Source organism: Atractosteus spatula, chromosome 15, assembly GCF_055471065.1.
Source record: "Atractosteus spatula isolate fAtrSpa1 chromosome 15, fAtrSpa1.hap1, whole genome shotgun sequence".
NCBI classification, from domain to species: Eukaryota; Metazoa; Chordata; class Actinopteri; order Semionotiformes; family Lepisosteidae; genus Atractosteus; species Atractosteus spatula.
The window spans coordinates 23,395,184-23,600,701 of NC_142720.1; the positions used below are offsets into that span (position 1 = coordinate 23,395,184).

General features: G+C 40.4%; 3 protein-coding genes, 1 long non-coding RNA gene and 1 pseudogene across 5 annotated transcripts; 2 read left to right on the plus strand and 3 right to left on the minus strand.

Annotated features, from left to right (window-relative positions):
* Positions 1-365: 365 nt before the first annotated feature.
* bag2 (BAG cochaperone 2) lies at positions 366-3,434 on the plus strand. Its single transcript, XM_088933779.1, has 3 exons — positions 366-620; positions 1,633-1,742; positions 2,549-3,434. The coding sequence occupies exons 1-3, from the start codon at positions 496-498 to the stop codon at positions 2,941-2,943; spliced, it is 630 nt and encodes a 209-aa protein (XP_088789905.1). The 5' UTR covers positions 366-495; the 3' UTR covers positions 2,944-3,434.
* Positions 3,435-5,000: 1,566 nt separating this feature from the next.
* Positions 5,001-17,015, minus strand: rab23 (RAB23, member RAS oncogene family). Of its 2 annotated transcripts, none has more exons than XM_088933777.1 (7): positions 16,544-17,015; positions 12,831-13,082; positions 9,820-9,905; positions 8,555-8,711; positions 7,591-7,673; positions 6,969-7,061; positions 5,001-6,516 (listed from the first exon to the last, which is right to left on the minus strand). In XM_088933777.1, exons 2-7 carry the CDS (start codon positions 12,983-12,985, stop codon positions 6,377-6,379), a joined length of 714 nt encoding a protein of 237 aa, XP_088789903.1. In that variant the 5' UTR covers positions 12,986-13,082; positions 16,544-17,015; the 3' UTR covers positions 5,001-6,376. The 2 variants fall into 2 exon arrangements, with proteins under 2 accessions (XP_088789903.1, XP_088789904.1); XM_088933778.1 differs by having other exon boundaries at positions 16,878-16,985.
* Positions 17,016-19,678: 2,663 nt separating this feature from the next.
* LOC148820289 (uncharacterized) lies at positions 19,679-21,338 on the minus strand (annotated as a pseudogene).
* A 2,166-nt stretch (positions 21,339-23,504) lies between these two features.
* LOC148820290 (uncharacterized) lies at positions 23,505-27,208 on the minus strand. The gene is made up of 2 exons (XR_016094215.1): positions 26,848-27,208; positions 23,505-25,202 (listed from the first exon to the last, which is right to left on the minus strand). It is a non-coding gene; the product is annotated as an uncharacterized LOC148820290 (long non-coding RNA).
* A 111-nt stretch (positions 27,209-27,319) lies between these two features.
* prim2 (DNA primase subunit 2) lies at positions 27,320-136,264 on the plus strand. The gene is made up of 14 exons (XM_088934342.1): positions 27,320-27,397; positions 28,459-28,614; positions 29,166-29,278; positions 30,875-30,969; positions 31,881-32,001; positions 40,138-40,233; positions 41,080-41,217; positions 86,897-86,964; positions 93,498-93,570; positions 101,448-101,633; positions 117,898-118,024; positions 118,587-118,669; positions 127,942-128,010; positions 135,692-136,264. Exons 2-14 carry the CDS (start codon positions 28,467-28,469, stop codon positions 135,911-135,913), a joined length of 1,539 nt encoding a protein of 512 aa, XP_088790468.1. The 5' UTR covers positions 27,320-27,397; positions 28,459-28,466; the 3' UTR covers positions 135,914-136,264.
* The last annotated feature ends 69,254 nt before the right edge of the window (positions 136,265-205,518 follow it).

The window sequence follows — 205,518 nt, forward strand, 5'->3', positions numbered from 1 at the left end:
GTCAGTGTCGTTCCGCTTTAATATATATGCCTGTTTTTCAAAGGCGGCCGTTCTATAAAATGGTCAAAATAGGATAATTCTATTCATAGAGAGTCATGGTCGTTCGTCTGCGCTTGATTGACATGATCCGCGACAAGTCACACGGGCAACTTGGCTACAATGTACCGAGGCTAACGAGGGCGCAGTCTGTGGTACCCCGTGGAAACCGTGCAGGACTGTGCAGGGTTGAGACCGGCTGAGATTTCGGGGTCAGTGCGGACCTGTGGATTGTGCTGGAACCCCCCGCCCCCGCCCCTGCGCCGAGCGCCCGGCCTGCTCCCCGGGAGAGGGCGGCAGGGAAGGTCCGGCCCATGTTTGGAAATGTTGACATACGGGCGCTGCCTGCGAGCGGCGAGCTGCGAGCGAAACCGCTAGAAGTTGCCCCTAGAGGCAAGATCGGAGAGCTGTGGGTTAAGGAGCTGCGACTCTCCTGGGGAATCGGCATTTCCAGGCACCATGGCTCAAGCTAAGATCCTCGCCAAAATGAATGAAAGTGAGAGGAACAGCAAGTTCAGCAGATCCTTGTCCATGGCGGATCGATCGGGACAACTGCTTGAGAGCCTGGATCAGCTAGAGCTCAGGTAATGTTTGGGGGTGGGGGAGGTTTTAGAAAACTTTAAAACTTTAAACATTTTTAAAAGTTTAAAATGAAAAGAACGGCGGCCGAGGTTCGCTCGTCTTGACTGGATTGTATTTTAGTTTTTTTTAGAGTCGCTTTCTTGTGTTCGTGGGCTCTGGCACCTTGTTTCCAAGACCGCATTCTTGTCCTGTCGCTTAGTCTCGCCTCCAGAGATACATTTTATCTGAAAACAACGGCATACTTTGTTGTTTTTGAAGCTCGTTTGCAAATATTTCAATTTTTGTATTGTATGAACAACAGGTGGACAAGGGGGGGTCGACTTTGCTTAATGACTCCCACGTGCGGTCTTGGGAAATTAAAAATAGCCCCTTTGGGGGTTTCTCAGGGCTGCTGGGCTTCAGCGCAATCCACATCACACTTTCATACGAAAACCTGCTGTTCGTCAACACTGCCTTGTGATTCTACTGCTAGGAACATTTAACTTCATTGGCTGTTTAAATCATAGACCTGTCCGTTTCTCCCAGACAGCTGCAGTTCAACACGTACCGTACAGTAGGTTCACATTCCTCACATGGGTGTCATTTTACGAGGAGATTACAGAAACGCAGGATGTATTTCTTTGGAAATGAAGTTCACGTGTTTTCTGATTTTTGTCCAGAACATTTTGAGGCAGAGATAATTGTCCTGGATCTAGCTGCACACTACATATAAATATTTTTACACCACTTGGCAGGTGATATATTTGTACATAATGATCCTACTTTACTTAAATTTGAAAAAAATTCTTAAGTGCAACAAGAATATAACCATCTGGTTTCCCCAGGCATATCCAATATTCACAACCTAAGTTTGTTCTTGAATATAATAGCATTGTTTAAAGAGGCTGATCTCAAATGGAAAAAATGCAAACCCATTGGTGTAGTTTTTCAGCATTAAATGTAAAATGTATTACTAAGGCCAGTCGATTCTTTCATGAAGTAAAACAGACTTCAAACATTGTTGTCTTCTGTCAGAGTGGAAGCTTTACGAGAGGCAGCCACTGCGATGGAGCAGGAGAAGGAAAGTTTGCTGGAAATGATTCAGTCTGTGAAGAACAGCCAGGAGATGCGAACCATCAGTGATGGTGAGTGAGAGGAGTGTCACACTGTAGGTCATGGACAGCTGTCACACAGGTGAAGACTGACAAGGTCTGTGAAAACCGTGGATCTTACTTCCGGCATCCTTTCCATGTGCAGCATACATAGTCTGGAGCAGGGTTTCTTTAACCTCGTTTGGCTACAAGACATCCTGCTCAAGCAGTCTCTCAGATGGCCCAATTTAGATTAACATCAAACTGAAGTCTGTGATTAGTTTTCAAAGAAAGCTACTATTTGTTAAAATATTGCAGGCAGATCTACATGTCAACAGATCCCCTGTGTTATCAGAGCAGATCCACTTTTTTAAGAGCATCAATTTTTCATGTACTGTACATATATATATTCTCTTTGACTGTGGGGCCCTCTTAGACCCTAGTTAAACCCATCCATTGCAGTCTGGTAAAATCCGATGATCAAAAATGTTCATTTGAGCTGACAGCAGTGCAACAGGGTGCGAGATAAAGGAACTGTCTTTGTAGCCTCCAGATTTAATCATTCCCCTGTTTAAATAGGAACAAAGAACATCACACTCTGAATAGACAGTTTCCTGCTGAAAAAAGTAAAGAAAAGTCATTTTTAGTGATATTTGAAACAAGACACAATCAACAATTATTTCTTATGATGTTTTTTGTTCAGTTTTCAACAGAGGAATGAATAAATCAGGAGGGCACAGTTTTAGTGAATTCAGCCTAGAATCAGTCAATCAGTGAAACTGTCCATTGTGCACCTCGGATCTTGTGTGTGCTGCACACACCGTGTCTTCATTCTAGAGACCCGTTTGTCCCATTTTCAGGGGAACGGGAGGAGCTGACGTTGACCGCGGACCGCCTGCTTGGTCGAACCCTGACTGTCGAGGTTTCCGTGGAAACCATCCGTAACCCCCAGCAGCAGGAAGCTCTGAGGAAGGCGACGTCTGAGATCGATGAGATCGCCTCCAAAGTTCTGGATGACCTGGACGGTGCCAGAAAGCGCCTGATGTCTCTGCATGCAGCCTGTATCACTGAGGCACCCCCGGGTCCTGTGGATCAAAAGTTCCAGACCATAGTCATCAGCTGTGCCTTGGAGGACCAGAAGAAAATCAAGAGAAGACTGGAGACTCTGATCAGGAACGTGGACAACACAGGAAAAACCATAAGGATTATGGATCAACAGAAAGTGGACCTTCCAAAAACCTCAAATGGCAACTAAACCTGCCTGTGGAATTGTTACTGTAGAGCTAACATCACAACTATTATACACTCACTAATCTATAAGAGCTTAACATAACACTCTCCTGAAGAATTAAGATTTCTTACTATGACAGCATCATATACATTCCACTGAGCATAAAAAAGATGGAAAACGAGAAGGCCATTAGGTTCGTCTGAAAGGAGTCACAAGAAATCCCGTTTTTTTTAAATTCAGGATTAAGTCAGGTTTGAAAAGAGGTTCAGAAAGCAGTAAAAATATTGTAAACAGGAAAGCTAAATTTCAAATGTCTTCAGACAACACTGTGGAAATGTGGATTTTTTTTTACAGTGCTGCAGTTACTGAATGAGATGCCCTGAAGTCCTTCGTAGTTATACCATTCTTACTTCATTAGGTATCATTCAGATTGTGAACAGTGCAGCTTTATACATGTTAATCTTTTTCTGTAACACCCTTCTGTTGTGGAAAATACAGTGTGTGGAATACAGTGAGATCTGGTTGCTACAGTTTGCTTCTTTGCAATCCAAAAGCAAGTGTGAAGTGAGGTGTCGCTCCTCATTGCAAACTGCTGGACATGGCGCACGTTGTTCTCCAGTCTAGCAAAGTATATATTTGTCTTTTAGCCTAAGAAAACATCTGGAATTTGAGTGCAATTAAACAATGAGAATGTTTTACTGTTCCTGACAGTTTCCCTATTTACCAAGTCCAAATGGTTTGGAATCAAAAGTTTAACATTTGTCTTTGTAGGGATTATTTTCTCAGAAGCTTTTTAAAATTGGGCATTTTTCCACAGTGGAAGAATTTGGCACACTTAATCTTTCCACTAAGGTGCAGGAATGGACTTAAATTAAAAATCTTTAAGGTTAGATTCAAAAGGTCAACTGAGTTCAGTGCAACAGAGAGTGTTGTGGTGTGCTTCTTTACTCTGATAAAATAATACCAACTTTGTTGTGAAAAGTTGGCACAACAAATTCTTGCTTTGTGGAAAAGTCAAAATAGCTGGAATAATAACTTAATTTTCTGAAAGTAAAACAGTGAAATTGAAGCCATCACCGAGCAGCAGGCAGTACAGCAGCACCTCGCACACATTTTAGAAGATGTGGTTCAAATAGAAACCCAAAGCAGAGGAAAGAATTGCACTGGTGCAGCACACCCACTGAAGAAGGAAAGCATATCCGGATGAGATCAAGATCGTGCTTTCATGCGGCATGAATAGTCATACGAAGCCGTTTTATTTTCTTTAAATCTTCTTCCAAGTACAAATTTTGCCTGAAGACAGATGCCTTCGACAAAACAGTCCTCATAAAGCAGTGGGCTAGGGAGTCTTCAGCAGACCGTTTTAGTGATTCTCCAGGCTCTTTTCAGCTGTCTAAATAAAGACTTGCCTTATTCTCAGTGTGACACAGATAAGTCAGGGATGGCTGCCCAGAAAATCCTTCTGCTGTCCTCGGATCTTTGTGTGAACCCTGTCTTGATAAACTGGTTCCTAATGACCGAGACATTCCTGGAGTGACCGCCAGATTTGTGCCTCTCCTTTTAGTAAAGCCCAGAGACACTTCACAGCTTCAGCACAGGAAAGCTGCAATTAGCTGCAACAGGTCTCAGGACTCCATTCCTGGCCCACTGCAACCAGCATCGCAAAACAAGCTTTCCTGGCTGCTGCAACAATAGCCTTAATCTGCTGCAAACCAGTCAGCCTTTCTGGCCTTTTCACCAGCAACTACACACTCAGATGCAGGTGGCATTCTCATCCAAGTAGATGTTATGTTTTGTGCATGCATATGATCTCATTTGTATGTCAACCTCTATGGTATATAGACTTTCAATGAGCTCTGATTCCACAGCAAATTTCAAGTGGCCTAAAGCAGCAAGTACTACATTACCTGTCACGTTAAAAAAAAACTGTGGTAGAGGCAGAAGGCAGTTTTAGGCTTTTAACGGTATATACCTTCAAGAAAACCATACACCTCCCTCTCTTTTGCATTACTGGCCTGGTAAGAAAGAGCATGTGAAGTAAAAAAAAGGGGATCGAAGGAAAAAAAGAGACAATATAGTACTTAGCCTTAATTTGAAACTCAGAATTTTTTAATGATGTAGAGTCACAATATGCAGAGCATGGATTACATCGAGACATTGCTCCGTTAGTTCAGCTTTCAGTACCCTTTTTTGGTAACTGCACCTCAAAAAATCCAAATGTACCTTTACCAATACAAACAAAAACTGCTAGCACTGCTGAGACCAATGACTGAACATTACAAAATCCAATATGTAAACATTGAATTTTAATTCCAATACCTTGAAGAAATCAAGGGTATGTGTGAAGCCTTTGAAAAGTCTCACTGCTGGCAGGAGTACAACAGGTCTAACTTTGGGATTTACAATATCCTGCTAACTTAATATTGAACAGAAATTAAACTTAAATGGACAGTCTAAAAATCTTACAGAATTAAAAAGATAACAGTATAGTCCAAGTGAAGTCTGAAGGATATGCTACATTTGTTATTTTCCTGTAGCCATTTATTAATGAATTCAAAGAAAAGGCTGCTTCTTTTTATTAGCTCAAGATGTGTTCTGACAACTTGTAAAAAACAAACTAAAATTCATAAGGCAAACATTAAATGTTCTCAAAAACAAACTTGTTTAGAAATGCAGAATAGGATAAATGATAATATTTGAGTACAATGGAAACAAGCACAGAAACCTTCTCTTCGCAGCACTGCCCAAATAGCTACAGCGGAGAGCGTGTCATCAGTCAAAACTAAAGGAAGGCAAATACATATCAAAATGATTTGGCACTATTTTGTTTCTAAAGTTAGCTTTCTGGCTTCAGCCTACATTCAAGAAGCACTGTCAATTTCTATAAAAATATCCTCAAGAAGAGTTTTGGAACATCATGGTTCCACATTGGTACATCCATGATATAACAAAGAATGTTCAATAAGGTTCAAGGAAAAAAAAAACATTAGTATCAAACAGTCTGTATATCTCAATCAGTACAAACATATTGCACAGATGGACAGTAATATGCACAAGTAGACATTTGCTGAAACCACATATGTGTACAAAGATGTAGGCCTGTGAGTATTTAACCATCAGAAAGAGTCATGTCAGTCAAGCCTTCACTGTGTGTTGTGTTGTCTAGATATCCTATACTGTTTGAAATCAATAATTTCATCATAATCAATTATGGAATGCTTAACATCGCAAATCTATAAAAATACACATTCCAACGTGGTGCAGTAAATTACAGACGATTTTGGCTGACCTACAAGGCACAGCCTCAGGGGGCAGAGAAAGGCATTTGAAATTGAGATGAGGGCAGTCTTGCAGCAGAACGATCCACAACAAAGTCACTCAGTCCACAGTCGGCGAAGACTGCCCCCGAGCGCAGGAGGGAGACCCTGTCCGGGCCTGGCACGGGCCTGGCACGGGCCTAGAGCAGGCGGCAGCCGCTGAAGGGGCTCTTGATCTTCTTGGTCCTCTGCTTGTTGGGTCGGAGGCTTATGACTTCCCGGCCGTTGAGAGTGCTGGAGTTGTGGCCAGAGTGGCTCCCGCCGGCCGTGTTGAAAACCCCTGGTACGAGAGGAAGGGTCAGCTGGCTCTCAGGACCCAAGGAAATACTAAAAACAAGCACATCCCGTTCCCCTCAGAGGACTCCCAGGCCAGGAGTCACAGCGTGCGTCTCCCACCCTGCTCTGCCTCTCCTTCTAGACGCACCGGAACCGGTCCGCCAGCAGCCCAAGGTACATCTTGAAGCTGCTCCATTGTAAATGACTTCAGGCTCCTTACATTTCAGACGGTTTCATGACTTAAACCAGGAATAAACAATAATGCATTCACACTAACACAGACCCCCTCAACATGCCACCAAGTTTATCAGTAAAATGTAAGTTTATTTACTGAGCAAAATGTCCCTAATATCCTAGTATTTGTGTGATCCTAACTGTGGGATCTGTAAGACTAAATTTATCTTCTTGCTGCTGTATGACATAAAAAACACAATACTAGTAACCCTGCATACTGACCGATTTTATTGCTGGCTGTGTGCACCACTTCTGGCTCCTCTGCCGTCTGTTGCTTAATCCTCTGAAGGTATTTGTCCGCAAGATACTTGAATACTGAGGAAAGACATCATACTGATCAATGAAAGAGAAAACTCAAGCTGGACAGCACACAAAAAAAAAACCTCTTTTCCTCATTAGAGAATAACTAACCACACTACAGAAAGGAGAAGAGGAAAAAACTATAAATGCAGTTGTGTGCTCTTTAAAAGGCTAGTAAAAATCAAATCAGGATTTTAAATGATCTTTTTTCAAGTGTTTTTTTAATCCTGAGAACTAATTGAGCAGACAGCCAGTCAAAGGCAAGTTGTCTTTCACCTGTTGGCAAGCTGATACTACTTTCAGACACAGAATTAAATTCCTGTTATAATTTCTCTCTCCTCAATTCTGATGTTGATGCGCAGTAATGTATTTGTTCCGCTGTACTTTTGTTGCCTTCTTTTCACTTCTGTCGTGTATTGTGTTAAGTATTGCACTTTGAGTTTCTCAAAATGCATTAAACTGAGGTGCAAAAACGCTGGAAAAGCACGGACCTTGTGCTTGAAGCACAACAGTTCTCAGAGACTGCATCCTGGACTCCACTTACCTTCATTGACATTGAGATCTTCTTTCACTGAAGTACGATAGAATCTCAGCTTCAGCTTCTTTGCTAGTCCCTCAGCCTCCTCACTGCCCATCAGAGAACACATTTTTTAACGAGAAACAAAAAGGAAAAAAAACATCAAAACTCATGGATAAAAATATTTTTAAAACCCCAAAACAGGAAAATGGCTTTTACTGCAATGTCAAGTTTTTGTTTATAAACAAAAATGTGAATTCACTTTCTTCATTTGTTCAAAACTGTCCTGTACAAACCGCAGAGTGCACAGTCGCAGTGGTGAAGAGTGCTCAGAGAAGCGATGGGGCAGCAAGCCTCTCCTCTGACCGGTGCTCAACACCTGCTATGGGGCTTGTGTGTCCAGGCCATGTCTCGAGGGAGGCTGGCACTTCACAAAGTCCAGAGAAAAGCAATCAGTACACTGCAATTAAGGGACAGGCAAAAGGAACTAAACCTTTTAGTCTTAAGAGCAAACAGAGGGGAGCTGATGCAAGTATTCCGATTGAGGATGTCCCCTTCCTCGCGCCCGTTGCTGCCTGCAGCCCTGTACCCGATAAAACCGATAGAAAATGGATGGATGGGCAAAGTCGGCTCCAGGGGATTTCTGCAAAATGACAAACCAGAGGGCCCAGGGGCTTGCGGGAATACAAAGCAAGCTGCAAGAAATGGCCGGGTGAAATTCTGAGATCAGTAAACTACTAATTAACAAAAGGTTAATTCAATCAAAGGCAAGATGGTGGGAGAGAGGCCCCCCTCTCATTTATAATCTTGGTTCTGTTCTCCTTTCACAATAGGCTATTCTGAAGTGGATATAACAAAAATATGTCATGATTGTACAGGAATATAAAAAAAAAAACTCAACTGCAGAATAATGAACAACATGCTGGAGAAAACAACAGAAAACAACTTCCAGTTGACATAATGCCACACCCTAGAAACTGAGAAGCCTCACTTTTTGATTACAGAGTCATCCAGGAGATCGATCTTATTCTGGACGAGGACGGTGGGGATGTCTCCCACTTCGGCCTCCACCTTCTCTCTCCAACTGGAAATGGCTTCAAAGGACTCTCTGTCGGTGGTAGAAAAGACCAGCACACAGGCCTGCGCCCCTGAAAATGAGAGACACTTTCACCTCACTGTGGAAGACGTGTCATTGCGTCAATGCAAAACAATCTACTTGCATGAGGACTGTACTGCTGGTGAAGAAACACTGCAATCGTACGCCTGTATGAGAATGAATGTGCTATAGTACAAAACATGCAAAGTCTTGTACTTGTTCGCTAATAGTTCTGGGAGACCAGGTGCAATTCATGAAGTAAAATAATTTCAGTATGAATGCATAATGCATGTTGCCACAACCCATCTTTATTCTACAATTTAGTTACAAGGGTTTCCCTAGAATAATTTTTGTTTATAACTTTGTATTGCAAGAAAACATTAAACTTCTGTTCCTCAAATATGCTTACTGTGGTTTTTCTGGTCTTGCACTGCAGCTTTTCTGGTAATTCTGCTCAGACCACCTGCCACTAATTGATGTCTAAATCTCATGTGTCCCCCAGGGAGATTTGTAATGTGGATATTGTCTACAATATCTAGAGAAATACTGACAACTGTCTGGTGAAGAGTTCCAGAGGAATCAAGCATTGCTGTACTGGAGGCCTGAGACAGCAGGGACCTCCATACTGTACTACTGAATATACGAGTATTCACAGACGACAAGACTAGAGTGAGCAGGACTCAGCTCGGGGCCTCTTGACGGGGTGCGGATGAAGATGATCTGCTGTACAGAAGGAAAATACGATCACCAGACACCACAACAGGAAGAAAGAGGAGTGCCGGGGGACTGGCGAGTGTGTATGAACTCAAGTGTGTGCTGGTCTGGAAGGCAGCCTGTGGTCTTCTAGACCATATTCTAGAAGCAGCTAGCTTGAAGGTGTACTGGCTACACGTACTGTATCACAGCATCCAGATTACAAACAACAGTCCCTGCTGAAACTATGCAAGGGAAATGGTCACGCAGTCACAGCGAACCTGGGAAGCAGGAACTAAAGCCAAACCCTAGCTGCCTTAGCAGAGGTGTGCGATACATACCCCCCAGGAGATGAATGTGATTCCAGAACTAAGCAAAGCCTCAATTATGTGGATGTTATATGCATCACTTTCAGCTCGGCGTAAATATACAAGTGCCAAGGTTGTGTAATGTTTTGCAGTCCCCACCTCTGTAATAAGCCTTTGTGATTGCATCAAACTCCTCCTGGCCTGCAGTGTCCCACAGCATCAGCCTGACGTCCTCATCGTTAACTCTGTGCAGAGAAAGAGATCAGACACCCAGGGTAATTGCTACAACATTCTAACCAGCCTGAGCCAATTGTTCCAAATTTATTGACAAAATGCAATCCGCTACACATGATAAAGCTTATCCTAATTAAAAAGCTTCAGGCTTCATGCTGGCCTAATGAGGTCCTGTTCCAAATATACATATCGATGGCTTGCTAAATATCCTAAGTGGATACATAAATACCACAAAACATGGTACATAAATGCACACAACAAAGCAAAACTCCTCTTTAGGCTTCAGCAGAAAAAAAATCAAACTGCTCTGTGATGGACAGGTATCCCTAAAGTCACAGACTGGAAACTCTTGATTGATACGAAATTCAGACCAAAAAGTAACTTCATATTAAGTTTATATTAATTAACACTTTAGCACAGTCTTTGGAAATGCTGATATTTTATATATAAAATGTTTTGAGAAATAGTTATGCAGGATATAAAAGTCTAGTAGAACAGATCTGATGTCTCCCAGACTGTATCTGGTAAGGTATGTAGCTCAGGGGGCCACCTGAGTGCATGAACCAGGAGAAGCCCTCGCTCAAGCACAAGCTGCGAACTATGATCATGGGTTCGAGCCCAACTGTGACAGGACTGGACCAGACAGACTGAGACACTGCGATGAGGGGATGAGGGGTGCCTCTCCTCCAGCTGCTGCTGAACCTTGGGAATGGGCTGTGGTGCCCGTACTTCCTCAGCTCCAATGATAAGCGGCTCAGAGGAGGACAGGTCAGAGATTCTGCCTACACTTCCTCATTCTCCCCTTGTAGCTGCGGGCCGAGACGTGGACAACACACAGCTGGCTACTCCAAACTGGGCAGGTGTAGGTATAGCAGAAGTAACGTGATTGTAAATTCATATAAAACGATAAAGTAGCTCCATTTGATCCATTCCATAGGACAGCGGTGTTAAAAGACATGAAGTGTAACATATGCCCTCACATTGCAGGCTGTGTGTGATGCGTTCAAGTAGGTAGCTGCATCAGCATGTGTAGGCTGCAAGGAATAAACCTTTACTTGTTCCTGTGTGCGATATGTGCAAGACACTCCTATAGTATCTATGCTGTAGGTTGCGGTGACCATTAGGAGTGACCACAAAGAGGCTTCGATTTTGAAAAACCAAGAGGAGGAAATACAGTGTGAGAACGGAAAGACCAAATCATTTAGAATTTAGCTGGAATGTGACTTTTATTTTATACAATACATGTAAGGGATTTCAAATTCCCAAAACTGTCCGATTGACTTTTCAGTCTTCCTCCATATGAGAGTTGGGTTTTCTAGAAAGAGAGCCATACTGTCTCTACAACTTCCTGATGGGAGCTATGTTTCCTCCTGTTATTCACTTTCCTAATCCAATTGGACACAGCACAGTATTTCTTGGCTAAACTCTGGTTTGCAGACTTTGTTGTAAAGAAACACCCAAACCTTTTAATCGACATTACTCATTTATTTCTTAATTATTTGGTCTCTATCCTGAAATCTGTAACGGTTTTTGGCTGCTGAACCATCACATTTCCACTAACACCTGTTTGGCAAGAGAATATTTTAAATAAAGGCAATAAGATGGAGTTACATCAACTTTGCTTCCATTACTAAAGATTTTAGTAGCTAGAATTAATGACTATCTAATATTTGCCCTGTTTCTATTTGTAGATACCCTTAAGGTAAATATCTGGAGATCAACTTGAATAGCTAAATTCCCATAATAATACACCAAGAAAGGTAAGTTCATCAAGAGAAACAGAAGTGGGAAACACTCAAAATGGAAGCAGCAAAGCACTTCAGTCATTGAGTTATGTGAGCTCAAAGACTCACAGACCTCAGGCACTTATTGTTTTGAAAGGAAAAGCAACCAAGTTTACACTCAAATATACACACAAATGAAGTGACTGTCCTACAACTTATGATCACTTGAAATATGTGGGTTGAATATAAAGTGTTTTCATATAATCACGTATTATTCACAAAAAATAAAGTGTTGATTATTTTGCACTTGTCTTATGATCACAAAAATATGTTTTGACTTTTCTGTTCTAATACTTATGGGGGCACTGTGAAAGTGGCACACGTGTGCACTAGTGAGCGGATGTTCGATGTGACATTTACTGCCATTCAGCCTGAACTCACAAAGGTCAGAAGACATGAAAGAACTCTGGCCAGTTCCAGGATGAGTTATGCACCTACTGTATGTCAAACTTCTACAGGCTGGAGCATAAATATTTTAGCAAACCCAGAACAGAGAAGCACATTTCATTTTTAATAAGTTACTTTCATGCAACAGCATAACAATTTGGTAAAGAAAGATGTTTTTTATCAACTACCTCCGAAATGCTCAAACAATTAAAATAATTAATTGCTACGAAGGATTTTTTATAAAGCACAATGTAAGACTGCAGAGATATTTGAAACCAAAATTATGACACCTTCCCCCTTCTCTTAAAGGCAGCCTCATCTCCTACTAAATCCTGGATTTCCAGACCTCTCCTCCTGCTCTCCCTGAGGTTGGACTCTCACTCTCACCTGCTTTTTCTCCATTTCCTCGCGGCTCCCTGCCCCTTCTTACTGCTCTGTCCTTTGCTCTCCTGTGCCTTATTTACCTGCTGCTTCCCCTCTCTCATGCCTGACGAAGGCTCCAGAGCTGAGAAGTTCTGTTTCTTTCCTCACTTCTCAGCATGGAATGAATCCTCTCCTGTTCCTCTGCAGCCTACGCATACAGACTCCTATGTGAATGTAAGACTTTGGCTGGAGAGTTCTTCAGGTTTCTCCTTTCTGTGTTTCAGGGTGAAAGTAACCTTTTCTGATCCTGTGCAGCCAATGCACACTGAGGCAGCTCCCACTCAAACACAACTCTTGACCCTTTCTGTATGTTGGTTTCTAGAGGCGATCGATCGGACATACCGAATCTGCCGCTCGAGAAAGTCCACTCCGATGGTCTTTTTATAATCCTTGGTGAAGATTCCCTTGCAGTAGCGCTGGATCATGCTGGACTTGCCCACAGCTCCATTCCCCACCACCACCACCTTGATGGCCACCTCCATGTCCTCCTCCAGCATGGCTGCAGCTGAAAGTGCTCCGGTCAGGGGTCAGGGGTCAGGGGTCGAGGCAGCTTCCACTACTCAGGGCTGGGTCTTGGAATCACTCGAGCACTACCTTGAACACATTGGAAATATAATCACAGGCTCTTAAAAAAAAAAGACAAGAATTCCTGTATATACGATATAAATATGATGGAGAATTCATCATGCAGGAATGATGGGCTAAAAGGGAAGCTGTTTTCCACACTCTGAAAAAGAATTCTTCTTTATAAAAAGCTTTTATTTGCAGACCAAAACATATAGCAAAAAAGAGAAAACATTTCATTCACAGTGACTCCCTTTGGAATTTAAACACTTGTTTAAAAGGCAATAATACACAAAAAAAGTCTTCAGAAAGGTAACTGCTAAAAAGTTTTATTGACAGGCACCTGGATTCACACCTATACATAAGTTGATATGAGTCAAAATTATAACAAAAGGTCAATAATCAGTATTTCTAAAATGTATCATCTCCTTCTTTCACCTCAGAAGATATTCAGACTTAGGTATAGTAGTTACCCCTCAATCTACTTAACCTTAAAAAACTACAGTAAAGAGTTGTGAGGGAGAGAGGGAAACTGGCAGTTAATAAAGCCGAGAACAAAAGAGAGGGTAGCTGAGAGATGGCGGGGAGCAGACGAGGAGTATCAACACTCTGGGAGAACTGGAGGAAAGGTGTGAATGTATTACAATATATTAGTCCCAGGTACGGTTACTGCAATATTGCATAAACACTTGTTTCAGTCCTCCTGGGATTTAACAATCATTTTATGCGAGTTAATCACAAATTAATTATTCTCCATCTTGTTTCAGGGGCATAAATACAACATGAGCTCTGAAGTACAAAGAGAGCTGATCTATTAATCCCCAGTGCTTTAAAATTAAAGAAACACTCATGACACTATGCAGTATTGCAATAATTTAAACGCACATCTGAACGTCTCAGGCTTTTCATTTTGAAATTTGATCATTAATTTGCTAAAATAATCAATTTAAGGTGCAAGGAAAACTCACAGGGGAAAATCTGGGATTTACTGATAATCAGTAAAGAAAGCCCATCATTACATATGACCAAGAGACCAATATAGGAATCTTTTAAACTGTGTTTTAATTTCACTCCTTTAATAGAGAAGGGACAGACGAATTTTCAAGAATTCAATTCAATTTAAAAAATGCAGACATGTGGGGACAGTTTCCCAGCAACTGCTGCTCATACACAGTGCTCTAATAACACAGATGATATAGGGGATATTACTCATGTTTATGTGGAAGGGGCCACCAGGATATTGTCTTGACATAGTTCCATCCATTAACTGTTCATTAATCTGAAACTCATTAGCGCCCAAAAAGCAATTACAGCACAATGTAAATTCATTTCTATACTAACTGAACTTTAATACAGCAATCAAAGCATCTTCATCTTCAATAGCTTCTAGCCTGCATACTCTTTCCATTACTTGGTTGCACAAGAAAACCACAATGAAATGCCAAAGCTTAAATGCATGACGTGTGTCTGTTTTCTATCCTGCTGTCCAGACAGCTAAGGCTCTTGACAGTGAGCTCATGGCAGTTGGGACAGCTGTGGTCTCACTCCTGGAGGTCTCAGTGGAACAGCTGCTTCCCCTGAACTGCACAAGTTGAGGCCTGAGCATGACAAGCGTACCCCTCTCTTTCTGGTACTGAGAACTGCAGTGGAGATGCATTCAAGTACGGAAAGAGATGAGCTCAAGATTACCGAACAGTGGACGTGACTGGAAATATTGACAACACTTTTCCTGTGCGTTAAAGAAGGGGAAAAAATGGACTGTGCTTGATTTGTTTGACAGCTGCACAATGATGCCTGTAAAGGAGGTACAAAGCGAGTCCAGGAAGAGATCGCCCGAGACTCTACCTGCTGTACTGATTTTATTATATTTTATTACGTAAGCTGACAAGAAGGGGGGGATACTGCTCTGGACAAGAAAAGAGAGACACTTGATTTTCAATCCTTCGAAATTCAGGAGGATTCAGGATGAATAAATTACATACATTTCTAAGGAGAAGTAGTCAAAATTCGAAACTAGAGGATTATTTATTGTTTGAAAATGGTGAGAAACGTTCCGTTTAATAATTCCATATTTATGACTTAAAAAGAAACTAACCCTTAGGGCTACTACAGCTGAAGACAGCAGGCAACGCTACCTCCCTCCTGTACAAACAAGTCTCCTCTAAGAATAGTAACAGCATGCATCACCTGATTTACAGCTATAGTATAAAGTCAATCGCACCATATGGTCTGATGCAGCAGTACAGCAACACAGTGATGACATTCTTATTTCTCATTTATTAAAAAGATAAAATTATTCCATTTCAGCTTTCAAAATGTGCATGACTCTGAGGCCTACGTATTCTAACATCATGCCGAAACCTGTTTTTTTTTAATTCATACTGTGATTTTAGGATGGATTTCTGCAAGTTTTCATGAGACCAAGGGGAAATTCATCAAGCACTACTGAAAATGTTCCAACTCGTTATGCCTGCATGTTTTATAGGGGCTACAAAACGCACATTCCAGGCTTTAACAGGTAAAACAACGTGGCATGCAAAAAGCTGGAAAATGTCCAAGCCACTTGTCCAAACACATTGATGATTTTTATGGCACAGACACACTTTCGAGACACCGAAATGCAGCATGCTCATGACCAACATCATAGGTCCTGTAAATGTACCTCGTGAATTCCAACAACAAACCAGAAAATCAGAAAGGGCGTTATGAGTGACATCCATCTGTACTCTACCGTCTCACTGAGGGCTGTGGGGGAGCCGGAGCCTATCCCAGCAGGCAACAGGCGCAAAAGGGGTACAGCCTGGACAGGACACCAGCGCACCACAGGACACACACTCAAACCAGGACCAATTTCCCCCGAGGCTCAATAACCTCCCAGTACGTCTTTGGGCTGTGGGAGGACACCAGAGCAGCCGGAGGAAAACCAGGTGAACACAGGGTGAATTCAGATAGATCAAACCTTTTAATTATTTCGTACTTTTAGAGAACGATTTTGGGGAAGAGTGACTTAACAGTAATTGCTTTCTTGAAATGGGGCTACATTTGAAGTCTCCTTTTAAAATCCTGTCTGCGGCAATTACGCGTGGAAAGGGGCGATGTACTGAATCACAGTTAATGGGCGTAGACACGCAAGTAACTATTTCACGACGACGATCGGGTAGCAAATACACCTTCTGTAGTATTTGTAGCTGAAACGCAAGCACACCTCTGGACTCAGACTGTAACAAAATATCAGGTAACGACATTCACGATTACATTCGACTCAGGACCCCAGAACGAATTACAGGAGTAAAAACAGTCACTAGTCACCGAAATTGCTGCATTTGGTGTCGCAACTCCCCATTTACAGCAGCAGAATCACACATGAGCACCTGAAACATTGAGAAGAAAATACGAAAACGCATCTGCAGCTTCGATGCATGAGCGTCATGCATGATCCGATTATCAATTTTAGTGACAGTACATGTGAAGAGCCCAACAGCCTTGCCTACCTGCATTCAGTCGGTAACATTTTCCGCTGAAGCTGTAACTCCGCGCAGAAAATTTAATAAGCGCCTCGCGTTCCTCGGCCTCCTATCGGAATAACCGCATTAAAAATATTCTTAAAGAGAATCAAAGTGTTTCCTCATCGATTCATAGGATTTTGTTCGGGGATGATGCCTCCGGCGGCCTTAAACTCTTTCCTATCCCCCGAAAACGGCGGCAGCCGCGTCAAAACTTCATCAATCATCAATTACACTACGCGACCAACGAGCATCACGACACCACGGCAATGAGGTGCAAACAGAGCTGCTCTCCTGGAAATGTCCCCAGGGTCGGCTGCACCTTGTTATTCTGGTTCACTATCGCCTGGCGTGGGCTGAATACCGGTCCATAGCGCTACACCATCTCTCATTTCTCTCCTGGGCAGTCCTCTCTCCCTGCTCGGTTGCTATAAACGCTCCAGGTTTCCGGCGGTAAACAGGGCATAGAGGAAATGACTTCATTTTTTTCCGTTTGCCCCCACCTTCTCACGACATTTCCAAAGTTTTTTTTTCTTAAAGGATCGGGAGCTGAAGTGGGCGCCTGTCCCGCACTCACAAAGCTTTTTCCATAGGTTTGATCTTAGCATCGTTTCTCCTAAAGACTGTAATTGTAAAGGTCCTCGTATAAGCTGTAAAATAGTAGTTGTGTAATTTAGCATAAACCTTTATCTGGACAAGCATGTACAGTATAAGCACACGTTCTACAATGAAGTATCGCACATTTACGAAGTTACTAAATTAACTAATTTGCACCGTGCAATAAGAACAGAGAATACAGCACGTAAATTCGTTTGGTGTTACGTTTTATTTTCATTAACGCACTGACCTTCCGAAGAGATGCAACTGATTCTGTGTGACAGGAGAGTAAGAGCATAACAAATACTCTAGAGAGATGACAGGACAGCAAAATCAAAATAATTTGAAACGTAACTTAAAATATAACAGGGAATGAGCATGTTTGACATATAATTTTAAATGACTTCAATTATTAAAATGTGATTGAATACCATTCAAATTAAATAAATGTTATAATACTGTAACGCTTACGGCCGTCAGGTACTGTGTAAGAGCCGGCGTACCAGAGCAGGTGACGTCACCGCCCTTCCCTATGATAGCAGGACTACAGCTACTGGGCTGGAAAGAGATCTCTCTTTAGCTCACGGGGCTAGGTCGCTGCAGAGAGACGCGGAAGTCCCGGGTTCGAGCCCCGGACGGTGTGGGGCCGACCTGATGCGGCAAGGGCGCCCGCCGGAGCCCCCGTTGCGTTACATTGGTGTCAGAAGTGGGCAGAATGAGCAACTCGTGGCAGACATTATCCGACTCTGTTAAGCGCCGGCTGACGCTGACAGACGCAGAACCCATCGGCAGCACTCATAGGGAGCCTGAGCAACTCCTGGGTGCGACAGGTGGCCACAGCCCTTACCAGGGCTACCCAGTAGTGGCCCCGCCAGTAGAATTGGGGCGGCTGCCCCGGAGAGAAGATGCCCTCCCTGCCGGAGCCGATCAGCGATTCCCACACCCATCGGCGCGGGTGCGACCAGGTCGCTACGATGGTGAAGCGCCTTGGGAAACCTATGAGGCGCAGTTCCAGCTCGCGGCCCGGACGAATGGCTGGAGCCGGGCGGAGATGGCCGGCCACCTGGCGGTGGCGCTGGAAGGAGCGGCCTGCCAGGTGCTCCTGGACGTCCCGGAGGAAGACAGAGGCGACTACGCGGCGCTGGCGGCAGCCCTCCAGCTGCGCTTCGGTGTAGAGGAGGCGCCGGACTTGATGCGGGAGAGGCTGGCCCTGCGGCGGCGCCGACCAGGGGAGCGACTGGGCCCGGTCGCCGCGGATGTCATGTTCCTTGCCCGCCGAGGATACCCAACTTTCCCCCGGGAGGCGCAGCGGGAGATGGCTCTCCAGGCCTTTCTCAAGGCCCTCTCGCCAGAGGAGCTGCGGCGCCACGTGCAGCTGGCCGCGCCAACATCGCTGGAGCAGGCCTTGGCCCTTGCTACACGGGCTGAGACCGTGTTCGGGGTGACTGGAAGCGCCAGCAGACGCAGTGCGCCCTGCCGGCTGAGCGAGACGGCGACGGAGGGATCCAGCGAGGGGGAAGAGGAGCCAGCCCGGGCAGCGACCCCCGCGGAACAGCCCCGCACGCTGATTTGCGACCGCTGCGGGAAGAAGAGGACACCGAGCCCGGTTCTGCCGGGCACCCGAGCCTCGTCCTCCCCGATCGGCGTCGGGAAACGGGAACGGGGCGGCTCAGCGCGGGGAAGGCCGCCCTTGAACACCTCAACCCCCGCTCCGGAGAGCGCTGTAAAAACCGGTGCCCCTCATGCCACCGTGGGGCGAGTCGGCTGTAGCCGAGGCCTGTACCTCCAATGCCGAATCGAGGACCAACCCTGCCTGGCCCTACTCGACACCGGTTCTTCGGTGACCCTACTCCGACCGGGCGTCCTCCCCGACACCGAGGGCACCAACCCCCCAGGATGGGAGGCCTCCAGCCTGCGGCTAAGGACTGTGACGGGACAGCTCGCTGCAGTCCGGGGGAAACAGGTGCTTGCCTTCCGTCTGGGTGCAGCGACGGTGCGCCACCCCTGCTACCTCGCACCCATCCAGGAGGACTGCATTCTGGGGCTGGACCTGCTGCAGCGAGTGGGGGCCAGTTTGGACTTGGACCGGCAGGAGTTGGTGTGGCAGGGGGAGCGACTGCACCTGGTGGAGGGCAGGCCCGGCGAAGGCCGAGAGACGCGGGCTTGCCGGAGCCGGGGGAACAAGAGGCGGCGGCGGCGGCGGCGTCAGTCGCCGGGGCAGACCAGGCCTGTGAGCCGGGGAGCGAGCGTGCCGGATCCTGCTCCCGAGTCAGCCGAGGGGCCAGACAAGGCGGCGGCGGCGGGGGCCGAGCGTTGCGTGGAAGCGAGGCGCGCCGTGGAGGACCTCTTCCAGCGGAGCTGCGAAGGCCTCGATCAGGACCAGCGGCAGCGGCTCCAGGAGCTACTCGCCCAGAACGAAGACCTCTTTGCGGCGAGAGATGAGGACTGCACCCGCACTGCCCTGGTCCAACACGAGATCAACACCGGCGACGCTCGGCCCATCCGCATCCCACCGGGACGCATGATTCATGCCAAGCGGACCGCCGCCGAGGAAAAGATCCGGGAGATGGCCGCAGCGGGGGTGATTGAGCCCTCCGCGAGCCCGTGGTCGGCGCCAGCCGTACTGGTCAAAAAAAAAGACGGCTCGTGGAGGTTCTGCGTCAACTATCGCAAGCTGAACGAGGTCACCCGGAAAGATTCCTACCCCCTGCCGAGGATAGATGACGCCCTGGACTACATCACCGGGTCGACCTGGTTCAGCTCCCTGGACCTCCGCTGCGGCTACTGGCAGGTACCGCTTGCTCCCGATGCTCGCCCGAAGACGGCCTTTTCCATCGGCCAGGGCCTCTGGCAGTTTACTGTCATGCCTTTTGGCCTGTGCAATGCCCCGGCGACGTTCGAGAGGCTGATGGAGAGGGTGCTGGCATCGGTCCCGCGGAACCAGTGTGTGTTGTATCTGGACGATCTGCTGGTCCATGCCCGGAGTTTCGATCAGGCCTTGACGAACCTCCAGGCGGTGCTGGCCTGCATCCGCCGTGCTGGCCTGAGGCTCAACCCCCGCAAGTGCGAGCTCCTGCGGCGGGAGGTGACCTTCCTGGGACATGTTGTTGGACCGCGAGGGGTGGCTACGGACCCAGGTAAGGTCGCCGCAGTGAGGGGCTGGCCGACTCCACGCACCGTCGCGGAGCTGCGCAGCTTTCTGGGGTTGGCCTCATACTACCGGAGGTTCGTCCGGGATTTTGCCAGCATCGCTGCCCCGCTGCACCGCCTCACCGACAAGGGCCGCCGTTTTGACTGGGACTCGGGCTGTGAGACTGCCTTCGGCCGGTTGCGTGAAGCTCTGGTGGGGGCCCCCGTGCTGGCCTACCCCGACCCGCGGTTGCCGTATGTTCTCGATACCGACGCGAGTGACTCGGGGGTGGGCGCGGTGTTGGCGCAGGAGGGGCCGGATGGGGAGCGCGTAGTGGCCTACTATAGTCGGGCTTTGACTAGGCCTGAGCGGAACTACTGCGTGACCCGTCGCGAGCTGCTAGCGGTGATGGCGGCGGTCCACCACTTCAGGCCGTACCTGTTCGGGACCCGGTTCCGGCTGAGGACCGACCATGCGTCCCTCACCTGGCTGCTCCACTTTAAGGAGCCGGAGGGGCAGATGGCGCGATGGATAGAGATCCTGCAGGAGTACGACTTCACTGTCGTGCACCGTGCGGGGTCTCGCCATCTCAATGCCGACGCTCTCTCGCGGCGCCCCTGCGAGGCCGCGGACTGCCACCACTGCGCCCGGCGGGAGCAGCGTGAGGGGGCTGTCCGCCCCGTGGCGGGGGTGAGCACCGCGGCCACGGCCCGGGAGGGGCCGCTGGGGGTGGGCCTGCCAGACCTGGCGCAGCGTCAGGCAGCTGATCCTGACGTGGGGCCGGTGCTCCGCTGGAGGGCAGCAGGAGTGCGGCCTACGCGAGAGGAGCTCGCCCCGCACCCAAAGTCCGTCAAGGCCCTCTGCGCCCTGTGGGAGGCCTTGGAGGTAAAGGACGGGGTGCTGCGCCGGGGGTGGCGGGTACCCTCCAGTGGCGAGGTACGGTGGCAGCTGGTGGTGCCTCGGTCGCTCCGCGGGGCGGTGCTCCGAGCGGTGCACGGCCAGCCGGGCGTGGGGCACTTCGGCGGTAAAAAAACCCTGCAGCGTCTCCGAGGCCATTTTTATTGGGGTCTTTGCCACCGGGACGTGGAGCGGTACTGCCGAACGTGTGCGGTGTGCGTGGCACAGAAGGGCCCCCCCGAGCGCTCCCGGGCCCCCCTCCAACAACACCAAATGTAACGCAACGGGGGCTCAGGCGGGCGCCCTTGCCGCATCAGGTCGGCCCCACACCGTCCGGGGCTCGAACCCGGGACTTCCGCGTCTCTCTGCAGCGACCCAGCCCCGTGAGCTAAAGAGAGATCTCTTTAGCTCACGGGGCTAGGTCGCTGCAGAGAGACGCGGAAGTCCCGGGTTCGAGCCCCGGACGGTGTGGGGCCGACCTGATGCGGCAAGGGCGCCCGCCGGAGCCCCCGTTGCGTTACATTGGTGTCAGAAGCGGGGTGGGATAGCCCTTCGCCGGGGACGGCGATTTAAGCGGGGGAGAGTGTAACGCTTACGGCCGTCAGGTACTGTGTAAGAGCCGGCGTACCAGAGCAGGTGACGTCACCGCCCTTCCCTATGATAGCAGGACTACAGCTACTGGGCTGGAAAGAGATCTCTCTTTAGCTCACGGGGCTAGGTCGCTGCAGAGAGACGCGGAAGTCCCGGGTTCGAGCCCCGGACGGTGTGGGGCCGACCTGATGCGGCAAGGGCGCCCGCCGGAGCCCCCGTTGCGTTACAATACTTTTACAGTCCGTAATTATAAGAAGTGCCATTTATTTTTCTGCCATGATTCTTAGCTCATTCTAAACAAACTTAAACACTTGTACAGTGTGCTTAGGTGTGAGGACACACGTGTATTTAAAATATATCAACAGAAAAGCAGTGTTCCATTTCTTTTTCTATTTGCACTTTGTAAAAGACACTTTATTGAGTCACATCAGTGCAAAAGATTAGAAAATAAACAGGATTTTCAACGAGGAATTGAGATCATCTCCAATTCACAAAGCCAATCTTCAAAAGCGATCTCACAGACACTTAATGATCGTGTGTGATGAAAGCAACAGTTTTTAATCTAGTATTGATTTGCTGGGCTTCATGCCACTAATGGTCTCTGGGTGGGTATACATGTGTTGGGTGGAGATGCAGGGTGGGACTCGAGTTTTGCTCTGAATGCCAAATCACGTGGATTTTTGGCTGCAGTGCATCGCAGGCACAGAGGATGCAGTCCCCTGTGCGTTTACACTCTCCGTGCACACAATGTTACCTCCAGCTCAGTGCAGGTTATACTTGCCGTTTCTCCAATGAACCAAACATCCAAATATTCTCTGCCTCTTTTAACCATCTCTGTTTTAAAATCTTCAGCAATTCACATGCTAAAAAAAGCACTGGGACTGACTTCACACCTCTTGCCAAATTTTCACTGGTATTTCACTCCAGTTTTATATCGCTGTTTTTTATTCATATTTCCAGTGAATTTGATATCCGTATTTAAAAATCTTAATTAACTCCATTAGACCTCAATCTTGTATTTGTTTAAGCCATCAGTATAAATACCTGAAAGTACAACTTCTGTCGCATATACAGCCCTAAAGTGATATTTTATACTGTTCCTTGTAGTACCATCTACAAGGGGACGATTCAAAATTATTGACAAAAATACTTCTAACAGCTGTGGTTGATGCAGCCAAAGCTGTTTCTGTGTTATTCGCTGTGTTATTGCTTAAATATGAGGCGTGTTCATTACACAGGGAATATGTATGCCAAAATGGCAGGGTTCTTTGTCTCCAAAGAGAGACTGAGCAGGAATACTGGTGTTAGAGGCAGTTGCTATGGTAACTCTCGCTAGTGGGGAAAGCCCGTGTTACAGTGAATATCACTTTTTCCCAGCCAGGGAGTCTGGAAGTTTGTGTCCGCGTCCTTTTCCACTGGAAAAAAAGTATAATCGCTTAACAGCACCGAAGTATCAGAAGTTAAAAAAAAAGTAACCATCCTTAAAATTCTACCCCTGAAAATCTGCCATTAACCTGAATTACAAACCAGTTACTTTTATCCGATGCACTATTTTTCACACACCTACAGTTACAGTCACAATGTTCTTAGAGTCCTAGAACAACTCCAGGATCAAGTGTTAAAAATGAGAAATTCTGATTTAAAACTGGTTTTAGATTCACTTAACTGTGCTAAACTACTAGATGCATCCTACTTATCTGATCTAGAGCAAATCGCAATAAACACAGATGACTCAGATTACTTGCGTCTTTATTATTTTCACACTCAACTGCAAGCATCATTATCAGCACTGTTAATTTCAAAACCTCGGGTTCAGCTTCAGAAACAGCTGTTTCTCAAAATGGTCACTGTCCAGTCTTGCTGGTGAGCCTCTCACAGGCAGCCCGGGGAGGTAGAGAGGTGGGGACCTGATGGACACCTCTTTGACTATGGAAAAGGACCTCTGGAGATCCATGTGGAAGATCCAGCCTTCAATCTCTCTGGCACTTGCTTGGGTGCAAGAAGACTTCATAGAAGTGAAAAAGTACTGATCTGCAGCACAAGGGGGCTCAGCAAGATCTCCATCTGCTTCCTGAGGCAGCCCGACCTGTATCATGCAATGAACAGTTTATCCATCCTTTCATTTTCTAACTGCTTCATCCAATTCAGAGTCACAGGGGAGCTGGAGCCTATCCCAGCAAGCAGCAAGTCCAAGGTGGGATTCACTCTGGATGGGACACCAATCCATCGCCTGGCAGACAGACACACACAGAATCGCACACACTCGTACCAGGGTCCAAGCCAATTAACCTCTCGGTATGTTTCTGGACTGTGGGAGGAAATTCACACAAACATGGGGAGAACATACAAACTCCACACAGACAGCACCCCAAGTCTTGTACTGAACCAGGGCCCAGCGCTGCGAGGCACCAATGCTGACTCCTGCGCGACTGTGCCAACATCAGTTTATTTTCTTACAGAAAACGAACACACTGCTGATGCCACACAAATGTGACATTAAGAATTATATGAAATTTAAATAACTTAATTAGAAAATTATTGAATGCCATTAGCTAATCAGCATTCAAATCTAGCAGATACATTTCCATAAATGCCCAAAGGAATGTTAACTGTGATCAAATTTTAAACCATCTGCACATAAAGTTGCTTTGCTCATTAAAATTAGCGCCATAATAAACATGTAATAAATTAGGCAATCTATGTTTAAATGCATTAATATTTGGATAGCAGTTAAATGCTCCAAAAACAAGTACCAGCTTAACCTGATACAGCCAGGCTTTGTTAAATTTTCTCTAGAAATGAGAAACAAGAGTTTATAAATTCTTGCAGCAACCTCAATTATAAGGTGTTGTTTGTAAATTTCTTACCATTTCCTGGAATTCAACCCATAATCATCAACTGAAATTACTCAGTTAATTCACACACTATATGAAGGTAAATGAATATTTAAGCGTGTGTGAAAAGGGAAAGTATTTAAATGACAATAAAGCCCTCTCTGAAGCTTTACTGTGTGATGCCCTTGACTTTCATCAGAGCCTTGCCTTTGGTTTGGGATGCATCAATCCAGTCATGGCTGTACACCACATTGTAGAGCCCGCATCAATGACTGTGCTAATTAAAGAGAGACTCCCTCTCCTTTTCTGATGAAGGAATTGTTCTTGGTCAAAGCAAGGTTTTGGTTTTAAACTTTGGCAGAAAGATATCAGCGGAGATTAACTCCGAATTTGTAATGCCCCATTGAAGAGCCTTTACCAGTGGGCTCCAGAGTTTAGAGGGAAGTGTGATCATCTGAGGTTTGATTCCAACACATACAGTATGGACAGTGTTGGCCTCAGATTGAAGAATTTTCAGGGCTTTTCCAGCTGGGTCCTTGAGAGTAGCATACTCAGTCAGGATGGCCATCTCTGCTGGATGTAATCTCTGAAGGAAAGTCTATGAACATATGGACAAAAGAAAGAAATTATATTCACGGAAACCTTGATCTTCTAACCTGATCACATTGTTGTAAATATTTTCACTGGATGAACAGAATGATTAACTTTGGATGAACACAGTATAATTTTAGTTATAAACAGTATAAGATTAGCTAGGATTCGATATGGACAACCTCAGCTCCTAGAAACGGATAATTGGAAATGGACAAGTAAAAAGAAAAAATCAGCATTGTTTCACACTCATAGAGGCTTACTGTATTGTAAGACCACATGTGGTGATTAAACAGCAACATCAATTTAATAAAGGTTTTGGTACTCAGACTCAGTTTATATTATTGCTAGTACAGCAGCTTTTAATCTACAATCCATGTGCATTGTAATGCAAAAAAGCCCACATTTGAATTATGGGAATATCTTAACACTTACCTACTTACATGTGTACAGCATACTATAAAAATGGTATTTCTCATTACATAGAAAATACAGATAGTCTTACGCCGCGAGGAGGTATGAAGAAAATAAAAACAAAAGTACAAGACAACCACATTTAGGCCTGTTAAATCTGTTCCTTGCACTTGGGGAATTTATTTCAGTTTTTATTGAGGAAGACTATGGAATTCACATTCTCTGATGCCGGAGAAATACTGTTTGTTAACTGCGTTTGTCGCTGAAGTCATCACACATTCTGGGAGACCTTATAATCCTGTTTCTTTTATGAATAACGAAGGATTATAGGGGCAGGTGTCAATCCTTGTAGAGTTAGCTTCGGGAACTCGGACAAATGAATTGCACCTAACCAAATGTAGCTCGCTACAGAAATCAACAGATCTTTCAGGTAAAGTCACGAATGAACTACACACGCTACTCTCCATCTTCAACCCGAGTCACAAGTAACTCTTCCGTGTTCTTTTTAGCGTTAAGGACCTGCTTGTTGATTGGTTGTTGTAGAAATCAATACGGTGTCCGATTGGGCAGCCGAACAGGACGTCACCAAAGCAAGGGGACGCACTGCGCATGCGACTGTGCTTCACCCAATCAGAGCCCCGCACTGGGGTCGTTTTAATCCTCCTCCTTTCCCCTGGTACCAGCACATAATAAAGAAACTAATTTATAATACAGTGCAATACATTTGTAAGTACTGTAATAGGCTAGAGCCACCTGAGAAACAGAATTAATTGATGGTAGGCTAAAAAATAATGTGTTCTAGCCTTCATCATTATCAGCTGTTTTTACAATTTACAAATCAGGACATCGTTTATTAATCGATATGTGCTCTCTGCACTGTCTTGGTTCGTGCCGAGGCTACGGTACACCACTCTCCGGGGAATGGAGAATGAAAAAAGACGAATTTCTACTCTATGTCCAGTCACGGTACCCCGTAGAAATCTGTACCCCCCTCATAAAAATGCACACGCTATAGCTGGAAATTCGGTGTTTATGTTTACATTGAAAAGTGAGATTTTTTCTCCCGTAAGGCTAAAGGCGCAACAATGTAATACACTGTTAAGACATCTGAGACACGACAAAAGTGATTAAAGAATGGGTTGTTACAGTAAGAAAAACAACACGCTAACTTCAGGCTGTTAAAACAAGCTTCACATTTATCACTCACTATCTTGAGTATCTGTGCAAAAACAACACACCTCGTGAATTAAATTAAATAAATGCCTTCTTTTGTGATGCTACTTCAAATACCCTCATTGCCAGCGTCGCCAGTCACGGGGCAGTGGGAATCTAAAACAACATATCAACAGATAACACCATTTTATCACAGTCTTCACAGTAACAAATCCAACTTGAAGTTTAAGGCAGACGTAAAGACGGTTTACGACGTCTAGACACTGAAATGCGCGCCTTCTTAAAGCCAGAACGGTAACAACCTCACATCTGTTTCTATTTCAGAGTTTCTTAATACCAGTTTGATCACTTCAATTGAAAAAGCAGTCCCAAAAAGCAACGTCTTTAACCCCATCAAAAAAAAGTAACCCCAACTCCAAAACACACTTGTCAAAGTTCAGTCACGTGTTTCTTTAGCGCGACACAGTCACACTTCCGGAGGCGGGTTCTCGGGTACGACCGCTGTGATTGGCTTGTTCAGATGATGGCGTCATTTACGCGCGCTTTGGGGGAGCTGCTAGTTTGCGGTACTTGGAAGAGCAAGAGAGAAGAGAAAGGATTTGGATAATTGCGGTTGTGAGTAGCAATATTTTATCACAATAGCGTAGTGACAAAACCACCTTGATATTATCCATTCTGCTTGTGTGTGGAGTCGGTTTGCATGGGGGTTCTCTTTATTGTCTTGCATGCTTCTGTTGCTGTTTCTTTTTGGAACCGTGCCTTGTCGCGATTTATGAAGTCTTTCGACTGTAGCCACGCAACTAATTTTCAAGAGTGAAGAGTCCCGTGATTGCAGGGCAGGGATAATCCTTAGCTCTTTCACTACACTGCAGTGACAAACACCGATTTTCAGGAGGATCGACTTACGTGTACAGGGCTGCCCTGAAACTACTGCTTCATGTTAGTTTTATTTCAGAAGCCTGAGGGTGAAAACGAAGCTAGTATGTTGTTTACTTATCCCCTGCAGTGGGTATAAAAGGCAGCATTGTTAGTAATGTGTTAAAACGCGATCCTCTCTCTGGGTATACAGTATATGTATATCTTATACTTATTACATGGCTTCCGGTCAAATTCCGCGTAGACTTTAAAATCCTCATGCTCACCTATAAGGCTTTACATGGCTTGGCACCTCAATACCTGTCTGAACTTTTATCGCCCTACTCCCCACCTCGCAACCTCCGCTCTTCAAATTCTGCCCTCCTTACTGTCCCCCAAGCCCGTCTACATTGTATGGGTGACAGGGCCTTCTCCTGCTATGCCCCCAAGCTCTGGAACTCTTTGCCCAAGGATATTAGAGAGTCTCCTTCTCTAAACTCCTTCAAATCCAGACTCAAAACCTTCTTCTTCAGAAAAGCCTTTACTTAACTGGTTCCATTCTTCACCCCTCTGCTCTTCTTAATACCACCTTCCACGGTCTCCTCTATTGTTATTGTTGTATTGTTGTAATTATAATTGTCTCCTATCTTGTGAAATCTTCTTATTTATTGTTGTAGTCTTCTTATTTATTGTTATTGTCATCCTGTAAAGCGCTTTGAGAAGCCACCTTTAAAGGCGCTATATAAAATAAAGTTTATTATTATTATTATTATTATTATTATTATTATCTTAAATGTGAATGCGCATTTTTTCTTCTTCAGAAATCAGCATGGAGTTCAGCCGTAAAAAACACAAGAAGGTGACAGGAGACTACCAGGGAGAGCTCTACGGACACTGTCTTCAGTTCTACAGCCAACCGCCGCTTGAAAACATCCCCCTCTCCGAGTTTGAGACCTTTGCCATTGAGAGGCTGAAACGTAAATACAAAACATTGTCCATTTGTTTTAAGTCATAAAGGCAAAAGATGACGGCGCTGTAGCACGAGCAATGCGCGTCTTTCTGTGCTGAATGCGGAGGACACATGCCCCAACAAGCCCAGATACAGTGTGGTGAAGGAGGCTGCTGCCTCCGAGCTGATATAGTAACTGAAATAAGTGCTGAGGAAAAAATACATTTTTGGTTACATTAAATGAAAATTATTTCATATTTACAACTGTGCTTGCTTTATAGAAAACGCTGGATTGGTGTTAACTGTACCGACTCCTTTTGAAGTAGGTTTTGAGCGTGTCTGGAAAAGATGGGCAAAGATCTGGCGAAGGGCTTTCCTGTCCCAGGCTGAAACCTGCGAGCTCTAGGGAGTGTTTCCCTGTCACACTGTGAGCCGTTGCTGTGGTTCACTGTTACATTACAAAGTGGTCCTTTTATAGACTGTAGTTGTGAAGGGGGGACTCTGGGCTTTACTTCTTGTTACTTAAACTGCAAAAATTAGCTTTTTTAATTTCTCACCTCCCCCAAATTCTTTTTCCAGTTCTTAAGACTGTGGAAAACCTTGGAGTGAGCTATGTGAAAACATCTGAGCTGTATAGTAAGAAGCTGGACAGTGAGATTAAAACTCTGAACTTTCCATACAGGTCTGAAATGGTAGGTGCATTCTGATCGTTGTCGATGTTGTTTTGACTTGGTTAAATACTGTATACACATTTTATACTGGCAGTGGAGGTTACTCGGGGGAAAATCAGTTGAAAGAGATGTAAAATATGTAGTGCACAATGAGGCATTGTAAATATACACTAACATGAACGGGAAGCTCCTATATTAAATGTAAAACCAGCATAACATTTGTGTTTCTCAACCTTTTTCATCCCACAATACACCTCAGTTTGGCACAGTGCCCCTTTCCCAGCACACACGCACATGCACACGGGTCAATTTTCCCAAAAGCCAGTTAACCTGCCAGTATGTCTTTGGACTGTGCGAGAAACTTGAGAACCCTGAGGAAACAGGAAACCCCAGGTGTACACAAGGAGAACATACAAACTCCACACAGACAGCGCCTCACATCCGGAATTGAACCCAGGGCTCCGGCACTACTGAACAGCAATGCTGATCACTGTGTTCCCTTAATATTTAAATAATTTTGAATACTTTGGTTTTTCTCCTATGGGACTTTACAGCAGTCCTGTGGACCACTTGTTGATGTTTCTGTGCAGGGGAGTGAGACTGTGCTCAGAGGAGCTTTTTGTAATGCAGTGGTGCGCTGTGTCCCAGTCAAATTATTCAGCAGCATGGGAGAAGCACTCCTCAAGGTTTCATCTTCTTCAAGCCAAGTTAAAAGATGAGCATGCAGTTTTAGTGTTTGACTGGAAGTGCTGTATTTTCTGGTTACCCCCTGGGACAGTAAGACACTGCGGTCTTCCTGGTTTCTGATAGCGTGGTTTCAGTCAGCTGCACCTGGGTGCCACAGGGAAGAAGACAGAGGGGTTCATTAGGAAGTGCATAATTAGCTGTCTGAAGATTTTAATTTGCATGTTAAATTCGCAGATGTTTTATGTCGGCCAGAATAGTCTTTTCCTGCAACTTAAATTAATGATCAGGCTAATTTATTTTAAGGAGTTTTACAAAGCATTTAATTATTCATGGCTTTTGAATTGGGGAAAAAATGAGCCAAGTTTATTTAAAACTGTCTCATTGTAAGCTGTGCTGTGTGCCTGGAATTGTTAAGCATTGAATAACTTATCTGGACTTGCATAGGGGTTGCATGGTTATGGAATTCAGTGCACGTATATTAAAATATTGAGATAGTTAATCTTGAAATTTATTTCAGAAATACAGTAGTTAAAACATCTTTGGGAAACTGGGATTTGGAGACCTCTTGTGCTTCAAAATGGAACTGCATGGGTGCTGTCTCTTCACGCTGCTTGGGTGCTCTGTTTCTTGGTTGATGTCCATGTGCCAAATGATTTTCCATATTATGCACTTTGGGAGTTTAAAATAAAAAATTAAGAAAGCATTTGTGCAGCATAAAACAGGCACAAAAGAAACATTTTTTGTATGTTTTAATGCCACAGTTCATGGGGGGAGTCAAAGAGCAATTTGAAGCAAACACTGTACTTATTTCTGGTTTAACTAGGCGCAGTGGTGACCTATATATCCTTTTGAAATGTTTGTCGAATCATTGAGAAACATTTGCTATTTTTAAGCCCACATTAATATTCCAATGCTTTCTGACTTATCCAGGAAGAAAAGAAGCCACAAACGGGGCCTTCAGAGTACGAAAAGAGAAGAAAAGACCACATTTCTCACTTCATCCTTCGCCTTGCATACTGCCAGACGTAAGTGTCTCTGCTCAGTGTGCATGAAAACACCTGCCCTTCTGTCGAAAGGAAAACTGCTCATACAACCTGCATAGAGTTTTTTTTTAAAGTAAAAATGGAATGTCACTGTAATCACAAACCTTTAAAACTTTTGTTTATAGCTTTTATGAACCTTAATGGAGGTGCTTTCTTACACAAAGGTTTGTGGGAGTATGGCGCAAGCTGCCCAGACCTATGTTGAAGGTGATTGCTTAGCTTCTTTAAAAAACAGGTATCGAAGATCCAGAGATCCATTAGCTGGTATCAACCAAATGAGCTAGATAGGCCTAATGGCCTCATTTCTGTTTGTAACTGCTCTTCCAATAAGATAAGACTACTTTATTGGCCATATACCATTTCTTGCATTAGGAATTTGTCTTTTCACAAACCCCAACGTGCTCTCCATGAGAAACACAGACAGGGAGAGAAGCTGGGGGTCAGAGCGCAGGGTTGGCCGTCTGAATGGCGCCCCTGGAGCAGCTGGGGTTAAGGGCCTTGCTCAGGGCATATGTGTGCATTGTGGTATATAGGCAATAAGAAAAAGTTGTTTTAAACACTTTTGGTTCAAAACAATTTGAAACCAGCAACACCACAATGTAGTTACAACTCATGTAATCAATCCTATATGGATGAATTAACATTCTGAAGGATGAGGATGTCCAATAATGAGCGCAAGTGCCCATGTACTGACCTGCTCCTTGGCATCTCTTGGGCCCAAGTCTGCAGTTCAGTCCTGCCAGTTTCCTCCTGGTTCACATGGTGTCTCAGTGCCCTTGCTGAGCCTGCACAGCAGCGAATTGTCTGTGTACCCATGCGCGAGCAGAGGTGTTCAGGGACCGGTCATGTCCTACTAGGACATGTGCTGATAAAAATGATTCCTCTGTTTCCAGGGAAGACCTGAGGCGCTGGTTTATACAGCAGGAGATGGACTTGTTTCGGCATCGGTTTAACACCCTTCACCCAAAATACAAAAATGATTTTCTGCAGCACAACAATTTAAAGTATGAAACGGTAAGTTATTGGTTTCTTCCTTCTTCTGATGGGAGCCTTGTCCGCTTAGACTTCAGGGGCTGCTTTGTCTTGGAGAGTCTCTTGAGCTGCCCTCTCTGGTGGGTGGGTGGGTCACCTGGTCTAGCATCTCTCCTAACAGGATGTGGTTGGAGGGATTGGCCTTTTAAAGCCCTTTAAAACCATAAGAGCTTATCTGGGCAAAGAGAAGAGTTACTAGTGATCATGCAGGCCCTATAGAGGCATTGCAGCTTCAGATTCTTCTGAGTGAGCGGGCTGTAGACCTGTGGTCTCATAACTGAGAACCGGAAGCATGTCTTTAATGTTCTTGTTCATGTTCTTAATGCATTTTAAATCATTCTGGTGACGAAATGTCAGCATATTGTTTGCTTATTGAGTTTTGTGAAGCAATTGATTATTTCTGCCCTGTGCTTTGTGGTGATTATTAATCCTGGAAGTATCGAGCAAAAAGGAAGCAAGATCTGGTCTTAAAGCCAAATACAGACATGAGATATCCTCCATCTTCATCTCTTAAGGTTTTCAAGGCTTTCTATGCTGAAAATAGACTGTTCTCAAAGGGTTATCTGAACATCAGAAGGGGGAGCTCTAAGCCTGCTGAAAATGCATTGTCAGTGTGTTACTTTAGATGTAGGGAGGCTTCAAAATAATTTGTCTCTTCTGGCATTTTATAATTCTAGACACAAGGAATCTGGATATCTCTACTGTTCTCTGTATTTACATTAGGTAAAAGCCTTGTCTCTAGATATTTATGTAATTGGGACTTTCTTGTGGAGTGTATTTGAATTTTAAGGAGTTTGGGGTATAGATTTGTGCTAGACATTCGATACCTCAGATAACTGATATAAATCCAGACTGTTTAATGCAAGCAAACAGTCAAACCTATCTATTGTCCAAATACCCTTTCCTGTTTTGTGGGGTTTTTAAGATAGATTCGTATTAATTCGCAGTCCTTCAGTTCACAGGTGGAAACAGTACGCGAAGGTATTTCTGAAGGTGTTCCATCAAGCAGAAGCCTTCGCACCGCTCTGTGTGCTTTCACTGAGACCGGGCTCGGGGCGGGTGTAGGAGTAGCGTGCATAGCCGCCGAGTAATCAATAGATTTGATAACTTTCTCCTGAAGGTGCTGTACGTCCAGCAAACCTATCCAGCTGTAGTACAAGCTGAAGGTAGAGCAGAGGATTGTTTTACCCACCATAGAGAGCGAAGCAGGTGAACTTCTCTGAGGACAAGTGCTTACTGACCTTGAGTTAGAGCTGCGCAGTTTGCTTGATACTTTTCTGTTTGCCAGCGAAGAGGCACAAATGCTCGCTGCTGTGTGATTGAGATTTTGAAAAGTATTGTTCAATTCTGGTGCGGCAACAGACAACCTGGCACTTCTTGTAAGTCTTCCATTACATCGCTGACCTTTAGCTTTCGCTGAAAGTATTGATTAGTACATTCCAGCTCACACATTTCGCAGACGTGTTTCCCAGAAACATCTCGGAATAGTGTTTTCTACTTGGTATCCCGGTTGAGGAAGGCACAGATTGCATATAGATTGTATCTGCTGTGGACAGATATTAGATAAAATTTGCGTAAAGAAAATAAATAGAATTGCCTGTGTATCTCTCTGTATCCTCCTCAGTTCACTGAACTTGCTGCTTGAGTGCTTACAAGCATTGTCAAATGTTTGTGCGTATTTAGAAATGTTTCTTATGTGTCAGTCCTGCAGTTGGGACTGTCTTGTGGGGTGTATTTGAATTTTAAGGAGTTTGGGGTATAGATTTGTGCTAGACATTCTAAACCTCCAATAACTGATATAAATCCAGACTGTTTAATGTAAGCAAAGTCATACCTATCTGTTGTCCAAATCCCTTTCCCTGTTTTGTGGGGTTAGCAGTGGTGGTAAACGTGGAGCGTCAGTGATGTTACATGTACCTGCTCCAGCTTACACAGCTGCAGCCGCAGTATCGTTCCTGACTGGAGCTCCGGATGCGATGCACATACTGACGCACACTTGTTTGCCTGCAGGAAGGAGAGCTTTGCTGATGGTGTATAGCCTCTGTCGCTGATTAAGACTGAGCTGTGCTGCCCTACTTGCTGATCTGTGTTCTTTTTGTTGTTCAGATTTTCGATAGCCCCCCTCCCCCACATACTTACTTTGTAAATGTCTTAGGACTTAGGACTGGCCAAAATGAATGTCACGTCGCAGTGAAGACTGGGGCCTTCGATTCTTCCGAGCTTCCTGCCTCCTGTTCTCCACAGTCTGTCAGTTTCAGCTTCCTCTCTCTGTGTCGTGTGCAGTACACCAAAACTATCCATTCATGTGGCAAAATGCAATGCGTTTATTGCAGAAACTGTACTGTACAAAGCTGTTTCTCTCTGCTGTTGAGATTGGGACGACCCATCTTCAATAGTGATACAGAACTGCCGTCACTGAGAGTCACTGTGGCACGTCAGTTGGCACGGCAACAATGCCGTTGCTTAGGGAAGTGATGCGTTTATTAGTTGGCCAATAAAACACGCAAAAGGGTGTGGCTTCTGTGAGCATGAACCAATGAAATGTTGCAGGTTTCATATCTCGGAAATTTGTTATAATTTAAGAACTATAATGAAATGAAAGGGGTTTTAAATGCATTTTTTTGTGATCTGGAGATTCCTTGCAGTCATCATTGGGTCAGGTCCTGTAGTTCAAGAGACTTTACTTTCCTGCTAGCCTCACCGTGACTGAATGACTTTCCGATAGCATGCTGGGGGCTTGATTCAAGTATCAGGGACTGATTTTATTATTATGAAAACTGCATCTGAAGGGTTTTTCTTGGTTAGCTCAGTAATAGATGTCTTGAATGTATCAGGCTCATGCTTAGATCATTAATGGAACCGTTCTTTTACTGTTCCATAAAATAATTTTAGCTATTCCTAGTAATAGTTACATTTCAGAAAATTAATGACAGGATCACATTGACCATAGGGTGCCATTATCAGTTCCCAGTTATTGGGAACGAGCCCGACCTTAATATTGTCCAGCCTTTGTGTTGCAATTTGTCTTCTGACATTTTAAAAAGGACTGATTAAATTTCAGGAAGGTGGTTTTCTGTGAAGTAATGATCAATTGCTCTGTGTTCTGTGATTAGAAAACCGCAAGAAATGATTCATTTTTTATATTCGGGTGAATTAATTTCTCTGAAAAGAAGAAAACTGTTTTAAAGTTTTTTTAAAAAGTCTGTCCTCCAGTATTAAAGTTTAATGGTCTATTTCTGATAATTGCACTCCTCTTGCTCAGTACTTATACGGCAACGCACAGCACGTCTCTGCCAAGGTTGTAAGTCTGAGCCTCTCCTGGTATTTTTGGGATTTAACAAATGTAACCACACATACATATAGATTCTCACTTGCTAGTTGTAGGCATCGATGAAGATACTGGCCCCAGTTGCTTTGCTAAAAAGCTTTTCTGTATCAGTTGAGTTGCAGTCATCTGTGTAACTGAAGGTTTTTCAATTGATTTACCTGCTAAAGGAGTTTCTGTGTATCTTATCATTCCACACTCAATGTATAGCTGCAGGCCTTAAGGCCTTGTGCTGTTGAGATTCCTCAGTTGATGAATCCTCTGTGTCTGTGATGCTTTTGTCTGAAAGTCTTATTCATCATTCCACTGCAAAGTCCTCCCAAGCCTCTCTAATGGGGAGAGCACAGGGGATAAATCCTTTTCATTGCTTTATGCATTCATTGTAAATATGAGCAATTATGAGTTTAATTTTGTGTTGGTTCATCACCAGAGGTCTTGAATTAATCTAAACAGTAATTTTGGTGATTTGAGTGCCTACTAAGGATACATATATTTGTGTCCTAGGTAGCTTAATTAGCCAAAGTGTTGGATTGCAAAAAAAATATTTTCTATTCCTAACTACTCTTTTATCTAAAGCAATCTCTTATAGTTAGTAGTATGCTGTTTGAGTATTCATAAAATGTATGTGTGGTAAAGTTCAATTGCTTTTAATTCTTGATGCGATTGAAATTGCACCTAAAATGCTGTACCTATGCTAAATACATATATATATTGAATCTGGGTGCTTCAAACATTTTGTTAAGTTTTCTTACACGCTAAAGATGCGTGTAGTTTGTTTGGACTGTGGAGTAAATGGGTGTTTTGCTTGCCGGGTGTGGACACAAGCAGCTGCCCCACAGTCTTGAGTGACGAGCACCTTGTTTTGTCCGGAGGGTCGAAGTCAGGCACCGGCAGGCTATCTAGAAGTAATGGGGACCAATCTAAGCACAAAGGCTTTTGAAAAAAGATGTTGTTTTCCAATGCAGAAATGCACGTCCGTCAGCCTCCTTGCTGCTGAAGTGTGTGCTAATTGAAATGTGAGAAATGGAGTGCTGCTCTGGCGGAGTGAGGGCCTCCTTCTCGGACACTGATTTGCTCTGAAATCCAAATGGTTGAAAACTCTTAGCAGTCATCACCGCTTCACAGGAGGCTCATTTATGTGGAAATATTCTTATTCCAAAATCATTTAAAATTGAAAAATAATATGACGAAAGAGGGCTGACCATCTGAAAGATGCACTTCTGAATTTAAGTTTTTCATGTCATTGAGGCATTGAAACAGGGCTTTTAGAAAATTGTTCTTTTGGTGATATAAAATCAGCATAAGGCTGAAGGATTAAACCTCAACAGGTTTTATATACTGTTGCAAAATGAAAAGGGCAACAAAGCTTAACATCTGTCGCTTGTTGGGCGGGTAGTTACTGTATTTAAATTTTGAGCACATTTAAGTCTTGTTCTCAATGAAATGTTGAGCTCAAGGCATGTGATTTCATCAAATGCCGGGTGCTTGGTGTTTGAGTTGAGCTGAAATTGCCGAAATGAGTTGATTGGGTCTGTAGATACGGCCATTGAGAAAGACATGACTTTGATGAATGCAAGGAGAGCGAGAGGTAAGAGTGTGCTCTCCTGGAGTAATGCAGGCCGCCTGCTGGCTTCCGCGTGATTGAAGGTGGCCTGTGTGTGAGAGAAGCTGCCTGTAGAATGAGATGTTCTGCCCAGCAGTCAGCAGACTAGTCCAGAACAGAACGGAGAACCGGCTCTGTGAGGAACCGTCGACAGGAGACGATGTGTCTGGGAGGGGATGACCTTGACCCAGAAGGTCAGTTCAGGTGACGGGCAGCCATAGCGGTCTTTGTTACACCCTGTTGGTTGAGGGTCCTGAGCTTTACCAGCTTTTCCATTTTACAGCCCAGTCCGGAAGTTAAAGGATTCTGGTGGTATAAGCGCAAGGAAACAGTGCTGAGGAAAGTGGCCTGGCCTTTCTTCTTTATACTCGATCTCCCCAACGTCCGCGGACACCCTCCCGATGAGGCGGGCGGGGGCGGAGGGGCGCCACGCGTGCAGGCTGACCGGGCCTGTGCGTCAGTGCTGCCGAGATACCCCACACTAACTTCTTATCCTTTCTATATTGAAAGGCTGTCACAGTTTGAACTTAAAACTCAAAGTGATTCCTGGTCTGTATTTTTGCTCCCGTTGTGATTTTTGTCAAAAGCATATGTGGTTCTTTAGTCTTGCATTTGTTTTTCCTGCCTCACGTTATTTATCATTATTTATTTTATTTGGATTGATTCCATTTCTTTTGCTGCCAAATTCACAGGAGAATCAAGGCCCTGAGCCTGAAATTCACGCAACGTGAAATCGCTCCAGATTCCATAAGACTTAGTGGCTCTGTATTGAAGACACTATACAGCAGTGACCTTAACGTCTATGATGAGAAACAGTTGCGTTTTGTATTTTATAGTGTTGACTGGTATTTCTTTACTGGAGCATGACAATGGTCAGTCATTTCTAAACCGTGTTTGAAGTGTGGTAGTGAATTTTCTTGTAGCTTGAGGGATTATCGATTTTCTAAGTGTTTATTATAGTTGACATGTTTAAGGAATGTTTAATATAAATTTAAAAACAATCTGCTCTCTTGTGGTGTCGGTTATTGTTTAGCTCCTCTGCACTTTCTAATTGTATGATGAAAATTTACTTAGTTTCAGTACCTGTGTCTACTGCTGAACCTTTGAGGGTCAAAATGTGCATTTTAATAAATGAACTTTCTTCCTTCAGAAGGAAACCTTCTTGAGCGCTCTGGGATTAAATAATAGACATTTAGTCCGATTTTTAACTTTAATCCAAAACCAATCGAAGGTTACATTTTGGATTAAAATGAATTCCAGGCTCAAGCATCCAGCATGAAGGCTGTTCATCTTGTGCATTTTCCATGGCTCTCTTTTAAAAGCCACATGTCACTGGAGTCTTTCGCCCTCTGCTCTGCATTAATGCTGTAGGTTCAAGCCATTGTCTTTGAGCAGGTGAGTTCAAGTGGCTCACCACAACATGTTTTAGACAAAGAACTTGAAAATGGGACGATTCCGGTTTGAAATGAAACAGAAATGTAAAAATATAGAGGTTCTTTCTGCTTAAACTAATTGTGACACAATAAACATGAAAATTAACAGGATTGGGTTTTTAGCTGCTAGCTGTTATTGTAGCATTTTGGTACACTTAGAAACAACCGTTTTACACAATTTAAGTTAGATTTTCATATCCTTAATTTTTATTACATAGGACTGTAGTTTGTCGTTTTCCCATTAGGTGGAGTTTGTGGGTTGTTTAGTGCAGAATGTAGCCGGCTCTGTGAATTTTCAGAAGTGATGGAAGAGATAAGTGGTAACTGTTACATGTAATTTAAACCATTTCAAATGAGACCATCTTACATTTCCACTTGGGCTCTGTCCTTGTTCACTTCAGAATTAAATGTGAGCCTCTGAGGTTTATTTAATTTCACCTGTCCAGACACCCTGTCACTCTTATTCTTTGCTTGCCCTTATTCATTTTTTAAAGTATTTTCTAATTACCTTCCCCCAGGACTTCTGTGAGTTGTCATATATCCCTGGGTTCCAAAGGCAAGTTTAAAAACTTTTCTGCTGAAGGGAGGTAGGATCTGTGGAGATAAGATTGCCTGTGAACGGGCAGAATAAAACTGCAGCCTTGTGGTGGCAAAGAGGAATCAGGCAGCATGTGAACTGGTGTGTCAGTCTAAGCAGATGAAGGTGCCTATATATACAATAAGATGGATAGTTGTATAGCTGGACACCTACAAAGAAAGATGAGCTGTGAATATACGCCATTTGCTTAAGAAACCTAGATCTAGAATCTTTATATTTATCCTGCTTTCATCTGGGAATTGAAATTAAGTGTCTGCATTTCCAACCTATTTTTAAACAGTGTGGAATTTACCGATATAGTGCCTGTGCATCTGCTTGCTTGTTAAATTGGAGAGAGGTAATTGTTTTTCCCCCCTGGAAACAATTTGTCACACTTGTTTTTTTTCTCTTCTGATTACAAAGTAAATTGAGCGAAGGGATTCAGTGTTTCGCGGACCGAGCACTTGAAGACATTTCCACCCAGCAGTGCTCTGTCATACTGACAATGGAAAAAGCAACACAAAACATAATTTGAAGAATATGAAGAGGTCTCCAGATATAGATTTCGGTCTTCTCTCTGCTGAGGTGAAACTCAGATTGCCACTGGAATGTTGTCCACTGTTAGGGAACCTTCAATTAAGAACAGAAGATGACATTTCAGACATTTTAACTAACTGTTTAATTACTCAAATGCTTAGTTGCTTCTTCTGGCGGTGAAAGTTAATAGTAGTGATTCTAACTCAGTGAATAAACATCACAATGCAATAAGTAACACAAAGCACTTGTCACAGGATATTAAATGTCATTGCACGATTACCTAATGTAGAGGAACAAGTAATAGGTTTATTCCCTGCTGAAAAGAGAAGAGAGAACAAACACAAGGTTTCGGCTGTGGAGCCTTCTTCAAGAGTGGACCTTCTGACACCTGAAGAAGGCTTCAGAGCCGAAACCTTGTGTTTTTTCTTTTCTCTTTTCAGCATGGAATAAACCTATTACTTGTCCCTTTGCAGACTACGCATGCTGACGCAGCTACCCACCTCAACTACTATTACCTAATGTTACATAAACATGTTTTTCTGCATTAGCAGAAAGTTGTCTTTCTCAAGCTTTAAGTTGTTCAATACGGGTTTGTGGTTGGTATTTTTTAGTGAGTGCTTTGCATTTGTTCTTCTTTCCGCAGATAAGTGATGAAGATAAAAGAAGGTTGGGGTCCCAACTAATCAACTCAAACTCTGCTATTAGTAGCACCAAAATTGAAGAGCTGGAGATCTACAAGGTAAGCCCAGTGTGGTGAGACGTCAGGCGTTGGACTGTGATGTAGATTGCATGTAATTGGTTGTGTTTGCTGAATGTTAGTGATGAAGCCCGAGTGTTGCAAATTAAGATTTTATATGCTCATATATGTCCCATCAAAACATTTAATTTATGTCCCTGTTGAAGATTTAAAGAGAGTGCAATTTTGGAGAACTGTAATTGATTTGCAAAGGAATTACCACTCGATAGGAGGAATGGAGTTCTTAAAAACTGATACAACAAAGCCACAGGGTAGCCCACATCCCCTGCCTTTTAATCCCATCCAGTAAATTCGTTTGCAGGGACTAAGTCCGTTTTACCTGATGCAAAGAGTGAAATGCTTTCCCTGTTTCTATGAATGATGCTGTATGAGAGTAGAATTGGCATTGAGCCTCTAAATCTGAGCTTTCAGCCTTTCCAACCACTGTATGTTGGGAGTTGCCCTGTATAAGGGTGTCTGCTAAACAAATAAACAGTCCACCTGTTTTCTAACCACTCTGTCCAGTACAGGGTTGCAGGGTAGTCGAGCCTCTCCCAGTACGCAATGAAGTAAGATGCCCTACTGTACAAAAAGAGTTGTGCAGACCTTGCAGCATCCTAATAGAAATAGATAAGTGTATTGTGGGATGTTTTTATTTGACACCACAATAAATCTAATGGCAAGAATGCTGGCCCCAGCCTCCCTGGTCAGATAAGGACGGAATACACAGATTTTGAGATGGCATGCTTTTAAAAATGCAGTGCTGTAAAGGCTAGCTCACCCTCTGTAATCTCTTTCACAATAGCCTGCAGTGTGAGAGGAATATTTGTTGATTTTCTTTTGGAACAGGTTCCGTTCCAGGATGCGCTTGATTTAGTTCGAGCACGAAAGGTCTTCCTTCAGGAAGGCTTTGCCTTTATCCCCCATCAGGAGATCGTTACGATAGTCCTGAACGACTTCCGGACAAGACTGTCCAAGGCACTTGCTGTAAGTCACTCAACTACTGCATTCACTTCAGACTGTTTTTAAAGTCTTGCGTTTTTTTAATATTCCCAAAAAATTGGAGCCATGGAAAACATTTTATATGAATTATTCAGAGTAACAGAGGTACGTTCTAGTTCAGCCACCTCTGTATTTCAATTGTTCAGTTACATGAATTGCCTGTATTACCTGTTTATTTTAAAAGAGACCTTGATTTTAAAAAAGGCAACATGAATGTAGCTTTGCAAAAGATGAATATTCTCAGGTGACTGTAAAGTACAAACACTTTAGTGTGGTGGTTTTGCACGATTTTGGTGATTTTGCTCCAAAAGCTGATGTTTCTTGGCTGAGACAGCGAGGCAGCTTGCGGTGAGCTCAGGTTGAGCTCTCGGATGTGAGATTCGAGCCCGGGTCAAGTTGCGATCAGACTGTGACCGAGATTCCTCGGCTGTCGGAACAGCCATGGGGTTCTGGCCAGCGCCGGCTGATCCGACGCTCCGGCGATGTGCTGCTCCTCCAGTCAGGCACAGTGGAGCTGACGCCTTGTCTGACGACGAGCTCTGCAGGTGGGCCTGTCAGGAACATGCCCACGTGTCTCACTGGCTCTGCAGCTTGTTGCTGTCAGTGCTGGAAAGCCTCGTCTTCAAATGGTTACTGATTCCAAGCTGGGTGGACAGATGAAAAATAATAATTGGTTCCAAGTTTTATGCTAAAAGCCTTCATTCCTGTTCCTTTCCATTCCCTTGAGTTTTAGGTCTATTTTCTTTCCTGGAAATTATTTACATATTTGCTTCCATGTCACACAATTTCACAGGCCCAAGCAAGTGTGATATTTACATTTTCTGAATTTGATGGCAGTACCTAACAATTTTAGAACTTTTTTCACACTAAAGATTATTTTTTTGAATGGAGAAACATTTAGATGATTTGTTGATGTTTAAGTATGTATTAAGAATAGTAAATGTTTAGGAAAGTACAAAAAAAAGTTTTTGGCATTTATGAGCAACTAATGTAATGTCCTGGCTCTATTAATATAAATCGAAATACCACCACTGCTGTGAAGGAGAAGACGATTCCTGGCAAATATTTCCATTGTGACCTTGCAGCTGTGAGCTGCTTGAAAGGTATCGAGGATGAAAATGATTTTTGTGGATTACTAACAAGCCTGAAAGATGTCTTTCTTGTACACGTGTCTTCGTTGCTAAAGGGGTTTATACTAAAGCTGTTTCACAGGTTTTATAGGCTTAGGGATCGGACTGTTATTGTGAATCTGTTTATTTAAGCTCTATAAGTGCCAAGATAATCTCATTAAGGTGCAATAGCTCTTTTTCAGAAGTTCTACAGATAACACGAGGATCTCATTGCTATGCAAATCCAGCATTGGTCTTCTTTTATGTAAAATATAATCACTGTCACAGGGATCAATGTTTAGATCGCATTGTGGGATATTTTAGACAATGACATGTTTTTTTTAACAATGCTTCGGAATTAAAGTTATTTTTGGAATTGAGTGAAAAGGGCCTCTCATCTAAAATGGGGCACTGCGGAGAGAGGTGCAGGAGAGAGGTGCCTGGTTTAGATCCCAGCGTCTTTCATGATGGAGGTGAAAAGTCCTTGGGATTGTTGTTTCACTTGTCTGGGGTCAGAATGTCAGGTCTGAAATAGATGTTGTACAGTTTTGTCTTTTCTTTTTATTGCTGAAGGTTGTGAAGCAATATTGCCAAATGAATTTCCCCCAAGTTTGCGATAATACAGATTTTCTAAGCTTACGTAATCCTGTGGGGAAAAAGCATATTATATACTTACAGACTGAAAGGAATTCAACCTCATCGTTCTGGCAGAAGAATGTGGGGGCTCTTCATACTAGTCTTAGAAGGAGCTGAGCAGGTTACTCCAACTGGATCTGCCCTGCAGTGTTTTTAGGATTGACAGTAGTATACACTTCTTTACAGAAACAGTAGCGAGTGTCTGGAACAAGTTTACCCCATTTCTTTAGCTGAAGCAGATTCCCTGGAACCTTTATCAAAATACTAGCTGAGCTTCTCAAAGAAATGAGCCAACAGAGACAAAACAGGCAACATGGGTGAAATACCTTTGTGAATTTCCTTTTGTTCTTGTGCCTCTCTGGAATAAGCAAGCATTTTCACTGCATAGAGGACCGTGTAACCGTAGAGATCACATCAAAGTCTTTGGTCCATGACTCTTTATAGTCTTTAGTCTACGTTTTGTGCCGTTAGGGCGGTGGTGATGTACTGTTTTTTTTTTGTTGTGGGCAAGGGTTTGGAGACATTAATGGGGAACAGTTCAATCTGGAAGCTGAAAGAAATAAATTTGTTTTTGGTTGCAGAATCTTAAAGAATATACTTTCGGAGTCATCTCACTTAACATTTAGTTTTCCTTTTAATATACTTGGAAATTTTAAGAGTATAGATTTTAGTGCAGAGTGCAGTCTGTAGTGTTTGACTGAACATTTTTTTTGTGATTTAGTCATCACAGTTTGAAATGCATATAGCTGTTACTGTAACCACACCTGGAATACAGCTTGCTAAAATTTTCATAATGTCTGAGTTCAGCTCCCAGCTAGTGCATGTTGTACTGCCATTTGGACTAGGCCATGACAGATTAGACTTTGATTTATTTCTACTTATACACTGTTTTTTCATTAAGGTTACATCAGAGATCCCCTGTGCTATAAATCTACAGAATTTGTGTTCAAGACGATAGTTAATGAAAGCAGTGACTCTCCTGCTCACACTACACTGAGAATTTGTATTAAATTAAGAACCAGTAGATGGTGAAATTCTCAGGAAATTTGACCCCTTCGGCGACTGCCTTGAAAATGTAGCTTATTTCCAGTTTGTTATGAATCTTAACGGGGAGAATAATCTGAAATTTGGAGAGGTATTCGCAGTGAGCCCTGTAGTTGGGGAGCTGCGTCACTCCTGCCTGTGCTCGCTCGGCTGTGTGCCTGTGAAAGAGCTGCTAAGGTTAAGGGAACGCCCAATCCAGAGCCACAGAGGCTCATGGGGCCAGACTAGGGGGGTGCGACTCCCCGCCTAACCCTCGGGGCCGAACCCAAGCAGCGCCGCTCCAATATATACAGTACTCGCGCAGCCGAGCGGGCTGGAACAGCGACAGCACTGTCTGCAGCGGAGACTCAACCCCACAGCCTCTCAGCCACCATGGGTTCAGATGTAACACTGAGGTCATTCAAAATCCCAGGGCCTTTCCCTAAAAGAGTAGAGGTGTCACCCCGGTGCCCTGGCCAAAGTTCCCCCTGGTCTTTATCAATCATGGCCTCCTAATAATCCCCCTCTCTGAACTGGCTTCATCTCTCTGCTCTCCTCCCCACTGAGAGCTGGTGTGTGGCGAGCGTTCTGGCGCGCTATGGCTGCCGTTGCATCATCCGGGTGGGGCTGCACACTGGTGGGGGTGGAGGGGATCCCTATCTCCTGTACAGCGCTTTGAGTGGGGTGTCTAGAAAAGCGCTATAGAAGCATAAGGAAGTATTTTCTATGACCCGGAGCTCATCTTCTATGCTGTCCCCCTCCTCTCTGGGAAGTGACTGGGCTTGCTGGGGCTCCTGTGCTGGTGTGAGGGCATCATTGCAGCAATGAAGCGAAGCAGGAATGGCAGCCATGCTTGGGGATAGTAGTAGTAGTAGAATAATTTGACGTTAACGCTGTTCTAATAAGTGTTTTAGTAAGGAATCAGGTGTACTGTACTTTGCTAATGGTGAATCTTTGTGTTCTATTTCATATTGCTCCTGTGTGCCTTGCAGCTCCAGATTATTGTGGGTTGTGAGCACCCGTTATCTTTATTATACTGTAGAATGATAATAAAAAAATGGGCCTGCTAAGAGTCATAAGTTCTTTTCTAGATATACAGCATCAAAGTATTAAATGTCCTACGGCATGTACAATACAGATACAGAATTGCTTGTTCTCAGTGTTCTGCGTAAATACTTAAATATTGAACTTAAAAAGCTCTATTTTAAAACTTTGAGTTGGGGTTAGAAGCTTCTGCCTTTTTGTCCTTTCAGTGTTACTTTCCTCTGACATGTCTGAAACAACACATTTATATCCATTCTGCCACGTAATGCTGAAAAACCATCAGCAGATTCCTGTTGCTAGGATACGGCAGAATACTGAAATAGCTTCTTTTTGTACTTGTAAATTCAGTTCTTTGACAGTTCCACTTTCATAGAGCAAAAATTTATTCAGCGACTACAAAGAAAGATGCATCACCTGTACAGATTCCAATTTAAAAATTTTGCACACTGGGACCTGGGGAAATACAGGAGCCGTTATAGAATGATTAAGTATGGAGCAAGTCATTTTTAACTGAGACTGGTTAGATATTGAACAGCATTTTATTTTAGGTTACACTGGCTTTTTGAAGTCTCCTGTGGTGCATTGAATTAAGACTAGCCAGTATTAAAGGATTGTGCTGGAATATTAAGCAGCAGACAAAAGTTACAATTGAGACCCGTGGTTTAAAAAAAAAAAATCAATATTCTGAGTAGTTCTAACTCCATAAGTTATTTTTAAAACGTTGTAATTTTAAAAAAATATGATGTTATGAAGTTTTCTTGTATTCCTGTGCAATGCCCACTCACTTTGTTTTTTTATTGTTTAGGAAGACTGTCAAACTTTCTCTGAGGATCAGTGTTGTGTCCATAGCAACGCAGCTGCCATTTGTTTGGGCGACATTTATAGTTGCACTGGGTGCTGAGCAAATGGATGGTACCGTACGGCAGGCGCCAGGGATTCAGAATACTGTAGTTCCCATCCTGTCGATTAGCTCCTTTTAGTGTTGGGACCAGTGAGATAGCTCCGCAGGAAGCCATCCAGAACTTGTCGGTAAAATCCGGCCTGAGGTGTCTCGAAAGCTGTAGGAGACAACACGGTGAGGAGTGGAAGTTTTATCAAGCTTGGAAAACACGAGACCAAAATGCTGTTGTAGCCAAGGTTGGAAAATGCTGACAATATTTTTTCCTTTCTGCTTCGAGATAATGAATTAGTTTTGAAGTCATTAATGTGCATCTTTGTGGAGAAGGCTGCAGTTTGCACCGGATTTGTATGAGAAGTGCATCTTTCTTTCCATTAACACCACACTTGCTGCTGACCTAGTTACTGATGAGAGTCTTAACTGTCCCGGAAAAAAAGCAGTTTAGGTATTCCTGTCTTCAACTCTCTGCTCTCTTCTTCTTGCCTCCCTCTTTCTCTTGTTATTCTCCTTTTTTGTATTTTTTCTTGCTAAGATGAGCACTGCCAGTTCACCTTGTGTAGGGTTCGTGGTGGTGTAATTGTGGGAAATATTGATGACCTGTGTCGGGAGGTGTATTCTACAGATTATTAAATTACTCCCATGGGTCATATTGCATAAGATGGCTTTCTCTCCTGATGAAAGATCATTCCAAATGTAATTACTCATTCTGACTCAATCTTTAAAAGTTTTTTAAAAATATTATTTTAAAACATAAATTCAAATGATTTCAAAACAAAGAAATCAAAATGTGCTGGCAAAATGTGTTCTTCAATGAATGAAAAAGGAATTGCAGGCAGGAGGATGTGAACTAGTTAAGTGAGCTGGTTCAACCACACTGGCTCAGCAGTTTCATTGTTGCAGTGAAAGGCGAGATTAAACCCAAATCATGTTTGCTTTGTGAATTGTTGCACTGTGGACTGGCCCCAAAGTCCTGAAGAAAGGAGTCCTTGTTCTCCAAATTAAAATGGTGATTTATTTCAGGAATCTGTCTCTTTTTAAGAACTGGTAAGGAAATGATCAAAGTGGAAGCCGAAAAATACTCCAGAAGCATGTCATTTTCAATATCTGTGGCTAAGTGATCTAACAGTTATTAAAACCCAACGGCCCATTTACTGCAAAAGTGACCATGAAAAGCATATTGTGAGGAGTGCCTCTGGTCTGTTTGATATTGGACATTATGCATGCAGAGGAAAGCTTTATTTTCATTACTAGCCCCTATCTGCTGTCAGGAAGAATGAGGCTCACAACAAAATTGTTCATAAAAAAGCAAAAGGGAACTGCCATATCAGTTAAGGGAGAGGAAGAGCGTTCCTGTTCTCACAGGCTTTTTTGCTTGCTGTTGACATGAGCTGAGATGTGTTCCTTAGGTTTCATTAGAAAAAGAGCATCAGTAAAATAAACTTGTGCACTTTCTCAAGTTAGGCAGACCCAGTCTGTGTAGCGCATTCTAAAACCCAGAGAGCAGTTTTTAACCATCTGGAGTTTCTATTTGTCCTTTTTGTTCGTCAAAGACTGAACATTTTTTTCACGTAAAAAGGTAGTGGAAAGTGTGTGTAAATTGTATATTGGAAGGAATAGAGACCTTCTGCTGTTGGACATGAGAATTGACAAATGTGCTTCTTTATGTAATTTTATGGGATAGATATCTAATTGTTTTTTTCAAGAGAGGAAATAATTTTTCTGGAAGACTTAAAATGCATTTTTGAGGCTGGTGTTCATTACTGAGGACACAATAATAAAGCATATGGTAGTTACATTGTTTAGTGGTCAGAGAGAATGTATATTAATTTACCATTATAACTGTTTTAATTCACCCTCATAGATCATATTAAGAGCATCACCCTGTTTTTTGTCTGTGGATTATTGTAATACTCTTTTAAGAGAGAAAAAGATTAAGATCAGGATTACTCTGGATTTTTGTGAATGTAATGTAATTTAAAATGGTTGACAACTCACAGTGGAGCTCCCTTTCTACTTCAGACCTGATATTTCAGTTGGGGAAAATACATGCTTTTGTCATACTGTTAATATCCGTGTCACTGAAGCAGTCTCATTTGAGAGGCTCATTCCATGTGATCAAGGTCCCGAGACCATCCCTGGGCCTGTGGTGTCTTCCAAAAAATCCCATTAGAAATCGTGAATGATGGTTTAATAGGAATTACCTGCTACTGCTACTACAGTTAGAGATTATGTAAATATTTTGTGCAAATCACCTTGACAATAGCAGGAATAGCGATTTATGTGACTGAAAATTACAAAGCTATATCAATTGAAGCACTTCTGGGTTCTGGGATTTCACTTTTTTTTCCTGTTAACTAAAGTCCAGTTGTCATTCAGGACAGGTATGATGTTTGTCAGGTTTATAAAACGTGGTAAAGCTCTTTGCCATGGATGTATACAATGTAGAACATTTTTTATAAAATGTTTTTGGTCATAGTGTTGCTGTAACTTTGAAGTTATACCTGAGAAAAACTTTAAAGCTTCAATGTTTAAAAACAGAAAAAGCTCAATTTCAGCAGACACTGATAATGGAACAAGTAAAGATGAGCATTAAGTAGATTAAAAAGTTCCTTGAACTTTGTGTTGACAGTTTTGAGCACTTTAAAGGGGCTTTTTGTTGCCGTAACTGCCGAGTAATGATGATAGTTGGCGGTTCCTGCCTCCTTTGCATTTCTGCCAGACTGATTCCATGACAGCTGCTGGAAAAATGTCATTTCCGTTTTCTATTCAAGCCGTCCAGGTTTTAGAAATGGTGATTTAAATTATTAGTTTACAAATGCTTGGCTCCTGAAGAAGGATGCAGACATGGCCAGTCAAGACTCTCATTTACGGTACATTAAGGAAGTCTGTCTGCCCGTGTATGATGCATCGCTGCAATCCATCTTCACAAATGAAAACATACGCTGCCTGCACATTCAGCCTCTGAGAGCATTCTGGATATGGGACGCTGGAAGAAAATGAAATGTGTCAATCTTCATCTGTTCAGCCCTGCCATAAATCAAACCGTGAACAAGAATGTTACGAGACTCAAAATAGTTTTCCAGAGAGTAATGTTGAAATCAATTGCCAGTTTAGAAATCACACCAGACACTGAGAAAGTGGATTTCAGTGGATGAAAGTCAGATTAGAGACGTATTGTCTGATGAAAAATCAGTGCATTCCTTGTTTCCTAAAAGAGTTTATGATAAAGAATTAACGTGGAGCAGACAGTACCAGTGAAAGAAACTTTATGAATCCCTCCAGTTTGCATTATATTTAGAGCATGTTTACATTCAGTAGAGATTTATTTTGTCGGGGATGGAGTGACAGAGAATGATGTAACAGCAAGCAGGTGTCTTGAAGAAATGTTCCAAGAGAATCATTGTTTTCTGCACACAATTCCAGAACAGAACTGGAAGAAATGTTGCGCAGTACAATAGAAAGGGGGGTGTCCTAACGTCGGCTAACGGAATCTCAGTTAGACAGTGTGACCCAGACACCAGTTTTGGGGTATTTTACCCATGGTGTGTTTTTCAGTAGGAGCTGATCCAGCTTCCACAGGTGTCTCTCTTGTTTTCCCTTAACAGTCTGGAGACTCGCTGAGTGCCCAGTGCGCTAGAGGAAATACTCCAGAGGCCTTGGAAGGATTTCCATTTCTTCCGTGTTAACACACACAGTTTTACGATGTCTTTGTTGGATTTAAAAGCATAGAAAAAATCAATACATGTTGGACAAGGATGAACTGAAAAGTGTTCTGTTGCAAAGGATGGAAAAGACTTGAATGCCACAGACAGTGGTATTTGGGAAAGTTCCATCAGCTGTTATTCTGTACAGTGCATGCCTGAACTTCATGCTTTTCTTGTGATCGGTGACCTGCTTTGTGAGGGTGTTGCTCTTTCAGCTGTCCTTCAGTGCACTGGCCTTAGAGATGAAGAAATTACAGTTTGACACACTTTTGAAGATAAAAGTTCAGTGTGTGAGGCATCCATAGCCATCCTTGTACACTTTTGGGTTAATCTATTTATCGTAGATTAACATGAGTGCCCATTGTCTATCAGGATCCCTCTTCTGGGATTAAGAGGTTATGTGGACAGACCTTGAGAGTGACTGTGTGAACAGGGCCTAAGTTTCCTTGCAAGATTTCCTGATGCCACAGCTTGAAGGACTCCATATTCTGAATTTCTTAAGCTGCATGTCATGTCTCACAGACCTACAACGTCACTGTAATGGAATTTTTAGTTTCCATAATGCCATGGACCCCCCACATGAGTGTTATATAGTCCCTGTCTTTTCCTCAAGACTTCTCCCATTATAAACAATCAAGGCTCCTGATGAGGTCTGCTCTGTAGTGCAGTGGGTGCTTTGTTCTTTGGATTAGGACGCATTGATATTTGGTCATGTTTTATTCAGTGTTTATTCATGATGTGGTCAGGGCATCAGGTGATTCCACAACAGATTGTTGACCAGTCCACTTTGCTGTAGTGCCAACACCCCTTGACACCACAAAGCGCTGAGGGGATGTTCATACATGCAGCTCTTGGATGTTATCGACACAGGGAGAGCTGTGTTTGAAAGATAGAATTGAAAATAATCTCCAAACACTCCTGTAGCCCAAAAGCACCTATAATGCCTTGTTATTTCTGCTCTTAATTGCATTTTCAATATATATTTTTTTTCCGGTAGTAGAGCTGTTTGGTCATTGGGATTTGTGGTTTCTGTGTGGGTATGTACAGCATGTCAAGATTCTCCCCCTCTGTTTGATAAAATCACAGGCTGGCAGGTTGTTGGAGTGATACCATGCAGTATATTGAGAGAGAGGATTCAGGGCGTTTTAATTTTGTCTAGCTTTTTTTTCTGTATCACCTGTCACACAAAAGTAAGATTTAGAGGAACTGAAAATGTATAAAGCATACTTTGGAATAACTTTTTAAATTTGCTTTTAAGTTTAATTTAAGTGTTGGGAAAAGTTTTGGAGGCCTTTATATGTCACAAATCTATGCAGCTGCTGGGGGAAGATACTGCTGCTCAAAGCCAGAGGTTTTAAAGTCAAGCAGTGCCTGTGAACTTCCTGCTGAGCCCTGATATTTCACACTCATTTTCTTTTTCCTGGCCCTGTTGCATGGGGCTGTGAAGCATGTTTTTCATGAATATTGTTGTTTTCTGGTAACACAATTTCATTGTTTTTCTTAATCTTCTTTGAGGTTTCTCATTGAAGTCTGGACACTTTCTCATTTAATCTTTAACATAGTTAACCGTTTCATATATACGTTTATGTTATATACTGTTTCACATATAACACTGTTGAGGCGTCTTGATATTTAGTTTTTACACTTGCAACGTTTATGCGGGTAACACAGTAGTGGTTAGGCTGGGTTTCAGTCCAACCTTGTGTGTGGAGTATGCACATTCTTAGTTAAACTCACAAAGACATGCTGGCTGGGGTTTGTATGCGTGCGCACGCTGTGATAGCCTGCCGTCCTGTCCAGAGTGGAGTCTGCGCTTGAGACTTTTTCTTCTGGACAAGCCAAGGGTTTCCACTACTTTTCCCAGGAATTGTTCTGTTCTGTAGATGAACAACCTGCAAGCCAAAAATTCCCCTTTCCTCATATAGTGGAATTTGCGGCTAGAGAGAATGAATTTGACGTGCTAGCCTATCATGTGCCACATTGAGCAGGCTGGAACTAAGCACTGACCTCAGCTCTGTGCCTGGCTTGTGACCGTTTCAGCGCTGCAGCTGCTGGCGTCTGTGACGATCTGACGAGTCCACAGTGCCTAGGCGTGCTATAATGGAGAAGGCACTGCTAACAGAGTGCAGCATGGAATTCTTACTATACTCGAGACTGGGTTTGCCCACTCATTTATGAAGCACCACCGTGCATTTAATTGCTTACTAGAATTTATTTGCAAATTGCTGTTTGTATTGTCAATCTTCCTGCTACATTTCCTCCCTCATTATAGGTCAGGTTTGTGTTTGATCCTGATAAGCTCCTGGGTATTTATACTGTACATTGTCTCTTAGTCTACCTTTGATATGGCTCTGTCCCAGGCCCTCCCACACCAGACTGTGTATTGTAAATTTAAACAGGACTTGATTCCTGTGATACAATTTAGGGCTGCTGTATACAGCAAGTTATCACACACGTGCATATATGTTCTAGTCGTATGTCATTTGCGATTGTTATATTAATGAAGTAAATATTTGTCATATCATCATGCAAATGTCCCTTATGTTGAAGCACTGTTCTGCTTTGACATCTTTAGGATATCACCATTTTGTCTGTTCTCCCTGACTTTGATTGGGTGGTAATGCACTAGCAAAAAAGCACTTGTTGATGCCATAGAATCTTGCAAGCTCTCCTCGTTCAGAAGTTTCTATTCGAAAACAAGAGCTAAGGTGTACTAGTTTGTGTAAAGTCAGTTATTTTGGCGTGTGGGGCAGGTCTTTGTGTGATGTGGGAGGTGAGCAATCAAACAGAAAATGCCCTCTTGCCTGCCATCCAGAGACAAGTCCAGATTTGTAGCAGCCTCATTATCTTTGTTTTTGAAGCTCCCCTATTGACTGTTGTACCATCAACAGATCCTGAATGTTTTCCTGTAGATGAGAAAATCCAGCCTCCCTCTATGTGCTCGAAAGGCTGGAGGAGACAGGCTGTGTGCAGTCAGGTGTCTCTCACACCTCTCTGCCTGTGGGACCGCTGATGGGTCTAACCCAGGCTGTCAGCCTTTTGATGTCGAGATGGCAGCCCAGTTTCCTGACAGGCTTCAGTGCAATAGGAAGAGAAATCAATAATTTCTGTTTTCCAGAGTAAAAAATGGGGTATTTCTCTGTTCGTGCAGATAAGGCAGTAAACATGAAACAGACGTGCAGTATCTAGCCACCCACTCGATTTGCAGTATCTTTTTTTATAAAAAACGTGAAGTTACTGAAAAAACAGAAAGCAACCAGCAAAAGGTTTTTTAATGAGTCTTTTCTGATGGATTGCAAATTTGATGAGTACTTACCAGTCGGTTAAAATAAAGGACATTGTATTTTGCCTGTATCCACACAAGGATATTGTAACAAGATTTTCATGTGCTGTAATTCCATCTGAAAGCTTTAATATAATTTCTCATCGCACACTACATTTATTGGCAGCGACAGTGTTCATTGATTAAGATTGAATGTGTCTTAGTAAGTTGTCTGTGTAATTTTTCTTTGTGTTCATTTTGCTCAGTTTGTATAAATTGGAAAAATCCGTTAGATGTTCTTACAAAACTGGTTATCAAATGGCTTTACAAGCAAAGTAGCATTTGCCTTAGATTCCTGTATAATGCCAAATATCCATCCCAAAGCTCTTCACATAGACAGTCTCTCTTAACCTCCGCTGAAATGCAGCAGCCACCTGGTAGACACATGGTGGCCATTCTACACCAGCACCGCACTGGACATGAGATGAGCATGAGATGAGCTCAAGTGTGGAGGGAGTAGGTAATGGCAGTTTCATATTTGTACTAGTCCATGAACGCCAGTTAAAAACTTTTCCTGGAGGTCTCCAATCCCAGTCCACACCAGAACCAATCTTGTTGAGATCTTGTAGTTCAAGTAGGGAGCTGTTTCAGCATGCGCAGGCTGCAAAGGAACAAGTACAGGTTTATTCCTGCTGAAAAGAGAAGAAAGGAAACAACGTTTTGGCTGTGGAGCCTTCTTCGGGTGCTGAAACATTGTTCCCTTTCTTCTCTTTTCAGCATGGAATAAACCTTTTACTTGTTCCTTTGTTGAGATCTTGTGTGTATATCTGGTGAGGATTCACGAATCAATACATGGCCGGGGTTGTGATCTTGACACATTATCTACTGTGATTGTCTCAGATCCAGTCATTGTGAAATGCTATGAGCTCATATTTATTCCTAAAATTCTGTATGAAGGTTTATATAGATCTGTTTTCCAACATTAGTCATCATGGTAGAACTGTATCAGAGAGCCTCCATTCAATGGATTTTATGTAGTTAGAATGTGGTTTGTAATGCAATGTTTAAATTTTAACATTTGAAGTACTTAAATGACCTTTAAATTTGGAAGCAAACAATGAGACATCTTCTATCTGAAATTGATGTCAGTCGTCGTGCTGGAAGAACGTCGGGCAGTAGACTTGGACATGACTACTTCACGGTGTGTGCTATTGCTTGCATTAACAGAACATGTTTTACGGGGCGTTTATCAAAAAGAAAATGTTCTGCAGTTCATGTTGGTATGCTAATCAGTTTTGCATCCAGATAATACTTTCTGTTAATCTCCCTGGAGCACACGTCCTACACTTAATTTAGATAGATATTTTCAAAGTGCTGAAGCTGCACTGTCATTTCTTTGCTTTTAATTCAATATCGCGGTGAAATGAGAATAAATGACCCACAGCTTAGAAGTGAAGCAGTGTCTTGTAACAAGACCTGGAGAACACGCGTTTGTCTGACACAGAACTGAACCTCTTAATAGGCTCTAGGATGGCGGGGAGGCGAAGAGAAACAGATCAATAGGAAAGGAGCTCCGAGGCTTCGCGCTCGTCACACTGCTGTGTGCCTTCTCTCACTCCCCGTGATTCTGAACCTCTGTCCAGCCCCGGGCAAGACAGTTCTTACGAAACCGTGAAACTGCGACCCTTTCTGCACAAAAAATATAACAAATATCCTGAAAGGGTATAAAAATGAGATCCCCAGTTAATGCTGTTGACAGACTCTGTTGGAGGAATTAATGTTGAGGTAAATCAAAAAGCTTTTGTTGTTTTTGTTGGGTAGGGAGAGTTAACCTTTTTGATAGAAATATAAGCAGGTATGTGTGGCAATGTCTTTTTTTTATATAGCTGCACATACTGTACTTATGTTTTCCTCTTTAATTTAAATCCCATGCTGATAGTAGTGCTAATTGGGTTAGGAATGATTGCCACCATGAGCCCCTAGAAAGGAGCTTCATTGATTATCTCAATACTTATGTGCTGCAAGTGGCGCCTGTTGCTGTTTTCTCAAATCTGTTCCTTTTTAAAGGTGTGGGATGCTGTTTTTTTAGGTCGTCTTTGTTGGGAGAGCGGTGTTTGGAAGTCACAACGGTTTCATAAGCAGTGCGATACTAGCAGTAGTCAGGTCTGAGTGCGATACTAGCAGTAGTCAGGTCTGTGTGCGATACTAGCAGTAGTCAGGTCTGTGTGCGATACTAGCAGTAGTCAGGTCTGTATGCCGGCTGGGTTGTGTCCCAGTGTGGGAAGGAGATGTATGGCGATGGCTCCAGTCACGTGCGCGTGGGTATGAGCTCTTTGCTCAGACTCGTCCTGTCCAGGGGCAGTCTCCTTCTGTGTCCTTAGCCCTACACGCATGGCGTGCTGTCTGGCACGATGTCTGTTTAGGCCTGTGAGAAAGGTTTGAATTTTGGCAAAGGTTAATGTTCAGAAGGCTACACTGAGGATTGCTGTCTCAGCTGTTAGAACTGGAGTATGCTTTGGGTACTGTTTAGTTACACTTTTTTTTTTGAGTCGTAGGGAAGATGTTAGGTTGGTTGGTTCCACTTTAAAGGGATTTTCTTACTAGTTTTCAGGCAGCTTGACTTCCTTTGTTATATACTGAGTCTCTACTTTGTATTCTCGAACTGTGGTATGCTACGATGCATTAGAACAGACATCAAGGCTTTAGCAAATCAATACAGAAGTGCAACTTCCATTTAGAAATAGGGGAGGTTTGAGACTCATTTTCTAAATGGGAAAAAGAAGCATTCAGGTGGTTGCCTGCTGCGCAGATGCACTTGCTCTCTCAGCAGTGTAATGACGCATGTGTGCTTTTATCAAACCATCAGGAAATCAAGAGTGACACAAAATCTTAAGCTGTCTAGCTATTTTGACATAAATTGAGTTTATGCAGAGTGTTTTCTGGATCAAACTGATGTCCAACCTGACTGTATTGAAATCAAGTTAAGACTGCTGGAACAGATTACCACAGATAATCCACCGAAGTAAATATTTTTTTATTCAAGTCAGGGTCTTGGTTAAGGGTATTCCAGCCTGAGGTAGCTCCCATTTGACTATGGAAAATCACTTAGCACTTTTGGGCAGCATTTGTGCCTGTCAGGAGAAGTTTGAAATGGTGTAAAGAATGAACTAGTTTCCGGACTTCAGGAAGATGTTCCTGAACAGTAGGAGAGTTCAGGGAGATTTAGCATCGCCTCTTTCGGAGCACAATGCAGCATGTTTTAAATGTCACGGCTGAGCGCATCTTTCTAGGATGTCTCTGGTATAATTTGTGTTCCAAAAAGCATATTATGAGCTCCGCAGGAATCGAGGTGAAATCTCTTGATGTTCAGTCTGTAGTGTGTAGTGTCTGAGGACTGACTGTATCTGAGCAGAGTGCTCAAAGAGTGGCACGCAGCCAGCAGAGAGTGGAAGCCATGTGCATTTCCTGGGTTACAGCTGGAGTCCTGAATTGTCACAGCAAATTATAAGTACAGGTACCGCGTTAGAAATACTCTCTCTCATGGGTGCTTTACTCTCGAGTGTCAGAAACGTAGCTTTTTCTTTTAAAGTAGAAGGACGTCTTTTTCCCCCCCAAGCATCTTCACCGAGTTGACCTACTTAAAATGATTTAATTTGCCCATTTATCTTGTGGAACTCCTGCGCTGCGTGACCTTCAGTTAAACCTTAATGTGCTACACTGCGAGATGATCAGGGAGACCCTGCAGAGACATGAAAGACAGATGTGAGGTATCGGTGAGGGCTGCCCAGGCCCATTACCACATCAGCAGTCTGAGCTGATCCTTTCCACAAGGAAGGGTGTCCATGGGGCGCATTGAATATCAGCATTACACTCTCTTTTCCTTCTCATGGAAAAGACAATTGCAATGCTTCTAGCAACACAGATCAAGAAATAACTAAATTCTTTGTAAATATAAAACTGCCCTGCCAAAAGGCTGTGTCCTTCAACCTGATGTTATTGATGGGATATAACATAGGTGTAAGGCCTGTTGTGATGGCCTTTTCACGGTCAAGATAAGGGTTTTCAAAGACTGGCTGACATTATTCCAAGGAAAAAAAACAGTACATGTGGAGCAGTGGGTTACAGTGAGCCCCCGATGACAGAGGATTGTTATCATTACTGTAAATTGTCTTAATTTGACCAGTTTAGGTAGAATGCAGTACAAATAAAATATTTGACAGGCACTTGCAGAGCCATTGAGTGACAGCAAGCTGTCCTGTTTTAAAACAGGGAGGATGAAAGACACGGCTTATCATTGTTGCTTAAGTGGTGGACACTGCCATCAAATGTCTTTTGTGTGTAAGAACTCTTAGAGTTGTAGACCTCCGTATAAAAAAAAAAGGAGGAGACTGTCTTTGTGGCAGAACTTGTTCGTGAGGAGCATGAGGGAGACTTCCATCTTCTGCCCGGATGGACTGACCCCTGAGCCCATTGAGTGCTTGAGGGTGCGGTTCAGTCCAGTCCGCTGAAGAATGGGTGGGACTGGGCTCCTCTTATCAAGCGGTCTGATTTCTTCTGGGACTTCTTGTTGTTTAAAATTTAAAAAATGCCATCTGCAAAATAGTTTTTAATGAGCTATTTTATTTACTGGTAGGGAATATGTAACAGATTCAGAATAAAAAAATTGGCATCTAGAACTCAGTCATAGATGCAGGAAGAATGAACTGTTTTTAATAACTGAAAGTTGTTTTTTAATTAGACCTAATGCCAGACTATTTGGAATTATTTTGCTGGGGTGGATAAAACCAAGAAATTATCTTCCTTCATAACATTAGAGTTAATGGTACTGCAGTAGCTTGCCTTGACAAATGTTTTTTTACTGAGGTCAGACCAATTTTTGGTCGAGACAAACTGACTTGTCTCCTTAATTACTTTTTTAACAATCCTAATCCTTCAAAACGTACCTGCCTTTATCCGAGAAGGCAGTAATGCTGGAAAGGGAGGCAGGCCTCCATCTCTGTTGTATAAGTGAGCTGTCAAGTTGAAAAGTTGAAGGTTTATTTGGCGCCTTGTCTGAGTCTGATGAGTGATTAATGAGGCTATCTGTCACATGGACCTGTGACCAGGTGCAGGAGGCGCTGTGTTAACCCTCACTAAAGCACTGAAGTCAGATGGATGGTTTCTAAATTAATCTTCAGGCATAAGTCAGATAATGGATAAGGCTGCAGTTTGCAATGTAACTAAAGTCACTTTACTTGTCAATAAAATCCATCAGTATTGTCATTGATGGGAATGTATGTTTGTCTTCCACAGCACACATCCTGACATTTATGACTCTGGCTCTCCTGCATGTTTGCTCTTGTTTTGCAGCATTTTTTATAGCTGCTGCTATTTTATCAACATTTTTCATCCAGTTTGTGTTCTGGCAGTTGGGCTACAATGCTTATTATAAAGATCTTCCCAGACATATTTGTTATGACTGTATTTTGGTTAGTTACTTTTAGTGTTTGCCTTTTATGTGTACGCTATGCTTGAATGCCATTTATAGAGAGAAGAAATGATGACAGAGGTAGGTTAAAGAGGTTTCTCAATGTGACCTGTAGGAGAGAAGCTAGAGAAAGGGCTAGGTAGGAGGATGTCTTTAATGGTCCAGCATCAACCTAACGCCTTTTGAACTACAGGGCTCATTCTGCCCTCCAGGTGAGCAACTCTACTGGTTGTCAGCTCACTTTTGGTTTTAAACAATGTTCAAAAAGTGATATTAAAGTTCTACTAAAACATCTTTCCACTTTAGATGTTCCTGGTGGATCTGGAAACTCTTAAGTATTGATTCTTAAGAAAATCTTTGTTTTTATGCTGTGCCAGTTTAAGATGCAATAATAAGCACCCAGTTGCCATGCAGAGTTTCAAGCTTTTGCCTGAAGTGTTTTCTCCAATACACGTTTCATGCAGCAGGAAACCTTCCTGTAGGTTTTCAGCAGCAGCACATCCTGATGTGTTTGACTTCCTTGTTTGTCAGGGAGAAAATCTTGCTCAGGATCTGAAACTTTGGCTTGCTGAAACATTTCTCAGTCTAGACACAGCATTCACCACTTCCCACTCGGCCTGCCTCTTTACAAATCCACTGAATGAGCCACAACACTTATTTTGTTTAAAATAATTAGATTCCGCTGAAGGAAGTTTGTTTTCATTGTGCCTCAAGGGGACAGTTGTGGAAATTGTCATTCTTGTCTGAGTGTAGTTCTTTCATGTTTAAACTTGAAGGGTAGTTATTGTTTTGTTGATTTTCCTCTACATTCTTAGTAGTGTGCAGACAATCATAATGATTATATGTAGTAGAAGTAATTATTTCCTGGGCTTATTGTGCCTGACAGCAACAGCTGAATTACACACTTGTGTTCTGGGTCTCAAATCAGCTTTGGTTGCTGCTGACTTATCCTTGCATGTAACCGCTCAGTCAGAATCTCTGTTAAATAACATTTCAGCTGTAACACATGTTGTGGGTAATTCTCTTGAAACTGGGTGCTCTAAAAATGATTAGGTAGAACAAAATAGGAAGTCAAAATTTTTGGACTAAATATATTTGAACTGCAATCTTTTAAGTCTTGTATGGTAAAGAGGCAGAACCTCGTATGCTGAGCGGAAGATATTTTCTCTGCAGAAGCATTGCAAGACATCTTATTGCTGTCATTTGTTTTGAATTGAATCGAAGCTGGCATGGCATACTGTACGTTTGTGAACTTGACCTTATATTTAGTCTGTTTAGGAGCACTAGCTTTACACAGGTGTCATGAAGCCCAGTTCAACTATCGGGATATTTAAGATTCTTATTAAGGGAGTAGAATATACAGCTTTTTCAAAGTTTTCACAACATTTTGCTCCGTTGTGATGCAGAGTTCATGCCTAGGTTTTAGCACTTGTCATAAACGGATCAGGCCACATGTATTTCAAGGGCGGATGCTGCAGTAAGCTGTGAATCGACAAGCCCTGAAAGGTAGACTCTGAACATAAATGTTACAAACGAATGGAAGCCATTTGACTCTTTTTGTAGGAGCTAACCGAGGCATGTTTTTCACCAGCTACCTCTTAAATGAAGTCAGGGGATCAGCTTCAACAGCACGGCTTGCGCTCCAGCAGCCCCTTGAATTGAGGCTCTCAGTGGAGCCGGGGTTTGTAGCCCTTTTTCTTTTTGTTTGGCTGGCACCATGTCCATGTTTATTAAAATTCAAATATTGAATTGGAACAACCTGGCGATGCTTTCAATTTTAATTTATCCTATTCCTTTTACATATTCCATGTGTTATGAACACCTTGCTGGGCTCTCGAGATCACTGGCGCAGCAAATCAGCGTAATGAAATCACGGTCTGCTTGTCTGGAGGTGAGGCGTTATTATTCATTGCACTGTCTCACTACAGGCCCTCCAAAGAGCTTCACAAAGCGTCTGCTTGCCTGGTCTCCGAGCAAGTCGCGGAGCTAGTTCAAACTCCCCAGTATGAGAGGCCAAGGTGTCAGCTGTTCACATTAATGTGCAGCTCATTGAGGTTGTATTACAAGAGGGGAACTTTTCATGAAAGAAAGCAGGCCATTATTTTGTTTTAGAAATGAGTAATTTGCATTTCCGAATATGATTCTTTGAGTCTCATTTGGCTGTGTTTGCAGGATTGTGTAATGGATCACTAGCTGTGGTAATCAGGAAAAACTTTGGGGTTCTTGCCTTTAATGTTGTTTCAAAAATTGAAACTAATAGAGGTGGGTTAACTGGCCCTGGTGTGAGTGTGTGTCTGTGTGTGCTCTGCGGTGGACTGGCATCCCATCCAGGATGTACCCTGCCTTGTGCCCGTTGCTTGCCAGGATAGGTTCCTGTCTCTCCCACCACCCTGAATTGGATGAAGTGGTTAGTAACCTCAAAATGGTCAGTAATGTGTGTAATGTAAATCACCATTTTGAAACCTGTTAAAGTTTGGGGTTATTCAGATAGGAATTTGAAACAGTTGTAATGGAATGTTTGAGTTCTGGTAAAGTGAGTATTGTATTGCAAGCCTGTATTGTTTTTAGCTGTGATATGTGCTCTCATTAAATGTTCAGTGCTTCTAATCTGAGCATTTGCAATAGCTGGTTTGCACTTTGTGCTAAACTATGTTTAAATTCCTCGGGGTGTTAATGTGGGCGTGAGGGTGTGAGACATCAGCAATGGTGGGGCTTGTGTTTTGGGTCCTACATAATCTGTGGATCTGGTGGCTGTTTGGTGCTGTATGTTTCATAGAAAACGAGACCCTTGTAGTTTTCTTGTGTAGTGCATATGAATACACTGAATGCGGGAAATATTACAACAGAATGCAAATGCAGACTTCCATAATGATCTGCCAACTTGCTATAAGTTAATCTCCTTTGTTAAAGGGAGAAACAGACTGTAATGCTGGAGGAATAGTGTGTGCAAAAATCTGTGAAATATATGCAGGTTCCTTCTGCACATAAAAAATGAGCAGGCGAGAGCTTGTATCTTTTCTTGGTTTAACATAAAATATGTTTTTGAAGTCCCTGTAACAAAGCAAATGTATTTAGTACGAAAAATACACAGGTCCTGTTTGAAGTCCACAGCCTCAGATTATTTTTACTGGTAAAGACCTGCTGCCCACCCAGTGATATGCTGCAGAAAAAGGTAATGCTATGCAGATTAGCCATGTATCGACTCCTAGTGCTCAATCCGTGGCAGAACGTATCCATGCACAGAGAACATCTGTACAAGATCATCCCATGAAAATCCTTGTTTGTCGTGTGGCACCTTGGTTGAGTGCATCTGTTAAAAGCACAGTGTTAAGCTGGTGTATTAAAACTGTTTTTTAAATGCCAGCTGCCTGGTTGCTCAATAGTCTAAATTAAATACCAAATCTATATTAAATGACCAAATTGTTTTTGGTGTACCGTTGATGGGATTAGTGTATATTACTGTACCTCAACTGATTTATCCTGTGGCTCGTTAATTGAGGAAAATAACTCAGAGACATATAATGAAATTATCCACCCAAGGTATTGCATATCACTAAAACAGAGAGGTAGCACTGCACTGGTCTGTGTGAAATGCTTTTATGAATGTTCCTAAGGCTGTCAATGAACAAGCACATGAAGATGTTTTGCGAAATGAGTATCCATGTGAAGTTGTCCAATGTTTTTCCATATTTTTGATTAACACGGTGTGCAACTGCCGTTCCCATACACGTTCAGTATGTACTTTGTCACGGTTACAGATGGAAGCTCCCCACAGTCGTTTGATTGTCGAGAGCTCCATGGACTGGGGCAGCTCGATTGCAGTTCTGAGGGCATCCAGTTTCACCTTGTTCGCTGTGTAGCATTTGCACACCGCAGAAACTGCTCTGGGTGTTATTCTCTTGCATATATACAGCATGTACTGTATATATTGTGCTATACTATTGCTGAATTCGTTACTCTGTTATCAAGCATATGAAGTATGTTTCCTACTTAGCATCTTTAAAAAGTGCCAGAGTGAGGCTGCAGCCTGTTTTCTGCGGAGTGTGAAGAGACGGTCTTGCAGGGGAGTGAAGTTCACACACTCTCACCTGCTACCTGCTACTCCTCAGTGCTGCACTGACAGTAGATGATGGGACTTTTTTTTTTGACTGACGCATTTGTCAAGGTTATGAAGAAGTGAAAGCCCAAATTGATATTTTAGAATTCTAATTATTTGCGACAGTGCTTTATTCCGTAGTTTTCTGGGAGACGAGGTGTTTAAATATTTAAACCTCCATCTCCTCGGGAGCTGGACTGAAACAGAGATTCTTCAGAGCCAGAGTGCGTCGAGGAGAAGCCTTTGGTGCAGAATAGCTGATATGGCACGTCATTATTCCTCCGCCCATAAAGACTGATTGCTTATTGAACTTTCCATTGCTGCTCATTTTTTTATTCTGCATTAGTGGAGTAATATCTGTTTTAATCTCCAGCTTGTGATTGCGTCTTGTGTATGTGTATAGGTACATGTGTTGTTTTGAATCCAATTTTCCAACAGCATGGTTTGCTTTTTAATTTCAGCACTTAAATAGACAGTCTAGGCGGGTGGAAGGAGACTGCAATGAATATTTAAAGAGCAGTTGTGTGAAAAGCTGAATTGCTGATGCGTGTTGCATTTTACAGATGCCAATTGACAAAAGAAAACAATATATTGATATTTAGTTCTAAATTATATTGAACCAGAAGACAAATATTTCAGGTTTTTCTGAAATTTCTATTCATTCCCTTCTCACGCCTTCCAAAAGGTGGTATTTTATTAATGAACTATATTTTCAGAGTAATTTGAGTACATTTCGAAGGCTTCACACTCCCAGACCAAAATATTTTCTGAAATACATGGTATCTTCATCTTATTTTCAACGTGTTGGAAAACGGAATCAAGTTTTTGAAGAAGCATAACGTCATATCTGTACATCAAAGACCAGCTTTTCTGATGAAAAATACCTGTTGTGAAAATATTCCACAGTGATTAAATTGTATACATATCAGCGTACTATTTTTATAGCTCTTAATAGCCAGTTTTGCAATGGTCAAAATAGAAAAAGGAGTCAAAGGTATTGGAGCCTGGAGTGGACAGTACCAAATACCATCATCAGCTACACTTTTAAAGTTTTTACCTTTCGGGTTGTATGCGTTAGGAAATAACCTCTTTGAAGCCTCTGGGGAAAATAAGACTTCAAATGCAGCACAGCTCAGGGCTAGGAGCTGGTCTGAGGGACACAGACACGCAGCTGTAAGGTGCGAAACAGAGCTCTTCATCAGAACAGTAAAGCCTCACCTCTTCTTCGAGCTATAACTTTACTTCTTAAATATCCCCTATCAGTAGCCTAGCAGGAAAACTGCTCAACATCTCCAAAAAAAAATGTAATAACTTGCGATATGTGTGCATGGGCGGGCTTGTTTGGCTCTTCCTCGCAGGTGTTGGGTGTAATCGAGGTTCTGCTCTCTTCCTCGAGAGCAGAGGTTGGCAGCCACTTGAAACCTCTGCTCCCTGGTTGTTTTTACCCAGCCAGTTGCCTTCCGCCCTGTGGTCAGGTGCCTGGGAACTGAAGGTCTTTCCTCGTTGCTTTCTGGGAAAGAACCGCCATCTTGCAGCTGCCTTCCATCTTCGATCTGTTCTGTATACCTTTCCAAATGTCCACCCTCCCTTCAGCAGATCCCCCTGGGTCAGGGAGGTGGGAGGTGCCGTCAGGTGCAGTCGCTTTGCCTTTTTTGACAGTCCAGCAGTGTCCAGATCCCAGCAGTGTGTACGACTCTCACTGACAGCTGGCATCACAGTAAGGTGAGAGGTGCTCAGCAGCTCACAGGGGCAGCTGATGTGTGGCAAGCCGGGGATCTCATGGTCATTTGTTCCACAGCTTGAGGATTCCCACTCGCAGGTGGCTATAACTGTTGCTACTGCCTTTATTCGGGGGACTAAGCCTATTTTCTCACCTGCATTCCCACCAGTCCGAACGGGCCCTTGTCTTCAGCCTGGCTTTATTACTTCCATAGTCTCTGGAGCTCATGGTCTCTGTCAGTGCCCTGCAGAACATGGGCGAACACATTCTTTGGTGAAATCTGATGGTTCAGTACGTGCCTTGGTGATCTAAGCATTATGGAAGTGGCATATTTTTTAAGAAGACAAATGTGTATGTTTTTCTCTTCTCACTGAATTTCACAGAGCATATTGAATGCCAGACTCATCCATTAATTTAATAAAAAAATCTTCTGTAGCTTTGCTGAGAGCAGATCACAAGAATTAAAAGGAGCAGATATGCTGAGAACTGTACACATTTTTTCTGCATCTTCTATCATCTCCAACTTTAGGGAAGAAAATTTTCATTTGAGTTAATGAAATTACCCTCCTTTTATGATCCTTCAAAGCCCAATTTAATTAAGTTAATTAAATGGGTCTATGTATCATCGCTAGACTGTGGAGGTTGGGATTTGTTTACTTCCTGAAATTTGGAAGATTCAGTAAAAACAGGTTTACTTTGGAAAAGAGGAGAGAAATGTTTTTAGTTTCCCTGTTCATGTTCTTTATTCTTCTCTGTACAGTATGTCAGCATATTGTCCTTGTCAGGTAATAGGTGAAGAGAAACCAGATAAAAATCTAATTGGATAATTAGCCTTTTAGTATTTTCATGCAATTGTTTTGGTTAAATTTTTTATGCAATTTGGTGTCAAAAATATATTCGCAAAATCACCAATTATCTGAATTTAATCTGTGAGTTTTGGGAAAACCTATTGTACATTTTTTTTTTAGTTTTTACTGTTTTTTAAAGCTTTAAGTGATTTTAATATTATCCTTTACAATACCTCATAGGCTTTGTGTTAGCTTGGTTTTGAGGTTAGTTTGAAGACAGGTGTGAAAGCCCCCTGAAAGGTGGAAATGTTTTTTTTTCTTGTTTAATCGCTTTAGTTTATCGTTGGCAAATATTTAGAAGCCTGTTTTTCCCCAGTGGTCGTTTGTTTTTTTTCTGAATTATCTGCAGTTCGTGCCCTTCAGAGGTCAGTGTAGTCAGCTGGGTATTCGGCCTCCAGTCCTCTGCAGCTTCAGTTCACAAACTCCAAATCTACAGTAGGGGGAGCCTTTATCTTCTGTTTCTTCCTTAACCCTTTACCTCTTAGCTCCTTTTTCCTTTTATTTTTCTTCTTCTGGACATATTTTGCTTTCTCTTTTTTTCTCATGTTTCTGTACACTGGCTAACACTTTTAAACTGATGTTTTTACACTGTAGCTTGTAACCAGATGCTGTTTGGGATTTCTTGCTTTCTTGCTTAAACCTCTTTGTCAATAGATAAAAAAAACAAGAGGAGGCCATGTGGTCCATCAGCCGTGTGTGGTAGGTAGTAGTTGATTGATTGAGCTGTTTCTTGAAAGAAGCCAGGATGTCATGGGTATCTTCAGGCAGGATAGCTCGTTTCACACTCCCACCACCCTTTGGGTAAAGAAGTGTTCACTGCTTCTTCTGAAGAAGTCCACTGGGTCGACTTTGGAAGACCACAGCAACAGCAGTACTTATGGCTGCGGCCTTTCCTGATGTTCCAGCTTCCAGTAGCTGTAAACGGGGAGAAAAAAGAATTTAGCATGAGGTCCTGTAGAGGCCCATCGGGGCTCAGGCCAAGTCCCTTTTGCCAGCGAGATAGCGCCATAAGTGGCGTTGTTAGACCAGTAGGTGGTGCTCTTGCCAGACCAGTGCTGCAGCATGGTGACCAGGCAGGCAGTGCTCCAGGAGTGGCCGTCCTTCAGAAGAAAACTGTAGTCCTAACTACAGCACTTGGTCATTACTTGAGTACCTGAGCGTCCTGCCTCAATCTGGCCTCCCTGAAGCTGTTTCTCATTTCTCCCCTAATCTGCTGTGCAGAGTGGTGCCAGGTGCTGAACGTCAGTGGTGGATGAAGTGGCTCCTCTGTTATATGTAAAGAGCTTTGGAGTCCTTTGGGATTAAAAGGGCTGTGATTATTAGAACTGTAGCAATGCTAAAGGATTGAGGTCAGCGTCTTCTTTACCACTTTATCTTCCTGTGCAAAATTCTTTATTTTAATCAATTTCCAAAATCATTCTGAATTGTTTTATACGTATGCTTTTACAGAAACAACATTAATACAGAAAAAAAGTGTTTTGCTTTGGAACTGCACTGTGCTTTGGTTTGCCTATTGGAAGGAAAAAAAAACAGAAATCTAGGAGTTTACGCCTTGGGAAAAAAACATTTTGATCTTTCTGAGAAATGAGCAGGAGAATCAGATTTTCCTCACTTTTAAAAGTTGAAAAGCTTAAAATCGGTTCTTTCTATGCCATCTAAATAATTCAGGAGATTGCCCAGAAAAAAAAACAGGAGCTCTGAAATTTTCTCTGATGAGTATAATAAGAGGTGCACTTTATCGCTGATGACATAATATATCGTTAGTGTAACTCCTAAGAAAAGCTCATGAGCTAATCCTTGTACACCTGCAGGAGTGTGCTTTGCATTTGTCTGGAGAGCTGTTCTTTCCTCGTGGTTCACTGTACATTTTTACTTTCATCTCTGTAGAAGTATAAACCACATTTGAGTGCCAGGAATAGCTGATACAGTAGAATTTGTTTACCACTCATCTCTGTTTATGATTGATATTTTTTCAGCTATGCAAGATCTTTTTCACAGGTCCTATTTTTCAGCTATTTAATGACCTACTTATAAGCCAGTAGTAACGGTCTTAAATGCTGCAGTATACCATGTACTGTGGAATGGGATTTTATTATATTCAAAGGAATGCTTTTGAAAACATAATCGAAGAATCCAGTTTTCACCACATGACCAGTGTTGCAGGTGGTACATTAACCCTGTTTTACTTCAGTGATCTAACTGGTTTCAAGCTCATGTGGGAAGAGTTAGGTCTGGAACCCGTGGATGTTGACATTAATTCCGTAAAGTGCCTTTTCATGGTGAGCACCATTGCGAAAAGCTTTACAGTGAGTTATATCGCAGCAGGGAATTGCAAATTCGGTAACAGAAAGGCAATATAGACAGTACTGTCAGGTGTCAGAAAATAAATTGTTCCACTTACGAACCATAGATATGTCTTAAGACAGATCAAGTACTGTATCTGTTAAAAGGCAAAAGTTTCTAAATGAGGTGACGACACCGAAAAGGGATGTTGAAGTGGAAAAAATTCAGTTTGAGACGTAAGGTTGGTGTTTTGGTCATCTTCAACTATAAACTATAAATAAAATTATTTTATGCAACCAAAAGGATTTAGTAAGTGTATCTTTTATTGCTGCCAAAGTGGTGATGTTTTTTTTTTTTTCTGGATGATTTCATAACTATCATTATTTTAGATGAACCTTGTTTTTTTTTCCAAAACAAATTACTCATTATCATTAACCAGGTTTAGTTTATAGTTCTTTCCTCCATATGGAAGGAACCCATATTCTGGGTTATATCACAAACGGGTGTCCCGTGGGCCTCCTGTGGCCCAGGAGCATAGTGGGCTTCTCATGGTGTAAAGGTGTGGCATTCTTAAAATGTCACTTTCACTGATTTTAAATTGATTTCTAGAGTAGTCTGCTTCGTTTATTTAAGCTAAAAAGCAGCCTTTTAGCTCAACTCCTTTGTTACATAAACATTTAAACAGTTGTATAACATACAGCCATTGCTTAATCTTTTTTAAAACAAACTATTTTAAATATTTATGCCCACAGCCAGAGTGACATCATGTTCTGTAAATAAGCATGCAGTTTCTGCAATATAGATTGTTACTTTCTCTGAGGCTTCAAAGGAAAAACAAAATTTGAACCTTTACGGTGTGCTGAAATTTTCAAAAATGGTGAAGTGTAGAAGTGCTTATTACTTATTATTTGGTGGTTAATGTTTTTTCCCATTAGCATGGTGTATAGTCACTTACACGTTTTGAATTTTTAATGTGAGTTTAGAGAGCCCTTTATCTGTGCAGAAAGCAGTGGATGTGTATTTTGTGGTCTGGGTTGTTGTGCATGAGGGAAATGTCAGTGTGACAGGCCACATTATTGAACAGGACAGGTTGTTTTCTGATATTCAGATGTACAAGACCAGAGGGTCAGTGTCTCTGTTGGAGAGGAGAGGATGATTTTTTTGGGCCTGAGGATAGAAAATCCTCTTAGTGGTGTGAAAAGTTTGCTCTGGCTTTGTGTTTGTTTGTTTGTTTTTTTAGAAAAACTTCATAATTACATTTGTATCATTGACCCTTCTTTATTTTAATGCAGTTGTGAAGTTCACCAGACTGACTTTATTAATCACAATCTCTTGGAAAATAGTAGAGCCCTGTCAGTCTAGCTTGAGAGGTTTCTTAGTGTAACCAGAGTGTTATGGTGATGTCACTCACCAGGGCTTCTGCAACAATACCTGGCCTTTCAGGTGTCTTCTGGTGTTCACCGTGCAAGAGACACCCACCAGATCAAGTCTGACCAACATGAGGCACTGCGATATTGTGCAAACAGTGATCTGTGCACTGGTCAGAGATTTTCGTTGTGCATCTTTTATTTTCTCTTGGGCCATTGTCTGGGAACAAATTCATGATTTTTTTGTGTACTTTTACAGTAGGACACATGCTATATAATAAGTCAAAGGATCGCATATGTGGTTTGTAAACTACACTTTCTTTGGTGAATTGGTGTCTTTTCTTTTCCGGCTGTGGGGATTCTGTTTTTCAAAAGACAAATTCTATAAAAGCCTGAAGACAACATAATCATATACAAACCTTTATGTTCTGGAATGATTGGGCAACCCTTTTCCATTTGACAATAGTCTTCATTAACCCATAGGACTCTCACAGCGCGGAGCAGTGTTAAAACATGGAGGACGTAGACTAGATGGCACTTTGACGTTGATTTCAAGTGCTTGCAATTTTTGCTTTGCTTTCTTTTTTCTTTCTGAATTAAAAAAATGCATGAAAGAACTAAATCATGTTGTGGGAAGGAACAATTTTTTTTCTAAATTGTTTAAATCTTAGGAATGTATTCTTTTTTTGGGCTCTTGCTGGAGAGTAGTTGAGTACTTCAGCGCTGTGGACTGACATGCAATTTAGAGGCTGTGTTAACACAGTGCATTTGTCCCTTATGGGTAAATCATGTGTTTGTGGGCAAGCTGTCCTTTTCCTTTTAGACAGCTGACCTTTACTTTCCGGTCTGAGAGCAGAAGAAATTGCTTCTGTGATCTTTGTAAGTAGCAAGGGGCATCATTTCAGTAATTCAACATTTCTTAAGCTGATGAATTAAGGCCTGTAACCCACATGCATTTTTATTTGGATTAAGTGCATTTTTGTCTGACACATACAGTAGTTCTCTTTTCATGTTACATCATACAGGTGGAACTGTAGAAGAGCTGAGCAGAATTTTTTTTATTAATTATTATGCAGAAAAAATGTCAGTAGAATTTGTGGGCCTGATTTGTCCAGTACTGCTCATAGCTACTAACAGTTTATTATGCGTTTTTGAAAATGTTCAGAGTTCACCTGCTAATGAAATGTAGTGGAATCGCAGGACAACATTATTAGGTTTTTTTTTTAAACAGAATCAGCCATGTTGTCCAGAAAGGCTGAAATGAAGGGGAAAATGGAAGATGAGCATTATAAAGAGAGGGCTACCTTTGCATGTATTTATGGTGCTGTAGTGTAGCTGACCTTTGTCTGCTCTTATTTTTTAGGTCCCTGGCCTTCTGATTTTGAGCACTTCTGACACTTTGATACAGTAGTACTTGTACTGGTGATAAACTCACCAGTCTTCACCCCCAAAATAAAACCTTCTCCATCTGAAAAACATGTGCATGTGAAACTAAACAGTTCTCAAGGCTTTTTATCTTTTTGTTTTTGTTTGATGTTTCCTGTCTGGTCTGATTGCTAATCACCTGTAATCTCCTCCTAGAGGTGAATGTGGCGAGCACACACTTTGCACCAGAAGTGTGCGGCCACTGTCACACCCGGGCCCCAGTTTCCCTGCTGCTAGTTCCTCAGTGCCTGGAGTAGAGGAGAGTATTGCTTGGAGGATTGACGCAGCTGTCGTGCAAGCGCCTGCGCCAGTTCCGCCGGCTGATGATGAAAAACCAGCTCACATTTGTCATTTCCATGTTTCACAACAGTACAAGTATACGGTACTAGTATATTTTTACAGGCTGCAGGCTGCATTTTACCAGAAACCAAGGGAATTTTCCTTGAAGAAAATTAATTTCCGTTTGTTGGAAATACAGTTTAGTTTTGCCATCGGAACAACTCTCAAGAAACCAGTTTGCTACTGCAAAGACAAGGAAACTTGCAAGTTTCTTAAGGATACAAATTGAGGTTGTGCCCAAGAAAAAAATAGATTATTTCACAGATATTAAACAAGTATAAAATTGTGAACATGACTCACAATGATTTTGACAATAGCTCATGGAAAAGGCTCCAAGAGCATGAAAAGTCATCTTATTATCTTCCTTCGATCTCCTCGTGAAATCCGGACCCTATTGCACATGTTAATATTTGCAAAAGGGAGCATTCCTGTTCACAAAGTGGAGAAGTTCACAAGAGCAGTGTAGTGGGGCAGTGATTTCTGGAGCCACCATTTGTCTTCTGCTTCAAGACGGGCACTGCGCCTGGCCCAGTGATGCCACTCGACAGCACTGAGGGTGGAAGTGTTGACAGCCGAAGCCGATGTCCTTGTATCCGACTAAGCGAGAGGATATGTGGCAATCCAGTATGGCTGTCATTGGTGGCTCAGACTCACGGTATCTGCTGATGAGCCGAAACAGCTGGCTGATATTAATCTCCTGTGCCTCCTGTACACCATGCCATCCGCATCAGCTCAATAGTGTATCAGCACCAATGGGGCCAATAAACGCAACCAAGAAGGCTTAAAAGGTGGCTACAATGGAAAAGGACAGTAGCGTAAGAATAGGAGAGCAATAAATTGTCGTGAAAGACACTGTATCACAGGAAATGTAGAGTCTATATTTTAACAGCTTTGAAAACTTTACCCCAGACATCAAATTAAAATCTGCTGCAGCTCCAGCAGTTCTCTGTAGTCAGTAATTACCAGGAGAGCGTATTACTAATAATAGTTTTAATTGTATTGTATTCTGTATTGTTGTCCTGTCACTTCATTTCCATACAGATATTCTGTAGTCAGTTCTGTTGTGTGTCCACCAATAGAGGACACAAAAGAAAACTTTCATGAACTGCAAGCAGTGGTCTAGGCTGTGATATATTATAAACCGAACAGAATCTGAGGGTTAAGCATTGTGACCTCAGTATATTTAAGGGATATTTCATAGATTTGGATTGTATCCTGATTTGAGTGCTTCTAAATTGGAACTTAAACAACCAAGGTTCTCTCAATTTGGAGAAGCGTAGGACTGAGCGAGTATTGGGAGGGGTTTACACTGTCCGTTTGATGGCCATGTTCACATAAACGGGAAGTATTTTATGCCCGATATCCAACATATTTATAAAATCTGAAATTGGTGCGATTTTCATATGGAACGAGCCAGCTGCTGGAGAGTTGACATTATTTTCTCTGCTGCTTAGTGTTGCTTTCAAGTCTCCACTTAAATTTATCAAGCTTGCCTGTCTTCGCCAAATGAATAAAGATAAGTAATGACCTTTCATTTATTCATTCCTTTCAGAAGCCTCTTGCCATGCAGAGTGAAAGCTGTTAGTAATAATCTAAGAATTGGTGTCTGAGTATCACTTGTTTCATAAAGCTTTCATTTTGACATCACATAAAGTGAATTCTGTTTTTAGCTTGTATTAGACGTTGCATTGTGCACCTGTTTCTTTCCTGTGCTGTGTTCATGTTGTCAGCGTTACTCAGCCATGCCTCGGCCATACCCTGCACACGTTTCGAACCCTTATCTTTGGGTGTCGTTTGGCTTTAAGTCAGGTACAAAGTCTTCTGGGAGTTAGTATGCGCCTTTAAGTCGGTTTATGATCCCACAGTGTAGTCCTGAAATGTGCTTACCTTCTTTCTTGTCTACATTGTTAGAGGTGTTTGTTAGTAAATGGAGCCGAAGAGTCCCGATCGTGAAACTTTAAAAGGTAACGTTGAAAGTTTGATGATGCTGAGGAGTGCAGCAGTAGAATGACTCCAGAAGTGTGCAGACATGCCTGCAGACCCACTGGCCAGTGCTTCGTCATGCAGTATTTTGAATGGAAAACAGTGGAAAGTCTTAGACAGGCTAAGTCAACCTCCTGATTGAAATCCAATTTAAATCCAAACTGAAAATGGCTGCAGCACAGGCTTGGCAAAGCATCTCAACACAGTGACCAAGAGCTCAGTGATGGCAGTGGTTTGCAAGCTTGATGCAGTTATTGCGTGCACAGGATGTGCAACAGAATACAGAGTTTCTTACTGCTTTAATTTACTTCAAGGTAATTTATCCCAATACTCATGCTCACCTAAAATGGGAGGATGGAGGGAGGATTGAATATTATTCAAAAATTTTAAAAGCACATATGCGCATAAATACCCAGAAATAAAATGTGACATTTTGTTCTTTTGCTTCAGATTGATCTTTTTCATCTCACATCTGAATACAGCAAGACTAGCAATTTGGACTTCACTGTCCCAATACTTATGGACGGCCCTGTATATTAACTGAATTTTTTCATTTAGGTTTTCATAAAATAATTTGCTAACATATTAACAAATAGTGCTGTAGAAGAGCCATGTGTGTTATGAGCCATGTGTTAAAATGAATCTCCAGCACTGATGATGTTCTACCCGTTGTACTAAAGCTGTATTAAAGGAAACATGTTACCAAAATGATCAACAGTTGTTTGAAGGGGGTTGTAACCCACTGATTGAAAACTGCTAATGTGGTGCTTACATATAAAAAGAGTGACAAAATCAAACCAAGTAATTACAGACCAATAAACCTCACTTACTGTATATTACATTAATTCTATCTGAGCTAGTATCTGTGTGGTAACAGGGTTTTAGGGACAGGCAGCAGGGAGTATGAGGGGACCTAATTCAGGTATTTAAAATCCTCGAAGACATTAGCAAAGTCAAGAGAATGAAGAAGCTCATAAGTGAAGGGAAAGGACATGCTCAGGGTCATGATTAAGTTATGTGGCCAATTCCACAATGAGCCGAAACCCTGGCTTCTTGCAAGAAGCAGCAGGACAAGGTCCTCGGTTCAGTTAGCTGCGTAAACCCAAGTGAGTTACAGTACATAGATGAAATAGCCTCTCATTTGTAGACAATGCTCTAATATTCTTACAGTTGTGGAAATGGTGAGCTTTTTGACCAGTTTGAAATGCAAAATGTAATAATCTTTAGCATTCATTTGTATATTCAGTGGTAAATCCTGGAATTTTGATCTAATCATATTTAATCATTTTTAAATGCTTATTGTTAGATTAGTAAAGAATCCAGAAATTGCATAAAAGGAATCTGTGCATTTCTGTTCGTTTTTGCAATGAATTTTAATTTGAGGTTTTACGTGCGTTAAAGGGGAGCTCATAAACTAGGACCTGTCAGCTGTCTTTCTAAGCACACAGCCAGGCCTTTATGCAAACACTGCACTTTTACCAGGGTCCCAGCGTACCAGGAATTTGCATTGCATGACATTTCGCCATAATGTTAACAAGACAGTTGGTGTTTTCAATCAATGAGGGCCTGAAAGGGTTTCAGTTCTGTGTTACGAAATGAAAGTCTGTTATTTAAAAAAATAATTTACAATGTGTCTATTTTGCTTCTAAATGATGCCTTGGTACTAAATGTACAACCTTTTTTTAGTTTTGATTTCTATCTGGTTTTATGAGTGGCAAACAGGTTTTGTAAGACATGACATATTGTGGCTCTCTAGTCTTCGTTGCTTACGTACTTTGATGTGTTTCCTCATGGACACAAAGGCAATGTCCCTCAGCGTTTTCGTCACAGCTTGGTAATATTTTTCAGTGCTGTGAGTTCATGTTCAGTCGTAACGCCTAGTACTGTAACTGTGCTTCTGTTTCTGAATCACTCTGTAAATTTACAGATACCCTAAAAAGTTCCATGTGTTATCGGTAAGCTATTTGTCCAGCTGAGGGTCATGAGGAGACGGGGTCTGTCCTGGAATTCCAGGGTGGAGTTGGAGTGAGAGCACACAGCTGTTCCCCCCTCGTGCAGTGTCACTGGGTTGGCCGAGAGGGAACATTGACCCGACCAGGCCTTTCGGACATGGGAGGGAACCAGAATCCATGAAAAACTCCCAACTGGACATTAGCAGAACATGTAATAGGTTTATTCCATTCTTCAGGTGAAGGCTCCACAGCCGAAAACGTTGTGTTTTCTTTCTTCTCTTTTCAGCATGGATTAAACCCATTACTTGTTCCTTTGCAGCCTACGCATCCTGATGCAGCTGCCCACCTGAACTATTAGCAGAACACGCCAGCTTCACATAGATTCATGTCTGAGGTCAGAATCGACAGCCCTGTTTTCTGAAATACCAAAGTGTCTGTGGACAGATCACGCTAAGCCAACATGTGCAGTAATCCGTGTGACCAGGAGTGTGCAGCCTGCCATCACTGTAAATGTGGCTGCACTATATTTTAGATATTTAATGTTCCCTTTAGTTTAGTTTGATCTGGACTGTAAGATATTAATTCTGACAAGACATATGATGCTATAAAGCATGATAACTTCCAGGCTGCTCTGTTATTTCATGCCTGCTGCCACAGAGAACAGAGCAGAGCACAGAGCAGTGTGACTTTTAACACTGTTACAAAGACTGAAACTATTACTAATGCAGAAAAGATTTGTGCAGGTATCTCAGGACTTTGTACCTTACTGGGATTCTTCTTCACACAATATCCTGTGGGGCCTTCAGCTTTATTAGTGTATGATGTGTGGGAAGAGGTATTTCACTGGTTTATTATTATTTTAAACATGCTTTCCTGTTGCTCATGATTTTTTTTAAATCAAAGTTTGATATTAGCTGCAAAAAGAACTTCCAGAATTCAAAATTGCCTATTCTCTGATAGATATAGTTCAGTAGGTTATTTTGTTATTCATATTGGTTTGAAACTGAAACCTTGCCCTCGAACAATTAAAGCAATATCTTCACCTTGATTTAGTTAGGAAAAGATATGCAAAATAGCCGTTTAGTTTTTGTTTTCCTTTAAAGCAGGCATTTGGAGATAAGAAACCTGTTCTCACGACTTTGACAGCCTTTAGTGCTCAATAGTTTTTCTAAAAAAATCTTTAGGTTTCAAAGAGCTTACTGACTGAGTCTATTAAATATATGCAAATGACTTGTAAAAGCCAATAGTGTCATGACCTTCACTCAGGAAGTTGGCTGTTTTGTTATGACATTTGAGATTGATTCAGAATATTGATGAATTTCTTTTTGGGAGATCATTACTGCTTAACTCCATGAAAATGCTTCATTCCTTATTGTTGGCAGCTGTTGAGATGTTTCTTGTAATGGAATTAGAGACATGCTGATGTTAGTCCTATCAAGCAGGTGTACATCTTCCTAACAAGGCGCATCTGGAGCGATGAGACTTGTTGGTTAACTTGTGTTTTTTATGGTCCCCTTGTAAAACCAATTAAAAACTGTTTCTGTGTTTTTTTTTATTTTGGGGGGGGGGGGGAAGAAGTTCTGAAGTTTTCGGAGAGTATAACACCAGTAGGATTTTTCAGTTGTAAGCATCTTACTATGTCAGAATGCTTTAAACCTCTTGGGAATATTTTGAAGGGCATATGTTAGAGGTGTTTTGAGTGCAACACCATACACTGTATCTCACTGGTAGCTTCAGATGTGCTCATTGTATAGACGGTATTAATTCATTATTCAACCATGAGCATGTGGCTTTACATTGTTCAAATTAAATTCAACCCAGAGCCTACCAGAGTGTGATACATCAGTAAGTTTGATTAGCATATTTAAACCAGTTGAGTGAGGATTTCAGTAAAATTACAGTAAAATATGGCCAAACCTGGATGATGAGGTTATATAGACTGCAGGTGAAATTTGAGACTTGTGAATGAGAACTGTGTGAAGAGTGGACACTGACTCCTTGGCCACATCTCATCCGAGATGCAAAATGTTTGTTGTTTCTGTCGGTTCTCGCGATTCGTGTCTGGTCATTCCCGTAGGGTTGTAGTTCTAGTTGTGCTTAATCTGCTAAAATCAGCAGCTGCTAACAAGGTTTCCTTTAAATTAATTCCAAATGAATTTGTGTAATTGCATATATAATTGAGTGAGCACGTAGCATGACTTGATTGTGGGTAAAATACTTAATTCCCTTGACCCCTTGCCAGTTCGCACTAATAAGGCTGCGGCTATCTGCTGGAGGGAATCATTCAGGGCTGAATAACGCAATTTGTAATATTTTACTTCAGAGTTGTTTTCTTAAAATATGATTTCTGGAGTACCTTGGTTAATCTGAATGAATTGGGTAATGGACCTGCCTGTCTCCAGTCTGCAGTGGTATGAAGGTGTTTCCGGATCCGGCCTGCTGGTGGAGCTGTCCTTACATGGAGGGGCTCGCTGGCAGAGGAGGAGATCTGTTTAAACTTGCAGTCTATGCAGCTGTACAAGTGTGTTGTAATAAAATAGGTCAAAGTATCAACAAAAATAATTTTACTACAAAACTCACAAATATTGGTACTGTTTTTTTTCTTACAAATGCATTGTTTGCTCTCTGCTGTGTGATGAGACATTATAATTTGGTCAAATATCTGCAGAGGACAGTTGATCAGTTCATGCTTACACTATGATTGATTTACTTGTACTAGTAAATGGACAGGAGGATCTCATCCAGCCAGTTTTTTTAAAGAAGCAAGAGCAACAGCTTGGACCACATGGCTGAGCAGCTTGTTGCCGACAAAGTGACCCTTTCCAGCTATCCAGAGACAAGGTGCACTTCTAGTATTTGTAGGTAATGTTGCATTGTCAGCTTCTCAAGGCTCAGGAGAAAGCAATTAAACTGCTCAGTAAATTAACCAGAAGTATGTACAACAGCTGTTGAGCGAGATGTGTCAAGTGGCTTCCATGAGTACTCAGTGTCTGTTTGCAGTCCTCCGGGCCCGGACATGAGCCAGACACTGTTTATGTGATTGCTTTTTAATTTTTTTACAATAAGTCATTGCTAACTGGAATGTAATTACCTACCATTTTGTTGAATTTTCCAACCTTGATTGTGACAATACATTGGCTCTACTTTATTGTTGATATGAATCTGTAGGTTTTTATCACCACTGTCTGAACTTTTCACTTGGTTTAAACCAGTAAAGGCCCTACCTAGAGGAGGAGAGGTGTTTTCAGAAATAAGGTGATATGTAACAACAACATAAACTGGAAGGAGACTTTCCTTTCAGGACATTTGTTTAAGAAAAAAAGCCCAATTACCTTATCTTTCTTTTAGGATCTTTTATTTATGTATAGGTTGTAATTAGCACCCTTAACAATTGTCTATTACTCATCTAGTAATAAGTAAACATCACACACTCATGATGCATTAAGGCACTAAGACATTTACAGAAAAAATATACTTATTAATGTGTGTTTTCCATTTTACAATCATTGTTTGGTACTAAGTAAACTGAGCATATCAAACAACGACAAAAATTGTCTCTGTATTTGATTAAAAACAGTGATTTGAAGGAATTGTAGTTTTAAGAAACTCATTTTGAATAAGTACTTTAAATGAAAGTAATCTTTCCACTGCCAGACCTAGATTATATTAACAGGTGTCAATCTGAAACTGAAAAATGTTTTGTTATGGTGGTTTGTGTCTTTAAAAAGTTGAAAAATATCAAGCGGAACAATAACATCAGTGTTTTGTTTACATTTCAAGAGCCCTGTCTGAGCCTTTCTGCTGTGAAATAGCAGTGGGCCACACTGCTCAGACTTGGACTCACCTTTCACGGTTCTGCTTCATTAATCAGCATCTTTTAAACTTGTCCAGATACTCCAGCTGTGTATAATGCAAAAAAGCTGATTTTTTTTCCCACCTCCATTTCCTTGTGTGCTAGTCTAATGTGTATTGAAGTTACATCTCCACAACGTTAGGGTAAGGAAATTGCTATGTATGCACTGCAAAACACTTCAGATCCTTTCAAAGTAGAAGACCTGCCAGTTTGATGTACAGCTTTGGTAGCAGGCTGTTTGTTAAGAAGAATTATAGTCTGAACTCAAGCCTGGTGAAGCTCATCAGGCTGTGATCTTATCTGTTTCTGTAAAGTTAAGTGGTCAGAGAGCAGGACCCTTCCCTGGCTGGGCTGTACGTCCTCTGCAGTGCTTCCCTCAGCAATGCTGGTGTCACACTCATGATGCTGCGATGGGCTGATCAGAGCTCAACAGTGTACTTTGCTCAACATCTCCAGTGGTTTAAACTCACAGCCCCCCTGTTGGGACTGCAGGGACCCCAGCCGCTACTCTGCTCTTCTCTTGTTGAAGAAGACAATGCCGTAAAGTCTGGCAACTCAAACCTTTTCCAGCAAGATTACTTTATTAATGATAATTCCTTAGACCTATGTAGCGCTTTTCTGGACACTCCACTCAAAGCGCTGTACAGGTGATGGGGATCTCCTCCACCACCACCAGTGTGCAGCCCCACCTGGATGATGCAACGCCAGCCAGAGTGCACCAGTATGCTCCCCACACACCAGCTCTCAGTGGGGAGGAGAGCAGCTTGTTCTGGGAATGTTCCCTTTATAGTCATTGCTATGGGTCAGGTCGAGTAAAACTAGTAAAATGGTAAAGAATTATGGGTGACTTCCTCTGCAGTCACCCTGGAACAAAGCACAGACATGTTCTAAATATGGGGTCATTTTTCATTTCTAATCTTCCATCTACTGAAAAGAATCACATTGAGTGTTTTCACACTGCTGTCCATACGTTGGTTTACCAAGATAGTGAAATGCATTTACCATCTGGGTAAATTAATCCTACTGTTTATTTGAAAAAAGTGGGATGCTGTGGCAGCTGTTAATTTCTGCCAGGAAGACAAGCAAACAGTCCCCTCTTTTTTGTTTATTAGCACTTGCTGATAATGTTTAGTTGGTCATTTGATTATTACCTTGAGGAGTTCCCTACAGACACCCTTGTGACAGTCCCGTCAAGGAAACTGATGCAGCCTCTTTAATATAAAAAATAAAATCAATGTAAGTCTTGACATGGGTGTTTGCTGTTTGTTTATTGTGAATCCCCAACTTATTTGTAACTTGGAAAAGGTATTTGAAATATGGCTTTGTTCTAAAAGTGCAGAAAATCTTTCTTTGACAGAACTGTACCTAATGCAAGTGGTAAAACATTGTCATGGTGCATTAGAAATAGTAGTTTTTGAAATATAAGGAGGATATTTCAAGAGGAAATAACTTCTGTTCCTGTTGGCCTGTGGGGCTTAGCAGAGCTTTTTGTGACTTTGATTTCCAGACTCCAGTCCTCTTTAGGGACGAGTTGAGAGTTCTGGCCCTGGGAATGTAGAGTTTTCGTAAGTTTAATAAGTTTGCCTTTCTCAAGCTCTGGTTCTGGAGAGCTCCGCTACAGATAAGCCATTGACTTCTGAAGGCTTGGAACCATTTGTAATCAATTCATTGTGTTTTATTATTAAATTAAATATTTTGAAGACATATCTGTATACTTGTCAGTTTTCTAGGATCAATGTTGCCTTAAATGAACAGATATTTACCTTAACTGATTACAGGTTTGCAGGTGTTCTGAAATTATAAATACAGCAGACCTATTAAACGTGTGTTAGACAGGGATCTTTTGGACCAGCATAGCAGGCGGAGTTGTGAATAAACTGTCGCTTTTGATCTCTGTAGTTTGAGTCTTGAGAGAGTGCTGTGTTTCAATCACCCAATTCAGTTAATAATTGTCCTTACATGTGCTTTATAGAAAGCCACCTCCAGTTTCTGGTTTGAATTTAAGCATCTGTGAAATTGAAATATGTGATTTTTTGAGACTAGGAAACAAATGGAGGGACAGTTGATGTAGCTTATTTTGGAAAGTTAAATAATATAGTCTTTAGCATGTCTCCTCTGTGTATTGTAATTGTATTTATCTTGTGTATTATTATTATTGTTGTTGTTATTCTGTAAAGCGCTTTGAGAAGCCTCCTTTAAAGGCACTATATAAATATAGTTTATTATTATTTACATATCCAGAGATTTCTAGAACATCCAGGTCTTATTTACCTGCTGTACGACTGGAAGCGAACCCTGTTCGCAGCCTTCACTGCTTTTCCATCTTTTTTCAGTTACAGTTCATCTATCATACTCTTTTTCAAAGTCAGAATCTGCAGAACAAGAATGTTTGTGTTTCTGGAGCATGAACTGATCTCTGCTCTTGTGCTTTTAACATCCATGCATCAGTAATACATATATAATCAAGACTCAGTGCTTTTTAAAGATGGTGCGTGTTTAGAAATCAATTCTGCTCTACACAGCAATCTCCCAAGAGTCAGTATGAATGTAACTACTGATGTTTTCTAAACATTGCATATGTTTACCAGTGGAGTTAAGGTTACTGAACCTTGCAGTTCTTCTGAAATATTCTGATATTTTGTTTGCAGGAGGCTGACCTTTGGGGCCAAGGTTTGTTCCTTGGTATAGGTAACGATTCGATGTCTTGGAGAACAATAAAAGCATTTATCCTGTATTAATGGCTGAAAACCACAGCTGTGTCTTCTATTATCTTCTCTCACGAATGGTAGCTTTAAAGAACCCAGTTAGCCTATTTAGCATATCACAAGAATGTCATTTTAATTGAATTACTGTTGAAAGCAAAATGACCCCAAGTAAGTTGTTGCTAACAGAACTTATTTTCACAGAATATATTATCATACAATACATACTCTGTAAATTAAATGACACTGCTTTCCTTATAGTCTACCTCAAATTTAACATCTATATTTGTCAAAACATGTATTCCTGAAGGATAACAATCTCTGCCTAAATCAGAAATTGCCAAATAAGGTACCTTTTTCTTTCCTTACAAAGAGCCTTCTAGCTTGAGAACCTTGGTCATTCCTTCCCTTAGTGCAAAATAAGTTGCAATAGTTTGCAACTAGCACAAATAATTCATAATTCCTTTCAGTTTTAAATTGTTTCAATACAAAATTTTAGTTTTCCTTTTAAAAAGATATGAATTTTAATATTAACATTTTGAAATCTATTACATTGACTTCTTGTTGCCTTTGCACTGATTAGCCACATATTTTAAGCATAATGTATTGGATGAAAACATATTTGGTTTTGGGGTATGTGGGTGAAAATGGCTTGCAAAGTCAGAATAGAAGGCAGTTTCAAATTCAGGATTTTAAAATCGGTTCTTGTCAGAATTTAAAGAAAATTTAGAAAATACTCCAAGGTGACAACTGTTGTATGACTTTTAATATCAAGTCATGATTTTTTGGATCTCAGACAAGATGTCATTTTTTTGATGAACCAATTGTTTTAGATGTTTTAAACCATCAGGAGAAATCATTTCTCCCACCCCTCTCAGTGGTATCTCCCTCATTCTACCTAAGTACCCCTAACCAGCCCCACAGCTGCAGCAGGGGCCCTGTGTGATGAGGCTTTGATTGTGCCAGCCCAGTTCTGCCTCAAAGCAGGCTATGGGTTAAGAAAGAGGAATCCACCCATCCATTTTCTAACTGCTTCTTCCAATTTAGCGTCACAGGGGAGCTGGAGCCACAGAGCAAAAAAATAAAAATTCAAACGAGATGTTCACTTTTAATAAGGAGACTGGTGTCGGAAATGAGTCGGGGGGATGAGTTCATCTCTTCAGGTCGTCAGCCACCTGTTTAAAAGTATGAAAGGCTGTGCGCTGTGAGGGTATGTAAAGAAGAGAACATCTCAAAACCGAGATTGGAAGTAAGCCAGCTTTTTCACTGCAGAATATGAGAGAGTACTGAAATGTTTGGAAATAGAGTTGAGCCAGGGATTGGAAGATATTGTCACAAACCGTATAACGCTACATCGCCTGTGTAGCAAATACATAGAGTATGATTAACATGGATTGGGATGAAAGTGGGTAATTGAGCAGGAGCCTGCGCTGTAGATTCCAAAGACAGTCTACAGAGATCTACAATCTACAGAGACAAAGTGGGCTTCCTGGATGAACACCTGCCCAGTGTGACAGTGGGGTGACCGTATACAATTTTAATGAAGGGATCCAAAACCATACAGTATATTGCAGAGCCAGTAAGATATTCCCACGCAAGCAGTGTTGTCTGTAGTGTCTTTAATAAGCCTGCCTGATTGCAGTAAACTCATTTTGTCATATAAGGCTCTTGCCAGCATTAAAGCATCTTTGCATACAGATTGGTGCAGAGAAGTAAATCACAGAGAGAGAGAAATAGTGTTCTGGAGGTGTCCTTAATTCAATCCACATGTCACTTGCACAAAGGGAGGGATATTTAATTTTTTCCTAATAGGGATATAACAGCAGTCTTGACATTACTCCCAAATATGCCCTTTTCCTTTTCCTTCCTATGTCATGTCAAGCAAAAGTGGACATAATTATTGCCATATATTATCCCTGGTGTGAGTGTGAGTGGGTGTGTGAGATCAAGCTGAGTATCTGAACTGTGCAGTTTACAGTATAGTATGCATAGCATGAAGTTTAACTTCATGGGATCTGACAGTAGGAATAATAGTAAAATGTACATTGTCGCCGAGTCCCAGAACTTGTAAGTAGCTTGGTCCACTGCCACTTAAATACTAATTCTGCCTGAGTCTATGTACAAGGAATGAAGCATGTTGTCTGTGGAATGAGTTTAATTATTGTCATACAAGGTTGTTTTTCAAATCTGTGACCTCAGAAAAGATGATATTGTTGAGCATGCTCTAAAGAATTCCAACTTGGTTTCCAGTTCAATAATTTTCCTAAGATGAGGTTTATGCAATTTTGAGGCAAATACTATAGTTATCTGTAATAACAGCTTTGATTGCATCCCACAGAAATTAGGGTTATTGACTGAGCCACATTTAATATAATGAAATTCCTGCAATTTAGATTGCAAATGCCAATCTGAAAAGTCTCATTTTGTAGTGGTGGTGTATTGAAATACCAGAACACAATAATTTATTAGTTAAAACATCTGCAAAACTCTGTGATCTGATAGTGACTTGGTTAGCATCTCCACGGCATCTCCACGTTGTACATCACACATCGCAGTGTGATTTATGTCTGCCTAAAACCAAAGTGAATTTTCTGACTGAAGGATTAAACTGAGGCCATATCTTTACCACACCGAGATCAGGCATAATGGCATTATTTTGCAGTGATGTAGATGCCTGAACCTGGGCATTGGTCTTTGTTGCCCTCAGCTCTGCCAAAAGTAATATCAAAGTCAGTTCATTCCAGGAATGTGGACAGGAAACATTCATGCCTGACATGTCCTGACACCAAAACGCAAGCCCCATTTTCACATCCAGCCAGCTTCCAAAAAGAACCGTCTGTCCTGGAGGAGAGTCCTGAAAATAAACACTCAGGATTGGTCACGGCTTCCTGGAGATTCATATACTATACATGTCCATATATCCTAAGTGTCTTCAGTAAATAAGTCATGTTGTGCCAGATTACTGCTCTCCAACAAGATCATCCTGTTCCAACCCCTCCAGTGAGGCCCACAGTTTGAATATTGTCCTTTTGCTGAAGAGCTATCCTTTGCATGTTTATGTTCTCAGGTATGGTGACAAATTGGGAGGTCACAACACTATTTCATTATCACACAGCTGCACTTTCTGATACACAGACAGGATTGGCAGTGTTGTCCTTTCGTTCAGATCAAGAGAACCAAATTCTTTCGAATTTTTCTTCTGCTGAAGAGGAAAGGGGAGATTGGATAAGATCTCATCCAGACCAGGCTTAAAATATAATAAGTTCATCGATGGCGAGAGGGATCTGTAGTAGGTGCTCCCGCCTTGTGCTTAGTTGCTGGTGCACCAGTCATCTGGTCTCTAAATGTGTTCATGCTTGAGTAATAGTGTCTTCACACAGGTGGCTTCTTGAGAGGTCAGCATCCATCATTCATAAACCAGTGGAGATGGCAAACATATTGTGTGTGCAACAGTGTGAAACACACATCAATCTCCAGAGGGCAAGGGTCACAAATGTGGACCTTTTGAGACTGAAGCCCTGATTGTCAAAATAATGTGAGCATAGAGGGAGCGTATATACTGTTAGCTGTGCGCATGCATTTCTACATATGTGTGTGTAAAGTCTGTACACATCGTCGTCATGGTCTTCATTGTTTCATGGATGGCATGATAAGAGCTGTTACATCACCTTCTATGCAGAGAGTGAGATCTTGATTCAATATAGGCCTTATCCCTGTCTGTATCTGTTCCTGGCCTACTTAATATGTAGTTTTACCTTTTCTGAATTACCTTATTCAGGTAAGAGAACATAGGAATTACTACTAATTTTGATTTTCAGACACTAAACTGCACAGCAGCCTTAGTGAGCTCAGAGCCTGGTCTCTGTTGAATGTATAAAAAGTGGAATTCTGCATACGCATTTAGTACACATTGAGTCCTGGGTTTTTCCTGGTTTGTCTGCTTTCTAAAACTGTCAGTCATTGGGGGCCTTTGACAAGCAGGATATGGATGTTATTTTAATTCTTCTCCCTGTTGTAATTTCATACTCAGATAGGGAAGTTGGAGCCAATTGCCTTGGTAATGAAGCTGCTAACGGTTCTGTTTCAGGTCAGCTAGAGATGTCTTCAGTTTTAGTTGGCACACTGGGCCCATGTGGCCTGACCTCCAATGGCGGTTCAGGTATCTGGTCCATGTACTTCTTGTTTCTCAGTAATTAGGTAGGTCAGCAACATCACCCCAGTAAAGTAATGACTTCCTCCTACATTTGTGCCTTTGTGATTTGCATGCATTTTAATGATTTTCCTATGCAATTTGAGGACAGGACGTGCAGGAGTGAGTGTTTCATTACAGAGTGTGAAATTGGCAAGAGCTGCCCATCCAACTGTGGATTTTTCTTCTTTAAATGTTCTAAATGATGGTAGCAAGGGCTGATGAACTACAGATCCATTGACTTTGTTCTAAAATTACTCTAGGAGGTTGTACATACAGCTCTAATCAGATGGGTTTCATTTCTAATGAGGGTTTTGTTTTTTAAGGTGTCTGTGGTAATAGTTTAGCCTGTAAAGCTCAGAGGAAAGACTTTTTGCAGCTACATAATGGCACTGTGTTGCATAACAGAATTTGAAGGTATTAAGAGTACAGTTACTGTAAGTGAATAAAATATGTACTCGAAAACTCAGTTCAAATTTTCTCCTCACTTGTTGCTCAAAGCTGCTTTACCAAAGGAGTACAAGTACAAGGAATTTTATATTTTGTATTTCCTTTTTAATTTAAGGATGTCTGAACTGTCTGTAGTAACAGCTATTGTTTTAAACTGTTCCATAGCTCAAAGATCTGAATTTCCTCAAGCTGCATGCCACTGAGAGAGCTCTTCTGCCAAGTCAGCATTTTCCTCTAAGATTTTTATTTTAGAGCAAAACCTTCTTTGCTTTAACTACAGTAAGCTCTAACTTGGCAATCATTAATCCTCTGCGATGAGACCAGCCTCCTGTGCACTACTTACCACTCTGCTGTTTCAATAATTTGATCCTGTTTTAAACGTAGAACCTCTTCATTATGGTCCCCGTTTTCTTTCAGTTATTGATGCCTTATCATAGGTGAGGAGTTATTGATGGTCTAATTGCTTAAACGAGTCTCGTTTCTCTGCAGAAGGGCCAAACCCTGCTTTAATTGGTTTTAAGGTTTTACAGTCACAAATTAAAATGGTAGTTTGCCCATTTAATTTTTCTTTACAGGGTTTTTTCAATTATAAAGTGTAATAATTTCAGACGACAGATTGTATAACTTTCAAATGAGAAATTGAGAACTAAATCAGAACTAAAAGCATTTCATGATTAAGAAAATATTTTGGAAGTGTGCGATCATATACGCTACCCCTGTTACACTCGCACGCAGGGCTAGCATGACTTGAACCGCTCAGGGTGTAGCCCATTGATTTTCTGCAAGGGGCCCTAGTGAAAAGACTTATTTTTTCTTTAAAGGCTTCTGAAGTCTACGTCTTCTGTGAAGCCTCTAACACGTACATTTACAAGATCTGTGGGACATAATCCCATTCTTTAACAAGGAAGAAAAGTATCTCATTACTTGTGTTTCTGTCTGCTATGATCCTGCAGGCATTTGTTGTGGATTGTACTCTGTGGAAGAACATGCTACACTGTTTTGTCGTGTTGAAACCACTTGGGAAAAAAATCTGCTGGAAAAATCGTAAAAAATGTTCTTTCTCTACAGTGTATAGATACAGCACAACAGCTTAGGGCTCTGTGTTAAGTGATAAGTGATTAGATACACATTTGATCTTTAAAATTGTTTTTCAGTGTTTATTGAATATTGAATATCGATTTCTGGTGGTTCAGCTGAATTTTTTTTCACCCAAATTTCAGAGCGTAACCTCGGTTCAACAAGAGATGCCTGTTTTATTTTTGTGGTAACGAGACGGCTGTCTGATTCAGCTCATTGGTGTGTCTTTGTCTCTAGCTGACGGCGCGCTCCCTGCCTGTGCTGCAGTCTGATGAGAGGCTCCAGCCCCTGCTTAGCCATCTCAGGTAATTCTGCTCCTCTTCCTCCGCCAGCTGCACGCCTTTATAAAGCCACGAGAACATCGGCTGCAGATGCTGCCAGTTTTCTATTGAACGGTTTCGCCGACACATTTCTAACGTCAGCCCTGCCTAATGGAAAAGCCGATGCCTGTCCAGGGATTGGTGACATGGAGAGAGAGAGAGACATATTTTTTATTAAAGTCCTGCTCTCATGTCTAGACAGTATTTTTCAGAACAAAAGGGAAAAAAACACAGAATAGTGTTGAAAGTCATTGAGGTACACACAGCATGCAGACGGCATGTGATTTTATCCTCAGAAGTTTAAAACAATATTTTAGTGGAGGAGATAGTTATTTTTATAATCATAAATCTGAGGTTTTTATATTTTACCCTCAGAAAGCAGTTATTCTTTTCCAGTGTGTAGCCAGGAGCTCAAGGTTGCTCTTATGAGTGGTTTCTAAACCCCTGTTGTTGACAGCTGTACTAGACCACTGAATAGAGCTGTGCCAGCTTGAGACATCTTTAGCTGCACTGCTGTGATTGGGTGGATCTCTGAAGAGAGTCTTACTTGCAAGGCCAGGTACCTCTAGGTCATTCTCGACAATGACGTTACTGAGAATGGCTCAATAGATATATATACTGCACACCAGGGGAAACCTATCGCATAGAAAGGCTTCACATTTACACAGTTATTATATGGAAAATGACACTCTTTTGTGTAATACCGTACATGCACTGACGGTTTGTTAAACAACAGGAACATTTCAAGGGGGGTCTATTGTGCATGTTACAAGCTCCCTGTGCGTGCTTTCACCGTTGGAGGCACTGCGAGCTGTACATCTGCAACACTTACAGGCGCTGACTTGTAGTATTTAATCCCTTATTCTAATGGAACCAGGAGAAGCATGTGCCTGTTCAACAGTCTCTGAACCCTGGATGCCACACATCATACCTGTTCACCCCACACATGTGCATTGGGGCTCATATCTAGCAAGTAGGGTGCAAATGTCACATTATCTCACAAGAAAGCACAGGCGGCGTGTGGAAGCACATCAGGACTTTTTTCTAAAACCATACATATGAACAGTCTCTTTTGCTGTTCAGTATATACTGTATACAATGCCCTGCAAAAAGTATTATAGTGAAGTTGTCTGTTATTCTTGTAATTCAAGGGATATATATTTGTGATCATGAGATTAATATGAATAAGTGCAGTTGTTCCATAATTCTGTGCATACATTTTATCATATTATAACAGTATTCTTTGTCGTCAACGCAGTGATTTTAAGTAGGAATTGGGACAATTCAGAGAGTATAACTCAGTGTTTTGTTGTATAGCCCTTTGAGAATGACTTGACCAGTCTAGAATTTCCACATTTTCTTACTGATGAAATCTTTAGTTCCATTGGACATACTTTTGATACTTATGATGTATGGTGAAGTAATGCCCAATAAGTATGCAAACATTTCCTTCTGCACACGCACACAAAATGTTTCTGTAAACGTGTGAAATCTGTTTCCATCAGTGATAAAGATGAGTGAGGTAGTTACTGTATGCTTGTCCAGGCCATGCTTCACAGATGAGGGGCTGCTCCTTGAAGCATCTGTAGTTCTTTCCAGCACTTTAGTCAATCGTGGTCTCATAAGTCCAGTTAGTTTCAAAGTTCTCTTGGCCCATCTTTGTACTTCTGATCAGATCCTGAATTATGTATCATATTGTATTAATCATATTAATCTCATGGTCACAAGTACACATTTCGCCAAAATATGAATTTTGAATTTGCTTTTCCAATACTGTTGGACAACACTGTATATTAAGTTTGCTCAACATTTCAGACTTCAGTATTGTAACCAATTGATAATTATCTTTTAACATTTCCAAACTGTTTAAAGTTAATGTGTCTTTACTCATTGCTGATTACATGTGCCACTTGAAGTTTCTGCTAGTAAAAGAAGCATCATTTAGGAGCTGCATTGAGAGCTGTGGTTACCTGCCTACGTTACACAGCCTGCTCGTGATTTTAAGCCAAATGCACAAGGCCGCTCCTTATTTGCAGTGGACTTATTTAGGGAAAACTAACAGGGAATGGCCCTATTACAGGTAGCTACAGTTTTTGGAATTCATCATTCCCCATTCTGCAATGCATATGTCATCAACAGACAAGCAACATTTCATCATTTTCATCATCCCACAATGTGAGGTATCAGAATCTTTAATTCTCATTTTCATGGTTGTTACTGTCACCCTTTGCCCCAACTTGACAGACCGCTGTAACCCATCAGAGGCCAGTGTTTACTGCTGTGTGGTGTCACGTTGTAAAGCCACTGTCACTTTGTTGGTCTGTGTGCTTAACAGACCTGAGTGGATTCCTTTCCACCGTGGCTGGTACATCTGGCAGCAGTGGAATGTGTTTTTTTCGCTAGGCAGTTGGTTTGGAGTGGGGTGCCATCATCTGGGAACATTGATAGTAGACATTTTGCCTTTTAACCAGATGAACAAGCTCAGGAGGGAGATATCTTAGCCAGCATTGTGGTGGTAATGCCCTGTGACCAGTATGTGCTGGCACCAGTAATTGCTGGTCATCATCACCTTGTTTTGGAGTAGTGGAGTACTGACTCTTTTCCAGGATGATGATGACAGCTAACACACTGTAAGGTGTGACTATTCCTGGCACAGAGCAACATTCCCACAGTGTGCTAGCATGCACTTTGCCTAGCTCTGAATCCTGTTTAGCATTTCTGGGACAGAATAGTGTGACTGGTTGAAAGGGTTCAGTGTGTCTAATAACAGATGGCCATCTTACAGCAGCCAGTAGTGAACAGCTAGAGTAGTTTGGGATATGTCTATATTACAACCTGTTTCTGTCAAGGCCTGAAGTGGTGTACACTTGTCACTAATCCATAGTTTGATTTTGTAAAATGTGGTCATATTGGGCAACCCCCACTAGAGCAATTAAAACTAAATCCATAGTGTGCTGCTTACGGAACACTAATAATTTGGATATGGTATCAAAATGTGCTTTGTGGATTGGAAAAAATGGCATTTCTCAAGAGCTATATTGCTTCCAAAAAATAATATATAGTATGTACATACTTTGTATGCATACAAAAGTTCTTAAAATACCCCAACAGTATGTATACTGTAAAATTAATGTTACTTTAAACAAATTTAATATTGAGAATGGGCCTTCAAGTGCAGTTGTTTCATTGGTCCTTGATATGTTGTGACTGTACACATTCATGCTTTCTGTTTGGTAAGACGTGATGGGCATATGTGATTGCTATCCTCCCATGTGTCTGTACTTTATTTCTCTTTTATCATCATTCAGGTTCCTCAATTATTTTCATAACTAAAATCCCATAGATTGCAGAGAGAAACTTATTAAGCCATAACTTTTTCCCATCCTTACCTTAGCCCCCCTGTACTGGCACGTGACACCACAGTTCTAGCGTCTGCCTTGGAGCTGGACAGAGCTCTCTCTCTGATCGTGCTCAATCCTGTTGCTGCCTGCCCACCAGCAGGGGGTGCTGGAGCGCAATGAGCTGGTGATCCCAGCTGTTTACTCATTCGTGTCACTCAGAGCTTCCATCTGCTGCTGCTGCAAATTCCTGACCAAATTCCCTGTGCTGAGTCTATATAAGACTCATGCTGCACCGTGATCACAGGATGGGACCGAAAGGGACATGTTGGAATCCCTTTTCAATTGGAAAGGTGTTTCGCTTATCATAACCATCCAGTCTTGCTCATGTGAGGATATTTGCACTGCATTCGCACAAAAAAGAGTAATAATAAAGACATTCTCAAAGGACTTCAGTACAAGTGGATGGGGACTTTATTCCAAATGCCCATTCTTAATTGGATGCATTTACAGAGACTGCAGGAGCAATAGGGTACGATTCACTGCTGTGTTCCTGAGTCATGTTTGCTGGGGCAGCACGATAAAGCGATGTTAAATGCCGTCCTGTGCTTCTGAAAGAAACAAGCATCCCCTAATGCCAGACTCTTTTGCATCAAAAAGACAGTGAGAGGGATTAAGCTCCAAGCGGTTTCTGGCCACAGCTTGCCTCAGAAGAAGGAGCGCACAGCTAAGCGGGCCCTGTGATGTACACAGTGTGGCTCAGTCTGGCATTCATCTTCGAAGTCAGGGAGGATAAAGTCGTACAATGTGTCGATGTGTCAGTCACAGTTATAAAAAGGATCTTGTTGTTCTGTAAGAATTTCAGATTAGAGTGGTTATCTTATTTCTTGGTCTAAAAACCGTGTCAAAAAATAGAAAAACTGAAAAAATAATAACTTCTTCATTCGTTATACCTGTTTCAGGTATGTAAAATGTTGAGAGGGCTGAAAAGGGTAATCCAGTGGTTAGTGAACAGTGAACCGAGAGCCAGAGGATGTGCATTTAGGCTTTAGAACGGGGTAAAAGGTCTCAAGACAATGGTGGTTTTCTAGAACAACCTGTCCCACAGTGTAGACACTGATCCATGAGATGACAGGATACTCCATTTACAAGCTTCCAGCTGCCAAAGTCATTATTTTTTAGATTTAACATTAAAAATGTGAAATAACTGATAGTTTTGTATTTGTAACATTTTATTTTCCATGGGTAATCACTGTTTGTGAATACTGTGACCCTCTTTACTGACCTGCTTACTTTCTGAACTGCCGTCTTCTGACCTAGAAAAACCCATTAACTGAGTCACCCATGTTAATGGGTAATTAGCAGGTTGAAGTGGCAAGTCCATGTCGCACACAATGTGCTGAGAAGGTGAGGAGCAAACCTGGCTGTAACACATCAGTGAATATTAATGAAGTCTGATCCCTGGTGCAGAACAGTACATCAACAAACAAAACAAATGATCATGTCCCATTTAAGATTCTGGCTTTGAGTGAAATAACATATCTTCTATAGTGGAGTGTGGAATTGTCATTATAGAACAATTATAGACCATTGGCTATTTGGAATGTCAGCTTATTCCACACAGAGCTTTAATCATTTCACTGAGCCAACCACCAGCATGTTCAAACAGGGCACTAATTACTCTGCTGATGAGCCTGTGAACTTATTCTGACCAAGTCTTTAATTATTTAATGAAAACTGTTTAGTTCAGGTTAATTAAGAGCCAATTTCATTACTAGAACCAAGGTGTCAACAGTACAGCTGCTGAAAAGACTTGCAGCTCTTTGTTTCGGTAACATGAGACTCTGTGAGTTTTAAAAATTTAGGCTATAACAGGCCAGTAATGTGTGAGTTTGTCGTGAAACGTAAAATTCAGATCAGGTCACCTTGTTACAAAATGATATGCTCTGAAGTCATTTCTATGCGATTTTACAAAACACTTTTAAGGCACTGAATCTCTAGTCTTGAGCAGAGGAGGTTGAGCACTCACTACTAGTATTTAGTATCTTGAAAGGTACAGACAAAAGAAACCTGGTGGGCCAATAATAAAAGTCTTCAGAACACAGCTGAAAACTCATTTTCTGTTTCGTTTCTTGTCGAGCTGGTTTTCTTCTGAACTTTTTGTGTTCAGTGCCATTACCTAGAGCTTTAAGAATTCCAGCAGACAGAGGCTTCTGAAGTAGCTCGGCACATAAAAAGGTTACAGACCAAGGAGGCCACCATGATCATCGTGGCTGTTTGCCTGCTATGAGCTAATGGATCTGAGGGACTCATCCAGCTGGTTTTTGAAATAAGACGGCATATCAGCTTCAACAGCATGGCTAGGCAGCTTGTCACTAGTGTATGAGAGAAAGCAAAGTACATCGATGTTTCTTATGCTTGAGTGCATAACTCTTCAGAACCGTGGTTGTGTGATGCTAATTCACTTCTTATGTACCCTTGCTGGCAGCTGGTTTAGAGACGTCTGTTCAAGAGCTTATTTAATCTGGGAACATGGGAAGTAACAGCCTAGACTGGAAATACAGTATATCATACAGCATGCATGTGACAAGAAACAAAAAAGCACGGAAAGTTTAAAGGGACTTTAATGGAAGTCTACCTTGAACATTTAAATAGTTTTGAACTTTTCCCCCCTTTCATTGGACAATCAAAAAAGCAACACAAGTTCTTAAGACGTTGTGCTTGTCATGCGATAATGCATTATCTCTACATTCATTACCAAATTGCACGTGACATGCTGCTTTCACTCCAGGACACAGCTGTCTATGATGTGTCAGATCCTCTGGGATCACTCAGTGCCATAAGAACAGCAAATGTTCCCAACTCTATTAAATCCATTAACACAACTGTATTTAAGCAAATGTCTGACAAGGGTGTTGATTGCTTCAGGAAAATTCATGCACATTGTCAGAAATCCTCTGGTATCCCAGCTTTTGAATGAATGGTGTCAAGGCTGGTTGAACCATCAGTGGGGAAAAGCAAGTGTATCCTGACAAGCAGAACAATGTGGTCTGCATATGCTTTGCAGATAATATACTGGGTGATAATGACAAAATAGGTGATTGGAATAGCATACTGCAAAGTACCTACTGCAGGTAGGTTAATTTTCCAAGCTTAAATTTGTTTGTTTTTTCTTTTCAGCCATGCTTATGTTGGACAAGATTACAGCATTCAGAAGAATATTGGAAAAGTGTCCCTGGAGCAGATAGATTCAGTATGTATAACGTCTAAGCTTATCATTGTGTCTGGTCCATCAGGTGCTACAGTCTCATGAAAACCTGTCTCCTTGATAAGTTCATGTCATTTTGCCCAAGTTCTCAAAATAAGCCTCAGAAATCAGTAACCACAGTTAAATATGGATATATACTGTAACAGTGTAGAGTATGGACTTGGGGTGTCTGAATGGTAGTGAGACAGGCCATTTATTTCATGAAGATCTAAGCTTCAATAAGCTGCTGATTGTTCAGAAAGTGAGGGGATAAATTATGGATCATAGCACTTCTTTGTACCAATTATTCCTGATATGGAATGTAGTGATTGTAATGTAATATAATGACACGCAAGAGGGCTGTGGAAGCCTTCGCTTTTGTAGTCGTTAGACACCGCATTCTCCCAAAGCCGTTGTTAGGGCTCTGTTCTGAGGAAGGGAGCACAGAGCTGACACAGAGCTGACGCAGAGCAGCGCCCAGCCGGTGCTCTTCCACCGGTACCTGTCTTGTGTCAAGCAAGGCTAGCATTGTGAGGAAGTCCACGTGGCAGGCTGGGTTCAAACGCAGGACCCCAGCTATTCCAGGGAACACAGCAGCGGGCTCTGTTTCAGGGGTCTCTTGAGCTGGCCTTGAGCTTAGAGGTTGGCACGGATTAGCTTTTACTCCATTTTAGGGCAGGGTTAACACAATCAAGAATCAGCATCATTTTGATCGTTCTGTGCAGACTTTTGCTTACACTGCAGCTCCAGCTCCAGCAACGCTTGTACTGTATATCCAAAGCCATTTAAGGCATTCTACATTTTAAATTATTTCAGCACTGGCTGCTGTTTTCATTAATTGGTCCATTGCCTAATGCAAATTTTGTCCTTCAAATTTGCATTAATTCCCTATAGGATTGAATGTATTTCACTGCAAAGTCTTTTCAATGCAAAAGCAGCTTATCCAGTTTTTATGCTTTTTGTCCAGTTTAAAAAAAACAAAACTACTCATAATCAGGAGCACACAACTTTGTATAATGTTTTGTTTCAGTGCCCTTTGTAAAGGAAAGCTTCACATTAAAACAGATGTGATTTAAGGGGATTTAATGAGATATAGTCAGGCTGTAACCACTTTTTCAATGTACTTTTATAGAGTTAATTGTGTGGGTAGAAGCAGCTTTTTGAAGACATTATTGAAGACAGGTTTACAATTTCCACACATGTAGCCAGCACTTCTAAAGAAAAGGTGACAGGACACGTGAGAGGTTGGCTTCATTTAAGATAACACCTTGGTTATACATTACGGAGGTTTTAAATTAAAGAAGTGGGTTTCCAGGTCTTTTCTGCTGATTGCTGTTGTTAACTGCTTGCTAGTTTTTTACTTATTTTTTGCCATGAAATTATTTGTAACCTGGTGTGGTTTTGTAACAGATGGGGGGACTTTTTGACAATTATTTGTGCCATATTTCCCATCTCAATGGCGAGCCTCGACTTATTAACAGGGTTTGTTGATTGCCAAGATGTTTGCCTTCTTTGTTGACTTCCTAAAATCAACCAAACAGTCTTGCTCTGCTACTTCTGGAGCTGTGAGTCATCATAATTCTCTGTTGAGTCCTTAGCAGTGTGGTGGTAGATCTGTTTTTCAGGTCTTAATTGTCAGAACAAGTCACCCTAGGCTAGGTAAGTGTCCTAGGCTCTTTGAAAGCAGGGTAGCACTCAGATTTTCTTGTAATGATCCTCACAGCTTTGAAAGAATTCTTTCAAAGAGGCTTTCTGTTCCTTAATATGTAAACCTTTATTTTTTTAAAGATAAATTAATTTATATTCTACCTACTAGATGGAATCTAAGGGATTTGATGTAAAAAAGGACATCTTAATGTAACATTTGGTGTGGTTACACTTATTATGGACACTGTTACCTTGACAAAAATTGCAAAGTCTTATTTTCTGTGCTTTTAAGCTTGATAGTCCACATTTGTATTCCACATTCTTGAATTGAAAGCATTACCATTAAAGAAAGAAAAATGGGCTAGCCATCTCAAAATTAATCTGTTTCTCATGTATTGTATCAAAACTGGTCTACTTCCACAGTGGGATTGCTTTACATTAACAAAGAGAACATGTGTTAGCTGTATACCACACAACATAAGGGACCCCACGATAAGCACACGGGCGAACATTTCCCCTTGAAAAAATAAGATAGAGAAGGTAATCTTTTAGGTAATTCAGTTATTGTTTGAAAGTTATTTTTGCATTCAAGTTAAATTATACTGAAGAGACTGAAGGCTACTCAACTGGCCTCAGTTTTTATTTTAATTGTATTGAGAGAAGACATGAGTACATTGAGCATGTGCTATAAAAGTTCTAATTTTAAAGAAAGAAGCATTAACATGATCCTACATCTTTGAAATAAACTAACTCATTTAGAGACATTAATGAGAAAGCTTTGAAAAGAATGGCACTTCAATTACTGCAGTTTTATTTTTACTAACATTTAGTGGGAGGCTATATTCATTTGCTAATGTGCTCAAGTTTCCAGTATTACTACCTGTTCCCAGAGAATAAACAAAATGAAATGCATGTACTGTATGCCATGTCAGGTGGGCTTCTTCGAATCGCATAGCTCTAAAACCTGATTGTGCAGCACAACTGACAGCAATTGGCCTGACACAGATTAATTTAGTTTTCAAGGAGTCTATAAATTGTTCCCATGAATTACTGTTGACTTCTGCAGTTGCTGTTTTATTAAGGCATGTACTGTATATATCCAGTCGGTGCCATTTTCCGGTAGTGATGAAAGAGAATGTAAGTTTTTTTCTTTTTCTTCAGGACCATTCTTGTGGTCCTGGGATTGTGCTTCTAGAGCTCGTAGACACATGCTCAAGATCTAGGGTTTGTTTGAGCCAGGTTCTGTAAACCAGGCTCTGTAATCTTAAATACTAATGTTTTACAGGCTGGAGGATTTTCTACAGATATCAGAGCATTTAATGAGCCATGGGATCGTTCTTTTGAATCAGTAAATCTCCATTGGTTTGAATTAAAAGTGATGTATAAACATCTGTAAGGTCTCTTAGTCAGGCACCGAGTTTCAGGAAAAGATTCAACCATGAAGTTCAAGAAGCTTTCAAAACAATACAGGGATAAAGTTATGGGAAAAACGCAGATCAAGAGAAGGGTATAAAAGACATTTCAAAATGAATCAATGCCCTTTTAAAAACGTGAAGTTAACCATTAAAAGTGGGTAGTGTATTGTACCACCTAGAAACTGCCTAGTTTGCCTTCGGGAAATCACCACAGGGCTAACAGCAGCTTTGGAGGAGCTCCAGGGCTGATATAGGAGAGAGTGCCCATGAGTCGTCAATGTCCTGGTCACTCCATAAAGCTGGCCTGTGTGGCAGAGTAGCAAACCCCTCTGCTAAATAAATGGTTTAGAAATGTATCACTGTTTGTGCATTATTTGTTTTAAACAGAATATATGCAGAATTTAAACTTTGGATGTTGATTTATGTTTTTGGCATCATTACAATAAATTGATCATCCGTGACTGACGGTGTGGCTCATGCGATGTTCAGTGTTGTGTAAATATGAAGTTGACTCATTAGTGAGGAGCTCATTGGACACAGAATAACACGATTTGAGCTGTTTGTCAAGCCCGGGGAGTGTGACAGCTCTGGAGCTTCCAGTGGTGACCATGCACCCTGCTAGTCTGTGACTTTTACACTAGACTCCGGATATGTTTGTTCAATAAAACGTTAGTGCACCTTCTTACTAAAAAAATGGTAATTTTCCTCATAATAACTTTGTGAATTATACATTATATTTAAATTTCAAATGTTAATGAACATGTTTAGACTTGGAGATCTACATTAATTCATTTTTCCTGAGCTTAGGCACTGACAGCTGGTATTTTACATTTGTACATGAGGTTTTAAAAAATGAAGTTTCTTTTTGTACACTTGGCTCCAAAATTATTATTTTTTTATGTTCGATGGTATCGGCATATTGAGTCCACATTACAGACTGGTATGAGACTTGCTCAGCTGCCTATGGGGAACAAAGGCATCAGGGTGTGTTGTGGTTGTTTCTCCTTCCTTTGACATTGACATGTCCCAGATAAAGTACAGTGTCATTAAAGTGCGTTCTCATGATTTCTCTTTGGTGTTTGAACGGATGCTCTTCTAATGACGACAGAGAAACAAATCACTGCACAGTGATTAGCTTTGTGAGCTGCGTGCTCTGTGGTGCTAAGTAGTTTAAAAATTTTGTTGGAACTGACAGACTTGTCTTCATGGAAACTCAAGAATAGCAGAAGTTTTGAGTAACACTTTAAAGGTTCAGAAACTGTACTGTGAGCCTGTGCAGTAAGTATGTAAAGGGCTCCAAGGGCAAATTCCTGGTTACTATACAATAAAAGCAGGTCTTGTTTAAGTGTGTTTAGAGTAAATTCATTTTGTGTTGCTATTGTAGCCATTCTCACAATTCAGCGATGTCTGTCAATGCCATGTGTCAGTCAGTCCTTGCTCGTTTCAGCACAAGGAAACCTACTGCTTGGAGTGTGTGTAGAAGTATGGCCTGGAACAGCAATAAGGGGCTGTGATTCAACAGGGGCATTAGATCTCTTGGAGGCTGGAAACAGTGAAAATATTCTCTAATTGTAAGAGTAAACTTCTAAATGTTTCAAAAGGTATCAGCTTGAAGCAAATCTAACACAAAGAGAAATTCCGTATTGTATGTATACCGTTAAAGTACTGAGGACAGTTGTCGCGGTCAGATTCTAATTCTTTATGTGCTGCTGGTGAATGACCTTCAGATGGATTGTTGGTATTGTATTTAGATCACAAAGCAATATTGATTCAGTAAATTAGTAATTAAATCCCCAATACATTTCGCATATATGTGTGTGAAACCAGGAATTTCACATTTAATATTCATGTCATGTAGGATTATAATTCAGTGCTCTCCAGAACTTCTAAGGCAGTGAAATCTAAACTGGAATTTTCACTATGAGTTCTAAAAATTAAAACTATTCAGTTTAATTCTACACTCTTGACTCAGATGCATAGTGTTGGGCCTCTTTATTTTGAAGAAGCAGATATATTGGAATATCGGCTGTTGTTGGTGGGGTGTCAGCTGTTGGTTAATAAGGCACACATAAGAGCCATGAACCAAGCCGTTTTGCTTTGACTTTAGTGTTTTGAATCTGTTAAAAGCCAAAGTGAAAACCAAAAGTTAAAGAAAAAGCCAGCACTTCTGAAGCTGGAAGAAACTCATTCAGAACTGCAGCACAGAAATTGAGCTTATCAGATCAACAATTGAAACACACTGAATGGAGATACCTCAGGTATAATTATGAATCAGTAAAAGCCCACAGGCGACAAAAAAACAACAGTATTACAGTACATACCACATGATGCAACCTTCTCAGCACTAGGAGCAGAAAAGCCAGGATAGAATTTGCTTGGAATTACTCAAATAGGCCAGAGTTTTGCAACACAGTTCTGTGGACAGGTGAGACCAGGATACATGTTTACCATTTAAGTGATGGAAAGGTTAATGTGTGGAGAAGGGAACCGCAGATGCTCCAGAGAACAGCATCTCATCTGTGAAGCATGGTGGAGGTCATGTCATGGCCTGGGCACGCCTGGCTGCCTCACTCATCTTTATTGCTCTGGAACGGGCTCGTTTGTTTTTATTGGTGATGACACTAATGTTAGCAACGGCAGAATACATTCAGAAGTTTATAGAAACACTTTGTCAGCTTATGTGGCGGATAAAGTCTTTCATTCATATTGGCAGCACTTTACTGGCATGACAATAATCCAGAACACTCAGTCATTGTAACCGAGTCATTCAGATGGCGGAAGGCAGAACATCGTTTACTGACCAAGTTAACCTCCAGATTTAAATCCAACTGAGCATACATTTTACAAGTTGAGGTGGGGAGCTGCGTCAGCATGCGTAGGCTGCAAAGGAACAAGTAACAGGTTTATTCCATGCTGAAAAAAAGAAGAAAGAAAACAACGTTTTGGCCGTGGGGCCTTCTTCAGGTGTGAGCACCTTCATACATTTTGCAAGCTGAGGATACTGAAGTCTGAACTCCCTAGGAATAGGCAAAAGCCCAAAGCTGCTACAGCAAAGGATGTGCAAGAGATCTCAAATGATTATACAAAGGCTTTTGAGAGCTAGATGGTTCTCAAACTTCATGCAGTTGTGGCTTAAATGAATATACAACCAATAACAGACTCTTAAAGTCCTTAAAGTGAAGTTTTAGTGCTTAGTCACTTGAAATCACTGGGTTGGACTCAGAGTAAGTTGTTGTTCTCTTATTATCAAATGGATGCAAGGAACTACCCTAAAAATAAAATACTGTACTTATACTTCATATTGATCTCATGATCGCACACAAAGTGCCTTAAACATTAACAGGTTTTGACTTTGTTGTACTAATACTATTGCAGAGGACACTATATAACCTTTAGTGGTGGTCTTTACTTTCAAGTACCCACTACATGTCACTTAATTGGCTTTTATACAGCTCTCATTGGATCTTCAAATCCATTTTTCAGAATTTAAACTTTTATCCCTTCTTCATTTTTTTTTCCAGCAACCTGTACCTGAGCACTGCTTGACCATGTTGTCCAAGTAAGACACAGGGTTTTTATAGTGTGTCTGCCCAGCTATGCAACAGTCCATATCAGTCCACTGAGGTCCAGCAAAAGACTTGACTGAAGGATTATTATGCAATGAATGAATCAGTCTTCACAGGAAGGTGAAATACATGTTTAAATTCCCAGAGTTCTTTGTGGCCAGGGAACCAGGGAATTGGTTTTTTTTAATGAGATAAATAGCTTTGTCAAACTTTGAAGTTTTCATTAGCTTTTTACATTTTGGACATTTATGCTTGACCTGTTTCTTCTCTGTACTACATAATAAGTTTTGTAATTAAAGTGAACACTATAGCCTTGTAATGATCTCTAATGTAGTCCAGCTCATGCCTTGTGTGTGTAACCTGCAGGTGTGGGTGAGCTGGGAGTCCATGTGGGCTGTTGGACATCCTGAGCTGCTCTTCTCTTTGTTGCCCATATGCATTCTCTTATCCTGGGGAAAAACATTCATGTACTGTACATCATGATTGGTCTCCTCTTAAAACAAGACTTTTACTAAATAATGGAGAACAGGTGTTTCCTACCATTGTATTATTTAGGAATATTTCATTGATGATTAAGGATACATGGACTGAATACTTCATATTCCTGTATCACTCTTATTGAATGTCTTCAGGTGGCAACATGACAGGTTTAGCAGGGGCCTAGTTCAGACAGAACCCTTTATTTAGGATTTTGACAGCCCTCCTAAAATAACTCTGAAGGACAAGATGACTGCAGGCTGTTGAATATTTTCCATCTGTGCCCCTGTAAGGCAGATGTTTCTTTTTTGGTGGGTACTTTTAATTGGATTTATGTACAAAAAGATGTTGGCATATTTAAAAAAAAGTCAGTATGTTAAGAGAAGAAAAATAGAGAAGAGCGAAGGAAGCCGGCGAGAGGCTGTAAGGAGAGAGTGCGAGAGTCATCACAGACTTGACATGGATCTGTGCATTGCGGTTTATGACGTGAAAAGATATAAAGGAAACCCATTATGGGAGTGCTGGGGATTAGACGTGGCCACCAGAACTTTAAAAAGTTGCTTAGTTTTACAGAGCATGTCTGCATTACCGCACCAAAGCTTCCTCTGTCATTACGATTGCGTGTCTGCGTGTCTGCGTGTCTGCGTGTCTGCGTGTCTGCGTGTCTGCGTGTCTGCGTGTCTGCGTGTCTGCGGAGAGCTTGTGGGGGTGTGTGTGTGTGTGAGCCCGGGGTCTGGAGAGCTTGTGCCTGACCGCGACTCTCCCTCCTGCTCCCCAGCTGTCCACCAGCTCGTTCCCGCTGTGCATGCGCCATCTGCACAGGGCCCTGCGAGAGCAGCACCACCTGCGGCACGGCGGCCGCATGCAGTACGGCCTCTTCCTCAAGGGCATCGGGCTGACGCTGGAGCAGGCCCTGCAGTTCTGGAGGGCGGAGTTCATCAAGGGCAAAGTGGACGCCGACAAGGTAACGCTGGCTTCGTGTGCACCGGTGTTTTCCAGTGGTGAGGAAGACGTACAGTAACTGTGCCGTTTCCACTATGCAGTGGAACTGAATGCCGTGAAAAAGTATTGTCTGATTTCCTGCGTTGCTGCGTGTTTTTCACAGTGAATGTTATCAGGTCTTCAACCAAAACCTAATACTAGTTAACGGGTACCCTGGGTGAACAAATACTACCACTTTTTGATGCTTATTTTTAAAGAAAGTTACCCAACACCCAGTGCCCCGTGTGAAAAAGTGATTGCCCCCTTAGTCTCACTAACTGGTTAGGTCACCTTTAGAAGGAATGACTGCAACCAGACGTTTCCTGTAGTTATTGATCAGTCTCTCACCGCGCTGTGGGGGATTTTGGCTGCTCCTCCATGCAGAACTGCTTCAGCTCAGTGACATTTGTGGGTTTTCGAGCATGCACATGAGATGACCAGTGACCAGAGATAGTTTCAACATCTCTGGTCTGTGACTAGGCCATTCCAAAACTCTACATTTCTCGTCCTTCAGCCATTCCGATGTAGACTTGCTTGTATGTTTCGTATCGTTGTCTTGCTGCCTGACCCAGCTGCACTTCAGCTTCAGCTCCTGGATGGATGGCCCGGCATTCTCCTGTAGAATTCTCTAGTCAGGAGCAGAATTCATGGCTCCCTCGATGATGGCAAGTTGTCCAGGTGGTGATGCAGCAGAGCATCCCCAAGCCATGAGTCTACCAGCACCATGCTGGAGCGCTGGTATGAGGGTCTCACTGTGGAACACATGCCCGTGTCAGCCAGAGGGGGCGTGGGCAACAATGTTTTCCACACCTGAAGATTGCATGTTTGATTATCTAGCACACCAAAACACATGAAAGAAGCACCCAACTTTGGTGTCATTTTTTCCTCTCAAACCCTCCTCTATATATCATTACAACACACAAAGAGATCTGACCAAATTCACTGTGAAAAATGTGCAAATATGCAGAAAACAGAGGGGAAATATTTTTTTACAGCACTGTAAAAATGATATTTTTAGGGATATGATTTACTGTTCTACGTATTTTTTGCCATTTACAAAATTGCAGGCCAAGGATGTGTTTCTTTTCCATTTCGAGGTAAAGCCTGCATTTTGTGGGATTGTACATTAAACCCGTATCACAGGGAGAAGAGCCTTGTGACCAGGTCCTTAATACTTTGAGATCTGTTCTTACAGAAAAGAGCAATAGCTTTTTTATATTTACTATCACAAGTGCAAGAAAGTGCCTTTTCCCTGAAGATCTTGCTTGTTGCTTCCCAAAAATGGATTTCAAACTTAGTGCTTTCATACAGTGGATACACCTTCAGCTTCGGCAATTAAATGGGCTCCTGAGAGATTTTCTAATACAAAAATTGACATGCAATTAAACATTTAGGGGAAGTTTAGATTGATATCTAGGTTTTCTGATTCTGAAGATGGTAAAAGGCTGTTGTGTTTTTAATATTGGTAAAATATTGTAGTTTTTTATAGTTTGTTTTGCTTCAATATTTGTCGTTTGTGGCATTTTTTAGTCTGTGGAAAAAATAACCTGTACACTGAAGTCATCATAAAAAATAAGTTCAATTTATACAATAATCAAGTTATCAAAATTCCATATAGCCACAACTGCACTCATTACAAGTAAGGCTGAATTTGTATTCTGTAGTATTTTATAAACTACATTCTTTGAAATAAATTACTTTCAGTAATAATGGGAATATGTATTTATTCCTCCAGGGACCACATTGTTTTTTGGTGGAATTTTGAATGTCATATGTATATTGATTTTTAGAATTCTCAGTATCTCCTTGTTCTTAATTTTACAGTTTGAAAGAATGCAGTGCTTTTCTGATTTTCATGTCTATGGTACATTTAACAAGAAAATTAGATTTCTATCACCAGCTGTGCTCCTTTTTGTGTTTTGCAAATGTTTATTCCCAAATGGTTGTCATTAAAAACCCTTGATGAAGTTTCCTGTCTTCACACAAAGTGAGATGTCTGACTTTCAAAGAATTGAAATAGGCCCATGATATTTTTTTCACCTGGCAGTTGAGTTTGAGTGTAACTTTTTTTGGAGAAGCTTTTTGAATGTTGAAGCAGTGCTGACAATCGTTTTGGAATTAAAAAACACGAGCCTCGTGTTCCTAGAGCCGGGTCCTCCTGTCTTCTCAACCGCTGTCCAGCGAGACAGCTGGGACATGGAGCGTAGCCGAGTCGCGTTCACTCCAGAAAAGGATTACTAATATACAGATGGGGGTGCGTCAGTCCTGGAGGATTTGCAGGCGTGATGCAAAGGATATATTAACAATTGAAGGATCCATTTATTACACTGTAGGAGAAACATAATTCATTTACAGTCTTGTTTTGTTCATTTGTGTTTGTAGTGTAATGCGTTTCTGCAGCTGAATAATGCATGAATGTTTCGGATCACAATTTGGTTATGAGGCCCCAGTCGAATGTGTTGTTGTGTGTTGTTTTTCAGTAATCTAGAAGTCTTATTTATTCATATTTCCTTAAAGTTTATTTACACCAGCTACAGAAGGAATTTGTAGAATAAGTGTACGGTGGTAGAGTTTATTGTAGACGGTATGAGAAAGGAGCGAGGTTTGAAACCATTAATGTTTAGCTAATCGAAAGCCACAATGAACAGTTTTATTGTTTAGTCTGAGTTGTACAGTTTGTGCTTTATACACAACTTAAAATTTGTGCACCTGATGCACAATTAAGATGGATTTTGGGATCAAGCTTTAGTGGACAGTTCTGTAAATCAGGTGATATCGTCAACAGGGAATCAGTGGAGGAACAACGGACATAGATTTCAAGTGAGATAGTTCATCAACTGGAATGATTAGGTGGTCAACCAAACAGCGCTTAGTTAGCTATCTAGCTTTTAAAGGCGCTATATAAAATAAAGCTCCTTATCTTACTTTACAAATGCCAGTATTTTAGACTCTCTGTGTTCTGTGAAGGCGGTGTCCTTTTTAAAGGAGGATTTGATGTCCGTTCTAAAATACTTCATGCATGAATAGATCTGTCAAAAATGCTACATGCTCCGATTAAGACTAAACTGTGTTTCGTCTGAAGAAGGCTCCACGGCCGAAACGTTGTGTTCTCTTTCTTCTTTTTTTCAGCATGGAATAAACCTATTACTTGTTCCTTTGCAGCCTACGCATGCTGACGCAGCTCCCCATCTGAACTCCTATAAACTGTGTTTAGTTGCTTACTGGTATAACCATGTTGGTGAGTGCGCATCTGAGGTGTTGAAGATCCTATTCATAAAGGATGAGTCTGTAAAACGTCTTGGGAACCTGTGGAATTTAAAATGGGATATTCAGTGAAAAGAGTAAAATAATGCAGATTTACTTATTGCTGAAGGGTGTACCTTGGGTAATATAAACATGAAAAGCTAAATTACTTAAGCCTCATTTCACTGTTCCTTTTTAGTAATTCAGATAATGTACCCTCAAGCCTACAGACACAAAAGGGACAAATTACTATAATAATAAAACAAGACAGAGCTTCTGTCTCTTAAATGCTGTCTTCCCCTTCCACTTCTCTCCGTGCTAGACACCGTGATCGCTAAGCAGACATAAGAGTAGTAACCATGCAGATGGGGAGGAAAGAAGGGAATAAAATGGGTTAGCTTCCCATCTGACGCCTTTCCTCCAGCATTAGAGCCTGTCAGATGTAATAGTATTTTTCTTTCTAACGAGTGCCTGTAAGCTGTTCTGGTGCTGAAGCGGCGCCTCCCCCTTCTCTCCCAGCCCCATAGTGATGCTGCTGTCCTGACACAGACACCCGGGAAGACCAGAGCACAGCCGGCACTCTTTGCGTGTCTGTCCAGCAGTGCAGCGTCCAGGCCTGGAGGGGGGGGAAACGTGGCAGCCCACTGATTAACCCTTTCGCCTTGGGACACTGAAGCAGGGGTCCTTTCTTCAAAACAAAATCCCATTACAGCTGCGTGACAGTAAACAGTTGGGTGATAATGTTTGCGGACTGCTGCGTGGAACTGCAAGATGTGATTGCAGTGTGATAAATGGCTTGTCAGAGGCTGTCATTTAGGCTTCTTACTGACTACGCTGACAAAGTGAAGAGGGTGTGTTTTATGGCTTTTATTTGAAGCCTGATGAAGGCTGCATAGAGAATTTTCTTCTGTCTTTTCCTAGGATCTGAGTGGTGCCATTGTAAGTTCTCTCACAGGTATTTAAGAACAGTAATAATGGATTTCTGTAAAAAATGAGATCACTGTTAAATACCCCGCTTGTAGTCCATAATTGTATCTTTTAAAATATGCAGCAATTAAAGTTTAAATGTGTGACTCAGGCTTTTCTCTTTAATCACAGAAATTGGGTCCATCCGGTGTTTTTAAAAATGAAATTGGAAATTCCATTTTTTTCGAGCTGTAGCTCCTTTGTGAATATTTTTTTTTGGGAAAATCAGTGCACATTAGCTGCAGTGAAGGAGGAAAGGAAACCCTGATTTGATCGTTTGCAGAAACGGATTTATCACGAAGGTTGATTGTGACTGGAAATGAAAAACTTAAAAGGGGGATGGGTGGGCTGGCTTTTAATGAAGCTCGGCTTCAGGCTTCATTTTATTAAACTGTTCCCTGAAACAGCCAGTCCCCTTGTTAAGCTAAAAAAAAAGACTGATAAAATAATCATTTTATGGATACCACTGATTGAACTTGATAGATCTTTAAACATTGTGCCTGCATATCATCTGTTTTCTGTTGCTACTAGAAAATTTGAAGAGCAGTGCAGATTTCTTAAATATATTACACACACTCGTAGAAAGTGAAAAGTAATTCTAACTGAAGCAATCTGTATGCATAAGATTATGGAAAGCAGGTTTCTCTGCATTTCATACTGGTATTAAGCCTGCTTTGCAGACTGTAAGATAACGAGGGTGTAAGGTGGTGTCAGGTTTGAGAGAGTGGCTGCACTTGAGTTGCATAATCATGCTTTTCAAGGGTAACCTTGCCGGCTGCGAGTGCAGGGCAGAGCCCTGTTCATTTACAGACACTAGTCTGGGATGCAAGCAAGGGGCCAAGGATCTTAGTATGATGTATTTATCATGACGGAGACCCAGAGCTTTGTGCATCAGCGTAGCGCTCCCATCAGTATTCCAGGAGCATATGATGAGATATGGAGAGAGAGAGATAGAGCCGTATAAAACAATGTATAAACACTTGTTAGACAGATTGTGTAGACGGCTCGGTGATTTGCAAATCTTGGTCAATAAGCTTCAAGTCTTTATGAACACTGAGTGTGAACATGGATTTATTGATATGCTGCATTTATTAGACCTTTTTATTTTTTATGATTTGCGACTTGATCCCGTTAATTCAGTTTCTGGGAAATATCGTGAAGTCAGACATGGGTCACTTTGTGTTTACCATCAGCGTTTGTTTTCCTTTCTAGGAAGTCGTGTGGGCAATGTAAATGTTTATAAAATGGGGTGATTAACTTCGGAGCTTGTTGATAGTCCCATCCTTTTGTGAATCTGACAAAAGTATTTTAGTTTCTCTTTTAGAAAAGAGATCCTCACATTGTTACTGTGCCAGAAAAAGAAAATGTCACCTCTCCTAAATCCATTCCCTTATGTAGTCAATTCAGGCTTTCTCATTTGCAGTACAGATGTTACGTATTAAAATCTTATCAGCTCCCATTTCCCATGAAATCAAGGGGAACTTGAACAGCAGTTCACTGCTCAGGTGTCTGGCTTCAGATGAAAATTACACTACAACAAATTAGCCTCGTTGTGTCCAATCGAGAAGGGATCAACTGGGTCAATTAATACTCCTGTTCCTGTTGGTTTTAGACTCCATCCATTTTCTAACAGCTTTCTCCAACACGGGATCACGGGGGAGTTAGAGCCCATCCCAGCAAGCAGCGGGCACAAGGTGGGATACATCCTGGGTAGGACACCAGTCCATCACAGGGCAGACACACAGACGCACAACCCGGAGTCAGTTTTCCCAGAAAAATCCACCAGTACTCCCTTTGAAGCTAAATGGGAGAGTGAACATTTACTTCACAGTGATGCTCTTTTGCTTGAGTTATTCCCAAGTTGAAATATTTGCACTTGGAAGCATTTAACATGACATCATTTGTTAAGCTGTTACTTGGAAATGTGACTAAAATGCAGTTTTAAGGAAATCAGAACACAGCAAGTACTTTTAAAGGGTTTCAAAGAAGTCACTACCTACTTATTTTAGCAGTGTGAACAAACTTGAACATAATCTTGAGTTGAAAGTGCAGCAGCAGAACATAAGGTAACAAATGACAGGAAGCCATTTGATCCACCAAATCCATTTGCTAGTAAATAGCTGATTGATCCAAGCATGTCATGTAGCTGTTTCTTGATAGACATCACATTACTGGCTTCAACAGCACACTTTGACGTGCTTACTTTTTACGTGCATTATTTTTATTGCAGTGAATTTTCGTCAGTGCTGGAAAGCACTGAAGGGAATTTTACTGGACACAGCTAGTCCGACTTTCAGTTTTTTGATCGGGGTTTTGACTTTGTCATGATTATTGAACACCGTGATGGTGACACCCTGAAGGCTTAAATTCAGTTCGTTCAAAAAAAATGTCTGCCACGTATGCTATCTTCTTCAACTCAAATGGGTTGTCCACAAAACCTTGCAGATTTAACATTTCAACAACCAGCACACCTTCATGTGCAGGGGAGGGTCTCATGGTCTCTTCCCACTTTGTTGCACAGTGTTGTAAAAATCCTTGAATTGAGCAGGGGAGCTTTAATGAAATTGAATATTTTCATAGAATCAATAGAGTTTTTCTCAAATATTTTTAGAGGCAAGAGTCTCTCGATGAACACAACAGTGTACCCTGGAAGCCAGTGGAGCAACATTCTTGTTTAGAGCTACTTGTTTATAAGTATAAGCATCATTATTATAAATTTATAACTGCTTTCCCTGTCTTCGAAACAGCCCTGCAGGTACAAATTGCCACAGCATGCCCAGTCGATTCCGTTGGCTTTTGTGAAAATTATATATATTGTATATTATATATTATTATAGATATTATATCTTCCCCTGTTGTGCGGGTGGGAAGGGGCAAAAAAACTCACATACTGTCCCCTCAAATAAGTTATGAATGTAGAACAAAAGATACGCCAGATTTGCAACATCTGTCAACTTGTCCATTTGCAGCGAGTTCTTCTCACAGGGCACTTCTACAACACAAGTACTCTGTGACTCTGGGCATTTAACAGTGTTGAATAGAGCTGAAACCTAGAGTACTAAAGGAAGCTAACAAAGGCTATTGTCTCGAGCAAACCCAACCTTCTTTTCAATCTCTTGATTTAGTCTCTCTCCCCTTAACCACACACGCTATATGCTGTAGTACATCATGTGATGGTACAGGGGTACATAGGTTGTATGCGAATTTGGTGATTCACGATGGTTATCTGCGCTGAACCCCTGTGAATGTCCAGACCCGACTGTGCTTAAAATCTTTCTTTAACACGTTTGCTTTTCTTGTTGCACAGCCCAGTCTTCAGTGCCTTTCTGACCTGGTGCTCGTGGAAATGAATCCCATTTTAAAGAACAAAAAGGACAACCTCCCTATAGCAAGCAAAGGCCTGACGTACAGTATACTTCCAAGAGACAAAGGAGATGCTGTGGGATGCCCTTGCAACGACTCGGAGGGGAAAAAAAAAAAGATTTCTTTAACCCTCTGGAGAACGAGCAGGGAAAGCACGCGTTTCTGTTAAAAATGTGCTGCCGATCCAATGTCAAATAAGGCAGGAGGCGCCTGGTGGCTGTGGCCCTGTGAGAGTGTTGGCGCGGTGGTTTTAATTTGCCTAGTTATTCCGCACCAGCTGCCTTCTTAATTAGAACACTGCCTCTGGAGAGCCACAGCCGCGGCCCACAATTCCCCTCTCCCGGGTGGAAGAGCAACTGTGGTTCATCCGCTTTCACTGCTCTTCAGCTGCGGCATGTGTACAATACCACACACACACACACACACACACACACACACACACACAGAGTGTACTGAGCACCCAAAGGAACTCTTTCATACAATGACAACAAATCTACAAAGTGTTGGGGAAAAAACGACAAACTTTTCCTTGCTGGTGCACTGACATTGTTGTGTAAATTCATTATGCATATTGACATTCATCACCACCAGGGCTGATCGGGGGTGGGGGGATCTAGTGTGAAGGTCTCAGGCATGTATCGTGTCTGACTGCTGCTGGAAACAGTGGCCGCGCAGGCTGTACCAGTTCGCCGGCTTGTGGGTGTTTGTCCAGGTGTGGGGTTGTGTTGCAGTCTTCCTGCGGAGCAAGTTCAGGTCTCTGAGCCCTGGCTCACATGTACCCCCAGAGGATCGGTGGTGCTCAAACGTGGCGAAGAAGCTATCAGTGACCTAACTGTCACATGGAAGCTACCGGTATCCGAGTAGCATGAGGGCATGTGTTGTCCTACATGAATCTGTCGGGGCGAGCTCATGAGAAGGGCAGGACGTGCTGTCCGAGGACGTGACCAGTGTATCTCCGTGCAGTCAGCTTGCCGTTGAGCACCACAGGTTGAGTTCTGGATGCACCTGCCCCGACCTCTTGGTCCTGCCTGTTTGTTAGACTGTTGTATACAGCAGTGAGCGTAGTTTTCTGCATGGTTGTCACACTCGCTGGCATCCTTCAGGGTGGCTTAAACAGTATCTTAATTTATTGTTAAAGATGACTAGGCTACACTGCTTGAGGCTCCAGTATACCGGTGGAACGAAATTTTTTGTTCTCTTGATATGTGGGGCATATAGGTTCCTTTCCATGTTGTGTCTTGTTTTTCTCCAAGCTTGATTTTCGCAGGAAAAATCACTTCATCACTGGTGCCTATTCTACAGTGTTGATCACCTGTGCCCAATCAGAAATGAGGTGATTAGTGTTTATAGTCTCTCGAGTGCATCATGGTCAGCCACTCACAATGTATTGGATAGAAAGAAAGTGCAGAAACATTAAATCCACCTCCAGAATCCTAATACATCATTTTCCTAAAAACGTGCATAAGTAGTGTGATCTTTCTTTTGTTGTTGCTTATATGGAGAAAGATTTTATCTGTGACTTACTGTTGTTGATGAATGAACCATACAAGGAGTCTGTAAGTAGACATCGTACAAGACTCTTTCTCTTGTCCTTCCTTTTACAATGTGTTTAGTAGTTTCCATTTCATGTGCAATTTTTGCTCCACTTGAGAAAAGTTGGAAAGCTAAAAAAAGTGTGCATTCTTAACCCTTTATATCTTGAATTATTGTTATTGTAATTATTGTATTGTTTAAAAAAAGTAAGAAGTGCTTATGTATTGCTTCCTTTGATAGAAAATAATTCCATTTTCATTGATGTGCAACAATATTTATAGATAGAAGGACTTAGAATTACCAAAACATCTCTTTGTAGCTGTTGAATGCTCTTTTCATAGATTGTCAAATTATTTATGCAGGGTGTGGATATATTCTTTTATAATTTCAATTTTATGCATTTTTTCAAGGATGATGAGTGAGATGCATTAATAGAATAATGATTCTCCTACAATGACTCAAGTTAAATGAAAAAAAGCAGTTTACTTACATACTGCATATTGAAATGAAAAAAACATTTTTTCATTGATGGAAAGACAAATTTGCAGTGTGCCCACATTGAAAGTGCTCGATTATTTTATTTTAGTGGCACAGTTCACGTCTGGCTCTTTGGAAGACAAATAGTATATGTTTAAATATCTATTATTTTGTCTCCCTGGGACCAAAAGTGCCAGTAGGAGATAAAACTTAGTGCCAAATTGCCAACAACAAGAACCACCCATTTCTGTGAGAACCAGAATGAATAATCAAAGTAATTCATCCAGGAGCTGTATTTCAAACAGAGAAATTTGGTCAGGGTGAAACCTGATTAGAAAAACAATGAACGTTTTCTGACAGTAGTCAAATGGCAAATGGCTTTCACCATAGCTTAACATTTCAAGTTGAAATGAATGACATTAGCAATATATTACCATTTTATTAATAATTTCATCCTGCACATCTTTACATCTTTACCGTATTGATGAGCTTGGTGAAATTGTCTTCATCTCCTCAGCAGTGCTCATCTGTTCTTAGTTGTTCCACCCTTGCAGGAATCTCATTACTGAGATAATTTGGACCAACATAGTATATTAACCAATTAACAATACTGTCTACTAACCGTTAATTAAGTCTTGTGTGACTGAAGTCACTACATGGAACCCGCAGTACTTTTAAGGCTTTAATAAATCCAGTGTTTTCTGTTTCACTGTTTATTACGGAATTAAGTGAAAGCAGCATTCCCAAAGACAAAGTAAATATTGGTCATGTATTTAAAATTTTGACTAATGGTTGCATTTCATTTTTTTTTAAGTTTTTTATTTGGTTTGTTCATTATCTGAAAACTACCAGAATGAGATATACAGTAACTGAGTTTAGATTTAATCATGTTGTCTTGGTGTGTTTTACGGTGGTGTTCCACGATCACCGAGCAGCCTACTGCCCATTCCGAAATGCCGGAGGCCTTATGGGATGAAATATTGTTGCTTCAATATATTAGAAGATCATATGAAAGGTTACCAGTGAGAAGAAACCATGTGGCCCTTCTAGCTCATTTTGATGTTTCAAGCTAAGCAGACTGAGGATCTTGTTCAGCTGTTTCTCGAATGCAAAGATGCTAATGAAAAAATGTTGATGCATTACTGTCAGTGTTTAGTGGACAGTCCTCTAGCTCACAGCACACCGCTGTGTTACAGAAGCAGCCAGGACTGTTTGCAGGGGGACAACGAATGTGTTAGCAGACTAGTAAAGACACATCCTAGTACTAACTGCCCAGTCCAGAACTACAGAGGAAAAAATCAGTTTCACTTCAGTGAGGAGGCTGATTCATTTAGACTTGTTCAGCTTTTCTTAATTTTAGCAACTCTGTCAGTACACTAGGGAGGAAGTGATCCCATATCCTTTTGTCACAATAATTATAAACTTTAGCAGTTTGGGGGCTATAGAAGTCTGTATTGGGAATTTCAGCAGCTCTAGAGAAATAAGAAGATTTATTCATCTGGAAACTCAAAACATATCAGTAATATCCTTTAAAAAGCAGACGTTTTTGGGGGGAAGTGGAAAAAAGTTGTAGACAAGCCTCTATAATCTTAAAGCAGCACTAACGGTTTAAGGATTTCAAGGGTATTTAACAGGAATTATTTTTTCTAAAAACACCTAAACATTTATACAGTTAATTATTTCAGGAAATATTTTGACTGATGCAGTTCTTATTTATGCAAACTATATTTTTATTTATTCTACTTTTGAATGCTTGTTTTGGCGATTCCTCAACATATGGATTCATACAGAACAAAAAAGTCATTTGCTATTATTGTCATTCCAAGCTGACAGAGTGGTCGTCTAAATACTGACAAGAGGCCTTTTATTTATATTATGAAGATTTAACAATAGATTATGCCTGGCACCGTCTCTCTTAGGTCAGATGTGCATCCTCGATGTCCTTCTATAGATGGATTCCAGTCTTTCCTTCATTCATTGAAACTGTTTTTGTTAAAACCAATCTCAGTTTTAATGCATCTCCAACGAGAAATAACACTGCTGTGCTGTAAAGTACACAATTCAGCTGATTAATGTGCTTTGGATCAGACTAGTCATACACGCTTGGTGCATCGTCTCGGTACTACACCACATGTACTATACAAGTGCCAACTTGTAAACAAAAACTGCAGAAAAGGGAAGGTGGACATTATGAAAGTGAAAGGATCCATAAGAATGCTCAATTTAAAGAGATCAGCACATTGTCAGAGACAAGCACCTGAGAATGTGTGCATTTGTCTTCTTGTGTGATCATGATTAATACCTCAGCAGTGACAGGAAGCACACTGCTTTCGGAAATCCATAGCAACTGTTCATTAGCATAGTGAAAGCAGCAAGGGTGAGGTTTGTACAGTAGCATAGCTGTGGATATTAGCTGTATGGTTCCTTTCTGAGGAAGATGCAGGAACATTTCATTGTAAAATCTGTAAGGACGTCTGCTGAACATGGAATAAGCTTTTTCAGGTTGTCTTATAAGCAATAGAAAAAAATATGATTTATTACTAATGGACTAATAAATTGACTTATTTAGGAAAGTTTGGATCTGGTAGTTATTCTAAGGTTTTATCTTTCAATATACAGAACTTCTCTTTTTCAGAGAATGAATCTCAGAATCCAAGCATGAGAAAACTTGTCCTGTTATCTAGAATTACTGTTGAGTTCGAAAGTGAAATGGCCTGGTCTGGTCAAGAGGCAGGAGATTTAGTGTGAGATTAGGTGTCATGATTTGGAAAGGCCATCTATAGGACTGTATATATGTAAAACTACTGTAGAGACTCAAAGTCCTTGCCTTTTGTTCTTCTCCCCATGTGGACCCAAGCTTTTTTCTAAACTTTACATTTTTTAGGTGAAAAGATACGTAGACATAATGATTAGTATATTTACGATGCGTCTTGTCATTTAAATTCAACAAGTTCATTAAACTCGGTGACCAAGGTACAAAAGTGTTACATGACATGGTAAAAGGTATGATACATTTCAGGAGAAAGTGTTGGAAAACGTCAGATGTGGAGCCAAGCTGAGATGTCAATATAGTACTTAAGATAAGATAAGAGTACACATTATATGTGAAATTGATTATGATGCAGTTAGCAGTTAAGATTTCATTTTCAATGTAATACAGTTTGAATGAAATATTCCAGATCAACAGCATAAGGTGAGAATCTCTCTCTGTAAGAACAGAACTACAGTAGGTGTGGTGGAATAAAGAGTGTAGAAAGATGGGCATGGTACAGCTGACTTCAAAGAACGAATTAGTACAGTATTGTGAGAAAAGGCCAAGCAATGTCAACAGTGCTTCGGAGATCAATTGATTGTAAAGCAGGCATTTGGTGCCCAATGCTGAGAAATGTGATCTGTGTGTCATGAAACCTCAGGATTAGTAGTAGAAATTATTTGTAAAAACAGTTTCTTATAGTTCTGGATCGCATTTGCTGCACTTGAAACCGAGCAGGTATTTTAAGTTGTCATTTTGGATTTTCGAACTATAAGTGGGCTGTTCCCTTGCAAACAAAATGTCATAGTGAAACACCAGCCTTTTCATTATGCTTTTTTTAACCTGTTTAACTGTTTGAAACGTGCACTTAGCAATTAAAAAAAATTAAATTAATAACACAGCAGCTGATGCGTTAAGATAAAAAAAATCAATAATGCGAGTACTCAATTCACTCACCTCCTTTTTTCCAGCGATGCAACAGTCCCACTGTGACTAAATTACATTGCTTTAATTTTCTACAAGAAAAAAGAAAAAAGCTATCGTCAATTCTCATTTTTAAATAGACTCCCCTACCTCCAGTCTGAGAAAGCAGTCAGGATAACTTGAAGCACTGAAACTCAAAAACAAAGAAAACCCACTGATTTTGCATTGACATTACTGTTTTTAATTTAAGACTAGAACCTAGTGCATGTGCAAAGCTCCTGTGCTTGTAATTCTTGTCTAAGAACGGGCCTTTACGATTGTGTATAAACAACATTGATTTTTGTGTAACATACAGCTTATTAAATGTCTCATAAAAACATGATTTAAATGAATAAATAACATAGAAATGTTGGTTTCTGTTCTGTGTAATGTATTCATTTAGCTTGTGGGCAATCATTTCAGGAACAGCAATGTCAATACTCTTTACAATGCGAGACACCGTGCGATCTCCCCCTTCATATGGTGCAAGACGTGCAGGTGTGATCGTGGTCCCTCCCCTGAGAACCCCTCCACCGGACATGCATACAGTATGTAAATCTCTTGTTGGAGATAGATGTTCTGGGCATCTCTTTATATGGAGGCTTAACAAGACTGGGGCAGGGATTCAAGCAGAGCTTCACCTGCCCGCCAGCTACAACACTGGAACCCAGGACTTCCATGGGTTCAGTGGATCCAGAGGAGCCCAGCAGCCTCGGGTCTGCCCTCAGGGGTTAAACCTGTGAGACTGAAATACGAAATGCCTTTTAAAGCGGTGAAGGGACTTCTTATTGAAGAGGTACCGGTGGCAAATGTCCACCTCTGTTCTTTGGTGTTGATTGTAAAGCTGGTAGACCAGTTGGGGGGGTACAGTGACTTCAAAGTCCTGGCCCAATCCAGGTGAAATATTGGAACATTGAAAGGCTGATATGGTATTTCACTTGGCATCCTGGCGAACACAGACCAGAACATTCACTGCTGTCCATTGCATCATACAGAGAATAGTTCTTCCTGACCTTGAGCTTTCACTGAAAATTGTAAGCAAAATCTGACTAAAAACTGTGTTGAATTGTTTCCAACCTGGTCCCAGCGTATGATCGTGTAATTGCTTGGAAAAATGTAAATGAGACGTTATACCTACATAAGGAGCATAAAGCATATTTTTATGCTAGTTATCCAAACTATTACAGTCCATGTTATTCCCCTGTCACTGCAAGGGCTGTCAACCAGAAAAAAAAGCCTGGAAAACATCAAACAAGCTTGAACAGAATTTAAATAATAGGGCCCATGCGTTTCTCTGTGGAGGAAATGGTTTCACACGCACATTTCTTTCTTAGGAGTCTGTATCTGGTTTAAAAGTACACATTTATTTTCAAAGAGATTGAAATGTGTGTTTGCAATTCCATGCCTATCATGGGTTCTTAGCTTTCTTTTAACTGTATGGTGAATTTTTTTGTTAAATCCTATTTTAATTTTATTTTTGAAGCTGTGAGACCTTAAGTATGGAATTCCGCAGAAGCAATTTACATACATTAAGCAAACAGCAGTTGACATTAATACAGTAATTAGTAGTGTGGTAATAATAGGAGTGTGTAGGAATGTACGAGACAATCTTGCACATGGCAGGTGTCTGGAGAGCCCAGAATGAGTCTGTCTGTCTTCACTGGTAAGGACTGCAAATGTGTCTCTGTGTGCATTCGCCGTAACCGTGCCTGGTCAGTATGCTGTCCTTGTGTTTTACCATTTAACCCTGTGGTGGATCACAGTTTTTAATGCTGTGTAAGTCTCTTTGTCGAACATGAACTACTTATTGTGTCTTAGCAATTCGCATTAGTTACTATGAAATATATAATGAATGACATTTGCACAAAATAAATTGCTGCCCGCACTGCGGAAAGTATCATTAAACAATTTTAATACAGTAGGTTGTGATCTTTAAACTAGAAATTGCTCCTTAAATCCCAAGAACCTCAATATAATTAATTCCTGAGTGGTTAAATATTTTTATGAGCCTTCTTATTGCAGGTTTGCAGCCAGTCACCTTGTCGAGTTCCCAGGTTTTATAGCACTTTTAATGGATTATGAAGAGTACAATCGTGGTGAATTATTTCCCCCTCTCCTGCAGTAGACAGTTCTGATTTTACTGTCACCTGGAGTCTCTCTCTCCCCTTCTGAACTGTAACCAGGGAGTATTTGTTTAGTAAATTGAGTTCACTATGAAGATTGAATGCAGTGACCCCGAGCTAATCTAAACCGTTTAATGGCTTCTTAAGTAGGGCTGTATTTTTGGGGGGTGGTTGACAGTTTGGGAAGCCATGATCAGGGGTTCAAATGGTCGTCTGCACTTTCCAGGTCCCCAGAGCATGTTCAGCATCAAAGTGCTGCAGGGTGCTTTTTAAGCGTTTTATTGTTATGATGATTAATGTTTCCCAGACGGGCATCTACTGTAGCTTCACCTTTCAGTAGTGTCATCTGTGTTATTTTAAGACTTCTGAATTCTTTCAGTCCAATAGGAAAGCCAAAATAATGCTCCACTATTTAAAAAAAAAACCCACAAAATGACACAAGTTCCTGTTTGGGCTCTTTTTCTCTATGGGTGTTTTTTTATGAGGTGGTTATGGCTTGTCAGACTCTAGAAAACGCATGGTGTGCAGGTGAGTACAGCTGCTTTATAACACATCTTCAATAATTTGTACATTTTCCTGTCAGACACTTTGAGATGCTGCAGCAGGGAGGATGAAGACTGTTAGCAATAAGATTATAGCGTGTTCAATCACAGCGGTACAATATCCATAATCCGGTCACAGCGGTCTCGATTTAGTGACACTCCTACAGCAGGTACTCTCTAATAGCTCTATATTTCATTGAAGAAAACACCCTGACGTGGAGGACATGATATACGACAAGAACTCGGTTTATTTTGCTCTCTCCCTCTCTCTTTCATGCCTTTCAGTTTGACAAAGCGTACGCCTACAGCATCCGGCACATGTTTGGGAAGGAGGGCAAGCGCACGGATTACACCCCCTACAGCTGCATGAAGGTGATTTTGTCGAACCCTCCGAGCCAGGGGGACTATCATGGTGAGTGGTCACACAGGAAAACTGGCCTTTGGAAAGGGTGGGAGGGGGTATGGCACTAGCGCAAGTTTTTTTTTATTTTAAACACGATTGAAACAAGATTCAATATACGTCCCAAAGAAGAGTCTGTGTCACAGAATCCACTGGCCAGTGGGATATGACCCCTCGGTTAACCAGGCTTCACACCACAAAGCAGCTTTACACCCATATCAGCAAACAGCATGGGAAGTGTTGACAGCCTGACTTATAAAACCCCAAATGAAAGTGTACGTCACCCTTCAGTTGGAGAGGGTGGAAAACCAAGTACCAGATAAACATAATGATAGCGAAAGGTCATACACGCAGCCTAATTTTTTTTATCATGCATTTAGGAGTAAATGAATAATTCCTTCAGCACCTTTGTTTTGGACTTATTTGGATGTGATACAATTTTGACTGAGGACATACAACTATAAACCCCTCAGGGCACTCAGAGGACCAGGGACAGGGCATTAGCAGCTGTAAAGACAAGGTGTGTTCCTGCAGATCTTCATGTCTTCTCTCCTCTTGCTCTGTGAATCATCAGGGTGCCCATTCCGGCACAGTGACCCGGAGCTCCTGAAGCAGAAGCTGCAGTCGTACAAGATTCCCTCCTCCGGAATAAACCAGGCAAGTCTGGGGTCACCCGAGATTTCAGCAGCACTGACGGCTCTTTTCCCACCTGCAGGGGTTACAGTATATGCAAGGGTAGAAAAATGCCCCACTGATTTCCAGGGCTTGCAAAAGCTTGAAACGTCATGCTCCTGTTATTAAAGTGTGGGAAAAATCTGTGAAAAGATCATTTTATTAACACTGTATTTTATTAGACTACTATGATATTTCTTCAGAATGATAATCAAAGTTCATCTCTCGATAGATTGAGAGTCATTCAGTGCAAATGACACCCTGAAACAAGATCTTTCAACAAAATATTCAGTCAGTCTGACTGTATATATGGCTCTAGGGTAGCAAGTCATGCTACCCTAGAAGTAATGCTTGTACTTCATGAGCTGTGGTAGATTTCAACAACTGGAAACTGTTACTTCTCAGAGGCATGGAAGCATAATCCGCCTCAGACTCAATTCAAAACCAAGGCCAAGATCGTGTAGGAGCACGCATGGAGGAGTACTTTCATATTGAGCAGATGGAAGCAGTGGTGTACTGCAGGGATCGGTTTTAAACCCTGAGCTCTTCGTGATCTTAGTCGGTTTTCGGTTTCTGGTTTAGTACGCAAACTGAATGATCGAAAATGCAAATGATAGAAAGATAAGTGTAGCATCGGGCAGAAGGAGTGGCACCACCGAACTGAAATATAACTTTGACGAGAGCCAACTCATCCCGCAGGAAGTAGGGAGATGCACTGTGCTTATTACTGGGCGATGATGGCTCTGAGTCACAGGGAGCTGCTCATGAAGTGGACTTGCACGTTTGTCAGTTCTCTTTCCTTGTCAGTAAAACATGGCGAAGCAGCAGGAAAAGTGATGTATACATGAAATGCTTGGGTGCACCACAAAAAACTAGTAAAACCCTATATGTGATATTGTTTTGTTTTGATCACAGAATAACAAAAAGGGTAATACTGCCTCAGAATGAGGTCACTCCAGAGCTGTAAGAACGATTCCTGGTCTCAGGGGATTGTTTGTGTACTCACAGGTTAAGTGCAAAGCTAAATCTCTTCAGTCTGGAAGAAAGGCGCTTGAAAAGAGATTTGATCCTGTTGTATGAAGGGTATAGATAGGGTCAGTCCAGGGCCAGAACACTGGGCTCCTTCTGGAAACAGCTGGGTGATGATTTAGATTCACTTAGTTGCTGTACTGTAAAACCAGCACGATGTTCTGAGTGCCCTCCTATCTTTTGCAATATTTTTTATGCTATTATGTATTTACTTCATGTTAATTGTTAAACAATAAGCCCAATAATGCATTTTTAAATAATGTTATTTCATACAAAAATGTTTTGGATGCCACTGGGGTTAATACATTATGTACTCAAAATACATCAAAGTTTCTGAAGTCCGAAATGTGTTTGTGCTCTGCAGATGTGATTGGATTTCTGTGGTATCGTCCGGCGTTTCATACCACCAAGAGACTTCCCACTAATGGTTCTAACGGGGATTTTACCATTCTCGATGACTTTGAGTTATTTTGTCTTTGGGTTTATAAGTAAGAGACATTAAGGGGAAGGGTGTCGGTGTAGCTGGTGTCACGAGAGGGGAGGGTGTTTTTGGTGTGGCAAGCTACAGCGCCTTGTCTGTGAGGGAGGAACTCCTTCTCGCATCAGGGCTGCGGCACCTGTCCAGTAAGGCGCTGGGAGGCCTGCAGTGTGTAAGACTGGGAATTGTTTCCCCTTTTACACAGGGGCTGTGAGACCGATTCATTTACAACTGCATGTTCTTGTTTGGGGAATATTAAAAACTCAATGGAAATTGCATGTAAAATATGGATGTAGGATTGAATTACAGTATTGTATTGTTGTACATTATTGAATTATGGTTCTGTTAGACCGAGAGTACATCTGGCATCTGAAAGGCTTGTCTTAAAAACTGAGGCCTTGTAAAATAATGGTAGAATCAACAACTTAGTTTTGCATTGTGTAGAGCGTTTTCTTGTTTTTGGTATTGTTGTTCTTCTCTTGTGTTGCATATTGCCGTGTTCTCGTTCAGATATCTAAACTTAATTATGCTGCTAATTAAATTGCTATGTTGTAAGAACTGTAAGTGTTCGTAAGGAATTATGAATTTCAGGATGTTAATATAATTGTGTTTCCTTTTAATTGGGCTGTTAAATTCACTGTTCAAAATCTCTCATGCAGTACATACTTCAAATGCAGTTGAATAATCTATATGTAATGGGAAAAATTAATATTATAAATGGTGTGATCATAAATTCAGGTTAGGAACCGAAAAAATGTTTAATGACAGTAGTAAGAAAATGGCTCGCATCTCCAGCCCATGGGTGGTGATGTCCCATTGCAAAAATATCAGAACAGTCCATTTATGAGCACTGAAGAACAATAAAAATAAGATTTTATTTATAAGCACTTTTTATTACCAAACCCAAGAAAGCTGCACCAAGGGATAACCAAAGAAGTACAATAACAAGTAAAGGAAAAAAACCAAGAGAAATAAAGGGCTATCGGACATTCTGTAGGCCATGGTGAAAAAGGTGAGTTTTAGGTTTGGATTTCAAGAGAAGTCGTCGTCTCTTGAAGAGCTGGAGGAAGGGCAGTCCATAGCAAAGCAGCGGCCGTGGAACGAGCACCGTCACCTGCAGTCTGAGATTTACTCCTGGGTGCAGTGGGGGTACAGTGGGGTACCGGGAGCAAAGGCCCAGAGTCCTTCCAGTCAGCCTCAGGTGACCAGAGCCCACGGGAGGGAGTGTAAACGTGGAGGATTCAGAGATGTACGACGGAGCCTTGAAAGTCAGAAACAAGATTTTATATTGAATACGTGACTTTATAGGCAGCCCATGTAGAGGTCTTAGTGAAGGAGTGATATTTTGCCAAGACCTGGAGTGGGTTAGTAGTCTAAGCTGCAGAGTTTTAGACATGCTGCAGCTTGTTGAGAAGACAGGGAGCCAATTATGGAGTGAAATTGTCTTTTTTGGGGATAAACTAAGATGCAAAGCTCCTTTTTACAGTACTCCCAGAACTATAGTTTCATTATTTTGTAATTCATGATGTATAAACATTAGGAATCAAAAGTTGAAAATGTTTTATGTTCTGAAGCATCTAGAAATAATGCAACATAAAATGTTTCAATGCAGAGCTATAACTATACATTTTTTTCAGTAGGCATTTAAATAGTAGCAATTAAAATCTATCATTTGTAATTTGTAATTGTCACAAGCTTGAAAGTGAGTTTGGGTTTTTACAACGACAAAAAGCAAAAACAGTTCATATGACCTGACTGTTGGAACCCTTTTTTCATGGCTGCTTTCTGGCCGCGTTACCGATTCTGTCGGATCATTAATTCACAGATTCAGTAATGATCAACCAGCATTGGCGTGTTGGGTCCATGTCTGGACAGCTGATTGTTTCTCCTGTACGAGTAACTGGAACGCGGCTGACAGAAGACACGGGTTGCTCATTCCCGAATCCGTTTGTCTCGTGTTTCATTCTTCCAGTAACCTCATTTAGCCTCCAGAGTGCCTCTGTCCTTTGGCTTATTTTTGCAATGTGTTGTATAAGGGATCTACCGACAAATATTATCTCAGCATTAAATATCCATGGTCTTGTATGCTATCCGATACACAATAGCACAGCATTGAGGATTTTAATGATTTGTAAAACGTTTCTAAAAAGCACACTTTCCTCCTAATTGGGGCACAGAGTGATTAAAAAGCAGTAATTACAATAGAAAGGTGGCTGTGTTAATTAAAAATAAACACAGAAAACCAGATGAATCAATTAATAGTCGGTTAATAATCATAAAAACCAGATGACTCTGCTGCATGTTAGAGACTCAGCGTTTAATTGAAGTTTCAGGGCAAGTAAAGTTCTAAGATTTTAATTCCCTCTTCTTCATGTATGCATTTTTAAAACATGTTTTTTTACTGAACAATATCTAAAAAGCTGGCACTTAAAGACCAGCCCCATGTAAGCAGTGATTCATACTATTAGAAAACTTACATTTGTGTTGTGATAAAGAGCAGAAGAAAGGCCAGATATACAGTATAAATACAATCACAATGTAAATGAAGGAATTTGAAGGAAGTGTTAATACTAACTGAATAATACAAGAAAACCCAAAGCCTTTGGTCCATAAAACTCATTCATCTGTTGATCTAGGCTTCCAGGAATCCCATGAAAAAGCGCCTGAAGGATTAATTGATTTTTTTCAGTATGCAGAGCTGTTGCCGTGAGATTCTTGATGATGTAAAATGTTGTGGTAATAAAGCTCCACAGGTGCCATTAGGGTTTAATCACAAAACCAAACGCATGTGATTCCTGATCAATAGTCAGAACTTAACGTTGCCTTCGGGTCCAGAGCACAGCCTACAGAAGAATATTATTTTATGAGCTGTAATGAAAACATGTATACAAGACCATAACAGTGGCGTATAGATAGTAAATGATTTCGATGGTATGTAGCCTTTTTATAGCAAAATATGTTTATCGCTGTAAAACCTTGATTGAAATTTAGATGGAGAGCTTGAACGTAAATGTCTTGTCTTGTGCCACAGGCCCTTCAGTGACTGATAGCAATGCACCCAGTTCTGATTCAGGTATCTTGCACAGCATTGTCAGTATTGCTGTGCATTGAAGCATTATATTAAGGTCACTTCTACTACCTGACAAAGTCCATCTGTTAATATTATATACATGCTGTGTGTATCCATATAGTATTAATACATACCGTACATAAAATTGGGTTACTTGTGCAAGTTAAACTACAGTATAAAGAAAGAGTGCTGGGCAAAGTATTTTGGTATTTTTACACAGCTACTGGACTGGTGGTTTTAGAAAGCAACTCCAAAAAAACCTGCCATTTCTCAAATTAAATCCATCATGTCCCGTTCTCCTTTAGTAGTGCTTTCAAAGCCCCAAGTGTGAAACATAATGTCTTTTCATTCCAGTGGTGGTTTTTCTATTTTCCCCTTCGTCCAGCAACAAAAACATGAACATTATAGCCTGAGCTGAAAAATGACGGGAGGCAGCAAATATTAACGTCAACCGCTCAGCTGTATCTGAAGAGATGATATTGACAGGGGGAATAACTACATTTGTTACCATTTTTAGGTTCCTGTTGAATGTGACTCCAACTTGCTGCCTCTTTATTTAAATATGGATTTATTGCTATATGTGTTTATCAGTATTTATCGAAACAATCTGATTCTCTCATTTGAACATGCCTGTTTTGTAAGCACTCTTTCAGGCTATGATGACTATTTTTGCTGAATTAAGTTCTCATTCCAGTTTCACAGTGCAGCAGCTTCACTCGGTTGAGTCTCAGATGTCAAGCCCAGTTTCAGTCCACCCTGCCTGGACAGGGCTGGTTTCTGTACTGCTCTGCTGGGGCTGTGCTTGGTATCCTGTGGAGGAAGGTGGCTGAAATTGGTGCTTCAGCGTTTATTTCCCTCCCAGTAAACTCCACCATCCCCATTCCTGTGGGCAACTCTCATTAAACAAAACATGGTTCGGGTGTCTTTATTTTCACCTTGAGAAGATGAATAAAAAACTAAATATCCGATTCAAATACAGTGGAAAGTGTATCGCAATAGGTAAGCTGCCCTTTAGTGTGTCCTGACAGTTTCTCAATCTCATTTCTTTCACCTGCACGTGGCGCAGACATAGCTGCACACTGGTAAGAGTTGCACACAGCTGCTGCAGACCTTGATCTTTAATGCAGTCATTTAATACCAACTGCCAGGGAGGTGGGGAATTCAATCAACAGAATGAAAGTGAAACAGTGTTAAAAGCAGTCGTAAAGACTGGAGTACAATGCATTTGTACACCTGTCAATACCAGTCCTGTACCGTGCTGTAAACACAGAAGAGGTTTTGGTTGGTATTCAGCACTCCAGCACACAGAAACACAATCAATAGCTAAAAATGCATTTTAATTTAATTTTGTTTATTTCGTAAACTACGCTTCCACTCATTCTTACAAAATCTGTACCAATTAACCTAACCCCTCAGTTATCGTTTTAGCTCAAAAGAACATCCTGAAATTGTAGTCTTTAGATTTATTTCCCAAAGGAGAACTTGTCACTCTTGGTTTACTGTGCTTATTTTTTTAAGTATTCTTGAAAATCTGGGACAAAGTTTACCAATGTATAGCACAAAACAGTGGCTTTCTGTGTAAACAGTTTTAATTTACATGTCAGAGGTCAACTAATCATAGAGAACCTTTTGTGAAATGTACTATTTATCTTCTGTGTTAAATATCATCTCATCCACTGAGCTCTGTGGGGCCGATTTTGATCACAGGGAGAGAACTAGTGCTATTTCAAGTCATTAGCGTCAAACTTGACAATTAAAAGTTGGGGCAAAGCACTCATGTGCTGCAGTGCGACGTGAGTCACCAGGCTGTGTGCGGGGTTTCTGCATGGGCGATATTGGTAGTGTTGGCACAATTTTGGAAGCTATTTCCTTGTGAAGCAATTGTAATAGGAAGCAAGTGACAAAACTTACATGAAGCTGAAACATGAAGAAAATGTGAAGACTGTTTACCTAGGGTATCATTTGTTTACCTGGGGTAATGTGCATACATCGAAAGAACAAAAGAGGTAAATAACTTTTGATTACTGTTTTTTTTTTAAGGTGTATTGTTCACAAAAAATATTAATAAAAATATAAATAGCAGGAAATAACATTCGTAGTCTCTACACATCTTTTATAAAAAAATGAGAAAAATGTTGTGTTTATGACTTGGAGAAAATGTGGACAGTTGCCAGTGTTTCTTTCCATGGGATTGTTACTGCTCCTGTGGGCGTTAGCTACAGCATTAAGGTGTGCTGTAGAAGTTTCGGGTTACTGAAACTTCAGTGAAACATGCAGGGGGATTTTATGTTGTCTAATGAGCTGTAACTTGGCATTAAAAGCCCGCCTTCCCCAGAGTCCATGTTTCAATTGATCGCATATCTACGAGCCCCAGCTCAGATGAGCTATCCTTACATTAATCTTAAAGACATACCTTCTGTTAATGCACCTGCTCCTAACAAAATATGGTAGTGTGACATTATGTAAATAACAGGCAGCTCTTAACATCAAACATTTGTTTAAATACTGCAACCAAGACAGTTATCTAATTATGTTTTTGCAAACTTTTATCATCACAAAAACTGTTCATATAGTCTAATACTAATAGTCAAGTGCCTTAATTGCATATAGTATTAGTTGTGCAAGAAAAAGGGAAACAGTTCTATTTTTCCATAGACAGTACATTTATAATCTAATTATTAACTGTGTGTGTAGCAAGTACTCCTGTCCAAAACAGAAAAGTATACCCTTACAGCTACAAAGACACAACTGGACAACAATAAGAATTTCACATCTGAAGAAGGCTCCACAGCCGAAATGTTGTTTCTTTTCTTTTCAGCAGGAAATACCTTTACTTGTTACTTTGCAGCCTACGCATGCTGACGCAGCACCTTACTTGAACTAATAAAAATTTAGTGTTGACAAATATTGTGACAGAAATCTGAAGATGTGCTTTGGGATCCTTTAGGGTGAAAAGCACTATACAGATGCAAGGGTGCTGCTTATTCCTCTGGACAAGTTCATGTTAGAAATGGAGAGGGGTGTGGGAAGGCACTTGAGCAGCATGGATTGAGCTCGTTCCAGACACCCGCAAGCAATGTCGTTTGTCAATGTAAAACTATTCTTGAAACTAATACCTGTGGACATATTTAGAGCAGTTACTGGTCTGAGTTTTTTAATGCTCATATATTCTTTATTAAAAAGTACCTGAACTTTTTACACTACTTTAGCTTTAGAGGAATCCTACTCTGTTGGGCCCCTGAGCAAGGCCCCTAACCCCAGCTGCTCCAGGGGCGCCGTACAATGGCTGACCCTGCGCTCTGACCAGTGAAAAGTGATCTTATCTTTAATTGTACATCCTTTAATAATAATAATAATATAATAATAATAATAATAACAACAACATCACTTTATTAGCCCTATACAATTTCTTGCATTAGGAATTTGTCTTTTTGCATACCCCAGCTTGCTCTCCATGAGACACACAGACAGGGGGAGAAGCTTGGGGTCAGAGCGCAGGGTCAGCCATTGTACTGCACCCCTGGAGCAGCTGGGGTCAAGGGCCTTGCTCAGGCCTTCTGTGATGCCCTACAGGTGAATTCTGTTACGGTCTGTGCAGGCTGTCTTTGTGTTGCGTTGCTTGAGTGGATTCAGGTGTGGAAGACGTGGGAGTCCCGTTTCTGACCGGCAGAGCCAGTTTCCGTGTTTAAGGTTATTCCACTGCTGGTGCTGATTGGCTGGCGAGTCTGTGTGGACGTTGTGTAAGTGGATGCTCTTGCTGCTCGCTGGATGTTTGTGACCTGGGATGACCTGTTGGTGGTAATTGGCAGTGTCTCCTGGCTGCTTGTGTGAAGTGTGACAGGGTCGCAGGTGGTCGTCTCTGGACACAGACAGCACTGTGCGGGTCTCCTGTGGGGAAGTGTTGTGCTGATACGTACAGCAGTCTAGCTGCTGGAGTAAAGTGTTGTTTGACTGAGGTGGACGAACAGTAATGGAATTTCTTATCAGACACAGTTTTAAAGGACATGGAATGAAGTTGAGATTAATTTTACTGGCGGAATTAAGAGGAAAATAATTCCTTACACCTGTTTGACTCAGTAATTGCAAAGTAGTTTTTTTTTTAGTATTTGCATTTTTGCTCAGGTAAGCAAAATGTTTAATATTTCTTCTGAGGTTTCATGTACCATAATATACAGTATATAGGTACTGCAACTATTTTTTAATGCTTTACTTTGTCGTATTTATAAGTAGCGATACATGCTGGTGATTGTACATATTCTGAAATGTAACACAGAAGAGGCTTATGAAGCAGGTATTACCAATACACCACATACTCCAGTGTATATATTATTTTACTTCCAAAGTGAATAGAGCTACACTACTGATACAGAGTTTAAGACAAGTTAAAGAGGCTGAGTGCTTTGAGACACTGTAGTCCTTTAACAGTGAACTGTGAAAGCCATTCAGAAATTAGCGCAGGGATCAACAACTAAAACTAGGGCTAGCTCTGCAGCTTTAAAGGCTTTTGAGCACTACATCGATCATAGAAATATAACAGAGAAAAGTGCTTAAATGCTTGCCAAGATGTGTAGTCAATGTCACTTTATTTCTGCGGTAATGACAGCGAGGGGAAGTAACGTTCAAGTAAATTGCTCTTTTTTTCCTCCTAAGTGCATTTTTCTTTCCGTCTTTATCTTCCAGGTCCTGGATTTAGTCAAGGGGATGCACTATCAGCTGGCCTGTCAGAAGTACTTCGAGCTGACACACGGAGTAAGGGCATGTTTAATTTGTACCAGGCAATAATCGGGGTGCCTCTGTCAGCTTTCGGAAGGGCCCAGAACTCGTGCGTGAAAACTCCAGAGGCTCGGCGCTGTAATCACATCCATCATTATATGTCACACCTCGTTAGCTTTTATGGGTTTATCACAGCACTTTAGATGAATTTACCCTATGAATTTTTAATTCATTTGATCTGATGCCTTTTAGCACAGACCTTTGGTATCAGCAATTTTAGGCACTCAAGGTTATTAATATTTGCCCGATTTATTAAAAAAGAGGTCTCTTCCCAGTGTTTCAGCTATTATTTCTCAGTGTATGTACAAAACAGTGAGCTCAACTGTGTACTGTAACCGATGAAGAATTGTCAGCCCAGCCATTGATATTCGATGGGATTGAAAAACGGCCAGAAAAGGAAGCAGATTTTGTGCATTCATTACACAGTACAGTAAGTGGTGTTCCCTTTTATCTGTATGATTTAAATTGGAGGTCTATCCAGATGACTATGGGACAGTGTAGTACTTCTGTGAAGAAGAAATGGCACAAACCAAAGGCGTCAGTCCCAGTTAGTACTGACATGCATTTTCTGTCCCCCAGCTGTGAAAGAGCTGAGGTGACGGAATGGGGATGAAAGGCTTTTGCACTTTTACCAGCAATATCTAGTACTAAGATACGTGGTGTCTGGTGGGTGACGGATACCTTTTACTCACTGCTCTGAAGTACTGAAACAGGAAAGCTGTTTAAGGGACTGGGCTGAAAGATAAACCTTTCAGGTATTTATTGTAATGAGAGATGAGACAGTCTATGCAATGAATTGACACTGCTCCAGGGTTTCCCGCCTGGCCAAACAAAATGATGTACACAGGACTCCATACTAAAATACTGTTTCATAGTAGTTAGTAAACTGAAAGATCTCGCCAGCCTGCAGCCACGATGGTATGTAATCACATACAGTAGCTCTCAAGTCTCACACACCTGACCAAATCTCATGGTCTCACGCCTCGGTCTGAAAATCTCAGGTATTTGCATCAAGTCTTGATTCTTGATTTAAAAATAAAGTAATGAACTTAGTCTTTCGTAACTGTGGAGGTTGCAGAGAACTAACCAATGTGTTTTTTGTACATGAATAAAAGAAACCTACAGTACAAATAGTATTCAATCGCAATTTTCAGTGGAAAATGTCACACATTAGGGTTTGGGACACCTGAGAGCTCTGCTAGTTAGACAGAAAAAATGCAGGGTTTTCTTTGCAGCTGAACCATCGGGAAACAGATACTGTGTCCCTTTGTTGCTTGCCAATTCATTTTCATAGTGAAAACACTGCCTCAGCGAGCACAAAATAATAAGCAGCACCTCGGTAGCATGATGCAGACAGAAAACAGCCAGTGGCAGTGCGGTGCTCTTCCTGGGGCAGCATCATGGGTAACTGTACAGTACATGTCTGAATCCTGCATAAACAAGCCAGTTGTGGTCTGATAAAGCCTTGTTGTCCAGGATACTATTGTGTAGTTACAATGAAAAGACAGCTCATGAGTTCACAAGCTAGTACAGTAATCTACTGTAGCTGTTAGAGAGCTAGGGCGGCAGTAGGTGACCATTTAGCCAAAGCTTCTCCCTGCAGGCAACCCTGCTGTTCTGTGACTCATGGAGACAAATTTCAAAATGTTCTCAGTACATGTACACACCTTTACTTACTTTAGAGTGCTGTAAATATATATTACCTTTGCTTTTCGAGTGGTAATGTAGCAATATATATATATGTAGAGTGTGCCCTGCAAACGACCCACTTGTTCCATCATGTTGATTTCCAAATGATGTATGCACTTCGTTAGAAGTAATACTTTTTTATCAAAACTTGAATCCTCAGACCGATCACTTCTATGTGTGAACCAATTAAATGTCAGCCAAAAATGCAAAGAAAAGTGGAATATTAAAATGTTGTATTAAGTATATATGTAAGTATATATATATATGTATGTATATGTAAGCATATAAAAATATTAATTATCCATTAATAATTAATATACTTACCCTATGAAGACAACTTCCTTTTTTAAAACTAAATTCAGCTTCCAAATAGGGATCTAATATGATCTGGATTAAATTAGCAGGTTTGTATGTCCTCTGATTAACGGCAGATTTCAATTATGTGCTGAACTGAAAACACTGATTGTAAAACAATTGGGATTTCATTGTAATCAGGATTTCATTTTAATTAGAACTACCATCACAAAAAAAGATAATGATTTTGAATCGTTATCATCTTGTTGGGTAATTGTGTGTATTTGGAATTGCAGTGTATCATGGATTGATATGCAATTTTAACCTGAAGCTGATTTTTGTCACAGCCAAGTCTGCGGTGACTGTTTAAGCAGGTGAAAGGTCACAGATTCATTAAAATTATGTAGAAACCCTCATGGCAGTAAGGAGAAAGTATAACTGATATAGGATTACAACTGTTTTGAGCTGTTGGATATTGATAAAGGGCATCTGAACACTACCAAGATATCAGCTTCCTTTAAGCCCTATTCTAATTACTGGAGTGTAGCACATACACTTAAATACGCTCTCATCTCTAATTAAACCAGGGTAATTGGGAGAGCACAGGCCTAGATAACTCCACAGTGCAAAACCTGCACTTTGTTAGCTACACTAAAAACACTTCATCTGGTTGGCCTCTATATTATTTTGAGCATTAAAAGAAACCTATCGCTCTATGCATGTGTCTCTTTAGAAAAATAAGTTCTAAAGACATTGATTATATTTTTGGCATGATGTTGACTAATCAATCATTTGTGACTTTTATACATTTGAATGAACACTTCGTAATCAATGTATTAGAGAGTTGATTAAGCAGAGGTAATGAGGTGATTTAAACTGTTGAATGGACAACTTGACAAAAAACAGAAAATCGCTGCTTATCAAGAAAACTACCAATTTCCACCATCAGTATGTTGGTCACTCTAGTTCTCTCTAGTGTTAAATGAAGCTAAGGTATAGATCAGTGAGTGCACATGCAGAGCAATATGTGAATTGTAATGTATAACAGAGCAGTCAATGCTGAGGTCTGAGTGTATTGATCTGGGCAGAAGTATCTAAATGATGCAGAACTCCCCTTGTAGGGACTGATGGCAGCCTGAATGTCCGCCTGTACTTTGCTCAAGTGCTGGGACCTCACTGTGTCAATGGGCAGAATCTCATAATATGACATAACCTGCTGCAAAGCGTACATATTGTATTGCTTCCAACAGTGCTCACGCATGGAACTAGCTTTTGACAGTCAAAGTAGACCTCCCCCCCCCCCCCCCATTGTAAAAGGTTTATTGAATTAATCTACGTCCTGTCTGTTCATTAAAGTTCATTGTGCCTGATACAAAAACGGTTTGTTAAATTTGTTGCATGTACTGTAATTTTTTCTTTAGATGGTCAGTATTGCATTTCTCAGTCTTTTTGTAGACCATGCAGTTGCATTCCTCTGTGTTTTGGCATAATTTGTATTTACTGCATCACCCCATTTTTAATAGTCCAGTGCAATTTGGAATTGTCAATGGTTTTTACATCTTGGCTCAGAGACAGCCCTTGTTCCCACATGAGGAGAAGAAAGGCACCTGGCAGCACTGAACAATTGTGTTGGTCTTGGCAGAATCCTGATCACAGTCTGCTAGCCCAGCTCCATGAAAAACATGAAGGAACTGAAAGTTTACAAACTGCTAATCTCCTTTTTCTTCAGTCCTTGCACAGAGCAAAAACAGAAGATCTTCTCTTAAATTTTCACAAGATAAACTTTCAATGTCAGTTAATGCAAATATACTGCACAACTTAAAGAAGCATCAGTAAAGGGAGTTATGCAAGGAGAAACTACTTTCGTACAAGGAGAAACTCAATGAGCAGGGCTGAAGAACAATGAGTTAAGAGGTAAAAAAACTAAATGTAGCCCAACCTGTTCTCTGACAAGTGCTTTAGCAAAACATTTTCACACAGATGATATTCAGTGTGTTCTAAACAATTATATGAAAGAAATCAATGAATGCAGTGTACCATACATTCAAGATATTAGTAATGCAAGCAACAGTGTATTAATTGTTTTCATGTTAAGCCTTCACTGCTTTTCCCTTAACTGTCATAGTTAAGCCATGACCCAGATAGACCTCCCCCAGTTAGTGTCTCTTTCAGCTGCAGAACTTCACTGCTGCTTGTACAGTAGCTCTCCTCTACCCACATGCTGAAGACCTATCAACAGCACTTGAAGAAACCTCCCTGGGCGAGGCAGGAGTCCTGGGGCCCCAAGACTCCCTGCCGTTTGCCCCTTCACCCACAGACGCTGAGTTTCTGTTTACCTTACGTTGACGTCACTTGCTTTCTTGCTTCTTTGTTGCTCAGTACTGTTCCTGTTGCCATTCATCTTGTGGCGTTGGCTGAGCTGTTATGTGTTCGCTTCAGGTTTAGACCTTCCCAAGGCAGTATCTTAATCTCCTTCCCCACTGCTTGTAGCCCCACTGGGGCCCGGCCTGTGAGTCCGTCTATATTATTGCTGTCACTTAGAGTGTTCTTCCACAAAGTTTTCTTTCTGTAGCAGTAGGAGTTTGGGGCTAATGAGGCTACAGTATATCACATCTCTTGCTCAGTTCCAGACTACTTAGGCAAGTGATGCAGCTAAAGTTTTCTGGATGGTTTTGGTATTTTTGGGGGTACGTTGATCCCCCAGCTCAGTATCTGAAAGGTACTCAGATGCTGCGATCTCCTAGGAGATATTTCTTCTGTGCGTAGTAATGTGTCTATTTCTTGGAACTGGGATCACAGGAGTAACCTAATTTTGGTTTAATGGAATGTGAGAAAATCTGGAATATTACAGGGAGTGTCCGAACATTTTTTTGTCTTACCAATCATATGTAAATCAAAGCACCTGAACACAGCAGGTCTGTTTGTTTGCTGTTACTCTGCAGGGCTTGTGTTTGTAATCCGAGCGCCTGCACCATCAGCTCTACCTGCTGCTGAGGGGGATGTTCAGCAGGAGCAGTGGAATTGTCCCGGGAAAAGGAAATTAGAGACTCTAGTTTGACTGTGAAGGTCAGCGAGGAAAGTCTTTGTGGTGAAGTTTTCACATCTTTGGAAGGGCAGCTAACGGACTGTACACTGCACCTGTTAGGAACGAGCAGTTGCCTCAGTTTGTCTAAATTCTGAAACTGTGTATCAGCAGAGAAAGGCAGACAGAACATGTCAGAGTCCTCAAGCAGCATCTGGGTTTATGCTGTGTTCAGCTTAAGTGAAATCTATTGTGTGGGCAAGTGTCCAATGAGTGGTGACAATTGTGCCCATCTCTGCTGGATGAGATAAGAGTCCTGTGTTATCCACTTTAAATCATGAGTAGACGTCTTTTTGAAGCTTGTTTTTATTTCTAGAAGAGCTGTGCTGCCAATTTGTATGTCCTTAAGATTCGCTAAATGACCTCAAATGTTACCATATCGCCACTTCTGCATTCGTTATTTTATTCTTAGTATCTTTTTGTGGTTGTCACATTTTTCAGAAAATATTTTTATTGTTACCAGGACTGTCAAAATGTCATTTGCAATTCAAATGACTGCTTTCAAGGAAAAGCTTTCAGCGTAGTTTCCTGGCTGCAAAGAAAGGCTTTTCATGAACATCATTACCAGGGAAGCAGGGATTAACATTGTAGAGGTCATGAATGGTGACAAAATGGCCAAGAACAATGTAGTCTGAGGATTTAAATGCAATAAATAAGACATCATGACTGTCACACCCACTCCTACCTGTGGAGTTTTTCTCTTTCATATTAACAATGATATACTTTATTAAATGAATTTATCTGTTCTTTTTATGGCATTTAGTCAAGCACATCAATTTAAAAATAAAAAAAACACCTATCTGTTTAGTGTCCCTTGTGAATATTGTGGCTTTTGGCAGTCATCACGTTAAAGCTTCTTCACTGCTGGGCCTCGTGAATCCTGGTTCCAGACCTGTGAATTACAGCAGACAGACAGGCACCGTTTCCCCTTCCTCTGCAGCATTTATTAAAGGTCACAATGTAATACTTCACTGATGAAATATTTACACAAGGGTAATAAATCAAACAATCTGAATAGGGTGAAGCAGTGCGTAAGTATTGAAAATGCACTCGCTTGGATTTGTGGAAAGCAAAAAGGTTTGCGGAGGTTGGAGGGCAAACTGAGCACATTTTGTAAAACTGAATTTTCTTCATTCTCTTGGTTTTGGAATATTATTGCCATCCATTTTATTCATAATCTTGACAAAGAAGAGCTTTTCTATGCTTCATTCATACTGATAGTTACATCAACAGAGTTTTTTTTCCGTGATGTAAAATAGAAATGTTTTTCTTAGGAGATGGCATTTTAGTCATTGTCAGTGTTTTGTATTTCTATACCTTTAGGAACTGTGCACTTCAGCGATTTGTTACAGAAGTATCGCTTCTGGGAAATGAAAGTGTTAAAATGGAAATGTAATTCCTTTTTAATTGACTTTGGGTTTATTTTTAAATCATTTATCTTTAGAAGCAAATTGTTTTGGATCAAATAGCTTCTGTAGACTTTTTCTATGCAAGGCTAAAATGCATTTAGCAATACTCACACTTCAGAAATGTTTAATTGTCAGTAAATTGTTCTTATGAGCTATAAATGATTTGAAATACATTTAGTTCTAGTATATTTTGCTGTATTAGTTCTTTCTGGTCAGCAAGAAGGACAATAACGTTTGTGTGTAATAGCATGTGCATCAATGGTTGCAGTTAATGCCCTAACCTTTATGCTTAGTCCAGATCTACGGCTTGAATGAAACGTACTAAATTGAACTGTCTTCTTCAGTTATAGTAATACTCATTAAGGCTGTGCAGCTCCTGTTATTAATGTATTATTCCATTTACCTTAATGTTTTGGATGGAAACTGCTACCTGGGGTGGCATAGCAAGTATGTTAGTTAGCTTGTGGGGCCTTTCATCAAGCTGAAATTCCATGTTCGGTGTTGGAGTGCTAAACGACAGTACATCCATTCTGAAATGGTGCTCTCTGTACTGGAGGGGCCCAGCGTGGATCACCTGAGCAAAGCTGCCAGTGTCTGTGATCTGTAGATGAGTGAAGGCACAGCCAACCAATAAAGGATAAAGACAATGAACAGCTGGGGGCCATTCAAGAAGAGTCAAAAACAATAAAAGGCTGTGCCATTTTTTCTGTGAATTGTTTTCTTGTGTTTATGAATTGGCATTCAGTAAGACTTCAAAAGGTTTCCAGTCCCCACAAGGTCAGAAAGATGACAGATCCCCGATACTCGGCATGGCACAGTCAGAATCACTAAATAAGCTCCCCGCTCCTGTTTTAAATCATTTCCAAAGGCAAAGCCAGCTGAAGCATTCATTGAAACTGACTCACTGCTTCTGTTTTAGTAGTTTCCAAATGTTGGTTGTGCTCTTGGTAGAGTATCAAGTAAAACAATTATTTCTTCAACGAAGCAAGGTCTTCTACAAGCTATCAGGGATTACATATTCGTGTGCTTTCCAAATGTTTCAGATTGTCCAAACACACGAAAGAAAAGCTTCTTGTTTCTGGCTGTAGCCAACCAAAGCTCTCAAACCTTACTGTCCTTTGTCAAAGTTCCTGTAACATTTTCAGCTGAGTCATTCGTTACATGAAGCCTTCTCTCTTGGCAGCTTGACGATTGTGGGTTTTCACTCAGTCACCCCAATCAGTACTTTGTGGAGAGCCAGAAGCTGCTGGGCGCTGGGAGAGAAGTGAAGAAGGAGGCGGAGGCACCCCAGAAAGGCCAGAGCACCCCAGCACTGAAAGCTGCGGGGCCACCGGACTCGACTGCTTCCAGCCAGACGGACGAGGCCTCAGCAGCGGAGGATCCTGGGAGCTCCGGCAAAGAATGAGCGAGTCCCTAGGGAGACTGACAATGCTCCTTCCTCCCCGTTATGCTTTTTTGTCTTCTGTAAGTGTACAGTAGTTCACATGTGCTGTAGACCAACCCATTGTTTCCCAAAGCACAGATTTAATTCATCTTTCAGAATATTTCTGCTAAACTGAAGGTATCTTTAGAAAAGTGGGGTTTGAGGTTTTCATTTTTTTAACTGTGAATTAAGTGCAAACTTGATTTTTCACATCATAGCCTTTTCATTGTATCTCATGCCATTGAGCTCATTGTGTGGAAAGTGTGTTGTCAGCAAATATGCTTCAGTGTTACCTTTCATATTCTGAATAATAAAGTAATGTTTGTACTTTTGTTTTCTCTAATATCATTTGTTGTAATCAAATGCGTTTAGGTCTAATGGAAAGTTGGATTATCGCTCTGTAACTGAACGTTATCATAATGGAGTCCATTAGGGACTGAAACTATGGCATATAAATATAGAAGTGCCTAAAAGTACAATTTTTTATCTATTGTGGTTATTTAAAAACCACAATTTGCAAGATCATGAAATAGTACATACCCGATCTAAGTATACTAAAATATAAAATTACACTTATCACATAGTACACACTATAAGGGAGACTCTCATGATCCACTAACAAAAAAGCAGGACAGGAGTGAATTAGGCCAATGAAATGTTAAGTAGCTATACAGTAAAAGCATTTTGGATCTTAATTGGATGAAGCATTGTATTGTACTGTAGATGTTAATATTCCCTATTCTGTTTACCTGAAAGCTAAATTGGTATGATGTTATTACTTGTTACTTATTTTAGTGTAATATACTGTAGCTCGAGTAGCACTTGTGGATCCAAGTCCAACCTAGGTGGCATGTGGCCACTAAAGCCTCAGACCTGTTCACTTGGCCGTGACAAGGCACTTTCTGAACTGGAACAGTGAAAATGCCATCTCTCAGTTCTCAAGGGGAAGGGCTACCCGTGGTCACCATTTCCTTTGCTAAAGTGTGTTGCATTTGAAAAATCCCAAAACGCAGCTGGCAACATTGAGACCATGCTGTTCCATTCTCCAGCTTAGGTGCTACAGCCTACTTTTATATTATTTTCTTCCCTGGAAATGCGTCTGCTTCATGTGCTTTGTTGGGCAGTGCACCAGGGTGAGAAGGGATGTATTCCTTCCCACTGTTTTGTTCTTCATAGGCAACACTGATGTTTTGAAAGCTTTTTTAATTAAATGTCAGTTTGGCGTTTATCACTGCAGTCTTCTTAGAGTTCAGATTTTGTTAGAGAAGAAATACGAATCTGTGAAGACAGGCCATTGTCACTAAGCTTTTTAAGAATGGGCATACAGCAAGTGAAGACTGGAATCTGTCTCCTTCTGAAGACATCATCCGCAGAATCAATGTTCCTTGAGCGCAGGTGGGTGGTCAGTAGGTGTTTCAAACAGACAAATGGGAATAGGGTGGTCACACACCAAGATACATTGCAAAGGATGATGGAAGGACCAACAGGGGGAAATGGATTCTCAAACACTCAGAAATGCATTTTTAATTGGAGAATTCTCTCATTGTGATTTATCATTGAATTGGTTAGATGATGTATGAGACGGAGGGAGAACTGAAGCTGGGAGGGTAATATGGAAACTAATACAGTACCAACGCCGATGTAAAAGTTATTCTTTTCACTCAGGCAGGACACTGCAGCTAGTGTAGGCTGTACTGTACGTCCCTCAGACTGCTCAAGTAAAATGTCACACTATACACGCAAGTCACTTTGTCTAAAAGTGTCAGTCAGATTAAAATAATGGCAGGAGCTTCTGATATTTTTTTTCCTTGTTGAAGCATGAACAAATGAATGAATCTTTGCATCCGTTTTCACTGAGGAATAACCATTAATAACAGATTTTGGCGAATCTTAGAAATGTGTTTTGTCCACACCACAGTGTGTTATTCTGATATGCTGTGAATTCCTCTCTGGTAAACCCTCGGTTTTACAGACAAAATCTACTAAAGGGGATTTGTCTGTGAAATCAGAAATACCAGATTTTCCCCCACCCTAATGATGAAATACACAGAAAACTAAACAAAGCCAAATATTACACAGGTTTGAAATTCAGGAGCAGCACTGGTTTCCTATATTGCTTCCAATAGGTTTGTGTGTCATGTGCTTTAGCTAATTTTATACACCGTGACACATGAAAGAAAGCATTTGTATATTTATGATAAAAGGCACAGGAATGATTTCCATCGACTGGGTTGAGTGCAGTTATTAAAAAATGTCAACATTTCAGGTAAGCATATATAATAAGTAATAGGTTTATTCCTGCTGAAAAGAGAAGAAAGAAAACATTTCAGCCGTGGAGTTTTCTTCAGGTGTGAAGAAGGCTCCACAGCCGAAATGTTGTGTTTCCTTTCTTTTCAGCAGGAATAAACCTATTACTTGTTCCTTTGCAGTCTGCGCATGCTGATGCAGCTCCCCACCTGAACTACTTCAGCATATATATAATATATGTATTTTTCTCAAATTATAAGTGTTTTCAGGCTAAAAAAAACATTATTCATGATTTAATGGACATCTGGCAATAACAGACACCCCTTCCCCCTGTTTGTCTGTTAAATTGAGGGTTTACTGTAGCTGCATTAGTTAATTGTTTTTAACGCTGCTGTATCTCTTTGCTAAATGAGGCCTCGCCTTTAGCCAATGTTCTGGAGAGCACGGTCATATATTTGCCGAATGGTTTGTGCAGACTGTTGTTTCGGGCTGCTGTTTCGTGTTGCTCCCCAAATCTGCCTGCAATGTGAGGGGTGGAATAGGGAATGTCCAAGGACAGCTCTCGTGCCGATCGCACTGGACTGCCTGTGCTTGTGCTGTTCTGGCGATGGGCCTCTGGATCTCAGTGGTCTGAAGGTGGTGCTCTATCCCCCCCTCTCCTGCCCGTGGTCTTGCAAGGCCTCGTCTGCGAAATCTTCTGCCTGTAATAGTGAAGGTGCACCAGGAGTTGTGGCGAGTTTATCAATGAAAGCCCTGGTGCAAACCACCGGTGTTCAGGGCAGAATACAGCCCTAAACCTGCTTTACTGCTGCACATTTTCTGTGTTCAACACATTTGTCAAAACGATTGCTCCTTGTCATCGTCTTTTTTTCCACTTGATTTAAAAAAAGTCTTAAGAAACGTTTTGATGATTATATTTCCATATATAATCTATATCTGTGTATTTGCGCAGAACTGTAATTCTTTCTTGGGCAATTTCCTCTTTTTCTCCGCACGATTCATCCGATGTAATGAATAAACATGAGCTGGTGAGCTGCTGGAGACTAGTAGTAGCCTACATTACCCTTCTGCATAATCTGTGCCAAAATTAAATACATTCAGAATTCTCATAGCTAAGTTATGAGTGACTTTAATTTGTATTTGTTTCTGCTTGTATTTCTTCAAACATGAAAACATTCATTTTGAAGCCTAGAAAGAAAGGACTTTAGTACTTAAGATATGAAATAATGACATTGTGTACATTTTATAGTATATCAGCATGACTCCTCCTTTATTCTATATCAGATGAATTGCAATGTGTTTGATTTCCTGTGTCCTAATATAAAATGACACTGCAATCCTGGCAGCCAGAGTGGTAAAACTTCCTCCAGCTCTCAGGTGATGCAGTAAAGCACTCCTTAAACTCACTCTTTTGATTAATTTGGAACGCAAAGCCTGAATCTGTTACACCAGCTTTTTGATAAAGTGAGTATCCATAAAACCTTAATGATTGCATCCTCATGCCCTTGGGCAGACACACTGTGCTTCGCATTGTGCTTCTAGTGTTAAAGGAAGTCTGCTTTGTTCAAGCAGTGCTCAGTGTTGTCATATTACCAGAATGAAATTAGTTTTAGTTAGCGAAGCGTGGAACTCTACAATAGGGATTTGTGCTGTATTATAAGGCAGGCAATATGAACAGAGCACAGCCGCAGCACTTCAGCATGAGCCTTGTTGAATATTTTGCACCGCTGACAGGGTTTGACAAAGCTGTCCCTTTCTTCGCCACTGGTCTAGATCATTTCACTGAGCTGGTGTTCTCCCGACAAATGGATTTACAGTCATTAGTTGTGTTACAGGCTCCACTGCTTTGAAATGTGATTTGTTCTCTCCCATTACCTGTCAGGTGGACCAGCATCCGAGCACAAGAGGTGCATTTGTAAAATCCCAGTGCCATTCTGAAGAGTACACAGGCAAATTGCCCTCTTTGGAGAAAGCCACCCCAGTTTTAAATGCTGCACAGCGCTGCCTTTTGCTATGCCAGTTTCCCCACAGAAATATAAAATCTTTCAAAGCTTTATGTTGCTGAAAGGAGATGAATGTAAGCCATTGTCCATACTTCCCCCCTATGCGCTCTCACAATACAAGTCCATTCCTCCTACAGAATTATAATAACCTTTTTCCTCTTACCCACCAATGCATAATGATAGTTTCTCAGCCAAGGAGCGACAGTGCAGGGCTTATAAACATCTCCCTTCAAGTCAAACCAGTTCAGATTTCCTTCTCCCCCACAGTGTTTTTTTTTAAGTACAAGTTACTAAGTTAGCAGGCATGAAGTCACCTTGTCACAGACCTCTAAAAATTAAAGTATTTAAAGGACACCATGTCTTTGCTTGTTCCATTGAATGCTAAGAGGCCTCAAACCTCCACTTGATAATTACTTCCATTTGTCAGTCTTTATAATGTTAAAATCTCACTGTGTATTAGAGCACATGCAAGGGCATTGTACACCTGTCTTCGCTATGCAAGCAGCCTGGCGCCTGGTAGGTCATCAGTTCTATGGCTTGGCAGTATGGTCTCCATTTATCAAGGTCTCTGTACAAGTGCTCAGTTTGCACCACTTTTTGTCTAATAAAATGCAGACGTCTTAGAGTCCTTATAATAACCTACTTCAGTGATTCATCTCAAGATTCAGATTGCTGTGAAAATGCTAGGGTCATGCAAGAGGTCTTGATTTCACATTCATAATATGTGAGAATCATAAAAGGCGAGAATAACACATTGGTATTTTTCCCTTTTTATTATATAACCATAATATACTGTTACTTGAAAAAATGTTCAGACCCTCGCATAGTGTTCACATTTTGATGTTTTAAAGCTTGCAGTCATTACATATAGAAGAAGCAATTAAATGTTCAATACACAACTTGCTCCACAAAATCAAATAAAAAACAAAAGAAGTGAATAGATAATATGTATGACAAATGGAAGTCATGATTGAATAGGTATTCTAAACCTTTGTTCTTGAAAACCTTAATTAAAATAACAAGCAACACAATTAGTTGAGTGGCCTCGGTCTATGTACAATAACTACAACAACAGTAGTTCACATGAGTTCAGCATTATAACACATTCATGAAGACCAAGGAGCTTTCAAAATAACTCACAAATAAAGTTATATAAAGACACACAGAGGTCAGGAGATCTTTATCTCAGGGACCTGTAATATCTCTTTGAGCACAGTGAAGCTGATCATTAAGAACTGGAAGGGACTTCAAACGAGTTACAGAGTTCATCGGTTGAGAAGGAGAGGAAATGTCCATGGGCCAACAATATCCCAATCACTCCACAAAGGGGACTTGAATGGAACCAAAAAAAAACATTTTTTCCACATGGGGTTCACAACAAAGAGCCTTTGTGATACTGAAAATGTGGCAAAAGGTTTGCAGTCAGGAAGAAACACAACATAGTGCGAAACCCAGTCAAGACCATCCCTACAGTCATACATGTTGGTCACAGCATTATGGAGATAGAGCAAATCTTTGAGGAAACCAGCTTCAGAACTAGACCTAAAATTCACCTTTCAGCAGGATAATGATCTAAAGAACAAGGCCAAAAATACACCGGAACTGCATAAGAATAAGAAGGTGAATATCACTGAGTGGCCCAGTCAAAGTCTTGACTTGAATCCTATTGAAGATCTGTGGATCAACTTGAAAACCACTGTCCATAAAGTGATCATCAAGCCAAGCATCTTCAGAGAACAGAAAATCTCCCAAGAAGAATGGGTAAGAACTGCACCAAGCTAGGCTGGTTGGTAGAGACTGTCCCTAAAAAACTTGTGGCTGCGATAAAATATTTAGTTAACAAGTCTGTATACTTAGACAATTAACTTATTTTATTTTTCTCTTTAGTTTTTGCCAACATTTATAATTACTTTGCTGTAATTTACCATTTATCTTACCTTTATAAGTCTTCGGGTCTTCAATAAAATATTAAGAGCATATAAATATAAAAGTTTAGAATATGACGTGTATGCAGCATTTTGTCATTTCACAAAATGGGACAGCATAGTAAAGGCTTTAATGCCTTTGTATGGTGTTATATCTTTGTACCTTACAAAAACTATCAATATACATTTCTCTTATACATTTTCTTCAATTTTGTTGCCGATTTCATGATCTTAAAATATTTATGTACACTAAGGTACAGCTGAAGAATTTGTATTGTTACTGAGATAGTGACTAGCGATATGTGGTTTACATGCTGTATGTCATTCCAAAAAAACTTGGATTCTCACTTTTGTATTTCTATGAATCTCTCTTAGAAACCTTTACCTACACATTTAATGAGGGTTTAGAATAACCTTTCTAAAAGTCTACAAGAAATCTGGGAAATAATCATCTTTTGCTGTAGCTTCTCTACAAAGGGGAATAGAGCTTCTCTTTGAAGATGTTACTGCTCTCTACACAAAGACAAAGTAAAGAACTGATCACACTGGCTGGCATCTCTAGAAATAACACCCTGATTAGAAATTGAAGATATGTATGGAGAGATTATGATTTATAATGTTTTAAGAGTCATTCCAATTAATGTACAGCAAGAGGCATAATTACTGATGGGTTATGCGAACTACGTTTTTTGGAGTCATTGTTCTATATTATTCTGACTTCTTATCTTACCTTGATTTTTTAGTTTTCCTTTGCAATGGTGTCAGCAAGTATTTGCGCACCTGGACACTGAATTTCCAAGCTGGGTAAAAAAAATACAAATAATTTGCAGTGGATATTCACTGATTAACACTAATTAATGCATTCTATGCATGGGTCTGATTTTTCAAGCTGTCATCGGAGGCTCCTGGAACACCGAGGTGAAGAACCAGAGCAACATCAGTGCGTAACCTACTGCGATGTGGACAGAACCGGAATCCTGGAATCCTGGGAAGTACACTGCTCGGCAGAAACAAAGGAGTGCATCCCTGAAGGAAGGAAAACCTGAACGCATGGTAGCAGGAGACACGGGGCACTGTAGCCATTGGCAGCCCGAGACCTGGGAATTACGCGTTAGTTGCCAAAGGGCAAGATCATTATGGAAACAGCTCCTCACTAGAGGTCTGTTCCAAATAAAGCAGGAAACCTGCAAAAGTGAAAATATGTTAGGTTCAACAGGCCCTATGAGACTGGTTAGATCTGCCTTATATTATTCTTGCCATCTGTGGAAATAAGGAAAATTTTACCTTATCCAGGAATCTAATTCCTTGTCCCTTATACAGAAGGTTCGCTTTCTTGCTTCCTTTACAAATCGCCTGGAAAATTAGTACCAGTGGTATAAAGGAGACTAGACTTTATAACTTATTCTCATTTTTCCACATTTATGCTTTTGATAAAAGATGTTGTGACAGAGACCCAGGTACTAGGTGCTGAGCTGGTGTTTACCGAAGAAATGTTCCATCAACAGCTAGACTTCATATGGAAAGATCAGCGGTCGAGTTCTGGAGCCTTACTCAGACTTGCGTCCTCCTGTGGCAGAGAATGTAAGCTGGGGAGCCTGAACCACGTCTTCTTAATTTTTTTGCTGTAATCTGGTATAGTGTCTGGTAATCTAATCTAATGTAGCAGTTTCTTTGTGATTATTTACTCAAGTCCTCTCTTTTTGGCCATTTTTAACACTTATTCCTTTGTAAATGTGGTCTAGGTGGGATATTTGCAGAGGGATCGCCGATAGACCATTTTTAGCTTGTGTGATACTTTAGCTGTCTTTTTGCAGTTGTTTTTAATAATAATTTCCATTATGAAAAAGCATTCAGATGATCAGTGTCATTTGTTTTTCTTGGATTTTGTTGGTTGCAAGTTCACATTAAAGATGGAAAAATGTCTGACAAGATTTATCTTGATTTCTGGCTTTACATCACAAAAACCTGCAATTTCAATAAGGGTGTGTAGTCTTTATATATCTACTGTAAGTCCAGTGGTGGTCACAGAAAACACAGGCCTGATAAACTGTTTATTGAAGTGCTCCAGTGCAGGAAAATATTTGCAAAAGAACAAACTAGTAAACTGCAGTTTTCCAAGGAAATTCCTACTAGCATTTCCAAACAATCTTAAAAACACCAAGCTGTGTTCCTGATGATTGGCAGAAAGCTTCTATTTAAGCCAGTGGTGAGAGAGGCTCTGTAACCCTGACAACATGATGCAACACAGCACAGGGCTGTGGATCTCGAACAGGGAAGATAGATACTAACGACCACCACATAGATTCGATAATTTACAATAATATACACCATACACAAGTACAAAAAACATTTCTTTTTGTTCTAGGATGACAAGGACAATAGGAGAAAAGGTAAGAAGTTTATGACAAGCCGCAACCTCAGAGGTCATACAACAAGGATATGTTCCTACCCATCATCACAGATCAGCGTTGCACAGTTTCATTATCAATAGTAGGGCAAAATATGCAGTAGGCAGCACAGGTAAGTACAGAAAGAAGCAGGAATTGTTTTGGTGATGCTGCATTTTTAGGACCCGAATAAAGTCTGATGAACTACCCATCTCAGTCTCTCTGGAGAGTCGTTTTAAAACTCTCCCTCCATCCGCTGCCGACACCTGTGACAGTGGAAACTGAATAAAAAATTTAGCCTGAAACGGGGTGCTTTTAAGAAAACCATATCTATTACCCAAGCTAGACATGATGGCTTAAACAGGATTTCAGGGTGCAAGTCTGCAACGTTAATGCAAAAGGGAGTTTCAGAAATTGAGAGGATTGGAATGTCATTTCAAGCCATTACCTTGAACCAAATAACATTCACATCCTTACTTACTGATCTCATCTAAATCAGACACCTCTATTTTCTGCAGTTAAGGAAAGAGGAGACAAATTTGCTCCATTTTTTTCTATGAAAATTTACGATTATGAGTGTAGAGCACATTCTCACAAGGCAGCAGACAGAGACTTTTGGGTTCCATTAATTCATGGAACAGATTTCTTTCTTTACTGTAGAATGTAAAGGAGTGTGTGTAGGCAACAGCCTGTATTCTTTCTGGTAGATAGAGGTTAGAGATTAAATCTCACTTTGTTCACATGAGAAATTAATTTGCTCCTGACAGCACAGCCTGTGATCTTCAGTATGTAACCTCAGACATCCACCCTGAGTCACTGATACAAGAATCTATTCATCCGATCAGACTACAGGCAAAAAAGGAGTTTTTAATTGATTGTTTATGCTTTAGTAACAAACTTTTAATCATATACGAAAATCCTAAGCAGCCAACGAGGTGTCGACATCACTAATTTGTACCTGCACTGCTTATCCAAGGTCGACATCATTTCAGTTCTCAATATCTAATTACCTACTTCTCACGTTTTTGTCTTGCTTTTAAGCAAAATGTGCTTTGCCTTTCCTTTCCCAACATTTTGGGGGCATAATTATAATTATATTAAATTTTATTTTGCTTGATTCTAATCATAATCATTGTTTCCCTTGAATCGACATGTATAAAACATAAAACCCGAACAATGAAAGTGTTGCTCAGGACAGGGACAATTGCAAATTCTAATATTAACAACAATAAATGTGCATACATACGTAAACAGGCTTTTTTATCTTAGACCATAACATAAACCTACATAACAAAGGGCTTTACCTTGTTCTCTTCTGAGGGGATATTACATTTTGCAGGAAATCTTTAATCCTTCAATTTTTTGCAGTCATGTTCAGAATTTGGTTAAAGCTCAGCATGATTTTTCCAGACTTGGACAGACATCAAGCCTGTGCAGTACTCTCAGAAGGACCAATTTTTTTTAGGGGAAAATGTTTGCATGGTGGTTAAGATGAGGAAGCCAGTAAATTGCAAGCTGCTGATGGGATTGTATAATTTTATCTTTCAAAATCACATACACAGAGGGCTTGGTTCATCGCAGTGAATATCCTTTTCAAGAATCTATTTGTACACTGTTGTGCTGCTTTTTCACTAAAATTACTTTCACATATCATATGGCAAAAGAAATTAAGAAGCATCAGATGGGAAGTTCTTATGTCTCTTTCCAGAACCATTCACCCTACAAACATTACATTAGTTTGAACATAATAGGATATAAATTTGTTTTAAAAGACAGATTATCCTTGTGGTTTTCATAGTTTTCAGGGAAAGAAAGATTGGCAAAATCTACCAATTATTGTGTTAATTTAATTACACAACAAAAGAGATACAGCTATTTCTTTAAAGTAACTGATAATTAATGGGACTCATTATTAACACAAAAGTGTATGCAGCGTCCTTGAGTTTCTGTGATCTTGCATTTCATTTTATTAAGCAAGGTAACAACAGTCTCTTATTTACAAAGTATGGGGCTTACAATTTCTGAGAACTTTTTTTTTTAATCAAAAGCAGTGATTCCCACTCATAAATCATTCATCAGGGAGTGTGATTAACATAACTGATTAAATCTTATGAAGCAAACTTCCACCAGATCCATTCTAGATCCTCTAGATCCATTTAAGACACATTTAATATATATATATACACTTTCCGAAGGCTTAGTAGTGTAACAGCTGGAATGTGTGAAGGGGGTCCATTTGTATACCATGCACTCTCAAGGGAACATGAACTGCCAATTTGCCATTTGTCATCATGAGCTAATGGTTGCTGCAGGAGTTAATAAATTGAATAGGAGAGGTACTGTTGCAGACAGCAGTTAAAGAAACATCAGGTTTATCCTCCTCTACGTGACTGGAGTAGAATATGTCTTGTCTTTTTTTTTCTAGCAAGCTAGGGTTAAGCAGCCCAAGCGTAACTCCTATTGTATTAGTTTCCCAAAGTAATTAGATATAAATCTTACTCTGAATGAAGATGAATAAGTCTTAATATAATTAATATTCAGTATGACATCCCAATTAGCGCTATCCGTGATTAAGTGAATTTTAAATTATTTGACACTTCTGGCCTCTAAAATATCAATTCCTGATACCCTGTTTTCAAAGCTCCCCAGAACCCAGTGACAGACGTTTGTGACTGGTGGAACGATCTCAAGAAATCATCTGTCAGAGTTTAATATAAAGATTAATACCAACATAGACCTGCCCTAATACATGTGCTTGTAGGATATAGATCTGAGGTATTTAGGCCTTTTGTAAAGCATGTGTGTACAGACAACAGCCAAAAAGCAGTAAAATAACGAGATTATCCATCTCTATTCTGAGTGTAGTACTGCTAGAAAATTAGTCTTTGACCTTGTAGCCTGAAAGTCCTTTTCTAATTTTAGACGAGGCTGATCGATCATGTTTGGACTGCCAAGAGGGCGAACTTCGCAACGGAGAAGAACAGGGTTGCCTGTTAACCAGTTCCGTACTCAACCTGTCATCTAGATTTGCGTCTTTGTAGAATGTCAAAATTTGTCAAGGTTTATAACTTCAGAGAAGTGAAAATCGGCATCAAGCTGTGTCAATTTTTGAAGAACGCCATAGCTTTTCATCCGTTTTTGACATACCTGTATATGCTAAAGATACTGTATGTCAAATGTAATCCAACATGCCAGGGGACAGAATAATGTGTAGAAGAATGATGATATAAAAATATTCCTGTAATTTGTATAAGCTTTTAATTTCTTCATGGTTTAATGGTTCATATTGTAAATTTTATAGGAGGGATTTCTTTCAGACCGTGAAAATTGTGTAACCACATATATATAAAATATTTACTTATGGGATTACACCTAAGATTTTAATCAATGAAAGATTGTTTTTATTTCTAACTTTTGAAAGAAGAGAAATATTCATAACCAACAGTGAGGCTTTTGGGTACATGCAGTGGTATAAACTGTGCAGTGGTGTTTTCTTTGGTGTAAACTACAAATCAGCTTGTAAGTCTCGGGCCTCAATGTGGAATAATGTTATATGACTACATTTTCAGGATCTCATCATTTTTGTTTTATTGCCACAATCTTTACAGGATGCTTCAGGAATATTGTTTTCAAAAGATCGTATAGTATGAGGAACTTTTAGGCTTTCTTCATTTGCAGTTTCTATGGCAATCTTTGCTTAAAAGGCTTAAAATGTTTTTCTATATGGATTTAAAATAATTTACAGATGTTTTTAGGCATCCAATTACCATCTGACTTTGTTCTTTAGGCATGATTTTGTATTCAAGTGTGTTTTCAGGAAGTAGCAGTGCTATAATCATAATTCAAGATACAGTAATAAAAAAATCAATTGTGCAAAAATAAAATGTGCCATTAGCATTTACATGCCTTATATTGATTGTATTTCTTCATTCCAAAGCCTTCAAATGACAAATTTTAAAAAATACCTAAACAATTATGAATACTTTATAACTTCCTTGAGTTTCTTTACTGCTTACAAACATGATTTTAGAATTAAATGTGCCAACAAAATAGGTCAACATAGAATATGGTGTATGGTTATGATATACAGCATATAGGGTATGGTGTTCTCTTTAAAGGATTTTCTGCTCCTTTAATGCAAAAACAGAAGCAGTGAATCCCTTTGGTCCTCCTCAACGCACAGCATGCGAGACTTGGGCTTTTTATGACGGCAGATCCCTACGACAAGCTGAAAAATGGAGCATTGCAAGGGTAACTCCTCTGCTTCTCCCTCAGTCGAACATGCAAATCAGCTCAGAACAGGGTCATGCAGACCTCATTACAGCAGAGCGGTTTTTCCATGGGTGCAGCTGGGCCTGATCCTGACAGGGAGGAGGGCATCCTGGCGGGATTAACCTCTGAGAAAATGAAGGTTTTGCCAGGACGTCTATTAAAGAAACGGCCAGTAACCCTCACTGTTATGAGCGATTCGATCACAGAATGGCGAGGGGGTCTCGATGCCAGTGGCTTGTACCTCTGTCTATGGAGGAGCTGCCTGGAAAACAATATGAGATTCTGACTTTTTCTAGGATAGCTGAGAAAATGATTCACTTATGATGAGAGCAATTACACAAAATGACCTATTTAGTCATTTCTTATATTATTTTTCCCCACACAGAGGTTCATATGGTTCTGCTAATGAATGAAGCATGAATTTCTAGTCACAGAGGTGTCCCTCTAATTTGATATGATGGATTTCATTATATTTTAAATCATATTCCTGTCCAAGGTGTTCTGCTTTTAGCAGATGGCTAAAAGAAATGATAGCGCTCATTTTCTTGTCACAAAGTGAAACATTAAGGTCACCAGTCTTTGAAAAGTGGTATTTAATTAGCCAAGGTAATGAAAGGCAACTTGATTTGACTAATAATAGTTTTACTATTTTAATGTATTTATAAGTTCTTTACTGTTGTGGATTTAACCCTGGAATTATAACACATTAGCTTGTTATCCCTGCGTTCAATTTGCAAAACTGACTGATGAACCATGTGGAGATCATGTGTTGAACTATGAAGTGCAGGATAAAGAGTGATGAATGTTGGATACATCACAAATCGGATCTAAACCACAGACGATTCTACGCTTTGCAAAAGTACCTTGCAGAAGAAAATGGAATTGCAACAAAACAGCTGATGTACTGAAGCACACAGGTTAATGATAATAATAATGTGTAATTATATTGACAAGAAAACATTTACACACAAACATATCACCAACCTGCCATAACAAAATGGGTCAGAGACAGCACTGTAACAACAGCGGGTCTGACTTACTTGTCAATGCCAAGGAATTTGTATTCATCCAGAAAAGAGAATAAAAGGGAAAACAATATACAGTATGTTCCTTACGGCTATCTCCACTCACACCCTGTGCCAGAGAAAAAAAACATACTAAAGCGCACTTTCTTTTACGTGAGGAGAAACAGAAGTAAAACTCCAGAGGGTCATTTGAACTACAGCCAGTCTTTTCCCATAGTCAGATACCTTCTCTGAAGTACTTTGAAGCATTACTCACTAACTGAGATAATCACAGCAATTGTTCCAAACAAATTGTGAAAAAGAACTGAAAGATGTTTAGAAAGGCAAACATAAATGGCAGTTCATTCTTTCCTTCTAAAGAGACTGATCTGATACCAGTGATCACGTACAGTAGCTTGTTACAGGTACGCGTGGATGCAGGTCCTCAGCTGTGCACTTACCACTGGCCTCTGAATTTTTTCCCCACTGCAATTTTCATGTTCTGGTGCTGTCACTGGAGGTTCAAGGTGCTGGGAGCTTTTTGCTTATCCTGTGTGATTTTCCCCTCAGCACACAGTGCAGAGCTTCAGCATGAAGCATTTTTATCTACTGCCTAATGTATTCATGTTTGTGTCCTAAATGATGTCCACAAAATAAAAACAAATCTTTTACTAGTGTGGTGGGCTAGTAATCTGCAGCTCCCATGTACTCAGCATCACTGCACTGCTCTGCGGATGGGCTTCAGTAACACTATTACAAGCTTGAGAAAACTAGGAGGAAAAAAAAATCAGTGCTTAATTGTTTATTAAAGTTGTGCAGCTGGAGTTATTTTTCCTCAGTTTAATGCATTCGGTACATAGTAGCTGGAGTACTGTTGATATGAAAGTTTCTGTGACCCAAATATAGCTTTATAAAACAAACATGTGACTTCATCTCCCATAAATTACAGTATACGGTACCTGTAATTTTCAAGAACTGAAGACTGCTCATCTCATTCTTTTTAAAATGTGACATTCTGAGCAACAGTATCAAGACTCAACAATTATCTTGTATTGCATTTTTTCGGATATATTATGATGTATAGTGCATACACTCATTTTATATACTGAATTCCTAGGGTTTACAAAGCTCTATAGTAAATTATGTATTTTTTCTCTTCATTGTTTTGACTGCATGTTTACTTGGATAAAGACACCAGCAAAATGCATTAATGGATTTCTGCAGCTCCACAGTCTTAACGACATAATTTGAAATTCTACTTGTATTGCTGTATGTTTTTTTTAGCATGTATTCTTCAGAGAATAGTATTAAGCAACATGCCTACAGACGCTGGACTTAAATAGTTGACAGTTTAATTGCATTGCCTATAAATAGATTGATCAAATCAAAGGCTGTCTTAACTCAATCCAGAAACAGATGGCGAGAGCTTTATTAAAAACTTTAAAGTTTTAACTAGGGTATACCGGTATCTGAGGAATTGATAAAGAAACAGATCCTACCCCGTATAAGCACAAAAGCTGTAGAATGAATTTCTATGTCCCACTGACAAGCTTTTTCTTTAGCACAGGGGTCCTTTAGTAACCAGTGTTAAATCCTAAATCCACTTCTATCTATGGGGTTTTGTATTCTGTTTGGCAGCTTCACTGGCCTTACAGCCTTTCCCCTTCCTCTGAGATTCTCTCTTTCAGTCAAAGGACAAGCATTGTCCTGTCCTTGCATTCATAAATACTGCTGGGCGAGATCCATCACTGTTGACTGGGAACAGGACCGAGCCCAGGCAGTGACTTCTCCAAGCCCACTGCCCTTCAGCGCTCTCGAGACTTAACGTTACAAAGTCTACAGCACTGCGTCTGGAAGGGATGCTTCTGAGCTGGTGAAATACATATACAAATACAGACAGCAAATCCCCTGTGGTATTATAACACAGCAACAATCCAGAGCTTAAAGGGATATCCTACACAAAAAAGTTTAACTTTATTTTTTATTTTTTTACAAAGGCTATAAAGGGGCCTGAATCAGGATTTCAAAATCCTTCAACACACAGACAGAGTCAATTGAAACAAGACTTGACATGAACAAGAGGACAAGAGGGAACTATGGCGAGTGCATTTAAAACTCAGAACAGGAGGCACTTTGTTTACACTAAGGGTTGTTGGTGTCTGGTCCCCAGGATTCTTTCTAAAAAAATGGCTCGAGGAGATCCTCGGAGAAATTATCTTCTAGTAACGTGGACTAAACAACACTGCTAGTTTTTAAGGTTCTTTTGATTATGTTTATGATTAAAAGTGTGGTTATTCACATTTATAAATGCTGTAGTACACTCATTTTTTATTCTGTGTAATATGTTAACCATAAAACAAGTTACACAGTTTTAGAGATTTATATTTCACAAGGCTAACTGGTAGAAATGCCTTTCAATGCCATACTATCGCCCAGGCGTTTTCTTATTAAATCCTGTGAGTAAGTAAATAAGTTGCCTCAGTGACTAATGCAGGTGAAAAGTTCAGTATTTACATTGTGTTGCTGAATAATTAGAGATAAGTCTGGCAGCTATTTTGCACCATGGAATCACTGATCATTTCCATGTGGGAAGCTTAATGAGCAATAACAATTCAATTAAAATTCTTAACTATAGTAATGATATAGTAATGTTTTTGACAATCAAAAGAGATTCCACAAAATGAGAGAATAATTTAGATCTATGGAGATTCATATCAGATCATCGCTTATTTGTGTTGATCTCATTGTTCCCAGAGACATTTTGCTTCTTGCCTCCATAGAATTGGAACAGCATTAAAACACAGAAAAACAAAAACACTGCAGGTGATGTAACACATTATTTGCATTCCCAGTGTGCATTCAAAGCCTTTTCATCTCATTTTCTGCTAATCTCATTTTATATTGAATCATGCCTTTATTACGGTGAGCATTATCTCAAAGCACTTTATAATTATTTACAGTGGGGCACAGAAGTCACGCAGTAAAGAAAGTTGCAGGTCATTGAAATTAAAATTACAAGCAAATATCTGAAAAACAAATGTAATGAAGCTACCAATCTACAGGCACAGGAGTGAATAAGTAACATTCACATTAGGCATCTTTTGAAAGCTTATAACTTTACATATCGTACATTTGAAAAGTGTCTGCTAGATTACAGTGAAAAAGAGTGAGTGCCAAGGACAGCACCCATGATGCTTCAGTAATGTGGGGCAGCATGGGGCTGCAGCGGTCAGCACTGGGGCCCTGGTTTAATTCCTGGGGTGCTCTCTGCATGGCGTTTGCATGTTCTCCCTGCGTTTCGGCGAGTTTCCTCTGTGCGCTCCGGTTTCCTCCCACAGTTCAAAGACATGCCGGTAGGTTCATCGTCTTTTGGGAAAACTGTCCCTGGTGCGAGTGTGTTCATGTTTGTGTCTGCGAGTGCCCCAAGATGGACCGGTATCCTGTCCGGGGTGTATCCTGCCTTGCACTCGTTGCTGTCCAGGATATGCTCGACATGCTTCTGCGCAACCCTGATACTTCAGTAAAAGACACGTACGCTCCATTAGGCCTCATGGGAAAAATCTCACTGGGCTCACAAAGGCTCTTTGGTACAGATAGCCATTATTATTAAGCAGCTTTCATGTCTCTTTCTTGAAGGTCTGTACAATAAATATTGTACAAGAAAATCAAGACAATTCCTAATGATTCTCATTCTGTGGCTTTGGGGAATGAAAACATCTCATGCACAGCTGTTCTTAGCTATCTATGTACTGGTTTACCAACTTAACTCACTTATTTTAGTTTACCAAATTATTCATAAACCATCTCACGTGTCCACCAACATTTTCCTAGAGGAGCTTTTAAAACCCTATTTTTGTTGTTCCATTCAGATTTCCAAAATAGCCTTTTTTCAATTTCATATTTTTAAAAGCCCATGACTCAATGATATATATGATATGTGAAAGGGCAGTAGGCTAAAGTTAAGGACTTCAGATCCCTTTGGATGTATCACCCTAACAGTCAATGTGTGACTGAAAGGCACAGAGCAGCTCTGTTGCCTCAGTGGGAATGGAAGTCAAGGGCTACCATTTCACTTTGTGAAGAAAACGCCAAACAGCATACATACACATTTTCCCCATTTATTGCTCGACTTTTTCCAGCACAATAAATATATTTTGTTAGCAATTTTATTTTTAATCTAAAGTAATTATTCAAGGCTTGATTTTAATCAACTCTTCTCTAAAAACATCACTTACTGCAATGCTTTACTTTGTGACTTAGCAAAAGGTTAATTACCATTGCCCTCAATTTGATGTTTAAAAATGTAGTCTTTTGTGAAGGCTGATTTTTGTATGATTGTGCCTTTTGATCCTCATCTCTGCTCCTTGTCTGTCATTAAGGAGTAGCGGTTCTATTCGAAACTGTTTTGCATCAGTAATTATCAAAGCTGATTTCTGTTGTGCACTGTACTTTTCCCACACACCATTGCAAATTTCTAATGGCCACACTTTTTTAACCTTTATTTAAATCTTAACATGAAACTTTAATATGAATAAATATATTACTAAAACCAATACATAAAAAGTGATGATATTCTAGAATTACTACCCATTGGATATACATTAGCAAACACAAAACTGTCCAGTCAGGATAAGACTGAAAGGGCCATTGTGGTAACTATATGAAGAACAGCCCAGAAGGCAATAGTTCATGGTCTTTGCTCCATGTTCATGAAGGTAATAAAGATGAGAGTAGACTTGCAATGTCTGACAGATTTTGTGAGCAGGTGTAGTTTGGAGTTTACTGTATATGTGCAGGTTAGCCCTGTGATCTAGTTTGGTACCTGTAATCCCAACACACTAAGACTAGAGGCACTGATCCAGCCCCATCTTTTTACTTAGAGATAAACAAGAACAAATTCTCAACTGGCCTTGCAGCTTTGAGGAGAAGTGGTGTAACACAACCTATAGATTTTTATATTTTAAATAATCAGACAAGTGACACTATTTTTAATCTAGCATTTTTCAAGTGTAAAGAGATTTACGAGTGTGTGAGCATTGTCTCCCTTATTCTGTGAATAGTAAGACATTATTGGCTGACTTAAAGGGAAAATTTAGTTCAAAACAATCTGACCTTTTTCTTTTAAGAATAAAAAATTAAAACAACATATGTGAATTATATATAAATCGGAGAGTCAGCACAAACATACGGTAAGCATTACACTGTATGTAGACTGGTGGGCTGCCTTCATAACCTTGATTCCCTGAAAAAATGGTGTCAATGTATCAGCTGTGATGGGTACCAGAACAGCAGTCTTTATGGCCACAAACTGTACGGTCACAGAGTTTTAGTGACTTAAAGGGGGGTTGTGCCAAGACCTGCAGGGCTGATGAGGACACTTGATCAGACTGGCAGGTGCAGCAGTCAGGGCCACTGGGAGGCCAGGTAATGTGAGCTCACAGTGCTGCCATCAATTCTGCCATAGAGAGCTGCCAGGAAGCCTTATAATGTAGCACGTACAGTACCTCTCCTTCAGTCACAAAGGATTGTAAAACACAGAGGGCTGATTGTGCATGAGCTTAAGTCCACATTCGGGGCAGTGCGGTGGCTCTGAGGCTCAGGATCTGCGCCTGTGGCTGGAAGGTTGCAGGTTCGTATCCCGCAGCCGGCAGAGGAATCCTCCGTTGGGCCTCTGAGCAAGTGTGTGTTGGGTGCGGGGAGTGTACTGGCACACTGTGGCTGCCAGTTACATCATCCAGATGGGAGCTACACACTGGTGGTGGTGGAGGGGATCCCCAATACCTGTAAAGCGCTTTGAGCAGAGTGTCCAGAAAAGAGCTTTATAAATGTAAACAATTATTATTACTACATTCAGGTACTGGATGAAGGATTGAGAACCCGAGAATAAATGATAAATGCAGACTATTGCTGCCTAACTACTGTATTCACATGCCCATTTTCCCCCCCATGTTGTTCCTGGCCTGAAGCTTCAGCTGCTACCTAACAGATGTTTCAGCTGTGATGGGTGTGATGTGTCGTTACAATTACCTCTCCTTCTTGTGTTGCTACACGACGGCACCATTTGTTTTTAAGCAAGCTGCACTGACAGCATGATTTTGAGATTGGTAGCATTACAAAAACATTGGACAATATAGTTACTATACAGTAGCCTAATGGGATCAGAATTGCACTTTGGTGTGATTTATGTTTAATTTTTGTTTTGTGCCAAATTTCTCTTTTAAGGGCTTTGATGAGAATCCTTTGTGATTATGTATTTATTAAAAGAAGAGGCTATTATGTGCCTATTTATCTGATTGCTTGCATGGTGTCTGAATGGACACTGACACCAAAATTCCATTAAACAAAAAAAAGTAAAAAACTGCTTTTAGATAATTTAACTTTTTTTTTTAATTCCAAACAGTACACCAATTACCCAAAGCTGATGGCTCTCTGAAAATGACATCAGTCCCGCTTGGAAGAGATTGAGATGTGCTGGCAAGCTCCTCTGACACGCTCACCTGGAAACAGTCATCCTGAATGTCGGACACGTCACACACTACACAACACCTGACACGAAACTTACTGCTCGGAGAAAGAGAATCTGGTCCCCCGGTGACATCACATCAACAAGTCACAGGAGTCTCTGCCAGAAAGCCAAGGCAGCCTTTGGCTACCAATCCCACCCTTACCCCGGCAGCGCTCTGGCATTTGTAGGAAACAGCCTGGAGAGGCCATGCTGGACCAGAGCCTGGGCCATGGAGTCCAGCCTTCTCACCGAGAGTACCCCCTGGCGAAGCCAAGTGGGAACCTAACGGAGGACGCTCGGTTGTAACTCAAAAAAGAAAATCAGAAAGCAACCTGAAAGAAGTTAATAAATTAACAAATAAGCAGGACAAATCATTTTTTCAGCTACACTTTCCTTCAGAAATTTCTTCTCTCTGCCTCATTATATTTTATCGATGGATCTTTACCCCCAGGTTACAGTTATGCATGTCAGGTGAAGCTGCTTTTTTAACATATGTACCTTGTTTGGGGAAAAAAATGCTTCGTGCTATTAGCACTTCAAAGAGAGGATTTACAAAACCCCTTCCTTGGAACTTCAAATAAATTGGAACATAACAAGTGGTTTATTTGCTTTAGATGTAATCATAATTCTACAGAACCTAGTATAGATGTGGGGGCAGCAAAGGGTTGGTTGATACATACAAACGGGCCCTGACCCCAGGTGCAGTCTGATAACTAGTGCTGATAACTTGGTGTCCTGCTGGGAGTGGTCTGGTTCAGCACAATCCCTTTCGAAGGTTCAGACACGCTAGGAATGTGCAGCAGACATCATTAAAATCAGAACCACAGGCCTTGGCTGAAGGACACAGTAGCTTTGTCTTAGAGGTACACATCTGAAAAAAAAAAAATTAAAGTGAACATTGTGCTTTTATCAACAAAAAAAAATCCTTTTTCTTTGCACATGCCTTGTTTCTTAACTTGCAATGGCAAAGGTATTACTTATGCCCAACTTTTTAAATGCGGCACCTTTAAAATTTCAGTGTTATATTACCCTGGATAGTTTGCTGGGGGGAAAATTTAATTACTGGACCTGGATTAATTAAATGCTCACAAATTACAAAATCAATACATGATGGAAGGTTTCCACTGAATGGAAGCAAGACACGTTGAGCACAGTATTGCTCAGTTCTAGTCCTCACAAGCCAGACTGTTACCTGGATTATCTTCCTCCTCAGTTCTTAATTGAAATCAGACCCATTTCTTAGATCTTATGCAAGTAAAGTTTTAATCCTGGGCTTCTTGTCCTCTTAATGAGGGTCCCCCTTAAAACATTGCCACCTCTAATTTTAAGTACAGCACATTATTATAAATATTAGCTGTTGTAAAGATCTTCAAAAAGCATGACATATTATAAACACAACAGCTTCTGTCATAACCATTTTCTTTGTCAGGACAGGTCAAACAATGAAATAAAGCCAATTTCATACACTGCTACTGTATGAAATATTGCATTTTTTTCCTCAATGAAGATTAAAGCCCATAGACCTAAGACTTAGACGGTCACAAAGGATGTATGTGGGATATTCAGTGTCATCAAATAACCAAATGACTGAAGTAAAAAGAAGAATCAAAATTGGATAAAGAGCTTTTTGGAGTGTAAATACAATCCTAAAATAAAAACTGAAACTACAACAATATTTGCACCTCCAGAGGACGTTTTCTGATTAACACAGTTCCTCAAACCTTGAATGCACAACTGATTTAGAAACTACAAGTAGCACATATCATAGAAAGCCTACAAACTGGAAAATGTACAGAATATGTAATACAGTAGAAAAAAATAAATTAATGCACTAGAGAACAACCATGAAGATAAGTGAAAATGGAAGTGGACTGTGGACACACAGCCAGTGGATCAAAACTGAGAAAGACGTTTTTGAATAGGATCCCAAATGACAACATAAGATAAAATCGGAAGGCCTCATGGAAAAAGGGAGTAAGAAATAGGAACAGCGGAACAGCTCTGTTAACTCCCACATCAGAACGATAAAGATCTGTGGAAGCTTTCAACCACAACAAGACTGATGATGATGGAGGTTCTCCTCTTTGGTCCAGGACCAGAGCTGAAGAACATTACTCAAAAAAGAAAAAAAAACTGCCACGAAGTACTGAGTAACTGTAACTGCAGGCAGGCTAAGGTTTTGATTTGATCGGGGCCCTGGAGAAAACCTGACTCCTTCAGAGGCGACAAAGCGGGCTGATTACAGAGCACAGCGAAGACGGCCAAGAGGAAATCTGGGGAGAGCAAGATATTGGACTGGGACAGGCGAAAAGCTTGAAAACAGTCAAAAGTTCTGCCTACCTGCTCTCAGCTGTGCTTTCTTCTCCCAGGCACACATTTTCTTTTATGAAATGGAAGCTTTGGGATTACAGTAATACCAAACTCCTATCCAGACAATATCTGATCAGAGGGAATTTTGGAAAATGTGTGCCTTGGGCAAACAACTGCTGGGTGACATTTAACTGCATAATATGATTTCGCTGACATTTAAAGGGGTTTTATTTTGTCAGTTAATTTGAGAGTCACAGGGAGAAAAAAAAATATCTGAATGGACATGACATTATTGATTATATCTAAAAATACATTTACCAACTTTTTCAGAAAAAAATCCATTTACACTTCTCCACAACAAAGTTTTCCTAGATGCTCAGTGTGGGTGGATTGATCATTTGAGCCCTAACAGCTACCATCTGTTTAACAGCTGCAAATTACACATCTTGGAAGGGTGTTGGTTACCTGTATTTGCATCTGTTCCAGAAGACAATGCAAGGGCTTAGATTTTGTACATTAACGGGAATTAGTAGCTAGCATTTTCAAGCAGTATAAGATCAGAAAGCTCAATTATGACACTTGAGCAGATCTCGCCAACGTTAGAGTGATTGAGATGGAACCTTTGCCAGGAGGTTTCCATCAGCCTCCGATCTGTGCTTGAGCTACTCATTTGCACACTGGAAGTTTTCCCAGATCTTAAGCTTTAATGAGCTTTTGTCTGTAAACATGCATCTATAGAACTGGCTGATTTGTTTTATTTGGATCTGTATCTGGACATACAAGCCTAAACCCCTCAGTGCTGGGTACTGTCTACTGGTATCTGGGAAAATCTGGTGGAAGGAGTGTCCACCAGTAAGGTATTCCTGGGATTGCTTTGTGAAAGATGTCTTGTGGATTATAAAAGAACAAGTGGAGGAACTAATTTCACTCTTAAAAGTAAAACAAACGCAAAAACATTGTCCACGCACTGACGTTTTTCTGCTCTCAAATCTCACATGGGACGACTGTGTACCTGAATTAGGCAGGTGAAGGGGAAAAAACCTAACAATTTCAGTCTCTCTCTTTGACACTATCTTTTTTCACTAGATGAGGCAGACTTATGGCACACTTTTAATATCCTCTCCGTTTGTCTGGTGATGAGAAGATGAAGTTACAAAAAAGTGTGGATGATCTGTTCACCGTTATATCAATTGAGCTGATTAAATATTTAGATTATTAGCATAACAATTTGTAATTAATGGCGTTGGTCATGCAAAGCAATCTCATTAGCACTCACAGTGTAAGTAGAGAACAAAAGTGTCTTGTTTCTGATGACTGATAAACTGAATATTGAATCTCTGTCAGCCATCAAAATACAAGATTTTAAAGTTGAATTAGTCGTGTAAACAGTTGCTGTTATCAAGGTATCTTCAGGTGTGCAGCTAATTTTAAAGGTCTGTTTTGGAGGTGCTATGCTGATGTTAGGAGAAAATGTGAATGCAGACTAAATATATAAAATGATGTGACAGTCTTATGGAGAGGGAGACCAAACTGCTTAGTGTTGTTAGCCGATAGTCTCACAAATTAAAATGTAACAAATCTCTTAAAGCTTCTGATGTTAACTAACTTCACCCAAAAGTCTGTAATCTTGGGATTTCAGCTTTAGAAAATTTAACCATATTACTTTAGACTGATCCCCGGGCATTTCTCGTTAAGAGTAGGGAGTTATCCCGGTGTCTGGGCCAAATTTCCCCCCTCGGCCTTTACCGTGGCTTTAATCGTCCCCATGTGCAGTATGATTGGCTTGCACTTGCCCTGTGATGGACTGGCGTCCTGTCCAGGGTGTACCCTGCCCTGCGCTCGTTGCTTGCTGGGTAGACTCCAGCTTCCCGCAACACCGTATGGTCTAAAGCAGTTTGGCAAATGACATGACATTATTTTCACACTAATCACATTTTCATGTGAACATTAAGCCTCAAAGACAAACATGTACATTTTAAGTCAGAATGCTGATTTCAGTTAAATTCCACTTTAGATACATTTTGAGAGCCATCACCTGACAAGTACAAATGAGATGGACAGGATTACATTTCCTTTGCATTGGTTCATGCGTAGTTTGGATTTACTTTTGAGGTGTAAAGAATTTTGTAAAAAAGATTAAATATTTTGTTTAACATTGGGTGGATTGGCATGGTGGTATTTAGCATTGCTTCCTCAAAGCTCTTGGGCTAGATCCTGGACTGGAAAGCTTTCTTTGTCACTGATTCATAAGCGATACATGACAGTAGCTAATAAGACTGGGAAGAGTTTCATGTTATTTTCAATATCACATGCATTGTCTTTAACTGTGCAATGTGATGTTATTCTCATTGTTACAGACAGTGCTTGAGACAGGAGTTTGTTTAACTGTGAGAAATAGCTGTCTGAAGTCATCATACTTGAATCACTGAAATCAGGATAATACATCATTAGACACTTCAAGAAGGAGGCAAAAATACTTTTTCCACCAAAGAATGCTTTTGCTTTTTTTCTGTAGGCATTTTGTGAAAAGCTGTTCTGGCTTCAGCTGCCTCAGATACAGACCATTACTGATGGCCACTATGTGCAAATGTTGGCCCAAAACACCGAAGATTTGATTATAATCTCTCTCACACTATTACAGAACACTACCAAATAAAATGAAACTGTCTGGGGAAAAAAGTTTAATTAGACCTGCTTCTGTGTAAATTGTAACTTTTCCACATAAATTTTTTATTTGAAGACAGTATCCTGATTTCTTACATTTGACTTGTGTAAATAAGCCTTCTGTTAAAACTAATAAACATTTGTTAAAACCTTCATTCCTGATAGTAAACAGTTTTTCACAGAGTAACTGTCTATGCTTAGGAAACTGTAAAATATTTATTTACACTTACTCCTTATTTGAAAATATTTAGAATCCTCACTGAATACGTGTGTGGAATACCTTAAACTACACATGCACTGCCTGCCAAACGGGAGAGAGTATTTCTTTGATGAGGATGTCAGTCTATTTACAGATTTTGGTTATGGATTAATTATTTTTAGCATCATTTTTGATTTGTGACAATTGACCATTATCACCTAAAGTGACTGTTGCATAAACAATAAATCACTTAACTTAGAGAGTTGTTTGGGAACAGGTGATGAGGTGATTTGACTGTTGAATGTCAAGCCTTGTGAAAAGTGAAGAAAATAAAAAAAATAAGATCCAATGTTCCTTACTTATCAGGAGAATGCCTTCATTCCACCAATATGAGCAAAGAAAGGAATTAATATCCATCCATCGTTTTACTGTATATACTACAGAGTTCTTCTCAACTCTTTAAAAAAGATTGCTTTAATATGTCCCTCTTGTCAAGAGGTTCCATCAATCAATCAATCAGGTATGGCACAAACACCTTCAGAGTGCTTTTGTAGAAGTTTAGAACAATATGCTAATTGTTGTATATGACCAAATTAGTGATGGGGAGGTCCAAGTGTGACCTCTGGATCTCTGCAACTGTGGTCTGTATGATCCAAAAGCTTTTTAACCTCCTGCCAGGCCCGAGTGCGTCTGTCATTGTAAGTTTCCTGAAATAATTTTTCCCCAAACTCCTGCCTCGATGAAGAGCAATGTGCAAATCAGACTTCAAGAGTGGTTATGCTAATTTTTCTTCTGCTTTGCAACCACAAGAAATTCTACATGATCTTGAAAACTTTCTGCCATTGATTAACATTGAAGGATAAAGCCCCTGTCATTTGCTTTAGAAGAACAAAAGTGCCGTTTAGCATCAAAGTCTTTTCTGGGATGAAATTAGCAAAGGCTGCAAGAGATGTTAAAACCCTGCTGGTTATAAAATTGGAAAATGGCTTCCTGGAGCTCTATGTAAACTCTCCATTATTTCTTTCAAGCATGGCTCATTAGCAGCCTGACAGACATGTGACCCTCACGCATTTCATTAGCTTTTCACTGATTCAGTCCGCATAAGCCTCACCTGCAGCCATACTGTCATGACATGTTAAACATTACATCAATGACATTTGCTTTAAAAACAAATGAAAAGCAAGAATATAAACTTCATCCAGAAATACAAAAATTAAACGCACTTCTCAATTATGTGTAAAGGTACAGAAGAAATGAAAAGCAAATTTTAAAAGCATTTCTTTTTGCTTTGAAATGCTAGAGGACATCCCATATCTGCGGATGAGTATTGGACAGTGAAGTGAAAGCAATGCAGTGAATAATTTTCACTGCATTACAAATTTCGCTCTTGCTTAGAGTCTAGATTTGTATAAACTTTAATTTTAACAGAGAGGAAAACTATAGCCCCCCTCCCAACCTTGATATTTTATAGTTACCCTAAAATGCCACCGCTAGTTGCCAGCAGTCAAGCTGAAGCCTGATCCCAGCTATGGATTGATACAATCATCAGCTCTCAGTTGATAGGCTGGCTGTCCTGAGTCTATAGTACATCATTTACATTTATGGTTCTGCATTGTAAGATACACTGCAGGGCATGAAATAAATTTTAATTGAAATATTAACTGACAAAACATGCAGAAATAGCAGCAGAACAAATGAAATCTTTCGCTTTTCTTTTTCCTTCTTTTATTCCTTTCTTGTTTTGGGCATTATTAGACTATCATTCTGCTAGTAATGGTCATCTTAATCTATTTTATTCTTGTGTATGTTTTCATTTCTTTGGCAAAAATAGCCATTGCTGTGTGCTAGTAAGTAAAGAATTCGAGTGCTCCACATCTGTCAGTTTGAAGGAATCAAATTGTCCTCATGTTCATGAGAGTGAAAGATTTAATAAGAACAAAATATTGTAGATTATGGTCTGTTGAAATGTGTAGACTGAAAACAAATATTGCACATTTATTAACACTGAGTCATATTAGAATGTGTTTTTTTTTCTTTCCAGTTATTTATTTTGAGCAGATTGTACAAGAGGGTGAATGTTTTTATCTTCCTTTAATTTATTGGAAACATTTGCTTTTAGAAAACTTTAGACAACACTGACTTTTTGGTTTCATGTAGACCTTTTACAGTATATAGAAGACTAGATGTTTAGTGCAATGAGATCTTTTGAAATAAACTAATGAACCTGGTTATACAGAACCTTACTAGAATATTCAGACCCTTCCAATGGTGTCGCATTTTATGAAATTACAAAATGATGCATCTACTGTACAATATATTAAACTTAATATTTTATTAAAAACACAAATGCTAAAACCAAAGATTTCAAAGAGCAAAATGAGTGACAGTTAATGTCAACAAAAACTAGAGTAAAATAATTTGATTGCATATATATTCAGACCCTTGAACTCAATATTTGGAAGAAGCACCTTTGGCAACACTAACAGATTCAAGCCTCTTTGGATAAGTCTTCTGCAACTTTGCACAACAGCATGGTGCACTTTATGCCCATTCCTCTTGTCAGTTTTGCTCCAGCTGTTTCTAGTTGTTTGAGAATAGCTTATTTCAAATCTTTCTACAGTTTCTCAGTAGGACTGAAGTCGGAATTTTGAATTGACCACTCAATGTAGCTTTTGCCTTGCACTCTGCTTTGCATCATGTTCTTATTGAAATGTGAAACTTTTCCTCTAATATTTTCCAGTACTTTGCTCTATCTACAGTACGTTCCCCATCAGTTTTCCATTGCATCCCAGTCCCTGCTGATGAGAATCAGAATAACGAAATGCTGCCAGAACTTTTCTGGACACTCCACTCGAAGTACTTTACAGGTAATGGGGATCCCCACCACCACCAGTGTGCAGCCCCAGAGCCAGAGTGCACCAGTACGCTCCCCACACACCAGCTCTAAGTGGGCCAGGCTCACACCTGCTGAGCTTCAGTGGGTTGCCAGCTGTGAGTTGCAGGGTGATATAAAGTCTGTTGCATTTTACCCTGGCTGGTCTTTAAAGTCTCAGAAATAACCCAGCAGAGTGACCAATCACAAGCAGAGCCTAACATCAGTTCCTTTCTCTCATGGAACTTCACTCCCTCCGAATGCTCATCACTCATTAAAAGCAGCTGTGACTCATTCAACAGGTTTTCCATGAGCCTTCAGGTCCCGACAGGGGTCAGGACAGGAGAAAGGGAAACTGAAACACACAACTATTTACAAATAAAGCCCCATGAAGAACATCACCACCATATTTCAATACTTATGTCTTGAGACTTGAATTAGTGCTGCTTCTCTAAATGACTGCATCAAGATAAGAAACAGAAAGCTCGAAGCCTCTAGGAAAAAAAACACCATCAAAAAGAAAAGTACACTGACAGAAGAAAATAAAGAGGTTACATTTTTTTATCTCCCTTTGTTTTGAAATTGTTCCATTAATGCATTAAATTTAAAATAGATGGGTCTTATTCCCAACTGTGCTATAAAAGATAAGGCATGCCTTATTTAATTAATCTAAAAAAAAGAAAAGAATGACATTATAATCATTCTTCCTGCCATTGGAAATGTCAAATTCACCCTGTAGTCTTAAATGAAAAGTATACATGGTGCTGTTTTTAACGGGGGTTCGCTGAGGATGGTTTCACTGTAATGATATATGATCTACAGTGGTGTGAAAAAGTGTTTGCCCCCTTCCTGATTTCCTATTTTTTTTGCATGTTTGTCACACTGAAATGTTTCAGATCATCAAACAAATTAAAATATTAGACAAAGATAACACAAGTAAACACAAAATGCAGTTTTTAAATGAAGGTTTTTATTATTAAGGGAAAAAAAAAATCCAAACCTACATGGCCCTGTGTGAAAAAGTGATTGCCCCCTAAACCTAATAACTGGTTGGGCCAGTTTCCGTTTGCGATAACTGGCAATGAGTCTTTTACAGCGCTGTGGAGGAATTTTGGCCCACTCATCTTTGCAGAATTGTTGTAATTCAGCCACAATGGAGGGTTTTCGAGCCTTAACCACTTTTTTCAGGTCATGCCACAACATCTCAATCGTATTCAGGTCAGGACTTTGACTAGGCCACTCCAAAGTCTTCATTTTGTTTTTCTTAAGCCATTCAGAGGTGGACTTGCTGGTGTGTTTTGGATCATTGTTCTGCTGCAGAACCCAAGTGCGCTTCAGCTTGAGGTCACGAACAGATGGCCGGACATTCTCCTTCAGGATTTTTTGGTAGACAGCAGAATTCATGGTTCCATTTACCACAGCAAGTCTTCCAGGTCCTGAAGCAGCAAAACAGCCCCAGACCATCACACTACCACCACCATATTTTACTGTTGGTATGATGTTCCTTTTCTGAAATGCTGTGTTACTTTTACGCCAGATGTAATGGCACACACACCTTCCAAAAAGTTCAACTTTTGTCTCATCAGTCCACAGAGTATTTTCCCAAAAGTCTTGGGGATCATCAAGATGTTTTCTGGCAAAACTGAGACGAGCCTTTATGTTCTTTTTGCTCAGCAGTGGTTTTCATCTTGGAACTCTGCCATGCAGGCCATTTTTGCCCAGTCTCTTTCTTATGGTGGAATCATGAACACTGACCTTAACTGAGGCAAGTGAAGCTTGCAGTTCTTTGGATGTTGTTGTGGGTTTTTTTCTGACCTCTTGGATGAGTCATCGCTGCGCTCTTGGGGTAATTTTGGTCGGCCGGCCACTCCTGGGAAGGTTCACCACTGTTCCATGTTTTCGCCATTTGTGGATAATGGCTCTCACTGTGGTTCGCTGGAGTCCCAAAGCTTTAGAAATGGCTTTATAACCTTTTCCAGACTGATAAATCTCAATTACTCTGTTTCTCATTTGTTCCTGAATTTGTTTGCATCGCAGCATGATGTCTAGCTTTTGAGGATCTTTTGATCTACTTCACTTTGTCAGGCAGGTCCTATTTAAGTGATTTCTTGATTGAGAACAGGTGTGGCAGTAAACAGGCCTGGGTGTGGCTAGAGAAATTGAACTCAGCTTTCCAAAGATGTGATAAACCACAGTTGATTTATGTTTTAACAGGGGGGGCAATCACTTTTTCACACAGGGCTATTTAGGTTTGGATTTTTTTTCCCTTAATAATAAAAACCTTAATTTAAAAACTGCATTTTGTGTTTACTTGTGTTATCTTTGTCTAATATTTCAATTTGTTTGATGATCTGAAACATTTCAGTGTGACAAACATGCAAAAAAATAAGAAATCAGGAAGGGGGCAAACACTTTTTCACACCACTGTATAATGAGGAAACTAGCACTCTTACTTTTCCTGGACTTAAGCAGGACATTGACCTCCTGCTCAATTTAGACCTTGAATTCTGCCAATATTAAGCCAATAGTGGTCACCACAACAAGCTGTTAAACATGAAGAGTTCAATTGTTAAGGCAAAAGGAGCCTTAATGTATGGGTGGTTGCGGCAGACCTGAAGAAAGAAATGCTCTTTCCTCAACTGAGCAATCTAAAAATATAACCGTCAGCTCAAGAGCCACTCAGGTGGAGCCATGTACTGTAAGTGCAGAATCTTCAAAACAGAAACATACCAGAAAGCACATCAGAGTATGCATTAGGGCAAATAATTCAATTTGTTTATTCACTGTAATTGTGCAAGTCAAGCCTCGTGAAATGCCAAGGGGAAAATGCATAGCTTTATAAAAGACTTACCAATTAAGCAATTTGATTTCAGTAGATTAAGAATCCTTAAATATGTAAACAAAAAGCAAGGGCGTCAAAATATAACAATGAAACAAAGCTTAGTTTATGTAGTTTTTATTTACCCATTTCATTCTTAAATTCTTGAAAAGTCTTAAAAAGTTATTCCAGCATATTTTGAGAAGTTATTATATTATAAGAAGCACAGGGCTGTGAATTTCAATTAAACTTTAAAAAAAACATTTTTAATACTGAGGTTGGGTTAATAGTTAATGTTTTAATTATTCCATCCCCCCATGAGCTTCAGATTAATCTTGACTGCCATAAGGGAAGGATTTTCTTAAGCGATATCTTTATCTAATTACCCTTGAACACCTGCATCCCATTCCACCAGTGTTCCGAGGTCTTAAACCAAAGATCTATGACTGGAGTCCCTGAGGATCCACCCAGATCTTCATTTTAACTGGAAGTATGGCTTAACTGACTAGGCACATTTTTTCTTGTCTTTTTCTGATTTCTACAGTATCACAAAGATTTGAAAGGCTTGTAGGAAAGACCCCATAAAATACTACGGATAAAAATATAATTAGTGTGAGAAGAAGAAAAGTGGCCTACTAATAAAAAATTAGTTTAAGTAACGGAGAGTTTTACCGAGATGAAGCCACGACACACTATAGACCCAGAAGGCTGGGCTTCAAGATTTCCTCTTTATGCTATAAATTAGTGTTTGATTTGTCGTGCTTTTGGTGCTAAAGCCCTTCAGTATAAACTAGGAAACTTGCAGAGACATGACAGGCTCTGTGCCAAGTATCAGAATACTCTGTTTTATTCCTATTTGTTCATAGACAAAGTATATGGATTTTCAGTTTTGATTGAATGTTTTTGGTGTCATTTGGATGAACTGAGGATGCATGGCTGACTGTGACTATGACAGTTGCATAAGCACTAGCTCCTCATTGTTGAGAATATGGATCAGACACAGGTGATGCAGTGATCCAGCCTGTTGCATATGAGGCCTAGTGAAAATCAAGAAAGAAGAACATGAAAAGGAACTACTGAGATCTGCACATCAAGACAATGCCTTTGCATCATTCTAGCCTTGGAGGCTGGGCTTTATGAGCACATTGATGTTTCTAGAGAAGCCAGCAGTTTCTAATCTAGAAAAACGTTACTGTGAATATTAGGCCCAATCTGGGACCATGATACACCTCATCAGTATCAACAGGGAAGCCTACATTTTATGGTCTGCTAGTCTACTTGGTTATTGATTGCATCCATTTCTGCACATGCTACATTAAGGAGATGCCCTTTCTGTAGGTTTATCGTGATGCAACATTCTGGCTGTCCCTGGGCTGCTCGTGTATTCCTTCTGTAAACAGGTGACAAGGAGACTGGCATAGCCGGGCTGGGCTGTTGGGTTAACCGTCTGCCCATCTTGGTAATTTCAATGCCAGGCCAGTTTCAAGGGAAGGGTTAGTCAGTCGTGGGAGGAGCATGCCTAAACAGGAGCATCCTTGCGCAGGTTTGTGATTAGTTCCTGCTGCACGAGTTGCTGTTTGTGAGTCCTACGCCACTATAAGAGGAGATCAGCCAGAAACCTTGCTTTTATTTATAGAAATAAGCTATCGCCATTTCTACGATGGTGGTCTTGTCCGACAGTGGTGTGCTCAGATATCGCCACACCACTATCACACCAGACCACCATTGTAGAAGCCACCTGATCTCAGGTGGGACTTGAGTGAAATCAGAACAGACAGGCAGGCTAGCACTGGTTTCAAAATCACAAGTGGCAGCCAGTTTTCTGTACCTGGTTTCCATAATTAATGTTGACCTGCACACTCAGGCAGGTAGGATGTGGTAACTGCTATTGCCTGCAGACTGGGAATCAGTGGGACAGGGTTACACTTTCAGCAGTGGTCATACGTGACACTAGCCTGTGAAGTTCACAACAGACTTCCTTTTGATAACAAATGTTATGCAAGCAGGTTAAATCCATCACCTCTAGAAAAACAAGGCAAAAAATTATATCTTTCCAAGACAAGCCTTAACTGACAAGCTGAACCATGATGATGAAGAAAAAAATGATTTCTGAAATCATTTTAACCAGTTTTAACCATAAGAATAAAATAAAAACTTAGTCTTGTCTACTTAAGAGTTTAAAGGCTTATGAAGCAGAGTGGAATTAATAACTGATACCTATAAATAGAATGAAAAAAGCAGATAATAAATACATGCCTTCTAATCCATCTCTATCCTTTCTACTATTTCTAAAAACTAGGCACAACATACGTTTTTCCTGTAGACTTAGGAAACCTTTTAGTTCTCCCCCCCCTAACTTTAAATAAAGATATTACTTAAGAAAATCCATCCCTTATGGCAGTCAAGACTAATGTGAAGAAAAAAAGTTTAATTAACGTTTTTAAGCTTCAGTTCAAGGCAAGCTGTCCAAATTGTTCAAATGAACCACAACACCCCTCTGATATTGACAAACCAAATAAGGATTTTAAACTGTTTCCTTATGCTTCTTTAAGTCCTGTCTGAATCTGTACCTTTCATGATGCAGCAAATCAACACAAAGATGGACGTTTGCCCTCAGGTAACTTTGGGGTTACCTGCCCCTAACTGTCCCCCAGAACCGCCCGAGGGACCAAGTCAATATTTACTTATGACACACGTCACATTTCATAGTATTTCACAAACAAAACCCCAAAATCTTCACAGAAAAATCTTATATCTATCGAAAATAGACAACTGGATTCACACAACCGTTTTCAGAACCGAAATACACCGAGGCAATCGACCACAATAACACTTTTTTATCTGACGACGCACTTCAGCAAACTTCCAAAGTGCATCGATAAGTAACCAATAACCCAGCAAAACATCACCGAAAAAAAACAAAAGCAAGCAAAATTATATATCCCATGATTTTACCTTGTTTGAGGCATCCGCAGGACCAGAAATATATCCACAAAACGCCAATCTTATTCATCTCCAGACCTGGAGGTAACCGAGAAGTATAGGCTATAGAAACTGAACTTCGAAACAGACCGCTACGAAAAAGCTGGTCTGATTGGTGAAAAACGCTGTCAATCATTATATTTTCAACCATTCAGAGCTCTTAGAGGATGGGACTTCCTCTGGGAGCCTCTGGCTGTGTTCTAGCTGTAATCCAGCTGTCAATTATTGACACAGCAGGTGGTAATCAATCAGATTCTTATCAGTGGTCATTTCTTCATACCTGAAGGCCGTCTAGTGTTTTTTTCCAATGCCTAACAGCAGAACATGGCTCTCTAGCAGTGTCTAAAGGCTTTTTATAGCAATTGCAATAGTTTTTACATACAGTACAGTATTCTTATACTGGACATACTCATGTTAAGGAGCGCGTCTGCAACCCGGACATCGAACTGGTAGCCGTAGGACTGCGTCCGTACTATCTGCCGCGGGAGTTTACATGCGCCATCTTTGTTGTTGTTTACATTCCACCTACGGCAAATGCAGAGGTAGCGTGTGACGTCATAAACACAGTCACAGCCAGGCTACAAACAAAGCACCCAAGCGCTTTTATAGCTATTTCAGGGGACTTTAACCACGTATCTATTTCCACCACTCTGCCTACTTTCCACCAGTTTGTTAAGTGCCCGACCAGAGAAAACAAAACACTGGACTTATTATATGCCAATGCTAAGGATGCATATAGTTCCACAGCCCTTCCCCCCCTTGGCAGATCAGATCACAACCTTGTCTTGCTTACACCACTGTACACGCCTATTGTCCAGCGCCAACCTGTGACCATGAGGACTGTGAGGAGATGGTCTCAGGAGGCTATGGAGGATCTACGTGGTGCTTTGGAGGCCACCGACTGGGATGTGCTGTGCGAACCACATGGGGACGACATAGACAGTATGGTGGACTGTGTCACTGACTATATTAACTTCTGCGTAGATAACACCATCCCCACCAAAGACGTACACTGCTTTTCCAATAACAAACCCTGGATCACCAGCGACCTGAAGGCTCTTCTGAATGACAAGAAGAGAGCCTTTAGGAGGGGAGATAAGGAAGAGGTCAAGCGTGTACAGAGGGAGCTAAAGCAGAAGTTAAGAGAGAGCAAGGACGCATACAGAAAGAAGATAGAGGACAAGCTGCAAAGGAATAGGGTGAGAGATGTATGGAGCAGCATGAGAGAGATCACTGGCTTCAAACAGGCTGGGGGTGCAACAGAAGGGAACCTGGAGATGGCCAACGAGTTGAACCAGTTCTTTAACAGGTTTGATTCTGGGTCCTCTGTGGCGCAACACCCATCCCCCCACTGCCACACGCTCCCTAACCCTTCACAGCTGCGACTGCCCAATACCTCCTCCATCCCCCCACAAACATGGCCGCCTACAGCCACAACCCCCGACGGCTACTCACCCACCCATCCCCCACAGCTGCCACTCTCCAACACCTCCGCCATTAACACCTGCAGCACTGAAAGCAGTATGAGCACCATCCCCCAGGCCAGACTGACCATCACAGCTGACCAGGTGAAGAAGGAGCTGAAGAGGCTGCACGAGGGTAAGGCCACAGGACCAGATAACATCTGCCCCAGAGTTCTGAGGGCCTGTGCTGATCAGCTGAGCGGAGTGCTCCAGCGACTGTTCAACCTGAGCCTGCGCTTGGAAAGAGTCCCGGTGCTCTGGAAGACATCATGCCTGGTCCCGGTACCAAAGAAAGGGCGCCCCTCTGTCCTCAACGACTACAGACCAGTTGCACTGACTTCTCACATCATGAAGACACTGGAGAGGCTGGTCTTATCCCACCTGAGACCCCTGGTCAGCTCATCACTGGACACCCTACAGTTTGCCTACCAGCCCAGTGTTGGTGTGGAGGATGCGATCATCTACATGCTGCAAAGGGCCTACTCACACCTGGACAGGGCTGGCAACACTGTAAGGATCATGTTTTTCGACTTCTCCAGTGCCTTCAATACCATCCAGCCCTTACTTCTAAGGAGGAAGCTGGAGGAGATGCAAGTCGATGCCTCCACGACCTCGTGGATCACTGACTACCTGACAGGCAGACCACAGTCTGTGAGACTTCAGAACTGTGTGTCTGAACAGGTAGTGAGTAACACAGGGGCACCTCAAGGGACAGTTCTTTCTCCATTCCTCTTCACCCTCTATACTTCGGACTTTAAGTACAACTCAAAGTCATGCCACCTGCAGAAGTTCTCAGATGACTCTGCAATTGTGGGATGTATCAAGGGTGAGCAGGAGGAGGAGTACAGAGGACTGGTCAGCAGCTTTGTGGAGTGGTGTGGGGTGAACCACTTGGAACTGAATGTGACGAAGACAAAGGAACTGGTGGTAGATTTCAGGAGGAAAAAGGTCAAACCTACTCCTGTCTACATCCATGGGAGTGGCGTGGAGATGGTGGACTCGTACAAGTACCTGGGAGTGCACATCGACGATAGACTGGAATGGTCTAAGAACATCGAGGCCATCTATAAGAAGGGACAGAGCCGACTCTACTTCTTGAGGAGGCTCAGGTCCTTCAATGTGTGTAGTAAGATGCTACACATGTTCTATCAGTCGGTGGTAGCGAGTGCCATTTTCTACGCAGTGGTGTGCTGGGGCTCTGGGATTAGAGCAGTAGATTCCAAAAGGCTGAACAAGCTCATCAGGAGAGCAAGCTCTGTCATTGGGTTTGACCTGGACTCCTTGGAGGTAGTGGCTGAGAGGAGAATGAGGTCCAAACTAGAGGCCATCATGGACAACTTCTCCCATCCCCTCTTTGACAGGCTGGCAGGAATGAAGAGCACGTTCAGCAATAGACTGATTCATCCACGGTGCGACAGGGAGCGCTACAGGAGGTCATTCTTGCCGTCTGCCATAAGACTGTACAACGCATCCACCTTGCGTCTTGGCAGGGGCAACATCGACAGTGACCTGTTTCTGGACTAAACGCATCTACACATCTACTGCTACATCTGTTCTCTTTCTTTTTCTTTTTCTTTTTCCCGTTTACAACCACTTTTTGTGCAATATATGCCAGGGACCTGTGCAATACATTTATATTTATATCTATAGTTACATCTATATTTATATTCATATGTGTGATATGAGTGTGATACGATTTTCTGTGTACTGTTCTGTTCTAGTTTGTTCTTGTGCGTCCGGACTGTGAGTAACTCTTGTATTGTATTGTATGTATTGTACTATTATTATATAATTTGTTACACTGTGGCTGTGTTGTGTGTGTTAAGCTGCTGTTGCACTGCAATTTCCCTCACGGGATCAATAAAGTATCTATCTATCTCTTATTGGCTTTCAATACTTCTTATAACATTTTTTTTGGGGGGGGGGGGGGATTTCATTCCAGATCCAGTCTTCACAGAAAACTATGTAGATTTTTTTCAAATCAATTGTTTGTCCCAATTTCTATCCAAGTTAGTAGACAAAACTTGAAAAAAAATTATCTTTGAAGACAGTAAAAAAATTTGCCTGCTGTTATTTTTGCTGTTTTCTGTAATTGTTGTCTGCTGAGTGGACACAATATGTGAAAAAAAAAGATTGTTTACACTCAATGCCAAGGGGGCTACCTTCAATGTACTGTAAGACCTGAACCAGGCTTCTGCTATGTCCTGCTGCAGAGATATAACAGAATGTTTAAGGAGAGAAAATTCCGGGAGGAAGTTGGCTCTGGGCGTTAGTTACAGCAAGGTGTTAAACTACCCATGTCTTACACTGTATTTCCAGACCCTTAAGAAAATATATAGTGTTTGAAATGAGCGAAATGCTAAAATAGACAAGTTCTATTCAAGTGTATAATAATGAAAGGAAATAGCAGGGCCACATGAGCTACTCTGTACTCTGAGCAGCTGCTGTCCCTGCTCATGGCACTGAGCACACCTCAAATAATCAGCAATAAGTTTTCTAGGAACAGTTTTTAGACTTCAGATAACCAAAAGGCAACAAAACATATCAAGACTCTCATTTGCCTTTAAAATACATCTTGCAATTCCATTGTTTACTTTAGGCCACTGTAACTCTTTGAAATATTCAATTCAAGGTTTTTGTAAGAAATAGAATAGAAAGCCCTGTGTTCTTCATAGCTTGAATATTAAAGCTAAATAGTGTTGATGGACGAATAAATGAGAGGAAAAAATACTTTTGGAGACGGTAGAGTATCCCTCTCTATGATTTGCTGGTTTGTTGTAAAACAGAACATTTTTAAACAAAAACATTAATTTAAGTACGAAACAGAAAGAAAACTGCAGCAACACAAACTACTGTGCCTTTCCCTGACAGTATTTCATGCACGGTTTGGCACCACGGTTTGCTAAGATTTCTAGGCTGGAATTCTTGTGATTTCTTGTCACTACCTGTCTGCCAAACAATTCTGGGAGCCCGAACCTCCCCGCCGCTCCCCAGTTTGTGTCCTGAATGTTAGCTGGATGTGGGTCTGAGTGTAAATGCGTTTTGTCAGCCCCTGCTAGATTGGCAGTGCCTGGATCCCTGGAGTAACGCCTCCTGGGTGATATCTCCATCTCACAGCTGCCCCTCTGCTCTGAGGATTTGCTACTGGCTGGACTGCCTGGCTGTGTAAACACCGTTTTATCAGGACTGCTGTGCTCCTGGTGGAAGTCCTTTTGTCCTTGCAGTAGCATTCTCAGTCACAGACAACAATCCTCTAAGCTTCGGCAGGCTCTGGGACAGAATGACAATATCCAGATTAGTCCTTTCATGATCAATGTTCAAATGAGATGCCCTTTGCTTGCAGTCTCTTTGATTTCATGCTCACTTGAGACCTGAAAGATATTTTTCTGTTTAAAGTGAAAAACAAAACAAAGGCTGTGGTCTGCATGCAGCAATGAGTACTGGAAGTATCTCTTTTGACCTTTCTGGCCTACGGGTGAGAAGTATGGAGCCCTTGCACAACCTGCAGTAGGATTTCAAAATACCACTTCGCTTTCTGTTGGTTAGATTCAGCTTCTGTTTTTAAACCATTTGAATCACCTTGAAATCTCAGGACAATTAATGTAGAAAGCAAGATTCTGTAGGATCTATGAATCCTGTACAATCTTAATACAAATTGATTTAAAATCAATAAGCCAAGACATCACAGAGTACTACCGTACATTAAATGAACTTATGGAGAATGTTAGTAATTAATCACTCAAGTATTTTGCAAAAATTCTGAATGTTTGTTTTGATCAAATGTAAAGACACTCTGCTTTCATTGTAAAATTGGTATGTCTCTGGAGTCTGGAATCTGCACTGGTGAAAAGATGACCTAGGAAGGTAATAGGTAAATGAAGTGCCTTTGGCATGACCAAGGGTGAATAGGAATGAAGCTGCACTTCTTGTTTTGATTTTAGCTCGTTCCAGTTTTCACTTTGAGAGGGCAGCAGTAATTCAGCTGTTGTGATGTTATGTAAACTGACTAAATTCCTCATTAGACTTTAAATTCCTTATTTGGATTGTCATCTCGCTGGGATATTGTGCTTCATTTGAACAGTTTGGACAGCTTGCCTAACTTGGAGACGGGAACAGTAGCTTAAAAAGCTATTTTCTGGATTAATTAAAATGTTTCACATGAATATGAACTTAAAAAAGTAACAGCATCTACAAAATAATTCTGGCATTGCATTGCAATGTTTCACAGCCTTGCTCAGATAATCCTGCTGACAAATACAGGTCTTTGCCAGTTACAAAGAAAACACAGAGCTCAAGAGATATTGAAATTAAATGCCAAAATCCTGCAGCCTGCCAATGTTTCAGATGCATCCACATTTATTACAGTGGGCGCTTTATGACTGCAACATCAAAGTACTGTTGCACAGATGACATTATTTTACATAAAAAAGCAAGCTTAATATTTATCCTGTGATTCATGTGTTGTATTGAGATCTAATTTTATACTCATAAACACAGTGTATGTTCAAAGACTAAATCGATGCTAATGAATTTTGATATTGTTTCAATCATTTCTATGCTTATGCAGATCTATTCAGATACACATCTCAGTGTGTGTCTGAAATGATTTCACTTCATGCATTAATGTCTCATGTTCCCAATATTCTGTGTGAATATTTTCTTTGTAGAATATAATTACTTGTCCTACCTTAGTGTTTGACAAGGTCAAGTAGTAGCAGGTGTAGCATTGATAAGCTTCCACTCTGCACTTCTTCTATTGTAGATATTTTTTAACCTCACTCACCCACCTTCTACCGATTTGTTCCTCAATCATCTACAGCGAACGTCCTCTGAAGCTTGATTTACTAGCTGCCATTATTTTAGCAATAGGAAAGAATATAGGACCCACACAAGAACATGAGAAATGCAACAGATGAGAGGTCATTAAAGTCATTCAGCTCCTACATTAGTTTAGTGAATCTAAAAAGAATCATCCATCTGTTTCTCGAAGAATCTGAGTTTGGGTTTCCCTGCGAGTCTGGGTAGGTTCTACTCCCACAACTCTTTGTGAAAAGAAATGCTTCCTATTCCATCCTAAACATATTCCCTTATAGTTCCCTTTTGTGACCCCATGCCCTTGTTGTGCTGCTGATCCTATGCCTGTGCTGATCTGATCCTTTAGAATGTTATTTACTTGTATAAAATCTGCTCCCACTTTTCTTTGTTCCAGACTGAAGAGAATTAGTTCCTTTGACCTTCATGTCTTCTGGCGACACGTCATTGAGCCTGGGGATTATTCTAATTGCTATTCTTTGAAATTCTTCTAAGGCTATAATATCCTTTGTATTGCTTCCCCACATTATCGTGATGAGAACACAGAAGAATCTCAGTAAAACCCAACAAAACTCACACCTCTTTGGTGTTCAGATTCCTGCTGCTCAGAATCACCCAAGTAATATTGTTTATAACATTTTTGTTTCTTCTTCTTGTGTGAATAGCTTTGCAAGTCTAGTAAGTAAGTTAAATAAGAGCTTACCTTTCTAAATCCATGTTGGTTTTCTTTTAAAATACCATTGTTTTGTATTAATTTTTCTAGTTTAGCTCTAACAATGATTTCCATAGCTTTGTCAGAAAAAAGACTGGACGATGGTTTCCTGGCTCAGACTTGTCCCAGTTTTTATGAATTGGTGTTACATTTGCAATTCCCCCATCTATGGGTACAGCTCCCATCTTAAGTGAGAGCTGGAATATCCTAGTTAAGAATCTATGAATAACATCCCTCATTTCCTTAGTACAACTGGGAAAATGCCAACAAGCCTGGGTGATTTATTAGTTTAAAGCCCCCTTAGACCCTGTAGGACCACAGTGTCAGTTTTGCTAAAATAACCCAATGCTAATGGAGCTTCTTCTGCAGCACAGACTGTGTCATTGATGTCTTCTATAGTAAAAACTTGGATGAAATATTAATTTAGCATGTTTACTATTTCTTTTTCATCTTCTATTATTAATTCTCTCTTATCTTGTAAACTATTTACATAACTTTTTACAGTTGTTTTAGTGAACAAATGCTCTGCATAGGTTTTTGCCTCTGCTGCAATATTCTTTTCTTTCACTTTTGGAAATTCTAATGTATTTCTTTCAGCTTAATATACTATTTTTCTATCCTTTCCAATAGCCAAACGCCTGTGGTATTTAAGGCCGGTTTACAGTCAAGTGAAAAACAATGGGAAAAAGAAAACATTAAAGGGGCATATTGCATTACTCTTGTCATTATCTCTTAATTACATTGACACATCCATCTCAATAGCAAAAGAAAACCATTCTTGCATAACACTGCAGTATGGTTAAGTGTAAAAAGACAAATACAATTGGAGAGACAAGATCTATCACCTGTAACCAAAAATGTGTAGAGGAATGGTGCATATAACCTTTGCGTAACCAGAGTACTTTGGATGGGTCAATAAATTCTCGGTTACTGGATTAGAGTACTTGTACTCCTCTGGGTGTTTTTATCACCTCTGATGAACATCTTTTGCTGCCTGAAAGGCTGTATAGAATGCACCATACAGGAATAGTAATGAGAAGCTTTTGTAGCCTAATAAAAGGCTGTGCATTTGCAATTTCTTCCAGTCAAGCATTTCTCTTGGTTTTTGATGTCTGAGCCACAACAGACCCACCTTTAATCCTTACACGTGTAGACTTAGCGGCAGTTCTTAGTAGAACATGAATCGAGAGGTGGCATCTTGGAATACATAATACAATCCTTAGCTTGCAGGCAGCCATGGAGCCAGGCGATGCTCTGTACTACAAGCAGATAGTTTTATGAAGAGCTGTGCCAGGGTTTGCTAAATGGAGATTCCAGATAGCAGGAAGAAGGTAAGCACAGCCCTGCTCGCAGCCTTGTGTGCTGAACTGATAATGGCGAAGCACAAGGGAGTACACAGCCATCCCATCCAATTATCTCGAAAACGGTTTTGCTAACTGAACTAATTAAAAAATACACTCCCCTGGGTAAATTAAGAATGTTTTTCTATGTAGTGAAGGAGAATCATAAGCCGCTGCGGAGTGAAAGCATTCTTTCTGCGCTGGAATATCTGTGACCATGGATTTTTTTGCTTCCTATGTTTGTCTCGGATGTCGGAGAGGACGAACCGTGGAATGGCAGGAGAGCGATAAAGACCCTATGCGTAGCGGCGAGACGGGGGTAAGCCCGGGCTCAGCTCTTCAGGGAATGCCGTATAGATACCTATGCCCTCAGGTCATGGACAGGAGCGACCTGGTGCTAGGCGGGTCTCAGGACATCTGAACCTCAATGCTGAGCAAGGAGCAGAGCAGAAGCAGGAAGTAAATAGGCTACACAACAAGACACACCCAGAAAGACATGAATAACCACAGGGAACTAGGAACAGGACAGAAGTAGAGCGCCCCCTAGGTGTACTGGGCGTGACATCAACGTTCAGTTTTTTCAGGGCTTCGTAGACAAAATTCTTTACTGCTGTATTCTAACCTGTGTGAGCCGTGTCCACTGATTACTATAACACTTCATTTTTTCAAACTCTAAAGGAATATATATTTATTTAAACACTGCAAAAACTCATTATGGAAAAAAGACTTTTTGTGTCTCACCCTTTCTAATCTTGCTAGGCTGGAGCTGACGACTGCTGTAATTTCATTGCTTATCAGATCTGTCTGAGTGACAGTTTTTCCTTGTTTTTATGCGCTGAGGGCCTGATTATACACAAGGGATACTGAGCATGTCTCCGCTTTTAGCAGATTTAGGAGTTTTGTTAAATGTGTGTGACAGAACAATGACGTACACAGAGTGATTTTATTATTTTATTTGCATAATCTAAAAGCTTCCGCTTTTTAAATATGCAAGGAAGAATTCCAATTGGTGACTTAATAAGAAAAGAAATGCGTGTGGTAGAATCTGAGGCAAAGGAAATGGCTTTCCATTTTGCTGCATGTACTGTACTGTTTGCTAATCTGTATTACATGTACATTCTGAAATGCAGAACAATCATTAAGACAAAGCATTGTAAACCACAAATGATGTTCCCATTGGCCGTACCCATCTCCTAGCTGCCAGTCAAAAGATCTACAACCTAAAATGAGAAAACTGAAATGCAAGCCCCATTCAATAAGGCTTTGATGCTTCAGCAACAGTATTTTAGGTCTCTGGTATTCTAGGGACCATGAATCATACATGATATCAAGACAGGACAGGACCAGGTGATGTCGAGGAAGAGAATATGGTGGCTCACAGTGCACATCCAGCATCATTTTAGCTACAGTCAGATCTGACAGTTTCTGCCACAGCAAGAGATCAAACCCATCTTCTAACAAAAGTATACAATGATACTGAGGGCATACCTATTCAGAGTATTAGAAAAAGAAAAAGAAACCTGGTTCCAAAATGTAACCATTATCTATTGTGTATCTATTGTGTTTTCCCAAAAAAACATAACAAAACAACAACAAAATTAATTGAAACACTCAACATCATTGTCTCATTTCCACTATCTATAACAAGATTTTGCAGACCAGCCATCCATTTTCAATAGCCACCTAGTGTAATACAAGGCGGGTAATGGCTGTTTGAGGCTCTAGTCAAGACACAAGTGTACCACATCCAGCCACAGGCTGCACACACAGATTCCACACAGAAGACATCGCAGGCCAGAATCGAGCCCAGGAACCACAAACCATGAGGCACCAGGGCTAAGAGTAATATCAGATTGCCACTCACATGTATACCAATTCTTTAAAACTGTGTAATTTCATTTTTGCTGGAGCACAAGCGGACCAGGAGATATGAACACAGGAAGAACTTCATGAGTGAGATGAAGAGAATCTCTACTCCTTCTCATTTGTTTCCAATAGACATGCTATGTACAGTAACTATACTGAATTTGATATGGATTCAATAAGTTTCTGCTGTGCTAAAGTACGCCGAAATCTCTGATATTTGATATAGGTCTTTTAGGAAGTGGAGTGTAAGCAGAAAAAAATCTCCATTAAAATTCTGCATTCTTGAAAATAAACCACTTTGGCAGTTCAGATACAAAAGGTCTTAATCACAAAGTCTTAAGAGCTTCAGTTGCTGATTGCAGAAGCAGCAATTTTCTGTTCAGCTGGGACAAATCTTTAAGTCTCTTAGCTTTTTGAAAACTTACTAGACAATTAGCTTCTAATGTCAAAGAATTTTTAATTCCATGTCATTTCACAATGTCATTGAGACAATTTGAGCTGAAACTAAACTAGGCAGGAATGCATTACCAATCAATTGAGCCACTTGTTCTCTTGTTGAATTAATTTAGTTCAATTTTCCCACAACTTTGGAAATTATTACTTTTTTGAGCCAAGCTCTATGGAATAAATTGCCTGTCTCTGCTGGTGCCCCTACTACCATGGAAAACATTTCACTTTTTTCATACATTCAATTCTGACACATTGGGAAATAAAAAGTTACATTGCTGAGAGAGCTAATCAGATATCTGGGGAAAAACTAAGGATGCAAACTCCAGTACCACTCAGCAAAGGCCTGTGAAAAAACAGAAGTCTCCAGAGTTTACCCTTGCTGGAAAATCGGCAGTCCTTTTTAAAGGACATGCAGCTTTCAGCTGCAGCTAGCTTTCACTCATTTTTCCAGAATGGCCAATCTGTTTCCTTTTCATGTATGTTTATATACTGTATGATTGTGTCCATTTTTAGTTTTTTTACATTTACGTGAGAACAGACAAACAGACGTTTGTTAAGAGATACTTGCAGCATGATCTCTTAGCACTTCTCACTAACACAATGGAAGAGGAAAGTTATACTGAAGTGTGAAAATAAATTATGTTTTTGCTGGAGCTAAATCTCTGTAGATCTGGCCCCAAGGGCTGCCACATAGATGAAGTGGGGTCAGTGTGTATTCCTAATGGACTGTAACAGTTTATAACCTTGCCCTTAAGCAGAAAAGCCAGATTTCAGTGAGTCCAATTGTAAGCAACAGACTCCCAAGTCAAGTCTGCAAAATAAAATCCTGATCTGTCCAATCTGTCAGTTTCACGCCCTGGTATTACAAACTGTGGTATGGATTAAAAAAGAATGGCAATTAACACGAACCATGCATTTCACTCAAGCCAGGTTGCAGACAGCAGGTGTGCACAGCATTTCAGTCATTCATGTGAATCCCATTTTAAACTTAAGTTCAAATCCTTTCACACTTCACATGTAGATACTGTATATAAATATGGCCCCTAGATGCAGGATGGATTATTCTGTCATTATAATAGAGTATATTGAATGACTAACTAAATGAGTAGCATAAAAAAGTAGCATATACTGTAATATGTTGCTGCAGAACCTTTCTAAATTTAGCCATACTGTTCATCAAAAGGTATGATGGTTTCTCAGATAAAAATGGGTGCAACTAAATGTTCATTCTCTGAGCTATGCTATTTTCTTTCTTCTGAATCTGAAGACTTTTATAATAATGTAGTGATAAAATGCAATGTAGCTTTGAGCTGCAAAAGAAAGCAGGTCTGATCAAAAGCTCATTCAGCATCTATGAAAACACTGTGAATTTGAATTGGCTTTTCAGTTTGTTTCTGCTGTGGCACTTAAAATTACAACAACGACTTTTACCAGTATGGGTTTACCAACCTTTTGACACATCATTGTTCCTGGACACCATAAAATAAGGGAATACCTCTGTTATTTAAAATCATACATTAGAAGGTCACATTTCAGAGTTTGGAAATGAAGCTTCATAGAGAACAAGTAAGGTATTAGCACATAAATATACATGACAAATATAGGCATATCCGTGGACACTCTAGTAATGTTTTTTTTAATGTCAAAGGTTATAAAGAATTTACAACAAAAAAATTTGCAACCCAAAGTGTTACCCAAAAGCACTTTTAAGCACAGTTCATTTTTTCATTTTTGTTATTTTGTAGGGATAAATAGCTTGCACTAGAAGTAAAGCCTTGTATTTCAATTCAGACACCTTCTGATAATTCCTGAGCTTAGTCATCCTCTTTACAAAGAAACAAGGCAATACTTCCACACCTACAGAATACACAATGACCTGAACCCGGCTGCAGACGAGACCAGACTGACGTTGCAGATGTTCTTAATGTGCTCACAACATCAACATTTTCCTTCAGATAATGTATTGCATTCACATCTTATATTACAGGTTGAAAACAGCTACTGTACATTCCAATTATCTAGTGCAAATTATAAACTGTTTTGTCACAGTATACATAACGGGTAACCGAACGGGATCTAATGAGTACGAGTCTGTCACGAAGCGTTTTTCAGGACTCTATGCAGACGGCAGAATCCGGAGGGGAGTGAGACAAACACGGGGAAAAGGACTAGGATCGGGGCTGGAAGAAGTACAGGGGGGCGTGTCCAAGTTACACTGGTGCTCGGGGGGGTGTGTCAGGTGTAGGAAATCAAAAGATAAACAAGAAAGGGCAGGAGCGTCCTTAAGAGGAGGGGCTTACGATCGTGACAGAGTCCTGGCAATTAACACTTATTTCCGACACTAACGGCATTGACAGATACAGATACTACTGCCCTAACCTTGCTGAAAAAAATGCATTGTCCTGTTTTAGGTTACAACAAGAAACAGCCAGTCCTCCTGGAATAAATGTCAATTTCATTGTTGATGTAATTAAATTTGAGTTGTTTTCTTGAATAACAGTATATGGGAGAAATAAACCTCTGCTTGGTTTAAAATAAAAAAAGGTATATATCTTTATTCCTTAATGAAATGTGGCGGCTCCAGTGCTGACCTGTACCTTGGTACTCGTGCAGAAAAGACCTCACACAATCCATTCCAGGATGACAGCATTGATATCCAGATCCTTGGGATGTCCTTAAACCCAAGAGAGACTTACCCTATTTTTTCAGATTCTCTATTGTGAGCAGAGGACCTTGTGATACAAAATTTAAGGACATGAATTTGAAGTATGTTGTGGTGTTAAATATACAGGCTGTTTTCATTTTATTGCCGTGTGGCAATTCAGTACATTTACTAATTGACTACGAAACACTGTGCACACCAGTAAGCCACATTTATTATGTATCACTTACTTCTTTTAAATTTTAACTTATTATAAAAATGGCAAAAACAATCACTCTCTCCTTTGATTATTTGTATCCAGTATTTTGAAATTATAGGAGAACATATGATTTAGAGAGTTTGAAACAGAATCAGAACTAAAAATAATTAATGCCAGGGAAAATTGGATAATATAATTATTTTTCCTTTTAATTTTATCAGTTATCACTAGATTATGAGTGACAGATCAAATCTTTCAAATTGCTTATCATCAATAGTTTTGTAAAAGAGCAGGTGTTACGACCCCAAGTGTCTAGGGGTAAAGGGGTGTAACATTTAGGATAATGTCTGGAAGCAGGTGGGTTCTGGTGAGGGACTAGGAAGCATGATAACAAGGGTTGGTGCAAAAGTGATTATTTTAAGGTGAATAAGTGACTGGTAAGACACTATAACACACAGGGTAAGGGAACTAGAGTGGTGCCAAAGAAAATAAAATAACAAACAAAATGGAGCCGTCTAGGAAAGTGAGGGAAAGCTAACCTGATTACAAAAGAAAACCAGAAACACACAGTCTTGGGAGTCTTCAACACCCTAGCTAACCTCCACTGACTGCCCAAAACCATACAAGACAAATGGCACTCACCCGTACTAAACTAGTGTTACTAATACAAAATCAACTAAGTGTGTAGAATCTACCCAACAACCTAAACTAACCTTATACACAAAAGTTCACACAAAAACACAAGTGAACTAGGAATACAAATAAGGGAAAATGAGAGTAATTAACAGAAACAGGGTACAAAAGAACACAAAGGTTGAACATATAACACGTTAGAGCAAGGTAATGGCAAAACATGAATAAACACACAAACAAAAGAACAAAGAAACGAACAGAAACCAACAAAAGCCAAAGCTATGAGAAAACCAACAAACCAACAAACCAACAAACCAACAAACCAACAAACCAACAAACCAACAAACCAACAAACCAACAAACCAACAAACCAACAAACCAACAAACCAAAATCAGAAGCGAAGCAATAACCAAAGCCAAGCAGGACCACAATCAAACAAAAGGCCTCTCCTTCCTGAAAACCTCCATGTTATATACTGAATAAGATGCACTCTGATTGGCTGAGAGGCTGATTGATGATGATGTCATATGGAACAGTGGTGTAATTGTGGGCCAATGGGGGAGGGAGAACAATCAAGGTCAGCATTGTGGAACATAACAACAAACACACATAAACCACACAGAGGGACGTAACAGCAGGCAATACAGAAAACTGATACTGTTCATTGTGTGGTTGTGATAAATACATTTATTGTATCTTATCTTCACTGTTAGGTCTACTTAGGTGTCAGCCATGATCTTAGTTATCGTATCAAAACAGGACAAATATCAACAAAATCATAGTCAGTAGATGTTGAGATTACATAGTTCTGTCTAGGAGGTTATTATAACTTACTTTTTGCTTCTGTACAGTATGTACTGTAGTTTATCTTAGTTATAACATATGTTGTGTAGTTTACAGTTTGTTTGCATAAAACAAGGCTGTTCCAGTAAATACAGAAATAAGAATAAAAATAGTTTCAATAATCAAGTAACAAGAATAATCAAAAGAATTAAGCAAGGCCTGTTGGAATTACAAGAACACTGTAACACCTGCTTTGTGAGGAGCCCCAGGAGTGCATCATGTGACCATGGTGATGCCAAGTATCCATTCAAGTAGGCTGACCTTGTCCAAAAGTGGTCAAGAACTCAGCCGTACAGCTTGATTAGATTTCTGTGCACAAACAGTGTATCATCAGCTGAATCTCACTGCCAGCTCATGGAAATGTATGGGCCTGATGTCGTGTCATAGAAAAAGGTACATGTGTGTTGCAAGGTCTTCAGTATCACTGGGATGGACTCTCAATGTTACTGCCAGTAATCTTTACAACCTGAGTGCCCAGGTGCCTCTTCCAGCGATGAGAATGTTTGCCACTTTCAATAGTGACACACATAATTAGATGTGGGTCACCAAGTTAGAGAGTTTAAAACCAGTGTGTTTTCAGGAAAGCAACTGCTCACCCAAATCACTTTATTTCTCTAGATTAGTTTGAACTGAATCCAGTAGTGCTCTGTCTTCTCTCATTTGCTAAGGTGTATTAACAAAACCACTTCTCAAGGGTGCATTTAGTCTACGCCACCAGCAGCAGCCATGAAGACAAGATTTTGTTTTGACAGGGAAAGCTCCTGTCTTTGGTTTACAGCAGGGTCCTGTATTGCCTTCACATCTTCTACAGAACACGTTCTTCAAGGGCTGATGTGCAATTCACTTTCGATAACAAGCACGTTAGAGAAATCTAAATGCTCAATATTCTAGAGCTGCACATGGCCACATGGTACATTTTTGTAATCTACTGTAGCTACTCCATTCATGTAGCTACAGTATGATTATTTTCTGAAGAAAACATGTATCTGTGGTTAAACAGAACTACAAATAGTGCTAAAAGGCACATGCAATAACAGTAGAGAAATACTTTAGTTTTGTCCAGCACATGAATGAAAATGGATGAGATTATTTGGCCCTGGCCTAAAAAATAGAAAAGTATGTCATAAATATCCAAGATGAAATAGAATAGGCAAGTCCACGCAGCTCTGGAGGTGTTTCCTGGAAAAATTAAAAAACTTTAATTAAGACCATTGCAGTTTATATCTTCAATCCATAGATAAAATAAAGCCAGGATCTCATTAATTGAATTGCTGCTTAGTATATAATCACTGGAAGTTTGTCGTTCCAAATTCCTAGGTAACCAAAAGTCTAGATGATCTATTGTAAGTGAAAGGATGGGAATAGAATAGTAGATTTCACATTTTTAGAATATATACTGTATATTGAATCAGTGTACAGCATGTGAGTCAACTGCAAGAGGCCAACAGAACTCAAACGTGAGAAATATTTTCACTTTCTATATCACTTTGACGTAACTGCCCATGTTTTATAGGATGGTGGTGTACTGCTTTAGATTGCTACTATTCTGCTTATTGTAGATCACAAACTTTCCTCTTAATTCTCATGCTACTTACAGTACTTGAGCCTTTAACAATAACATTTACTTGATTCTTCAAATTCCTATTGCCATTGAGATTTCGTACTTTGATGTGAAGAAGTTAATAAAATATAAATTCTCACAATTATCTGCCTCTGGAGAACAGGAACATAGTACAATTCTTAATTATTATACAGTAGTTTAAAAATGTCTTTGATGTATGTCAGATCACTATTTTTAGTTGCATTAAAATGAATAAAGATATATGTTAAATAAAAGGGTCTATTAAAATGTGATGTTGGCATTTTTAATAATATTCCTATTATTAAATAACGTGATTTTAATAATATTTTGCCATTTTTAATTAGTAAATACATTTAGATCAAAGACACCATGGAAAAAAAAATTGTAATCTCTTGAAGAGCGAGATGAGTTGTAACTGGTGCTCTAAATGCCTCATACTTGAAAAAGTGAAATGAAATACAGAAACTACATTTTTAATGAGGGGAAAACTGTAACTTTCTAAACTGGCACAGATTAATAATAACCTTGAAGTAGAAATTCAAAACATTTGTGCTTTGTTTAAATCCCACCATTAAAGCTGAAACGTTAAGCAGCCCTTAAGAGAACACCAAAGCCTTTATTAATGCTTGATACCATAAGAAGTCTGAAATCACCATTCATAGCTATCAGCCCTGTTTTACATAATTTGAATAAAAGCATTGCGTTGTGTTTCTGCTGTACAGGATAATTTATTTTGAATAGTGTGACAGTGAGTGAACAGCCTACTGCTATAAAAACATTTCAACATCTGTGCTGGAACACTAACACAGTGGGGTTGACTGCCTAATGAATTTCAGAGTTTTACTCCCTCATTGTGGAAGAGCCCCTTTATTAGCATTCAGATTACATGTGTGCAGTAAACACACCGGGCCTGTTTAATCTTGCTCAACTGATGGGCCTAAATAACTCTGCTTTTCACTTAAAACACCCCGGAACCCTTTTCATAAAGGATTACTATGCCAATACTTCACAGCATGTCAACAATTCAACATTAGGTTGCTGTTTTATAAATATATATACCAGACCTCACTCACTGCCAAATAAAGACTAGGTGAAATATGTTTACAGGAATTATTTTTTAAAATAAATAATGAGAAAACTTCTCCTGAACTTTCTAAAACCGAAATACAAGGACAAAGAAGGCTTTTGCTTTTTTAATTTGTTTTTACAGAGATTTTTTGGAAAGGAAATGCTTTCCAAAAAAATAAAAGGAATACAACACTGGCCTTTTACAAAAAATATTTTTTTATTAGAAGGAATAAAACCTGAGGTGAATACTCATGAAAAGGATGATTTATTTTCAGTACTACTTCAATACTACTACATATGAGATATTAATTAGATCGCAAATAAAGCAACATGACAACCTATGCATCATCATTCCAAAACATGAATATACAGTATAGCAACACATTCATTCATTCTCAAAACGTATCATGAAATGGATCACAAAGACAGGTTAGTGAGGTGGTAGTATAGTGATCAAGAAGTTTCTGCACTATGTTCATCTTTTTTTCTTTGGCTTTGACAAGTGCAGAAGACAACAGACTGGCCTAAACTAGAGCTGGCCAGGGCAGGAGGATCGTGACGTGCTGCAGAAGAAAGCTTCTGGTGTGCTCTGCCAGCTGGTCCAAGATGCAGGGAGACAGGAGACTCCTTTGCTAAAAGGCCACAAATGTTTGGTCTGAAGCTCTTCCTTGGCCTAGTGCTGCAGCCCTGCCTGCTATGAACAACAGACAGAAGACATGAGCACAGATCCACGGTGCAGACGCTTTATGCATACTGTATATAAGAAAAGATATAACAATAAAACTGCTGTTAAGCTTTTATGAAACAGAAATACACTATCTAAATGTTAATTTGTAATAGGAAACGTCATAAAGGAAATGAATTTTACAGGAGTTTACATGACAGGAAAGAAAAATAAAATGACATTCGAAAAACAAGTAAATAACAAACCAGATGACATTATATTTTTAAATCTGTCAAGAATATAACAGAAGGTAATCTACAAAAGTCTTTACAATTCGGTAGACTGCATAATTATACCACTACAATATACCAGCAAGTCCTGATTCTGCATTCTTGATGTTTTCTCTGTTACCATTTTATATTTCAGCACTGTTGGAAGGTTTAGGAAAAGCACTTAAGGAAATTATCAAGAAACGGATGTCTAACATTTTAGGAAAATTACTTTTTCAACACCACAGAAAGGTGCAGTGTTCTGTTAGGCAACATGAAACATACAGAATTAAAACACAAGAATATTAGAAAGATTAAAAATGAGAGGAGGAAATTTAACACATCTTGTTTGCTTGTATGTTAAGAGCTTATTGATCACAGGATCACCTTCAGCTGTTAATTGAAGGTTCCAAGGGAAACAGGATTTAGCAACAGTGCTGGGTATTTTGTTCCAGACCACCACTCATCCCCACATCTTGTTTCTGTTTTCAATCCCAGATTCAAGGAAGTTCAAATCGAGGAAACTTTTGATTCCGAGATCATCTGTCTCATTTCTGAGTCCCCAGTCTTTCAGGATTTTAAAAAGCCTGCTTTCCATCAACCAAGCGTGATTCCTTTTAGACCAGGAGCTGTGCTATTTTCTCTTTTTTGATCTCTTACTGGGGCACTGATGCCCTTCACTATGTTGCATCCCAGATCATACACAAATGAAGTCTTTCTAGTGAATTCCTTAGTTTCAACATTTAAGCCCATAACTGACATTCTACATATTTTATGCAAAGCTATAATTTCAAAAGACCTTGAAATAATTTTGTTTTTTTCTATTATTTTTAAAGGATATCTTCCTATTTAAATTACTGTATATATATTTAAATTAAGATTAATAGAATCGCAGCTCCAATCCAAAAGACTACAATCCAAACGGCACTTCATGTCAACAATTGTTTGTCTTTAGAATATTCTTAAGATCTCGCCAAGAGTCTGTTTTTGTATTGTTTAAGAATACAAATAAATATGAAGAAATTCAGACTCGTTAGAAAGTATGAGCCCTTTTTCCTTCTGATATAGTAAATTCTGTAGCATACAGTTATAGGATATTTTATTATTTAGGATAGAGGAAACATCAAATACTGAAAGTGTTCTTCCCATGCACAAGATGCACACTCTTACTGTATGTGTGTTTTTCCCTCAGTGTACACCAGTATATTACCTTTCCTGTTAGGCACAGTAACTGACATAGACTGAGATTCTGCATTGGGTACGACACTAAGTGTGCGAATTACCTGCAGGCAGGCAGCAAATTGAAATTCATCTGATCTGATGTGAAAGCTGAGTGGATTCATATGCACAGCAGCCATCAGCAGAGCAACTACTGAGATGGTGGCATTCCAGGCATCTCTCTCTAGGGCTTCCGAAGTTATTATTCCGTAGTTCGGCCCACCCTTAATTAAGATTAACACCTGACTGAGGAAAGGACAACCCGAGGCCTCAGTAACACTCAATAAGGTTGAGGCCTGTGGTGAGTAATTTGTGTGTTAGGGTTGGACAATGAGGGTTAGACAAATTGTGACATTTAGTAGGAACAGAGAGGACTGATTGCTAAGTCTAATATAAAGACTGAATGCATACTTCTTTTATAAGAGGACAGGGATCTTTATTGGAGTGTTTCAAAAAGTATGAGGAGGCTAGATGGAGAAGGTGGTTAATGGGAAAGAGTGAAGCTGTAAAATCTCAGCAACAGAGGAGCCCAAAAAAGTCCAGGAGAAACTGAGCTGTGAGGAGTGTGTTAAAAACGAGAAGAATGGCACTGTAGCTGCTCAAAATGCACGTGTTCAGGAGGAAGAAAGGACAGAGCAGGGATTTCTTTGACATATTTTAAGGAAGAAATGGAGGCTGGATGGGTTCACTTTGATGGATAAGGTCTGCGCAAGAAGGATGTGCGTTAGAAGATCGGTGAGATGAGGTCAGTAGATGGAATGAGGAAAAGGAGATGTGGAAGGTCTGATGGAAGGCTTGGTAACATTTCCAGGTGAAGATGTCTGAGGGGAGAGTTTGCGGTGTGATGCTTAGTGTTGTGAGCGAAGCTGACGGAGGTGGACGACGGATGAGTCAATGAACATAACTTCTGAATAGGAATCAATGTAGGTGTCTTGTCTGCTCCCAGAGCTTCGGGAATCGGGAACTAGAAAAAGAACAAGCAGTTTGGTTTGAGTAATTGGGATGGAACTGATTGCAGGTGGAAACCCCAGCGAGGCATCTCAGTGTGTTCATGATGTGGACATGATGAGATTTGGAGGGCGCTGTACAGTATTTCTGTGTATGAGGACCGATTATTGGTTTCACGGGGAACCCCAGACAAGAGCAAAGATGACACTAGGGTACAGTTCTCAAGGCAGTGGTTTGGAATCCTCAGCTGCAAACTATTTTCCTCTGGAGTAAACTCTGAAACCTACAGACGAACTGCTGAATCAGTATCACAAAAGTCTCAAAATTTTCTTTAATTTCATTTGTTTGAATAAAATCATATGAACACAGCTGTGGGAAAATAAAATCTGTGCAATGGACGTTTGTCTCAATTTATCACAGATGTGATCTTTCCTGATATAACAACTCTCCTCACTCTAGGTTGTAACTACACTTTGTCTCATCAAGTTGAAATGCCTGAAATAAGAAAACTATTTTAGGAAGCATTTCAAATAATCAAAGAAAAACATCTGACTGTATCCAGGATATTCAGCAATTAAATATTTAGCTGGGTGTAGCACGGCGCTCATAAATACAAACCCTCGGTTTGTGCAGTCAGTATGATATTTCAGCTTACAATAAGGAGCCATTAAATTTGCATGACTTCACATAATAAAAGGAAAACATTTTGAAACAGTAAAACGCAGCTGTAATCCTAGTGTTGTGTATTAAATGAAAAAGCCAAGTTACAAATTTTATAATTGCCTAGATTTAATAATTGTTTTCAAAACACAGGTGGAAGCCCAATTAAATCAGTATTAGAACAAATACATATTTTCCTTATATTTTCTTTCATATATTTACTTCAGCCAGAGAGCAGAAATAATATTTCATTTATAAGGATTATAAACGTAAACTGTTAATTTTATGTTGCATTACTGTTTATAATGCAATAAAAAGATAAAATATAAAAAGGATAAAAACCAAATAGTTCTTATTACACGAAAAACATTGGTTTTATTATTAAGTGACTTGGCATGTGTTTGCGGTTAGCTTTGCTGTCTTACAGTGCTGGGATCCTGGGTGGAGTTTGCATGTTCTCCCTGTGTTCGGGTGGGTCACCTCTGTTGCTCTGGTTATCTCCCACAGTCCAAATCCATACTGATGGGTTTATCGGCTTCTGGGAAGAACTGGATCTGCTGTGAGTGTGTGTGTCTGTATGTGCCCTGTCACATCCAGGCAGCATCCTGCCTAGTGCCTGTTGTTTTCCAGGATTGGCTCTGGCTCCCTGTGACATGATATTGGATCATATATTATTGGAAATATATGATAAAGTAATGGATAATTATTCTATTAGAAATAGAAATGATATGGATGAATTGATCCATACTGTAATACATCCTGTTTCATCCAAACTAATTATACTTAAGATATCTTGATTAGCATTTATCAAAAAATGAAATGGCTAGTGCAGCTATTTAATTGCTTTGACCACGATTAGATTAGCATTGGTTTTTGGGCATAGTTTTCTATAAATGAATAAATAGGACTCAGTGGTTGAAATGTAAATGACAAAGAAAAATCTATGAGTACAATTGTTTTAGAGATACCAAAAACCTAGATCCCATGACCTAACACTTAAACATTATTTGTTAGAGGGGAAGTCATATGATACATTTTAAATTAAAATTGAATGGTTGATTTTTATTACGTGCACTTTTCCTTGTGTCGTTTCTAAAAGACACAGTCCCATAGAGCGCTAATGTTCCAGAAGGTAGATCCATATTGGTTTTGAGTCCTGGAATGTCAGTAAAAGGCAGACAATGGGAAAAGGGATAATTGGTTGTCTGTGTACTGAGTTTCAGTAATGGGTCTTCACTTTGAAACAGATACAAACAGGTCTGCTATGGACACACAGTAACTTAAAAAATGTTTCTCTCAGTGTAATATCTGAAGTGCAGATGCAACAGGAGGTGCTCTTTAAGTCGTGAGAAACCCGCTTCCTTACGGAGAATACAGAAAAGTCATTTTTACAGTGTGAATGGTGATGTCAGTGATGCTGTTGCTGTTTAATACACTGTACTAATTAGTGTCATACTGCTGGTATGACAAGATGTCATTTTATGCGGGGTTCTTTGGGTAATATCTTATTTCCAGTTGAATACTGGTAAACTCAAAGCGCATTTGGGAGAACTGTAAACTTTTTTTGCCTTTTTCTTTCTTTTTGCAAGTGACATCACTCCAGGTGTATTTGTTCAGTGTAGATCCAGATATCTCCCCAAACATGGATGGTTTCCTCACACGCCTCATTAGGAGGTTGGCCTCAGATGAGTGATGTGGCAGTTTCTTTGTTTATTAGTAGAGAAAGCTGCCTAGGCTGTTAATAAAAGTCACCTGGGTTCCCAAGCAAGCAAACTGGCACTCTCTTTTCAGATTTGACTGTAAACTGACAGGTTTGGGATTTTTGCAGGCTTTTGCAACAAAAAATCAAATATCCCAGCCTTTTCTGACAGAGACTCACACAAGATTATATAAACCACAGCCATTTTTATCTTCTCCCATGTTTCTTGTACCTTGTTTTGTTACTTCTGCATCTGGTGCCAAAGACTGGATTCTCCCTGCAGTTTTAACAGTTTCCACTGTAAGCCAAGAGGGCAGAGGACAAATGGGTATTTTCAAACCCCTCTTCTCACCACCTGCTTCACTCCATCTTGAGTGTCTAATCAACAGCTGCTGTGTGGATATTTAACCTGGAAGGTAGTGCTTTAATGCAGATGAATTTTGCCTTGCCTGATGGGGCAGACCTTTTCTTAAAAGGAAACCCTCGTGATTTAACACAAAAATCTGCACATGGTGTTCCAGGGGTACTGACTATTAAAAAGATTAACGCAGCAGATTCCTAAACAGACCTTAATTCCAGACCTCATAAGTCACAATCACAGAGGGGTTTAATAATATACTCCTGAATAATTTACTGCCTCAGACAAAAGAGATGAAATTGACTCTATGTTATACAGTGTTATACTGTATATAATAAGATCAATCAGATAACATCTCTCTCTTATTCTCCTGAATGCCCTGAGAATCTCTGAATGTTCTCTTTCTTTAATAAACCTAACAATGTGATTCAGAGTATTTCTGCTACAGCAGGTAAACTTTGTAAGGCCGCGGGCGTGAAGTGCCTTATTATGGCAGCTTTTTTAATGATGCTGCCCCCATCACATAGAAGAAAAGAAGCAACAGTCATAAGAAACAGTTTAATGATTTATCATGGCATTAATGTTTTTCCCCTCTGGGCTTTACCTTATAGATAATTGACCTCTGCTGTTGGACGTGGGACGCTGGACTGTCAGCACAGTCAATTACCCTGAATCTAATTCCCATTGCAGTGGAAGTTCAGATGATTTAGATGTTATCAGCGCACAGAATGAGAAATTGTCAGGAAATGCTGTGGTGTGTGATTCTGCCAGTGGCTTCTTTGAACTACTAACAGAACCTCTGGGCTTTTTTCAGTCAGTCATATCTTGGGAAATTATTGATAAATTAGTGGCGCTCTCTCAGCCCATCCTTCCCTGGTTGCTAGTGGTTATAGAACATGTTATCATGCTGTTTTTGCTGGAACGCAAGCACAATTGTATTCACAGTGTGGCTTGGTTTGGTGCACACATCCAGAACCCTTTAAATATTACTGAGAAGCCTATATTACCCTCATATTTCAGTGAACCCAACAAATAAAATATGGAAATATTTGATGAGCATGGTATTCTTTGTAGGTTTGTTGTTGTGTTGGACTCTGCCCTAAAAAAATTCCCCCAGGGAATAATAAAGCTTGAACTGGATTGAATTTAACTGAATTTAATTGATAACATTACTGAATTAATTATTGTGGTTTCTTGCAATTTAAACACACATGTATAACAAGTTATTATCTTTATTTGATCCAGAATTGAACAGCATTTTATATAGTGAGAGATTTGCACAAACATATACTGTGAGCTTGAGATTTTAGGTCTCAGGGCCAGTAAAGCTAGTGACATGCTTGTTATGAAAATGGATCTGTAACTGCTTCTAGCAATGTTTGCCCAAGCTGGAACAGCACTCTTCTTTCTTTTTTAATAGAACTTGTACAAAGCCTCAACATCGGGTACAATTTGTTTTGAAAAGCCATGACCACGAAGCTGGGCTGTGTGTGAGCTGGTTATTTCCGAGAGTCCATTCAAACCAGAGTCACGCAGTTGTCCAGTCCTGAAGGACAACAGTCTAGCAGTTTTCCTGGGTCACTTTAACATACTTTCATGTAATAATAGTTCAAATTATCTATATATTCGGTTCAATGATGTGATTCTAAATTCTGGTGGAAAAGAGAGCAGTAGTCCTCTGGACTACACTGCTTTAAGTGGTTGAATTTTTTCTCATAGTCATCATCCCTGATGTAGAGTTAATTGTTTGCTTATTATGAACTGACTGATGATGCCCTTAAGCAGAATTCACAATAGTAAGAAGGCCAAACACGTCTGTATTGACTCGATATGGTAAGACAAGCAGAATATCAAGACTCTTATCCTACAGCACAACTCCATATAACCTTCAGCAGTGTAACAGAATGAATGTTTGTTCCATATTTCTCTACCCACTCTAAGATTACATTCTTTTTATATGGAATTAAGCCTAATATTATTAGAAAATTATGACAAAAAATGGAATGTAGGTTATCAGACAGTCCTTCAGTGGCAGACATGTTTATGTCTCTTATTTTGTATTCCTAGCAGGCACTCTTAGAAAATGTAGTGACAAATGAATGAAAACAGACATTTGATGGCTTAATGCCAAGAGAAGAAAACTTACAGTGGAAAAATGTTTGCAGTACTTCAAACGGTTTTCCTCCTATTGCTAGGTTTTGGTTAGTTATTATAATCAAAAAATCACTTGAGGTTTTGGTCCTGTCTGACAGGGATTGAAGAACTGCTAATTCTGATAATCACCCTCAACACCTTTCCTCTGTGTTTAAACTGGACACGTTCATTGCCACAAGCCTCTTCTTTCTCCCTCTCAGTGAAGGTGACAGTGCGTACCTGTCACGCGCTGTACATGAAATGGTTCTCACACTTTATTTATGGATCAAGAGCACTGAACATAAAACAGACGGCCAACCAGCTCAGAATAAATCAGATGGCTAAATAGCCCAGTTGTACAGTATGTGTTACAGACCAGCATGTTCGTGTTTCACAATCTATGGATACTACTGTAAAAGTGTGACAGTGCTTCTGCAATCCTCAGCAATAGCTCAGTTTTTCTGTATCGCCCTGGGCTCTGTTGCCCGAAGCTTTTGAGTGACACAAACTGTTGATCTTTCCCAATCCGATTGTCTTTTACAGGCTTTCTGGAGGTCAAGCCGCAGTAAAGGTCTACATACATACTCACTGGTGTGAGGCGCTACTTCACCGTACCTGCTGTAGCACTGGTGAGCGGCAGCAGTGTCCTTCTCCTCAGCAGCCGTTTCTGCTTCTCCAGCTATTGAAACGTTCCGTACCTGCTGAGTAAATGGATGCACAATTGAAATCAGAATTAGATGCAAAACAAGCTGAAATGAAAAAAGAAAAGAAAGTCCCAGTGAGGTGACATGACATTCATTTTATGCCGTTAGGTTCTTTATTACTTCAGCTTGGCCCTCGGTTTGCACAGAACCTAGAGATGGTGGAGGGGTGGAGGGAGTTTTTCCATCTGCTAATTGACATTTTGAATCAATAAACTGTTGTGTTCAGCAGGCTTAAGTGGCAATCAGGTCCATGGAAAACAAACAAAAACACTTGTGTCTGCCCACCAGCTTATGTAGTAATTGCATTCTTTTGTGTATTGCTAGACCATTGCACTTTTTATATTCCTCCTCCACGTGTAGGGTGTTTTGCTACTGTTGTTGCCTTCTGCCTGTAAAGCTAATTTAGAGGTGATCCAAAATAATGCATCATGTTTCAGTGCAATATGTAAATATATGAATTAAGGATAAAGACCGCAGACATGTTACTGTAGAGCAATGCTGTACAGTACTTCCACCTGATTGCATGTTCCCTGTTTCTGTTAGATACCCAATGGCAGTGACCAGCATTCTCAGATCATATCCTGCACTGCTCCAGGAGTACTCTGCGAAGCAATGCTGAAATAAACCAGCAAGCCAGTGCTGGAGGAGCTGTGGAATACTGAGACACTTGCTAAGTAAAGTTCTGTTTTAACAAAGAAGTTGACATACTGGTCTTTAGTAAATCAATTTTGTTTCTGGGGCAAATCTGCCCCTAAGGCAGTGCTACTTTTTTTCTTCAGCCTGTCACTTAGTGCCCCAAGGATGACTGGAGATGAAGACGATATGGTCTCAGTGGAGGTTCTGTTAGTATTGGGGAGGGAATCCACCCCCCCCCCCCCAAAGAACGTACTAGCAGCAGAAACATCTTCAACAGTGTGGCCTCAGGGGGCTGTCAGGGAGTATCTCTGCATCCTGCCAGTCTGGCAATGGAGCGCCTGTCCAAGGCTGGAGGCAGACTTGCCACAGAGGGGAACGTGGTTTACAAAACCAGCATGTCTGTAAGAAGTGGCATGAAAGGCAAGCAAAAAAAAAACAGGAACTGAAAGCAAATCCGCAAGATTTACCACAATAATCATTATATATTGATACATAACAAAAATCCTTCCTTTTACATAAAGTAAATAAAGTGAAATATTTGATAAATTTTAAATAGTAAGTTGATAGGTTTGCGGATAACTTGTTTCACTTACATTGTTCTTAACATTAACAAAGAACTGCCATTTGGCACCTTGCTGAGCTTATTATGGTATAGGAAGTGATATCACCTTCTTGGAATACAGACTTTTCCCATGGCAGGAGGCCTAGCCCTTTAGCATATGGGAATCCTCTACTGTCAGGGAGTCTCTGACTGGGCTCAGAAGGCAGTGAGTCTGTTACAGTTACCGCTTTGGAGCCCAGATACCTCTGAATTGAAAATTGTATCACTATGGGACCAACTCGCTAATGCTGTCATCACAGACAACTGCAATGGGCTGGACTCTTCGAGCTGCACCAGAGGATCGGTGGAACATCTCTCATCATCTCCTGAAGTCTATCCAGAGGCCTGTCAGAGCTGGGAGTCAATGCTGCCAGGATTGCATTAATACTTTGGGAGACCAGTACCTGCTGCTTTGTAATATTGTTATTTTGCCAGTGTGTCGCAACTCATATTGAAAACAAATGATACGTACAAAAATACAGAATTATGGAAGCAATTTCTGGGTGTGATTTTTTTTATGTTTAAGATATTTGATTAAATCCATTAGTGTTGCATTTCTTTTCTTAATTAGTATATAAGGCACCCGTAATTTGCATTACTAATTACAATATCTAAAACAAATGCAAAAGTAATTGAATTGGAAATGTTTAGATGCAGTCTACATCTCAAATTTCTTTATTTCTGCACTTTTGCACATGCCTGTTACTGCCTTCATTAACATTAGAATCCAGATAAGAGGCTATATTAATCAAAGATGTTATCATGAATCATTAAGAAGGCATCATTTGTCTTATGACTGAAAATGACTTGACATTAAAAACAAATGACAACTATTTGTCACTATCATGACCTCCATGATATATCTAAATGCAATTTCATATAAATGAGCCACAATCCGTCTTGTAATGGGGCATTTATTAGTCCACACAACATCAACTTTAATTGCTTCTGCCTGGAAGTAGCAGGTTGAATGTATATAAAACTACAGTCAGCTATCTGGTTTAATAGCAGTCCTCTTAATGTACTGCTATTGCAAAGAGTAACTGTTCCTTTGTGCTCCTGTGACTTAAGGTCTTCAGTGCTTTAATGGGACCAATAAACTGATCACAAGGGAAGCTTCACCTAAATAAAGGAAAACAAACACCAGGCTCTTATTACTGACATGACAAAGGGATTAAATTTGGCTCATTTTGCTTATAAGCAGCTGTAATTGGTTGTAAAAAATATGCTTTTACAGCAGTGAAGCATTTGTGTTACATTACTAATGTAAATTATTTTGGGCAAATACAGTAAGCATATTTAATGGATTCAGGCAAAGCTCTCTTCATTAATTCAGGCTTTTGATCTACTTGCTACTAATGATGTATTACAAGCTAGTACTTCACTGACACAAAGGCCATTAATCATTAATATTCCTTGGTCCCCAAAGTAACTGGACACAATTAGACTAGATGTCACTTGACTTTAAGGAGATTGTTTTTGCAGTGGCGAGGGGGGTCAGGAGAGGATTCAGTGTCGCACTCATCCGTTACCTTTAATGTCAGTGAGAGGAGTCCCCAGGAAGCGCACGCTCTTTGTTACCCAAATGACTGTTTATTTTTCCTTTGTACCCTTGTAAATTAGCATGGGACTCCTTAGCAGAGACAAATGAGATGCTAAGTATATGGGCTTCAAAGTTAGTTCTTGACAACTCCCTGCTAGGAGCACAACTGAGAAATGACAAAGTTACCACCTGTGCGGAGCTGATTAAAAGAGACTGGCTGTTTTAATTAGCAAGCCCAGAGCCTTTCATCCTTATGCCAAGCCTGTCCAGCAAAGTAATTCACTTGAATTGCTTTCTGAGTAGTGTGTTAATAAGATCACATCTAAAATAAAGCACACACACAAAAATACTTCATGTTTCAAGTATAAAGGTAAAGTGTGTTGTCTTCATTGAAGTGGCACTAATTTGCATTTCTAACTGCATTTCATTTTCTGAGCTTGTGTTTCGTTTTTCAATGTGACAGTTTACCACATCCACTATGTACTTCTACCCTGGCACAACGTTGTGTATGCAAATGATTCTTAAAAGACCTTTAGACCTGGTTAGGACAGCCTTTGTCCCTCTTACAACTGACAATATAAAGCACAGAACGGAAAAGAAAACCTTAATGTCTAATATTGTAAATTAACATTTTACCACAAAGAATGTCAAATTCTCATTTTTTTCCAAACATATTTAGCTAATTTTGCTTATGCCTGTATTTCACCTGCTGTAGCAATAGAAGTCATCATGCTTATATACTGATTGTCCTCCCATGTTGTCCAGTATCTTCACATATTATTGCTTGAGCACATATGTTTATACATATGGTACAATGAATAGCAGAGCAGAGTGTAATACTGTGGCATGAGTGCCGTGGCAGTGCAGTTGGCTGCATTGGTACCCTGGGTTCAATTTCTGGTGTCCTGTCTGAGCGCAGTTTGCTTGCTCTCCCTTTGTCTGTGTGAGCTTACAAAGACATGCTGGGAGGTTAATGGGCTTCTGGGAGAACTGTCCCGTGGTGTGTGTGTGTGTGTGTGTGTGTGTGTGTGTGTGTGTGTGTGTGTGTGTGTGTGCCCTGCAATGGACTGGCGTCCTGTCCAAGGTGTAATCCACTTTATGCTTTGCTCACTCCTGCCACCCACAACCCTGTGCCAGATAAGCAGATTCGAAAATGGATGAGTGGATGAATTTTGTAGAAATGTGTCTGACAGATTGCACAGCCTTTCATTCATTTCCTTCTAACAATTTGACCTTAACTCATGAGACAGCATCCCACCCCAAGATCACCAGGGATGAAGACAGAGTTGTTTCAGAGTCATGTTAGTGTGGCCTGGGTGCACACAGCACCTAGAGAACTACATTTAGAAAAAAAAAACAGATTGGCATTCTTTTATTATTGCTGTTAAAAGAGTTTTAACAGAAGAGTTCAGAAACTTGCATTTATTGAAGATGAAGACATCTCAGTGGTGGTTCGACCTGGATTTTCCTCTAAAGATTAGGGTAGCAGATATAGGCACTGCCAAATATTTCATTTCTCATTTCCAGTTCACTGTGGACTGAGCTCTTGAGTAGAAAAGCCCCTAGTAGATTGTTTATCAATATATGAGGGATAATTTACAGCATTCTTATCTTGCAGGAAGTTAATGTGGTATTAATTCCCTGATTCATTTTTATTCTGATGATTAATATCTTAATGCCACCCAGCATATTAAAAGATAATTTTACAGCTGACGTTTTGTCATATAATAATCACCAAATCCCTGCTCTGCATATCTGTGATAAGAGCCCTACCTTAGCCCATAAAAAGTGATAGATTTAAACACTGTAGTATCCAATGTTCACATCTAACCTACTGTAGCACAGACATAATAGGACACCTCTTCAATAATAAAATAGTGTAACATCAGGGCTGACTGCCAATAAACTCACTGGCACTGGAATGGAAAGCACTACAGTGCCAAGCCAGCTGTCCTTCAATGCCACAACATCCCAATACAGGAGAGTAGCCTGACAGAACAGAATTAATTATGGCTGAATGTCAGACTTGATAATTACCTTACTTTCTAAAAGATAAACATTCACTTTAGTGTATCTGTTTATTTTTTTAGGTTTACTAACTACAATACCATTCATTAGCAAAGACAAGCAGTCACCTTTCTTATACTGACACAGCTTTTTTAATGTGTTTTTACAAGCAAAATGTGTTGCTTTCTGCTATATTGCAGGGGACAGCTTAACAACAGAAGAAGAAATTATTTTATACAGATGTGCCAGTCCTTGGGAGTTCCAATAAAGTGAACTTTTATGACACTTCTGTATTTCAGAGATGGTTACGTTTAGAAAATGCTTATTTGATGAACACATTTGGATTTAAGGCTTTAGCCAGATAGCAGTACACTACATCCCTGTGCTTAATAATTTAGCAAGGAGCTTTAACTTTGTTTTCTGTATTGATAGCTGCAGATAGATACGTCTGGCAGGAACAACATTTTCCTGAGCTTTTGATACTTCTCTCAGTTTGCATCACTTCGTGTAATACAACAAACAAAGCCTGTCAGGGTTTTTGTAAAGTGATATAAATTAATCTATAAATTACTTTTAAAAACTATGAATATGCAGAGATATAATAAGAAATTCCCATATACATTTCCTGCAAGGAAAGACAGTAGCATATTGTACATAATTAAATTGTCTTTTGAACAGGCTCTTGGTTGGCGCAACCAGGAATATGGATGGATGGACTTTAGGCTAAAATGATTGTTTTATGATGGTCTTGACTGTGTTGCTAAAAGGCAAACTCAGAAAAGTGTTAAGACTATAAAATTAAGTCATCTTCAGGGTCTTTGAACCTGGAAAATATTTTTTTGCCTGCAAACAGTACGTCTTCATTGTTTAACCTGACAGCTGTGTTCCATACAAGGCCAAGGCAGCCCTGCATTTTTCATCAGATAACTTCAAATTTCTCTCTCACTTCTGTTTTTATCTGCACATTTCCTAACTGACGCTTTCACTTATATATCCAATAATGAAGTGTGTGGTTGTGAATTCATCTTATCAAAAAATGAATTCCTCCTATCAGCCTTTGCTCAGCCTTTCCACCTCTTCCCTCTACAGCTCAATTTTAATTATTGTTGGTCATTCTGCCTTAATAATTCTGCCTCTGGTTCTTTGTAAAGATGTGATACTGAGCTGCATCTAAAGCACAAGGCACTACAGAACTGAAATACACAGGCAGATACATTCAGGAAGACAAGGTAAGTGCAGAAAAGATGTTCAAATACAGAGTGGAGCAATTGCACTGTTTAAAATGAAGACCAGGTTTTCATCTACACAGGGGAGACTAGTATTTGATTATTCTCTTTGTATCCCTAGACATGATAAACATTTTGTTCATTGCTAGCCTCAATTATTATAGCAACCAAGAATAACAGCAATTTTTCAGTGAAATCCCCAGCGACCACCTTGAGTTTGAAATGATAAAGCTACGAAGTGGTTAAATTGCCTAACTTTTCTCACACAGCATGCAGTGCTTTGACTAGTGCTTTAGTGCAGTATTTATTAGTTCTGCATGTGGTCCCATCTGGTTTGGTGCATGCTACCAATATATGGAGAGATACACAGAGTTGTATCAGCTGTTAATGCACATTTTACTGGTATTGCCTCCCTGCTTTGTTTGTTCTGTAATATTTGTGATGGGAATTGTAATAAAATGATGTATTACCACGCAATGTAAACCTAATCTATGTACATTCTACAATTATTCCACTTATACTTCGGTACATTCTGTCCAGCAAAGGGGCATTTATATTTGTACACCTCTCCTTAGAAGTGTGAGAGTGTGTTCTTTCTAATCTAAAGACTTGCTTATTCTGCGCTTAGGGTGCGTTAATGCTGTGGTGTATAATGACATTATTGACTGCTCACAGTAAACAAAAAACAAAAAAAGGTTTAGACAATACCGGTATGCAAATAAAAATCATATTTAATTTATTTCTGTGGCATGGCTGACTTGAAAGTGTTTCTCGTTTTCTTTGCTTTTTCAGATTCATCTCTCAGATTGAGTTTTGGAAGGCAGCAATGTGATTTTCAGAATATACCCTCATCTCTTGAGGGGACAGCAGATTGCATTACAGCCCTTGTTCCACAGCATTTCCACAACAAAGATACTGAATATATATTCTTTGCTGGTGTATTTCTGTTAGTGTTAATGTATTTTATGTAATTTAATAGTTGAAATAATCTAATGTAAAGTCATTTTTCTAACCAAATCTGGAGTGCAAACCTTAATACAATGCTAAAACAATAGAAAACTATCATTATTAGTAGATTCTGCGTTGCTCTCTAGGTGACATAATTAAACAAGAAAAGGGTCTCTTGTGAAATGAAAACACACTCTTAATCCAAATGGATCAGTTATTTATGTAGCTACATCTCTAAAATGTTAATATTAAGGGGTATTATGATATTGTAACAGAGTATTTGTCATTCCTGCCTTCATAAATCTATAAAACAGCTATCCAAAGAGAAAAAACACAGTAACAGCAGATCCATTTTAAATAAAGAAAATGCACTTTATCTCAATATCCCCTTAAAACAGAGATGCAGGAAAAAACTATAAATACAATTTAAAATGCACAAATATATTGATTTTCTCCTTGTATGAGAGGATCTGTTTTACTCTCCTTGTGGCTATTGCTTACTAGTAAAGGTAAGCATTGCTTACAGGAATCCAATATCATGGAAAGATTTTTCTTGGAAAAATCTCTCACATAATGTATACAAGACAACAGAAGAAGGAGCAACATCAGGCAACGTCTTTGGTCTTGCTGACATGTTAAATCTAACCCCCCCTGTGAATAAACGGAAGGTAAAAAAATGGGATGAACATCTGCTTACTGCACAACTTTAAGGAACCTTAATATTGAAAATTGCTTGCCTGGGCTGCTTAGATTGAGAGTAATATAAATCACCATGAGTATTTTACAAGACAATATGTAATTGACAATACGTAACGGGTTTTGTGTATGTATTTACGGGAAAAAACCCAAAGTTTTGTTCATTGCAAATCTGTACCTTTATGGTCTTATACTTTGTACATACCCTTATGATCCTAGGTGTTGTTTAAAACCAGGAAATATCAATATCCAGAACTTTCAAAATTGATTGTTAAATCCTGTCAGTTTCAGAAAATTACATCATTAGGCCTCTTATCTTTGGTTCCTGACTCATGTTTTGAATAGCAGCATCACTGAACCTGAACTCATGACTGAAATCCTGTTATGTCAGAGCTGGCTTGTACAGCTAACATATAGGGTAGAGTCTTGTATGAAGAGTGCTGTGTAAGATTAAATTCTATTGTACAGCAATCCCGTTTGTGAGAACTTGCCAGGTAAATTACAGCTAAGTACATCAGTCTCTGTTAAAGAAGATTAAATATAGCTGAGCAGTTTCTTGAGTGTTCAGCTAAAATTGCAAAGTGATCTGGCTACAGGACTAACTGGTGAATTAGCTAAGAGATGCTTCAAAAACAAATTGTAAATTACTTATAAGCATGTTATTATTGTGTTAGAAGCAATACAATTTAAAAGCACATGAAGCACATATTAATGTCTTTTTAGACTGTGACCTGGGTTTATATGACTTGTACTGTAATACAGAGTGCATATAAGTAGATTTATACTTTCTGTATGTAGAAGGAAGGACAACACAAAAAGAATTTTGGTTCCTTTGAACTAATCCACATTTTTTAAATCAAACCTTAAAAGGGCCCTACAAATAATTTTGGCCAAATTTAATTCTCAGAAACCTGCAGGAACAAGATTAGAAAAGCAGACGATCGATTGGGATAAATCCAATTTCTCACTGAGGTAGAACATTAAAAAGGAAATACCATGCATCCAGTGTTGTATGAGAAAAATCAAGGAAGCTTAAAGCAAAACAGCTCATGGAAAACAAAAGGCTTTTGTTCTGACACTGTGAGGTGATGCGGTTTTCAGGACTTGGTTTTTCTAGTCCACTATTCATTTTCCCAGCTCAGCTACATCCCAAAAGTCATGGGCTGCTTTTTAGGATTGTGACTATACTGGGAAACACAATCAATGCTTAACCAGACCCAGTTTTATTTTGTTAACACCAGTCTTTTTACAGGAGCTCAGTTTAGGTGTTGTGGAGAGTACTTTAGTGATGTAATACTATCAGTAACGCATAATTTTATGCATGTTGTCATTTTCAATTATTTTGCAGGAAGATTGTAAGAACTCCAAAATATTTCCAGTAGATGGTGCTAACTATATTAATCAGAGAGAATGTATTCAACAGTCTCCATTCGTCATTCTCAAGCGCCTAATTGGCTA

Excerpts from the sequence above, each read along its gene's own strand:
- bag2 (XM_088933779.1), top strand. The coding sequence starts at position 496 with ATGGCTCAAGCTAAGATCCTCGCCAAAATGAATGAAAGTGAGAGGAAC. Across the intron at positions 621-1,632 it reads CTGGATCAGCTAGAGCTCAG|AGTGGAAGCTTTACGAGAGG; the intron begins GTAATGTTTGGG and ends GTCTTCTGTCAG. Across the intron at positions 1,743-2,548 it reads GATGCGAACCATCAGTGATG|GGGAACGGGAGGAGCTGACG; the intron begins GTGAGTGAGAGG and ends TCCCATTTTCAG.
- rab23 (XM_088933777.1), bottom strand. The coding sequence starts at position 12,985 with ATGCTGGAGGAGGACATGGAGGTGGCCATCAAGGTGGTGGTGGTGGGG. Across the intron at positions 9,906-12,830 it reads TTTCTCGAGCGGCAGATTCG|AGTTAACGATGAGGACGTCA; the intron begins GTATGTCCGATC and ends TTCTCTGCACAG. Across the intron at positions 7,674-8,554 it reads GATGACTCTGTAATCAAAAA|TGAGGAGGCTGAGGGACTAG; the intron begins GTGAGGCTTCTC and ends TCTGATGGGCAG.
- prim2 (XM_088934342.1), top strand. The coding sequence starts at position 28,467 with ATGGAGTTCAGCCGTAAAAAACACAAGAAGGTGACAGGAGACTACCAG. Across the intron at positions 40,234-41,079 it reads AAGAGCTGGAGATCTACAAG|GTTCCGTTCCAGGATGCGCT; the intron begins GTAAGCCCAGTG and ends CTTTTGGAACAG. Across the intron at positions 101,634-117,897 it reads GCAAAGTGGACGCCGACAAG|TTTGACAAAGCGTACGCCTA; the intron begins GTAACGCTGGCT and ends CATGCCTTTCAG.